Here is a 288,358-nt window from a genome sequence, read left to right as displayed (position 1 = left end):
CGCGGACCTGGTCAATCTCTCAGTGGGCCCAGCGTGGCGTCTCCCACTGATACCGTCCCTTCTTCATCAGAGATCCATTCACCATCCTGACCTATCCTGGCTCCGCCTAACCGCATGGAAGCTTAGCGGGCAGAGGAGTCCTCAGAATAACGTTGAGCGAAACCCTGAGCTACAAGTCTGGCCTTGTACAATGACTTACCATTTGGCTTCTTTTTAATTTTATAGACCCATCGAGTGCCAATGACTTTTTTTGTTTGCTGGGGGTTTTGCAGGTGTAAATACATTAAGTTTCTTTAAACTGTCCATTTCATTCTGCTTTGCCTCATACCAATTCTCTTGCTCTAAATCAGGAAGATGCTTGATTTGTGTGAACATATCAGGAGAAGTGTAACATTGCAAATCAAAGGCAAGGGTGTTTTTGTCAGTTGCCCGAATATCGCTGTGGAGGGATTCCCTTTGTGACCCTCTTGGAACGTCTCAGAACAACAGTCCATTCTTCTTCTGCTTCGTCCTCGTCCTCACATTCGTCGCTAGCATCAGCATCCGAGGCTCGCGAAGACGGAACATCAGGTTGAGAAAAACTAGTAGATAGATTATCTGCCTGTGAATCTTGGTCATCAGGCTGGGTGGCATCTACAACATCATCTCTAGGAAAATAAACTCCAGGATCATTGGAATGAATCCTGGACCAGTCAACATCTTCCTCAAAATTAGCAGATTGGGAAATCACAATTACATGTGTAGAGTCAATAAATTTGCTCCATTTTGAATTATCATCAACACCCATAAATCTCAGTCTCTTTGCTGCTGGACCTCCTTTTCTTCATTGAGCTAAGGGAATGTTCACCATAGCGTATGAACCAAAAATATGGAGGTTCTTGAGATCGGGCTTGTAGCCATACATCATAAAGAAAGTCTGATTTATTACACTGCTCCAAGTACGGTTGACAATGTAATTTTCATATTTGATAGCTTCACCCCAGTATGGGTTACTGAGATTGGCGTCTTCTAGGAGACAACGCATCATGGTTTGTAAGACCCCTTGTCTTCGTTCTGCGACTCCGTTATGAGCCGGTGTGTACGGAGCTGATGTCTGATGAAGAATTCCATTCTTACGCATCCAGTCCTGGAAACGCTGAGACATGAATTTGGCACCATGGTTACTCTGGATTCTGGCGATGCGAACTTGGTGTTGGGTAGAAACAAGTGCTGCAAAGTCTTTAAAGATCTGAAAGGTCTCAGATTTCTCTTTCATAGGATATACATATCCATATCTAGAGTAATTATCAACAATTGTTAGAAAATATTTTTTACCACCAAGTGTTGGCGGAAAAGGACCCACTATGTCAGTGTGTACCAAATCAAAAATGCGTGTTGACAGGCGTGTAGCACGTTTGGGAACGGCTGCTACTTTGGATTTGGCCTTCTTGCAGACAGCACAATCCAAAAACACCTTACACCCCTTTAGATCCAAACCTTTTGCGAACTCCGGCATTTTCCTAAGGACACGGAAACTGGCATGCCCCAATCTTCTATGCCACTTGTGGATACATCTGGAATGCAAAGGTTTACCAGTTAGTGAATTCTCAACTTTTAACAGTTTTGTGAGGAACCTCGGGCTTGCTCTGAGCAACCTGTTTCCTTATTTTTCTTATTGTTGGCTTTAGGAGGCTTTGGAGTAGCTACAGGATCTTTCACTGCAACATCTCTCTCTGGGCCTATGCTCTCTCTTCGAGTTTTTATACTTGTCTGTGTTTGCGGTTTAGGCTTTGGTTTTATGTAACAAACACCACCAATTAGCATGGTTTCAGCAACAATATCTCCATTTTTAACTATGTAACTTGCTTTTTCAAGGTGGTGAACTTGGAACTTTAACACTCTAGACAAGTGACTTTCACTAAGCAAATTACTAGTTGCTGTAGGTATGTAATAAACATCAGGGATGAATGCACCGAGCTCTTCAACATAAACAGTTCCTTTTCCCATGACCTTACAAGGATGATTGGAGAAAGAATAAAGTTCACTTAATTCAGGTTCAGGCTTGTGCATCTCTGTGAACAATTCTTTTCTGTAGGTAACATGCAACGCTGCACCACTGTCCAAAGTCCACAAAAGCTGTCTGTCGTACTCTGGATCAGGTTGTGGATCGTTGGTTAAGGCCAATGTGGCGAGTGGAGCTTGTGGATCACGCCTTGGACCACGATGTCCTTGTCTTCCACCTCTACCTCTGCCTCTGGAGTCTGTTCCTCTGGGCTGGTATGTGACAGGAGCTGGAACTCGTTAGGGACAATCCTAGGTGTCATGTCCCATACGGTTACAGATGTAGCATCTTGGCATCCTTGGAGCGTAGACTCTTCCTCGGAAGGGACGTCTCACTGGAGCTCTTGACGCTGGTGGCCCTCGTAAATGTGGTGTGGCTAACATAAGTGATCCTTCTTCAATTAAGAGCCTGCATACATTATCTACTGTTCGTTGAGCAATAGGCACATGATTAATCTTTGCAATGGCATCTTTGCATTCATAATTCAATGAGTTAATGATAATGCTGATCATTTGAACATCATCAATAAAATGGCCTCTTTCTCTCAATTCTTTTCTCATTCCTTTCAGTTTGGTCAAATGTCCACCAATTTGTTCACCAGGTTTCAATCTCGAACCATGGAACTCAGGCATGAGCAAACATGAAGATTCGATTGAAACGGGCATGTAGCAATTTTCCAATTGGACCCAAATTTATTGGGCTGTTACATCAGGTGGAAAAGTAACCTGCAGTTCAGTATCCATGAACATCAATAATGTTGTGCAAGCCTTAGTCTCTAAGTCTCTTATTGCAGGAGTCCATGCTGGGCAGGAGGATTAAACACCATACAATGGGTACCTTCTCTCCGAAGCAAGATTGTAACCTCACTGACTCATAATTCTGCCTGACATTTTTAATTTTGACTCACCAGTCAATGGAGCGACAGAAAACGCCTGTTGAGGAATGTGCATTTGAAAAGCTTGCTGTGCAGGTAAAAATGCTTGTTGCACCTGTGATCGCTGTAATCGGACCTGTGGTTGTTTTACTACAGCTGGGGCCGGTGCTTGAGCAGCAATATTAACATGGCTTGCTGGAGGCAAGAAGGCACCAGCACCACCAGGGGGTGCTGAAAAATGGGCCTGTGGAGGCACTTGTTGCATTGCAGCCTGAATATCAGTAATTTAATGACATGCTTGATAAAGTTTGTTGCAATGTTTGTAATTGCTCCTGGATTTTAACATGCATGTTGGCTCTCTGTAGTAAATTATTTCTGCCAGGAGATGGTGCTGCAGTTACAGTTTTTGGCTGTAATATTTCTGCCTGTGTGGCATGTGCAATTGGAGAACAAAAGACATCACATGACAATTGTGGCATGTACACAGTTCTGTGTGAAGAAGGAGCCAAGATGGCGTTTTCAGAAATTTGAAAAGCAGGAGAATCCCTCTTATCTGACTCGAGCATGGAAAGAACCTTTTTGGCCTGGAATAATTCACGTTCAAAAAATTCTATGTAATCACCTGTTGTGGCCCAGCAGGAGCCGTTGGAGCTGCCACCTGACTCCGACAGCGAGGGTCCCTATGAGTCGGCTCTGGAGGATGTGGAGGACCCTGGACAGAGTTCCGACTCTGAGCAGGGATCAGAGAGGCTGGTTGGCCACTAGGAGGCGCCTGAGGCATGGAGCAGTGGTGAAAGCCAAAGGGAGTGTGCTCCTGATGTCATGCCTTGGAGCAGTGGGGAGGAGACAAGGGACAGTGAGTCAGACGTCAGCAGTGAGTTGTCACCAACGAGCTAATAGGCGTCAGGAACAGTTGCGCAGTTACAGGAGGTAATTGCTCTCGGCTGATGGTAATTAGACTCCTCTCCAGACTATAAAAGGACTGCTTGTGCACACGCCTTTTGCAGAAGTCAACGCATGAACTAATGTGGGAGTACAGTCTTGTGAGTGTGGCAGGCTGGATTGCTGCTAATGCTTATCAGTGCCGGGTTGTTATGAAGGCTTATTTGTGTTAGATTGCTGCCAAGGACCTGTCTGTCTGTAAATAAATCTGGTGAAGTACCTTGGCTCGGAGTGTGTGTTGGTGGGGAACAAGGGGGGTCAGAACAATCACCATAGCTTTTTATAGCTTGCTCAGAGCTTCGGGGAGAATTATACATTTGTCTCTCTGTGTGGGAGTGAAATTACTCCGGCTGTGAAAGCTTTGGCCTGGCACCAAGGGTTTCAAAATCTCTAAGAAGTGTTTGGGAGCATGAATAATTATAATTACTGACCTCGGTCGGAGTACGTCGCCTTCAGAAGCAGCCCTTTCTTCTTGAGACCTGTGTAAGAGCATTTCCTCCTTTTGTTCTTCCATGGCAGATTCTTCATCCAGTCCGGTTGCTAAAGCAAATGGGGCTTCAAGAGTCGTAAATCTGTGTAAGATGCTTTTCGCTTCGTCATCAGAGAGATTAGAGCCATCGGAATGTGATCTAAATTTCTTTTTCTGTTTCGGCATCTTAGAAGTGATTTAAATCAGTGTTTCTCAGTCGTGAGATAAATCATCTGTCTAAATTAGCCTAGGCGCTTATCTTAAAAGTAACAAGCAAGGAAAAAGCCATAAATCAACCATCCTCTGCTACCATTTGTCAGGGGTAAATTGAGCACTGTAAATTAACGAGGTATGAATCGTGGCATTTCCTTGAAGCATACTTCTTAAATAAGCAAAATAAACCTGAGATATATTCTAAGAAACACATTTTATTGTAAATAAAGTAAAACAAAACTTACTAAGCTAATGATTACATTTTTGGCAGAGTTTCTGTCTGCCTTGGTAGACTAACAAAAGAAAATAAAGTGAAAGAGTGGAATGTGTGTGACATGCGCAGTGAAGCTTAGAGATAAGGGTCAGTTCGTTCTACTGTATAACTCAGAATGTAAGCAAAGCTAGCAAACCAAATAAACGCAGTGACAGTTTGGATATGAGATCCAGAATGAGAATTTTGGATAACTGTTGGAGAATAAGCATTATATGTATTATTTTTATTTTTAAAAAACAAAGTTTTATTGGTTTTCAAATATTTAGGGGAAGGTAGATAGGTATACAAAAAATTTTGGCAGCTTCCATACTGTTGGTAGAGATCCCAGCACGATACTCACATATATAACATTGTACAAACAAAAATATAAAAAAAATCAGTAAACCAAATCTTACTCTATATTGTTAGTCTTGTGTTCCTACATATTTCTCTTTATCATTTTCTAATATATCACTAAATGCTATTGTTCCAGATAATTTTATTTTTGTGATCTGAGCCTTTTCGATATTGCTTCTTCTTCCCTGTCGCCAGAGATAGCCTCAGTGCCCCCCTCCTTACCGTCTTGAGTCTTAGTATCTTGTGTTTTACTGTCTCTTTCACTACTCCCACTCAATTCCTCCTCTGAGAGCGGAGAGTTCTTTTTGATAAAGGCCTCCGCCTTCTGAACTGTATTAATTCTGATCCTATTTCCCTCCCAGAAGATTAACATCCCCTCTGGTATCAACCATTTAAACCAAATCCCTTTTTCATACAATTTTTTTGATAGGGAGGAAAATTTCCTCCTTCTATCTCTTATTTTTTTCGGGATCTGTTTGAGAATGGTGATCTCTTCATCTTTGTATTTCAATGGTCCCTCCCTTTGGGTCGCAAGTACCTCATCCCTTGTGGATCTCCTGACAAACTTAACATGTATCTCCCTTGGAACATTGTGTCTTCTAGCATACGCTGAGTTTATCCTATATACTAGATCCATATCCCACCATAATTGTTTTTTGTCTCTCTTAAGATAATCTGCTAAGATTGTACTCATAATATCCTTAAGATTTGCGTTCTCTGCTTCTGGTAGGTTCTGGAATCTAAGAAAAAAGGACATTCTTTCAAATTCTACTTTTGTCTGAAAATTTTCCATATCTATGTTTCCCTTACGTATTGTTTTCACTTCTTCCCCCAGCCCCGCCACTCCATCCTCTAACACCAAAATTCGCTGTGTATTTCCAGCTATATGTTCTTTAACCACTCTGAGTTCTTCTTTGACCTCAGCCCTCATTTCGTTCTGTCCCTTCATAAGTTCTTTAAACATTTCCGTAACAGATAGTTCCTTTGGGTCCTCTCCAGCGCTCCTTTCTGCAACATTGAAGAAATCTTAGACTGTTGCATCGTAGGGCTTGGGGCAGCAGATGAGGGAGCTGAGTGCGCCTTGCCGGTTGGGGGTTTCCTTGCAGCCATTTGCTTAAATTCAGAGATGCAGGTCTTTGCCAAGACAGGTGATGTCAAAGGGTTTCGCAGCTATGCTGGTCTCCAAAGGAAAACAATCGCAAAGGCACCCAATTTACAGCTCCAAGAGTAAAATACACCAAGATGAAAGAGAAAAAGAAGTCAGCCAAAGATCAGAAGATCCATGCACAGGAGGAGGTCCCAGTTTCCCCTTGGGAGAATAAACAATCCACTTTTCTTTATTCTCTCTTTGGGAGTAGCTTCAAAGGACAGACTTCATTTGCATAGAGACAAAGAAAGAGGGGCGAGCGCCATCTTGGCCCTCCCTTTCGCAGGGAAAGAAGTCGCAGAAAGTTTTTTTATTTTAGAGCAACAGTTCAGAGTCGTTTCCAGCAATTGTGAAAGTCATTTTCAATTAAAAGTCCAAAATGACAAATCAATCTTTTATCCTCTCTCTTCCAGAGGGTCCATTTTCAAAGCCGCTTAATCCGAGGGGGGGGGATAATAACCCCCCTTCTAATCTCCCTTCAAGAACAGAAACACAAAAAACTCACAAAGTGACTATTGCTTTTCTCCTAAGTCCTCCACGAGCACCGGTCAGGATCCCCACTTTCAGTCTCCAGCTGCACTTCTCCGACTTTTTTTTTAGCCTCCGGAGCCATCCGACGAGAGGGCGAACAGCGCGATGCTGTCTCTTGCCCACCCTCCGCTCCCCAGCTCCTAGGCGAAGCCGAAAAGCACCCCAGCTGGCTGCCGCCACATGCGGGGTGCCTCAGCCGGCCTCCCTTCGGCAGGAGCCCCCTACAAGGCCTCCTGTGTCCCTTAAGGGACCCACCGGGGAGACGAGCGGCGGACAAACACGTCCGTCGTCGTCCGATCCCGGAAGTGACATCCGTATTATTTTTATGGTTCATTGCAGTCACCTAGATGTTTAGACTAGATTTGGCATTTTTATCTACTTCTCCAGCCCTTTCCTGGTATAGGCAGATGTTGTTTAAAGGTGTTGTGGTCCACTAGCAGCCTGCGGAGCTGGCAGCAGAGTCGGACAGTGTGGAGGTTGGGGAGGAACATGGGCCAGTCCTGGAGTCTGGGAAAGGCTCATATTCCCCAGACTCCAGGACTGCATCGGAGGCAGATTTGAGGCCAGGGCCATCTGGGAGTTATGTGCTGCCTTCGGAGCCTCCAGAGTTGGACATCAGCGAGGCAGAGGAGCAGGGGGAGCCTGTTCCCCGTGCACGCATACGCAGAGCTGCCAGAAGGCAAGAACAGTTAAGACAAAAGGGAGTAAGGCTTGGGGGTGATTGACCCCTCCTATAGGACATAAAGGAGGAGCAAAGGCACGTGAGCCTTTGCAGGAAGAAACTTTTTTCGTGCTGGTCGGTTTAAATTCTGAAGCTCCGTTTTGACTCTCTGCTCTCCATCTGTTGTTTTTCTTTACGGATATATTCGGCCAAAATATTTATCATGATGTCCCTTATGTTTTCATCATCTGCTTCCATCACGTTTTGAAATCTAAGATAAAAGGACATTCTCTCAAATTCTATTTTCATTTGTTGGTTATCAAGTTCTTTGTTTCCCTTCTGCACTGCCTCCACCACCCCCTCATCTCAGCCGCCCCACCCTCCAGAAGGTCCAGTCTCTGTGAGTTCTTATAAATTTGGGCTTGATTCTCTTTAATTTCTTCTTTCATTTCCTTTAATTGTTTCTTAATTTCCTCTTGTCCCTGTAAAAGTTGCTGAAGCATTTGTTGCAAATCCATCTCTGTACTTTTAGGTTGCATCAGGTCTGTTATCTTTGATTGTGTAGTAGGGCTGGGAGTTGCTGATGTCGGGGCAGAGGTAGCAAAGCCAGGCTTTCCAGGGGGTGGTCTTTTAGGAGACATTGTTTATAGAATAAAGAGCTCAGTCAGTATAGAGAATGGACAGTTAGAGCGGTAGAGCAGCCAGATGAGTCCAGGAGGCAGAAGGTCCAGGCAGAAGAGAGTTTCTCTAATCACCCTGGCAGTAGAGCAAAGTTTTTCACTCCAGGGAGTTCAAAGAGTAGCAATCCACAAGAGATTTATCTGAGTAGCACGGAGACAAAGACCGGAAGCCTGAATTTTTAAAGGTGGAGTCAGGTTTCACAGTTCATGAAGACAACGGAAGTGTGCCATCTTGCCCTGCCAGCTTCGGGTTTAGAGGCATAACAAAGTTTTCAAAGTTCCCAAAGTTTTCAGATCATCAGTATATTATGGGGTTAAGTTCAAAGAAAGTCACTTTAAGCAAGGGTGTGGCATCATTGGTTGGCTCTCCCCCCTCCTTCTTCCCCTGGGGCTGAGAGCAAAATTGTTCCAAGCCGCCTGTCCGAGGGGGGGGGAAATCCCCCTCCCTCCAGCCGCGCCTCCCAAGTTAGCCAAAAGAAAAAGTTTTAAACTGCTGAAAAGTTCTTCAATTCAGTAAGGGGAGTGGAGGGGGGTATGCGCCTCACTGCACCGCCGCTGCTTCCTTCTGCTTGTTCATTCTCCGCACAGCATTCAGTGAAGACGCCCACGCGTCCTCCGATCTGCTCCCCAGTGCCTTGGGCGAAGCGGGGGACCTCCTGCCGGCCGCCACCGATCCAGGGATTCCTCGCGATGCCGCCCCTCCGGCAGGATGCCTCTGCGGGGCGTCCTGTGCCCCCCAAGGAGTGGGGAAGCCCACCGAGGAGCCGGAGCGAGCAAACACTTGCTCGTCGCTGGTGGCCGCCGGAACCGGAAGTCTTGACTCTCTGCTCTGTGTGGCCTTGCAAACTAATTGCCAATTAGGTCTTTGGCAGTGTTTCAAGGAAGATAAATGTGGGTGCTTATCAGCCTTATCCCGAAAGATACTGTAGGACTCTTTACAACTATTTGTGACTCATTACGGGTTGTGAATGAACATAATTAATAGCCTTTGAAATAAAAAGAGGATTTTTAGGACTAAGTGTGTGCTTTTTACTGTATCAGGACACCTAGGTCAGAACAGATGGTGTTAAAGGTATCGCAAGATGTAAATTGTTTCAAGTAAAGCTCCTTTTTTTGCAATTGATTGATAATGATTTTGTCAACAACAATGGTGTTCAACTGCTGCTCCAGATGTGTTGAGAATGCACCTTTCCCTATTGCAGTGCTTCTCAAATAGTGGGGCTCCGTAAAGGGGGGCGTGCAGCAGCTGGCTGGGAGGGCTTCCACCACCACCGTCCAGCGACTGCCGCAGCGCAGCTGGGAAGAAAAGAAAGGGGAAGGGACAGGCCGCCGGCTCCGGATCGATCACCGGGTCCTTGCACAGCCTCTGAAGGGTCGATGGATACCCTGTCCTGCTTGTGAGGCACGCGGCGCGGTGGCGCCTTTGGAAGTGCCACGAAGCCAGCATGTGGACTGGGTAGGAAGTCTGAGTCTGCAGTCAATTCCCGACGGGGGTGGCGAGGACGATCACAGTGGCACTTGACGTGCCTTTTTCCTGACGGTCTTTTCCCGCCCCCATCGGGCAGGATTGAATCCTCGTAATCTGCTTTTTACAGCTCATCTGTGGAAGAGGTTCCGCTTCTAGGTTCAGGGAGGTCCGGCTGAACAGTGCGGAGGCAGGGGTGGGATCCAGAGCCGAGTCCCCGAGCGCCGGCTGGGAGAAGCTGACTAGAAGGGAAGGGGGATGCGTTGTTGGCTAGCTTGCATTTTACGGATAAGAACTTATGTGAGTCTGATTACGGGGAGTAGTCCCTCTAAGGCGGGGGGGCGCGAAATGTTTTCTTCTTCCTAGGGGGGGCATGACAGAAAATAATTGAGAAGCACTGCCCTATTGGAACTATTGGAACTATCTTTGCATTCTTTTGCCACAGTCATTCTATTTGCAGGTCTTTATATTTTGTGATTTTCTTCAGTTCTCTCCTCTTCTGCTATCTCCAGCTACTGTGCTATCAACAATCCAAACTTTTTTGTCTTATCAACAATTGTTAAGACTGGGCTGATATATATCAAGTGCTTGTCTTTATAAATTCTAAAGTCCCAAAGCACTTTGAATTGTTCATTTTCTATTACTTTGTAAATTTTGTGGTCTTATCAGTTCTTGCTTGTAGGCAAATGGTATGTCTTGCAGATTTTCCAGCACACCATTGTTGCCATGCCATTGCTTGTAGTCAGTCTGTGCAACCTTTTTGTGACAATTAAGCTACATGGCCGAATCTTTCTTCAGCTTATTATAGTTCATAGCACAGTCAACCATACGTTTAGACTGGATTTGGCGTTTTTATCCACCTATCAAGTCCTTGCCAAAGACCTGGGGTAGGCAAATGTTTTTGATAGTATTATTAATATGAAAAAACTTTCCCTTTTTCTTCTGTTAATGTCTAAATTATGGATTATAATAAAGTATATGGACATTATATAACATAAATCTGTTCTAAGCTAAGCAGTTTTGGAAATAAATGATTATTTATTTTGATTAGGTACAGGGTTGCTCTGAAATAAAATATTCTTGTAAAACTCAAATTCTGTCATATTCAGGAAGTCAAAAATGTTGTATAATCGTTATTAAAATGAACTCAGTTATCACATTATCTAATAAGAATCATCAATAATGCTACTGAGAATTTGCTGAATTCCAACATATGGAATTGATGCAAAGCCTCATTTGTAATAAAGATTTTTATTTTCTTGGGGGGAAAGTTTTTCTGAAATTGAAAGTGCAGTGTTCTAAAACATCTCACTAGGGGTTGCCCAAAGGGGAAAAAACAGAATAGTGTGAATCATGTTAATATTTTTCAAAAAAGACCTGTATGACGAACAACAGATTTTCTGTTTTTCATGGTTGTGGTCTTTTATAGGACAGTCCAGCTGCCATCTTCTGAGGTGACAAAAATCTTTTATCAGATTGTGGCTTAACTTGATTACTGCATCTATTTAAAAATGAACACAAGTAAAAGTATAATAATTAGAAACCCAATGCTTCAGCTACTATTTTAAGGAAGTCAGATCAATTTTGAAAAATTGTTTTTACAAAGTGTTCCAGAAGATAGTAATTAGGAGGGAACTTTCCGAAGACCCATTTTTAAAAATGAAATTGGATTACCCTGATGATTGCTCCACTGATTGTTTTCAAGAAGGCAATTTAATCATTCCAAACACTATGATTTCACCACTCTAGTTAAATCTTTTTGCTTTACTAGCATGATGTGTAGTTTTCCAGCTGCCCTAAGAAAAGGAAGTAAGCAACTAACGCTCACATTTAAAATAGAGTTGAACTGCTTTTCATTTATTTTCCTCCCCTTTGAGATGCCAGAAGCAATTTCCTTTTAAAGTTGACTTCCTTTCTGGAAATGATTTTCTTCTCAGACCATGGTGAAGCTCTCCATCCTATTTCTTTGACTTCATTTGCTAGTTTTATTTCTTTTACTGGCCATTGCACTGAAGCAGATCTTCTGACTGTAAGTAATCACGCTAAAGTTTTGCTCTAACTTTTTTGTTTTGTTTCTTTCTTTTCTCATCATTATCAGCCAGCCAAGAGAGACAGACAAAGCACTCATTGGTGCCCTCTGCAACAGAACACTATTAGGGGGCTGGCTGTAAATTGACGTGGCATGGAAAATCTCTGCTCACTTTGTAGCAGTTTGTATTTTTTTGAAAGAGGAGTAGTACTCCTCCTGAATTTGGTGCCTGGTATCCTTAAGAGCGGTTGTGCCTTGCTGTAAATATGGAGAGAAAAACTCTCTTTTTTCTAACTTGGGAGCAGATCGGTTTCTGTTTGGATGTTTGGTTAACTGCAATAAAGAGGATCTAAAACACATTGCTTGTTTTTAACCCGTCTTGTGAGAGAAGCCAATTTTGTGTCTCCAGAGTTTCTTCCCTAGCTTCTCCTTACTTTTCCCCTTACACCCATCCGCCAGGTCTTAAGATGGGGTGTGGGCTGAGAAAGCTAGAAGATTCAGATGACAGCAGTCCTGGAAAAATATTTTCAACGCTGAAGAGACCGCAAGTGGAAACAAAAACAGACTCTGCTTATGAGTACATATTGCTGGATTTTACACTAGAAGGTATGTATGAAGTGTTTTAACCTTTCAGAAGAACATATTGTATAAGCCAAATGTCTTTCTTATGGTTAGATACAGAAAAAAAAGTTTGATTCATTTTCCCCTACTGCTTATTAGATTAAGGATTTAGAAATGTTTAGAAACATTTCTCTGCCTGTGCTTGTCATACCTGGGTATCTCTGAAGAAATATATCACTTTTCAAGACCTTCAGAATTAAGCTGGAGCTATTGATAGTAAGTGGAACATTGAAGATATCAAATACAAATATAGTTGAAAGTACTCTTCTTTGTTTTATACTGTTCACGGACATCTGTGCGGTTAGAAACAGGCTATCCTGTAGGGCTACTTCCTTCTTTTGTAGGGTGTCTTGTTTCTAACCAACTTCATGTCCCAGAAAGTTGAAAAAATAAACAAATAGTCCCAGATGGCTTCCCACTAAGAACAGGCAGCTCTGTTCTGCAAAAGTTGCTTTTGGGAATTTTTTGAAGAAGTTTTCATAACGCTATTTGGGTCTGTACATCAGCTTTTTTGTGTAGAACTTAGTAGGTATTAATCCAAAAGACAACTTGCATATTACAGTCATCGTGAACATGGTCATAGTTATAATTTAAATAGAATGATTTTATAATGTACAGGATACATTATGAAGTGTTATACAGTACCACTGAACTATATGTTAGCTTTTTAACATTTTTCTTTGGTTTTGGATGAAATAGCTTTTGTTCATTATGAGGAGAAAAAATAGTAACAAATACTCTGAGTTTCATGTTTGATTGTCTAAAATTAAATGCAACTATATTAGTTATAACTGCATTTGGCTTTTGATTTAAATCACACTATTATTTTATTTTAATGGGTAGTACGATTGATTTAAATATGCATTTTTTCAGCATTATGAAAGTACTTTGATGGAGATTATTTCTTGTAAAAATAATCATATTGCTTATAATTCAAACAACTGTTAGCAATTTTATGCAGTTACTTTTGTAACTGAGGTGATAGATGAGAGAGAGAGAGAGAGATGACTGCCATTTTTCGATCACGTATCATAATGAAACAAGCAGTTGGATCAAATCTTGTCCTACTACTACTAGAAGACCCTTTCCATTTCTGGCAATTAGGCAAAACTCAATGGAGACTCCTATTGGGGCAAACATGGAGGCAATGAAATCCAGCAGTAGAACCTGAGATGGTAAAGTTAAGTATGAAGACTCCAGAAACAACATGAGACTAAAACCAATTATTGGGGTTGCTTTCTTTTCCTCTCTCCTTCATATTTTATTGATACTGGAGGGAAAGGTGAACAAAACTGCAATTATTTGCCAGCTTCTTTATTTTAGAATACGTCTAGTCTTGCTATACATTATTGGTTATACTGAGACGTGAAAAAATTCTGCCATTTATGAATCACAAGCTTCCTATTAAGCACAGTATCCCAGTATGCTTTCTTTCTAGTTTTTTTTAATATCACATTATTACAAGGCTTGAAAATAGTTGGACAGTGACTGGTGTCAAAAGCAGAACTTCATATGTGACTGGTGTCTACTCAAACTCCTTGAGTGTGTATAATAGAAACAAATACCTAATTCAGATGTGCAATATATATAGGCCAAAATCTATTGTGATATAAACTTCCGTTTTAAAAATCACTTAATAATTTAATAATGCTGTGTTTGTTTTGCAACCACAACAAATATAATTTGTTTAACTTTCTCCCTGTACCTGTTGTTATAATGATTAACGGTTCAACACTTAAGTCCCTATATTCTGTTACTGCTATAGTAATAGAAGCCACATGCAATACTGTACTTTTTAAAGTAGTTTTTTTTTAAATTGATTGATTGATTGATTGAAATATTGCTTCTTTTCCCTTACAACAGCTGTCTGAAATTATTTGTTAAGTTCTTTTCTGAAATTTCTATTTTTCTTGGACTTGGCTTCTCTTTTTGGCAATATGGAATGACTTTCACACCTTGTGCGACCCTGCTAGGTGTATGTACTGTTAGCATCCAATCCTGACTTCTCACATATTCCTCCCAGGAGCACTACTCCTACCACTATGATGAGGCAGGGCAGCAGGACTTTGGAGGCAGATAGTGTTAGCAAATATCTGAAGTGAATAGTTAGTGAATAGTGGACCCCTCTACTGATAATGAATTGTTGTACAACTGTACAACTTAATCTTTACAAAAAGTTATTTTAAATGTTGCATTCTACATCAAGTATTTCTGTTGTTTTAATCCTTTTAGTTATCTCAAATCCAGAAATTATCAAAATATGCTCTGTTTTGGATATTGCAAAGAACGTGGAGAAGTATTATAATAAAGGATATGTGGTAGGAGCTATTCATCCTGTTTTACTGTCACCTGGACAAAGAAGGAATTTTCCAGCAAGTCACATCTATCGAGTTGTGCTTGTGCGTCTCAAATTCAGGTATGCCGTACAAGAAATGCTTAAATTCTAGCAAGCTTTTGTATTGAGTGGAATTCCTTCATTGAAAAAAATGTTCCCTGCTTTAACAGTAAAACCATTATTATGACAACCACATCATAATTTTGTTGCATCTTAGAACCAAATTAGATCTTGCATTAAACTGCATGACTTAGTTTATTCCCCATGTAAAATAGCTGTTCAAATCTGGAGACTTGCAAAAATAAAATCCTCTCCATCCTCCATAGTGTATTGATGAGTCCCTGATGGCTCTTTCCCTTTAGAAATGGGAAATGGGGGAGAGGGATGCAAGCAAGCAAGCAGTAACATCAGATAGAAATAGAACTAAAATAGTACACCTTTTATTTCCTTCTGACATTTTTGTTCTCTTTGCATCCTTGCCCGTGCATATCTGTTAGTGGAGATAATTTTTTATGCATCTGAGGAAGTTATATCCAGCACATGAACGTTTATGCAAAAATACATTTGATAATCTTTAGCTAGTCAATAGATGGTACTGTAATTGTGACCAAAAATGTGACTTTCCAGCTATACTTCTGAGATTCTTAAATTAAATCTCCAATGAAGAATTGCTTAAAACTGAAGCTGAACTTAAACATAGTTCACACAGAACATTAGGTACTTATAGGAAAGCAAGCTAGAAAAATAGGCTTTGTGAAATCAATTTTAAGTAGCCTTTTATATATTCTTATATACTGGGTGGATATCAGTTCATATATTTGTACATTTTTACCAAACTAAAATTTATGTTGTAAGAAATTGGGCATTATTTTACTTGTCCAAGGCTGCATTCTCTGATGTCAGTCTGTTTGTTTCCCAATTGTTGGCTTGTTCTAAAACTATGCCAAAAACCTGAGCCAAAAGTGACTATAACCATCTTGAGAAACATCTCAGTGTTTCTTGTTTTCTTACTGACAAGCCTCTTTTTTGTCTGATTCATTTTTTTAACAACCTCTTTGTTCTTTTTTACTCTTTCCTCATCCTGCTCTACAAGCAGATTATTGGGGGAGAGGCTGATTACTTTTGAAAGCATGATCAGAACTGCAAGTTGCCCTTTATAGGGTTATTTTATTTATTTATTTATTTATTTATTTATTTATTTATTTATTTATTTATTTATTTATTTATTTATTTATTTATTATTTATTTATTTATTTATTATATTTTTACCCCATCTTTAATACTTTTACATACACAATATTCCTTTCTCCCCATTTATTTTCTCAGCATGAGAACTGTAGCATTCTTAAATAGGAGGAAACTATCCAGAAAAAGAACAAATATTGCAAGAAAACACCCTACCTGACCTTAATGTATATTTGTAACACTAAAACTAACACAATAATCTTATCTTTATTATTGGCATATTAATATTAATATCATGATATATAACAAAAAGGCCACAGATATTAGTTCTAAATGTATTCTTCTTGAGAGCTACTTACAATTTTTTATTTATTGAATTCATTCAGGATCAACTTTTGAAACTCTTCTGAAATATTTCAACATAGCTAAAAACTGTATTTCTAGGTTACATTATCTAAATGTGAGTGTAAGATGTTAAATGCTGTTAAAGTTCAAGATAATGAATATACTAAGCTCCACTTAAACCTTAAAATGTTAACTTAAAGCATTTCACAGGATAAAAGTTTCCAGTCCTGTCCTCTCCACGGCTATCTGCATGCACTTCATAAACAATGTAGGACAAGACAGTAACATTTCCTTACTGTTAGCTTCTTAAGCTTCAAATCTTTAAATTTAACTAATTGTTAGAAAACAGTTATCTTCTGACTTAGCAGTCAGTCATTTATTGCTTGTGTCTTTTTGGTGAATCTCAAACAATAACAGCTGTTTGTCATGATGAAACCCCTTTTTGAATCTATTTTGTTTGGAGCTGCAAGTCAAGTACTTTTTTTTAAGGGAAAGTTGAAAGATAGATTGAAATTATCCAATTCATTATCTTAGTTGGGCTCACTTTTCACATTCATCAAGCAGAACTCTAGAAATCTTTTATGTTGCTACATCACCTGGGGTTCCTCTGAAAACTAATGAGGATTCTCCAAGCTCCACAAGTGTAACAAAACTGCACAGGTCCTACTGAATCCAAGACTATTATCATCCTCTTGTTACAAGTGGTAATGCCCTCAGTAAAACCAGAACCCTAAGAATAACCCCAAATTTCCTTTTGGAATCCATCCAAAAGAATCCATCAGATGCCTGGAATAGACCAATCAAATAGGTCCTACCTTCCTGCTCCAAGGTCAACAGGGAGTGATCTGTCCAAGACAAGGGAGTGGGTGTTATATCCCAATGTTGCCACAGCTCTGAAATAAAAAGCAGGTATAATATGTAAACCCCCCCCCCCCCATATACACACATCTGAGTCAGGCCAGAGATAACTTAGCCAAGTTGATGATCAGCTTGATGACCATAAACTCCTGAGTTACTTCCAAATTCAGACTCAGGAATGACAGTTTCAAGTCTCACAGAACAATAAGCCTATGTACTCAGCCCCAGATTTAAGCTACTCAGCCAGGGAGGTCACTCCAGATTTCTCTGCTACAGTTCTGGGAGTCTTGGCAGTCAAAGACCTCCAATAACTTCCAGGACACTAGACAGCTCTACCTCCCCCATACTCTGCTTAATTTGGGCTAACTTGGGGAGGTTCTGCTTTATGGTGTCTAAGAACTGGCTTCCATAGCTCTGTCCTATTCCCAACTTAACCAAACAGTTTGCACCAAATCTCCAAACTCTAACCCTCAACAACATTTTTAATATGTCCAAATTCCTGCATACCTTGCACATACACGCAGCTCTGACCCCAGAACCATTACAAAAAAGTAATGCATTTGTAGCCCAAATTAAGTCTCTCAATCTTACCCTCACCAGGTTTGCATTACAGTTAAAATACCATCAATGAAACATCTTAAATATCTGAAGGAAATTTGCTTTTTAACTCACACATTTTTACTTGCATATTTCAGCAGAAAAATATTTAGTATTTAATTGAAATGTAAACAAGGTTGCTCAATGGGTAATTCAGTTCTGTTCCCAGCAACATGTGTGCGCAAAAGAATCAAGAATAATGGAAGAGCTACCCAAACAAGAGAGTTACCAACATTCAGTTTATAAATTTTGGGAATGAAAAAAGTTTTGCTTGCTGGTATTTTGCACAAGATCGATCACATTTCAACAAAGGCTGCTTTCTTTCTGTGTTTTAGTCACAAGAATCCACCAATGAGAGAGCCAAGACAACCCAGGCTTGTGATTGAAGAGTGCCCTTTAACGTATGAAAAACTAACGAACGAGGCAGTTAAGGAAGTGTTAGAGAAGGTATATGACCATCTTCACTGCATATTTTACTTTTCCTGTAATCCTACTCTGAGAACTCAGATACTGTTCATGAACAAAAGCATACATATCTAAAACTAAACTTTGTCTTGATCATAACGTAACTACCTTCTGGATCTTCTGTTTCAATCACTTCTCATAATTCCACATTTCCAAGAGGTTGAATGGGCAGCACTGCAGTTCTGTGGCATCACCAATACTATAAAGCAACCTCCTGAAGGGCATCAGGTTGGCCCCCTCGTCAGCTTTCTAGAAGCTTAAAAACTGGGTTGCTTTGGGGGGCTATCTTTGAGTCTTTCCCTGATGCAATCTTGCTTTTTGGTTTTTGTGTGAGTGGGTATTTGTGTGTTCCCTTTTGATCTTATGTAGAGCTAACCTGTTGACTTGCTTTTTTGTTATGACTGTTTTTATTGGTTTTAAATTCACACAAATGTTTTAACTTTTAAAGTAACCTGCAAACACTGAGAATCATTTGATTGCAGCAGAGCAGAAGCACTACAAATAAGGGTAGCACCCCATTTATAGACTCCTGCAATTGAGTTTTCCCGTAACTCTTCCCATTCCCTTTTGAGTCAAAGATGGGTAGTTGAACAAAACAGTGGTGGCAGTAGCTTTGGAAAATGTTTTCACATCCATTTCTTTGTGTTGGCCTGCTTTACATGCAAACCTGATTTCTAAATTCAGAAAAAAATATATGCTAGGATTTCTTCAGAAGAATTCCAGGGCCTTATTGATGAAATATTCTACTGTCTCATATATTTAGTTCTGTATGAAAATTGAGTCCCTCAACTGTTCAATAAAGTTTGCAGAATGCAGCCTTAAAATATTCCATGTTGACATTCTATGATGAAAAGTTGTATATCATGTTGAATGACAGCCAGTTTGGTCTAGTGGATAAGGCACCAGGCTAGAAACCAGGAAATTGTGAATGCTAGTGGGCCAGTCACTCTCTTGCACCCCAACTTACCTCATAGAATTATTGTTGTGGGGAAAATAGAAGGAATAAGGAGTATTAGGTATGTTTGCCACCTTGAAATATTTCTAAAAATAATAACGATGAAATATAAATAAATAATTCCAGAACATCAGCATTTATTAAACCTTTGCATTGATGTTTAAGACATTTCAAGTGTGTTTTAAGAGCAAATTAAGAAGTGTTAAGGCATCAGGCTAGAAACTGGGAGACTGTGAATTCTAGTCCTGAGTTAAGCAAGAAGCTATCTGGGTGACCTTGGGCCAGTCCTTCTCTGTTAGGTCTAGGAAAGAGAGAATGACAAACCAATTCTGAAATTTTGCAAGTAAACTGTGGGGATTTGTGCAGGCTCTTGTCAGGATTCAACACTGACTCAAAGGCAAAAATAAATAACATGAAAAAATCCCTTTACATGTCATTAATTTTTACCCAGATACAAATAGGCAAAAGAAAGACTCCATATATCTTGCTATTTGTAAAACTGAAGATACATGTTTTACAGTTAGTTGAAATTCTTGAATAGGTAGCTGTTTTATAATATTCATAGTAAAATAGATGTGCTATTTTTATTTATCAATGTATATTTCTTTCTGTGTATCCACATAAAACCATCATACATAAATTAGCTGTACTCTTTTTAGTGAACAATATGCATATCCACCTCACTGAATTAGTACTGTCTTTTTGAAAAATATAGGTCAATGATGCTGCTAAAAGAGGAATGAAGTTTGTTGGGTTTATAACCCAGTCTTGCTCTCAATCTAAAATCTGCAATGGTACAGACCTGGGTGAAGATATGGAGTCTGACTCGACACTATGCAGAAGGAACAGAGAGCAGAGGAACCATGATTCAGAGGAAAATGTTAGAATCCTGAATGAAGGGATACTGAGTGATCAATCCTCTGAGAATGGAATACAGGAAGAAATTCAACCTGATGTCAAGCCAGTACAAAAGACTGATTTTCAAGATGGAAGAGAAGGCTGTCCCAGCCCAAATAAATTCAAGGAAAAAGAAGGTATTTAAACACATCATCTATATCATCTACATGCACTATGTAGCTATCTCAAACTATAGAAGAATTAATTTTTAAGAACAATAGCTTAAGAGAAGGATTATCAAGCAGTACAACCATATTTGGAGGTGTTCAGAACTTAGGTTGCCAAGGACACTTAAGAATCCCCCAAATATTAAAGATTCTTATCTTTCCCAAGTTGTGAAAAACGTTTAAAAGGCAGATACAGCATCCTTCCCTCTAAAACCCCACAAGCCCAACACATTGCCCCTGCAAACCTGAGCAGATAAAAACTGTACACCATGTTAATATATTATACCTTCCATAGGATACACAAAATAATTATATCTAGCCTCTGTTGCAGCAATTCTCAGGAAGTACTGTTTATTATGTAAACCTTTCAGATTGTTTCGTAAATAATAACAAGTAAACAAAATCATTAATCTCCTATATTGTAACTAAATTTGCGTGACCGCAATGAAAATCAGGCAATAGGTGATGCAAAACTGAACACTATTGTTTTTTATTATCTTTTAGTGTCATCTGGATTATTGATCAAAATAAAGTAAATTTAACTGAGTAATTTAGAGAAAATTGGCACTGACTTTATTAGAAAAAAATGGCATGGTGGCACCCAGCCCCTCACAAGTTGTAAAACAAAGCCATGCTATAAAAAATGAATTATGGGCACAGAGAGAGAGAGAGAGAAAGATGAATAAAGGGAATCATAAAAAGTAGCAGCAAACAGTTGAATGGGAGTAGGTGGAAGAGGAGGATAAATTTGGTTAAAAGAGAATGAACTTTAGAGAGAAATATCAGTGTCATGTGGATAATTTGGCTGGGAATATTAGGATGTAGAGTTGCCAAGTTTAGTTTGCAAACTGGCAATCCAAGTGAGATGTCCACAGCATAGTTATAGCTGCAAGATTATTGGTGAGATGTATGACGGTAGCTGCAATAGATAAACCAATTAAAATTTAAGAATGGAAGTGTAGGTATTAGATGCTAGAAAAAGACAGAGTAAGAAAAATCCTGTCAATACAATACATAAAGGGAAGAAAAACATTTTGCAAATCACAATGTAAATTGAAAGAGGAGATTATGTTCTGTACAGAGAAAATGAAGAGTTTGAATTTAAGCCCCTGAATTAAGATGGCTTTCATGGTAGGATTTTCCAACATTTTAGCTTATATATTGAAGGATTGATATATCAATTTGAATTAAAATAGTATTCAAATGTCATGTTGGACTTTTATCCATATGGATTTAATTTGTATTCTTAATGCAAAAATGTAATGTTGTAGATTTTTTTAAAAGTCTGTAAATATAATCCTATTGACATTTTTACAACGCATATTACCCTAATATCTTTATTTCATGTTTGTTTTCCTTCAGACACCAAACTATATACAGTTTTCAATGTCTTTGAAGATGATTCCATAAGTTGGACCTATCATGATGGTATTTTGTCTCTGAAAGTGTCAAGAAAAGGACCTGTGATTAGTACATTGGATGCTGATTGGTTAGATTTAACCACTTTTTATTACAGACAAGGGTTGTCATTAATTGACTCTTTTGTGTGTTGGGAAGCCTCTAAAGGTAAGGATAATGTTGCTCTTTTTCATACCTAAAAATAAGGATATTAGCAAAATTCATTCAGAAAATTCAAAACGATACAAAAAGACTGTGTGTGCAAGTTTTAAAATAGGCTGCAGAGTAAATAAAGACAGTGGTCTGTTTAATTCAGGATAGTTAAATCTTTCAGATAAGGCTTGCATCTGTCACCCACCCACAGTTATAGATGCTACATTTATCACTCATTGGCTTTCTCTCCCAGGGAACTATTAAAAGATCACCAGAGGGAAGGGAGAAGCAATGAAGATCCCCTACCAGCTGTTGTCTATGCGTATCACTTGTTTCTCACTGTAGAGAACCAACTGTTTTGAGCAGAATGGCTGGGGGAGGGGAAGTCTCACTTCCTTTCCTCCCACCAAGAGAGAATCAAAGAGAGAAAGAGGGATTATTCACCCTTAATTTAGGAGTGAAAAATAAGAACTACTAATAACTGGGCAGAAGAAAGCTATAAAGAGGCTTGGAGAAGATTAAGCAGTTTTTCAAACTTCCAATTTGTTCTTGGTAGGAGAGGTCAAGTATAAATTCCCAGATTGATCTGGCCTTCCACTTTGAAGTGAATTGCTTAAAAAGATAACCAGAAATAAAAAACTAAACCTGAAATGTTTGCTGTCATGGAAATTTTTTATTAAAAAAAAAAGAGATGATGAACTCCCTATTACATACATCACAAGAACAGCTGGCTTACACATTTTAAGTGGTTTCTACAGGAAGAATTAAACATGTGAATCACACTCAATGTCGCATTTGTTTTATGCTGGCCACCAGAAAGAAGAAACACGTGTATAAAAATTTTACTCTTATTTATATCTAAACTATTTACTTTCTAAAATTTAATTGAATTTCTTATTAAAGGTTTCCAGAGGATGGTAGAGGACAGTTCCTGGAGGAACGTTGTCCATGGGGTCGCGATGGGTCGGACACAACTTTACAACTAACAACAACAAAATTAAAACTAGACATGGAGTGATTTAAGAAATGAACTAATACATAAATCTCACAGATGCAGAGGACTCTGAATTCTTAACATATGCATTCTCCTTTTAAACAGAATTTTTAAAATGTAATCTTTCTAAAAGTAAAATAAACAGCAGATGACTTACTTGAAGCAAGTAAGAAGGTTGACCTAGAATTTGCTTTGCTGTTGTACATTATTTGCCTTTTTATTTGGAAAAAAATGAGGTTGTCAAATTCATTTTGTGCTTAAGAAATGTACTGTATATTCCAGCACTGGCGAACCTTTTTTGGCTCATGTGCCATAAGGGGAGGGGAGCGCAGTGGGATCATGCGCAGGCATGCTGCACCCATAATGCAATGTGCGACCCCCCACTGCGCATGCGTTCATGAGAGGCGCTCCCCCCCCATTTTTTGCATACTTTCTTCACAGTCCCTAGGCTCCAGAGGGTTTATAGGAGACTGGGGACGGCGAAAACAGCCTCCCCCACCCCTCAGGAGGCTTCCCTGAAGCCTCCGAAGGGCAAAAAACGACCTTACGAGCAAACCGGAAGTCACTTCTGGTTTGCTCGTAGGGTCGGTTTAAGCCCTCCAGAGGCTTCAGGGAAGCCTCCTGAAGGTCCCTGAAGCCTCTGGAGGGCTTAAACCGACCCTACAAGCAAACTGGAAGTCCGTTCCCAAACTTCCGGTTTGCCCATAGGGCCATTGTTTTGCGCTCCGGAAGCTTCAGGGAAGCTCCTGAAGCCTCCAGAGGGCCTCCAAGGGGGGGGGGGGGCAGGGAAGGCTCTTTTTGCCCTCCCCAGGCTCCAGAGGCTTTATAGGAGAGGGCGGAAAATGGCTTTAAAATAGGCTGAACTCAGCTGGCCAGTGCGCATGTGCGCACTGGCCAGCTGACAGGGCAACATCTCGCGTGCCCTGACAAATGGCTCCGCGTGCCACCTGTGGCACATGTGCCATAGGTTCGCCATCTCAGACATGTTCTCTTTATATTACATCTACCAAAACAAAATTGAAATTGAACATAGCTGAAAATAGTACAACCAGATCTGGGGTGGGGTGGGTGGGGAATCAAAACAGCTGCTTGATGACAACAAGGACTCTTTCACATCCAAGATTTAATGACCCTAATTATTATTTAGAAATGTGTAATTCAAGGATAAATACTAACTTCAGCCGAGTCTGAAAAGCTTTTGTAGAAGATTAGACACTTGTATATTATTTGAGCATGCTGTTAGTAATGAATGTGTAATGTGTCAAAAAGACAACTTTAGTGGGGGTGGGGGTGGGGGGTAATGGCCAAATACACTTTGGTCTCTGACCTCATTTCTACCCGTTCTAACCCTACTCATCATAGGAACCTAAGATATGTGACATTTGACAGGAAAAAAACTTAACCACCACAGTCACTTAGAAAGTAAGATGGGCAGTGTCTAAACCTTACATAAATAAGTAATATAAATTAACCAAATCCTCTTCATTCACAATCATATCAGAATGATCATGTGTGAGACAGAAAAGGAAAATATACTCCTCTTAATACATAAGTATAGTACTATACAGTTTAGATATTTTTTAAATTATTATTTACGACTTTTCCTTTTTTTTTCTTTCTCTAGCTGACTTTGGGTCCAAATCATTAGAAGGGTTATTTATATATGAAGAAGAACCGGGGTTTCCAGGTTCAGAGAGGAAAGGAAATGATGCTATTGTTGTAGAACAATGGACTGTCATTGAGGTAATTCCCTATTTTTGTTTTTGACAATTTAAGTTACTCTTCCTGATTAATTTCAAGGGTTTACATAAACTCAGTATACATTAGAAAAATAATCAATATGTGAGCAAGTTTGTGATATCTTGTAATTTTAAACGTATTTGAGGTTTCAGCAGAAAATAACTCACATTTCAATTATCATTTTAGATAATCATTCCTTGTATATATCTTTGTTTTCTAGTGTCCATAAAGGCCAAATCTTTACAGTAACAATGGTAGGGGTAAAAGTTGTTGATAATAGGCAGATAGGCAGTGATTAAAGATAATGTTCTGTTTCAATTTTCCATATCCGTCTTTTCAACCATCCACTTTTTGTTAAGATGTCTGGTCCTATAGTCTCTCAACTTCTATTCCCCTGCTATATTCCTTCTTGTTAGCAGTAAAAGGTAGCAAAGTCCGTTCTTATACAGTAAATTTGTTGGAACAACTCAGATCCAGAGTATTTTGTCTGTTAAATCCAAATTACACTGAAGACTGTTAAATAGAAGGTTTACTATATTGCCATTTCTGTGTCACATATATTGAATACCGGTAGTTCATGCTGAAAAGCATCCTCCATTTGGATTTGTATATTTTATATGTTGCAATGCAGGACTCTTTGTCATAAAGAAGCGGCCATTCGCCGACAATGCATATCTGTAATACACCTCCACTTGGAAGAACAAAATAATTACTCATTTCATCCCACAAAAAAGCTGATCAGTTCAGTTCCCCAAGTTATTCCATAAATAAGTGTTGACAACTAGAATAAATGTCTTTGATTAGTTTTAAATTATATCAGAAATCATTGTATCATATATGTCAGGGACAAATAATGAAGTCTTCAGAACTTTTAAACTTTGATTTATCTCAGTTAATATACTTAAAGAGAAGAAAGGAGCTGTGAAATAGTCCAAAACATCTAGAAGTTGCTGAACTCTTATGATTGCTTCAAGTAACTCATTCAGGCAGCTGTTGTAGTGTGACTTTTGGAATTCAGAAAGAGACAGGAATAAACTGGGGGGGGGGGGAATCTCCATTCTAGAGAATTTCATGTACAGATGAAGGAGAATTACACACTGCTTAGTTTATTCTCCCTTTCCCACCTTTTTTATGATTTAAAAAAAAGGTCCAACAGTAGTGATATGACTTTCCATGAGGGGAAAGTCCTCTCTCCCCATCCATCCATCCATCCATCCATCCATCCATCCATCCATCAACAGATAATTTCTTCTTTGTTCTTAGCTCTTCAATCTACTTACATCAAAGTCACAATATATAAGTACTTTTAGGTTTAATCACATTTAGAAATTAAAGAGAAGATTAGGGAAAACGCTGTGAGGAACAAGAACATTTCTAGACCACACACACACAAAATCTTTTGACCTGATGTAATTTGAAATTTTTTGGACACTATACGAGTAATAATATTATTTGTGTAATGTAACATAACACTTTAAAAACTATTATGCTGCTACAGAAAAAAAAATTATTTAACCAATGGAAAAGAAAATGATGTGTATCATAACTTTTAAAATGTTTGATAAGTCATATATATTAAAAGTATATATTAATGTAATTTCCAGTGTGTTGTAAAACTGAATAAGATTGCTACTCCAGGAATGGGATTTCATTTGTGATTAGACCAGCATTGAGTTGCTCTATTATAGTAAATATTATAAAATCAGATTTTGGCATGCATATCACAAATGGACAGAAGTTTTGGCTTGTGTTTTCTACACTAAAAATAAAATGGAACTAAAGAACTGAATTTCTTTAGGAAAATAAATATGTAATTGTCAAATTTCTTTCTATAAACACACCAGAACAGTAATAGGAAGAAACATAACTATGCCAGAAAAGTATTTGTATGTCTGTGCATGCATGTGCGCATACTGTTCTTATTTTTTGTATGTTAATGGTTAATCATCCTTTTTTAATATGCCTGGATCTTTGGGTTTCCCCTCCTTCCTCTCCACATTTCGTGGTTAGTCTGTGGAAATGCTTGCCCTATTCTTACATATATATTTCTTTATCTATTTTTGTTAACAGGGCAGTGAAATCAAAACTGATTATGGTCCTTTACTGCACACTTTGGCTGAATTTGGCTGGCTTTTAACATGTGTGTTACCTACTCCTGTCATCCGACTGGACAGGTAGATGAAATAACAATTTTTCTTCCTATTTCTGGGAATGTAATTGAATACATATATTAATATTATATATATTATAATATTAGATATATATATAGAGAGAGAGAAAGAGGGAGGGAGAGAGAGATTGAGTTGTGTCTATACGTATAAAATATTTTTTAAAATATCCATGAAATTTCAGCAATCTAATGTGCAACTGCTGAGATATGGGAAATCTCATGAGATTTTGGTATTCTTGTGCATGATTTTGAAAGACTGAAAGGATGGTCTGATGTTTCAGACCACCATTTGAGATTTGCAGAATGGTGGCTGAATCAGAGACTAGCCCTACATTTTTCCTCTTGAATGGATCATTGAGAAACTTGAATTTAAGAAATTAACTGAACATTAAAAAAAAAACTTAAATTAGGAAATACTTGTTGAAATATGAAGCTGAGGACTACTTGCTAAATACAACAAGAGTATACAGGTAGTCTTTGACTTACTTACAACAATTCCTTTAATGACTCTTCCAACGGCATTTGAAAGTGACTTATGACCATTTTTCATATTTATGACCTTTGCAGCATCCCCATGGTCACATGATCAAAATTCAGATGCTTGGCAAATGACTCATATTTATGACGGTTACAGTGTCCCAGTGTCATGTGATCACCTTTGTGACCTTCTGACAAGCAAAGCCAATGGGGAAGCCAGATTCACTTAACAGTGTTGCTAACTTAACAACCGCTGTGATTCACTTAACAATTGTGGCAAGAAAGATTATAAAATGAGCCAAAGCTCACTTAACAAATCTCTCACTTAGCAATAGAAATTTTGGGCTCAACTGGTCATAAGGTGAGGACTACCTGTAAAGCAAACATGAGAATAAATGGAATAATTAATGAATGATTCAGAACTACACAAGCAGTAAGACGTGACATGTGACATCTCCTTGGTCTATGTATTTATGGATGATATCCATGCTCATCTCACTCAAATGTCCATCTGAGAACACAACAAATAGCTTAGTTGTCTGCAAAAAGAAAGATTTCATATTTGCAAATATCTGTATTGTCTTCCATGTTTGTGATTTTTCCTTTTTTAATATCTGCATAGGACTGTAATGGTCAGCTGTAACCAATAGCTGATTTTTAAACATCCATTTGGTATTTAAGCATCAGATAGCACAATTAAACAATCTCTCTCTATGATACCTCCTAGGCAGCTGGCCCACTATTTCAATAACAATTGCTTGAGCAGAGGCGGGGGTGGAGGGGACCTTTCCATATAATCTGTTGTAGGGCAGAGTAATTTAGGAATTGATTAAAGCAATTAGATATTTATTTCATGAGAATTAGCCTAGGTCCTGCACCAATTCTCTTTAACTGAAAGGCAGCATCAGTATTCCAGACAGCTGTATGATATTTTTATTTTATTTCTCACAGGAATAACATCAATTTTTGAATTCCCAGTTTAAAAATAATACCTTAGAAATATTCATCTACAGATTAAAAAATAACATTTAAAGTGTTTTCTGAAGATGAGCGTTTAAAGTTTGAAATGCCTGAATGAAATAAGTGTCTAGGAGTATCATCTCCCAGAATTACATTTCCTGCCTATTGCACGCTAAAGTGATCAACTGAGAAAAGTTACCAGGAGATATATTATCCCATTATTTCCATCAGTATCTTTGCAGACCAAAAAGCATGTCTTTCAAGAAGAATAAGCTTAGCTCATATAGAATGAAGGCAAATAGACTCAGCTCATAAACTCCATCCTTATCTTGAGTATTTGTCGATAGCAGAAGGGGCATTAGGGGAAAAAAGGAAGTTTGAAATATTTTATAACCAAGGGACTGTTGCAGGAAATAGCATTTTAGTCATTAAATAGCTATCGTGGTAGTAATGAATAAGCAAAACTGTATCGTATTTTTTGGAGTAATAATAAATAGCAGTCCTTTCTGAAAATAAGGCATGCAAAGATGGGTGTAGATCATGAACTATAACTTTCCTACACATAGAGGGGTAAAGGCAGCTGTCATCACAGCTGCCAAATGGGACCAAAGTCACATGCCAGCTAGCTATTCAGTATGCGTACCTATGTCCATATATGCACACAAACACATACACACATACATTTAACCCTGTTCTTTATGCCAGGTTTAGAACTATTCTTAATTCCACATATCCTAATATTTTATTGTATCAAACTGGATTAAACAACTCACCTAGTCCCTTGAACTATTATACAAAAAAGCAATACAAATACAAAACTTATTTTTATCATATGCAATTAAAGAAATACTAGTCCACAAAGAAAGCATTCATTTCTTATGAAGATTTCTGAACATAATTATTTAATAGGAGAAAGAAGAAATTGCACATATTTAAAAGGAAGTTAAATCTGCTTTTCTAGCTAGTCTTCTGAAAAGGACTACCAAAGGTAAAATGATTTTCAAATATATTTTACTGATTATATTTTATTTATAAAATTTATAGGCCACCCATCTTACCTCAAGGTAACTCTGAGCGGCTTACAATATAAAAGATTATTATTATTATTATTAATCCATTTTATATGCCGCACCCTCTCCACCAAGGGACTCGGGGCGGCGTATAAATACTATACTATAGATACTATAGATAAAAACTATATAAGCTAAAAACATAAATAAGGCAACACAAAATCCAAACATTACAAGCCAATTAAAAGACATGGAGGCCGGGAGCGGGAGGAAGAGAAGAGAGGTGGGATTTGTTGTTTATCAACCACCTCCACTGTGATGTTCCCCCATTGGAGCCCCAAGTTAACTGGCAAAGCCAAGTTTGGACTATTGTACAACTGATGGGGAATTGATAATTTCTCACCTTATACACAGAAAAAATATTAATATAAATAAGACACATATTACTATTGTCTTCCTGATAGTTTTTAAATCACTGGTGTATCATTCCAAATAACACAACAATCTACAAAAAACGGATGTGTAAAAGTGTATTTTGAGCATTCGTTTTCTGACAATTAGTTCAACCTATCTACTTCTTCCTTTAAAAACATATAGGTGATCAGAAGGGACCAATCCAATATAATGTGTTGGGACAGCAGCCTTTCTTAATCAGCTATCATGGGGAAAAAGTTTTTTTTTTAAAGTTAAAAGCTTTCTTTATCAGCTTCTTAAAGCAAGTGATTTCAGCCCCCATTTATTGACTGTGGACTATGTGAACCTGCCAGGCAATTGGATCAGCCACAAGAATGATACACAAAGCATTTCTGCACAAAGGAATCTGTAGCCCAGAAGCCTGTTTTGGCACATTCATGGCTAAATCAGAGTCCTGACGCATCTGGGAAATTGGTTATAAGTGGGGAAGATGTTTTTTGGTTCAGTTTTAAAAGTGCAGTCCAAGTTACTGAATTAATTAAGTCATCTTTTTTTAAGTACTCTCTCCACCTGCCAGAATAGACTGCTAGCAATTGTAAATTATAAACGTAGTTACTACTTTCATTTTAAAAATTGAGGAAGTGCTGCATTAATTTGTGTGAAACACTTTATACTCACATTGTCATGCGACGTTGCTCACATGGTTAAAAAAAAGAATAACATGTTTTTCAGTCTGCAGTTCTGTTTTTCCCACAGACTTTGAACTCTGACCTCAGTACGCAAGTGGAATATTAATAGCTTTTACTTTCTACTAAATGCAGAGAAGTTTTCTTTTGCATCAGTTCACACACAGTTTCTTCAGAGGATTACAGAAATATTAGCATTTCCCCCCAAATAATTCTTTAAATCCTGTAATTAGAAGAGTTTCTATTTTCACAGTAAGATTTCCTGTTGTTCCTCTCCCTAAAGTAGACCCACCAAAAAACAACCATTGTAGAAAAAGTGTCCCCCCCCCCCTAGAAAATGGGGACAGTAGCAAGAAGAGCTACTGGAATTTCTCCCTTCTTACACATATGAAAGCACTTTTTTTGCTTGCTCAAGGTTTAGATGTCACCCCGTGTACCCATGGGTCATAGGATTCCTTGGAGACCACTTTCCAGAAAACCCTTTCAAGGAGTGGAAAGTCCCAAATGAATAAAGCTTTAGAAAAGGTATTGGGCTATTTCAGGGGCAAGTAAAAAAAAAAAAAGCACTCAAGCTCTCTCAACTCTTGCCCACAAGCCTGACCTTGGAGGAAATTGTAAGCTTTCCTTTGCAGTGAAAGGTGGAAGTTGTCAAACATGGATGGAAGGGTACAAATGCTTCTCTGTCTTTAGATCTGCCAGCAGGGATTTGGACATTTTAGCATGATTGTCATTAATATGGTTCACATTATCTTTACTAACTGATCATAACAGAAATCAAGGTGATACATCCTGTCAAAACAGCATATGATGCATTTGATGCATTATGTAATTTAGTCTTCCACTAAATTATTATTTATTTATTTATTTTCTTGTAGTTATTCCAGTATGAAAATAAGCAGAACAATCCGTATAAATTCAATTCTTACTGGTGAACAAGTCCAATAATGCCATTAAATATAATCTGCAAGCAGTAAATTAAAAAGGCAAAGCTATGATAAATATCTAGTTGCAGCAATGTGTTTTCTTCCTCATTTTTCGATCCACGTCCACCTATATCTTTTGTTAAGACAAAATATGAAAAGAAAATTCAACATATAAACAGATTCTTTTAATGTACTTTCTTTCCCTCCTTCATTGAAATTCAGGGGCAATCCCAACTTCGTTCAGTTCAATTGTGAATTTATCCCCTGACATTTATCGTGTTCAGCATTTTAATAAGGCCAGGTCTATTTTAAAGTTGTTCTTTAAAGCAGCTTTAGTACTTCAGCATGGAACATTTCTTTAAACTTAAAGTTTTAGCCATGAGTTAATGCCTTTGATGATTCTATGGTGTCACAACATAAAATAGGATATAGAAAGATGACTTGTTTCAGATAAATTCTTAACCTCACTCTTTAAAAAAAAAAAAAAACACCAGAAAAATAACCGAGAAGTCCCCTTTTTCTCTTGTCTTTCTAATGTCATCCATGAGCATTCTCAATGGAATCCCATGATGTTTACAAAGCTAATGATTGATTGATTGACTGATTGTTTGATTGCCAGGTCATACTGTTGCTAATATCAGACACTGTATTAAGCCAATCTTCTAAATCACTGTTTGCAGAACAGGTGATGCATTGACCTTGATCAATCTTGAACAAATTAATCCTGGTGAGAATTTGGTTGGATGCGTTGATGAGAATCTATCAGGAAAAACAAGGGCTGCAGCCTAGACGAAAAATAATCTTGGAAGACACTGCTATTGTTGCCAAAAGCAAAACACCCTCTCCCTCCAAAGCAAAAACAAATCAACAAAAAAAGTCATGTATATGTTCACAAGGAAATGGGAATATCTGGAGGGCAAATTTAACTTTTTGGGATGAACATAATAACGATGGAGCTCACATAGCGTGCCAAACTAAAACTAAACAAACCACATTGGTTCTTTGCATAAAATGTGGACCCAGATGATTTGACAATACTTAGGATGAAGGAAGCTCTTTCAAGACAGACAAATGTTGTAATAAGAATTTATATAATAAAGTAATAAGAATACTATTTTTCAGAGTATAAGATGCACCTTTCTCTCCCCCCCCCAAACAGGGTGAAAATCTGGGTGCATCTTATACACTGAATACAGCATTTTTGGCCTCCCAAAACCCCACCCCCTTTGCAAAAATGGATGTGCAGAGGGTTTGGGAAGCTTGCAAAGAGCTTCTGGGGGTTGGGGGGGGGCAAAAATGAGCAAAAAACCAGGCTGTTTCCCCCCCCCCCCCAGGAGCACTCTGCAAACCTCCCAAAGTCTCTGCATGTCCTTTTTTCCCAAAAAGACCGTTTTTGCTAAAAACGGGCCGTTTTTTGCTCATTTTTGCCCGCTCTACCCAGCCCCCAGGAGCACACTACAAGCCTCCCAAAGGTCTGCATCTTTTTTTTTTTTTTTTTTTTTTTTTTTGCAGAGGGTTTGGGAGGCCTGCAGAGTGAAAAAACCTTTTTTTATAATTTACCTCTTCAAAATCATGGTGCGTCTTATACTCCAGTATGTCTTATGCTCCGGTGCTTGTTATAGTCCCAAAAATACGGTATATGTCATGTTTATGAAATTAAAAAAGTTAATGAAGACAAAAGTGCTGCCTTAAAATACTCATCAATACAGCTCATTAATTCCAAGTTCAAATATGACTTGGGCACATTAGTGCTAGGGAAAGCCAAATATGTACTATTTACATTAACAGATCTAACAAATGTGGGCATGACTAGCTGTTCATGCACTGAAGATAAAGGTAATTTTAGAGGCTGCATTGCCTCTGAATAAATTTTGCTAGTACATTTAAATATTAAGAGAAAAATTTGCTTGGAAAATCATAGTCAGTAATTTCATGAATATGAGATTGATGTTCTATATATTTTTTTTGTATGGGACATTTCATCCTCAATTTTTCCAGAAAAATCAAAATATGATGGGATGACAGATGACTTAAAAAACTTAAGGGGGAGATTATTTTGGAACAATGTATAAAGAAAACCATAAGCTACAACATTTAGCATCGAAAAGAATTGTTTGGTAGATAGAAATGAAGTGGCTCCTGAGAACAGGGCCTGATGGCAGAGGAGATTCCTCCCTTGCTGAAATAGCATACGACTGAATCTGTGGTGACTGAAAGGAGTACTGTCTTTTTTGCTGGATGCTAAAAGGAAAGCAATATATAAATACATGTGTTAAATACACGCACAAGTATGTTTGTTGTATGTGGCACCTCACTAATAAAATTTGGTCCAGTTTCGGCCTCATTAATTCCAGTGAATACTATAGAATTGTATGTGAACAAAACCAGAGAAAGACAGAATTTTAAAAACAGTTTATTTAATGTTTCAGTGAAGGCAATCTGGCCACTAAGCAAGTTGTTTTCCTTCAGCGGCCAGCTATGGGGAATCCAGCTGTCCAGATACCTGAGGTAAGAATAACCTTCTGAAATAATCCCTGCAAAACCATCTGAAGCTCTTAGGCATGCCCCTGAAGTCTGCAACACCTATATGACAATATGTGAAAGAACTCTATTATTACTGAAAGCACTTCTTTTTTCCATACCATTATAAAGAGCGCATTGTGTAGAGTTATGCAATTACTAGGATGAGCTATTTGACAAATTGTTATCCATTTCCTTGTGAGATAAAAAGGACATTGAAAATGAAAGATTCAGAATACTTTGCCAAAGTGATGTCCTTGGATGATCTTTTGCCCATTTCCTTATGCACACTGTCCATTATTCAGCTTTTTTAGCAGGATTTGGTGAAACTAATAACTGTTTTATTTCTGGCTTGCAGTCACATTTTCTGTGTAGAATCCTAAGGGCCTGAACTGATTAACATTTTTTTTCTTAACAAGGCATCTCGCTGCATATTCCTGTCCTCTGTACTGCCACATCCAATCCCATCCCTTTAAATCTTTTTGGAAGCCAAGTTGCCTATAGAATGAATATTGTATTTTGAGATTCGGCATTGTTAGTTTATCTCATGAAAGAAAAAAGGATCAAAGGAAATAGCCACAAAGGACTGTTAATGATCAATTGTTTTCTTTGCTCATTTTTTCTCTTTTCTTCCCTAAAGCAGTCTTGGCAACAAGTTACTAAAAATGCCTAAAGTCTGAAAGTGTTTAAAGGGGGGGGGGGGGGGATACAAGTTGATGACATGTTTTCATACTTAGTCTGGACACCAAAGAAACAGATAACTGAAAACTGAATATGAGAAAGTTTATCCCTTTTTAAGAGGTTGCATTTTGCAAATGCAGGGCAAGCATGACTTAAATTCTTAGAGCCATTCATTCATTTCAGTAATCACTTCTCCAGGGCAGCCCCCTCCCTTCTCAAACTTCTTTTGACAGGCTCCCCTGAAGAGGGTGAGCTATTATGCTAAGCAAGGGCGGAAAAGCAGTCTATTTCATGTTTCATGACACCTGCATCTCCTTAAATTTTTTGGGGTGGGAGTGAAGGAAAGTAAAACAGATGGAAGGGACAGGAAAGCAATTCACATGCCAGTATTGTAGACCAAATCCATTGTTTCAGAAAAGAAATACATAAAAGTTTTTCAGAAAGTTTTATTCCTAGAATGTCTCAATGAAGTATTTCTTTCTAATTAGTTTTATGTTACAGCAGTAGCACTTAGATACTGCTTCACGGTGTTTTACAGCAGTCTCTGGCAGTTTACAGTGTCAGCACATCGGCCCCAACAATGTGGGCCCTCATTTTACGACCTCAGAAGGAAAGAAAGTTGAATCAACCTTGAGCAAGTCAGGATTGACCTCCTGGCAGTGTAATGTAGTTAGCCTGTAATATTGCATTCTAACCACTGCACCACCATGGTTCTAAATAGACTAAGGTTTTGATTTGCTGAGCAATATCACATTGGAATTGTCTCAATTAATTTTAAATAATTGGATTTAAAAATATGATATACTAATCATACAGTAACCACTGTAAAAAACCCTAGTTGATTAAAACAAGTTTATAAATCTGTAATGTTGTATTACTCATTTAATGTATTAACTTATAAGCTGTTTCTTACAGAAATATTTGCTTCTAAGTCATTGAATTAACTGTACTATGAGAGTAACAGGAGATTAAAGAAGGACCATTAAAAACATTTGGTCAAGAAATTTGGGGGTTAGTATTTCAGTTCCAGTTAATAATACTAAATATACAAAAGTGGCCTTTGGAAACTGTATTTTAAAAGCTAAAATGTTTTTTAAAAATTTCCATAAGACTAGGAATCAAATATTTAAACTGAAAACCATAAATGCATTCCTATTTGGATGCATAAAACTTTTAATTTATATTTTAGATTTAAATTGTTTGAGGGTACAATCATCATCAAAGTTGCTATTTTGCTTTTAAAAATATCTATGTATAATTATGCTGTTTAATTATAAATCACATGTGTTGTGATGTGCAATTCAAACACATTTTCCAATTCAGACTTTATTTTATGCAAAAGAAAGGGTGGGTGGGTGATTTGCTAAAATAACTTGGAATGAACAAGAATACTGTTTGAAAACCTTGTACAGCAGTGGCTCAGAAAGTAGCATGATCTAGCCAACCCTGTCTTGGATCAGACTCTAAACAGGATCAACCCTGATTTATTCTTGGATGGGACGGGAGATTATTAGGGAATCCCAAGGCTGAAGAACATCACAAAGCCTGAAAGGTTGGTAATAAAGTAGTATGGACATGAAGTCACTAGGATTCAAATTCACTATGAAAGAATTATGCTAACACTGGACCCTTAATTTAGAGTTTTATTTTAAAATCCTTCTAATAAGTTACCTCTTGGCAAATACGATTGTTAGTTCAAAATGAGAACCAGCATTGTTTAATGTATACAAAACAGGACTAGATTAAGGATCCAGTAGCACTTGGGTTTCTATGCTGGAGTGCCAGATTTATAGCCTGTTAAATTGATGGTTGATTCCAACTACCGGAAAGGAATGCTGGGCAGACATTGGCAGAATCCTCTCTATTTAACATCTAAAATCTTTTCAATCTCCTGGGAACTTGGCATGGCTCTGTGCTGGCTATACATAATTATGAAGACAGGGATAAGGAACTACATTCCATAATTGGATTTGGTTGTAGAAATACACAATAGATGTCAAAGCTTGCTTTGTGAAAACAGCCAGTGTGTGGGGAAAAAAATCTAAATTCAACTTCTACCCAGCCATTCTAAAATCCCAGTTCATATTCAGAATGATCCCTGCCTATATCAACTATAAAGTCTTTTTTATTTCAGAAAAAACTTACTAAGCAATTTGGAGAAGAAAAGTTGAACATAAGAAGTGGAAAAGTTGGATCAGATACAGCTATTTCTCAACCTGTCCAGCACATGCAACCTGCAGAGGAATTCCATATAGCACCTTCTCCACAGTGTTGGCCCAAGGATGAATCTGCCCAGTATGGAAGCTTCCCTGCATTCAAGAGTAGCGATGGCATGCTTAGAGAACTGGAGGAAGGACAGTTTGACCAAGAAGATGGAGTCACTCAAGTTACTTGTATGTGACCAGAAAATTAATAAGAGGAACCTATAGGTATTTTGAATGTAAAAAGGTAATATTTTATTAATATGCATAGGCATAACTTTTTTGTTTCCTCAAATAGGTATATGTTGGAGTCATTTTTGCCAACTACATTGAGGAATCTATGGAACTATTTCTACTGCATTTATAGAATTATTAACTTGTACATTAGGTCAATTGTATTAGTATATTACATTCCTAGAACAATGCTATAAACTGCTGGTGGTTTTCTTTGCAATCTTCCTGGCAACTGGAAAGGAAACAGCTATAGACGAGCTGTTGACTTTTGCCCTGTTGGAAAGCATAACCTTTTCTACAGTGTGACAATATGATGCAATATTACTATTACACTGTTATAACCATAACAAGGATTAAGAATAAATTAAAATGACACAACCGTGTCATTACTGAGCTTCACTTTTACTCTCATTGTTTTTAAAATACTAAAATTCAAATGGTGATCATAAAACCTTTTGCTGAAATATCTGTGAGTGCTTTGTAACATGAAATTGTTGAGAAGTTGAAGAAATAAAGCTTTACCCAAATGCCTTTAGATTCTGTCCTGGGAAGCTGATTATTAATTTTAAATGTATTTTTTTTCATATCTGACTGCATTTTTAAAAAAGAAGATCATGTATTGCTTCTGTCTGGGGAAGGAAAAATGACCAGAGCAGGCAGAAAGAAAATTTAAATGCTGCTATAAATGGGGTATTTTGTCTGTATGAATTCTCATTTGAGGAATTTTCCTTAGAAATACACCAGGGAAGAAAATTACATGAGTTTTCTGTGCTCTGGACACTATCTATCAGCCCCTTTATCACTTAACATGATTTTCAATTTACTTCTATTTTTATTATATCTGAATAAATGATAGTCTAATCAAGGAATTTACTTCATTGAAAGCATACCATGTATCCCTGTCCTGTTATTAGATCTGAGAAAAATTCACAATGGTCTCTATTTTCCAATAGAGCCACTTTGAAAACAGGTGGACAAATTCCAGTCTTTCCTATACTCCTGGCCATCTGCTGCTGTAATCACTGAGTAGGAATTTGTCCGACATAGTCAGAGTCAGCTGCTCAGTCCAGCATTAGATCATATTTTTTTCAGCAAATGCTTACAGCTGATTCCCCAACTGTGTTAAATTAGGAGATTAAAACGTTCCTGAGTGGACATATGCTTTAGGCAGAGTGCTACTATGCCAAACATTCATCTAAACCTCCACATGAAGCTGGCATGGTCAGAACGTTGAGGACCAAATGTTGCTTTAAAATATACTGCTCCATTTCTTTCATCAAACTGCACAAGTGAATGTTACAGTAACACAAGTCAAACGTTAGGATTAAGATTGAAATTTTGCATAGCAATTACAAATTTGAAGGTAGAGCTGTTAAGACATTCCTATATACCAGAGCATCCAAGTAAACAGCTTATAAATCTGGGAGGGTGAAGATTCATTTTCCGAGCTTGTGGGTTGGTCGGAGAACGAACCTTCACCCTCATCCTACACCCGAGGTACAGATATTCACCACTATTATGAAATCTGTTTCCAGGAGTACCTTCTTTTTACTGGAGAATCAGATAATATCTTTATAACCACTCCTAAACTGATAACATTATATTGTTTTCATCATTCTAATATGCAGATATTTTAAATAAAACTTATTTATAATTGCTCAAAACTAAATCCCACTATGCTGAGTATTATTTCTAATATCTAAAAATATAGGCTCAATTGAGGACAGTATTAAACCTTAAGGAGGAAAACATTAAGTTCTACTAAAAATATAGGAAGAAAACAAAAACTACAAAAGAACTTAGCAGTAAGTAGTGTGTTCATTGCAGGTGCATATTTCTCATTTCCTTAAAAGTCTGGATTGGTTTTGGCCTTGAGATAAGAATAATTCTTAACTGCTGCCTTTAAGCAAGAGGAAGTGACCAAGATATCATCAGCTGGCACTCAACACCACTTCTGTTTGTATTGGGATAGTTTCACCATGCTCACCTTTAAAAGCCATTTTGTGAAAGTACGTGCCCCTGCACAGCAAGTATTTTATAGTTCACCTAAAATGTATACTGTATTTTAAATTCCAAAAGTTCTTTTCAAAATTAGTCAACCATTGCCTTAAACTTTCTCCAATTGGAAACAGCTCAACTGTCTGTTAAGGGAAGACGGGGGCTATCCAGATTCAGAAATGGGGTTCACTATGAGGTTAAAATTATTTTAAAATAATACCACCTAAAGATCACCACTATCCTTTAACTCTGTAATGGCATAATTACAACACTAGGTTTCAATCATTCTGGATATTTATTTATTTACTTGTATTTGATTTCAATAGGCGCCCATCAAAAGGAGTGATTTTGGGAAGCCTACATCATAAACAATTTTAAAACAATACAAAATAAATATACATGGTTGCTGAGTAAAACTATTATCGTGGGCGATAATGCAGCCAAGAAATGAGAGAGGAGGGGCCAACAACGTGACGACACAATGTGCGGTCTCAAATGTCCCGAAACCGCTGTTGTTTCTTTTATTGCTACATGGTCCCAATGGACCTAAGCCGTCCCGTAGAGACGGTGACAGGGAGACAAATCCTTGCTGGTCTCAGGGACATCGCAAAGTCCCTGATTGACCCAAGGGAAGTGCTCCAAGTTGGCGATAAACAGACAGCCCTGTGCTGACAAAGTCGGAGACGGCCCCGGAAAGAATGGCAGCTGAAAGTGAGTCCATCTGGTGAGGCTTTTTTCTTTTTAAAAATGATTGCCCAAAGGAATTTTTTTTAAAAGATAAATTAGTCCTTTAAATAAATAATAAAGCGGCGGAATTTATCTTTATTGGACTGCCTTGGAAAGTTTTTTATTTCTCTTTCTTCCTGTTAACGATGTTTTGTGGATTGAAGTGACTAACGTTTTTTGTTTCTCCTCGTAAGTGAACGGTTTTTTCTCCTATTTTCCGCTGCCTTATTTGTTGGCTGGAACTAAAACCTATTTTATTTCAACAATCTTTCTTACTACTTCTCATCAACTCTTATTAAAGCCTTTTAAATATTATTGCTCTCCATAAGCTTGAGATAAAACAGGAGAATTGAATCTGCCGTTTGGAAGTTAGAACTTGGTTTTTTTTTTCTCTTTGAAACATTGTATCCTTTGTTCTCTCTGTTTCCGATTCCACTGATGCTGTAACGAAGAGCTTCGCAGTCTTGCAGCTTTGGAGTTTAGCAGCTTATCTTGTGTAATTTGATAAGAAGCCTAGCCAAGGGCAGAGTTGTTTTTACAAGTGTCTTTTTTAAAACACTCTGGGCAGGGGAAGGAATTTTTTTTTCTCCTTGCTTTTTTTTAATTTGGAAACATGTATGAGGGAACACCGAGTCTTCAAGTTTTGTTGATTGAAATTCAAAAGTTATCTAAGAGATGGGATAAGAAATTGGATAAACTATTATCTCTTACAATAAAGAATGATGGAGTTGGAGTCCCAAAAATAAAGAAATGAATGAAGATGAAGAAGATAAGGTTAAGAAAACAGATGAATTTAATGATGGAGCAAACTTGGGTGAAAATGGAAGAATATGGGAAAGTGAACTTGATAGGCAGGAGTTCTATCCCTTTTTTCAAGAAACAGAGGGGGGGGGGAGTGATGATAGAACTACGAAGAGAAACTGCTCCAGAAATAGGTTTAATCAAAGACATGTTAATTTTAATATCAATTCAAGGGCAACGAGGTTCTTTGAGAGATCTTTTAAGCAAAAAAGTGCGGAGAGAAGTTTATAAAAACCTTAAAAAGGAACTAATAAGAAGATTGACACAACAACTGGCAAAAGAGACAAGATTCTTTTTTTACTGGAAAGATACAGGTTGATAATGAATGTTGATGATTAAAAATTCAATTAATCTGTGGTGATTAATAGATAGTAACCTTAATACTTTATAGATTTTTCTTAGATTGTTTTCTAAATGTCTATTCGCTAAAAAGTAATACATTATGACAATAATAATGAAATAATAACTTTAATCAGTTAAAATAAAATTGGGATCTGGGGGGGAAATACTTTATGAATGTTATTAATAAATCTTTGTTTAGATTTTGTTATAAAGAAGTAAATCTTTCTTGAGTTTAACGAGATGAGAGGTGATATAAACAGTAAATAATATTTAGTTACCTATAATAATAATGACAATAGTAATGAAATGATTATGACTAGTAAAAGCCATTTGGATATAAATTGCAAATTGGGACCTGGGGGGGGGGGGGAACTTATAAAACTTATTATCAAATCCTTGTTTAGACTATGCATAAAATGTAAGTTTTGGGGGGGAGGGGTCGGATGAGAGAAGATGTGATATACATAATAAATAATTCATAATTAGTTACAATAATAACCAAAGAAATGTTAATGGAAATGTTTAATGATATTTATATGTGTTGGCATTGGTAAAAGCAATTGTATAAAAGCTTTAAATGGTGAATTGGAGGGGGGAAGGGGGGGGAGAAAGGCTTAGATATTTTATCAATTGATTTTTTTTAAAAGAATGTGTTATAAGATGTAATGCTACAGGAGATTTGTTGAGATTGTTAATGAATGCCAGTGGGTGGTTGTGTTTTTGAGTGCAAATGATATCAGATAAAAGCATGTTTAAATAATTTTAGTTAAATGAGAATGGCGGTGTATTGATAGGAAAATACATGAAGATTTTTGATGTAAAATGTACTATTCAATGGGAAGGAAATATAAGTAATAATTACGATGGAAACGCACAAAAACTGTTTGTAACCAATCGACACGCTTTCAACAGGATGTAATGAAGGATGATTCTTTTTTTGTGTTTTTATTTGAAACAATAAAAAAATTAAAAGAAAGAAAGAAATGGGGCTCTTAACTCACTTGAATTCCAGACCCAGGCACACAACCAAGTCTTCGTGGCCTTACAAAAGCCAACAGGGTTGGGGTCATTCTGATCTCTGAAGGAAGACTATTCTAGAAAACAGAGGCTACAGCAGAGAAGGCATGTCTTCTGGTCCCCATCACCTGACATCCCTTAGCTAAGAAAATCTGTAACAGACACAAATTGGACTAGAACAAATTGGACTGGTAAAAACAATTGAGAGAAGACGGTCCCTTAGGTAACCCTTAGGTAACTAAGCCATAAAGGACTTTAAAAATGATGTGGAATGTACAGTATGAGGGATGCAGCCAAAGAGGGCAGCAAAGCATGGACTCTGGTCAGAAGAGGGTAAAAATATCTATAGTAATGTGTTGCTTTAGTTTAGCAAGATTATAATTCTGCACATACAGAAACATCTTACCTCTTTGTAGTAGCAAGCACCAGAATTGAAATATTGGAAATATTAACTACCTATTAATATTCGTATTAGTAGGAATCAAGAGGGTTATTCATTTGACAATGAGTTGTACTAACAATGAAAGTTACTTGTTCTGCTCTTTAGATTGTCTTAAGTTATTAAATCACATGTGCCCTTCGTCTCATTTAGCTCTATGGAAAATTATGGTGGGTCTTATGCATTGCTTCAATGACAATAGAAATCATATTTTGCATTCTTGAATCATCTTCAATATTCACAATTCAAAATTGGTATTACTCAAACTGACCTTAATACACTCCAGTGTAAATGCTTTTGTTTCAGAAATGTACTTTCTTAGCTTTCAAAAGACTTAACATGCTTTCAGCTTAAAGTTTGCTAAACATTTCACCCAACTATTAAGACATCACTCTCATATGTTACAAAAAGAACATAGGACTTAAGTGTGGAGTACCGTATTTTTTTGACATCTGAATGCTCTTAACAAAGGTAGCCATCATTTTGCAGCCCAAATTTTTTTGGAAAAAGAAAATTTTTAATTGCAACCTCTACTTTTTACAAAGTATTTCAAAAGACAAACATAGCTCAGTTTCCCTATAATGCAGAATGTAAGTTAAACCCTCAATATATTTAGCATACAAATTCAATAGTTCACTTAAGCTTAATGAAGTTCTATAGTATCAGGCAGGCACATGTGCACACACATTAGAGGTACTCAAGGCAACAGCATTAAGAAACTTAATTAGTTGTAGGCGATTTACAGAACTTTGATTATAGTGCAGACAAATCAGATTTATTAAGATGAAAATCAGTTTTTCCTCCCAAAGGCATGTATTGGAAGAGGGAGACATGTTAAGATTTTATTGCAGCCTCCAAATTAATGCTTACTGACATTTGTCTGTTAACTAGGGGAGGCTACATTCAAATAAAGAATGCCAACTGCATCTTGTAACCCCTGAAACGTAACTCCTCAATCACTGTTCTAACCAAATTACACATGGGTGTAATAATTGCTGTTGCTAAGAACCATCTGATGTGATGACCCTGTTGACCATTAAAACCATTCCAAAATAGATAATAAAAGCAGTTGAAGAAGCTAAATCTGTCAGTCCAGTGAAGAACTTTCAACTTCCAAGAATATGCCTCTAGCACAGTCTCACTCAAAGTGTCTATCATCTGCTATGAAGTATCCAAGTTTCTTTTAAAAAGATTCCCTTTCTATTAGAGCAGCAATCTTGATACTCTATGGGACCAATTCATAATATCTTACATGCAATTAAGGCAAGAACATTATGTGCTCTGAAGCCAAGTTATGAATAGTAGGAAATAAACTAGTTTGACCACATAAGGGCCAAACAAACCTATTTCAACGAATAGAGGGACATCTTTGATAAGAAAGGATCAGCCTTCAATTCCCAAAAGTTAAAACATCATACCAAACTTGACTGAACAGTGCTAGTGCTTTTAGATTTCTGTATTCATGTACATCCAATGTATAGAAGCCTATTATAATTGTCTTTTAAAAATATTTAGCTCTACAGCACTCAAAATAGTTTAAACTCCATTAAGTTCTTATTGAACTTTAGTGCTAATGCAAATCTTAAGATGATAGGTAAAGAACATACAGTTGGATTGGGGGACATAATTGTGAAATTCATTGACTAGCATACAAAACAGATAATATTCGGGCAATATTTGGATCAATAGAAACCACCTGCAAATGATGGATAAAACTTTTCCAAGTACATGGGACTCGTCCTACAAATGAGTAAGATTATTTTGGCACAATCTGCTGTAGTGTTAACATAAATGTTTAATGCGAGGTATAGTCTGTAAGCAATTACTATAAATATGCACAAGTATAAGCCACAGAGAACTTTACTGTAGGCCAGGAGAAAGCACGCATTGTTTCATCCACTGGCGAGAAGTTCAGCTAGGGAATCTTTGCCTTAAAGGGATTGGACATATAACTATTTGTAGATATGCAGAAGCCTCCATTGATACAGCAAGGCAAGTCCAGAAAGAAACCAAAAGCTCTAGAATATACTTTTGGCAGCATAATAAAAGCTACCATTTGATATTAATACTGCAGTAACAAATATTTCAATACACATGTACTGTAACAGGTTACTTCTATATATGCATACACCCAAAAGCAAAACTAAATAAGGATCGTTTCCATAAAATACAAAAGTTAGAAAGAAATGAAATGGACTTGCAAGCTTCTGAAGTGTCAAACTAAGGCTAAAGTTCCAACTTCATTAGAATGAAAAGCTCAGGTTTCAACTGGACATTGTTTAAAGACTAAGATCCAATGATTGTTTAGCAGCAATTTTACAGAACTGTAAATTCATTTATTAACAGGCAGTATAAACAGATAATTCTAATTTTATTTAAAAACCATGAGTGCCACATTGAATATACAGCTCATGAATAACTTAAAACCATATCCCATATTAAGAGGCAACGCACACAGCATACAAAAAGTATACTAAACAAAGCTCTATGGATACATGATTGAAATTTCTAAAATTATATATACAGTACACAATGTTAATTATGTGTTCATTTCAGTCCCCGATACTCCTCATGCCTCACTTTCACCAGAAACTGAATTCTGCACTTCCTCTTCTAAAATTGGTACGATCAGGTTATCCTTGGACATCAAGTTATATTTCATCACAAATTTGGTAAACCGATGACATAAGAAAGTCTCATTCTAAGGACAGAAAAAAATGTACATGATAATACAGATTAGAAAAGTACATGTTAATACAGATTAAAATTACTCAGGGACAAAAATTCCTTCATGGGGAGCACTAAATTACAGGGGGGAATATGTAGAATATAATTTGTGCTACATTCTGAAGCTTCTCAGGATGTACGATAAAGCCACTTTTGAGATTTTTTTTCCAACTAAAAAAGAAGGAATCACCTGATAAATGACAGAATGCGGAAAAGCAGCTAAGACCACACACCTATATTCATTCAATATACTCTGCTATTGACCCATTTGTTTAATGTCACATTAAAGGCTCAAAAGAACCATATTAAAAAGTATCAATCAAAAATTTACAGAAAAGTATTAGTTTTTAAGATGAAAGTATATTCAGGTTTTACAATCCTTTCTTCCACAATTTTGGTGAAAATGCTTTTATAGCACATCAAACTGAATGCATAAGGTTTTGATAAAGAAACTGCAAGACACACTTACTTTCCCTAGAATTTATGTTCAAATCCCATATCCGGAGCACATTTTGAAACCATAATAATTATACCATGCTGTCATAAAAACAGCAGCAACACTGAGCAGGCATGTACTCCAAACAACCATTCCAAAGATGCCAATATAAAAAATAGCAGACCAGTAAAGCTATTCCACCATTACAATTTCTGGTACTAAAGTAAGGGCACAACCTAAAGGTTTATCCATAAATAAAATCCATGTATTCAGTTGTCCCAGTTAAATGCATTTAAAATTGCCATCTCAAACATTTACAACCCAATCCTGTATGCATCTATTCAGAAGTTAAGCCTTACATAGTTCAATAGAGCATATTCTAAAACCAATAGCTAAAGGGCAATACTCTTTGTAATAAAGCACTTACTTCATATTCATCAAATATTTGACGATGATGAAAATATGCATGTGAAAATATTCTGTAAATCCTACGGCAAACTGATCCTAGTTTAGCTACAGATGATTCCTTTATACTAACCCTGCAAAAAAAAAGATTTTTTTTTGCTGCATTAAATATTCCTGTAATCCTCAATTGACAATACATGAAATTAATACTGAAATAAGGTTTCTATAATTCTGAGAAAATATTTACCTGCTGGGGAAATATTTATTGCTATTCAGAAGACATGCAGCACCATCCAGTGTATGTCTAGTATAGTCAATGGCAGGACACTAGAAATAAATACATGTACTGCATTTACTTTCAAATAATCTAAAACCAAAACATAGCCATGAAATTCACTGGGTGATATTACTACTATAGGCAAAAATGAGGTATTGCCTTGTGCTCCTCAGTTGAGATACGAATGGGAAGAAAATAAATAACAATAAATGCCAAATTGTGATTTGAATTGTGTATTTTTTATAAAATTTAATGTGGTGTTACGTTATAAGGAAAAGTCAATGCTCTCTGCAATTACTCACTTGCAAGCATATAGCAATAGCACTTAGGCTTATATACCGCTTCACAGTGCTTTACGGCCCTCTCTAAGCGGTTTACAGTGTCAGCATATTGCCCCCCCAAACAATCTGGCTCATTTTACCAATTACTGATACAAGTGATGTGGGGTAGGGCATATGCATGGAAACACACCAGAAATTAAGAGAATGTCAACTAATAACTAGAGAATAGCAACTGGTAGATGAACAGAAGTGTAGAACTTTGTTTCTAAACATACTGTTTAGGAAAGTAACATTTGCAGCACAGTAACACAATTAGTAAAACATATTTAATCATTACAGTTCCCATTTTCTGTCTTACCTCTTTGGGAGTTTTATGGGCTGCACAAAGAAAAATCCATTGTTCAGTTGCTGTCATCTGTGTGCATGTGTCTGGGTGGCATTCACTCTATTAAAATAGTTGCACAATAAATATTTGTTGAGCCTTTGTGAAAAATACATTTTGTGCAAATAACATCCTTCCTATCTGATCATTATATATAACTAAAAAACAAAATGCTAAAAAAGTTTAAACTAATTTTTAGAAAGACTCTGAAGTGCCTAAAGAAAAATGAAAAAAATTACCTGAAGTTTAACTGCAAGACCATTTAGCTCCAGACAGAATTGCCTAAAAATTTTAGGAAAAAAAAGTTAAGATCATAACCCTTTTTCTCTCTCATTTGATGTAATTACAAGCCTAGGAAATACCACAAACACAGTAAAATGTTGTTGATTTTTACCTTTGGAAAAAATCATGAAAAAATACCTTAAGTGTTATATGTATCCCTGGCAATTACTATATTGACAGGGGGAGGGGGGAATCTCTTGTAAATATACATCCCACTCAAATTCCATATCCACATGATTAAAAGAAGATCAAGTAAACAAATAAGGCATTTTAAAAGAATCTTTGCCACGTCTACTTAATATACCTATATCCCTTTTCTGAAATGTCTCATCATGAGTCCCAGAAGCAATTAGCAATTTTCTTAATGAGAAAGTATTGCTACCTTCAGTGCTTTTTGTTTACTTAGATTGCAAATGGTGCAAATGAGCACAATTTCTTAAGAACAAACTTTTTTAAAAGAGGAATTTACCTTAAATGTTGCAATTACCTTAAATGTTCATATTTCCAAACACCTTCATCCTGTCCTTCTGGAGGTTCAAGAATTTTATCAATATTTGAACAGTCTGCCCTTATATTTTGTTGGATATACTAGAGAGGGAAATGTTTAAAAATATTTGTTTTATTTATTTATTTATTTATTATTCATATTTATAGACCGCCCCCTCTCCCGAAAGGGACTCGGGGCGGTGTACAGTCACTAAAATACGTTATAAAATACATACAAAACAGTTAAATAATTAAATACGTAGGTGGAGGAGGTTGCAAGACTGTACATAGAATAATAAATATTAAATATAGTATATAGTGTATTAAAAACTTTTTAAAACCCCAAACCCAATTAAAATGAATAAATCCCCGGGAGGTAGAACTAAGAAAGTGCCAGGCCAGCTGATTGAAATAGGTGAGTCTTTAACTTTTGCCGGAAGGAACGGAGGTCGGTGGTAGTTCGAATGTCAGGGGGGAGGTCATTCCAGAGGGTTGGGCCCATCACAGAGAAGGATCTACTCCTAGGTGTCGCCCGCTGGCATTGACTAGCAGACGGCACCAGGAGGAGCCCCTCTCTGTGTGAGCGGATAGGTCGCAGGGACGTGTGTGGTAGGATGCGATCCTGCAGGTAACTAGGTCCACTGCCATGGAGCGCTTTAAAGATGGTGATCAATACCTTGAAACGCACCCGAAAGGCCACAGGTAGCCAGTGCAGCTCGCGCAGGAGAGGTGTTACGTGGGAGTAACGTGTACTTCCCATAATAACCCGCGCGGCTGCGTTCTGAACTAGCTGCAGTCTCCGGACGCGTCCCAAGGGAAGCCCCATGTAGAGAGCATTGCAGTAGTCCAGGCGAGACGTCACCAGCGCATGAGTGACCGTGCGCAGGGCACTCCGGTCCAGTAGGGGGCGCAATTGGCGCACCAGGCGAACCTGGTGGAACGCCCCCCTTGCCACGGCTGCCACATGGTCCTCCATTGACAGCCGGGCATCAAGGAGGACGCCCAAATTGCGCGCCCGCTCCACAGGGGACAATTGTTCGCCCCCTATGGCCAGCGATGGAGTCAGCTGGCTGAACCGAGGCGCCGGTAACCACAGCCACTCGGTCTTGGAGGGGTTGAGTTTAAGTCTGTTGTCCCCCATCCAGACCCCGACGGCTTCCAAACACCGGGACATCACTTCGACAGCCTCGTTGGGGTGGTTTGGGGTTGAAATATACAGCTGAGTATCATCAGCGTAAAGATGGTACTCAACCCCAAAACCACGGATGATCTCACCCAGCGGCTTCACATATGCGTTGAACAGGAGAGGCGAGAGGACCGACCCCTGTGGCACCCCACAAGTGAGTGGCCTCAGGGACGATCTCTGCCCCCCTGTCAACACACATTGCTTCCGGTCGGAGAGGTAGGAGCCGAACCACCGCAAAACGGTGCCTCCGACTCCCATCCCCTCCAACCGGCGCAATAGGATACCATGGTCGATGGTATCAAAAGCCGCCGAGAGGTCTAATAGGACCAGGATAGAGGAGCAACCCCTATCTCTGGCCCTCCAGAGATCATCGACCAACGCGACCAAGGCTGTCTCAGTGCTGTGCCCGGGTCGGAAGCCGGACTGGCGTGGGTCTAGATAGTCGGATTCGTCTAGGTGTCGCGGGAGCTGCTGCGCCACCACATTCTCGACAACCTTCGCCAGAAAGGGGAGGTTGGAGACTGGACGATAGTTAGCTAGCTCCATTGGGTCGAGCGCAGGCCTCTTGAGCAAGGGTCTCACCACCGCCTCTTTCAAGGCGGTTGGTAAGTATCCCTCACTCAGTGAGGCGCTCACCAGGCCCAGGAGCCAGCCTCGTGTCACCTCCCAGGCTCCCAGTACCAGCCAGGAGGGGCACGGGTCCGTTAAACAAGTGGTGGGTCGCAGCCGTCCACGCAGCCTGTCCAAATCCTCGGGGGCAACAGAGTCAAACTCCTCCCAGAATGGTCCCTCAAGACTCGCTGTTGGCGGCTCGTCTGGTCCACTGACGGAGGTCCACCCGCTCCGGATCTGATCGATTTTGTCCTGAAGATATTCCCCAAACTCCTCTGCTCTACCCTGTAAGGGTGTCTCCCGCGCCCCCTGCGATAAGAGGGAGCGAGTCACCCTAAACAGGGCGGCAGGGCGGTTATCCGCGGACGCAATAAGAGCAGCACAATGTCTACGTTTGGCCGCTCTTATTGCCACAAGGTAAGTCCGCAAATAGGCTCTTACCTGTGTTCGGTCAGATTCGGAGCGCGAGGATCTCCACCTGCTCTCTAGACGTCTCCTGTGGCGCTTCATCACCCTGAGCTCCTCAGTGAACCAAGGAGCCCGGGTGGGTCGATGCCGCAGGAGAGGTCGCAACGGCGCAACCCGGTCCAAGGCCCCAGTCGTCGCCCTATTCCAGGCAGTCACTAGGTCCTCGGAACGGGAGCGGGACAAGGCTACAGGTATTGGCCCAAGCTCCGTCAGGAATCTATGAATCACAACATTAATAATAATATATTGTATATGTGTAAAGGTAGCAAAATTTATATTGAACACTTCCCAACTAACCTTTTTACCTGCTCTGCCAAACCCTATTCTCATATTTTGCATCTAAGTTCCAACACAGATAACTTACTAAATGTACAATTTACTTTGACTAAAAACTGTCAGTCCTCTAGCTGAACTTATTAACTACAGGGCAAAAAATAAAACAACAGGCAGCCCAGTAAGCATACACCATTTACATGTTTCTAGTGTAAAAATGATATAATAAGCACTCAACAGCAAAGCTAGGTAAAACTATATCATTAATGAAATCTAATCCATTATAAATCCATAATTGTCAAAAAGTAAATGAACAGACTATCAAGATATAGTTAAATGCTAGGTACCTGTTGAACTGCCAATGTGCTATCCATCTCTTCAAATGATTCATCAGGCCAATTATAAAAATCCTAAAATAAAATAAAAAAGAACAGAAAGACTGATGCACAACAAAATCAAGTCTTAAAAATACTCAGGTTTATAACAGCACTTGGTTTTCCTTTTAAAAGAACAGGCACAATCACCTTCTGGTCTGAATGTTATTCTAATACCAGAAATATCTAGCAGTACTATGTATTATAAGTGCTTTTTATGAAACAAAATCTCTTTAGAATGACATCCCCAATCCTACCATCTCTTTTATATATTTCTATTACTAGCCAATACAATGCAAATAGTTAAAGTTGGAGTCTTATAATATATACCCGAATCAGTACAATGTATGAGTTAGAGAATTATAATAGTGCAGGCCTACAAGTTTAACACAATGCAAAATTTATTGAATCTTACAATTGTTATTAAAGCAGTTAAACTACTAGACTCCATGTAGCATTAATGATATATTAAGGGAGGTGTTGAAACATAATAAAAAGGCCCAGGTATCTTTGCCTATCACCAAAGTGTATTTAAGAGTTTTGCAACTTTTAAAAAAATTAGCATACTTTTATTATACTAGTATAAGTAACTCAAGGTGATGAATGTATCCATTCCTTTATCCTTCTAATTTTCCCACAACAGCCTTGTGAATTGGGTTGGGCTGAAAGAGAGTGTGCGGCTGGCTCAAAGTCACCCAACTGGCTTTCATGCCTAAGGTGGGACTAAAACTCAGTCTCCTGGTTTCTAAGTCAGCACCTACATCAAATTGGTTGTCAATTTACCAACTCGCAGTTGTACACTTATGCATATTTAAGCTGAGGTAAATAACCAGTAAACTAATATAGCATGATGTACATTATTAAAATTGTTAAAATGTAATACAAAGATAGGAAGAATAGCAAAATCATTTTTTCTATAACACTCATGTAAGACTGTGTAAGGAGCCACTGTTATTCATATGGACAGAAAGTTAGGCAATAGTAGGCATTTTTCTATTCCATGTGGAAATTTTAGCTGTGTGTGTATATGTTAAATGCTTCTGAAACAAAATTTAAGAGCAATAGGGCTTAACTGTAATTGCTGTATTGGTTATTCTAAACAATTAATTCACTGCACTGTATTTTGGGATGCATTAGAGATATTTTCAAGAATAAAATATCAAGCTTTTTTACAATTAAAATTATATATGAATATATTTCACAAATACATTATATGCACTTTAACAACCCATGGCATCTTACATAAGTTTTATCAGAATTCCCCAAGCTATTGTGAGGATAACCTAACAACTTGTTTACTAAAAATTATAAATCTGTAAGTTTAATAGGAACATACAAGAAAAGCCAAATTATCAGAGCCAATCTACCATCATGTTTCCATTTAGAGAATATTTATACAGGCTGCAGGAAATAGATGGGAAAATAACCAATTTTTTTGCCTCAGGATCTGTTTTTGCTTTACAATATCTGAAAAATCATCTTAAAATATTACATGTTAATTTATACATTTTCTCCAACTATTTTGTATTAATAGAAGCTAAGACTAATAGATTGAAAATAAAAACAAGATCTTCCAGACATGCACTGTACAAATAGCATGTAAGGTGAATACATACACACACACACACACACACATATGTGCACACACATATTTTATATTTGTTTCAAAGAGAAAAATCAGAGATATCACTAAGTATTAATTTTTTTAAAATTCTAAGTGCTTCAAGATGACAATTTCAATTGAGTTATAATATAGAATGTAATCAAAGACTAATTACTGTAGAGATTTTATTGTGACCTTGAAAACCATTTTGTTGAATCTAGTTTCTAATCTAAAACAACCTCCCATTATTTCTGTCTACCAAATAAGGCATTTTATTATACAGAACAATTCCAAGAAAAGAATTACAGTAGTATCTTCTTAGTATCTTTCGTAGTAGAAAAACTCGTTTGATAGCAAAAGAGGAGCCTGAGTGACATACATATTCTATTCATTATAAACTAGTCTCAAGAAAGCAAGATGGTATCAGATGTATAGAAATCAAACACAGGTAGTCCTCAACTTATGACCATAATTGAGTCCAAAATTTCTGTTGCTAAGCAACAGTTATGTGAGTTTCACCCCATTTTACAATATTTCTTGCCACAGTTGTTAATTTAGTAAAACAGCTGTTAAGTGAATCTGGCTTCCCAGTTGAATTTGCTTATCACAAAATTGCAAAAGGTGATCACATGATACTGGGGCACTGCAATTATCATAAATGAGTCGGTTGCCAAGCATCTGAATTTTGATCATGGAGATTCTGCAATAGTCATAAGTGTGAAAAATGGTCATGTCGCTTTTTTCAGTGCCATCTAATTTCAGTCACTAAATGAACTAGTCTAGGCCCTTCAAAGAGAATTTCTAGTTCTAGGCAGCAAAGTCAGTTTCTGACAGCTATAGTTCCAAATGTTAATCAAGTTCATAACATCTGCAGTAAGCAAGCTGCCAGTGGAAGAAGGTAGGAGAGGAGCAAGGGAAATCAAGTAAACCCACAGCCTGCACCTAAACCCCTTTCAGGTTTTCAATAAAAATTCCAAAGCTTCCAAAACAGAAATTTGAAGAACAACTTCCAAAAAGGGAGAATCAAACAACTTATAACAAGAATAACTGGCTACGACAGCATTGAATTATTGGAGAAAAGGTGGTTCGTATCATCATGGGGCAAAAAAAATAAGCCCTTCCCAGCCTCAGCAATCCCAAAAGCACTAATTCTGAACAGGAAAGGACAAACGATTTCCAATACAGCCCATTTCTTCTGTGGGAAGATAGGAAAACGTTGTTTCAGAATCCCTTTGGCACCTTATTACACACCCTGCAACATTCATCCACACCCAGGTTCCAAGGCCACTTTATGCAGTCAACTTCCGCCTTTCCCTGCTTTATAGTCACGGCTCCGGCCTTTTCCTTACACCTTCCTCCTCCTCCTCCTCCAATCTCCCCCGCCCGTTTCCCCTGCAGACCCACTCCTTCGGGGGCGGATGAGAGGGGGAGGCGCCCCGACCTTCTTTCCAAGGCTTTTCACGTTTTTCAACGGTCTGGAAGAAGCTAGGCTAATTTCCAATTCCAGAGTGAAATCGCTTTTTAGCGGTTGATGCAAGGAGGGAGGGAGAAGGAACTACATAAAACACCCGAATCCCCCCAAGGGCTTCGGGCCCAGTGAGGAGTTTCTAACCCCGAAGAGAGAGGGGGTTGTCAGTCCCCTCCCTCCCACACATACACACACCTGCGAGGAAGCTGCATTGACTAACCTTTTCTCGCCCTGCCTTCCGTTCCCACACCGGGCCCTGCTAGCCATAGCGGGGAGGGACCCTTTTTGCCCTTTCCATCTCCCGGCGGCGCCCCCCCCCCCGCCCCTGCCCTCCTGGTCCAGAGCGAGCAGAACGGCCGTCTTCCTGGGAGGAGGGGGGGTACAAGTAGGCCTCCGCCACCACCAGCTGCTTCCCTCCCGTCCCGTCCCGCGGCAATACCTTGGCCGTCTCTTCGCCGCAACCGCGGTCCCCCACGCCCCTGCCCCCTAAGCGTTCCGAGGCCTTGCGGGAGGACGACGGGCTTACCTGGGCCTTGGTGCCCGGCCTGTTCCGCCTTAGCACAGCCGTCCCCTCCGCCATGACCATAGTGACAGCGAGCGGCGCCAGGACCCGGATGCGGCGGCGGCAGCAGCAGCTACCCAACAGGCGGGGAGGGGAAAGAGAAAAAAAAGAGGCGGAAGACGCGCGGAAAGACGCGAGACGACGACGAGGCCGACTTCCCCCGAGGGGCGGGGAAGGAGGAGAGGGGCAGAAGAGCCCGCGGGGATTCGGAGAACTACGTAGCGTCCTACATCACAGGGGCGGGGCTATGGTGTGGGACGGATAGAGCGGGCGCTGCGGAGAAAACAGCGCCCTCTAGCTCGGGAGGAGACAAAGCTCAGCGGAATAAGTAAAGGAAGGAGCCGAATACAGGACGCAAACGACACCGGAAGGGGCGGGGAAAGCTGAACTGAAAGGCGAGAGGGAGGGAGGGTAGTGGCGGTTGCGTTGAGAGCTTGTCGGAGCGGGAGAAGTTTTGAGTGCTTTTCGAAAAGAGGGCGGGGCATCTCCTGTGGGAGATGTTTCGGCGGAACTGTGGCGCCTCCGGACGTGTCTGTCGTTACGCACGCGCGCGGGGCTCCTTGAAACTGGGGAAATTCGCTCGAGTCAGGGGTCTCTTCCTCGGCTGGCAGCCGCAGAAAAAAAGACGCCCTGATCAGACTGGTGCTCTCCTCGCTACTCTCCAGGCGGCCCGCTTATCGGCCGGAGATGCGGAGCGCTTGAGCCCTTCTCCCTCTGAGGGGGAAACAGTCGTTTCGTGTTTTGAACGGAGAGCAACCAAGTGCGCGAATAGTAAGCCTTTATACCAGATATCTTCAACCGTGGCAACTTTAAGACTTGTGGACTTCAACTCCCAGAATTCTGGCTGGAGAATTCTGGGAGTTGAAGTCCACAAGTCTTAAAGTTGTCAAGTTTGAAGATCTCTGCCTTATACAGATGGCCATTTACTGTTACTTCTGTGTGACAATGACGAGTTCAGAAAAGCTCGCTCCAAGTTAGCCGACCTTGCCCCGAAGGACGAGATTTTACAGCCCTTTGAAAGCCCCATGGAGAGAGCCGGGTGAAAGTGCTCCGGGGCAGCTGTTCCACAGGAGGGGCTCGCGAAGAAAGCCTGGCTGCGGATTCCCTGTAGATGGCATCCCTCCAGTGGCTGATGGGCCATTTGCAAGCCCCAGGCCGTTCCTCCAGCGTGGGCCTTGCTTGATTGAAAAGATGGCTGGGAGGAGAAATGAGCTTGCCTATACAGAGAAGCTCTGCAAGGGCCTTAGCACCCATCTTCTCCAGCACACAAGTGGTCCTCCAGGTCAGCTGGCAGACAGATGCTCCTTATTCTGCTGAGTGTCACCTCCAAAATATTTATTAAATTTTTACACTGCCTGTCTCACCATTTTGGAGATTCAGAAGCCAGTAATGTATTGCTCAAGCAAGATATTTGCAATTTCAAGTATATGGCAATTATAAAAGGGTGTTTTTTAAAAAAAAAATGCTTTGGGGTAAATCTGGAATGTAAATACTTCAATACTTTACTATTTCTTTTTGACTACAAATTCCCTGTGAAATTGAACTAGAACTAAGGTAATCAAAGAATTAGTCTTACATTTTTCACAAGGACAGTTGTGCAGTGAGTTTTCTATTTCAGCTGTTACTAAGAAAATATGAACACTGATTTGCATTAAGAAAGCCCTTGTAAACACCTAAATGAGTGTAATTTTAATCAAGGCTTCAATTTTAAATTGACTTTTGTTGTTTTTTTCCGGGAGGTAGTTTTAGGAAGGAGAGAGAATATGAAAGTTATGTTTCAACTACTTTTGTGGGAGAGAATGCAGAATCTGCCTTCCATCACAAGCCTTGGAAAATTATCTTCATGGTTCAAGCCATGTTATTCCTTGTGAATGAAAGGTGTGTTCATTACGTATTTAGATCACTTAGTAATAGGACAGAGCTATCTGAGCGACTCCCTATCTCTAGTCATTTCTACCATCTGGTACATTCCAGCAGAATAGCTGTGCTTCAAGTTCCCTCAAACATTGTCATCTTATGGGATCAAGGAAGGATGCCTTCCCTGTTGCTATCATTGTACTTGTGGAATAGGATCCCCCCCAGTAATATGAATGCCTATTCTTCTGGTGTTCCAGAAGTTCATTAAGATCTGGCTTCCTCTCAGACCCTACATGGAGCTGGGTATTTGTGAAGCTCCTATGGTATCATATTTTATTATGATAGCTTTTAATCAGGACCAACATTTTGTTTCAAGCTTTTAACTATTCTAATTGTTTCTGTATAAGGTGCCCAGAGCTTTTGGGAAGTCATAATAAATTTAAAAAATAAATGTAACAAGTGCTAAATCAACACCATAATAAACATATTAGCAATAAATATTTTCACTATACAGATAGGTTTTATTTCAAGGTCACAATACCATTTGAGAAATGTTGCATTTATTAAGAAAATAATTATTTACATGATGGAACAAAAGCATGTGAGCACTTTTTGTGGAATGACAACTTCATGATAATGCCATAGTATGAACTTCTCAGTCAATATATTTTCCAAGAATATCACCATCTCTAAATATGAAATAGTCCTGCAAATAGAGAATATAAATTAGCATTTACAAAAAACAAAAGGTTACTAGTTCAGAAGTCAAGGCAATTAAATTGTTCCAGCAGAGATGGATTTACGAGCACACAGTGAGATTAGTGCTCTGCAAACAGTGAGGCAAGGACATGTCCTTTACATTGTTATTTCTTTGAAAACTGGGGAGAGAAGAGATAATTGAAACTAATTTCCCTTAAGATAACCTTCAACTGGAGTGAAATATTCCAATTTAAAGCAGACTAAATTACAAGTCCTAGCTGCACTTTTACTGCATACAAACTACTTTAAATACTAAAGTAAACACAAATCTAGATTATATGTCCCTTTGTTTAGTACTTTTTTCAGTTTTGCTTTCCTCTGCCTTTTGCACAAAAGGTTCCTTCTATGAAGAATGGGGATGAAAGTGGGGTCGTGCAAAGAGTTGCAGGGACTAGTTGGAGGGAGCAGGCCCAAAGGTTGTGAGGACACTAAGAAGCAAGGGAAGTGAAGCAAGGAGTGTTTGGGGCTGCATTAGGTCTCCCCCACCTGGAGCCCTGTGTTCCACTTTGTGATTTACGCTGTTTAATGACCAATCAGGGAGACCAGGGTGTGGAAGTCTTTAAGCAAGGCCATCTCATTTAGTGGCCACCACATGAAACTGGGCAGGTTCCATTATAATCTCCATTATGGAGACATGCTTTCTAAATCCAAAAATACTAGATTACAAGATGCCTTCATGATCAGATCTAAAATTTTGCTTAAATACAGGATTGAGATGCATTCAAAATGTATGTTTACTCTAGACTTCATGTCTGAACAAAGCAGAAACTAAAAATGCAATATTTTAATAAGGAAAAAGGACAAGCATTTTAGAAATATGAATATTTGCAGCTAAGGACTAGTCAGATAGAAATGGGCACAAAGTTGAACACAAAAGCTTGGAATGTCAGGTATTTGAAGACTTGCCATGCTAGCTCTAAAGAAGTTATGTCTATGCAAACATAATTACTTTTTTAAAATTAAGCTGTGGAATTGAAAGAATGAACATTTAATGTAAAACTAACCTTATCATCCAGTATAATTTTTGTACCCCCGTACTCAGGTAGTAGAACCTTCTCACCAACTTTTACACTAACTGGTTGAGTGTTTCCATCCTAAAGGGAAGAATGTGAATTGTAAACATTACAGTACACTATGAACTATTTTGTGGTGAGAATACATTTTAAATTCAAAGTTGCAAAATCAAATGAAAAACAGTTCCGAGACATGGTTCCGTTTCTCATCTTGAGAGAGAAGTATGTAAGTACTATAAACCAAATCTACCTCAGTGAATTTCATTTTGTATTATCAAACATAGGCAATTTTAGATGATGTAACTGCATCGAAGTAAACTTTTTTGCATTTGAATGTTCCCCCCACGAGGCTTGCTGATAAATATTGAAGGACAATTAATCAATGATGTTTCTATTAGGGATATGTGGAATATATCCATGGAGCTTAAGTGTTCCAGGATAAGAAGGAACAGGAAAGAAGGGTTACGAGGGGTTAGAGATGGTGAAAAAGGCATGAGCCCAAATGAATATGTCATATCTGAATTCAAGTTGATGATTAAGGAAAGGGTAAGAAAAGCAACAAGGAAAATGGGTGAATAGGCTGAGCACAGGACAGTGAAGCAGAAAAGGGGTGATATGCATTTGCTTTATATCACTTGCTCCTTAAAAATCAAAGTCCAGTCAAACCTCTGAAATGATGTGTATGATCCAAGTACATTCATCTTGCCAAACCCTTAGTTTGTATTCAATGAGCGGAAGAAACCAAGGGTATAATTGAAAAAATCCAGAGAAAAAGCTATTTAAATTACCTGTATGTCTTTTTAACCACCCCATTTCATGATAAAGCGAGTTGTAATATTTACTGGATTTCTTAAAAAGGAACATATGTACTTGGAGAACATATGTACTTCAGAGCACACTGAATCTGGCCAAACATTCTGGATGGGTAGAAATAATTAGAGAATGGTGATTTTTCAAATCACCATGCTCTATGGAATGAAGGGCCTTACAGATAAATTAGACAATCCATGCTCCTTTGGATCATCACCAAACAAGTTTTTTTTTTTACTTAAACAAAGATATAGAATGACCATGGGTGGGTAAAACCGCAACAGGAATGCAATTTCTGACTAACTACAGATATCCCCATTGAACTCCTCTGAAAAGTTATGAAAAAAAGCTAATTATAATTACTAAATTCCTACTTACCTTGCTTTTTGAACCCGATCCAACTGCCATAACAGTGGCTTGTAGCACCTTTCCTTGAGATTTTTCTGGAATCATGATTCCTCCTTTAGTTACTGTCTCAGCTGCACATCTTTCAACCAGTACTCGGTCAAAAAGAGGGAGAAATTTTTTAAATGCCTGTGCTGCCTGTTAAAAACAAAACCAGAAATCATCATGAAGCCATAGCAAAAATAATTTGTCACCTATAAGATAATTTACAGCTTCTATAGCTTGTATGGAATATGAAATACATTAAGAGCTCTGGGGAAAAAAACTGATGCTGAAATTATAGTTAAACCAATCTGGCTTCCCCATTGACTATGCATATCAGAAGGTCGCAAAAGATGGCCAGATTACCTGGGACGCTGTAACCATCATGAATATGAGCCAGTGGCTAAGCGGCTGAATTTTGATCATGTGACCATGAGGATGCAGCAGTAGTCATTAAGTGTGAAGAAATGGTCATAAGTCATTTTTCAGTACTTCATAACTTTGTGTCGCTAAGCAAATGAGTATCACTAAGTATCTTATTCTCTCCCCCAACTTTTCCTTGTCTGATCTATACAATTCTCCAATCTTCTGCAAAGGGGAAGAACAGAGAAATTGATCTTTGGCCACTCCAATGACAAATGGAAAGAAATGTGAGTTAATAATAAAACGTCTGAAGAAAATAATTAACTGCAAGAAAATTTTAAGTTAACATTCAACAGTTCAAGCATAGTGAACTTTGGATGGCATTTGGAAGGCTTGGCTACCACCGGTATTTTAGTGTGATTTTTAAAAATTCTGTAAGTGCTTTATTCAGCTCAGTTAAATGCATCAAATCAGTTGAGTGCAAATTCATACTACCAGCTGTAAATTATCATGCAATAAATATATATAGTTAAGTAAAAACCGTTATGCAATTTACTTGCACAAATAGTAAATGATTTCAAACAGTAACCACTTGTTTTAGTTAAATAAAAACAAAAGGAATCAAAAGGAAGTTAGTCAATTCATGTAGGATGTTTGTTTCAATACATTCTATCTGATTCTAGAGCTACCCAGATTATGGCATGGATGATGGCAGAAATTACTAGAAGATTCTTCTAGTGTACTCTAGACTCCTCTAGAGGCCACTGTTGCACCAGCAGAAGTAAACTGAGCACCCCCCTCATATAGGAAAATATGCATGGCATGCAAGTAACTGAAAACGGATATAATGCTTGTAATATATCTTTTTTCTATGGGCTTTTCAGCAAAGTCTGCAAAACAGACATCCACAAACAACAAACACTTCCAAATACATCCATGGGTGCCTTCAAGAGGGCTCAAAACAATTTATCAATTCTGTTTTGAAGTAAGATTTCTTTTGCACCAAAAGAGATGAGAAAGGAAATTAAACATGAACAGAACAGCAGGAAGGGATTTTTTCCTCCACTAAAACATTTCCAGCCCAAAGATAATTAAATTCTATTTCCCGTGGAAACCAATTTTAAGCAGCATTTACGCGTGTTTTTTTTTAAATGAAGCCTCTTTCCTAGGTCTACCCATTCTCTCTGTGACCTTTATGTCTTTAAATGGGCGTTAACTATTACAGCTTCCCTTCACAAAGCATGGGAGCTGGCTACACTTCAGATAAATTTCACACAGCAACCTTCTTACACAATTTTGTAGTTACAAAAGTTCACAAAATTTCAAATAAGAACCACACATACACTCATTTGCCTGGCACCGTCCCCCTGAATTCGGTGGGACATTCATTTCAACAAGAACTGGCTGCAGATACGCTATATGCAAACATGCCTGTTTTAAAATCCAGCGTGAACAGAATAAAGCTTTTAGGATGATGCCTCGGTTTTAGCAAAAATATTAAATAAAAGGGAAAAAATCCCAACTAGACTTATTTTTGAATGAATAATCCCATCGCAGAGTGCATAGTAATGTTCTCAGATGCAAAATAAATTTTGGGCAATTCATGCATAACTTTTTTAGAAGTTAAGTAACATCTCAGTTCTGCCTGGTAACCCAGAGTTGATTTATGGCGAATATTATTTATAGCGAATATTATTAGAGAGAGGTCTTAATCAAGAGCAATACCGCTTTCAAACAATAGAGGAAGACAAAGACACGTGCAAAACCTTTCCTCCACATAATCTCCCAAATATTTCGCATCTAAGTCTTCCCATTTCTGCATTATCGCTTGTTTTAACGCAAATCAAAAGTTTATCCAGCATCTCTTATAGGATCCAGCCAACGGATTCCGAAGAACCAGAGGGCAGGAATAACCTTCCGGTGTCCTCTACCCTTAGGTAGAAGTCTACAGTGGACAGAAGACACAGGGTGGAGCTCATGGAGACCCGCATCATGCAAGGCCAAAAAAGGGTCTCAAGGTTCGTTTCCTTCCACTTTCCTCGCTTCTTTCCTCCACGGGTGGCGAAAGGTTGAGCGGCAGAAGCCCGTCAATCACTCACCATGCCGGCTGCTTCCAACGCTTTCCTTTCTGGGTTCCTGCCGCTGCCCTGGCGTGCGCTCCCCCTACTCTCGGCGGCCAACGCACACGTGAAAGGGTCAGGGAATGCGCATGCGCCTGCCACACCCACTCAAGGGGGAAACTGCTTCCCGTGCCATCAGGCGGGAGAAACGCTCGGCTTTCCTTTCAAACGCTGCTTTTTACATTTCTCCTCGTTCCCCCACGCGGTGTAAATTCCTTCACTGTTTCACTCCCGAGTCTCACTCTCCCTGAATTCGGTGTTTTACCACCTGAACAAGGCGAGACATGCCCGGAAGTGATGTAACCCTGAGCACGACCTTTGGTGAGCATGGGCATTCCAGAAAATTCTGGAAGTACGGAGCCCGGGAACCTGTATAACCAGTCAGTCATGCAGCCTTGGGAGGACTGGGCCAATCAACGCAGGCGGCTCGTTCGCAGGGAGGGTCCTGGAAGCTCCGCCCCTTCCCTCGCATGGCTGCCTGAATGAAGGCCGAAAGGGCGTGGCGCAGGGAATGGGCGGGCCCGGCAGAGTTGCCGCTATGCTCGTTCCTGGGCGCCGCGCCAGCCTTTCACGTGGGGGAAGGAGGTGGGGCAGTGCAAGGGAGGTGAGAGCGCCGCGCTGCTTCCAGCCCCCGCCAGTGGTCAAGAGGAGCCACCTTTTTCGTGCTGCGGTATCTCGCCCGTTGCCTGCGCCCACCACAGGTAAAGCGGGGGCCCCGATCCAGGAGGAGGACCGCGGGGGGCCTGCGGGGAAACCCAAGGCAGGGATGGGAGAATCGGTGCAACTTTCACGTGTCCCTCTCGTGTTCGGAGGGAATGGCCCAGCGCCTGCTTGCCTGCCAGCCATCATCCTGCCCCTTTCGCCCACCGCACTCCCTCCAACTTTGGTGCGCTTCGAAAAAATGGGATTTCTTAGTCCAAGGCATCCAAAGGGTTGGAAAAGGCCGGTCAGTTCAAAGGCTGCGGAAGAGCAGGACCGGGGGGCGGCTTAGATTGCGGGTCAGGCTGATTTGGGGGAGGGGGCGATCGTGAGTCTTGGTGCGTAGAAGTCTTTCTCCCGCCGAATTATTGGTTGCATTTCGATCAATGGAGACGGCCTTGGCCCTTCCCCGACCAGCCCGGTGTCCGCAGGCGGCTTTTAGGCTCTCCTGGGGTGGATTGGGTAACGGATTCCAGCGGATCCACGCGGTGGTGGCAAGTCCTTTGCTGCTGGAGAGCGTCAGGTTAGTGGATCTAAGGGACTTACGGCAGCCCGAGCAAATCTTAAGACGGTGGATCTCAAGGTAGCGGCCTGCAATTGCTATGCTTCACACACACAACATGCAGGCGAGAAGATAAGGGAGGGGAGGGGAGTCTTCTGATGCACCCCCGCGTTTATTAGGTACTTCAAAAGGTTTGGTGAGCTGCAAGTTTTACTGACTGTAGTACCGCTGTCCGAGTGCTAGGGGGCGCTGCTGCTCTTTTGACCTTGTCCTCCGACCTGGTAAATGAATGAAGCACGTGTGAGGTCGGAAAGATACGCTTGATTTGTTAGTAGACTTTACTCTTTCCTTTCCCTCGCCCTCTTCTTTTATTTCTCCCCCCCTTGTGGTTTTTTCTAATGGTAGTGGCTGAGAAACTGCCTTTCGTGCTTTGATGTTCTTTTAAGTTGATACCAGTCCATAGATACCACCTTAAGCCTGTTTCCAGTGCATTTTGCTCCAAGATGAAATGAGAGGGGAGGTACAAACGATATCTCTATCATTCATTCATGTATTTCTTTTAAAAAATGAATTCTGATAGGATGCGACTATTGTATATTATTACAGTTTAAAGCAGATTATCAACATTTTTGCATTAGATTTGGCATTTTGAGGAATGTTTATGAGCACTCTTACAAAATGGTTGCTGGTGTTTCAAACACAAAATATTCATATAATGGAAAGCAAAAAATAAATAAATCATGAACTGCTTCAGCCCACTTGCTTTATGTAGATGAGCCACAGTATCGCTAGTACTGATTGTGCTGGTCCAAAATGACTTTTATTAAGTAGTACTAAATAGATTTGTTGGAATTAACACCTGAATCCATATTCCTATCTCCCTGGTTGACAATAAAATACATTTTCAAAGATCCTTTAATAGCCATTTTGTTCTAGTGACTAAGGCATCAGGCTAGAAACTAGGAGAATGAATTCAGCTTTAGACATGAAATCTGGCTGGGTGACTTTGGGCCAGTCACTTCTCTCAACCCAGCCCACCTCACAAGGTTGTTGTGGGGAAAATAGGATGAAGAAATATTCACCACCTATTTATATTAAAAAAAATAAATTGGGATATCAATAAATAATCCTTTAAAACGTCGTAAGACAATATGTGATATCTTTTCATGGTAGTGACCTGTGAGTTGAATTCAAGGGCATTGAATTTGGCATAGGTAGGTCTACTGTAGTGATTGATCATGCTAGTTATGTATGTTCTATAATTTATTTGGCATTTTAAAAAGGCAATCCTATTTTGATGAGTCACTGCTCATAGACTTACCATATTGTGCAACTCTTCTAAACCATGTTGGGAATGAATTTGGAATTTCTGGCCCAGCATATCTGTTGTGCATCAGTTTAGGAAAGCATATTTTGGCATATAGTACGCATGATTATGATCTGTTTCCATTCTTGATTATGTTGACATTGACTTGCATTTTTCAATTTTTTCTTTATAGAAATGCTGCGTTTACCATCAGTGCTTCGTCAACTAAGGCCAGTATCCAGAGCTCTGGCCCCACACCTTACAAGAGCCTATGCAAAAGATGTGAAATTTGGAGCAGAAGCCAGAGCTCTTATGTTGCAGGGAGTAGATCTTCTAGCTGATGCTGTAGCTGTCACTATGGGACCAAAGGTATTGGAACAAATAAGTCCAGCACTGTTCGGATATTTAGTTCTGAAGTGTCTTGATTTGATGAAGAGCAAAATCCAAAATAGTTTTGTGACTTGATTTATCTGAAGTTACATAATTTCAGCAGGAAAATAAAATGCATTATGTGGAAATCACTGGACTTAAATACATTTAATTTTTACTGTACCAGTTAGATTTTAATTAACACTTTTCTATAAAATGTTTTGAAATGTATTTCCCTGTGGCATGTTAGAATATGCTGTCAAGCAAGATTATGCAATATTCCGTATAAATTGAACACTCTTGCTATCAAATTAATTAGATGAGTTTTTTTTAAAAACTAGTGAAATTCTCCAGCTGAATTGCCCTAGTCTAAAGTGATTATAATATCAACAGCTGGCCCAACTATACTGTTGTATGGACAGTAATATATAGCCCTCAACTTAATGACTACAATGGAGCCTGGAATTCTATGTGACCAGACTCAATTTTGTCACTATTTTTACATAAGATTGTCAAGTGAATCATTTTGAATAAAAATACTCCTTTAAACAAATACAAACTTACTCCTTAGTATGATTGTATTATTGCATATTTCCTTGGACATAGCTTCTTTTGTATGTGAGTTGATTTTTGTACACTGTTTTTGCAGATGCATAACTTTGTTTGTGAATAACTTTTTCCCGTTTGTACTTCAAATGGGTATATGATTCACATTTAGCCCTGCTAGCATGTCTCCAGCTCTTGTTTACTTGGGAGTTCCAAATATTTTGTTTCATATTCTACAGTAAGACATAATTAATTATGATACCTTTCTGGTATGTCTTAATAACATTTAAACTAATATATTAATTGTTGTAAAAATATTGTCTAATCATTATTAAGAGATCTGAATGGAACCCAAATTTTATATAAGCTCTGCAGGCCAATGTTTTAACTTTATATGTTATTTCAGGGAAGAACAGTAATTATCGAACAGAGTTGGGGAAGCCCAAAGGTGACAAAAGATGGTGTGACAGTAGCCAAGGCAATTGATTTGAAGGATAAGTACAAAAACATTGGAGCAAGACTAGTTCAAGATGTTGCCAACAACACCAATGAAGAGGCAGGAGATGGTACAACTACTGCAACGGTACTGGCACGTTCAATTGCCAAGGAAGGATTTGAAAAGATCAGTAAAGGAGCAAATCCAGTGGAAATTAGAAGAGGTAATACGAACCTTCTTTCTGATATGAGTTTGGTAAAAGAAGGTGTAGTCAGACTTATTCAAAACTGATTTTTCAAAGTGCTTTCAAATAGGTCACTTTTGTTAGTGCTTCCATAATTATCAAGGAAAAGTGAGACATATAGATATCTGTGCATGATGTTACTTTGATAGATATTCTATATATCAGTGATGGCTAACCTTTTTGTCATCGCGTGCCAAAATCTTCCGAGAGTCCTGTTTTTCACCTCTAGCTTTCCTCGAGCCTCCAGGAGGGCAAAAACCTCCTCCCTTGGGCTCTGGAGGCCCTCCCTGAAGCCTCTTTGCACCAAAAACGGAGCGCGGGGGAAGTGCCCTGCCTCCGAAGCATGTGTGCGCAACTCCTGCATGTGTGGCAGAGACCCGAAAATCAGCTGGCTGGCGGGAGATGCATGCACAATGCACCTGAGCTGGGCGACGGCTCATGTGCCCGCAGAAGGGTTCTGCGTACCACCTGCACACGGATAGGCTCACCATCACGGCTATATATTTTCATAATTGTGTGGGTTGTAATCTAACTGTAGCTAGATCATTTGGAGTCATACAAACCCAAATATTTACATACCGGTTATAAAGAGTATGAGGCTCTGATTTAAATTTCTTGACTTTTGATACAACACTTTCTAAACTCTTCCTCCCATACAGCTGTCTTAAATGACTATTTCCATTTTCCCTTCACTATTACAGTGCTGGATAATGTTGAATGGGAAAGTGCAAAATAAAGCAGTTTACCTCAGCTTCCTCATTTCTTCTGAGGCATAACAGATTTGAATATAGTCGTCATAATAATAGACTGGTGTCTATTTATTTGAGACAAAATTGTGTATAGGTAACAGGGAGAGAGATTTTACCATAATAACTGATATGGGGAGAATGTGAGGACAATATCTCTTAAATTCCTATTTACTGTTAGGTCCGTTGATTATTTAAATGAACATCTTTTGTTTTTCAGGTGTGATGCTTGCTGTGGAGGCTGTGATTAATGAATTGAAGAGATTGTCCAAACCAGTCACAACGCCAGAAGAAATTGCTCAGGTAATGTCATCTCAGCCTTAAGCAACTGATTCTGTTTTCCAACGTGCTTTGAAAAATGGATATATTATTTAGGTTACACTGTTTAATACGCCAAATAAAACCTCCTAATTTGGAAACATACTCTTTAAATGTGTGGTGTGATGTCATGTTACCAACTTTTTAAAATGAGATGAGATGTTTCTATTTAGTTTAATTCCTAGAGAATGTAATATATAATTTATCTACGTGCAGGTTGCCACAATATCAGCAAATGGGGATAAAGAAATTGGTAACATAATCTCCGATGCCATGAAGAAGGTTGGACGGAAAGGGGTTATTACAGTGAAGGTAAGGGTTGCACAAATACAACCCTGTGCTCTTTATATTATTTTTGTTTTATGATAGCATTTTAAGATTTACTGAGAGCATCTAATGAAATGTGAAGTATGATGTTTAGAAGCCTTCATAGTATTTGTTAATAGAAGATTTAGGTTGGGGAATAAGATGCACATGTTATGTACCAAAATTAAACTAGGTTTGGTAATTTCAATTATTATAAATTGGGCATTTTCCTCTTACTCAGTGAAAGGGAAAGTGTGGTTGACTTCCAACAAGACTAGTTAATTTTCCAAATCTTTCAAAAAACAGGATGGAAAAACTTTGAACGATGAGTTGGAAATTATTGAAGGTATGAAGTTTGATAGAGGCTACATCTCTCCCTACTTCATTAATACAGCCAAAGGTAAGATGCCATTAACTGAACCACATGTCTTGTTCTGTTCCATCAGTCTTTTTGTTTTAATGATAGGAATAAACTAATTCATGACCTCCCCTGGTCCTATTCATTTATTTTTGTATTGAAGCATGTTTTGCTACAAAATATAGCAATTTATTGCCCTATCTTGACCCCAATTGGGCAAGTTATTATTAATATTGGGCTTGGGGGATCCTAAGGAAGTATGGAGTCTGTTAAATGATTACATTGTATATAGTTAAAATGTACTCTTTTCTGTCTTATACTCTGAATGTAACTTTTCATTTTTTTAGTTTTTTAGTATTTTAACTACGCATTTCACTAGCATTGTTTTTACCAGCCTTAAACAATCTAACTATAGACTGCCCACATATAATAAACAAAATAATATGAAATGTAGGAACTAAAATGTTCTGGGATTTGGAATTCAAACCGACAAGTACATGCCATGCAACATTCCAGACTTAACAATTTTGTCAATAAGACAGATTTAAAAAGTCAGAATACTGGACATGGCAAGACCTGGAGATAGCAAAAGAGGAAAAAAAATGGAGAAAATGCAAAAAAGAAAGACTTGCAAATAAAAGTAGAATGACTGCGGCAAAAGAAAGGAAAGGCAGTACCAATAGTGATAGGTGCTTTCTTCAGTCTATATCTGGAGCACCACTTGAACTCATTGGCATTAACAAAATCATCCATTGGTTACAAAAGGCAGCTTTTTGGAACAGTTTACATTTGCAAATTAAGACTGTATTATTATTATTAAACAATATCTGCCTATGCCAGGTCATTAGAAAGGACTCCACACGTGGACAAAAATGCTGAATGCTGACTATACATGCAACAATAACAACTATTGTAGTAATTGTGAACCCGGCATTTCTACAGGGTGCCATAATGGAAATTTTCTTACAGCTAAAAATCAAGCTAGCTTTGTGGATCCATTTTTGCAGGGGATTTGAATGTGCATGTTTTGCAATTGCCACTGAAGGGCCTCTTGCAGACTTCAGATGTGTTGCCACTGCTCTGTTATTATGTTCCTCTGCAGGACAGAAATGTGAATTCCAAGATGCTTATCTCTTAATCAGTGAAAAGAAGATTTCCAGCGTTCAAACCATAGTACCAGCTCTTGAAATTGCAAATAATCATCGTAAGCCTTTAGTCATTATTGCTGAAGATGTAGATGGAGAAGCCCTCAGCACACTTGTACTAAACAGGTAGGTTTGCTATAAATATATATGTTTTAATGCACTTTTTCCAAAATATTTTCAATAAAAGAAACTGCATTCATACAAGCAGTTTTAAGAAAGGAAGTTGTCTCCTTGAAGAAGAATTTGTGATATGTTAGTGGAAGCTGTGGCATTTGGGAACAGATTTTGAAAAAAAGGGGGGGGAGGGGTGACAGCAAAGTGCTAAATGTTCATACATTATATTTACTTTATCCTGCAGTAATAGAACAGCGCCCAAGGATAATGATTATTGTCTGACAAACGGGGAAACCTTGCTCTTGATATTAGTGGTAGGAATTCTGAAACAATTATGTTCTATTTTAACAAGACAGTTAAATAACTTGTTAATCTAGCAGCTGTAAAGATAACCGTTTAGTAGTTACGATTTTGGCATTACCAAGCAAAAAAATGAAAGATTAGCTATTTGCAGTTGAGACTGATGCTGCAAACTTAAGTTAAACAAAATTTGTATTCATTTAAAGCACAGGTTTTTAACCTGGATCCGCAAATGTGGATGGGAAAAATTACAACTTTATCTTCACCAATTTCTACCTTAAATTTAGTTATTCATTAAACAATTTTGGCTCAACTCACCTCACAGGAATGTTGTGGGGAAAATAAGCAGCAGCAGGAGGTAGGTGTGTTGGATTTGTTTGCTGCTTTGAGTTATTTATAAAAGTAATAAAACTAGATACAAATAAACAAATGATTTCTGTATCCAACGTAATTTATGGCTTTCAAATTCTTAAGATGTTTGTTAACTTCAATAAATCTCACAATTATATCCTTATATCATAAAGGATCCTTATATCCTTTATGATTGATTTCAATCAAAGCACATTTGATTACTTCATTATATTCCTGTTATTTTTAAATATTTTGATAAAGATATTTCAGAATAATTGGTAATATTTATTATATGGATTTTATTTTAAATACATTTTGAGAAAGGGTCTATAGGTTTTCCCAGACTTGGGTCCTATAGGACAAAAAGGTTAAGAACTGGCCTAAAGAGATTCTCGGGAAGGGAAACTGAATTCTTTACTGGAAATCAGAAATGCAGTTTATATCAGAGGTTATTTTGGTCTGTAAACAATGGCCAATCGTTTCAGTTAAATTGTCATATTAAAATAAGTTCTAATTAAACTTGTATGTGTGGTATCTTGGACTAAGAAGTATTAAAAAGATTTCAGATTTAAAGTGCACAGTGCTTACTGATTTTCTTTCTCAGATTGAAGGTTGGCCTGCAGGTTGTTGCAGTAAAAGCACCTGGGTTTGGTGACAATAGAAAAAATCAACTTAAGGATATGGCAGTTGCTACTGGTGGTGCTGTAAGTAAAACCCAAAAAAGAAATGAAAAGGTTCTTAAGCCACAGAAAATTGGCAGCATTAATGCAAAATTGACACATCTGTATTTGTATTATATCTAGAGCTGTAGGATTCTAACCTACTTTTATTATATACTTGACTTATTGTAATATTTGCTCCTTATTTATATCAAAGGAGAATTTGGGAAGGTGTTTTATGCCAAAGCAGACTAGAGGTAGTCTTCAACTTAAGACCATTCACTTCATAACTGTTCAAATGGTAGTGAAAAAAGTAACTGATGACCATTCTTCACATTACAATTGTTGCAGCATGCCCCTGGTCACATGATCAAAATTCAGATGCTTGACATTGGCATGTATTTAAGACAGTTACTGTGTCTGGGGTCATGTGATCCACTTTTGTGGTCCTCTGACAAAGTGGGGAAGCCAGATTCACTTAATATGTTATTAGCGTAACAACTATGGCAAGAAACGTCGCAAAATGGGGCAAAACACACAACTGTCTTGCTTAGCAATGGAAATTTTGAACTTCCTTGTAGACAAAAGTGAAGGACTACAAGGACATGTACGTTGAGATTTAAACCATGGGTGCTCAGTTCATGCAATGGTATAAATGGGCCCCATCATTTTAAGGTCAGCTATCTATTTTATAGAGAACCTGTGTGCTTTGGGGGATTAAAAGCACCAGGGTAGAAACCAGAAGACTTTAGTTCTAGTTCTCTCTTACGCAAGCCAGTGGATGACTTTGGGCCAGTCACTCGCTCACAGTCCCAAGAAGAGAGCAAGGGCAAACTATTCCTAAAAAATCTTGCTAGAAAACTGCAGGGACTTGTCCAGGCAGTAGCCAGGAGTCAACACTGACTTGAAAGCAGCCAAAAACAATCAAAACCAACTATCTACTTTGTAAGCAAATGGCTTTTCATGTTGTGAAGTAGGAGCCAGTGTATGCTCTGGTGCAACTCTGAACTGATAACACTGAAGCCTGCATGGGTTCTTGAACGTGCAAGCATGAAACTAATAATTTTGTCTGAGGTATATAGTTTGAAAAATGTACTCCGTTGAAGTGCCTGGGCTGTAAATGATTATATGACATTTAGTAAGTGTCTTTAATTTGGGAGAAACTTTTAGATAGGAGTACTGAAGAAATCTTAATGAAGCAAATAAAGAGGGATTGTTTAGTAGTGATTATTAAACATTTATAAAATTGCGACTGCAAAAACCTTTGTTCAATATAACCTATTTCAGGTGTTTGGCGAGGAAGGTTTAACTATAAATCTGGAAGATGTTCAGCCTCATGACTTTGGTAAAGTTGGAGAAGTCATTGTAACCAAAGATGACTGCTTATTGCTTAAAGGAAAAGGTGATAAGACTCAGATTGAAAAACGGATTCAAGAAATAATTGAACAACTGGAAACCACAACAAGTGAATATGAAAAAGAGAAGCTAAACGAGCGCCTGGCTAAGCTTTCTGATGGAGTAGCTGTATTAAAAGTAGGTATACTGTGACTTTTCCGTCTGGGTAAAATCAAGTTAATGTAATTTCATCTTTTTATGTTGATTTGGCCTACTTTGTTTTAGCTGGGCACATGCAAATTTAATAAATCAATAGAAGGAATATAAATGGCTTCAACATGCTTGGGATTTGATTAACATTACAGCCTAGTGTAAGATCCACGAGATATTAACTATCATATCCAGAAGACACTGGGTTGGGCATAGTTGATTTAAAAATTTGCTAAAAGTGACTGTTGTGAAAAGGTAACAACATGCAGGAAGACTTCATACTTTCCTCAAATGTAGTTCATGACAGCAATGATTCCTTGAACTCAAAATAATATTCATTTATGGCCTAAGGCGTCTCTTAAAACTGGAGAAGGTGGAGTTTCTTAAGCGGTAAAGGTAGTAAAATACTTAACCATACTACAGAACTGATAACTAGTGTGATTAGGTTTTTTAATGTCAAAGGGAGCTGTAACATTTATTTCTTGAACAGCAGCATTCCAATCATACAAGAGAAGTTGCCTTTCCCAGAGTCATTCAGATTTTAGGATTTTGCAGATAACTTCTAAGTACAAGTAGCCCTCAACTTCAAAGCAGTCATTTAGCAACCTGTTACAACCAACCTAAAATAGTGGACTTATCACCCAGATTCAATGTTCCACCCATCAGGCCTTATTCGTGGTCATGTGATTAGACTTTGGGCATTCAGTAACATGACTACATTTAGGGCCATTTGCAGCATAGCAATAGCATTTTGATTTATATACTGCTTCACAGTGCTTTACAGCCCTAAGTGGTTTAGTGTCAGCATATTGCCCTCAGCCCTCTCAGTCCTCATTTCACCAACCTCGGAAGGATGCTCAATCAACCTTGAGTCAGTCAGAATCAAACTGCCAAACCGGACATCAGCAGAAGTAGCTTGCAAGACTGTGTTCTAACCACTGTGCCACCACAGAGGTTGCATTACTGTCTTATAGTTTTGCTGAAAACTGGCACTCCTCGTTTTCTGTGCAAACCCTCACCATAACAAACTCTTCGTTGGCTTAATGACCACCACCAAAAAAATGTAAAATTGTATTAGTCAGATGACTGACCACTTCGATTGTTTTAACAAAATGACCATAATGGGCAGGCTCCAGTACAGTTGCATGTCAACAACTACCTGTTAAGAACTTGATAATTAGGGATTTTTCTTAGGTTGGAGGAACAAGTGATGTTGAAGTTAATGAGAAGAAAGACAGAGTCACTGATGCCTTGAATGCCACTCGTGCTGCTGTAGAAGAAGGCATAGTCCTAGGTGGTGGCTGTGCATTGCTCCGTTGTATTCCAGCATTGGATGCTTTGACTCCAGCCAATGAAGATCAGAAAACTGGTAAGTTAATACCAGTTATTAGCACTTACTTTGGACACTTAGATTTTAAGTAACTTCCAAATTTCCTATAGTGCGCTCTCTTCTCCCCTGTGTAGCTGTCTTTTCTCACCTTCAGAAATTTACTCCAACTATCCAGAGCTTGTTGAGAGCTGGAAAATAGATGAAAAGATCTTACAAAATTAACTTCCAGATTCAGACTGTAAATGTTATACTCAGAAGTCTTCATTTCGAAAGATAGGCAATGTATCTGAATAATGGTCAATGTTGGTTCCATCAGCAGCAGTGAAATTAGTGTAGTTCCGTTTTTATAATAACCAGAACTCATTCATTTTAGGCATAGAGATTATAAGAAGAACACTGAAAATTCCAGCTATGACTATTGCCAAGAATGCAGGAGTTGAAGGATCACTGATAGTTGAGAAAATCATGCAAAGCCCGCCTGAGATCGGTTATGATGCAATGCTTGGTGACTTCGTGAATATGGTAGAAAAAGGCATTATTGACCCAACAAAGGTAAAATACCGAATTTTCTAATGATTCTGTGATAGTGCTCTTAGATAGTGTTTCAATCTTTTACAGAATACTCTTAATCCATTCATAGGTTGTGAGAACAGCGCTGATGGATGCTGCAGGAGTAGCTTCCCTTTTATCTACAGCTGAAGCAGTTGTAACTGAACTCCCCAAAGAAGAGAAGGATGCTGCTGCTGCTATGGGAGGAATGGGTGGAGGAATGGGAGGCGGTATGTTCTAAGCCTAGGCTACATGGATGCGTATCATGAACTACAATGCATGACGTGATAGTTTAAGAGAACCTTGGGTCAGAGTCAGAAAGGATGGATAGTGACTGCAGAAAAGGGTCTGTGTTTAAAAAAGAAAAGAAAATCACTGTAACATTCAGTTACTGCATTTCAGTTGTATGATTGTTTACAGTCATTGTCCATGCCTACAGATAATTTATTTTGTACTTTGAATAAAGACATTTGTACATTCCTGATACTGGGTGCAGATCCATGTACCAATCTTGTGCTCTGAACTTAAAACCAGTTGAAGCACTTGCAATTCTGCTAAATAAGACTTTATTGGTGCCTGCTGTCACTAAAAAATGCAGAAGCCATTGTGTGCAAGACTGAATAAAATTGTGTACAAAGTAGACAAATATACAATTATGTGACAACTTTATGTAATAAAACAATTGCTCTAAGGTATGGTATGTATTAACTTATTCACAACATTATCTGTTCATCCCAAGTTTCCAAGACAATATTTTCTGATTTCGGAGCCAACTACAATAACTAATTATTAAAGTCTTATTTTTTCAAGGAAAGAAAAGTTATTTCTCAAAAGTTAAACTTTCATATAAAATTGTTGTCAAGTTATTTTTCTTTAAATACATGAAAATAGAAAGCAGGATGATTGAGCTGCCTTCCTAGTACAAGAGTTTTAATAACATTGTAACTGAAATTAGAACTGCACTGAAGCCATTTAGAATCCAGCTATACTTCAATTTGATCTACAAACTTTTCTTGCCTGAGTAACCATTTTTCATGATTAAGGCTCCAGAGTTAACTTGATGATGGGACTTATGACCATTGTGAAGCAGTTTGTAGTAAGGAATACAGCTGACCATAGATTACAGTACTCTCACATTTATGAAAATAAAAAATGAGAGGAGTGCATAGTATCAAAAATAGTCATAGGGCAAATAGTATGTTTATGAATCAAGCTAGAATCATCAAACTATTTTACAAATGGTGAGTGCAGCAATATATAAAATTATAAAGATGTTAAATTCAAATACACTGTTTTAACTTAAACTATATTTATATATAGTTAATGCCAAAGTTACAGAAGCCATCTCTGGCAAACAGTAGTATCCTTTTTCCTGTTTATTCCTAATTTGTTTTCTAACTATGGAGGAGGGTGGGGAATGTGCTTTGTTAGCACTGTCAGTTCTGCTGGTAGAAGAGAGCCATAAACCCCGAGGCATTATGGTTTGTCATTAACTGGAACGTTTTTAAAGCTAGAGTTCATGATTATTCATAGAAGACCCCCAGTATAGGTAGTTACCTGTTGGAACCTTACAACAGTTTACTACAGTACCATATTAAATAATGTACTGATGAAGCTGAGCCCTTTCTGTAGGATTCATACAACTTACTAAAATACTGCATATTAAGTTTGTACTAAAGTTTATGCACTACAAAGACTTTGTTTATAGAAATGCACACTGCTTGTTAAAAGCTAGTTTTGAATACTAAAAATAACTTAAATATGCATTTAAAATAATAACTTAACCTTGATTTCAATAGTAAATATTAAACATTGTCAAAATAAGGCTATAGAACTGGTAACAGTGCTGAGTTTTATACACGCTGAAAAGATGAGGGGAGGCCATTGTAAATGTAGCTGCCACTCAGTGAACTTACCAGCACCTTAGAATTGCACTTGACTGAAGCTTCTATGTACACCTGCATCTTACATTTATACAGTAGTATTATACATAATTGGCAAAAAATGCCCCATATAATTGGAAGCCCACATGAGAAAAACATCTCATGTAAAGATGGTGTCCCAAGAAATGTCAAAACTACTTTATGTATGATGCACTTCATGAAGCATTAACTCTCGAGGTATTGTAGTTTCTGGACCATAGAGCTTGCCTGCTCTTCTTTCAAATGCAGCTACCATCTGTTTAACAACTTCATCAAAGAACAATGTGGCAAGCTGAGAATGCAGAAGGGAGCGAAACTCAAAAGAAATCTGTAAAGAAAAACAAATTATCACTCACCCCCAATGATTAAGATGAGTAGGCAGTTGTTTTTATGTTAATCTATCCATATTGGGAAATAGTGGCTAGTTACAAGATCATAAGAAAATTTGGGCATTCGTTTTCTGCAAATTCAATCTAATATTTGTAGATTACAATTTTCTAGCCATGAATCATTTTGTCTTCATTAACCTTAATTGCCATTCAGGTTGTGTGGTACTGCTCAACAATATATAGACAAAATCAGTACCACAGGACTTTCAACAAAGTGACATTAATTTACTTCCCAGTTATAGTGGTCTGCACACAATACAATGCTTTCTTCATTACTTTGTCTTTTGTCTGTATCCCTTCTCCCACATAATCATTCTAGTTTTGCTATGTTCTATGTATTTCCAATTCAAAGTGCTTCGTGCTCCTTTGGGTACAGTGGGGGCATTCCAAAGCTTTCAGTCTGTAACTGAAAGCAGCTGTTTTCTAGGGTTACACAGCTGTCTTGCAGTCCAATCCTAAATACCATTTAATTTAAGGAAGTGCCAACAGGTATCATGTGCATGCCTATATATGGTCACACATATGGACCCTTTTTTCTTTAGAATCGAAAGTGCCGCATAGTTAAAAATACCTAACCAAGAAGTGTATCTCCATATAAGAAGGCTAATTAATTATATTTAAATAAATAAGCATACTGGTCCACTGATGCATTTTACTAGTCTTCTACATTCTAAAGAGTAACGTTTGTCAATAATAGGCAATCATTTGGCCAGTTCTGACAATTTCCTGTTCAATACAACATTAAAGGTAGCTAAGTTAGTCCTTGCTTAATGACCAACTCATTCAGTGACCATATGAATTTACAATGGCATTGAATGAGTCCTACAATATTGCCATTTGCAAGCTTCCAACAAGCAAAATCAGTGGGGAAGCTGGCAGGTTGCAAATGAGAACCATGTGACATCACACTTAATGATACATATACTTAGGGATGGTCATAGTCCCAATTATCCTTAACTGAGAACTACCTATATTGAGGAAAAAACCCTGAAAATACCTAAAGCTACACTATTTGAATGACATGCTATAAAAATATTAAAATGATAATGAAATTACAAGTGCTAGTGGAATAATTTATTCCATGCACATTACACATTGCTTGGAAATGAGCATTCTTCGTTGCTTAAAAACAAATTAATTAAAGTTGGATTGCTGCAACTAAAAATTTTGGTTCACAAAAGTAATGTTGCAATCATAATTAAATGCAAACTACAAAGCCAGTCTAACAGAGTGGTTAAGGTACTAAGCCAGAAACTGGGAGCTCATGAGTTTTAGTCTTGTCTTAGGCACATATCCAGCTGGATGACTTTGATCTCGTCACTTTCTTTCTATCCTAGGAAGCCACTTCTGTACCATGCACAATAAAATACATATTTAAAATACTTATATAGGACAATACAGCAATCAGGTATAGTTTCAAAAAAACATTTTTCTCTGATCTCAATAGCTTAGAAGGGTTATTTTGCTACTTACTGAAAAATCCAAGGTACATGTCCTTTGATAGCCAGGAATTCCTGGACTGAATCGCCACACAGTTTCCAGATGATTAAATAGTTTTCCATCTGTACAGGATGCCTATGAAAATTTTTAATTAAGTAAATGTATATTGCAAACAAAACTTTGAACCCCATACTTTAAAATGTCTTAACTTTGATACTTTGTGTATTATATGATCATCACAATAACTTCAAGGAAAAAAAATTCAGCATGGAGCAAAATTGAAAGGAACATTACATTAATATTTTAAAAACTCCAAAATGAATGAGTTTTCTCTTAGAATAATCCAGGTTCCTTTGAACATTGCAACTTTCTCAACAGTATTTTTTCACTTCTGCAAATGTCAGTGTTTTCTCAGGTAAAAGACTAACCCAACAACTGGCAAAATTATCAACTTGATGGGTAATTTCTTCAAAAGTATAATCTAGGTCCATTCAATTTGTTTGTTTATTTTAATTTCTTCTCTCTCTGACTTTTTTTTTTTTTTTAAATTCTTCTGAAGGACAGGTTTTGAAAAATCTATTTCATGTTGGTCCAACTATAGCAATTACTTTATGTGAAAACCTAATTTTAACAAGGACTCAAAATAAGTTGAAGTATGCGTTACAGAAACAGCCTGGAGGTAAATAGAAAATATTCAACAAGTACAGAAGGGTACTAAAAAGCTGGTGGAAGAATTTTCCAGCTTCAGTCGCTTGGCACCAGTACTTAAGATAGGAGTGATATGATCCAAAAGCAGTGCCAATTTCAGCAGACAATAGAAATTCAAACGGAACTAGTTCAGCCTGGTATAATGCAGCAATGTATCTGTCATTATACCAGCCTATACAAGCAGAATATGACACTGGGAAGGGAGAGGCTTTTAGAAGATTGACAAGTTAGGAAACGAGATAAAAGTTTACTTTCTTATGAGCCACTTTTAGATAGCTTCAGAGTTGTAGAATTGAAGAATCATTATTTAGATCTTTATAGCTTTTTTTTAAAAAAAATAATCGTTATTTATACTTTATAGAAAATTTATTGGCTTAGCAGAATTAAAGCAAGGTACTCTTGGTAATATTTAATGTACAGTTTTAAGAGGAACTGTTGCATAATCTCAACAATGATAGTCTATGGCAGTGATGGCTAACTTTTTCAGCACTGAAACGAGCGTGTGCACATGTGCGTTGGAGAGCAGAAGAGAGCAGCTGGCTGGGCGCGTGTACGTAGCGGCCAACTGCTCTTCCGGGTTCCGGTGCATGCATGCACACTGACCAGTTGGTCTTCGCGCAAAGACCAGATGGCCAGCGCACACCAGAACACAGAAGAGCAGTTGGCAACGGTGCATGTGCCCACAGAGAGGCTTGCCATCGCCTCACACATAAGGAATGTGAGTGCAAAATTAAGTGTAAACTATTTGCATAAATTTGGTAGGTATGCTATGGCATGATCTCGGCACGACAAAAGCTATTCTGGAGCATTGGTTAGAATGCAGCATTGCAGGCAGGTCTAGGACACAGCCAATTTTCCATGGTCAACTCGCTAAGGGATAAGAGTTACATCAATATCAGAAATGATGGAACAGAATCATTAAAGAAGGGATGCAAAAGGAGGGACAAAATGAAATGAATGATGAAAATTAAAATGTTTTAATTATTTTAAAAAATTGAATTATTGTCCCATGATGAGTTGGCCATGGCAAGTTGTCCCATTTTGTTGCAGGCTAACTCTGCCCACAGTTTGCAGTTCAATCCTCATGGGCTAGAGCTTGACTCAGCCTTCTGGTCCTCCGAGGTTGATAAAATGATGACCCAGATTGTTGGGGGCAATCTGTTGACACTGTAAACTGCCCAGAGAGTGCTATAAATGGAATGGTATATATTGCTATTGCTATTCTGGATCTAACTGCTGAAGTTGAGAGACCAAGGAAGAAGAACTATGACTAGACTATTGCAAGAACCTTGCAGTAGTGCTACTGTTGCAATTCATTCAAGCATTTGGATTTTCTGCTTTAATTTCAAGCAATATAGGGGAGTTTAAAAGGACATTTCCACCCAACCTCATATAAGAAAAATAAAGTCTACTTGCAAATTCAGGGGATTTAAAACTTTAGGTTTTATTGGATGGATTTGATTTTTAGGTAGGTTTTAGTCATGACTATAAAACAGAAGCTTTCAATGCTATTGACTACATCATCCTCGTAGACAGGTTATTTGAGGTGGCATGTAGTAGCACTGTATTATGGTGGTCTACTCCTACTTGAATGTCCAACTAGCACTGGGGAATTACCATTCTGCATTATCACAATTGGGCTACATAGTTCCTCAAGGCTCCATTTTAGCTGCTAATCTTTAACATATATACGAAACCATTAGAATAGGCCAGTGATGGCGAACCTTTTTTGCCACAAGTGGGGGGAGCGCGGGGGGGGGGTCGAGTGCGAGCGTGCTGCACCCATAATGCAACGTGCGACCCCCCCAGTGCGCATGCGTGTAAAACGTGTAACCCCCCCTATTTTTACATGGTTTTTTTGCCCTCCCCATGCTCTAGGGGCTTTATAGGAGCCTGGGGAGGGCGAAAAGAGCCTCCCCCGACCCCCCGGAGGCCCTCCGGAGGCTTCAGGGACTGTCCAGAGGCTTCTCTGAAGCCTTCGGAGTGCTTAAAACCACCCTCCAAGCAAACCGGAAGTGACTTCCGGGTTGCTCGGAGGGTCGTTTTAAGCGCTCCGAAGGCATCAGGGAAGCCTCGGACGGTCCCTGAAGCCTTCGGAGCGCTTAAAACCACCCTCCGAGCAAACTGGAAGTCACTTCCGATTTGCTTGGAGGGTGGTTTTAAGCACTCCGAAGGCTTCAGAGAAGCCTCTGGACAGTCCCTGAAGCCTCCGGAGGGCGTCCGGGGGGTCGGGGGAGGCTCTTTTCGCCCTCCCCAGGCTCCTATAAAGCCCCTAGAGCATGGGGAGGGCAAAAAAAACATGTAAAAATAGGGGGGGTTGCACGTTTTACATGCATGCGCACTGGGGGGGGGTCGCGCGTTGCATTATGGGTGCGGCACGCTCGCACTCGACCCCCCCGCGCTCCCCCCACTTGTGACAAAAAAGGTTCGCCATCACTGGCCTATTCTAATGGTTTCGTATATATGTTAAAGATTAGCAGCTAAAATGGAGCCTTGAGGAACTATGTAGCCCAATTGTGATAATGCAGAATGGTAATTCCCCAGTGCTAGTTGGACATTCAAGTAGGAGTAGACCACCATAATACAGTGCTACTACATGCCACCTCAAATAACCTGTCTACGAGGATGATGTAGTCAATAGCATTGAAAGCTTCTGTTTTATAGTCATGACTAAAACCTACCTAAAAATCAAATCCATCCAATAAAACCTAAAGTTTTAAATCCCCTGAATTTGCAAGTAGACTTTATTTTTCTTATATGAGGCTGGGTGGAAATGTCCTTTTAAACTCCCCTATATTGCTTGAAATTAAAGCAGAAAATCCAAATGCTTGAATGAATTGCAACAGTAGCACTACTGCAAGCGTTCCGAAGGCCTCAGGGACGGTCCCTGAAGCCTCCGGGGGGGGGGAGGCTCTTTTCGCCCTCCCCAGGCTCCTATAAAGCCTCTGGAGCCTGGGGAAGGTGAAAAATAGCTTTAAAAAAGGTGAACTCAGCTGGCCAGCGCGCGAATGCGCGCTGGCCAGCTGACAGGGCAGCGCCTCGCGTGCCCTGACAAATGGCTCCGCGTGCCACTTGTGGCACGCGTGCCATAGGTTCGCCATCACGGGAATAGGCCAGCCATTGAGATTGAGATGACATCAATACATGGAGATACCAAACTCTACCTCTCCTTTTCCTCTAGGAAAGTTAATTGTTTGGACAGGGTAAAGGAGTGAATGAGAGTCAATAAACTGAGACTCAATCCAGGCAAGATTTGTTGATGGTGATTCTATCCAACTGGGTGGTGCCCTGCCTGGCCTGGAGAGATCCACATTCACCCTGAAGGAGCATATTTGCAGTTTGGAGATGATTCTTGATCTATCATTGTCAAAAGCCCCAGGGACCTCGCTTGAACAGAGTGCCTTTCAACAGCTTTGGCTGAATTATCAACTGTGACCTTTTCCAAACAGCCTTGCAATGCTCTGGTAACTTTTTTGTTGGATTATTGCAAAGCACTGTATGTGCAGCTACTTTCAAAAACAGTCTGGAAACTTCAGTTGGTTCAACATTAGAGTGACTAGACTACTCACTGCGACTGGCTGATATGAATATATTATGCCAATATTTCATCGTCTACACTGACTTATCAGTATATTTCTGGATCCAATGCAAAATACCTTTAAAGACTTCAAGGCTTTGGATCTGATTATCTGAAGGAGCACTTTCTCTAGTATGTACCTATATTGGGCCTTAAGATTTTCTGAGGCCCTCCAGATCCCCCCCCCCCAAAGAGGAAAGATGGGTTTCTACAAGGGAGGGCAATTTCTGAGGCTGTTTCCCCAGGTAGACTCAACTGACATTTGTGTTATTTCAGTGCTAAGTGAGGACCATTTTATTTTCACAGGCTTTTAAAACATTTTAATAATAGTTTAACATATATTAATTCACCTTGTTTTACAGTGTTATGACCCCCTTACTGCTACTAGGAGTATATAGTGCATTTATGTAGTATTTGATTTGATTGGATATGTAGTAACTCAAATTGTATACTTTCTCTTTTTTTGGTGTAAAACACTCAGAGAGGTTTGACTATTGGGCATTTTAAAAATTTAAATAAACTACTTATATACTGAATAAGTATACTGTTTACTCTTTACAGCAGACTTGCTTCTAGAGCTTTCCCTCCACATCCTTTTCCAGTTTAGTGCTAGTTACGTACATCCAAATATCTTCCCAAGCAATAAGCTACATTCAGATTTACAAGGAGAAGAGTAATCAGAGGGAGAGCCAGCCCAAGATTTCTCAGTATTATGGCTAGATAAGATCCCCTATTGTGAACTCTTGGGAGTTACATATAACAACAACAAATGTGCATTACCTTAACCAAGTGAGGTCTGACTAGTGTAATAATTGATGTATATCTTTCCAACACAGGAGGAAATCCTACTTCTAATTTAGCTTTGCAGTATCCTGAACGTTTGGATAATATGTCTGATTTTTTGCACCAAGGAACAAAGTTCTTGTATTCGCTTACAACAGCTACCACATCATACATTTCTTGCATAGAATACCTAGTAAATAATGCAAAATGGAAAATACAATTATTAGAGATATGTACTTAAAATATATTTTATTTCTCTCCTCCCCTTTACTGTTCCAATCATTCTTCAAACAAATATGGAATTTCAGCTAGCTTTCTCACACAAGGTTGTACTTCAAGGACACAATCCTGCCTGTCATTCCAGTATTTAATTGCTCTGAAACTGTTCATACTTTTCCTCTGTACAAATCTTAGTCCCAATGGATTTAGCAGAAGCCAATGTAATCTTGTGTATACAATTCTGGTCTTTAAAAGAATCCTTATTTTAATCATACCTCCTCTCAGCCTTGACTATTTCCTTATAACACAAGGATATTAAGGATTATTTATGGTATTTTAATTCTAAAAGTTAAATATATTGAATGAGAAGTAGAAAATAGAAGCTAGTAGTCAAAACTTTTGCAAATTGTGTTTGACTTCCTTGAAAAGGGTAAAAACTCTTAATAAAAAGATACAATAGTTAAATAATTCAACTTCTTTGATTAAAGGGAATGGCAAACAACTGGGGCCATAATTTTAACTCATTATTGTACATGGTCTTTGTTTTTATTCCCCAAAGTGATTAAAGAACTGTAAACCAATCTTCAGAGCGCATTAAAAATGAATTTGAGAGTAAGTAAATAAGCATTAACTTTTAAAACTATATAGTTCATTTCTTTCATAAGCCAGTATGAGACTCTCAGGCAACATATTGAAAGGAGTTGTGGACAGCACCCTGACCTGTTACCAGAAGAGTGCATCAATAGTAGAGATAATCTGTGAGCTAATAAAGCTTGTCCATCATATTTTGTAATTTGTGATATTCGTAAAGCAGGTTGGTCATGTGACTGCACTGAGTCTATGAACTTTTTTGGAGTGGACATTAAGTGCACCAATGTTTTAACTCCGCTTTTTGGCAAAACTTTAAAACACAGTTATGTGATCATGGGACACTTAAAATAGTTGTAAATATAGCACAGTTGCCAAATACCTGAAGTGTGGTCATGTCACTGCAGGGCAGAACTGTCAGAATTTCAAATCAGGTTCTAAATACCTCCCAGGTAGGCCCATTGGAACTATTAAGTTCCTGTCCTGCTATCCCTAATGCAATAGAGCTATACATACATTCACATAAATCTCTGGAGAAAGCATAGTATGTTCTCCAACATCATATGATGGAGATGATTCAACAATGTTGACAAACCTACCCAAGATATATTGCTAACTGATTGTATGGGATAATACACTACGCTATATATACTGCCATATTATATTGTTATCTCAAGGAAAGGGCAATATATCCCATTCATAAATAACTAACAATGATATCAAACTAGAATTACGTTGTAAGCAAAGAACTATAAATCCTGTATTTGCTTCTGTAAATGTAGAGCTGCCCTAAAAATTATATCCTGTGAACTTTAATCCTGTTTATATATAGGACCGTAAACTGATCAGAGTGGATTAACAACAGCATATAATGAAAAAAAACCCAAATTAAATAAAATTTAAGGAATGCTTAAATGATTTCAAATTAAAGTGTGAAATTCAAGAATGAAATAGATAAGCATAAATTTTAGCTATATAAACAATGTGACTAAAGGCAATTGAAAATGAGAAGGACTGTTTTCATCAATGCAATCCATTAGTATCTACTTCTGTGTAACGGTACAATGTATTTTTCTTATACAAACCCTATAATTCTTCTTTCTGAATATTCTTTCCTTTTGTTGACAAATGGTGCAGTGAAGTTGAAGTAAGTTCTTCTTGAAAAGGCACAATTTTTTGCTGGTATTTGTGGCAGTGGTGCTTTGCTCACCAATATTTCCCAAGAAGTCAAATGCCTGGAATGATTTAAATATTTTTATCAGAACAGGCATCTGGTTAACACAGTATAGATGAGCCAACAAAATGGGAAAACAAATAAAGAGTAACACAAGGACAATCAGACTCAGGATTAGGTTAACTTTTTATGCCTTGGACAAGCTAAATATATCTCAGTCATGAGAGAACCTGGCAACAGTACAATATAAAGGCTGTCCCTCTTAAAAGTTGGCTTTAAATCAATCTGAGGCCACACACTACTCGGTTCATATATTTGAAAAGCAAGTTTCCTGTCAGGAAGGCAAGAATCAAATATATTGAGCCTTTCTTCTATAGTTATAAAACATAACTTAAGCAGAAAGCTGAAAGTATTTTTCATTATTTTTCTCTTTTGGAGTGTCTTAGGTTTTCAGTGAGAATATAAAATATACAGATACAAACTGTTAGAATGATGACTACCTGTGATATTTTTAAAGGCCTTCTTCCTTTCAAATAGTCTCTTGCACTTATCAGCATATTCAGCAAGGCATGGGTCTTCTATTATAAATATTTGGTTCAGTTAACATTTTCTTCCATAGCCATATTCTACATTGAAAGAAATGCTGCTTGCTTAGACTTAGCTAACTTTATATTCAGAGATGAAGGCATTAACAATTTCTTGCTAATGGTAATCTTATAATAAAATGCTATATCCAAAATGCTCCTGCAATTGCACTTCTACCATAGTTACTGTATGTCTTTAAAACAGGAGTAGAAAACATTTTTCAGTTTGGGTCCTATTTCTAAACATAAATAACACTGACCAGAACATCTGATAAATTTGTCAGGCCAGTTTTCAAAGGAGGCAAAGCAATTAATTTAAAAGTGGTTTCATTTTTGCAGTTATTGAAGTTGTGAAACACTTATTAACTAAATCAAAGGCTAAACTTTTATTTTCAATCACAAAAGTCTTGATCAATCTGAACTGTAACATTAGAATCAAGAAGTCATAAGAGAAGTTAAAAATGGACTTGACCTTCCTCAATTAGCGAACAGTTTTATGTAGGAGATTAAAGGATGTATTTCTTGATCAAATGTAAGCATATCACAAATAAGCATTCCAAAGAATAACATTTATTTTTCTGCTTCCGAGATTATGAATTATAATTCATAAATAAAAAGGAGGAAATGTTTGCAGTAGAAAGAAGAATATATTTAGTAGGAAATGTTTACCCTAGCCTTCATTGTATCTCAAGTGTCAGTTTTGGAAAAATAATGTCATCATATGATGATTATGTGACGTTATGTTTGTATCATGTTAACTTTAAATAATATACAAATATATTAAAAGTAGCAAGAACCATTTACATTTAATTGAAGACAAGTGAATCTAATGATTGAAAATGTAGGTTACTGTCTAGTTTAAGAAAGTGTATGGGATGTTCAGGAAGAGATATCTCTGGTGGAGGGGCGTACTGTGCCCTTTTTACCTATCTGGGATGGGGTCAAGCAATAAACAAGTGATTGCATGCAGCTCACTGCTGTTATCCAAACAAAGAAAATACTAATTAAACCTATAAATCTCATTTGTAGATATAAATAAGACTCTAGGATAGAAATTTTTAAATACTGCAATTTAAAAGAAAATGTGAGTTTTATACTTTATTCATCTTTAATTCAAGCATGTAGTATCCCAATTATGATTGTAGTAGTAGATTGTTTTAAACTTTGTCTTTCATATGTATATAAAATATATTAAGTTATGAATTACCGGAAACACAGGAAAAGTGAAGGTCATTACTGTCTTCATGTGTGCCAATGCACAAAGCAGTAGTAGATAGAAGAAAAACAATACAGAATTACTGAGACTTAAGTTGCTCAGTAAAAATCAGAAAGTAGGGTATATTCTAGGATCAGATATAAAATAATATTCTCCAAATATCAATTATTATATTTTACCATTCTAAAACATAAACCATGAATATCTGAAATATCACAGTCTTATAATTTTGGTACAATGCAAAAAATAAAATTTTGTTCTTCAAGACAATCACTGTGTTTTCCAAACTTTGTGTTGAGATGAGAAATACCTAATGGAGAGATTAATACAACATTTTATGAACAGATAAGATCTTGAGAAAATTGGAACATCCATGCCTTCATCAATCAAAACACAAGTGATATGAGTAAGAAAATATCTTTACTTGGATAAAGACTTGCAAATTAGCAAACTTTCCCCATTTTACCAGAGTAATCTGATATGGAAAAAATTGTTGCTTTACTTTGCTAAGGTATTTTTATGTGTCATTTTTGTTCAAGGTTCTAGATAGGTTTTAGGACTTATCCCCCAAAGTATTATGATTAACAAGTATAAGGAAAGCAAGTGAGAAAGTGTGATTAAAACTACTATTTTTCTTCAATTGTTAAAATTATTAATCATTGCCAGGCTCAAAAGAATATTCCAGATTAAATTTACATATTGAATTACAGATTGTCAGATATTTCAATGCAGGACATTACACAATATTTTCCCTATCAACTGGCCTACCTAATACATACAACTGACAGAGAGCAAAGTGAGACTTAGCATATATGAAATAATTTATAGAAGGAAGAGTTAATAAGTATAACATCAGGAGCAACGATCATATATTGAATGTGTCCAACAGCCTATTAGAGTAATACCATATGTAGCAAGTTAAGAAAAGGAATACAATACTTGTTTCTCCAATAAGAAAAATAAGAAATGCCCTATTCCCCATGCTATTCATTTAGAGGTGTATGGAAAGTCTAAAGATTATGCCAACACTTTCTCAATGGTGGTCTGGCTTACAGTTCCTAATTACATGTTAAATGGAAATAGCAAAACAAAACAAAACAAAAAGGAAATTTAAGCAAGTCAAAGTTACACATAAGAGAGAAACTTAAGAGATGTAACTTTTGACACTCTTTTCCTAGTAATAAATATCACAAAAATTCAATTTGATGTCATTCTCTTGATGGTTGACTAGCTAACACACAGTTAAGTACCTGCTCTTAACCAAGGCACTTATAATACATACAGCCTTTACTTCTTTCAAATATAACACTTTTCAATATGAATTATTGCCTTTGACAGAAAGTATGCATTTTCTAATATATTCCTTATCATTTTCAAGCCTGGGGTTTGAAAGGTGGATAAAGTTTTTAAAATATGCCTGAAGTTTCAGAAAAATCTGAAGGTGTTAAATGGCTCCAAAGAGTAAGAGCTGAAGGACAACATTATGTATTTATTCTGCTTTAGAATATTGTTGATAGCACACAACAATATACAAGTGTAAGTCACCAGACAGCCAGGTATTTCATAGGTAATTGGATTGAAATAAGTAAAAAGAAAAGAACCTTACAAAAAAAGATAGTCACATAATTTGGACCAGATCAAACTTAGAAGACTTAGGGAAGAGGGAATTGCCTCTTTATCAATGAAATGGTGAACTAAACATAGCATGCAAATACATTAAAATATATAATGTACTCCCTTTACAACATTTGTGAGACACATGCATACTAATAGCACAATGGACTAAAAGTTAGATGATTACCCCATAAGACCATTGATACTTTCTACAATTAATCGAGAAATTAAATCTCACAGGGATAGAGGAGATATCCAATCTGTTCTATTACAAAAGTATTTAATAATGTTAGTACATTTTAGCTAGAAATCAACAATAATCTGTCATGGCAAACAACAGGAGTCTTTTGTCACTTCTATTCTACCCACCACCCATTACAATAAAGATGACTATTAAGTTGATAAAATTGGGTATAGGGGTTAAGGTGGCACTTAACGATTGGGGAGCGGTGTGGGGGGAACAAAAGCCAGCGGGGCATCCTGATCAGGAGCTCCCCAATCGCGGGTCCTGTGGCTTTTCCCAGCCGGTGGACTAAGTCCCAGGAAGGCAACCGCGCCTCGGTGTGACTATGGAAGCGGGCAGGAACTCCTGACAGTGACGGGCGGGGAAGGAAAAAGCGAAGACAACGGGAACCACCCTCGGCGCTCGTGACCAGGGAAAGGAGCTTCGGAAACCACCGCCGCCGGCGGTGGCGGCAGACCCGCTTAGCCGCCAACTCAATCTATGGGACGCCCACCAAACTTTCCTGCCCGAGCAGAGAAAAGTGACGGCTGGGTGAGTGCTTGGGGTGGGGATCTCCAGACAACCTGAGCTCCCTCTCGCCGTACCTGAGGGCTACTCTACGCGAAGGCACTGCCAACCTCTCCACCAGAGCTTTGCCGAGAGCCCGACTGCTCCGCGCCATATTCGACTTTCCGCGGCGCCTCCAGACACCCTCACTGCCCCATCCTATTCTGGCTCGCTCTCCCTCCGCCGCCGCCTCAACGGCCTCCCAATACCTGTCCACACCTCCCTCCCAGAGCAGAGCCAATCGCGTACGAGAGGCGCCTAACGCTAGCCTATCAGCGCAGAGTTCTAGCCAAGCGTCATCCTTCGGCTTTCACCGCCTCCTTAGACACTCCTATGGGCTACTCCTTAGCCTCTTCCTTTCGCCCCCAGCACGTGATTTACCGGACTCGCGCAGGAGATAGAGTTCAGGGCGTCGGGGCCGCGCCCGATCACAAGACTTGTTACCGGGGTTATACGAGGCCCTCGGCTTCGTGAACGTTAGAATTGGCACGCGATTGGCTCTACGGAATGCCACTCGCTCGCCCTTTCAAGTGACGTAGCTTGAAAAGCTAATAATATTAGAAAGGCATGCAGAATGTCCTTGTTATTCTTCCTCCCATTTAAATCCTTTCTTGGCAGCAGAAGCATTCTTAAGGAAAAAACTGCTGGGTTTGACCGTAGCTTCTGCTTTCTTTTTCCACTGAGGAGAACTAAAGCAAGGTTTTGTGTGTCCCCCCCCCCCCATCCCCCACTATTGACAACCAAACTAGTGGGCCTGAGTTAATCAGAAGTTCAGGGTTGGAGTGCTTGGTACCCACTTAGCTTGATTTCTTGCAGACGTTTCATTATCCAACTAACGGGGGACACGAAGCTCAGCAACCACCAAGGACTCCACAGTTTTGTCCTTTGACATTAGTGAGAATAAGTCCACTTCTGGAAAATAAGCCCACTACCAAATATAGCTATATTGTATACAATTCTTCCCTTTTCAGTAACAAGTAAGAAATTGCTCAAGTGTGAAGAAGCCTTTGCTGCAAATGAGAGTTGCAAAATGTGTTCTTTACACTTCACAAATTGTACATCCGTTAGAGGAATATGAAATTCAGTTGAAGTCGAGTTTCACCAAAACAATAAAGTGTATATATATTTTAGAATAGAATGAGATGGAAGGGACCTTGGAGGTCTTCTAGTCCAGACCCCTGCTGAAGCAGGAGAACCTATACCATTTCAGATAAATGACTGTCTAGACCAAGGGTGTCAAACTGGTGGCCTGCAGGCCAAATGCATCACACAGAGCCCACGCCCATCCCAGCTCCATGAAGGGTAAAACCATCTTGATACATCACATGATGGCAACATGACGCTGCAAGTTTGACCCCTGTGGACTAGACTCTTCTTAAAAACATCCAGTGATGGAGCGCCCACGATTTCTGGAGGCAAGCTGTTTCACTGGTTAATTGTCCTCGTTGTTTAGGAAGTTTCTCCTTAACTCCACGTTGCTTCTCTCTGTCATAGAAGATTTCAACTACTGGAAACGATAAGAATTGATAAGAGCCAAGCCTTGTGCCCATGAAGTAAGCTGTACCAGTGGTGTCATTCCTCTAGAAGAGGGGCATCAGCCTGTTAACAGAAAAGACTTCATGTTTTCTGTATGTCTCTGCTACTTATTCGTGGTCTGGAGTTTTGCAACCAGGATGTGGTGGTGTATTCTCCACCCCACTCTTGCTCACAACAGGTTGTCGGCAACCTAGAAGTTCAAAAAGAATCAGGAGAGAGAACTAAGAAAAAAATGCACTTGCCTACAGTTGACAACCCCTTGTCTGTAACTTCCAAACCAGGCATCAGTCTATTCTACATCATCCATTCAAATCTCTGAAATCTTTTCAAAAGAAAATCTGTGACTAAGTGCTTGCAACTGTCCCTAATTCAAGGATACCTAAGTCAAATAAGAAGACATTTTCACAAAATGGGGAATTTATACAAGCATAAATTAGGCTTCCACATGTGGGCTACAAACATTCAGATGACTACTATATGGCAACAGAGATAGTTTCCTGCCACAGTGTGGTTATCTGGATTTTTACAACCCAGATATAATAGACCTAAAGGGAAAGCATACTCACCTGGGATTTTTCCATTGAAGAATCAATCTTCAGCAGAGACAGAAATCTGTTAGAACAAGGGTCCAACCCTCAAGCCACAGCCCACTACTGGGCTGTGGCTGCTCCGAACCAACTGCGTGAGAACTGGGCCGGTGTGCACAGCTCCATTTGCATGAGCGGCAGCCCAACACACACGCACATGCGCGCCGGCTCCACTTGTATGAGTGAAGTTGCACACACATCAGCCTGCCGCTCATGTGGCCCTGGTTTCCCTCCCACCCCCAATCCAGGTCACCAAACCGCAATGGTTGGGGACTTCTGTGTTAGAAGATCTAAATTGTTTTTTCCTTAATATCAGAACCATTATATTAGTAAATATTAGTTTAGTTTAGCAAGCCAGAATGTAATTAGTCTCATAATAATATAATATCATCTATCATCCCTTTTTACGAGCCTCTAATCCCTTAATTCGGGGTAGAGTTGGGGCAACTGGATGGAGCTGAGCGTTTATTGGCCAGATGTTCTTCCTGAAGCCATGTGGGGTTTGCAGCAAATATATTTCTTTGCTGCTTAGGAGAAAAATATCTGCACCACCTAGAACTGAACTCTCAACCTTCCGAGTGGGAAGCGAGCATCTTCACCACCACTAGGCCACCACGCCACTCATCCATCCATCCATCCATCCATCCATCCATCCATCCATCCATCCATCCATCTATCCATTCAGTTTGATCTCCTGCACTCGAGCTTGTGCTGCATCCAGCATTACACACTCTTGCCACAGCCCCATGCACTCTCTCCAACTCACATGACACTTCTTACACACCTCTTGCACCCTGCATAATCCGGCAGTGCCTTTGCATCCCCAATCCACACAACTTTAGTGATCTGCACTGCACTTCCATGCACCTTCCTTGATCCATTCAGTACCTCTCACACACACCATGTGCCCTTCCCTGAGCTGCAGCACACCTACAGAAATATTTGAATTTTAAACATTATTTAAAATGTAACTGTGTTGGATATAAATGTAAACTCCATTATCCGAATTCTGAGAAGTATCCATGAAATCCACATAATCTTATGCAGCATACTTATAAGTTTCCATGATTCCCATTGCTTAAGGTTGACTCAGTGAAAAAAAATGCCAAAATGGCCATGAGTGAAATTCCATTTATCGAAATTAGTCTGCTTTAAGCAACATTATCAGCCTACAATCTACTGAAATTATGAAGTTAATGTTTGGAACCAAGATAAAAGGCAGCATTTCTCATCTATTTTTATTACGACCAACTAATGCTATGGCTTCTTAAAGTATGATCCAAAATAATCCAAAGAATGTATGCTAAAGTCTGTTTGAATGACTCCAGAATTTCAATTGCAAATATCAAAAAGTATCAAAAATCAAACTACTAGGTAATGGCTCAAGCTGTTAATTATTGAACAATATAAGAAGAAAAATGTCCTCATTAAAATGTAATTAAAATAAACAGTAAGTTCATACTCTTCTGTCAGAAACAGCAAATTTGTTTTCTAAAGGTAGGTATTTTCTCTTTCATACCTACTTTTGTGTTGTAATTTATCATCCAATCTAAGATACATCTGTTCTTAAGACACAAACCCCAATTCAAAAAGCATTAAGTTCCAAGTCTAAGCATGCTCATTAAATCAATACAATTTTTCTACATATAAAAAATTAAATGTGATATATTAGGGCTGTGCATACTTTCAATAGAATTGCTTTGGACCGTGTACAATTATGGTTTTCAGTTAAGCAGCCTGAATTTTTTATGAATGTAATAAAGCTTGAAAAAAGCATCGCTTCTTTAAACAAATAGTAGAAAAAGTTATAGCACATGCTCACATATCAAGCTTGCTAAAATATTGAATACATGTTGCGACAATTTGTTATATGCTTTACTTTTTAGGATTAAAAATAAAATATAAAAAGTGCATTATATTACGAAGCAACACTAAAATGTTCCCTGGGGTTAACACAAATTTTATGTGTTAAACTCAGCATCTACTATGATTTCAAATCTTTGGTACAAGGATAACGCAAGATATATATACAGCTACTGTTACATATAATGTCAATGGAATTTCTTCAATTAAATATGAAAGTTATAATTTATAAGTGTTTTGCAACTTCTATCCAGAATTGGACTTTCTCGTCATCTGTGTTTGCCCAGGAATTGCATATGGATTTTGCCAGATTTTGCTGTTTCAGATTGAGATTGAAAAAATACAAATCTTAAAGGAAACAGCATAAAAAATATTTTAAACCACTGAATGATTTAGGGGTAAAAGGAAACCAGGACGAATATGGTGACTGGACACTTATCAGAGCTGACATCAACCAGAGTATAGAAAAACTCAAATACTACAAGATCAGAAGATATATAGCAGTGATGGCGAACTTTTCGTCACCCAAACGGGAATGTGCGCATCGGAGCCCCAGAAACTCGAAGACCAGCTGTGCATGTGCACTGGCCAGCTGATCTTCCCATGTGCCAGAGCCCTGGAAACCCAAAGACCAGCTGGCCAGTGCGCATGCACAGCTGGTCTTCACACATGCTGGAACCCTGGAAGCCACAAGACCAGCTGGCTGGTGCACACATGTGCACCGACCAGCTGGTCTTCGGATTTCCGGGGCTCTGGCCCCACATGAAGATCAGCTGGCTGGCACGCGTGTGCACACCGGAAACCAGAAGAGCAGCTGGCAACAATGCGCATGCCCACAGAGAGGGCTGTACGTGCCACCTCTGGCTGGCGTGCCATAGGTTCACCATCACGGATATAGAGACCCCTGGCCCATAGAATCACCAAGAGTAGGACTTGACTGAATGGATAACATCATCATCAAATTATTTAGGATGTTATATATTTGAGGGTAGCTGAAACCAGATGTATCTCTTTAAAAATTCAAAATCATGCTAAATATTTTGTTAATAAAAGCATTATGTATTTTTTTAAAAAAAGTTGGACTACAAAAATTTCCATTGATAAAAAAAAAAAATTAGCACGCTTACATTAGTAAGGAAAGCTTCTCTAAAATACATATAATCATTTTAGTTACAAAGCTTGGAAAAAAAGTTGAAAAGAATTGCCAAAAGCCAAAGTTTTATTTTATTTAACAAGTAAATAAAATACACTTCATGGATGTGTTTTTATAAATTTTGGTTTAATAAACCAATATTCAAGCAACTTTCGCTGGCATGCAGCAAGCAATTAATCTTGAAACCTCTTAAATTAACTAATCTTTCTTAATATGAACTATACTTACCTGAAGAACTTTTGACTCAATCTTATACAAAACACCAAAGATAACTTAATTTTATATAAAAGACCAAAATAAAACTGGTGAGTTACAATGTCTATGAAATACACTGTAGAAAGTTAAAACTTATCCCTCTCCTTAAAAAAATGAAATATCCTGGGAAATATTGAAAAGGCAGAATATTATATTTCACTGGATAAGAAATGGAGGAACATCTTTTTAGACAGAAAACAGACTCACTCTTAATAGCCCCCACCTTTGTCAATGGGCCATTAAAATGCCTGAGACAGTCTATTCTGCATAACAAGACCCCCCTCTGTTCCAGGGTGATTAAGGCATGATAGTATTAGCCCATTACCTACCTCACCACAGGGCACCTGGGAAGAAGCAAGGCAACCAAACGTGGATTCAAAAGACATACAACCTACAAAGTTAGCTAAGACTCCCTGCTCCTGGGAGTCTAACAACCAATCAGAATACATTTCTTACACAGGAACAGGAAACAGAGAGGTGGGGCCGAACAGAGGATATAAAAAACAGGAACTCTCAGTAAGCCCCTTTCTTCACCCAACATTTGGAAGCATGTGATCCTACTTTTCTGTTCAGGAACTCAAGCCATTTGATCCTGTCCAGCATTAAAGCTATCTTTCCAAGCAGCCTCCATGTTTACAGTGTCTTTTTCCCACTTGGAACTGAACCCAGAAGGACATTACTTCCAATAACGCAAAAAAGAGTACACTATTCTCTTAGAAGGATGGATTACTTCACTATTCAGACTTTTTGGAGACCCTCCATTGTTGGTGATTGAACTCAGCCCTTGATCTGGTGGTGCCTGATCTGAATACATTGTCCAAGTGACAATTTGCTAGAACCTCTTTACATAACAATGGAGTCCATCACTCAATTCCATTTTTAAAATGTTCTGTCCCTGCCAAATATTTACACCACTGTATCTACTTGGAAGTTCAATTCCTGTGGGAGGTGAAAACTAAATTGGCAAGTGGTAAAATGCCTAGACAAGAGCTATTTTATCAGGTTCTGTAGCATGTTATGTTTGCTTCAGATTAATAAAGGCTGTTAATACTTCTTCCTTGACAGATCTTCCACCATAGAACTGCTAGGTTGGCAAAAACTGTGATAAGTAACGGGAGCTCACTCCATTACGTGGCGCTAGGGATTCGTACCGCTGAACTGCCGACCTGTGTTGTGCTTAAAGGGTTGCAGTGACTCAGTGGCTAAGACACTGAGCCTGTTGATCAGAAGGTTGGCAGTTCAGCGGTTCGAATCCCTAGCGCCACGTAATGGAGTGAGCTCCCGTTACTTATCCCAGTTTTTGCCAACCTAGCAGTTCAAAAGCATGTAAAAATGCAAGTAGAAAAATAGGGACCATCTTTGGTGGGAAGGTAGCAGTGTTCCGTGTGCATTTGGCGTTTAGTCATGGCGGCCACATGACATCTTCGGACAGCGCTGGCTCTGCGGCTTTGAAACGGAGATGAGCACCACCCCCTACAGTTGGGAATCACTAGAACATATGTGTTAGGGAAACCTTTATCTGTGCTTAAAGTGTTGAATAAGGAGCAGGGACACCCAGGATTTACTCCAGCTTCGTTCATTGGATGACTTTGGGCCAATCCTTCTTTGTCAGCCCAACCTGAGGATTTTTGTTGTGGGGGGAAAAATAGAAGAAGCGACCTCTACTTTTAGTTATTAAACAAAAAGAAAACCTTTTGTCCAGCTAAGAGATGGACCAAGAAAAAGTAGTTTAGCACTAAACTACTCCTAGCTCTCTGGACCATTTAATGTGTGAAAATGATCAGCAAAGAAGATAGTTTTTCAGATGCAGTTGTTTGGCTGCAGAGAGATTTGTAGGAAACTGAGAAGATGACATGATTGGTTGGTTTTTTTTAAAACAGCTGTAAATATAAGAAGCAGAAATGGGGGAAATAGTAACTCCTTTCGAGTTTGAGCAAGCAACCGCATTTAAAATTATTATCTCCTATTCAAACTCTCACCCACCAAAGTCAGGATCAAGAGCGTCAAATCTCTGGCCTGGAGTGGGAAATAAAGTTTGAAAGTCTCATTTAAATAAACACAAACCTACTCCTTTTGCCACCTATAAAGATCTCTGTTGCTTTTAACCTACAACAGGGGTCTCCAAACTTGGGAACTTTAAGACTTGTGGACTTAATTGTGGGAGTTGAAATCCACAACTCTTAAAGTTCCCAAGTTTGGAGACCCCGACCTATAGGGTACTTACTTTCTCGGGACACACTCGCAACGAGTGGCCTTCCGACAAGCAGGCGAAGGAAGGGAGTAGAAGGGGGATAAAGGGCAGAATTCCAAGAGAAGGGACCTCGCTTATCAGTGCATTCGAGCGACTCTGCAAGTTTCACGATCTACCGTTTAAACCGCCCTCCCTTTCTCCCCGCCTGCGCGGGAGCTTCCCTCGCAACCCCACCCACTAGCGGAAGTTGACGTCGTCGCGAGAAGGCGCTCAGCGCCCCCTTCCATCTCGCTTCCCGTTTTTCTTCGAGCTCCACAAAATGGCGAAGATCGCCAAGACCCACGAAGGTAAGAAACGGCCGCGATCTTTCACGTTTGGGCCGCGCCCTTTTGGCCGCCTCTCCTCGTCTTCCTTTTCAAACGGTCGCCAAGCCATCGGGGAGAAAGCGCAGGGTGTGAGGAGAGAGTCCGGGCGGTGAAGCGGCTGGGTCTACGTCGGGCTTGGGGCCTGCGCGTAATGGCGTCGCGGAGCGATTTTCTCCCGCTTGCCCGCTCCTCTCCCTCCGGCCTCCGTGTCGTCGGTAACTCAGTCGTGGGAAAGGCCCAGAGGGCGGCTGGAGAAGTTGGGTGTGAGCTGGGAAGCCCCGGCCGTTAGGATGGGCCCGTCAGATAACCGCCATCTGTTTCTTCCCCACTCCGATGTAAGCGCGCACTCTTCGGTGCCCGCTCACGGAATTAAAATGGAGGAATGTTTTTGTTCGTTAAACGACGAAGACGTTTATTTGACACTACTGGTTGTTTATGAAACTTGCGCGACCGGAGGAAAAAACGGGCGAGAATAAGTAGATTCGGGTCGACGTGTGTTAGGACATAAGGCCCGTTTTCTCTCTCAATATTGGGCGTCCGACGAAAGGTAGCCTGCTTTTGGGGTGAGGGTGGGTTTCGTTGTTTAACGTAGGACGGTTAAAAGGTGCAAAAGAGGTTTACCAAAGGAAACCTGCAAGAAACAAGACATGAGGAAGGGACCTCAGAGTATAGGAGGAGGGGTGTGGTTACGGTTTTGAACTAGGATGAAGAGACCCAAGTTTAGATTCACTAATAACAGCACTTTTGCGGTAAAGTTTAGGATTACTACTAGGAGTATGATTAACTCTTAGTAAATTTATTAAGCACATTTAATAAATTAATGAAGGTTTTTAAGAAGACACTGGACAGTCAGCTGTCTGAAATGGCTTGACCCTATTCTAGTTCAGGGGGTTGAACTAGAAGACTTCCAAGGTCCTTTCCAGTTTTATTGATTATTGATGATTGATTATGATTTACCCTTAATAACGTTATTAAGCATACTCTTAATCTACCTCACTGGGTTGTTATTGTTACATTCTTGAAGATTAAAAACATAGATCTAGCATGTTTAAGTCATATGTACTTTGACCCTTCTGCCTTTCTGAAGCAATTATAAGCAGTTAGAAGGCAAAATGTTATTTGTTTCTGTTATTGAACCTAGCCAGTTTGTAATCTTCAGGATATGGCATACCATATTGTAGGGATGTAATTTGGGAGTATTTGACATATTGTATTTTCCACCTCTTCAATGGCTTCTATTAAGAGAGGAACACCTTGCAGCTCTTTTTGCATTTTTCCTGCCTGAGTTATTTATTAACTTTTTATTTCAGATTGGCTTGTTCTTTTCAATAGGAAGTTCAAAATGTATCAATCCAGTTGAGCGTCATAGGTTTTTTTTTTTAAGATAATGAGAAAATGGATTTTTCACTTTAAACTGCACACATCATAAATGATTGATGAACATTGAAAATATTAAAGATTTTAGGAAAACTAGAAATTATATAATTAGAAACAATTATAAAGATAATTGGAAAAATTAAATGAAAATTCAGTGTTCCCATTACATACAAAAGGAGCTATTATTTATGTATGGGGAAAATGATCCAAAGTAATTATTTAATAATTATCTACTAATTATAGCAGTCAGTGAATGTGCCACATAATATCTGTTTTAAAATTAATACCATATATGTAAAACTGATCAGATGAGATTTCATCAATTTTTCTACAAAATTTAATTTAAAAAATTAAACTAGCATGTATTTTGTATGGCATAGAATCTTCTGTAAAAGCTAGGAATGGAAAGGGAGCCAAAATTGGTGTAATTGTATTCTTTAATAAGAGATTTGAGAATTTTCTTAATAGTCTGGTGAGTCAGTTTCTTTAATGGAAAAATGATTGTTTGGATATAGGCTGAAAATATTCAGGGAAAGATTAAAAATTATATGACTTACCACTAATAAAGCAAAAAAGATTAGGTTTTAATAAGAAGTTGGTCTATTCATATTGAGAGTTGGATAAAAATAACAGTTCATTGAAATGCCTGGATACCATAGCTAGATATTCATGTATTACTTGCTAGATACTATGTATTAGTTATTTAAAAGAGACAGTGTATTTGCACGTCACATTAAGAAATAACTTTTAAGAGTTCCTGCTTAACTGGGATTGATCAGAATGACAGGGTATTTTGCTCAGGTGCTTCCATTTGACTTGCTGTAAGCAAGATAGATTGAAAACAATCAACCAAAGTGTATTGTGATGTCTGTATTCACACTTCTGATTTGTTCCAGTCTTATAGTTGAAAGTCATGAACAAAGATTCTAGAATGAATTCTAAGAATTAAAGTGATGCAAGCACAGCCTTTATTTAAGTGTGGTTCTTAATGTGTTTTTCTCACTTCAATGCACATGTGTAAAAGTCCTGACATATAATATCTTCTCTGATAAGTTAGAAGACCTTTAAGCTTTGTAAAATTATCTGTAACTTTTTTGATAATATGACCCATTATTTTTATTCTAAAAAGTAATGGGTAGTATTTTTTACAAAATTGGAATATTGGTTAAGCCAGTTGTTTGGTGTGGGCAGAGTTACTTAAATTTGCCAATGTTCAAGACCCCAAGCAACGGGGTGAGCTCCTGTTACTTGACCCAGCTCCTGCCAACTTAGCAGTTTGAAAGTATCTAGATGCAAGTAGATACATAGGTATTACTTCAGTGGGAAGATAACAGTGTTCCGGGCACCTTGGCATATAATCATGCTGGCCACATAACCATGGTTGTGTCTTCAGACAACACTGGCTCCCTCATTAGGAAACAGAATTGAACATTGTGCCTTAGAGTCAGACATGACTGGACAGGGAAATTGTTACCTTTTTTACCTTGTCCTACTGTATTTGGTGAATGGTATGTTGGAGAGTGCCCTTAATTAAGAGTTGGACATATGTGCTCTTATTCATTTATGCACAAGAATAAATTAAAGTTTTTCTCTCTTGAAAGAAATGTATTTTTGCATTATGGATGAATATGGAGCTGGAATATATTGCAAAATATGATTTGACATAGTATTGAATACATTTGGTTAAAACAAAATGCATTCCCCACATAATGTGAAATTTAAGTATTCTCTAAAAATGCTTTAATACTTGCTTTTCCTATGCATGGAGGAGAGGGGAGCCGACAATATAAAGCATGGTTTATTAATTGTAAGCATTTAACATACAGAGTAATAGAAGGTGGATAGTCTCTGCTCTCCAACTCAAAATCTTAAAAAAGAGGGTAGAAAAATTAGGAAACTTTGGGACCAGTTCCTAATATCTTGGAATTTCCAATCTCTAACAGGCCTAAAAATGCTGCTATGGGACACCCAAAACCAATTGTCCTGCAGCACCATAACAGAAAAATTGATTCTGCTAGATTACTTTGAGGAAGAACACATACACACCCTTTTTTTTAATACGATGAATGAATATAGGAGGTTTTTTCCTGGCTGTTTTTGTGTTTTCAGACAGTTGTGTGACTCAGGTTAGAGTGCAGTTACACTCTGTCATTCATTATGTCTGTCAAAAATTCACTCTGTCAAAAATTTATTATGGTTTATGAAGTTACACAAATCAAGTTTGACTGGGAATAAAGGTAAACTTCTCAAAATCTGGTAGAAATTTCCCCAGAGAATAAATGTGCATTTGATGCTTTTTAAAGCATATTCATAAAATTGTTCTTAACACCAAGATCTGTGTACTAGAACATTCATTAAATTATACATTTAAATTGCTCTTACACAGAAATAATATGTAAGCTCTCAAAAAAATCAATTTTGCCAAGATTCATAAATTAAGAGTGGAGAGAAGATACAAGTTATAGAAAAGGTCAATGTAATGCTTTCAATATGTTTATAAAATTGTTTTGAAATGTGTATAATATTGGCTTGTAACTTTTTCACAGACATTGAAGCTCAGATTCGAGAAATTCAAGGCAAAAAAGCTGCGCTTGATGAAGCTCAAGGAGTTGGCCTTGATTCTACAGGGTATTATGATCAAGAGATCTATGGTGGAAGTGATAGCAGGTTTGCTGGATATGTAACTTCAATTGCAGCAACTGAACTTGAAGATGTAAGTGTAACCTATTTTAATTAGCAACAGCACAACTGCATTGTTTAAAGAGTTCATGGATTCAGTTGTTTAACAGTTATGTTTAAAAAGTTCCATTTATATTTTTAAAGAAATCTTAAATTATTTTAGTGCAAAAATATATTCAATAAAAATAGTGTTGATCTCCCCTAATCATCTTGATTTATGTAGGATGACGATGACTATTCTTCTACAAGTTTACTTGGCCAGAAGAAGCCTGGGTATCATGCACCGGTGGCATTACTTAATGACATACCACAGTCAACTGAACAGGTGAATTTAAAATATATTAATACAATAATATACAGAGGTATTTCATGTATGTATGTATGTATGTATGTATGTATGTATGTATGTATGTATGTATGTAGAGTATTGACAACCCTTGTGCCAAGGAGAAGAAAGAACACAACAAGAGTTAACTGGGGTCAGTGGAATACAGTGGTCTCTTAACCAGCTATCCTGTGCAGGGAGCAATGTTCCCCCGCGGCGGTGCAGCCGCACACATGACAAGACAACGCTGCCCAGCAGTTTCCAACTGCTGTGCAGTGATTTTTTTGTTTTAAACATGCCTCCCTTAACAAAACCCCAGTCAACGGGATCGAGGCTTTGGTGAGATTGACCTCCCCTTTGGAGACCGGCGTGGAGAAATAAACCACCGTCCCCTTCAATTAGCACGCTGAAAAGCAAATTAAATTCACCCCTTGTTCCCCCGCTCGCACTATTTAAAGAAGGGGCTTTGGAAGAGAAGTGAAAACACAGCCGAGATGGGGGGAAAGGTGGCGCCTGGCAGCGAAGGCTTAAGAAAGGGCAGCAAAGCGGGTTAAAGGGGCTGATTAAAATGGTTCCATTTTCAGATTCTGCCCTGCCCCCGCCTCCCGTTGAAAAGCCTTTTGGGGGGGGCATTTCCAGGCTGAAGCCGAGGGGGGGGGAAAGAGAGAGAGAAAGTGCTCCTTTTCCTATTCCTCCTTTTAAAACCACCTTTATCTTTGGCTGCCAGAGGGGAAGTCAGTTCCAAGTGCTCCGAAGGTAATTTCGGGACCAATATAATCTGTTACTAAACGACTCGCAGCCTGAGCAGGCCGGGTTTGATTCGGATTTCCGCCACACCTCGCAAACTCACGGTGTTACTCGCTTCTTCCTCCCTGCTTGCCTAAAAGTGCCCAATCTGAAGAACTTTCCTGTTTTTTTTAACCCGAATCGTGGTTGCCCCCAGCTTCTAAGAGACCCGAAGCCCCTTCCCTCCTTTGATAAGACAGAAGTGCTGGATACAAAAGAAGGTTCTATTTGAAGTTGGCAGGATTCGAACCTCCTCCTTGATTAACTGAGCTCATTCACCACTCTCCCTCCCTCCCCCTTTCATTATTTTTAATTACAGTAGAATAATCCCCTCCTCCACCTTTAAAGGGATTTCTCTTCCCCCCCCCCTCCTAAATTAATCTGGAGCCTCAGAGAGATCAAACGAAAGATGGTAGAAAGTAGGTGGACACATTTTTTTAAAAAGTCTGGCTTAGTTGTTATTGTGTTTAAGCTGTGGCGATTAATAGTAAGAACTTGAACCCTGAAATTTCCAAGTACTGTCACCATCATTTTCTTGTGTAAAATGTCCTGTAATGTGCACCACAGAGAGAAGATGTGTGGACTCAGGAATTGAGTACAGGTGTGATAACATACATAAACACACCTTGAGGCAGACTGGATGGGTAAATATTCCCTCCTCTGCAGGAACAGATCACATTCACTCTATTATGTTTTAATCACAATATGTAGATTTGAAGTGTTTTAATATTGCAGACTTGCAGTATTATAAGTGATACTGATATTATATAACACTTAATTAAGCGGGTACCTTGAATACACATAACTTTGAGTTTCAAATAACACTGATTTCGTTGTCTTGGGTGACATCTGTGAAAAAATTTCAGGTGCTCGGGCATGAAAACGTGCCGCTTAAACACTATACCTCTCCACGCACACTGAAAAAAAATTAGAGGGAACATTGGGAGGGAGTCCAAAAGGCCCAAGGTGGAAGGGGTGTAATAGTAGGGGAGGAAGTGGAGGCTGTTTGTGCAGGCCAAAACAAATGTGAGGTCTTTGCCTAAGGATTGTGTGGTCCTCGCTTAATGACCACAGCAGAAACTACCATGATTTATTTAACATTTGCTTAGTAACAAATTCTGGTCCCAATTACAGTAATTAAGCAAGGGCTATCTCTGATTGAGATAATTTATACATAAACAAGATTCCTTATTTTAGTAGTATACATTTTGATGGGAGATTTTAAGGCGGACCTGGGCATTTTACGCACCTGGGCCATATCTGGCCCTTTGGGTATCTTGTCCAGCCTATGTGAGATCAATTGGAAATTAGAAATCAAATATACATGTATGCCAAGAACGCAATACAACTGCTTGACTTTTATTTTGAAGGTAACTTTTTCAATTTACATATGTGTGTCTGCCTTTGCACATTTATAGCCCTGTTTTGGCCTTCCACAACATTCCCCGTTTCTCATGTGGCTCCTTGGAAAAATTAATTACCTACCCCTCTTAGAGGGTATTGATGGCACTTTAGTTTTGTAGAATGTATTATTTGAAAATAATTATGATGAAATCTGAAGGATTAGCACATCTATGATGTAGAAATGTGACTACAAATGTAAAGCCTTTTTAACCCATATGTTGGCATTTTACCATAAAGAATTGTTTAAAGAGTAACAGTACTAATCACTACCCTTATAGACTGTTAAAGCAAATGCTCAGTATAGCTACATGAAGGTTTTTTTTTTTTACCATAATTGTCTTCAGTTTGTCTTTTCCCTGGTTCTCCAGAATGTATTTCAACACTCCAGAACAAATTTTGAGTATGATAGAACAATCTGTTCCAGCCTTCACCTGCAAATTTTATTGAGACTTAAATCTTATTTATCTCACTTTTAGTATGATCCATTTGCTGAACATCGCCCACAAAAGATTGCCGACAGAGAAGATGAATACAAAAATCGGAGACGGATGATGATTATTTCCCCCGAACGCCTTGATCCTTTTGCAGATGGTAAATTATTTTCATTTTTCACTCAATTTTATCAGTTTTGTTTCCTTAAATTATCTTTAGCCCTTTGATTTCTGTTGGCATGCTTGAAAATTCAGGAGTTTTAGTTTATACACCTTGAAAGTTGTTTAAAATCATAGTTTGCCATTTTGTTCATCCTTTATAATACAGATTTTCTTTCCAGGTAGAAGGACAAGAAAATAATGAACCATTGCCATAGAAACACAAAGGGTTAAAGGTTTCTCTTTTCTTATTGCTTTGGTTATATATGCTGTACTTTGAGTGATTTTAATATTTAGTGCTCAAGAATCTTCCAACTTACTGGATGCTTTCAATCCAAAAGTAGAACATAAAGAATGACTGCTTTTAAAATTGTACCTAGCAAACAGGAGCAGTTGATTCTCACATTTTGAATTTTCAAGACGTTTTTGAGAGAAACAAAAGTAACATTTACAAACATTTGTTTCTTTTAGTAGCTCAGATCTATTCTGATAAATTTTATAAACCTAGCTTAGTGCAATGGGTATCTGTGGACCTGATGGAAGCTTTCCTTGGGTGAGTTAGTTTGACAAGGAGCCTTAGAGCACCTGTTGATTAAAACTATAACTGGTTGCAGGTTTTTGTAAATTGGAATTTCAGCCTGCATGAATTAATAGGGATATGGATTTTACTTGCTTAACTGTCATTGATATAAACATGTATTGTCAGAATTCACAGGCCCATACTAACTGTCCTTAATTTCTTTCCTACAGCAGTACTGCTATATGCCAGTCCTGTCTGCATTCTTAAGGGTGCAGTTCAACACATCCTGTGTAGATAATGGTGAAAAAGTATCCCAAAGGAAAGTCCTATCAAAGCTGGTGTCAGAATGACACTGCCAATTGGGCATTGATGTTCAGCATAGCAAATGTATTAAGAATTTTATTTTGTCCTAAATACTTATGCTATACTACTGGTATAGCCAATCTGCACTTTAAAAATAGTGCATCCTAGATAGGATTGTTACTATATGGCTGGGCTTCCGTAAATATTTGAAGTTAGAATAAATTTCAAGGTTCAAATTAATATTTATGATGTGGGGAAAGACTTTTTGCCTGTGAGTATCCTTATGGTAAAAACAGTGTACTGCAATCAGTTCACAGTTGTAATTATACCTTCAGAATAAGTGGGGGGAGAAATTGGGTGCTCTTAAAGTGAAGCCCTTTTAACATGCCTCCACAAAGTTAAGAATCTGGGGTTCATTGTCCAGATTCATCAAACATATACACTGATCTGTATGATAAAACAATTTGAGTTATTTAGGTTTACAGTAGTACGTATAGTCAGATATCATAGGCTTTATCAGCTTGAACAAGGTAATGTGTTGATTATAAATATCTTTCCAAAGTGTTACTAATGGTAAAGAGATAATTTTCTAGGCTTCTATTCTGCTGCTTGAAGTCAGAACTGCTGATGGAGACAAAAGGCACGAAAGTGTACGTATTCCGGATTAGCAACCCAGGAACCCATCACTTCTGAAGACTCTTAACTGTTTTGTCATTTTATCATTCTTATCTCCTTTAAAATATTTGTTTTAAGCTGTTGTAGTTATGTTTGTGTTCAAACAGGTTAAATTGATCAGCAAAGTGAATAAAAGTAAGATTCATATAATTTCTTTAAATCAGTCAAAATATTAAAATTAATTGATTTTGAAATAAAATAAAGTTAGAATAGAGCAGTTTTAAAAGCCAACTTTTCTGCCTTTCTTGCACTTATTATGCTTTTGCCCTGTTGCTGTTCTCTTCTGCAGGTGGGAAGACACCTGATCCTAAAATGAATGCCAGAACATATATGGATGTTATGCGTGAACAACATTTAACAAAAGAAGAGGTTAGTTGGCTAAGATTGTTACTCTTAAGTTTCAGTTTTTATTTCTCTTAGGCAAGGCTTTTCTTAGTTCATGGCATGTTGAGGAGTTCCTGAAGAACCACTAGTATTGATGTCTTCTTTGATGTATTTCTTCTTTGCTTAATGACACTACTCAGTTCTTGCTTTGGAGACAGAATACTTGAGAATATTGTAGGAAAATGATACGCAACATACAGAGAGGTTTCCCTAACATTAAGACTTATCAAGATCTAAAACATGAAATATGGATAATATACAATTATATGAACATTTAAAAGCCTGGCAATATGCCTGTCTCAATAAACGGATTAAAAATTCTGGCTTTGTATTATACATGAAGTAGGCTGATTTATCTGCTGAATATGCTTTGCCAAGGCCCACTTTAAATCATACTACTGTTCACATTCTCTTAGTATATATAAGAAATTGTAGTTTGATATATTGTAAATTCATAGATGCACACACATAGACATACATAGTTAATTAACAAGTGCATAAACATGTTTAAATCACGTGTAAGTATAATTTGAGCATAAATTATTCAGATAAATACTTGTTCAAATAAAAACAACAGTGATTTGTACTAGCCAGGAAATACTGTGGTAATTTTGAAAATTTAGATCAATATATTCTGTATTTTGCTTCATATATGCCACTCCCTTTATATACATGGTTTAGGTTTACTCATTTGGCTATACAGGTAGTTGTCACTTAATAATGGTAATGGGACTGGAATTTCTGTTGCTAAGCAATGCACTTGTTTGACATGCTGCTTAGTGGCAGCAGTTCTTGTCCTTCCTGTTGCCATTTATTAAGCAAATCGCCATTTGTGACAGTTTCCCCATTGACTTTCTTTTTGGAAGCCAATGGGGAATGTCTCAAATGATGCTCACGTGACCCTGGGGAGACTGACTAACATAAGTATGAGGACTGGTTGTAAATGCCACTTACTCAGCACTGTTATGAGTTTGAACAGCTGCTGAATGCTGGTTAAAGGAGGATTATCTGTAATTGATTAATGCCAATAATGAGAAATGCTAACCTGTAGAAACATTTACATCCCAAATTAAAATGTGGATCCATTTAGAAAATATGAATGTACCAATGACTTTGTGGACTTATTTTTTAGTTCATAGTTTTTGAGACATAATCTTTTCTCTTTAACAGAGAGAAATTAGACAGCAACTAGCAGAAAAGGCTAAAGCTGGTGAACTTAAAGTCGTCAATGGTGCTGCATCCCAGCCACCATCAAAACGCAAACGGCGTTGGGACCAGACCGCTGACCAGACTCCTGGTGCCACACCTAAGAAATTGTCTAGCTGGGATCAAGCTGAGGTAACATCTTAATGCATGTTCTATTTTTTTATTCATTAACTTTGTTATCTGCCAAGTTGGAAATAAAATATAGGACAAGCTTATAATAGTGCTCAACAGATACCTGTTTCAAGCACGGACAACATTCTTCTGTGACATTTCTAAATTAATCCATCAATGAATCTGCAGATCTAAGCCTCAACATTTTAAAAAAGAATAATGTATCCTGTCATTTGAACCAGACATAAGACTCTTGACTGAAAGATATGATAGGTGTTTTTGCAAAAAGTTATCTCGAAATACTTTTTCTTTAAACTATATTTTGTTTTTTTCAGACACCTGGACATACTCCGTCACTGCGGTGGGATGAAACACCTGGTCGTGCAAAGGGCAGTGAGACACCTGGAGCAACCCCTGGATCTAAAATATGGGATCCGACTCCTAGTCATACACCAGCAGGAGCTGCAACACCTGGACGTGGTGATACACCTGGTCATGCAACACCTGGGCATGGAGGTGCAACTTCCAGTGCTCGGAAGAATCGATGGGATGAGACTCCCAAAACAGAAAGAGGTATTCTTTGTGAAACATACCAAAATATGTTTAGTCTAGTGTATCAATCAGTAAATTAGTACCTTACGTTTAGCAGATTATCTTAATTTCAAATGAGACCAATAGTTTATTTAGTATGCTGTTGGAAAGCTTTTGAGTTCAGGAGTTTTTATTCTTTTAACTTGATTTTTGTCCCCCTAGTTCTCATAAGCTTTAGCTGTATCTTAATAACATATTGATACTTATGCTAAAAGTAGAAAGTAGGTGACCTAATAAGCCACTTTTTTAAAAAAAAGAATGTATTTTGGGTATGTTGATGGAGGTCTTTTGCTCAGAGGAGCAAGACAATATTGCATATTAGTAAGCTCCTTGTATACCAGTCCCAGAAAGTAAACTAATAACCCAATATAACACTGCTTGGTTTAATTATTATAGATAAACCTGAGATTAGGAGATTAGATAAAAGTACTGTGAAAGTTTTTACTTCTATTTGTGAACAATTCAATTTGAAATGGTTGGATTTTGTTTTCCAGATACACCAGGACATGGGAGTGGATGGGCAGAAACTCCTCGTACTGATCGAGGGGGTGATTCCATTGGTGAAACGCCAACTCCTGGAGCGAGTAAAAGAAAATCACGTTGGGATGAGACACCGGCAAGTCAGATGGGTGGCAGCACCCCTGTATTAACACCAGGCAAAACACCAATTGGTACACCAGCTATGAACATGGCAACACCTACACCAGGTAATTTCAGTTGCCTTAATAGCCAAAAATCTAGTGGTCTGCTAGATTCAGTGGTATTGTATGAGAAGGGATCTTTGGCCAGTAGAATGTTCATTATTCTTAAAGTTTAATTGAAGCGCTCATGCACACATCTGCCCTGCTTGACACTTGCCTTGAATAGGAACATACTAGAGCATTCAGGAAAAAGGAATGTAAGGAACAAATGAAATCCTATTCTATAATCATAATTACTTAATGCTGAAGTTAGCCTCAATATTCATGATACTGTCATACTAATGCTTCATATTTGTGCTTTACTCAAACTTCATAGTATCAGGTGAAGTTAAAGCATATTTAGAAACATACTACTTGGACTTGAAATGACCAAGATTTTTTTTTAAACTATGCATGTTGTCTCCATGTACTTCATATATTGAACAAATTCTTTATAGGGCACATAATGAGCATGACTCCTGAACAACTCCAAGCCTGGCGATGGGAAAGAGAAATTGATGAAAGAAATAGACCTCTTTCTGATGAAGAGTTGGATGCGATGTTTCCTGAAGGCTATCGGGTAAGGAATAAGCCATGTACAATTATAGTATTTGTGTGATAGATTCAGTGTATACATAAATAATCTACACGTCACTAATGGGAATAAAATATTTTGATTCTATATGAACTATGAAAAAGAAATATCTTAAAAGGCCGAAGATTCTAAAATTTAGCATGATCTCGAAAATTAGACTGAACTTCAAAGATCTAGTTAGAATGAACCAAAGTAGTTGAACAGCTAATTCATCCCCCACGTGTTGATTTGATTTTATCTTAAGGTACTTTCAAAATGTCTTCATTTCTGATTAAACGGTATGGGAGTTAATAGATTATTGAGGAGGGTACTGGCTTTCAGCTCTTTCCATGTTGTTCTTTTTTTGACCTCAACATCCTCTAATGCAGTTCCATCAGTAGGAGCTAAAAATTATCCCTAACAATTTTTTTGAAAATAGGACAAGATACAAGCACATTTTACAAGATGGCAGAGCTGGGTGCCTGGCAAATTCATACTTCTCCAGTATTTAAATAGCGATATTCAAGAAGTCCATATCACTAATGCATGTTTTCTGGGGAGAGGGCCTTAGAATTGACTGTGATGGCCTGGGTTACTTGGACTCTGTACCTCACATTCACCTTGGACAGAATTGTTTCCCAGAAGAGAGTTTGAGGACCAGCACCGTTCAGTCCAGAAGCAATGTACAATAGTGCTCAGGGTAAAATGACAAAAACTCCCAAGTAATGACATTTGTTGTCTGCGTCTGGAATAGTAGAGCTATGGAAGGTCATTGAATGACTAGTTAGTTGCTTTCTGTTGGGCCAAGCTGTCTTACAGCCTTCTTGTTTTAGTGAAACATTGGGAATGCTATATAAATCCCCTTGAGCTTCTAGAATAAAGCAGTGTCTAAATTAACAAATAACAAATCTTAACAAATAAATTGAAACTATTCCTAGAAAAAACAGCTCTTTTCAATTTAAAGTACGAGATTCCTTTTTTCTTCTGTGATGTGACTATGTGCTTATTTGCCCCTTCAGGTTCTCCCTCCCCCAGCAGGTTATGTTCCTATTCGTACTCCAGCTCGTAAACTTACAGCAACACCAACTCCCTTGGGTGGTATGACTGGATTCCACATGCAAACAGAAGACAGGACTATGAAGAGTGTCAATGACCAGCCTTCAGGAAATCTTCCTTTCCTAAAACCAGATGACATACAGTATTTTGATAAACTGCTGGTGAGTTCTTTGGTCTGAGAGAGTGGTGTTCTTTGGTGAAGAAATTCAAGTAAATCTATATTAATCTTGTATATATGTGGCAATTACAGGTTGATGTTGATGAATCAACTCTTAGTCCAGAGGAACAGAAAGAAAGAAAAATAATGAAACTGCTTTTGAAGATAAAAAATGGCACCCCTCCAATGAGGAAGGTAAAATAGACTGCTTCCGTATCAATCCTTTTGTCTTGTCTTTGTTCCTAGATTGCTTTCAGCTTTGAGATAGGTATGTGTCTATCCACACGCACAAACACACACTTTTTATTAATAAACTGTTTGGCAGCATTCCAAATATCAGTTGCTGGCTAGTGGGAGGTATGGCCCAAGCCCCTTTCTGCTGGCTGAGTTGATTTTCCCATGTTGGTGGCCAAGCAGGTGCCCACTGGTATTTCTTCCATCCATGACCTGGGAAGAAAACCCAATCTGGTGGTGCTTGATTCACAGACTGCAGTCCAAACATTGATGGCTGATTAGGAAGAGATGTTGGCCAAACCCCTTCCTGCTGGCTGGGTTGAATTCCCCATGTTAATAGGGAATCTGTCTTCAACTCAGTTGCAGGGTAATGGGTCATTTCATTTATCACTGTATGAAAGGAGTCAAAATCTACACTCCAGTTTTTTGCCGAGCCTTGGCTGGGGAAGGAGAGGGAGCATCCACTCATGTTTGGCTGTACAAGTTGGTCTGGGAGGCTCTAATCATCTTGTCGGCTACTGGGTGATTGCTTTGGTCCCCTCAAGCCATGTGTTGAAATAGCTTTTCCAACCCCCTCCAGCTGAGACCGCATCTTCCCAGACGCTATAAATGTCTTGCCTTCCTCCACCACAGATTCTTTTGCAAAAGTGGAAGGGTTGCAGAGAAGTGACTCGTCCTCTGCTTCCATTCTCAAAGGCTCTATTTTCATCTTCGCTGATATTTTACGCTGACTGGGTCAGGTCAGTGTTGGGAGTCAGCACCCCATGCCGGGGTTGCTGGTGATTTATTTTAAGAGAGATTCGGGTTAATGTCAGCATTCCAAATATCCAAAACTACATCGGAGTCCAAGGCAGAACTTTCCTCAAACTTCCAATTTATTAAGAGAGACATGTTGGCATATGTGTGGAAAACCCAAATTTGAAAGCTTCGTGGGTTTTCCACCCAGTTGAAAATTCACACCCACAAATCCATCACATGGTCCAATCTTCCACTGCCAGGCTGGTAGTTCCACCCATCCAGTTCCGGTCAAGCTCAGAGGTGTAGAGACAAAGGATGACCTTGGGCTTCTAGAAAGGATTTTTTTTTATTTTGACAACAATACGTTCTACTCCTTACTATTCCCCCTCCCAAGTCAGACTAGTAGAAAAGAATATTAGTGTGGCAGGCCAAAGATCCTAAAAGGAACCGGCTGCAGGCCTGACACTGTTCTTCTGAAATACGCTTGTTTGCTTTACGTTTCATAATTAAAATGCTTCCTATGTAGAAATGCACTATGGTGTCAAATGAAACAGCAATGTACCTTTATAACTGATTATTTGATTTGGTAGATGTTTGGACTGAACAGACTATATATAATACTATGCTTTTTTTCTTCTACTTCTGTAGGCTGCTTTGCGACAGATTACTGACAAAGCTCGAGAATTTGGAGCTGGTCCATTGTTCAATCAAATTTTGCCCCTTCTGATGTCTCCAACCCTTGAAGATCAAGAACGCCACTTGCTTGTTAAAGTTATTGACAGAATCTTATATAAGTTGGATGACTTAGTGCGGCCATATGTGCACAAGGTTTGTGTCTCTGAATGTAGTATTTCAGTGTGTTACATACTTGACCAGAAGCCTCTTGTAAACTCATAATTGTAAGTATATGTTGTACGTAAATGTAGAATGACACTGGCTATAATTGCAGTGTAACACTCTTCTAGGATATAGGATTTCATGTGCAAGATTCTAATCTTTGTGCAATTTTGATTCATTCACTTTTCCCTTCCTTCCACTTTCTTCCAAATGACAGGAGAATTAGCATTGTGTAAAAACAGAGAATTGTGATTAGAAACAAATTATAGGCTTTTTTTTAAGTCCATGGCGTTGGCCTTTTTTTTAGCAATTGGTTAAATGTATCATTTTAATTCATTAAGAATTGAGATAGTTGAAATGAACCTTAATTTCTTCCACTTCCCAGCCATACAAGCAACAGAGTGAGTAGGCAAGCCACAGGTTTTAAACAGTCCTTCAAAGGACTCTTTAGTATTACCTATGAACTGCTATCTTGTTAAATGATTAATTCAGATGGTTTCTATATATGTGGGTGTGTGTATAGTTTTCCCAAAATTAACCTTTAAATGGAATTCTTAAGCTATGAACTTAGATTGTTAAGTGTTTATCTTACAAGAGACAGGTTTCGTTTGTGCTTGCAAAGTTAATATTACATTATTTGTATCAAAACATTAATTTCCATGAGTTTTGACTTTCATTAAATTTCTTTTAGATTCTTGTGGTCATTGAACCTTTGCTGATTGATGAAGATTACTATGCTAGAGTGGAAGGCAGAGAAATCATTTCCAACCTGGCTAAGGTAATATGTCTTTCTAATCTATTGGGTTGATACTAACAGATACTAGTTTACAGGTGGAGGAACAGATATGCCAAATGGTTGTCTACAATTTGAATTGATATATTGATATGCACATAAAATTTAACTGTTAAGAACAAGAATGTTTCACTTTAAGCCATATTCTATCATTGAAAAGCAACCAATAATGGCAAAATATGGAGCATTGGTGTTTTTGGTTTAAGGTTGGATTAACAGATTCTTATGTTTTTTGGTCCATCCAGGCAGCTGGGTTGGCAACAATGATCTCTACCATGCGACCTGATATTGATAACATGGATGAATATGTTCGTAACACAACAGCTCGAGCTTTTGCTGTTGTTGCATCTGCCCTAGGAATTCCATCCTTGTTACCATTTTTAAAAGCTGTGTGCAAAAGCAAGAAGTCTTGGCAAGCCAGACACACTGGCATCAAGATTGTGCAGCAAATTGCTATTCTGATGGGTTGTGCAATTTTACCCCATCTCAGGAGTTTGGTTGAAATTATTGAACATGGTAAGTGTGTTAAATGCTGTTCTGTAACTATGAGATTGAATGATTTAGAATTGGATGTTAGTAATCTGTAACAACTAAATGAAGTGGATTAAAGCAGTCTTTTTCTCTATTCCTTTTGAAATGTAATAGATTCTTTACATTTGAGAATAAAACAGTTGATATTTATCCTTTAAATTCCTCGGTAAATTAGCCCTCATTATGACAAATCAATACTGACTTGATAGGATAGAAGCGATATATATCAATTGGATGGATTTTGCTGAAGTATAGGATCTTATGTCAAAAATGAGGCTATCTCTGGTAAAACAAACTATTCAGTATGTTGATATTTGTCTCTTATTACAATTCAGGAAAACTTCCTGCTTATTTCTTTGCCTTCATATCTTTGTTTTCTGGGCTCTTATCATTCTAAAATCCATCAAAAGCCACTCTGCTGTTGGTCTTGTCTATCCCAAAGTTTATAAGATCTAGTACCTGTTGCAGATTTTCCATCTGCCATCATGTTCATCCAAAGGTGCCATCACCAAGACGTCTAGGACAGTTGCTGACTTCCCACCAAATGTTATCTCAAAAAATATTCTAGATGGTTAACCCTGTAGAGCAGATCCTTGAATGTCTGGAAAAAAACAGACTTTATCTGAAAGCAGTAGGGGAAGTTGTCTGAACCTTCCTTATTTAATAAAATAAATTAGATGTTCTCTCCCCCCCGCCTAAATAATATGTTTTAACAATGGCAGCATAGTTATTACACTCCACCCCCACCCCCCTATAATAGGTAAGATATCTAAAATGGAGAATAAACTATGTATTTGTTTTGCAGGCTTGGTTGATGAGCAACAGAAAGTACGTACCATTAGTGCTTTAGCCATTGCTGCTTTAGCTGAAGCAGCAACCCCATATGGTATTGAATCATTTGACTCTGTTCTAAAGCCCCTCTGGAAAGGCATACGTCAACACAGAGGAAAGGTATGTCCAATTTAACATCAGCCAGATAATATTAGTTAACAGGTGGTGTTATTTATAATAATGTTTGTTTTATATATATTTTAGGGTCTGGCTGCTTTCTTGAAAGCCATAGGATATCTCATTCCACTTATGGATGCAGAGTATGCCAACTACTATACCAGAGAAGTAATGCTCATTCTTATCAGAGAGTTTCAGTCTCCTGATGAAGAAATGAAGAAGATTGTGTTGAAGGTACGTAGGTATATGTGAACATGGAAGTATTTGTTGGATTCTGCTTTGTTCTGCTGGTGGAAGCCTCAGCATCGGGAGGTAAAGAAAAATGGATATGACTCTGAGATGCATAAAAGTAGAGAGGTGTACATAAATGTAGAGATGGTGGTAAAACTAAAAATTTTAAGAACTTCAGGTTCTTAACATTAGCACCTACAATTCACTTTAGCTGAAGAATTAATCTTCATAATATTAAAAGTATATTGATGTGTTCCTGTCCATTATCTAAATAATCCTGAAAGAGATTCTGAAATAAAGGTATAGCAGCTTTTTAACATTTGCTAATGAAGTAGTGATTGAGCTGAATTTTGAACTAATTGGTTTTTGGGGAGATTCTAAAGATTGTTAATGTAAATATGAGAAGCCTTGTAAGCGCTCTGGATATTGCTAAATTCCCAGCTCTGCATTAGCACAATCACTACACATATGCAAACACATTCAGTGTTGCCTATTCTTGCTGTAATGCTCTTCCAAATAATTGTATTTATTTGAGATGCACAAAGCACGCTTGGTGGAATATCATCTTTTCTTTATGGAAAATTTTACATTAGCTTGTCTTTTTTTTTCAGGTGGTAAAGCAGTGTTGTGGCACAGATGGTGTTGAAGCAAACTACATTAAAACTGAAATTTTGCCTCCATTTTTCAAGCATTTCTGGCAGCATAGAATGGCATTGGATAGAAGAAATTATAGACAGGTATTGCTATTATTGACACTAGTACAGTAAATTTTAGCAGTAATTCCTAATAATTACATTGAACAGAATATAAATAAAAGGATGGTTATTGTTGGACAAAATGTAATTACAATTGCTAGGAAGTGGAATTAGGAACATCCGTAGAGGTCTCTAAGCAGAGATAATCAGCTTAGAAGAAAAATGAAAAGGAATATACGTTGTGTGCCTGATAGATATATATCTAAAGGGGAAGGAAATGGGGTGTTCCTTCGTGTTTTACTTTGCGATTGATTACCTGTTATATGGCAGCTACAGGTGAAACTCGAAAAATTAGAATATCATGCAAAAGTTCATTTATTTCAGTAATGCAACTTAAAAGGTGAAACTAATATATGAGATAAGACTCATTACATGCAAAACAAGATAGATCAAGCAGTAATTTGTCATAATTGTGATGATTATGGCGTACAGCTCATGAAAACCCCAAATCCACCATCTCAGAAAATTAGAATATTACATGCAATCAATAAAACAAGGATTGTACATAGAACAAATATCGGACCTCTGAAAAGTCTAAGCATGCATATGTACTCAGTACTTGGTTTGGGCCCCCTTTGCAGCAATTACTGCCTCAATGCGGCGTGGCATGAAAGCTATCAGCCTGTGGCACTGCTGAGGTGTTATGGAAGACCAGGATGCTTCAATAGCGGCCTTCAGCTCTTCTGAATTGTTCGGTCTCATATCTCTCATCTTTCTCTTGGCAATGCCCCGTAGATTCTCTATAGGGTTCAGGTTTAGCGAGTTTGCTGGCCAATCAAGCACAGTAATCCAACAGTCATTGAACCAGGTTTTGGTGCTTTTGGCAGTGTGGGCAGCTGGAAAATGAAGTCAGCATCCCCATAAATCTCGTCTGCAAAAGGAAGCATGAAGTGCTCCAAAATCTCCTGATCGTTGACCCTGATCTTAATGAAGCACAGTGGTCCAAAGTCTTGTTGCTCAGTGGTCCAAAGTCCTATTTTCTGATGTGAGCAACTTTTGCACCTCATTTGGAAACCAAGGACCCAGAGTATGGAGGAAGAATGGACAGGCCAATCAAGCACAGTAATCCCACGGACATTGAACCAGTTTTTGGTGCTTTTGGCAAAAGTTGCCAAATGTAATGAGTCTTATCTCATATATTAGTTTCACCTTTTAAGTTGCATTACTGAAATAAATGAACTTTTGCACGATATTCTAATTTTTTGAGTTTCACCTGTAATTTGTGATAGTATCTAGTGTACTTTTCAAAAATCCAGATGTATCCATGTTGCCTTTATCCTTAATACATTATTTTTGGGGGAAATGGAATTGAGATGGTTCCAAATTTCTAAATTGATCATTGATTACGCAAACTTTTGTGTTTGTTGTAGTTGGTTGACACAACCGTAGAGCTTGCAAACAAAGTTGGAGCTGCAGAAATTATTTCCAGGATTGTGGACGATCTGAAAGATGAAGCTGAGCAATATAGGAAAATGGTTATGGAAACTATTGAAAAGATCATGGGGAATCTGGGTGCAGCTGACATTGACCACAAGTTGGAAGAACAACTTATTGATGGCATTCTATATGCCTTCCAAGAACAGACTACAGAGGTATATGAATATACTCACAAAGGCTATTCTGGATTTAAATTCAAGTTATGACAAATATTGGGAAATATTGGAAATATATATTTATGCCATCAAAAGTCACTTGATTGTTGCATATGGCAAATTAATATATGTTAGAGATACACAAGGTCTGTGTAATGAGATAACATTTCATCTCTCATTAGGGCTATGCTTCGACTGAGATAAGCTATTCTCTGCCTCAGTAAATAATCAGCATCTTTTTCGTGATGGGAAAGAGCTCTCCAGCTTTCTTCATCTAATACTTCCTGCTTTTGGGATCAGCTTAGTCCATTTTTCAGTAGAATAGAAATTAACATTAAAATTCTTAAATTCTCTTCAATGGGCATAATTGCTAAACATTCTCAAGATGGAATTGATCTATTTCAATGTAAGGGCTGGAGTTAAGTTATAGAATGTTCTTGCATTATTTTGCTAACAGAGAACTACAGTTCTCTGTACAGTTCTAGTATTTGTAATATTTCTTGCTTGCCAAGTCACGTAAAAAGATAGCCTAGAATCTAATCATGCCGGAATGTGACAATAAAAACCCTAACTGTCAGATAGTATTTTAACATTGGTCTAATTTTTTTTAATTGATAGGACTCGGTGATGTTGAATGGCTTTGGTACAGTGGTAAATGCTCTTGGCAAGCGAGTGAAACCATACTTACCCCAGATCTGTGGTACAGTGTTGTGGCGTTTGAACAACAAATCAGCCAAAGTGAGACAGCAAGCTGCCGACCTGATATCTCGTACTGCAGTTGTCATGAAAACCTGTCAAGAGGTATTCACTGTTTGCTATCTTCTTCCATAAACATCTGCTGTTGGTTTAAAGTTGGATTCTAAGTATATTTTTCTTTGTCTTTTGGTCCTAGGAAAAATTGATGGGTCACTTGGGTGTGGTATTGTATGAGTATTTGGGTGAAGAATACCCTGAAGTACTGGGCAGTATCCTAGGAGCTCTTAAAGCCATTGTGAACGTCATAGGTAAGTATGTTAGTTGTGGTTAGAGTGACATTTTTACTTTGAAAAACAGAAATGGAGATTAAATGTATTGTTTCCTACATTTAACAGGTATGCACAAAATGACTCCTCCAATTAAAGATCTGCTCCCAAGACTCACACCTATCTTGAAGAACAGGCATGAAAAAGTACAAGAGAATTGTATTGACTTGGTTGGACGTATTGCAGACAGGTAAATGCCTTTGTAACACAACATTATCAACAGTTAAATAAGTCTTACGAATAAAATGACTTCTTAAAATGAATTTATACAAGTAATTCTCGACTTACAATATAGTACATTTATTGACCATTCAAATTTACAATAGCACTGAAAAAAGTGACTTAAGACCATTTTCCCGACTGTTGCAACATCCCCAATGGTCATATGATCAAAATTCAGATGCTTGACAACTGACTCATATTTATGACAGATGCAGTGTCTTGGGGTCATGTAATCACCTTTTGGGACCTTCTGACAAACAAAGTCAGTGGGGAAGCCAGATTCCCTTCACCATGTTACTAACTTAATGACTGCAGTGGTTCACTTAACTGTGGGTAAGAAAGATCACAAAATGGAGCAACACTCACTTTACAACTGTCTCACTTAGCAACAGAAATTTTAGGCTCAATTGTGGTTGTAGGTCGACTACCTGTACAGAATTTATGAAATTTGAATGTTCTGCTGAAGACCATGTGCCTACTATTAATGCCACTCTCCTCATTAAATACGTTCCATCATTACCTTTCTCTCAAAATTTAGCAGTGCATTTCAAACATGTAGAAAATTTCCAACTTGCTGACTGCTGTATCTGTCCAAGAGAAGTACGGACAAGGCTGTTCTCCTTCCCAGAAATCCTCTCTTATTCAATGTCTTTTTCTGCATAGAGAAAAGCACAGAAAAACTTTAGCATAAAGAGTGACTGCATCTATCAGGATAGATAATGCCATTTGGGGGAGGTGCTTTGGTTTAGAGGTTAGAGTTTTGGGGAAAGAAGCCCTGATCTTCTCTGCTATTTCACTTAATTTGGCAAATGCATTTAAATGTTCTTTATTACTACTATTAATACCATTTCCTCTTTCTTCCAGAGGAGCAGAATATGTTTCTGCAAGGGAATGGATGAGGATTTGCTTTGAATTGCTTGAATTGTTAAAAGCACATAAGAAAGCTATCAGAAGAGCTACTGTGAATACATTTGGTTATATTGCAAAAGCTATTGGGTAAGTATAAGCTTCCGGTACTGATTTGTTTAAATGGGGAATGAAAGGTTAATGTTGCAGTTAACTCTATTATGATTATCTATGTCTTGGTTGTTAGTGGCAAGACATTCTCTCACTTTAAACATTTCACCTAGCTTAGATTTTATGCATTTATCCGGAAATTAATTTCTTGAACAGAATCTTAACATTTGAACCAGAAGAGGACATTGGTTTCATTTAATGTAATATTGTGACAGAATTGGAAAGAAGAAGAAACAAAAGAAATTAAGTTAGCAGTAAAAAAACACCTGATAATCTGGTGCACATTATATGTAATAAAATTGTGGATTGATTAATTGTGAGCAATTAGAATTTTTACCAAGGAAAATACTATGCATCAGACATTATCACGAGCTTCCCCATGATTATTGTACGCTTGTGTAATAATTACATATAAAGTTACTTATTTAGTTTCATATGATTTTGTAAGCATATTATAAAACTTCTGTCAACAAAAATACAAGAAATCCTTTCTTTTTTTGAAAAAAAGTTTTATTTTTTCCTTTCAAATCCATTCTTAAATATACATTCTTATAATTGCTGTTTAACATTTGTCAATTCATATCATTTTTCCACCTGTACATTTACATTTTCATACTTTCTTATTTCCCCTTCCCCTGATTTAATAATGTGTTGTCTTGAGTTATTTGTTTTGTGCTTTATTCCTTTCTCTTTCTATTTGTATCTTTTTTCAAGCCAATCATAAAATCGCCCCCATGTCCTGTAGTACACTGATTCCTCTTTGTCCTTTATTCTCAATATCAACCTATTCATTTCTGCACAATCTAATATCTTCTTTAGTGTCTCTCCTGATGGGATTTTGTCTACTTTCCGATTTTGTGCAAATACAATTCTAGCTGCTGTTATTATTTGTACAATCAGATATGAGTCTTCTTTAGTATATTTCTCTGGTAGAATACCCAATAAGAATATCTCTGGCTTAAATTCTATGGGCTGATGTATCATTTTCTCTAACCATGATTGTATTTTAACCCAATAGTTTTTTGCGTCTCTACATGTCCACCACATATATGTTGCTGGTAATTGGTGACATTTCCAACAAGAAATCTTTTCTTGAGAAGAATTACTTGTGGCAGGCAGATAGATTTCTAACTATAATTTATCTATAACATTTTTATCTTTCCTTTATTTTAGGCCCCATGATGTGCTTGCAACCCTGCTAAATAATTTGAAAGTACAAGAAAGACAAAACAGAGTGTGTACAACAGTGGCAATTGCTATTGTGGCTGAAACGTGTTCCCCTTTTACAGTACTGCCTGCACTTATGAATGAATACAGAGTTCCAGAGTTGAATGTTCAGAATGGTGTATTAAAATCTCTTTCTTTCCTATTTGAATATATTGGAGAAATGGGAAAAGACTACATTTACGCTGTTACCCCCTTACTTGAAGATGCTTTAATGGACAGGTACTTTTTCACTCCACGCTAAACTATTTTTTTTTATTGTTTCCTTTACTCTTATTTGCCAGGTTATAGTAAACCTAAAAATATTAAGCCAATTATTCATGATAGGTTCATGATTGTGGCGGTGTGGAAGGACCACAGAGACATGCTCATTGAGATGTAGAATTTTTGGGGTAGCTGAAAAATGGTTTTTGGTTTCTTGGATATAAGGAATATACATATATGTAATAATTAATTTTGGACCTCCTTTAGGTATTTAAATAAATGGATCATTAGTATATTTGAGTGTTATTTACAGTATATAGCTTTTCTTGAAATACAGTAATTACAATGGTCTGGAGTTAAATTATCTTAAATGATATTTCTCCTATTATATTTCTTTACCCCAACAGTAGAACGGAAATGAGAAGAGAAGAAACAGTTCCTTTCTTACCCCTTATTTAATTATTTGAATAGGAATTCAGCTCCAGAGCACGAATAGGTGCTGGGATAGAGGGTGCCTCTATTGCTATGGTTCCTTATACTGGTTGTGTAAGTAAAGGAGAAGCAAGGGTAGCGATAGAATGCTTTTGTTCCTTGATATTCTTTTTATTCTCTACCCATCCACCTACTTATCCCTGTCTTGCAACTTATCTGAGCTGGGGAATCGGCCCATTGGGCTGCAGAAGTGCTGCTACTCCCTCTAATTTCTCTCTTTTTGACACACCTTATATTGATCTGTTTTAGGAATTTAGTTGACCTGGCAATGTTTTGTTTCTTCTTTTTGTGGTATTGAAGCACAGTTGTAACTTAGTCAAAAGGGGGGAAGTTAACCCTGCTAGCTACCAACCCAAGACTATTGAAGAGAAAAGGATGAACAGTCATGTTTTGACATTAAAAGATTTTATTTTATCAAACTAGAATAACTCCTGGCTCAACTTAAGGTTGCTGGCGGAAAGAAAGAAAGAAAAAAAAGGGAGGAAGTTATTGATAATTTTTTCTGTACAATTTCTTTTTCAGGGATCTGGTGCACAGGCAAACAGCTAGTGCAGTGGTGCAGCATATGTCTCTTGGAGTATATGGGTTTGGCTGTGAGGACTCTCTGAATCACTTGCTAAATTATGTGTGGCCCAATGTGTTTGAGACATCTCCTCATGTCATACAAGCAGTTATGGGAGCATTGGAGGGCCTAAGGGTGGCTATTGGACCTTGCCGGATGTTGCAGTATTGTTTACAGGTACGTTGGATAAAAATGCCTGCCTAGATTTCTGAATAATTTTTAAAAGAATATTAAATCAGGAAAATTATTTAATTGAAGTGTATCCTGCCGCTGTCTTAAAGACTTCTTTATGTTGAACTATAGAAAAGAATTGTAGCAAGATTCCATGTATATGGTTTGTGAATAATAATAATAATAATAATAATAATAATAATAATAATAATAATAATAATAATAATAATAATTATTATTATTATTATTTCTTAGCCGCACCCTCTCCCGAAGGACTCGGGGCGGCGTACAATAAAAACATAACAATACAAGTATGGACAAACATACATATAATATAGACGTATACAAAGACGTATACAAAGACGTATACAGAGAGGAGGTGGACAAATGGATGGAAACAATTAAAATCACAATATTAAAATCCCCTAAATAAATTAGATAAAATTACAAAAATAAAAAACCCGTCAGGAGCGATATGTTCAGACTATAGTTGAGCCAGGCCAGCTACTTGAAATAGGTGGGTCTTGAGCTTTACACGGAAGGAGTGGAGGTCAGAGGTAGTCCTAATATCCGGAGGGAGGTCATTCCACAGGGCTGGGCCCGCCAGAGAGAAGGCTCTACTCCTAGGCGCCGCCCCTTGGCACTGTCTGGTGGACGGCACCTGGAGGAGTCCCTCTCTGTGCGAGCGAATTGGTCGCAGGGATGTATGGGGCAGGATACGATCCCGTAAGTAACTAGGTCCTGAGCCATGGAGCGCTTTAAAGATCGTTATCAAAACCTTGAAACGCACCCGATAGACCACAGGAAGCCAGTGCAGCTCGCGCAGGAAAGGTGTCACATGGGAGTTCCTGGAACTCCCCATAATTACCCGCGCGGCCGCATTCTGGACCAACTGTAGCCTCCGGGTGCATTTCAAGGGAAGCCCCATGTAGAGAGCGTTACAGTAGTCCAGGCGAGACGTCACCAGCGCATGAGTGACTGTGCGTAAGGCGTCCCGGTCCAGTAGGGGGCGCAATTGGCGCACCATGCGAACCTGGTGGAATGCCCCCCTTGCCACGGCTGTCACATGGTCATCCATGGACAGCCGGGCATCCAGGAGGACGCCCAAATTGCGCGCCCGCTCCACGGGGGCAAGTTGAACGCCCCCGATGGCCAAAGATGGCATTAATTGGCTGAACCGGGGAGCCGGTACCCACAGCCACTCCGTCTTGGAGGGGTTAAGCTTGAGTCGGTTGTCATCCATCCAGACCCGTACGGCTTCCACACACCGGGACATCACTTCGACGGCCTCGTTGGGGTGGTTCGGGGTGGAAATGTACAGCTGAGTATCATCAGCGTATAGATGATATCCCACCCCAAAACCACGGATGATCTCACCCAACGGCTTCATATATGTGTTGAACAGGAGTGGCGAGAGGACCGACCCCTGTGGCACCCCACACAGAGGGGGCTTAGGGTTGACTTCTGCTCTCCTGCCAACACACGTTGCGTCCGACTGGAAAGGTAGGAGCCAAACCACCGCAAAACGGTGCCCCGGACCCCCAACCCCTCCAGTCGGCGCAACAGGATACCATGGTCGATGGTATCAAAAGCCGCCGAGAGGTCTAATAGGACCAGGATAGAGGAACAACCCCTATCTCTGGCCCTCCAGAGATCATCTACCAACGCGACCAAGGCCGTCTCCGTGCTGTGCCCGGGACGGAAGCCGGACTGGCGCGGATCTAGATAATCATCTTCCTCCAGATGTCGTGGAAACTGATAAGCCACCACACTCTCTACAACCTTCGCCAAGAAGGGAAGGTTGGAGACAGGACGATAATTGGCCAGCTCCATAGGGTCCAGGGAAGGCTTCTTGAGCAAGGGTCTCACCACCGCCTCTTTCAAAGAGGCCGGGAGAGACCCCTCACTCAACGAAGCGTTCACTAGGCCTAGGAGCCAGTCACATGTAACCTCCCAGGATGCCAGTACAAGCCAGGAGGGGCACGGGTCCAATAAACGTGGTGGGTCGCAGTCGTCCACGAATGAATATAGATAATGAAATCTTCCAAGATTATTTTTTGCTAGTAGAAAATTTTCTGAATGATTCATATGATAAGAAATAATATCTAAAATAAAATTATTTTAATTGAAGAGTACATAAACCACAAAGTATAAAATCAAATAATAAGTAGAAAGGCAGTGGCTAGATATAAGAACTTCTGCATTATTGTAATGTGACTTTTGCCACACCCTTCTTGTGGTCTATTATGTAAGCTACTTCTCAAAACATTTGCCAACTATTTCTAGGAAGGATGAGCTAACTGAATAACATACCCAGGTTTCATTCATACAATGCCATTTCTTGTAAAATGATCAGTAAATAAGATGATTCACTTAAGTGCAATTGAAATTCTGGTTCTATTTTTTTCCCTAGGGTTTGTTTCACCCTGCCAGAAAAGTCAGAGATGTGTATTGGAAGATTTATAATTCCATCTATATTGGTTCACAGGATGCTCTAATAGCACATTATCCACGAATCTACAATGACGAAAAGAATACCTACATTCGTTACGAACTTGATTATGTCTTGTAATTTTATTTCTCATTTGTTTTGTGTTCAATAGACAACTATTCCATATTTGGTTCAGAACTGGTGATGTACAATTTTTAAGACACTGCAGAGTACCGTAGAATGGTCAGAGGCAGAGCTTAGAAATCAATAGCATGATTTTTAAATAACATGTCTTTGTTTTGGTGTTAAAGCCAGTAGTGACCAAGAACACAATGATTGCTGAGACTATGGGGGGGGAATCATCTTGATGAGGATTTAAGAATCTGTTCCTTGTGTTTGAGCTGTTTGAGAAATAAACATTTGTGTATAAAATAATGGTTATTTGTGTGTGAGCATTTTTGGGCAGGGAGACATATAATAAGTCTCAGATCATCAAGCAATTTATGTAAAAAGGTGGCATATTACATTTTAATTGTCTTTGTCATACCCTAGCTTTTGAATAAATAAGAAACGTTCACATTTTGATTGTTGTGTCTTTATCTTGAAAAAGTACTTGTTATAAAATTGGCTTTTGTACTGAAATGCCCTGAGGTTTGGGTCTTTATTTTTTCTTTTCTCCACCAAATATTTTCCTATCGTATGTCCACTGTTTTCTTCCATTATGATTTGCTCTACTGAAGCAGTAATGAATTCAAAACTGGATATTTGTTGAATATTGAAACATGGCTATGTATTATACACTAAAATAGGTGTATTGCCTGGGGTTGAAATAATATGAGGCTCTACAATATGTAATGTTTAGTGAATAAACATTACACCAAATATCCACCGGCAAATTTTATGGTGGCTGGTCATGGTAACATTCTTGTTCAAAAGGGGGAAATGGCACAGATGTCTAACTGATGATAGCAGCCATTGTATGAAGGATATGGAAAGACTGAGCACATTTCAGGCCCAGTGTAAAAGAAAAATGAAGCCTGTGGTTAACAGATGCCATTCAAGTTGTCATTTTGTGGCTACTGTTCCCACTTAACTATCTGGAGGTTGGAAAGGAAAATGGACAATTGATTAGCAAACATTCATTTCAACTTCAGATGACATTGCAAACCTGGGGTTTAAATGGGATGTCTGTTCTAGGCTCACACATTGTGGTAACTTGAATCAAGGGTTAGCAGGGAAAGCATTCATTCATTGGTCAGGGACAACACTGTTAATATAGAAGGAGATGGGCTGCAGCTGTGCAGTGAAAAGTTGGGAGCCATGCAATGTTTATGGAAAGCTTCCAAGGCCACATTTTTTAAAACTTGTAACTCAATTGCTACTTGCCAGAATCTTATGACACTTAGATTCTCAAGTTCTTGGAAGATATCAAAGAATTCGAGATAATACAAAAGGCTTTAACAACATTCATGGAAAACATGTGAAAGTCTCATGTTTTAAGCTCTACTTTAAGCTTGGAGTTTGTCTAAAATAATTTGTATCAGATGCTTATATATGTCACCGTGAAAGACCGAAATTGGTGAATGTCGACATTCACCGGTGAATGTCGACACATACCAATTTCGGTCTTTCACAGTGACAGATATGTAACGAGTCAGCGTAACGCTTTACTTTTGCTTTTCGTTCTAACAGCGCAGGATCGCAGGTTAAAAAAAAAAAAGCCCGTGAATAGAAGACGCTTCAAAGGAAGCGAGGAGCCGAGGTATTAGGGTGAGGGGATTAGGGTAAGGGTGTCGAGAGGATAAGGGAATTTTCGGACATACACCAAGCGACTATGTGAATGTCGACATTCACCGCTGAATGTTGACATTCACCAATTTCGGTCTTTCACGGATACACCAAGCGACAATGTGAATGTCGACATTCACCGGTGAATGTCGACATTCACCAGATTTCGGACTTTCACAGTAACATATATACTAATTCATGGGCTGCTTCCCATCTACTGGAATATTTTTTAATTCCAAAGCTAAGTAGGGTTCAAATCACTATTGCTTACTAGTTAATCTCACTTTTTTTTAATCCCTGTTGCTTCTTTACCCCGTGGGGAAGACAGATGCTTTTCAAAGTTCCTTTAAAGGTGCCCTATGAGAGTCTAGGAATTATCTTTCCCATGGGTCTTAAAAATTCATGATGAGCAGAGAAGTATGTAAACATTTCAATAGTTATATATTTATTTTATTTATATGGATTGCACATATGCACATAATGAACTGACAATAATTGTTCTCTTCTGGCCCTTCCTATCTCTTTATTCAGAAAGAAAATAGTTGAATGGATCCAATAATAAGTGAAACATTTTATGAGCCTTTCATACTACCTCAGGAAAAGGAATTATTGGTTCTTAGGCTCCACCTCTTTAGAAAGGCATGTCTGATGTTATTGCTCACTTCAGATATTTTTCAACTGGAAAATTCAAACTAGTTTTTTTTTTAGATACATGTATGAGGCTGCCTTTCAACATATATTTTTAGGGCAGCACACAAAAAGCAAACGACAAGTTTTATTACTATTGAAAAAATAGCAGTTGAACATAGCACACATACAAAAAATGTAAATAGACCCAACATTTTATTTATGATTCACCTGCAGCCAACAGGGCCTTAATCATTGATTTGACCTATTTCATTACAACTGTACATTTAGTACAGTTGCTAAAGGTGAATTTAAGCCATCACCTTTGTAGGAAGGGATCAAGACAATATCAGAATATGTCCTTTTAAACTGTTCAGTGGAACATCTCTGTGTAAGGATGAGTCCTACCGGAGAGGTTCAAGAGCTATTAATAAAAGAGCCACTGTGGATTTCAAAAAGGTGCAGGCCATCTACTCTTCTTAGCAGCTTTAGATGTTTGCCTTCCACCAGCGCTAGTCTGATCTCTCCCCCAATAGTTCCAATCCCCTTTAAAAGTCTTAACTTTGGATCCCATATCCACATTGGATGGCTGCAAATTTCATTATTGTAACTAGCCACTGTGCCAACAAGTATTTCCGTTTATTATCTGTCCAAAAGGAGAGAATAGTTTTTCCACACCAGACTTGATTTTATATACCTTATCTTATCTTATAGCTCCTTATCTTTCATGATAAGACATCTGAATTTGTCCTCCATTAATTCACGAAATGGGGATTTCATCTTAAATCCTAGAAGCACTCCGAAGTCCAGGATCGACCCCGGAAGCAAGAGGCAGCGGCCCATATAAGCGACGACCTCCAAAGACAAAAAAAAAAAAAAAAGGCTGAATTCAAACGCAAGGCCGTCAGAAGCGTGAAGGAGACACACACGGTGTAACAGAATTTTAGAGCCTGGCCCAACTGACACTACCGAGCCCAGGCGCCGCTCCTTGAATTGCCGATAAATTGCGCCTCAGCCCAGAAAGGAGAGCAATCGCAAAGGGCAGATTTCGCGCGAGGGGGCGGCCGACACCAAGGGAGCGGAACAAAGGAAACGATCCCGACGGGCTCTCCAGCAGTCCGTAGGAGCAGCCTCGCATTTCCGGACATGGAGGAGGAGGAGGAGGAGGGGAGAGCCAAAGCGCAGTTCCAAGCTACGCTCGGCGAGGGGCGCTCTTCCTCAAGGCGAGCGCGGCCCGGAGACTGTGTCGGAGTGATGTCAGGGCTAGCTGGGTTGAATGCATCCGTACTTCCTGTATCAGAGCAGGCTTGGCTAAATACCAACGGGTTTTTCTCCTCCTGACCTAGCGAGCTGCTGCGGGAGGAGGAGGAGGATTGTCAGCCCGCGATCGCGCGCGTCTCCCCTTCGGAGCGTGGCTTGGCATCTCCAGGCGGGGAGAGCTGCATGTGGGCCAGCAAAGCCCGGGGGAGATCATGGCAGTGCTCAAACTGACCGACCAGGTAAATAAAAAGAGAGACCACCAACAATAGAATTGGGGGGGGCGAGGGGGGGCGAGGGGGGGGGAAAGCCCACGCATAGCTGCTGCGTTGCTGGGAGGCTTCTGGAGAGCAGCCGCCGCCGCCGCTGCAGCAGCAGCAAGTGAGGAGGCGGCGGCAGGTCGCGCCGGAGGCCGGGTCTTCATTTTTTGGGAGGTCGGGGATCCCAAGCTGAGCGCCGGGTCTCCTCCTCCTCCTCTCGGGGGCGAGCCTTGCAAGCAAGCCATCTCGCGGGCTCCGGAATGCCGCGCTGCCCCAGGGGCGGGGGCAGAGGAGAAGGGGAGTGCGAGGATACGGTTCGAGGCGGATCGCCCGTCAAGTTTCTCATTGTCTAGGAAATGGGAGCAGTTGTCAAAACAGGAGGCGGTGGGGCGGGCATCTCGGAAACGGCAGCGCTAGTTTGGCCGCGTTCGCACAACCGCGCAGCCCCGCCGTGCTTTCGGCGTTCGCACGGCACGCTGACCTTTAAATGAACCACACGGACAGTCTGTCCGACATCTCAAAGTAGCGGATTACGTTTTCGTACCTCCCCCACCCCCTTCCCCCAGTTCCGACCCACGGCTTTTAATACCTACCGGCGCGTTTTCCCTTCATCTTTCCTATTTTAAGATTGATCGGGCCGGAGACATGCTTTCACGTGTTGACCTGCCTCTCCACTGCTGGGGGGGGGGGGGGGGATGGATAAGGGCATCTCCTAATAACCGTGTAGTGTGTGTCGGAGCGAGGGGGATAGAGAGCAAATCGTGGGATTGCTCTGTTCGTTGTAATGCCCCTTCAGTCCCAGCTTTTTGACATGAATGGCTTCACCCGAAATGTAAACGCATCTTTATTGCGCCCCCGCCTCTCTCTCGTCTTCTCTGTTCAAACGTTTGCACTTTATAGCGATCTGCGTTCATGGCTGTTAATTGGCTGTTCAATCGGGGCCAGAGCTGGTGAGCTCAAATATTTAGGCAGCTTTTATTAAGCCAGAATTCTAAAAAAGAAAAAAAAGGAGCCGCTCCTAATAGGCTGTGTAGTGAACCAATCCTGGGAACTTTTAGATTGGTTGAAGAAGGACAAGGCTAGGAGGAGTGAGTTGAAGGGCTGATTGCCTTAACTTAGTTGCCTTAGCTTGGTGCGATGAAAAGCAATCCAAGCCCCTGTTAAAAAGGGCTCTTGAATACATTCTTGTCAAAGAATATAAGAAGGACCAACCTCACTGTTAGATTGGGTGATGGATAGGCACACACAGGCTCAACGGTAACAACAGCTCTTTATTAAGTACAACAAGTGAGAATAATCCAGCGAAGGTTGAGTCTGACAGCAGCCCTTTTATAGGGAGCTGTCAGACCCTTCAACCAATAGGATTAAACCTCTGTTCCCGCCGGAACAGAGGACCTTGGTGGAAACCACTGTAGTTAGAACAAGTATCTGACACCCCTTCCCTCTTGGATGGAACAATCCTACTTGTTATGTAGTCATGTAGGTAGGCGGGCTTTTGGGTAGCTCTGCCTGACCTGCGCGGTTCAGTAGGAGGGGTTTCCTTGGACAGGTCAGATGGACATGTTTGCTCCGCAACTCTGCTTGGTGAAGTTCCTGGAACCTTTCACAGGCCACGGCTGGAGCTTCTAGAGCTGGTTCGCTTGGAGCTCGCTGCGGCCTGCAACATAACCAGATAAGTTTCCCGGTACCCTCGGGCTTGAGCTGGCCGTGGAAGGAGTGAGTGTTTGCTCTGTTTGGGTAGGGTTTTGGCTAACTCGTGCAGGAGTTACCTCTGGTTGTCTAAGAGTGGAGTTGGAGAGGTGGCCACGGAGTTGGTCAACATGCCTTCTCCAATTCCTACCGTCCTTGAGCTCTAGGAGGTAAGAGCGAGGACCGGTGATGCCTATCACTATGGCAAGAATCCACAGAGTTCCCCCGGTGTAGTTGTGGGCGTATACTAAATCCCCTACGCTAAATGTCCGAATCTTGCTTGTGGAGTCTGGGGGCGATGAGGCAGAATAATTGGGGTGTAGCCGGTCTAAGTGGTACCTTAGCTGGCGACCCATGAGAAGCTTCTCCCTGTAGTGGCATTGGGTGTGATGTGCTGAATTAGCAAAAAATGGTCAACCCATGTTTGCCAATCTCCCAGGCCCATCCTAGAGAGGGCCTCTTTTGCAGATCTCACCATTCTCTCCACCTGAACATTGGAGGCCGGATGGAATGGCGCGACCAGGGCATGCCTGATTTCCTGAGCTGCTAGGAAGGTCTCAAATTGCATGGCCATGAATTGGAGCCCGTTGTCAGAGACCAAGACGTCAGGCAGGCGTGCGTGCGTGGAGAAAAGTCTCTGTAGCACCTTGATGACTGCTTCTGCCGTAGTGGAGGTCATCAGAACTACCTCTAACCATTTCGAGTAGACGTCCACAATTACAAGAAATGTCTGGCTGTGAACTGGGCCAGCAAAGTCAATGTGCACCCTAGACCATGGTGCTTGAGGTCGCTCCCACTCTTTAGTGGGCACCTTTGGGGAGCTGGTCTGGATTCCTGGCACGGTGTGCAGGTAGCCACTCATTCTTCGATCTCCCTGTCCATGTTAGGCCACCACACAGAACTCCTAGCCAAAGACTTTATCCTGACAATTCCAGGATGCCCTACATGTAAAGCCTCTAATACTGCAATGCGCAGTTTGGGTGGAACAACGACCCTGTCCCCCCACAGTAAACAGCCATTTACAGCTCGGTTTGATTGCAAGATGTGGGGGCATCCTGAATTGTTTTAATTTTTTGTGTGGTCAGGTGAATCCCAGAGCCATCGATTAGATACCTTAAGAATTCAACCCTTGGCATGTTAATTTGACATTTCTATTTTTTGAGACGGAGGTCTTTGTCTCTAATTCGAACCAAAACTGTTCGTACACATTTGAAAAGTTGCACCTTATTTGCAGCCGATACCAAGATGTCATCGAAATAGGGGATGACTCCTGGAATCCCCTGCAAAAGCCGTTCCATGACGCTTTGGAACAGTCCAGGGGCGATACGCTGAATTGCAGGCAGTGACATTTGAATGCACTTCTGTGTGTCACAATGGTTTGGGCCTCTGCCGTAGCGCCATCTACAGGCAATTGTTGGTATGCCTGCACCATGTCCAATTTAGCGAAAATTTTTCCAGGGCCTAATGAATGAAGGAGGTGCTGTACAATGGTACAGGGTAGGCGCTCTGTTGTAGCGCTTTATTTATTGTGCACTTGTAGTCCGTGCAGATGTGGACAGACCCGCCAGATTTGACAGATGTCACTATAGGGGTCTCCCAGCGTGCGTGATCGACCGGCTCTACAATTTCCTGGTCTACGAGCTTGTCAATTTCCCTGTCAATTTTGGAGCGGAGAGCAAAAGGTACTTTCCTGGGTTTTAGCCTTATTGGGGCTATGTTGGGGTCCAAACTAAAGGAAATTGGAGTCCCCACACACTTACCCAGACCGGTGCCGAAGATGTCCTCGAACTCCTTAAAGATGGCTTCAGCGCCATCATCTTTCAATGCATTGATACCGGTCACTTCTAGGCCCAGGGCTTGGAACTAATCTAGCCCTAGGAGGCTCTGCGGGTTGTCGCTGACCACTGTCACTGGGAGTTTCCCCCTGAACTGCTTGAACTTCACCTGGAAGGTGTCTTGGCCCATGATGGGGACCTGGTTCCCCTGGTAGTCGCGTAGGCGGATGTCAGGGGTGCAAAGATGCTGCTTCTTTAGGCTAGGGATAGCCTGCTTTAGGGTAGACCATGGCATGATAGTGATGATCCAGTGTCGATCTCCCTCTCACATGGAGAGTCCTCGATGAGGACTGTGACCTTTGGCTTTTTAGGCCGTCTGGTGCAGACTTGACCGATTGATGTATGGTAGGTGACTCTATTGTCACCCTCTGAGCACCGTGGTGGCTTCTGCCAGGCCCCTTGGTTGGGCCTCTGTTGGCGGTTTGGTGCGCTTCTAGGCTGACAGGTAGTGGCAGGGAATTTGCTCCGGCACACCTTGGCAATGTGCCCCTTTTGCTCGCAGCGCTGGCAGGTTGCATCGTGGAAATGGCAAGCCGATCTGGCATGGTCTCCTCCGCAGCTAGCGCAAGGCAGGAGACTTGGTTTGAATTTGCGTGCCGGCTGGGCGCGGCTACTGCACATGCAGCAGCTGTCATCTTCCTCACCCTCTGAGCTCTCGGGCTCTGCAGCCTCGCGATGTACGCGTGTACTCTTTCACGTGTCTTGTGGAGTGCTTTGGCGCTGCAGAGTCTCAGTAGATTTGACGGCTAATTTGGATGCCCTGGCTTTGTTCAAGGTGATCTGCAGAGTAAGATTAGATTTAGCGAGTAACTTCCTCTGTAGGTTAATGTCCCGCACGCCGCAAATTATGCGGTCCAGAATCAGCTCGTCCAGGTCTCGGAATTTGTAGTACGCTGTGGCTTTACGAAGCGCCGCAACATACTCATTAATCGACTTGCCCTCTTTCTGGTTCCTGATGTTAAACTCATGCTGGCGAATGTGCTTGGATGGCTTGGGGGCATAGTGGGTCCTCAGCATCTGCTGGAGCACGGACCTGGCGACTGATTGCAGCGGTATCGGCTCAGAGAGGTCTTTCGCCGTCACGAACAGTTCCCGGCCACAGTATCCGAGGAACATGTTCTTCTTGCCGCCTTCAGAAAGGCCCATGAGGTCGTTTGCCTCGAGGAAGCAGTCAAATCGTAGCATGTACATATCCCAGTGCTCAGTGACTGGGTTATATGGAGTCGGTGGGCCGTGCATGGCTATTTTGTGTTCAGAGGGCGTTTTGAGTTTGCCACTCAAAAATGGCTGCTCGAAGCTGCGCTGAGCTCCGGCCTGGATGTACTTGCTGGATTGCTACGCTATTTTTGGTTCACCTAGTTGCCTTCCAATCCCACCTTCGTCGCCAGTGTTAGATTGGGTAATGGATAGGCACACGCAGGCTCAAAGGTAACAACAGTTCTTTATTAACTACAACAAGTGAGAACAATCCAGCGAAGATTGAGTCTGACAGCAGCCCTTTTATAGGGAGCTGTCAGACCCTTCGACCAATAGGATTAAACCTCTGTTCCCGCTGGAACAGAGGACCTTGGTGGAAACCACTGTTAGAGCAAGTATCTAACACTCACTGTTTTCCAAGTACAGGGATGCTATGTCTTGGATGCCAGGCAAATAGGCCCCTTTAATTCTTTTCTGGGCTGCAGGCGGTGGGTGAGTTTGGCAGAGATTCAGATGAGTTTCATAAATGAGTGAAATGTGAGGTGTGAGAGTTAAACTTCGTCTGCCTTCCCCAAGTGTGCTCCAAAGCCTACACGTTATACATCTAATTTGAAAAATAGAGATTTATAACACATTAGCTTTGGAACCCACCCTAAGAACTAAAAGGAAGTTTTAACTAGAGCAGTTCAAAATGTTCAGTTTTAATATTATCCTGGAAACTTGTAATAAAATTGTTCTCAAAAATACCAGCAGTAGGGATTATCCCTTTAGATTTGCAAAAAAGTGAAAAAATTGGTTGTCCTTGCATGAAATTGTATATGCTATTCATTAGGCAAGAAATATGCTTAGAGATGTTTAGGAAAGACTTTTAAAAGCATATTAAGGAGCACTTTAACCTAATTCATTCTAAATGGTTTGTTTCTATTCTTAAATAGCACATTTTTTTCTATTTCTCTTATCAATTGTCAAGCAAAGCATTTAAGGGTGACATTAAGTTCCTTTAGTAGTCTAACTTGTCTCTAGAATATGCTGACTATTTTGCATTCAGTTAATTTAATCTATTAATTTTGGTTTAATTTAGTGTGTGTATAATTTGTCACATGGATTTTATTCTCAGTCTTCTCCTAAAAGTATTACTTAAGTTTTGTTTATAGGAACACAACATTTTCTCTAGATCCAATACTGTACTACAGCGTAGTGTTAGCTAATAACTTCATGTAGTCTTACATGAAATAATCTGTATTTATTCTATAAGGTAGACAATACATTTTGGTAGCCTAGATGGTTTTTTTAGAGTTGTAAGGCTAGTAGCATTTATAAGTGCTGTCTCAGGTCTGCCTCTTGATGCTGCTTTATTTTTATACAGATACTTCTAAATTACAACAAAAGGCTTTCATTTTGGGTGGTTTCCTCTGGCCTCCACAGGGTAGGTCCAAGTTCCATTAATTCAGCTAAGATTTGTAAATCAAACTTCTTTGCTGCAGTGAATACTAAAGGTGTTTGTGCTTTAGATGTCATTTCAATGCTTAGACTTTTTCTTGAAGCCAGATTTTTCAGAGAATTAGTTATAAGGGTTTAAAAAATCTAAAGAGCCTTGATGATTAATGGTATTTGTCATTTTTTTTCATCAGATGTGATTTTATTTAAGATGCCCAAAGCTACTAGAACTGGGTAAGAGAGAGAGAGAGAGAAACAGAAAGAGAGACAAGACATATTCAGAGTTTGCACAACATAGTAAATCCAAACTAAATGAATAACTTTTAAGGTTTAGCATTCTGTAAAAATCATGTTTTGACTTAGCATGTTGTCATTTATTTTTAAAAACCATGAGTAAGCAAACTAATATTTTAGCACAAGGTGTGAAGGAGTTTGCTTTTTTTTCTCACATTGCTTAGTTTTAGTCATAAGCAAATTAGTTTTAATCTAAGAGTTCTCTGGAAGGTAAACAAAAGAATTTCTGCTTTTCCTGAGCTGGTTCCAGCAACAACAACACCCACCCACCCACTCCCGCCTCTCCACCCCACCCCAAATAGGAGGCCTTTTGATTCCCTGGAGCTTTTTCATTGGTTAAAAAAGGGAACAGCCAATCCTTTTCTCCTGAAGGTTGGGGAGAAATCCAGAGTGGTGGAAGAGGTACAGGAAAAGTCTGTTTCCATCCCTACCAATTGCAATAAAATAAGACATGTTGGGCTTTTGAATATTGACAAGAAGAGCTCATCTTAGTCCAGTATTTTACTCCTCAAAAAATGGGCAACCAGATGCCCATTGGGTGCTTAGTAGAGTAGAGACACGGACATTCCATTTTCCCACCCTTGTTTCCCCTGCTGGTATTTGGAGGAGTGCTACATTCAGTCTTCAGGATTAATAGTTTTTGATAGACTGGTCCACCCTCTACCCCACCCTCCTTTTGAGACCATTGTATTTCAAATTCTGTTTTGAATTATCATTGTTAACCTTTTTCAAATAGCAAAGCGGGGGGGGGAGGGGGATAACGGCAAATTAAATAAAATTTCTGTCAATGGAAAAAGCATGAATAGAAGGAAAATTTTACATCCAGCCTAGTAGAAGAGTTTGTGTATCACTCAGTTTATTCCAGATCATGGATCAGTATAATATATGAATCCAATCATTCTTGCGGACAGTTCAATGGCCACAATAAAATAGGTCCTTAGAAAGGTATGCTTTTCTATTAAATTATCATACATTCAACAGCCAAACATTATGCATGCTTAAATTGTCTCCCTTACAAATAGGCTTACATAATCTCTTCTGTGTGATACAAATATGCCCATTATCTTAGCTGTGACCCTAAACAGATCCCAAAATTGTTTCCAAATTATTATTCTTAATAAGACAAAATGACAACAGTCTTTTAAAATACATTTAAATGTAAATCAAATTTTAATTACATTTTTGTTCTGGCTCCAGCATGACTACCTACAAGCAATTCAAATCTATATCAGCTCTCCACCCCTCAAAAGTTGCACACTTGTGGCTTATTGCAGCTGTCACAGCAGACACTATATGTTCATCTTGTTGAATTGATTGATTTTTGCCAGATGTCTTTAGCTTATACTATCCACATTTGCTACTTAAGGCTGGCGGTGTTTCAGCAAAAGCCCATTTCAGTCAGTTTGTTGTCCTGTTAAGAACTAATTTCTGCTTTTTAGGGAGAAAAGAGACTTGTGGTTTGTGTAAACATCCTGCTTGTAAGTGTTACATGGAGGTTGATGCAAGAACTTCTGCAATTAACTCTTGTGACACATGTTACAAGACACCATGCCCCTGGTTTTCCTTCAATCCATGAATCTGAATGCAGTGTTACTTCATGCTTAGCCAGAAATAAATGTGCCTGTTTTCATGATATACTTAGCATGGTATATTGTATGAAAAAACATTTCCAAACACAGAGAAAGTTCTGTGCAGGAGTAGAATATTGATTCTATGATGAAAGAAACTTGTTATTTTACAAGTGACAAGACAAGTCTGTTTAACTAGTAAAACATCCAAAGAAAATACCCAAATCATATATATTCATTGGTAGAGCTGTGTAGATAATTGCTAGACTTAGGGTGCTTTCAGATGAGAATCCTGTTGATGTAATTCACAGATTCTTACTAGATCCACACATTGATTAGTTTTGCATGTTTTATTATGCTGTGGTTGGCTCCTCTATGGTTTATTGAATAAATCACAATAGGAGAGATCACATATTTCACCAAACCCGATGATGAGTTACAAATAGTGTGCTTGACTTTATATGCTAATCCAAAACAAAAATCATGTTTTCACACAAACTGATCACTATGATCCTCCATTACTAATCCTCCCATGTTGCAGGTAGTTCACAACATACAACACTTCATTTAGTGACTGTTCAAAATTATAACTGCACTGAAAAAAGTGACTTATGACAATTTTTCAACTTATAATCATTGCCGCATCCCCATGGTCATATGATCAAAATTCAGATGCTTGGCAGCTGTCTCATATTTATGACATTTGCAGTGCCCCAGGGTCATGTGAACACCTTTTGTGACCTTTTGACAAGCTAAATCAATGGGAAAGCCAGATTCACTTAACGACCATGTTACTAATTTAATCACAGTGATCCACTTAACAACTGTGGCAAGAAATATCGTAAAATGGGGCAAAACTCACTAAACAAATATCTCGCTTAGCAATAGAAGTTTTGGTCTCAAATATGGTTGCAAGTAGACAACTATCTGTATTTTTGGAGTGAGTGGATAATGGAGTGAGTGGATAAACTATATAATGGAGTGAGATTAGACAGCCATTTGTCTGGAATTTTATAGGGTCTGCTGCTTGAGCAAGGGGGTTGGACTAGAAGATCTTCAACGTCCCTTCCAACTCTGTTATTCTGATATCTGTAATTTTTCCACCTGTTGTAGATGAGCTATTAAAAACAGAAAGGCAGAATATCTTATTTATGGGAGATGTAATATCCTTGCCTCATCAGACTATGGTTTAGGAAGCAAACAGCCATAAAATGAGTTCAACCTAGAGTAAAATCATCAACCCTCAAGCTGAATTTAAATATTCTTTAAGCTGTAGCTCTTAGATTATGGTACTTAATTCCACCTGAACCATTTGTTGTACCCCAGACGCGCTAAAGCCACAGGAACAATAAGGAGTCTATTTATTAGGCGTTGAAATAGCTTTAAATTTGCTCACAATATGTTCAAGAAACCAAAATGATCCTAAATTTGACAGAAACCATTAGTGATTTCAGGTGACTTACAGTATATTGTATTCTGGTATAACCAAACCATCACTAAGGGGATATAAACCCTTTTTTCATTACTATTCTGTCAACACAGTCAGGGTTAGATAAATCTAGAGGAAGTACTATAGTCAATATGACCAAAGGCCCGTTTCACGCAACACTCTGCTCCCCAATGGGCAAGGAGATGCCAGTGGGAAGCTCACAAGCAGGACTTTAGCCCAACAGCCCTTTTCACCACAGACACTACTATTAGTATAAAGTTCAGCTGACAAGTCATTTATCTCTTGTTTGCATTTAAAGATCTCTCTCGTTCTCTTCCAGAGCCACTCTATAGCCTGTGGTCAAAATTCAGTCTTTTACAAAAAGGTGAACTCCATAAACTTGCTAACCAGAGTAATGATGCTTTTAAAAATGCCTTTTTCTTTTATTCGGTTCATTGTTTGCTTTTTGAACACAGAATTTCAGAGAATCTCTGTATTTTTATGACATTTTCAGAGCTTCAGGATTAGGAATAGGATGATTGCCACCATCCCCTCAGAGCCTTGCAGATAAGATTTGTGTTTATATTTTAGCCTCAAGGAAGGAAGAGATAAAATTAACTGTGTTTATCAAATGGCTGTTCCAAAAGAAATCTAATCAAAATATGTGCCTCTCCCAGAAAATAATTAGTTACAACTTTGCTTTTCCAATAGGGAAGTGCAGCAGTCTATAAAAGTCTGATACATTATGTGTATCCATGATGGGCAGGTTGTGCTTTCTCGAAATATAAATGTCATTCACCAAAACTCTTGATTCTTAAGGTACTTTTTTCTGTGCCTAATGTGTGACTTGTAACCTTTCCCACCTAACTGCAGCAGAGGGATTTGGTTGTCATGCCAACGTTTGAATAGACGGGAACCTTATACTGTGTAAGCATTCATAGATGTCCCCTGGTAATCCCAAGGCCATATCTGACCTTATAACAAATGTCTTTTGGATGGGTTTGGAGAGGCAGGTTAATTTTGCTTATAGCTTTCTTATAATATGGTTCCTTCCCTAAAATGGCAACATAATCCCCACTGCAGCTTTAACCAGCCTGAACATTTTGGAATCATGAATGGAGTCTGATTTCTCAGTAAAAGTTAATTTAATTGCAGATTAAATTAAATTCTTCTTTCCTCCTCTTTATCTTCCTTGAATCAAGCTGATTGATCTATGTCAAAAATAAGCAATCTAATAATTTCCCCCAAACCTTGGGTGTGCCTCAGTGGTACTAGTAAAGTGTGATTTTTAAGGTAGACTTACAAACATCATAAACCCATCTACATATTAAGTAACCAGGTTTATGGAAATGTATCATCCAATATATATATATATATATTATATAACTTTTATATTTGTTTTACCATATTGCCATAGTGAAAAGGTAGGAATTGCTATATGTGACATTTGGACTCAGGAACTGGATTCATAGTTCAGAAAAATAGGATGCCCCATCAAGTTCAGTATCAGTGGTCCAACCTTGATTTTTTTAGGATAAGAAGACAATTTTTTCATGTATCAGTAACATTTCATAGTTTCTAGTATAGTATAGCCTTTATTGTCATTGTACATCATGTATACAACAAAATTGGTTTTAGCCTCACTAGTGGAATCCATGAGAAAAAGTACAAACAACATAAATAATATAAAGAATAATCCCTATGCAAGTAATGGGGGGGGGGGGGGGGAGAAAAAAATAGTCCTAGCTCTGTCAGGTTCCTTGATCCTGTCAAGCAGCCTTCCCCAATCTGAGGCTGTGAAATTATGTTGGACTTCAATGGCCACAACATCCCTGGGATGGACGAGAGTTAGCTTTAATCAGGGGTGGGGAACTATGGCATTTTTATGAGCATGGCTGGCTCAGGAATTCTGGGAGTTGAAGTCCATAAATCATAAAAGGTATTTCCTCACCTCTGGCTTAAATATTTATAGAGAACAGCAGGTGAATAAAGACTGGTGTGGGAAGTCCTGTTTATGTTCAAATGAAATCCTGTTTCAGCTAAAAGTGAAGACATGAATATGTAGGAGACAGGCCCAGTATCTATCACTCTGTCCCCTTGCACAATTTGAGCCTACCTGCATTTCAGAAGCACTCCTAATCTTCAGAATAAACATTAATAGAATATTGCATTGGATGTATTGGGAACTCATCAAATGTGCAGATGACACTAGCAGGAATAGCCAAAACCCCAGAAGATAGGTTCAAGATCCAGAAGGATCTTGACAGATTTGAACACTGTGTCTTATCTAACAAAATTAAATTCAACGTGAATAAATGTAAGATTTTATACTTAGGCAAGAAAAACCATTTGTACAGGAATAGATTGGGTGAAATTTGACAGTATACTTGAAGTTTCTTTATCATGTGATTAAGAAATTTAGACAATGAATGCTGATTGATTGATCCTGTGCATGTATTTTTCTCAGATACATGTAGAACATTCAATATTCTATGCTATGTAATAAAATGAATAATGCAATCATAACTCCTAAAATAAAACATAGTATTGAGGAAATAGTAGAAATGTCATCCACCGGAATATACATTAGCAGATTATTCAAGATTATTCATGTTTAGTTGAATAAAACAGTATTTCTAAAACAACCCCACCCCACCCAATTTTTAGTTAAAATTGAATGCATTGCAATTGGTGGCAAAGAAGATTTAGAAGATATACTTAGATGGCAAGCCAGCTAAATTTATTTCTTTATTTCTGTTAGCAAGAACTAAAATAGGAAACTCCTGACTCACCCAAATACAGTTGAACTCATTGCCATTTAGTGACTAAATGATACCATGGCACTATCCGCACCGAAGGTATAATTTTAGAAAAAACATATCGTCTTGGATAAAAATTATTTTACAATTATTCTGAGAATGCAGAATGTTCTTCTGCACCATTTGTAAGTAGAGTCTTGATTTGAGTGGTATATAGATCTAAATGAATAAATAAGTGCAAGAATTGGAACTGTCTATGTGCCATTAGGCCGGGCTAGTTGGAGCTAGTCTCAAACTTGGGAAGATAACAGGCTTGAGAAAGCTGGGTTGAATAGTTACATAAGTTTTTATAGTAATGAATGGGCTATTCTTTTAGCTCTCAAATGCTATACTGTTGTTCAGAGACAACAGAGAATGAACACTATGAAATGCAGCCTAATCCTAAACCTTGTAGTTAGGTCACTGTTAGTCTTTCAGTAGAACTTTGACTAATTCACCATTTCACTCTTTTTTCCCCCTATGATCTGCAAGTCTGAGAGTGTCAGTTCCTACATCTTTTTAACTTCCTCAAAAAAAAACATTTGGTGCACGCATATAAAGAGGAAGTGAGTATTTTGTAAAAATATTTTGTTAACATATGCTGCTTTGAATATTAAGAGTCAACATTCATTTCTTATGACATATTTAATAGATGAGGGCTCATTTTACCAGTTGCATATACTAAGAGTCTTATGAGTCCTTTAGGTTAGTAAGAAAGAGCTTAGAAGTCTTAATTAGCCACTCACTACCATAATAAATGAGTATTCATTTTTGCCTTTGACTTAGATATGTAATCATAAGTCCAGTACAGCTCTTTAGTGCTTCCTTGTCATTTTCCTGTTTACAGGAGTTTGGCCACATTAGTCTTATGCCCTTGGCCAATAGTATATTTCTCTGTTGTAGGAAAGATCTAACAAGACTTGCTAGAACAGTGAGTCTCAACCTTCCTAATGCCGCAACCCTTTAATACAGTTCTTCATGTTGTGGTGACCCCCAACCATAAAATTATTTTATGTTTTCCATATTTTTTTGAAAATATGTGTTTTCCGATGGTCTTAGGCGACCCCTGTGAAAGGGTCGTTCAACCCCCAAAGGGGTCCCGACCCACAGGTTGAGAACCACTGTGCTAGAAGATAAGGATACTTGTTTTTTGTGTTAGGCCTCCTGCTTATTTAATAACCTGCCTGGGTTATTGATCTTTAACATGGGACAAGAGAGGTTTTACTAATGATAGCTAGCTACCCTGCCAAAGCAGCATCACATTTTGCCAACTTGAGCATGCCAAATTATCTGGCGGTTTTCATCTTCACAGTGGGCCCTTGTTAGTCTAAGACTAGCATTATTGTGGTAGTACATCAATTATGAACTTTGGCTTTGGGCTCTTCCTCATGACTGCCTTGAAGGGATAGAGAAATAGAAAAACATATTTTGCTGAGCCCTATTCTGCTTTAATAACGAAGCCAGGGTGTGGTGATGTTCCTACAGTTTTAATGGTGAATTTTCCTGGTTTCATTCACTCTTCCACTGTAAGGTTGGCAGAGAAACATACATCGGTCATTTATCTTAATGTGGAATAGGTTGTGTCAGATGGTTAAAGGAGTTGGGGGGTTAGTCTTTTGTCAAACCTTGCTCTGTCTTTGTGTAAATGTTAAGAGGAAGCTGGAATGGTCTTCTTATTTTTTTAAAGTGTTAAAAGAGCAGAAGTTAAATATTACTTAAAACTATTTAGTACAGGTAAAATCTAATTAAGGAATACTTTTCAGTCTGCTGCTGGGTCACACATTTTATAAAGTAAACAGTTAATGTTTCATTCCCTGTGAAGAAGTTTGAATATATTTTGAGATCTACTGGAGTTCTAACTGTCAGACTTGTAGTTCCTCTTGTCTAGGCTGAAGTGAACTTACTTTCTCTTGGCTTGCCCTTGAAGGGGGCACCTGAACACATTAAGAGCCACCAGTACTGTATCTGAAGGGTGCAAATCCTAGTACAGAATCTCTGTCTGCAATTGGTGGTTTAAATATCTAGGTTCATATGCAAGCCATATGACCTCACCCTCAAAGACCCCTTGTGGTAGGCAGAGATCAAATGCTCTGAAACTGCAAGCAGTGACTCTTTCAGCAAATTCTGGGCTGTAGCTTTCTCCAAAGATGAAACTGCAAACAATTGTCTGGGGTAGGATTGACTCTTCGTTTCTGTCATGATGAGTATATTGAGGTTTATGGTTCCTATGGCTGGGCTGAGACCACCCATAAGCAGCAGGTCAATTGCAATCCAGGCCTCATTCTTTTGCACTGGTGATTAAAACCTGGTGACCTACTAAAGAGATGCAAGGTCTAAATAATGGCAGATATCTGTCAAGAGCTGGTTTCACACTGTTTGTACAGAAGAAAAAAAAGTCAGCAGTTTAGGCAAGCTATTCACAATATAGCATGCATTGCCAATTGGCATAAATTTCTTCCTTTCTTTCTTTCTTTCTTTCTTTCTTTCTTTCTTTCTTTCTTTCTTTCTTTCTTTCTTTCTTTCTTTCTTTCTTGCTTGCTTGCTTGCTTGCTTGCTTGCTTGCTTGCTTGCTTGCTTGCTTGCTCTCTCTCTCTCTCTCCCCTCCCCCTTCCTTCCCTTCCCTAAAACAAAAATAGCAATCCAATCAGTGCACCAGATTTGCCCTTCTGACATCTGTTTATAGTTACCTGTTTAGTATGAAGCAGGCAGAGTTTAAATCTCTCAGCCATAAACATTGAAACAACAACCCCCTCTCTCTGGCCATATGTGCTCTTTCCCAAGTACCAAGAATCTAGAAAGAATTGTTATCTACTGAGATTGTATGTTCATGCTGTTATTTTGCCAGAAAGTGTGGGTTTGGAGAAATATGGCTTCAATTAAGAGCTCCCTCCTATTTTTTCTTAACACTGCAGCATCAAATTCCATTTTTCCTCCAGCATGCAACCCTTTTGGGCTTTGGTTGCACTTTTTCACTTGTGTCATAATGCATCTTGCCCTGTTTTGACACTTTCCAATTTCAGGTGAGTTGGAACTGCAGCTCCCAGAATTATGAGCTTGGGTATGTTGCAGGGGTGGTTTGCTGCCGGCATTGCTACTGGTTCTCTTTGTGTGTGTGTGTGTGTGTGTGTGTGTGTGTGTGTGTGTGTGTGTGTGTGTGCACAGTTGACTGTAAATTGTTCTACGGATGCGCAGAACATGAAAAAATTACTAAAAAACAAGCCGCCAACGGCAGCAGCAACCGGGAAACCAGTTTGGGGGATGGCCAGCCTAGATCACTGCCAGTTCTGCGACCAAGGCCAAAATACCACTACCGGTTTGCCTGAACCAGTGCAAACCTGTAGCAACCCACCTCTGGTATGTTGGGTGGGAATTCTGGGAGTTGTAGTCCCCGCAGAGATGGAAGGACCAGCATAATAATGTGCTTATGGCAAAACTGTGCAATAGATCCTGAGCTATATGTGTCAAATCTCATATTGTTTCATGTTTTTTTTTCTGAAAGTCTTATTTAAAGGAATTAAGGTCCAAATGCAACACCAGATTTGGAGGCTTTACCTAGGCGTACTATAGAACAGTGTTTCTCAACCTTGGCAACTTTTAAGACGTGTAGACTTCAACCCCCAGAATTCCCCAGCCAGCATGAAGTCCACCCATTTTGAAGTTGCCATGGTTGAGAAATACAGTCCTAAATAAACAGTGCCAATGGATTCCTGCAAAATGTGATGTTAAAGCAGCATATTAAAAATGGCACACCCAAGAATCAGAACTAAAAAGGTTATACATTTAAAAGAAACATATTAGACACCAGATTTGAAAATTTATTATTTCTATTTTTAATTTTTTTAAAATCAACTTCTTTAGGGAGAGCCATTTATTTCCTTCGGCAGAAAGAGAAAAAACAGTTTTCATTTTTGAAATGCAGTTTTCCTTGTTTTTGTCCTCTGTACTTCCACAAAACTGCTGTGACAACTGCCTCTGATTCTGCTATATTGTAGGATGAAACCAGAAATCACAAAATATATCTTATCTCAAGGGTCCTATTTCTAGAAGTAACATCCATGTGCTCATGTACTCCCACTCACTGTTTCCTGTCTTTTGGTCAGTTACTTCATCATAAAGCAACCCGTTTTGTTAACCAACAACTACTAAGCTTTTTTAAATGTATATTTATTACTTTTTAATTAAAAGAGGGGCATAAAAATAATCCAATCTTTATGCAAGGTAATACTAGTTTTATTGTTAAATTCTGTTAGCTGGTTCTACTAATACTAGAAGCAATATTGCAAGTTTTGGATATTCTTTTTCACTGATGAAAGTACCTGAAAATAGTTGTTTTAAGATTATTTCTTGGTTAGAAATTGAATCTAACCAATACTATTAATGAGAAAGCAGATATATCATACGTGGGGTGCCTATGATACCCAACTTTTCCTGGTGTTTTTTAATTCCTTAGAATCTTGCAGAGTCATGCCACCAACAACAATTTAGTTTCTTGATGGAAAAAGAATAAGCATATTAAGCTCTGAAAAAGGCTTAGCAGAACTTAAATGGCCCAAACCCATCAAGAATAGCTGTAGCTCCACCTACTTACATGGCATGAAGATATCTGGGAAGAATGTTGAACCACTGTGTTTCTAGCCAGCGTTGTAATGTTTGACTCAACTCTCTTTTTTTATTCTGGAGACCACAATGTTCCATAAATGGTTGCAAGTATTTCATGTGTTTGTGTTTTAGTATGCTGAAGTAATGTGATTAAGCCTACTTTATCACCCAATCTTAGATTTACTTTCACAGACTGTTTATTCCTTTTTTCAATCATTAAACTGGATATCATTAAGCCATATTCATTGATTATACTTTGGGAAAGGGAGGGGGCTAAGTCAGTGTTGAGTGACCCATCAGCTAGCTTTGTGCCTAAGGCAGGACTAGAATTCACAATTTCCTAGTCTCTTACTTGTTCCTTTACCAACACACCATATTAGACATCTATTAGATATTAAGCCATTTATTAAAATTACTGAAAATTTGTTGGGTCCTTTAGTTTGCCAAAAGTCAAGGTACAACTATTATTTGTTAAGTTTATATTTTGCCTTTTATTCTGGAGTTCATGGCAATGTGCAATAGGTTCCTTTCTTCCATTACATTCCACACAACAAACTACTGTTAAAACTAAGTTCTTATGGCATTTCTAGATCCCTACACAAATGGATAGCCGCATTCCTGTCGAACAGGCAACAAGTAGTCAAAATAGGGAAGGCTCTATCAAATCCAGCACAAGTTAACAGCGGTTAACTCCCCCAAGGCAGCATTCTAGGACCAACACTCTTTCTGCTATATATTAACGACCTGTGCGATCATATTAAAAGGAAATGCGCCCTCTTCGCTGATGACGTAAAATTATTCAACACTACTGACAATGCCACTACCCTACAACTATATGACCATATGTCTGAATGGTTGCGCAATTGGCAACTCCAAATCTTGACTAATAAATGCTCTGTCCTACATATTGGCAATAAAAATCAGAATGTCAGATACAAGTTGGGCGGAAAGATCTTCGTAGACCACCCTCACTCTGTCAAGGACCTAGGAGTACTCATCTCAAATGATCTAAGCCCCAGAGCCCACTGTAACAGCATTACCAAAAAGGCATTAAGAGTTGTTAACCTAATTTTGCGAAGCTTCTTCTCTGGTAACATTGTATTGCTAACTAGGGCACACAAAACCTTTGCCAGACCAATTCTCGAATACAGCTCGTCTGCCTGGAATCCACACTGTATATTGGACATTAATACGATTGAGTGTATCCAAAGGTACTTCATGAGAAGAGTACTCCACTCCTTTACTCACAATAGAATTCCCTATGCCACCAGGCTTGAAATTTTGGGCTTGGACAATCTGGAACTGTGCCACCTACGATAAGATCTAAGCACAGTACACAGAGTTGTCTGTTACAATGTCTTACTGTCAATGACTTCTTCAGCTTCAACCTCAAAAATACAGACAATCATTACAAACTCAAAGCAAACCATTACAAACTCAAAGCAAACCGTTGGCCTCCTCAGGGTGCCGTCGGCCAGACAGTGTCGGCTGGTGACCCCCAGGGGGAGAGCCTTCTCTGTGGGAGCGCCTTCCCTCTGGAATGAGCTGCCCCCAGAGCTTCGCATAATATCTGACCTCCAGTCCTTCCGACGCGCCCTAAAAAGTTGGCTTTTCCAGCAAGCCGGCCTGGCCTGTTAATTTTAACTTATTTTAAATGTATTGTCTTTTAAATTCTGTTGTTTTTTGGGGATATGTATATACTTTTTAAACTTTGGGATGTGTGTTTTTTAATGTTGTACGCCGCCCTGAGTCCTTTTGGAGAAGGGCTGCGTATAAATCCAAATAAACAGAAACAAACAGAAACAGAAACATTACAAACTCGATTGCAGAAAATATGATTTCAGCAACAGAGTGGTCAACACCTGGAATGCTCTACCTGACTCTGTTGTTGCATCCTCTAACCCTCACAGCTTCAACCTTAAACTGTCTACCTTGGACTTCACCCCATTCCTAAGAGGTCTGTAAAGGGGGCATGCATAAGCGCACCAGCGTGCCTATCGTCCCTGTCCTACTGTCCCCATTTATTTGTATTCCTTTCTTTCATTCATGTCCACGTTTATATTTATGCCTGCTATGCTGTACATGTTTGACAAACTAATAAATACAAATACATTTTTTCTCAACAATAATCTTGTGAAATAATGGCTGAGAGAGTGACTGGCCTGAAGTCGTAAAATGAGCTTCCATGGCTGAGGTGATTAGAATCTGTGTCAAAAATAATTCAATAAAATCATATTAAAGTAAAATAAAAATGATCTAAAAGGTCAAATTAACTTTAAAAATCATAATAGATACATATATCTCATCTTTTTTTATTGTGCACCAAAGGCTAGGGACAGTGAACCAACTTTCACAAAAACTTTCATAATCAGGTGTTGGTAAAGACTTGTGTCATCTATTTCTAACCAGTCTTGCCATTCTGAGTAGTAGAACATACAACAGCCTCAGCTGGAGATTCAAGATTATGAATAGTTTTATATACAGGAGAAAGGAATTCCAATGTGCATGTATGTTAGAGATCTAATTGTTGGGGTTGGAACTTGAAATACTTATTTCAGAATGAAAATAATAGATTCACACAAGGAAACAGAACATGGTTAAGTAATGTGGAGTTGAGATTGATGTCAAAGCTGTGAAAGTTTCTAGATTCTAGAAGAAAAGTACTAAGTCTTAAATAAAGAAATTCAACCGGATTGCCTGCAGTTCCAAAATTGTGTTAAGGTTTATTGGATTTGGGCAGATATGTTTTTCTACAGTTTAATTTAAAAGCTTTCCTTGTGGCTAATTAAGTCCTGATGGCAATGTAAATCTATTATTATTTTGCTGAGCCTCTGAGTGATGTGAGCTGCTAGAGTGACAGAATTTTAAGGACCTGGTTTTTTGATTTGCATGATCTAAGATGCCTACACAGTTGCCTTCAGCCAACTTTTAGCACCTGCCATTTTGACATGTGGTAACAATTGCTTTCCCTTTCCATGTCTCCTTCCCCTTCAGCTAGATGTTGCATATCTTTCCTTGTGAAGCATACTGCTCTGTTTTCAGCAGTCCTGGAATTGTCAAGAAAAATGATTTGTTTAGAGGATAAAGAACTTTACACTAGTGGAAAGAGTTGTCGTAGAAGTAATTCACAGTTTCATCATTATTCAATTTATTTATGCTGATTTCATTTTGCCTTGGGTACGCATTCCAATGTTGAGATAATTATTTGTTCCTTTCCAAACTATGTCATTCTAGCTAACATGAAGTGAATGTTGTATAGAAGATTTCTGACCTTACTGATAGAGATCCACTGTGAGCCATTTCCCTCCTCAGCTGCTGCCCCAAACATCTGACTTCCTTCAAAGAGAGAAAACTTAAGTGATTCCCTGCCCCCACATGCTGGTAGTTTGTTTTGGTTGTAGGCAAGATAGCAGGAATGGTAGCCACATCTTTTGGTTCTTAGGTTTTCTAATTTAGTTTTGTGTTGCTGGCTTCACAAATTATATGAAGGTTGTCTTTCCTAAGATGGTAGCCTCCAAATGTATTAACTGAAGCATGGCCATTGTTGAGAATTCTTGGACTCAAAGTCTATACGATTGGAACACTTGCAGGTTGGGGGAAGTTGCTTAAAATCATAATATATTTTGATCGTGATTTAATGTGTTTTGTTAACATTGTAAGACATAGTTAAAACTTGATATGCTACATAAATCTGAATAAAAAATAAACAATGTATTTAATACAAATGAGAGCAAAGTCGTATGGGATGTAAAAATAGAGGCTGGGATAAAAATCACAATCTATATAAGTTGTGATGTAAGTTGTCAATAGCAGTGATATTGGTTAAGACAGCGATGGCGAACCTTTTTTGGCTTGTGTGCCAGAAGTGGGGGGAGCGCAGGGGGGGCGTGAGTTGGTGTGCCACACCTGTAATGCAATGTCAAACCCCCCCCCAGTGCGCATGCGTGCATAACAGGCACGACCCCCCATTTTTTTGCATGCTTTTTTCGCCTTACCCAGGCTCCAGAGGCTTTATAGGAGCCTGGGGAGGGCGGAAACAGCCCCCCGCCCCCTGGAGGCTCTCCGGAGGATTTAGGAGCTTCCCTGAAGCCTCCAAAGCGCAAAAAAACAACCCTGGAATGGACTTCCAGTTTGCTCATAGGGCTGGTTTAAGCCCTCTGGAGCCTTCAGGGACCTTCCCTGAAGGCTCCGGAGGACTAAAAATGGCCCTACGAGCAAATCGGAAGTCACTTTTTAGTCCTCTGGAGCCTTCATCGAAGCCTCCTGAAGGCTCCGGAGGGCTTAAACTGGCCCTACGAGCAAACTAGAAGTCCGTTCCTGAACTTCCGGTTTGCCCATAGGGCTGGTTTTTTGCGCTCCGGAGGCTTCAGAGAAGCTCCTGAAGATTCTGGAGGGCCTCTGGGGTGGGGGGGTGGGGGAGGCTGTTTTCGCCCTTCCCAGGCTCCTATAAAGCCTCTGGAGCCTGGGGAGGGCAAAAAATGGCTTTAAAAAAGGCTGACAAATGGTTCCGTGTGCCACCTGTGGCATGCGTGCCATAGATTCACCATCCCGGGGTTAAGATCTACAGAGTTGTTGGTATTGGTTGTTACATAGCTTTGGGATTAATAAATGCTACAGTAGAATGTGTATCAGACATTAAGAGGAAAATCCTGTAGGGAAAGTATAGTTGGGAGTAAGGATGACATCAGAAGGTTATCATCCCCTATTGTGCTAAGCTGTCAGTTGTGTATATATTATTTCTCAATATCATAAACTTTGATTTACAGAATATAAAGGCTTTTGGAAATAACCTGAAAAGGGAATTGAATCATATCACTATCATTTATCTAAGATTCATAGTAATAAAAGAAATCTAATAGATGCTTTTTTTTTCTTTTTACATTGCAGAATCCTAACCTAAAGCAACTCTAAATTTTCATTATATTTTTAAAAACTTTCTTCCCAAAAGGTATCAGGTAACAAGTGATGGTTAAATCCTTTACCTGAGACATTGACAGACTCACTTAGCCCAGTAAAAGAAGACCAGGGGAAGGCTGACTACAGATACAGTATATGAGAGCAATTTAGTTTTCTACTGCAGCCTTAACGTCCCTCTATAACCCTCAGGAAAAAATACGTATATGGTTAGACTTTAAAATTTAAAAAATCCCAGAACAGAGCTCTCAGCTCTCTCTACATGAATATCCATGCCTGATATCTTTATTTCATCTCATGTGCTTTGTTTCTATGGACAACTGGAAGTCCGAAATCCCTGATAGATGATTTTTATTTTTATATTTAATCTACTTCCTTTTTGTTATATACGAATTCAAGAAGTGTATATAAAACTCGTCTTATTTATCCTTCATGAATAACCCAGTTGAGAACAACTGGCCCAAAGTCTTCCACTGAGCTTCCATAACCACAGTGAACTAAAACCCACTCCTGTTCCTAGATCAACTCCTAAACCTAGACCAACTGCACATTGGAGTAATTTATCAGTCAAGTATCCAGTAATTTTCAGTAATCTCAGTCTTAGCAGATTCAGATACTTCCTGATGAGCTTTAGAGTAGACGGGATTGAGGTATAAGCTCAAAAGTATGCATTTATTTATATAGTCCAGCGATGGCGCACCCATAATGCAATGTGCGACACCCCCCCCAGTGCGCACGCACGCACTACAGAGGTTTCCCCCCATTTTTTGCATGCTTTTTCTGCCCTCCCCAGGCTCCAGAGGCTTTATAGGAGCCTGGGGAGGGTGAAAACAGCCTCCCCCGGCCCCCCCAGAAGCCCTCCGGAGGCTTGAGGGACCTTCAGGACGCTTCCCTGAAGCCTCCGGAGCAGTCAAAACGAACCTCCGAGCAAACTGGAAGTCCGTTCCCGAACTTCCGGTTTGCCTGTACGGCCGGTTTTTTACACTCCAGAGGTTTCAGGGAAGCTCATGAAGCCTTCGGGGGGGGGCAGTGGAGGCTCTTTTCGCCCTCCCCAGGCTCCTATAAATGCTCTGGAGCCTGGGGAGGGCGAAAAATGGCTTTAAAAAAGGGTGGACAGGGCAGCGCCTCATGTGTCCTGACAAATGGCTCTACGTGCCACCTGTGGCACGCATGCGATAGGTTCGCCATCACTGATATAGTCAAAAACCGGTATACAAATCAGAGGGTGTATTCTACCAGTTCACCCCGGTTTGGGCGAACCATTAGCGGCAGTGGTAGGAGGTCCCGCCCAGATGTCATCAAGAACGCTCTGCTTATGTGCAGAAGGTTCTGCACATGTGCAGATGTGCCACGTTTACGCTCCCAGTTCTGAACCGGTAGTGAAGGTAAGAGAAAACCATTACAGATACAAATACACAGGCATATGCAATGTTCATGCATGTGCCTGATTTACTATAGTCTATGTAACTGCATGCAATTGAGCAAACTCTTTACAACAGTCCTTGTTTTCCAAAAAGTAGTAGAATTTCACTGTTCAATGTTCTGCCCCTGGTACAACGTGTGAAGAAAGTACTGTGCAGAATCCAATTGAAACAAAGCCCCTTTCAACACAGAAGGCAGATCTGAGTGGGAAACTACATATATTTTTATTACATAACATACTATATACTTTTTATTTACTCTGGGCATGGGATTAAATGTCCACATACAACTTGTTTGGGCCTAAATTTAGATATTTACTTTCTGCCTAAATATTTAATGTAAATCATTTTCACTCCATCCATTTCTAGTCCTACAACTGGACTAACAAAACAACAAATCCCTGTAATAATTACAAGCAATGTTTGACAAACTTTATAATTAGAGTAGTAAATAAAAAAGAAACCCTTGATGTTTCAGTGTTGCAAAACTGGATTCAAGTTGGAAAGCTTGGCTAAGTCAAAGTAGTTTTACTTAGAGCCAAAATAACATTCACATTGCTGCCTGTTCTGTCTCTCTGCTTGGTAAGTCAGAGCTCATGTCAAAAAAGACCTTCTGTGATGAAGAAGGATTGGGGAAAGAGGGTCTAGGGATGGAGAAGTGCAGTAGATCCCATTTACTACATTTTAAAATAAATGTTGCCCATTAACATCTCAAATATATGTGTAGCTCTACTTCTTTAAGACTAGACCACCATAATCTAAAGTTTAACAATACTTGTATGCATTGTACCATAACTCTCTGGGAATTATGGGCTCCGTTTCCAAACTTCAGGAAATCCAGACAAAGCTTCATTGAATATCCAAGGATAGCAGCAAGTTTGCTTAAGAGAAGGCAATTGTGCTGTCTATAGTATTTCTTCTGCTTCAGTGAAGTAAGAGCAGAAAGTGAAAAGCCAGAACTTACTGAAGTGAGCTAGAGGGGACTCTTCAAAAAGTGAACAGATAATTCAGGGATCAAGTTTCAAGTTCATAAATAGTATTTCAAGTTCATGAATTTTCAAGTTTTCAGTTCATGAATAGAATTTAATGAATTTAAAGCATTTTTCCTTTTTTAAAATAAAATTTTTGAAAGAAAAGAAAGAAGACAAGCTTTACATGTGACATACACTTCAGAAATAGTTCTCTTTCTGGACTGAATTCTGGAATTGCAGTGATGGAACAAAGCATTTGGAGCAAAAACTGACGAAACTTTGTGTTTGTGGAATGTCAGTTGCTGGTAGGAAGCGAAGGAAAATGTAATATGAGGTTGCCTTTGATAAAACTACGAAGGATGGAATAACAAACGGGAGGCTGTCATTTCCTTCACAGTGCCCTCTAGGCTTTTGTTATCAGACTGATGACAGAACTTGCATAGATTCAAGCTACCATAACTAAATGTATTATTTGTGGTTTGCAGAGAGAGAAAAAGAGAGAGACTTTCAGAGCAGGTTTTTAAGATGAAAAGAAAGCCTGTTCATGGCTGCCATTTGAGATATGTTAAAATATAGCAGGAGTATTATATAGTTCTAAAAATAAACCCATAACTTATAATTTCTGAAACACATCCAAGGGCTTGGTATTATTGAGGTTCACCTTAACAAGAATCCCAGTGTTGACTCACCAGTAATATTCTGTCTGCTATACCAGTGTTTTTCAACCTTGGCGACTTTAAGTCCTGTGGACTTCAACTCCCAGAATTCCCCAGCCAGCTATGCTGGCTGGGGGATTCTGGGAGTTGAAGTCCACAGGACTTAAAGTCGCCAAGGTTGAAAAACACTGTGCTATACTACTCTTCCTTCTTGCTCTCAGTGCTTGAATAGGCAAGCAGAGATGAGAAGTAGAAATGCATCAGCATTTTATTCTTATTTAATGGTGGAGATAGGGACCGGGGAGTGAGGGGGGGGAACCTTGTCCAAATCTGCAGTCAACACCGACACATCAACAAATTGTATTATACATACTTTTGAGTATATGTAGACGTGGTGGCCACTGAATCCATTCAGAATTAGTTGTCAAATTATCACTTGTAATGTGAAAAAGTTAAAAAAAATTGTACGAAGAATAATCATACAGTCTGTACTGAATTCATTTTAACTATGTTTACGTTCAAATTAAATCAAATTTATCTCTCTCCTTGTCCTACCAAGACGACTTCATCTTGGAAACAGCATGCCATTTGAAAGCCAAGCACGTTGTCGGCCCCTAAAAGGTTATACACTCTTCCTGAAAGAGAGTAATAATTATGTGGTATAAACAGACTTCCATCAGCATCATACATATGTCCCATGAAGTCTTATAGTATAATATTTTATGGAGTTGTATTCAATCAATCTATTCTGCTAGTTAATAGAATAGATACTTTCTATCTCTATCCCCTTCCCCCTTTTTACATAAACTTATTCACACAATAAATCAGAATAGAAGAGACAAGTATAGATACAGAAGAAAATGTAGGATCAAGTGAATGTATAATGTGAAGAGGAGTCTCGTTACATTGCTTCAGTCTTTTAGGTGCTGTATTTTGTTCAAAGTACAGGAATGGCTGTGCTTTTATGCATGTGATCTTTGATTCTGGTTGCTTTAGAGAGCCGAGAATGTTGTCCTGTTATTTCATGTGCTTCCAGGGTAAAAAGAGTGTGTAATCCAGGCATTTTCTACAACTTGAACATGTCCACTTGCCTACTTTCCCTACCTTGAAAAGCAACCACAATAATCGATGGACAAGCACACAGTTATCTTGGACATCTCCTGTTTTTTATTAGGTTTCCTGAAGTGATTTTCCTAGTTGTTCCTGTCTTTCTTTCTTCAATATTTCACTTCAGTTCAAGAATCCTGTGTACCTTCATTTGTGTGCCCTTTTCAATAGTTTAAATAAATATTTGCATTTTGAGTCCTGGAGTCCATTCTTCTGTATCATGTTGCTGTCCAGATGCTTTTAACTGCAATGTCTCTACTGTCTCCCAACATCCCTATTTCAGAACATCTGGGTGGGAAAGGCTATGCTGGACATTTGCTGTGGTATAGATTCAAACAGCTTACATTGATTGCTTTATATTGATTGATTGATTGATTATGTGCCATCAAGTTGCAGTCAACTCTTAGTGACCAGATAGATTTCTTTTGATGATTTTCTGTCCCTTGCCCAGACCTTTAGCAGTTTCAATGGTGCACTCATTGCTATTGTAACTGAGTCTATCCACCTTACTGCTGTTCGACCTCTTCTCCTCTTTCCTTCTACCTTTCCCAGGATTACAGCCTTCTCCAGAGTTTTTATAGATGTGGTTTTAAACCAGTGAAGCCCCAAATCGGCATATGCAATATAACAAAATGGCAGATTTTTAAATGTGTTGCTTGCGGTTGCAGTTATGGGAATTTTTATTTTGAATACTCTCGTGGGAAGAACTTCTCCAACTCAGCATATCTACAAAGAGAGGTTTGGAGTCCATTGCTCCTGCATGACTACTTGCATTCCTTTTAGATTTATGTTATCAGAAACTCACACTATAGCTTTTGCATTTTTTTCTTTATTTCAGGTCTGCATTTGGAGCATGGGTGAAATCAGATTTATTGCATTAACTTTTTAAAAAATATATTCTTAATATCAGAGAGTACTCAAAACCATTTCTAATTTCAGTGATATAATCCTTTATTCTTTTAGCTTTGTAAACCAGGCCAGATATTGTACAGCTATGTGAAAAAGTCCTGCACGCTTTCAGTTTTAAACTGTATTAAGATGTATAATCAACTTTTTACTCATAGAAACCACACAAACCAAAGTCTTTTAAAGGTTTTGAGTGAGTTTATGTGTTAAAACAAACACAACTTAAATTTTAGAGAATGCTAGGATTGAAAATAGCCAATCAGCAGCGAGCTTTGGCTGACCAATCAAAATGCACAAAGGCTAAATCTATGAACCAATCAATGTTGTCATACTCTCTGACTATAAATAAGCATGAAAAGAATCGAGAAATTTAATTTCGCTCTGACTGCGGGCAAGGATGAAGGCCTTTGCTTTCACCAGGACTGAGCAGCAGCACCACATCATTGTGTTTCATGAAGAGGGTTACTCCTGTACAGAAATAGCCAGAGAGTGAAATGCCATTGCACCACTGTGAGCAGAGTGCTCTGCAACACATTTCGATGGCTGACAGGAAGCTCACCTCACCTCAGATTACAAGAATTTGGGGTAAAACATGTGATGTAAAAGTGCACAAGCACAGTGCGTCGCAGACTGCTTGCCAGAGGGCTCAAAGGCTGCAGGGCTCGAAGTAAACCTTTGCTCACAGACGCTCACCGTTCTCATCGACATGTGTGGGCCAAGAAGTATGCCAAGTGAACCAACAAACAGTGGGCCAAGGTCATCTTCAGTGACGAGAGCAATTTCTACTTGACTGGGAATCAGTGCAATAAGTATGTCAGAAGATTTCCAGCTGAAGAATTTAGGCCGTACTGCCTATCTGTGAAGCATCCCTTGCACATGATGATCTGGGGCTGTATCGCTGCTTCTGGTATTGGTTGGATACAAATCATGCAGGGAATCATGAATTCCAAGCAGTATGTTGAAGTCCTGGAAAAGACCATGCTTCCGTCAGCTCAGCAACTTTTAGGGAAGGACTTTTACTTCCAGGATGACAACACTCCTTGTCATCGAGCCAAGTCTGTCCAGCAGTGGATGAAGAAGCATGGTGTTCGACTCCTGGATTGGCCAGCTCAGAGCCCGGATTTGAACCCAATTGAGAACTTGTGGACCAAGATTGGTTACGAAATAAGCAAGAAGCATCCAAAGACCAAGCAGGAGCTGATTAAATCCATTATTGCAGCCTGGCACCACATTGTCACCAAAGATCACGTGCAAAGGCTTATACGGTCTATGCCGAAGCGATGCTGCCTGATGATAAGCAATAAGCGCTGGCCAACTTCATATTAGTAACCATGTTTGGTTACCTAAACGGTCATTTTCAGGGCCACAAATAAAAATAAAAATGTTAACAAAACACTAGCATCGGCCTTAGTAATTGCAACACATATGCATCAGTTAATCTGTTTTCATAGTCATTGTAAGCATGCAAGAAAATTCACAATCCCCATCGAAACAGCACCAAATTGCAAAAAGCTTATGCTTTTCATTTAAAAACCACCAGTATTTATTTAAATATAACAACATTTGCATAGCAGTTAGCATAAAATAACATAAAATTAATGGCCTATCCAAAAAATGTCGTAAACCGTAAAGCGTGCAGGACTTTTTCACACAGCTGTAAATTTAAATTATGACCATCTCCGACTCACTGATCTTTCAGTTATACTCCCAGTAACATCAACAGTATTGTTATCACCAGGTGGCATCTGAGACCATGGGAACAATGAGATAAATACCTGGGTGAGATTCTGCTAGGTAGTTTGGACATTGTCCCAAGTCATGAAATTGGTCTGCCAGGAATAATGTAGTAAGTTTTGATGGGGAAAAGGGGGCATTTAAGCCAATAGCTGCCCACACATCCATTTTTTATTGTTGTTCTGCTTCCATTCTAGGAGTTACATCAGATACATTGCTTGTATGTCTCAAGTGATTTCTAATGGGAAAATTTCATAATCTATATATATAAAAATGTCTATGAATGTGTATGTTCCAGCATAACTCTGGAACGCCTCGAGCAATTTCAATCAAACTTGGTAAACGGATGACTTACTCTCTGGAAACAAATACTGTGGGGGTAAGACATCTCTAACATCCCTCGGGGGGGGGGTTGTTCTGTTATGATACAGCCTGTTGGGCCTTAAAATGGCTTCTACTGTACTGCCATAAAATGGATTCTACTGTACAGTGCAGTGGAGTTGCCATGGTGACGGCTTCACAGTACTCCACAAAGGGGCTCCCTCTGGTAAGGGGGAAAATCCAACATTAGAAATTACATTTGGTCCGGACATTTTCCCCCTATAAATAAATACCTGGCAACGCCGGGTTATCAGCACTAGTTGACCATAAAATACAGGTAGTCCTCAACTTATGACTGCAATTGACTGATAAGTGAGTTTTGCCCCATTTAACAACCTTTCTTACCCTAGATGTTAAGTGAATCACTGCAGTTGATAAGTTAGCAACCTGGTTGTTAAGTGAATCTGGCTTCCCTATTAACTGTGCTTGTCAGAAGGTCGCAAAAGGGGACCACGTGACTTTGGGACACAGCAATAGTCATAAATATGAAATAGTCACCAAGCATCTGAATTTTGATCACACGATCATGGGGTGCTGCAAAGGTCGTAACTATGAAAAACAGTCATAAGTCACATTTTTAGTGCTGTTATAATTTTGAATGGTCACTAAATGAACTGTTGTAAGTCGAGGACTACCTGTATTGAGCCACAGGTTATCTACAAAAAGAAAACGAGAGCTGCTTTAGGCATTCCTATTTCTTTGTCCAGGTTAACTTAACTATGGCTGCTGTACTCTTTTGTGCTTATGATAAATACACTTCTTCTATGTATATGTGGCCTGAAGTACTATCCTCAAATATTTGAAACTCTTAACATGCTATATTTCATTCCCCTCAATAGCTGATTTAATTTTGGGGGGGATTTTCTAACAAAACATCATCACTTTGGTTTTCTGGTCATTGGCTGTTACCAGAAGGTTCTCTCGTTAGTAATAAGTTAAAACCTCTTTTGGGTTAGAGTAGTGGTTTCCACTTGCCTCTCAGGCTGTTTGCTTGTGACCATCTGAGAACTTGTTCTCATGCTTGATTTATTGATTTCCAAAATAGATTCTCTTCCTTTACTCTTAACTAGCTTTGCTGTCACAATGCCTTCCCACCATTAACATTTTAAGTTTCTCTTTCAGGTACTAGTTTAATTGTGATATGAACCAGGGCCATATCTTGGCTTGATCTTATTGACTATCTTGTGATTAACTGATCCAATTGTTTAGAATAAAACCAAATATGATCATTTGAAAAAACAAAAACAAAAAACAGGAGTATCATGAAATCCATCTCCATCCGAGTAGCACTGATGCAGGAGCTAAAAGCCACAGAGGAAGGGAAGCTGAGTAATGTATTCTGTTAGGGTTGCCAACTATTGACACAGAAAAATAGAAGCGCAACAAAGGCAAGCACATATTTGCTTTGTTTCTTTGAGTAATTAGGTGTGCCAGGATTCCTGATTTTACCTGAAATTCCATTAATGGAAGAATAATGGGAAATGATATTTTGCACCATTTATTTATAAACTAACAGATTTCGATGGAAGCAAGGTGCTTCCTGACAAAACTTTTATCATATAGCCTTTTTGCTTCATTCATATAATTTTCCAGGAGATTTGGATTATATTATTTTCTCTGGTTTCTCTTCAGATCATTTAAATTGTTAAACTTTCCATTTATAAATCTTCCCATCATTTTTGCCATCTCTCTCTTCTTCTTTCCAGAAAAAAAATAATTAAAGGAAAAAGAATACCCCCTTTGTCCTTACTTTCATCACAACTGTCTGGAAAACCAAAATGTGTAAAGAACCAGAATCCCTAGTTTGGGAGAGGTCTTGCCTTTGGAGGACATTTTTTGGTTGTTCCTATTGTTCCTGAGGAGGACAAGGGGATGATGTTACATTTGGTCCTGTTATCCCAGTGAAATCCCACTACTTCTTCCCCCTTTTCTCCATGGTAACTATTAAGAGATATCTAAAAATAACTACCCTCATCATAGCATTTTTAAATGGTATGCTTAGCATCAACTTCACAATGAGTTCTTTTTTTGATCATGCAGCCCAGCTTGGTTATGCTCTTCATTAACTAACCTGAACCTGTTTGCTAAACTTTCTATATCCAAGGCAAACTCTATAGGTGGAGCCATCACTATTTCTAGAATTTCTGCACATAGTAATGTCCCTCCCTCCCCACAATTTTTCAGAATATTTCTATATTTCATATGTCTGAAGCATATTTTATATGTTTACCTGCTGTTCCAAGGCTTTTGTCTTGCAGTGACTCATTAATAATGAAAGGTATAATAGGTAGTGCTAACAACCCAGTGTGAGGCTTTTTAAAGGGTCTAACATATAACTCAGGGAAAATTCCATTTCATTCTTGTTAAAAGTAGATGGAGAATCTTGCCTTCGTTACTGAAATATAAAATATGAATTGTGGTTGCTAGGAGTACATCATTGTAAGTAACTAAAGTAACTGGGAATTACGGGAATTGTAAGGTTAGTTAAAGGTGGTGTAAGATAATAGCTTCGTGCATGTGGAAAGAACCAGGTTAACTAGATTAGTAAAGTCCATATTGGCTTTGTAGCAACTAATCAAGGTTTTTTTCCACTTTGGGTGATCAGTTCATATACTATTTTAGCATCAGGCTTAAAATCAACAGACTGCACTGCTCCATTAGGAGAGAATTTCTTTTTGCAAATAATAGACAACAAATATTGAAATAACAGGGAAACAAAACTTATTATTTGCCAGAATTAGAAGTTGTGCACATTTGAGATTTGTGGACCTAACTGTACAATTTAGGAAGAATTTCAACATGCTCCTTGTTTTAATATTCAGCATTCTCGATTTCTGTGATTTATTTGGTATAAAAATGAATATAAACAAAACTATTGTGTTTTTTTTAATTGCTTGTTGCCCCTTATATAAATAATCTGAACAAAACAGGGATTTGTATTCATAATGTCATCTGTGCTGGAACCATTCCTTTGTTTTTTTATGAATAATAGTATCTCATTTCTGCAAAGATCATGGACTCAAGTGAGAATGTACAGGGTTAACTAGATTAGTAAAGTCCATATTGGCTTTGTAGCAACTAATCAAGGTTTTTTTCCACTTTGGGTGATCAGTGGAAGCTAGAGATTAAGTCTTGCGTGCATGGAAATATCAGTAAATAAATCATCCCATGGATATTACTGTACTGCTTAAATATGGCGCTTTAACTAATTGAACCTTAGTATGAATGTCTAGTTTCATGTTCCTTATGAATTCCTGGCTTATTAGCTACTTATCTTAACTTTTATAGCTTATATAACTTATCATCCTGGCTCTAGCTATCTTGCTGCAGTTATGTCTTTTATCTATTTTATTGTATTGATAAAAAGAACGGCAATTGTGTCACTCTCCTGTAAAGGTTCATTCCATGAAGCAATGTGAAAGCAGAATAAAGCTCTTGTCTGAAAATGTCACAGGATAGGAGAATCAAATCAAATGGATTAGCACTTGTTAAATACATTTTAGCTGTCTGACTGGGGAGGGGGAAGGTATTTTTTAATGCTAAAAAGAATGGTGGGAGAGAGAAAAGCAAAATTATTGCTTCTTTCCTTTCTTCTGCTACTTTACTTCCATTTCCCCCAACAATCTGGTTTAATACGTAAGGGGGTGGTGTGTGTGTGTGAGAGAGAGAGATGATTTAAGGAATAGAGGAAAGTACTAAAATACAATGGGCAGGATGAGAGGCTGTTGCATTGCTTGCAAGACCCTTTCTAGTATCAACATTTAATCTTAAGAATGACACTTGATCAAGATACAGTTGTCGTCCCCTCCAGAAATTAACTCACTAAATAGAAGAAGGATGTGCGTGACATATTACCTTTTCTCCATGTCCTAGTAGTTAAATAGATCATACATACAAACAGGATTCTAATATTGGGCTGCACACAGTTTTTAAAAGTGTAATATGGTGAAAACATAGACACAGATTGAGTAATCCTGACCTTTATATAAACATGATAGATAAATGTTAAACTGAAATTACGCATTATCTATATAAAATCTAATATGTTTCTGCTGTATATTAATAAGATGACAGTTCTTTGTCATTCATCACTGCTGACCTTATGCTATAGCAGTCATTCTCCCAGCCAGCCAGCCCCCCGCCCAGGCATTGGTCATTGCCTTCCATCCCTGAATAGTATTGATGGAAAAGCTTGAGAAATGAAAATCATGGGTTAAAGACCCACCCATAAAAAGGAACGTGATTGGTGTTGGTTGTCCTGACATGGGTACAAGGGGTGGTGGTAGAGGGATCTGTAAATCAGGATCCATGGTAACCGTTGTCTGGACAGAATACCTGACTACAATCATTGCCAAAGCCAACAAATTAAAATCCACACAACAAATTCTTAAGCTACCTTCATTTCCAGCTGGGTTCATCATAGGAGGTAAGCAGTTTAAGGTTGCTATGTGAATGAGCCTGAATATTTTAATCCTTAAAAAATGTATTTCTGGATTGTTTTTTAACATACTTTTTAAAAATAAAGCAAACTTTTCTCAGGGATTTTTTTTCTGTGGGCATCATAACAAGAGGAAGTTTTTTCTCTGCTCACCGAGCTGGTAACACGTGATCGTTGATGGATTTAGCATATGTCAGCCAATATTTTCCTGTATATTTCTGAATATTTGTTTTGGTAACTTTGGGCCAAAGTGGAAGAAAAAGACAAAATAAAAGTCTAGATATGGAAAAGAAACAAATTAATACTGCAAGTTTTAGTACATGTTGTCTTAATCACTCATTTCTTTTTTCTATCCATTCACAATTCTTTCTCTCTTCTCTGCCTCTCCCCAAGAGAAATCAAAGATGAACACAAACAGGAAGTGATATTAAGCAAGCTTGGTCTATCCACCCCCAGAGTTCCTATACTATTTTAGCATCAGGCTTAAAATCAACAGACTGCACTGCTCCATTAGGAGAGAATTTCTTTTTGCAAATAATAGACAACAAATATTGAAATAACAGGGAAGCAAAACTTATTATTTGCCAGAATTAGAAGTTGTGCACATTTGAGATTTGTGGACCTAACTGTACAATTTAGGAAGAATTTCAACACGCTCCTTGTTTTAATATTCAGCATTCTCGATTTCTGTGATTTATTTGGTATAAAAATGAATATAAACAAAACTATTGTGTTTTTTTTAATTGCTTGTTGCCCCTTATATAAATAATCTGAACAAAACAGGGATTTGTATTCATAATGTCATCTGTGCTGGAACCATTCCTTTGTTTTTTTATGAATAATAGTATCTCATTTCTGCAAAGATCATGGACTCAAGTGAGAATGTACAGGGACTCTTTGATAAAGGTTAGCTAGCATATTAATTCACATTTTGTTTTGCACCTAAATTTGTGTAAGAAACAAATAGAAAAATGTATACTTGCGTACTTATTAAACCGAAGTGGAACCATTAAAAACCCTGCTGGATATATGGTAGTGACTGGAGTTTGATGGATGTTCACATTACTTGTGTCAAAGGACAGCACACTTGCTGCTTTTATTTACCACTGTTATTAGAACTTAGCTGTGCTTTTTCACAATGAAGGTGGAATGTAGAGCAATTCCCAAAACAAGAACAAAATAAGCTTCAAGCCTTGGGGAATTAGAAAAGTAGTAGAAAGGATAGTAATAGTGAGATCTGCCCGATACATCAAAGTCAACATGCAAATTCTGATTTTTACTTTGGTTCCAACTATTGAGGGGCTCTTACAGTCATCCTCATCGCAATGATCCTCCAGACCTTAAGCCAGCATGTTGGCATCAATTGTTCTATCCCTATTGCCAATTCCTGTTCTGCAACAGTAAACGGGCAGATGAGGAATGCTGTCCTTACGCACCTGTTGCTGACCAAGTTAACATGGAAATGGTTCCCCTGTTTCTTTTTCCTCCCACTTGCTAATGAGAAAACAACCAGTAATCACCCTCCCTAATATGGGGTGAGGTGGATTGGGATGCTTGAACTGCAAATTTAGCTCTCTATTAAGTTGCTAGATTAACAAGTTGCAAGGAGAGTGGGATGCCTAGGGTGACACAAGAGGAAGCACCACCCAACCCTCAGGCTGAGCACAAATCCTCCATACTTGTGACCTGTTAACCAGGCTGTTTCTGAACACAAGTCTGCCACTCTTCTGAAAGAAAGCAAAACATGTGTTCAAAAACAACCTGTTTGACACGTCCCAAAGGTGCTTTTCCAACCATGACCTGGATGCCTGAGAATCTCCATAGATAGCATGTTTGACAAGTCTCAGGCCTGGAGTAGTGGTGTATAACAAAGCAGAAGGGAATGATAATTGTGAGCAGCACCATCAGCTAATACTGCAAATAAATGGCATGGCTGGCAGTTAATAACTGGGGTGTGGGTGGAATCCGGTTCTGTCCTAATGGTCAGCAAAATCCATAAGTAGATGGTAAAACTGCAGAAAACATTAGGGCAACTGTTGCAAGCAAAGTCAGAGTAGAATAGGCACTCGATCAAGGCAATGGGGTATTAACCATTAAGCAGACTAAGGACGTGCTTAGAGCCCAAAGGGGGCACCACAAAGTTGAGGGGGAAAAAAACAATGAAGCTTGGCTTCTTTTATACAGTATGTACAAAGGAGGGGGGGGAGCACCAAGATTTGTCAGTGCTTAGGGCATCAGTGAGCCTTAATCTGCCACTGGATCAAGGTAATAAAAATAGTAAACTGTGCAGCCACTCGAACCCCCTTGTTATCAGAAGCAATGAAAATGTGCCCATTAGTGACAAAACTAGCAACCCACAGCTGGCAGAACCTGACTTTCTTTCAGGGTTTACATTGACCATCTGTATAAATTGATCCCTGACTGTGACAGCAACCACATAATTGGTGAAGTGTGCCACAGATTGTATCCACGGTAAAAATTGTGTCAGGAGTACAACAACAACAACAATAAAAAACCCTTTAAAACTGGAACTGTTAAGAATAATTGAGTTGCCTCTTCGCTGGCATGGGCTGTTTCATGAGGACATGTCAAACAAAGCAGTTAGGAGAAAATGAGGAGGAGCCCAAAAATGAATAGAAATAAAGTGAGGCCGCTTGCTTCTATGTTTGGGAAAGGAGACACAGTTTTATCACTTGTCTGTCTTTTGGGATATTCTTCCCCTGAATTTGCTGGCAATCACTGAGCTCACTGTAACAGCATTGCCAAAAAGACATTCAGAGTTGTCAACTTTATTTTATAAAGTTTTTTCTCTGCTAATGTTATACTGCTAACTAGGGCATACAAAACCTTTGACAGACCTATCCTTGAATACTGCTCACCTGCCTGGAACCCACACTGTATTTCGGACATTAATACATTAGAGAGGGTCCAGAGGTATTTTACAAGAAGAGTACTCAACTCCTCTGTTCGCAATAAAATTCCTTATACCACCAGGCTTGAAATTTTAGGCCTGGATAACCTTGAACTGCGCCGTCCACATTCCGACCTAAGCTTAGTACACAAGATTATTTGCCGTAACGTCCTACCAGTTAGCGACTACTTTAACTTCAACCGCAATAACACAAGGGCTGTCAATAGATATAACCTAAATGTAATCTGCTCTAATATTGATAGCAGAAAATACGACTTCAGCAATAGAGTAGTAAATGTCTAGAACACTCTACCTGATCCTGTTCTAAGTTCCTCTAACCCCAATACCTTTTACCTTAAACTGTCTACCGTGGACCTTACACGTTTCTTAAGAGGTCCCTAAGGGGGAGTGCATAAGCGCATCAGCATGCCTACCGTCCCTGCCCTACTGTCCCCATTTATATGTAATCATTTTATGTGTTTATGGCTATGTTTTGCTTACTTATATTCATTTATTTGTGTCATTTTTCATATGTCTGTGTCTATGTCTATACTGATACTTGTTTCCTTATACTTGTTGACAAACAAACAAACAAACAAACAAATAAATAAATAAAATCATGCATCCCAGCGCTTTGGTTTTTAAATTTTTCTCTTGCCACCGGTATTTCTTTTGCTTTGATATGCATCTGAAAGGTTCTAGGAATCTAGGACTTCAAAATTTTAAAATCCTAGAAGCAGAGGTAGTAATCCAGTTGTACTTCATTTCTGAACTTCAGTTCCCAGCATCCCTTTCATTTAGCCTCAGTTGCAGCTGAGAGTGGTAGTTCAGCAAAAGCTGAGGCAACAGTTTTCCACTCCTCCTGTCCTGGTTTTCAAGGCTTTCCTCGTCCTCCAAGTGAAACACTCCACGAGGCACCAATAATCTCTTGGTTCATTTTGTCCTTAATCAGCTCTTCTAATCGCTTCAGTACTCACATGAAACAGGGAAAGGCAGTGCAGCGTGTTTCTCTCCCCCGCCCCCCCAGTTCAAAATCTGGGGAAAATGGATTTTAAAAGTCCCATGGAGGAATATAACTGAGGAGAATATTTATGGCAGTACAATTCTACAAGTCAGTTTTTTAAATGCTACAAATCTATCTGACCAGAATCTGTACTGGTCAACACAGACCCTTAAAAACCATGTGAATATCCTGGAATTTGGTAAAATGAAATATTCCAAATTTAGGAACATATATGATTTTCAGTGGAGGAAATGAGGTGTTTCTCAGATACTCTTAGTTACAATTAGGCCCATTCTTGGTTGTTTAATTTTGCTCTCTGGTCGAAGTAGAAACCTTCTGCAGAAGAAGTATTTGCATTCTAAGTACCACATGGCAGTGCTTTGTGGTTTGTTGCTAATCCTGGCTATTTTCAGAAATCCAGTACTACAAGAAACTCAGGAAGGCCTTAAGTGCCCAACGGGCTTGGCTTCTGGCCAGTCTGAGGATTTCGTGTTTTATTTTCAGGAGGATGAGGGCTAGAATAGTCTATGCTCTTGAATGGATTATTAATGTTGCCAGAAAACGGAATGTACTACAGGAAGTAGCATCAAATGCCTTCATTTATTCCTGCAGTTCTTACTCACCCATGCCAATCTTTTATTTCTTTTTACATAGCTCTGAAAGGACAATTATTCATAGAGAGAACGCTGCTAATATATTTCACATCTTCATACCCTGACTTTTCAGTTTTTATCATTGTTAGGAAGAATTACAAGTATTCTGAACTAAGAAGAGGCCTGTATAATAACACAATATTTGAAGGTGTTCTCTGCATTTATTGCAATCATCACTGTTTTTAAATCAGTAAATTAAATAACTTTGGACCGGGGATGTATGCATATTTGAAGTCTTGCATTCTTTCTCTAGCTAAGAAGGCAAGAGAGATTTATTTTGGGACAATTTTCCTCGTATCTTGGCTGCTTGACAGGGCAGTGAATACTCCAGTTCATTTTTCATGTAAAAAGGCATGTTCAGTGACAAGCAAAACTTCATCTTGGTCAAGAGCTTACCATCCCAAATTAATAAGCGAAGAATTCACTTTTACTCTGTACTTTTGTGGAAGAAGAATTTTGATAGTAATTTAGCAATTCTAAAGTAGAACAAAGAGTACTTGATATGTAAGCTTCTGATTCATTTCCCCCAGAGAATTTGGATGCCCTGTTTATTTCTTATAACTTTTACAATAATGGGTTGCTGTAGCACACTTCAAAACCTGTCCTCATTTCCTGTGCCAAAACTTTAACAAGAGAACTGCTATTCTTCGTGTCATTGCTTTTTATAACAATGAAGCTATGCTTATACTTTATGTTGAACCTAAGGCCACGTTTCACCAATCAGTATAAAAGATAAACAAAAGCACTCTTCTCAGTCAAAAAATGTGTGACTTTGGAGGTCTTAGTGAATATACATTAAAATATGGGGAGGAAAGGAATTAAAAGACAACTTCTTATGAGGCAGAACACAGCTTCTTGCAGAGGATTGTATTAATCCATCAGGAGAATGCATTGTTTATTCTCTGTTTTCAAAATTGTCATAGCTTTTAAAGTGATCTGTATGCCTCTTTCTTATTATTTTCCCTTTATCTAAAATGCGCTACCTTACCAGCATTGCTATTAAATTCAGAAAGTTTACTGCTGCATATCTGCAGCCAATAGAGCTGACTTGTTTGCCATAAAGTGAATTGCACTGTCCCCTGGTCTTCTTTTTCTTCGTTCCTTTGTTCAGTAATGGTTTCATGATTAACCAGAGCACATACAACAACTTCAGAAAGTTTTCAACATTCTGCTGTCAGTGTATAATCACTCAGAACTGATCTTTTTTCTCCCCCACCCTAATAAGTTTAATGACCTGCCAATTTGGTCATATTTCAGATAGATGTTCCACTTTAGCCAGCTACAGCAAAGAAGTTAATAAAGGCAGAGTCATTTGTTAGCATTTTAAATAACTGTACTTCCCTCATGGCCCATTCCTGTACAGAAGCTTCTTAGAGATTTGTTAGGCACAAGGCAAATGACAGATATTTGGATAATTGGAGGAAGTGTACATCAGTTATTGCTTATCCATGATTGGGATGGACATTTGACTGTTAGGTTGACTCTTCAAAAGAGACTTTTGATTAGTTCATATTCTTTGCGACCATTATTGATGTATTTATAAGGCAGAATTATAGACCTCTCCACAATTAATAGCATTCGAAGATAAGCCTAGTACTAAAAAAGTTTTAAAAAATGAAGGTGTTTTTTTTTCTTTTCAGTTTTGACACAGGCTGTGAAGCTTTGGAAAAGAGAAAAGCAGATAGGAAGTTTCAAGATGAGTGCTTCCTTTTGCAGTCAGGTGCTGTCACCATTTCTGTGGTCTGCCTGGCTTTGAAGCTGAAGGTCCTTCATAACTATACAACTCCTTGAGAGTACAAAAATCATGCTTTTTAAAGCTCCACCAGTTGATCTCCATCAGGAGTATCTGTTCTTCCCATTCACCATGCGTTGCTGAATTTAGAGCAAGGACCTGCAATTCCCAATAGAGGAGGATGATTGGCAGCCAAAAAGGATGTGGCAATGACGCATAATGGATGGGGCTGTAACAAGATTGAAATTTCTTTTTCTGAGAGAAAAAGATTATAATGGTTGCTGATTACAGATACCATTAGGTTGCTTTATTTTCCTGTTGTAATCAGAGCTAATGCAGGCCTAGGACACAAATTGGCCAACCCATGCAATGGTATGAATTCAAGCTAGTTAGATATGTGGATGAGCCAGACTCTAAGTTTCTGAATTCTAAACTTCTTCTGATACAAGAAATGAATCAGATTTATAAATGATAAGTATTGCTCACTTAAGCTTTTTATTTTAGATAGAAACAGAGATGAACACTACTTCCTAAAGTTGGACTTGATTGGACAGGGGAAACCTTTACCTTTTCATAAATAAATAAAGGCAGGTATGATTCCTTTCTGTCTTCAGTTTCTGATTAAAAGATTAATAGTAATAATTCATTTTCAAATATTAGTGATGAAGGTTTCCTCATCTCACCATTTTCTGCTGATCCAACATACACAAAGTTAGTTCTATCTATGACAGTTTATAGACTACCCGAGGGCACCTTAAAATTAAGTGCAAGCATGGCTTGCATTTTCATGCATTAAAGGCAAAGTCAGATCCCAAAGTCTTATCTACAGAGTACGTATTTTAGGCATATACCTAGAAATATGCAAAAATAAATTGTTGGCCTCCAAGCAATTAAATGATAAAGAGGTATATCCTGTAACATTTATTTGCAACGCTGAAATGTATGTAAGAAAAGCACAAAATACCATTTGCAACAATTTCATGCTGGCCTTGTTTCAAGTGCTTCTGCCAAAATGAGAAATCTCAGTAAGTTTGATTCTATACGTTTGAAATAATTTTGCAGCAAGGTTTTTTTTCTCCTGTGGTAGGTATTAAATTACCATAGAAAAGCTCTTTTGCAGACATGCTTCTTCCTGTTTGTCTCAATGAAGCAATTCAACAAAATGTTTAAAATTTACAAATTGTAGGATTTTTGAAATGTATGATCTGCTCCAGTTGCTGAGCAGTGGTGGGGTTCAAATAATTGAACAACCGGTTCTCTGCCCTAATGACCAGCTGGGTAGGCAGGGCTCAGTGGTCATGTGACCGTGTGGGCGTGGCCAACTCAACATCACTCACGTCGATGGGTGCTTTGTCTTAGCTGTTGCAATGTAATCAGGGTTATCTGGAGAGGCAGTTTCTGTAAGCAGGGCAATAAAGATTAGGCTAGAAACACCAGAATAGTTTCCTTCCTGCTTTCCTTACAGGATTAGCCCTGTAAAGTGGGAAAAAACAAAAGGAGGTTTCTTCCAACAACTGGTTCTCTGAACTGCCTAGAAAGTTAACAACCGGTTCTCCCGAATAGGTGCGGACTGGCTGAATCTCACAACTGTTGCTGAGCCACAGCAAGACAAAAATAAGAAATAATGTGTCACAGGTTCTGTATAAAAAACTGCCATACCAATTCAGTGCAAGGAAAAAAATAAGAATGGACACTGGCCTTATGACAGTTTCTAAAACAATAGCATCAAACCCTTTGCAGATGGGGATTGGTCATGTAGCAGCTGAACAAAGGAGAAAGTTTCTTTTCCAGGAAGTCACCTCTTTGAAAAAATTGCTCCATGAGAGTTTGTTTGTGGGAGCCTAGATGCTAATTAGAGGTATTTCAAATCTTCAAGGAGTCCGATCTGGATCCACTTCCTTAAAATAAAAAAAAAGGAAATTGTGCAACTGACCACTCCTAGACGATGCTGGCATCAGGGTGTGTGGTATGTTTGCATCCACATACAGTACAAGAAAAGTTCCTGTTGAAGAAACCAAAAACATGGATGGATTATAAGTAAAGGACTATTCCAATTTTCCAGTGTTGACCATCCTCTAGCCCCCACATTTCAGTTTTGCAACTATTATGTTGCTTCATAATAGTTCTGGGCATTGACTCATGAATATCCCCTCAAGCTTATGCAGTATATGGAGAATAGCAGATGGACAGAGACCAAATGAAGTTTTGCTGGCTTCCATCTCCTGTGCTTTGGTTTAATTAGCAATCTGAGAGAGCCAGCTAGGTATGCAAGCAAGATTGACTTTGCTTGAAGCAAAGCAAGATAGTCTGAATGGTAGGATCTCTTGGGCATTTGTTTGGAAAAACCCTATATTGTAAGAAGAAAGAGTGAGGTTAGAAAGCAGGAGACTGTAAATTCTAGTCCTGCTTGTGGCAGGAAAGCTAGAGGGGTGACTTTAGACCAGTCACTCTCTTTCGGCCCAACTTACCTCATAAAGTTGTTGTTGTGGGGAAAATAAGAGGAAGAAGTGAAAGGCAAATTAAAACAAATCTTAAACTGACAGATTTTCTATTGCTGGATTTGGAGATACAACATAGAAGGAGTGTGGAAACTGAGCCTAGAAATGGAATGAACATGATGTTGTAGCTGGTAAGATGGCCAAAAGCAATTCTTGGCAAAGGCTAATTGAACTGATTTGATATCTGTTTCCAGCAAAAACTGTTATGTGCATTTATTGTAGTTATATGTTATGATTAATAGGACAGCTTTGATGAGAGCCAAATTCTTCAGTTAGTTTCATTGGATCCTTTTCATATTAACAGAATTCATTGTCATTGTTGACTCTGCTTTATATACAGCTGTGTAAAAATTGATATCGCATTGTTCCCATTTCGCTCTCTGACTTTAATAATTTGCTAAACAGATGAACATGCTGCTTAGATATTAGCTTGTCATTCTATCTTCACATAATGATGCAAATTAGGGATGGACACATCAGATATGTATTTATGGCCACCCAACTCCATAAAAACTCAGAGCAGCATACAAGATTAAAAAGAGTACAAACAAAAATTTACTCCAGAGAAAAAAATTCAAGCTACGGTAACATATAAAGTACTATACAAGGTTCTCTATCCCTGTAACCCTGTAACATCTTTAAAAACTTTTTAAACTTTTTGTTAGGATGGATGCCATGTAAATATTTGGGGCAACATAGTTCCAGGGGACAGGCATTTGGACATAAAAATAGGGTGTGTGTGTGAGGGGAGGGAAGTGTGTGTATGTGTACATGTGCATGCATGCACGCATGCAATCTTTCTTCAACCTCTGACTGTGGGAAAGCGAGGTTAGCCTTTCATAGTTGTAAAAGGGAGGCAAGGCTGTTCTTAAAAGTATGCAACATTATTGATCAATTGCAATTGCTCTCTTTATCATTAATATTGTGCAATCCAAACAAAACCTAGATTCTCTGGACTGGCTTGAGAATTCTGCCTTGTTTACTGTGCTTTATCAATGTGGAGGCAAATTACTATGCAAAATCCCAACTGGATTGATAATATTTTCAATTCCAGATTTCTGTTGGCCATAAACTACTGTAAACCATTCACTTTGATTCTGGAGGTAGTTTCACCTTTTTTATTCAACGTGGCATTTAAATCCATAAATATTCTTCAGACATTTATTCCCCATTTTTGTCCAAATAAGGAGAAAGTAACTGCTATTGGAAAGAATGCAATTAATCTTTAATGCACATATTAAGTATACAAAGAAGTGTCAAGAGCTCTTTTTCTACTTCTATGCACTGAAAAAAATCTTTGTAAAAATAATCAGGGGGCAATAAATCCAGAGCAATTAGATGACTTTTGAGTGTGCTTATGTGTATGTGAGTGAGAGAAGAAAGAGAGAAAAAACTAGTAACTTGCTGCTCTATCCTGTCAAAACAGTTGGATGGATATTGTATATCTTGGAACCATTTGGCTTCATTCTCTCAGGAAGGTTTATCCTGGTTCCCTCTTCTGAAACACCAAGTATGCGTATTAATTAACTCATTAATCTGTTTGTTTCATTTAAAGTTATATGCTGCTCCAGTTGAATATTTAAACTCTTTACATAACTGTTATTGGAAATAAACAATCCAATAATGTTTTTTATCATTTACAGAAAATAATAAATGATTAAAAATAATAATGGCCTAATTAAAAGTGAGGAATCAAAAACACTCTTCCAACAGAAGGGAGCGAAATCAGTTTGTCTCCATCTGAAGGATGGAGCCTTGTTGAGATAACTGAGACAAATCAGTTCACCAGGGATTGCTACTTCAGATGAGTGGTGATCAAGAAGACTTTCCTCAGGGAGTTACTCTTTCAAAGAGGGGATCATGGATGGAGCCCACCCAATCTTATCTGGTGAGCAAACTATTAGGAGAAAGTGATTCCCCAAATATTTGTTTTATTAGGCTTGGATAATTTTTCAGCCATGTCTGATTGAGCATCTTATAAATCTCCAGAATAGCTTTAAGATTAAAACTAAACAAATTGGATATGCCTAAGAATAAAATCAAAATAGCAACTTAATAAATAACAATATCCAGGTCTGGAGCCATGAAAGGATTATAACCATGTGAGTGGTGTAAGAAGGGCTGAAAGGTAGGTTCCCTCCACCACCTCAATCAAAGTACAGGTAGTCCTTGACTTACAACAGTTCATTTAGTGTCCGTTTGAAATTACAACAGTACTGAAAAAAGTGGCTTATGACCATTTTCACACCTATGATCTTTGCAGCATCCCTATAATCATGTGAATAAAATTCAGATGCTTAGCAATTGGTTTATTCTTATGACCGTTGCTGTGTCCCAGGGTATTGGGATCACCTTTTGCAACCTTTGGGCAAGCAAAATCAATGGGGAATCCAGATTCAACCATGCTACTAAATTATCAGTTGCAATGATTCACTTAACAACTGTGGCAAGAAAGGTCATAAAACGGGGCAAAACTCACTTAACAAATGTCTCAACACCAGAATTTTGGGAGTCCATTGTCATCATATGTCACCTGTAAAAGGCTCATCATCTCTCAAAAGAGCTGCAACCCATTCCAAAAGTAGTTGCCAGTAGTTGCCGCTTGTAATTAGAAACAGTGTTGGTGCTCAAATATTAATAATCATGGTTATTACTTTTTAAATTTTTCATAGCGCTTTTTCGATGTGCTGAGAGCTTTTGGGTGCAACCTCCCAGCTTTCATTCCAGCCTGGTGAGGAGATAGATACACTATCATTCCTCTGCACACAGAGAGATGAAATCTGGGAAGTCAAAGCAGCAGGCTGATAATTCCTGATGGAGTCAATCAGGCATAAAAAAAGGTTTGAACTAGAGCCACCTGCTGCTATTGCTGCAGACATATGACTGTTACATTTCCCCAGTTTAATGGCACATTTTAGTTCCTAGGAAGAACCCTTTGAAAGATGTAACCTGCAGAGGAAAAGTTATGCCTCTGTATCTTGCAGGGAAAAACAACATGGGTGGAATTAATAGGCAGCACATTTCCTCCCTGTATTCCTTTCCCACAATCCCATTTTATTTGGGGCAAGGTGAAAGTGCGAAGGTAGCAGTGGTGGGTTGCCGGCAGTATGCCCCGGTATAGGTGTACCGGAGCAAGCCTGGAGAACCGCATACCGTTCCGGTATGGTGCTCCGGAAGGCCCCACCCGCCTGCCTGCGCTCCTTACCTGTGTTTTAAAGCTTCTGCGTTGCTGTGCACGGGCATGGTGTGTACAGTGCCTATGCGACACTCCGCGGAGCAGCTGCAGTGTCGCGGAGGCGCTAGAACGCCTGCGCGTGCACTGCACGTGTCCATGAGGATGCCACCGACCCCATTCCAACCGTACCGGTTGGGACGGGAGTTAAAACCCACCACTGGAAGGTAACTATGTAAATGCCCTGATGTCAGTTGATGGTAGTTAATGCCTATGAAATAGACTCATTATATGACAAGGAAATGGAATCAGGGAAGTTGTAGAGGAGACCTTGGAACTGCAAAATAGATGACTGTATAATCTAAGCACTGGCAGCTATCGGGTGCTGTATAGAGTAGTAATTTAAAAACCGAACATTAATCAAGCATAATGCTTCTTTGGGGTAAAATACCAAATAGCAATAAATAGCATAGAGAAGGAAGAGTTATCTAAACGGGAGCAGAAATGCTTGTCACTTGGAACACACACAACAAAATTACACAAATTTATGATGAACCTTTAGAAATAGAACAAGCCTTTGGAAACCGAGGGCTGAATGCAGTCAGCAACTAGTTTGCATGTATCATTTGGTTCTCTGGAGCTGTTCTTGCTCTTTAGATCACATGTAGGAATGGTTTTAGCAGGTATAGTCTCAAAGGTACTTTTTTCCCCCAAAGGCAACTGGACTTTTTTTCCTTGAGAAAGAAGACATTTCACTTCTCATCCAAGAAGCTTCATCAGTTGCAGCAGGATGGTGGGGACAATGGAGGGATTAGTTTTGACAGGATTGGGAGGGGGGATGGTTGGAAGGATCATATTTTAGCATGTATAGTATCATAGGTGCCCAGTATGGCAAAAGAGAATGGTAGTGAAGAATTGGAATGGCATGCAGAAAGGACCAGTTACTGTGGCCTCCAGTGGATTTCCAATGAAATGTCAACGATTAGTTGATTCTCCCTATCCTGAGTATAAAGCTATTCCTAATATGTGCTTTAAGAACCCGTACTTCCACTTATACAACATGGAGGATAAAAGTGCCTTTTGATAATTTCTTATGTTGGCTACTTATATAACTAAGAGACCAATTTGTGTATTTTTTTCTATATATATATATCTGGCCTGCCCAATGTGTATCCCACTCATCCGAATTCATGTCTGCCGGGCATATTATACCTTCTACCAACAATTTGACCCTTTGCTTTTATCTTCATTCTGTTGCTTAGATCTGAAGTTCTATTCTTATTTATGAAGAGTTTTGCAAGCGTGGGTAAGCTCTTGTTACAGAATGAAGTGGATAAAATGTTCACTGTCAATAATTCATAGGTAGTGAGCTTTGTTTGAATTGGTGGATCAGATACACCATCACCTAATACCCTGACACTTCTCTATTTAATAGTAAGCCTTGGGTTAATTTGGCTTTATTATAATATGGAGCTTTCATTTGTTGCATATCATTGTCATATTCTTCTAATATAATTGATTATTATATCAATCTTGAAACAGACGACAATTGAAGTTTATATATTGGTAAGCAATGTCTTTTATGAAAATTAAACACAGGTATTACACCTGGCTGAACTAGTGTGGGATCAGAAACTGAGCAGAGTCAGACCTGATTTTTGCTTGGATAGAAAAAGATCCTAGATCCTAGAGATCTTTATGGGGTATAAAGAAGGAAAAAAGCAAAAGGAAAACTCATAGGATTTCCTGTAAAAAATTAAGTTTGTGTCATGGTGATTGAACAAATAAGCGCTATTATCTTCTTAATGTGCTATTCCAGTCATCAGATTAAGTTCTGTTTCAATTTTATAAGTCTGGATTTCACTGAGACAAATAAACCTTTCAAACACCCTTGTCTTTTCCAACCAAGAAATGGCTGAATTAGGAAACCAATAAATGTAAATGCACAGCCATTAATGAACTTTAGCATGGTTTTACGAGTAGCCAGTAATATGCTGCCAGTAATATTCTGCATGGTTGCATGCTGCTGCATCAGTACTGGAAACGGAAATAATTACATCTTTTCATCACTAAACTCATTCATTTCTTCCAAGAAAACCATAATTAAGAAGAAAATTATACTGACATTCATTTTCTTGAAAGTCATTTTCTTCTTTGATGAATGAGATACTGTGTGTTCCACTAGGATTCCAAACTGGAGCCATATTGGTGATTTGTTCAACACCTGTGTGATGACACAAATTTAACTTTTCTGTTAATTATAAATATTTATCTACCTAACACATCTGAACCTTAATACTTATTTTTGTTGCAATATATAACAATAAAAGAGCTTACTTGTTCCGGTGACTAATTTGACGCATTCAGGAAACCCACAAGCATTTCCTCATTCTGCAAATGGGAGCCAAAGTGAAAATGGTTGTGATCACACTTCATATTGAAGCATAATGCTTTTAATTTGGTTTTGGCTCGGTGTGATGGATTAGCCAATGTGATTTTTAAACCATTGAATTAATGTGAAAATCTGACTCCATGGTTTTGTGCCTTGAGCCATGACTGAAGCAAGCTTTAAATTAATGTCATGTGTGAACTGAGCTAGTGACCTGCTTAAGACCTGCCTTTCTAAGAGAAATCATAACTCCATGTCAGAGGCAACAGTATCTATACTTTGCCTTCAGAAAAGTCCATTATTTGCAGTTCAGAGGACCAGGGAGTAGATTTTGATAAAAATCCAGAGTCAGGAGTCCATGAAGCCTTCTACATATCCTTTCAGACTTAAAACAAGCAGCATTACACACATTTTCTTGATTAAAATATTTATCAGTAAGCTTTAGTATAACATTTAGATGTGGTTTAGGTCATCATAGTTTTAAGTCCACAACTCAGCATTGCTCTGTAGGGTTCTTTATAATATTCAGTGTCTAGTATGCTTCTTATGAATATGACACTGGGCAAACCAGAGAGGTTGTTAATCACACATTGTGTTCTTGAGTGCATGATTTTTCTCTTTGGGTAGACTGCATAGGGCTTCTGTCTGCAGTTGGAACCACATTTTTCAGGATGTGTGCATGTAATTTTTTAACCCCCTATTGTGGGCCTTACCGTAATCATTCTTCTCCTATGCTTCCAACGTACCGGTAGTTGGAGAAAAGGTCCCAGATAGAGAACATTTGGTGCCTTTCTTCCAATGCAAAATAACAGATGCAGGGTTTCCTAGGACAAAATAGAAATAAAGCCTTTAGTTCTAATTGGGATTCCTTTACAAGTTATTTCTAAGCAAACAATCCTGTGCACCTGGACAAACTAAATGTGAAATGCCACATCATTGCCATTTTTATTTTTATAGACAGATAACTTATGTTGAGATATGTTATTAAATTGTACACATACTTTATTACTGACAAAGATAACTGTGTGTGGGAAAGAAAGTTGCATATACATTTGAGTCTCTTTAAAACTTCCTTATGACCTTTTCTTTCCATATGGATATGGCAAATTCACTCCATATGTTCTCAGAGATGGTATAGATTTATTTAGCTGTATGAGCTCACTACAAAAAGTTACATCTTGAAAAGTTTTAATGAAAACTCCGTTTATAAAAAAAGAAATGTTTGAATCCATTATACAGTCTGTGGGGTTCTGGTTTATTGACCATCTGGATCTGCATATAATAAGAATGATTGCATCATCATCATCATCATCATCATCATCATCATCATTATTATTATTATTATTATTATTATTATTATTATAGGCTTTGATAATGATGACAATGACTGCTATTGCTATATTTAACATATGCAATATTTTATTCCCCTATTTTCAAGATTTGTATCCCAAAGGCATTTTTATAGGTAAAAGACTGAGGTAATTATTAGGAAATAACGTGATAATATAATATAACTAGAAATAGAGATCTGATTGGAGAGGAATAGTCTGTAACTAAAAAAATTGTCAGACTCTTTACTTGTATTTAATTTTTCAGCCAATGCAGTTACTTATATTTGCAACACTGTCCATCCAAGAAAAAAGTATTATTTTGTTTACCAGTGTTTTGCTGGAGTAAATCTGGTATTAACAAAAGAAATGGAAGTATTTTTTTATATTTCATCATTGTATACATATTAAAAAATAACATCAACCTAGAATTAATTATCTTTGTAACTGGGTTACAAAGATAATTTCTACAAGAGTATGGTTTTGCTGTGGACACTATGGTTAAGACATCAGTCTAGAAACCAGGAGACTGTGAATTCTAGTCTCACCTTAGTCATGGAAGACATTGTGCCAATTACTTCCTCTCATCCCACAACATCAAGCTTTGGAAATAAGCTGGCCAATCAATTCCTATCGCAACCTATGGACCAGTATTCGTTTGATTCAGTGGTGGGTTTCAAAATTTTTTGGAACCTACTCTGTGGGTGTGGCCTCCTTTATGGGAGTGGCTTGCCAGCCATGTGACCTGGTGGGAGTGGCTTGCCGGCCATGTGACCGGGTGGGAGTGGCTTGCCGGCCATGTGACCGGGTGGGAGTGGCTTGGCAGTCATGTGACCGGATGGGAGTGGCCAAGACAATGTCACTGAATTTTTTGCCCCAATGAATGATCTACAAAAAGAAAATATAAAAAAGGAAATTTATTATTTTGTGCACTTACTACTTAAATAAGATTAAAATAAGTACACAAAACAATAAAAGAGCTACTTACAGAAGGGAATAAATACATATTTAATTTTACACATGTTAACAGCTGTTGGAATTGTGTTTGCACAACAGTGGAAAAAACAAAGATATGAAAATGAATAAATATTAGAATGTGCAAGAATGAATAAATTGACAATTAAAACCAAGAAGGCTTTGAATACTTTTTCACGTGGAATTTGTTTTATCAATTGCTAACTAACAGAAACAGCAATTAGAAATCTAAAAGTATGAAAGAAAACACCAATTATGAAAGGAAAGGTCATTAAAATGTATAAGGAAATATTATTAGTACTTGATCATTATTAATGTGTAGATAACTGCAGGACATTACATACCCACAAACACAAACTATGACAGTGCCAGGAAAACACACACACACACACACACACAAAAAACAATTCCCCCCCAAAAGACTGCAGATGAAACCAGTTTTTTTCCCTAACCCTAAGAACAGGAAAGACAAAGCCACAGGAATAAAAACCATCAAGGCATTGTGGGAAATTATAAAGGACAGTGCCAGGAAGCTCACAGAACCAGCAACCACCTCACAATTACCTAAACAACCAGGTATCACACAGAAACACACAAAATCTGGCAAAGCTGCCTTGCACCAACCTGGCCTGCCCATAGAAAAGAAGCCACCTTGAGACACATACCATACACCAACCTGTACACTTAAAAGCAACATATTGCATCACAAATAAAACATTTGCAAAAAGGAATAACATTTCTTGTAATAAACATTCTATAAACAATAAATAAATAAAAATTCCCTAAAAATAATTAAAAACCACCAGGTTCAGAGAACACCAAAGGACCCCACAGTCCTCTCCCTCCTTATCTTTTTCCTTTTTGTCCTTCGACTTCTCCTCCTCCTCCTTTCCCCACAACCCCATCTAGCACTGATGATGTTACCTAGTTTGGTAGTGAAATGTCTGTAAAAAAAACCACCAAGCTCAGAAAGCAGCAAGGATCCCACTTTCCCCCACCTCCTCCCTCTTTCTCCTTTTTGTCCCCCCCCCCCCAAAGACTGCAAATGAAACCAGTGTTTTTTTCCCCCCTAACCCTAAGGACAGGAAAGACAAAGCCACTGGAATAAAAACCATCAAGGCATTGTGGGAAATTATAAAGGACAGTGCCAGGAAGCTCACAGAACCAGCAACCACCTCACAATTACCTAAACAACCAGGTATCACATAGAAACACACAAAATCTGGCAAAGCTGCCTTGCACCAACCTGGCCTGCCCATAGAAAAGCACCCACTTTGAGATATATAAACCTGGTCTGAACACTTTTAAGCAACATATTGCACCACAAAGAAAACATTTGCAAAAAGGAATAATATTTCTTGTAGTAAATATATTTTATAAACAATTAAAACATAAAAATTCCCAAACAATAATTTAAAAAAGATATTCTATAAATAAAAAAAATCCTTAAAAACCATTGTTAAGTATTCCACCAGCAATAATTTATACTATAACTATTTTAAGGTATTGTACCAACTGTAACCATTATTCCACCAGCAATAATTTATACTGTACCATTTCAAACTACTCCACACACAATAATTTAAAATGAAACCATTAAAAACATTCAATACACAATAAATTACAATAAAACAATTTAAAACAATTCTATACACAATACATTTTAAAGTATTGAGTATAGAATATTTTAAAATTGTTTATTTTAATTTATTTTGGATAGAATCTTTTTTAAAATAGTCTGAGACAATTTTAAAAAAGAATCCATACACAATAAATTGAAGTAAACCATTTTAAAATATTCTACACTCAATACTTTTAAGTAAAAATATTTTAAAAAATTCTATGCACAATAAATAAAATATTATTTTAAAATACATTAAAAAAATAAAAGAAAAAAAACCAGGTTACTTACCAGCAGGCAGAATCAGCAGCTCTCCGATGCAACAGGCAGCAGACAGGCAGAGAGGCAGGAGGACAGGTAAGACTGTTTAAGACTCTTAGGGCTTAGCCAGCCAGGCGAGGCTGGAGAGGGGAGGGTGGGGGGCTTTTGGCCTAGCCTCGCGGAGGCTTGCCGCCCACGCCAGCCTGGTGCTTTGTCCCGGAAAGGCCCAGCGGCCTTTCCCGGGCGAAGCTAGCTTCCCGGCGGCCGCGCGTCCCACGCGACGCCGGTGCTTCGCCCCGGAAAGGCCCAGCGGCCTTTCCCGGGCGCAGCTAGCTTCCCGGCGGCCGCGCGTCCCACGCGACGCCGGCGCTTCGTCCCGGAAAGGCCCAGCGGCCTTTCCCGGGCGAAGCTAGCTTCCCGGCGGCCGCGCGTCCCACGCGACGCCGGTGCTTCGCCCCGGAAAGGCCCAGCGGCCTTTCCCGGGCGCAGCTAGCTTCCCGGCGGCCGCGCGTCCCACGCGACGCCGGCGCTTCGTCCCGGAAAGGCCCAGCGGCCTTTCCCGGGCGAAGCTAGCTTCCCGGCGGCCGCGCGTCCCACGCGACGCCGGTGCTTCGCCCCGGAAAGGCCCAGCGGCCTTTCCCGGGCGCAGCTAGCTTCCCGGCGGCCGCGCGTCCCACGCGACGCCGGCGCTTCGTCCCGGAAAGGCCCAGCGGCCTCTCCTGGGCTGAGCTAGCTTCCCGGCGGTCGCGCGTCCCACGCGACGCCGGCGCTTCGTCCCGGAAAGGCCCAGCGGCCTTTCCCGGGCGAAGCTAGCTTCCCGGCGGCCGCGCGTCCCACGCGACGCCGGTGCTTCGCCCCGGAAAGGCCCAGCGGCCTTTCCCGGGCGCAGCTAGCTTCCCGGCGGCCGCGCGTCCCACGCGACGCCGGCGCTTCGTCCCGGAAAGGCCCAGCGGCCTCTCCTGGGCTGAGCTAGCTTCCCAGCGGTCGCGCGTCCCACGCGACGCCGGTGCTTCGCCCCGGAAAGGCCCAGCGGCCTTTCCCGGGCGCAGCTAGCTTCCCGGCGGCCGCGCGTCCCACGCGACGCCGGCGCTTCGTCCCGGAAAGGCCCAGCGGCCTCTCCTGGGCTGAGCTAGCTTCCCGGCGGTCGCGCGTCCCACGCGATGCCGGTGCTTCGCCCCGGAAAGGCCCAGCGGCCTTTCCCGGGCGCAGCTAGCTTCCCGGCGGCCGCGCGTCCCACGCGACGCCGGTGCTTCGCCCCGGAAAGGCCCAGCGGCCGTTCCCGGGCGCAGCTAGCTTCCCGGCGGTCGCGCGTCCCACGCGACGCCGGTGCTTCGCCCCGGAAAGGCCCAGTGGCCTTTCCCGGGCGCAGCTAGCTGCCCACCGCCCGCACGGCCCACGCCAGCCCGCCGCTTCAGCGAGGGAAGGCCTAGAGGCCTTTCCTCGCCGAAGCTAGCCTCCCGCCCCCCCTCGCGCTTAGTTGCTTACCTGAAGGAAGCAGCAAGCTCCCAGCGAAGAGAAGGGAGTTTTGAAATGGAGGACAACCCGCTTTTAAACGGGTCGCCTCCAGCCCGCTCACTGATTGGCTGAACTCCAGCCAATCAATGAGTGGCTAGCTGGGCTAGCTAGCTTAGTGCGGACGGGCGGGGGAGCGAGCGAGCTCCGTTGGGATGGCAAGGGGGATAAAGTGACAGGCCCGGTGCCGGTTCCCGGTTACTTCCGGGTCCGGTTACTTCCGGGTTCGGTCTGGAACCGGTTCGCGCGATCCGGTGCGAACCGGTAGGAACCCACCACTGGTTTGATTCAAAAAGCAGACTCTGCACTTGCAAGAAAAATGCTGGGAAGGATTAGGATATGATTTTGTGAGAATCAGGCAAATCTTGGAATCACTCAGAACCTTGGATAAAGTTTGAAAAAATGACCATGACGATTCTAAGTCAAACAGTATAATGACAACAGAATAGGGCTTTCATAAAAAAAACCCAATTTGATACTTGTGTCTTTTCATCAGATTTTTCATTAAATCTAAAGAAAGCATCAATAAACGAATTGCTGTTATTGCTTTTAACTAAAGGAACTGCTAATATTTCTCATTTTATGTGAAGGGACTTGTTAGTGTTTCATCCAAAGAAATTCCCATAGATTCTGAGTCATGACTTAAAAGCATAATTTTAGGTCCCAAATAGAAAAAGGATACGATAGAATTAATTAGTTAAACTGGCTCCGAGCTTCTTAAATTCTCTTCTTTTTACATAGGTTTAACCTTTTATAAATGTGTATACAAGACTCTAGGTGAAATCATTTTTTACCATTTGAACGGCTTTATATATAAATAAATGGGCACACACAAAAAAAGAACTCTGACTTTTAATTTTCTTTGCCATTGTTAAAAATGAGAAAGAGTTGGATGATTTATTTAATCTGTCTTTATTGTCATTGTGGATTTTGGGGGAAAAAACTCAGTGGCATAATTTCACCCCTCTAGTTAAATACAGGGAAGGAAGGTAGAATACGAATTAAATAAATAAGCTGTGGTAGATTGCTAGTTTTTGTCATTCAGTCTTAGGGCCACCAAATCTGGTTTGCAAAAATCTGGACATCTGCTAGATGGCAAAGAGATTCAAAAAAAGCCCAGCCTTTTGCTGCTCCCTAGTGGTCGCCAAGATAAGAAAGAGTAGTTTGTCATTACATTTTGTGTAATTTGCCATTTTTTAGAAGACTGAGATAGCTCCTTGGAGTGTAAATGCTGGTCCATGGAGAGCAGTAGGAAAGTGCTTGAGAAAAGCTATGCATCATTAGGCTGGATTTGCATCCGCTAAGCTGGGCTGTGGTTCTGAATGTGTGGAGGAAAATGCTATGCTGTTGGCAGCACTGAAGAGATATCCTAGCAGGCACTGGAAGAGGGACATTTTCTATCATCAGGCACTAACCTGTTTTGCTCTATTCTTACAGCTTTTTGGACATTAATTTCTCAAGGTTCTTTCTTCTCCTCCAGAATGTTATTAGGGCCAAGTCATGGAGGGCAGCTATCTCAAGTTAGATGGGAGGATGTCTGCTGTTTGGGGGCAGCTCCCCTCAAGTATTGAGAAGGGTGTTTAAAAAACCTTGAGTTGGGTCAGTTTTATGCACTATGTGCACAGTACTAGATGTTTTAGGAAATCGAGTCCTGAATATGATGAAAGTTGTGAATCTCTCAGCTGCATTCCATTTCCTGCCTAATTGTGCCATGCTTAAAAAATTAGCAATTTTTTTTTCACTCTCTCAAATTGCTACCATTTGGAGATACGTTGCCAAGCTTGCTTGCCTGCTTGCCTGCCTGCCTTCCTTCCTTTCCCTCCCCCCTCCCTCCCCTCATGCCTTTAAAACATGGGCTGTATTTTTATATTGCCTCAGAAAAAGCTTCACATATGGTTCTAATGTAAAACAAAAATATTCAGCCTGTGGCTTTGAGAGAAAATCTCATTGCATTAATTTCCTGTTATCACCAAATGAAGCAGAGAAGACAGCGAAGCCTTAGATTTCCGGAGCGTAAATGTTCTGAAGGAGCTTGTGTAGGATATCTCTGCCTAAGGCTCTTTAAAAAAAAAGTTTCCTGATTGCTACTCAATGTAGCAAACCAAATTTGAAAAGGCAGTAGCAGGGTGGATTAAAGGAACTAAAGAGGCAGAGAAGTCAGTGCGTGCTGAAATTCTTTAGGAGAGATGTCTGTAGCTAAGGAGAAGTTGCCCTATTTGTCTGAAAACGCTTGGCAGCAATTCTAGATTTTAAAGGGTTAGATTAACAGACATTTCCTGATTACATGCATCCACTTTGCTGGCATTGATGTCCTTGGCTTCAAGAAAAACAAAGCCAACAGCAAGGAAGATTAGAGTGCAGTTGAATATACTTCCCTGAAGATACTGGTGATAGTGGCAGCAATGTGAAGAATTGAGTAGGGAAATTAAAATGTTACAAGGATGGGGGATGGTGAAAGTTAAACAAGCCACTGCTGCTAATGTCCCTAGCTTTAAACATGGCATATGTTTCCCCCTTCCGAAGAAGAGGTAGGGACAGAAAAGTGGATAGAAGATTGGAAAATGCATGGGAAGGGAACCTGCTTTTTGATGCGCGAGAACACCAACAATGATAACATATAAATGGAAGTAAGAAAAGGAAGGTGTTAAGGAGATTAGAGGTGGATGGGTGGGTTGTTGCCACCAATATGGAATGGAATGGAATAGGATAGAATAGAACAGAACAGAACAGAACAGAATAGAATTCTTTATTGGCCAAGTGTGAGTGGACACACAAGGAATTTGTCTTTGGTGTATATGTTACGGTGAAAGACCGAAATCTGGTGAATGTCGACATTCACCGGTGAATGTCGACATTCACCAGATACGCTTGGTGAATGTCCGAAAATACCCTTATCCTCTCGACACCCTTACCCTAATCCCCTTACCCTAATACCTCGGCAGATATGCTTCCTTTTAAGCGTCTTCTATTCGCGGAGTTTTTTTTTTAATGTCGATCGCAGGATCGCAGGTTTTTTTTAAAAAAACTCCGCGAATAGAAGACGCTTAAAAGGAAGCATATCTGCCGAGGTATTAGGGTAAGGGGATTAGGGTAAGGGTGTCGAGAGGATAAGGGTATTTTCGGACATACACCCTTACCCTAATCCCCTTACCGGGTACCCTAATACCTCGGCTCCTCGCTTCCTTTTAAGCGTCTTCTATTCGCGGAGTTTTTTTTTTTTATGTCGATCGCAGGATTGCAGGTTTTAAAAAAAAAACTCCGCGAATAGAAGGGTGTCGAGAGGATAAGGGTATTTTCGGACATTCACCAAGCGTATCTGGTGAATGTCGACATTCACCAATTTCGGTCTTTCACCGTAACATATATACTCAATCTATAAAATAGAATACATTCATCAAGAATCATAAAATGCAACACTTAGTAATAGTCATAGGTTACTAATAAGCAATCAAATTATACTAGGGAACAAATGAAACAATATACATTTTAAAAATACAAGCAACATGGTTATAGTCATAAGTGGAAAGAGATAGGGACTAAGAAGGAAGAGAGAAATAATAGCAATACAGTCTTAGTAGATAATTTGATAGTGGTGTGGGGATTAGTTGTTTAGCAGAGTGATGGCATTCAGGAAAAAGCTGTCCTTGTGTCTAGTTGTTCTGGTGTGCAGTGCCCTATAGTGTCGTTTTTAGGGTAGAAGTTGAAACAATTTATGTCCAATATGTGAGGGTTAGAGTTAGGGTTAGAGTTTCTCTTTGGTTTCAGATGCAACATATCCAACTGGCCCAGTGGTGGGTTCCTGCTGGATCGCACCGGATCGCGCGCGCTCCCTTTCAGCGCTCCACCTGGCTTGCGCGCTCCCTTTCAGCGCTCCACCTGGCTTGCGCGCTCCCTTTCAGCGCTCCACCTGGCTCTTGCGCTCCCTTCCGGCGCTGAAACCGGAAGTACAGTCTTGCCCCGCCCCTGGCGAAGCAACGACGCCTGCCTGCGCTCCACCAGCTCGGCTGGGAACGGAGATGTTTCCTCAGCGGAGCGGAGCGCCTGAAAAGACTTTTCAGGCGCTCCGCTCCGCTGAGGAAACATCTCCGTTCCCAGCCGAGCTGGTGGAGCGCAGACAGGTGTCGTTGCTTCGCCAGGGCCGGGCAAAACTGTACTTCCGGTTTCAGCGCCGGAAGGGAGCGCGAGAGCCAGGTGGAGCGCTGAAAGGGAGCGCGCAAGCCAGGTGGAGCGCTGAAAGGGAGCGCGCAAGCCAGGTGGAGCGCTGAAAGGGAGCGCGCAAGCCAGGTGGAGCGCTGAAAGGGAGCGCGCGCGATCCGGTGCGATCCGGGAGGAACCCACCACTGAACTGGCCCATTCAGTTTTCGAAGTGAGTTGGACAGAACTTGGAACAAAAAACTGTTCCAGGTTCCAATTCTGCCAAACCTAAGACCACCTAGAATGCTTCAGCAGAATTTTTGAGACACAGCGTGTTTGCTTTTACATGAAACAAAGCATGTAATTTCTCCAGTAGTACCATTTATGCCTGCAGTCTTACCACTTTTCAACTTTCTCACAGCATTTATTATTTTCCTTTCATCCATTTTTTTTGAATGCTAACATTTATAGCATTTCTTTCAGTTTTACCCTTTGATCTAATATTAGTATTTCCATACAGATCTTTAAAGTACGCCTTCCCGAATTCTCTCAGTTCAATCTCACCCCAAATTTCCTCATCGCTTCTGTTATTATTTCCAATCAGTCTGCTGTAGGCTCCTTGTTTAGCCTTGTTCACTCCCTTCCTAAATAATTTTAACCTCCCTATTCCGAGGCTCCTAGATCAGTATAGGAGGAGGTAATACAAGATGCGTTGAAGTGAATCAGTGCTTCATTGTCTTACAGTTACAGCCATTACATTTCGGGGGGGGGGGGGAAAGGATGCTGAATAGATTAACTTTGAATAATTTCCTGCCTTAATACATTAATTACTCTGAAATAAAATCTGTGGTGGTTTGCAAATATTTATTAACAAATTGTGCATCCAGCAGGCATCCCAAGACCAGGGAATCCAAACTGAGTGTAAGAGTTATCCAACCATCTTCAAGTTAGTAGAAAACTGTGGAATTTATTTTTTAAAATTTCCTTTTTATTAAAGATATTTTTAAAAAGAAGATAAAAACTTAAACAAATAATACAAACTAATATAAAGTCAAAACAATGCAAGTAATCAGAGAGGAAGCTAAAAGTGCAAGACAGGAAAGAAAAAAGTAAAAAAGAAAAGACACAAAGACACAAAGAAGTCTTTAGGGGGTTTTCTGTCAGCAATAAACGTAATTATTGTCTTTGATCAAAGGAGTCAGTTTAGCCATCTAAGCAAAATCCATAATCTTCATTGTAAGTAATACTGCATCTTTCCATCTTTGTGCATATACCATAATAATCCCGTTTCAGTTATCATGTAAAAAAACTCAAAATTCTATAACTTTTTCCCAACTATTTCTCCATGAATCCTACAAGAAAAATCTCTGGCCTCAATTTCATATTGATCTTTAAAATCCTCTGAATCAGCATATATATTTTAATCCAGAATTTTCTAGCTTTTTTACACTTCCACTAAACATGATAAAATATGCCTTGTGTTCACCTTTCCAATGTAAATATGAAGTACCTTTATACATTCTTGACAATATTTTCCTATCTGTAAACGATAACCAAATTTTTAGCTCAATGTATCATACATTCTTTTACTTGTTCTTCAGTTTCAAATTTCAGTAAAAGTTCATACACTTTAGCAATTACATGTTCATTGTAATCTATATAGAATAGAATAGAATAGAATAGAATAGAATAGAATAGAATAGAATAGAATAGAATAGAATTCTTTATTGGTCAACTGTAATTGGACACACAAGGAATTTGTCTTTGGTGCATATGCTCTCAGTGTACATAAAAAGACAAGATACATTCGTCAAGAATCATGAGGTACATCACTTAATGATAGTCATAGGGTACAAATAAGCAATCAGGAAACAATCAATATCAATATAAATCGTAAGGATACAAGCAACAAAGTTACAGTCCTGCAGTCATAAGTGGGAGGAGATGGGTGATAGGAACGATGAGAAGACTAATAGTAATAGTAATGCAACCTTAGTGAATGGTTTGACAGTGGTGAGGGAATAATTTGTTTAGCAGAGTGATGGGGCTCAGGAAAAACCTGTTCTTGTGTCTAGTTGTCTTGGTGTGTATCTATTCTATCCTAGTGTGGAATTTATTGACCCGATTGCCAATATCTGTCCTACCTTTATCTTCCCTGATCTGTTTCATTGCCAAAAGGTGATGTTTTGAAAATGTGTGTACATTACATGGTAAGCAAGGTGGTTGGTTGGATCATCTGTCTTTGTAGCCCCTCTATACTGTTTATCCACAGTTGGTTATAAATACATCCACCAGTCACAGCTTTGCTGAAGAAATGGTTGCCAGGCTGTGGGTCTTTCCAGTTTTTTCCACCCCCTTGATGGAAAGCCAGGAGGAAAAGCAAAGGGTGCTTTGATTTATCCCCTTCCCACATGTTACATTTGAAGTCAGGGGAAACAAAGGTCTCATGTGAAAGAGTTCTCTCTTCTCTCAAAGAAAGGGAAAAAGAACAAAGAAGAAAATTTGAATCACCCTCCCAAGTGATCTTCTCTCTGGACTCATGAAAGGGATGACCAGAGTCTAGGGGGATTATCTGAATCAAAGGAGTCCCAGTATATCTTAGTGATTTGCTCTAGGAAGCCCTTGGGTACCCCACATGTGCTTTAAAGAACCAGGAGTGAGCTGTAACCTCTCTGTCTCAAATTCTTCTCAAATGGCTTCATAGACATAGGAGTGAGAAAGGAATCCTATGTTTCTTCCATTTTTCCTTCAATAAAAATAGAAGACATGAAAGTTTAATCAGAGGCAAAGGATTGGGAATAAATATGTCTTTCCTTGAAATTAAAGCTTTCCTTTGAAATAAGGACTATCTTCAGCAACAGCCTTTCTAATACTGTAGGACCCAACATCACTTATCCTTCACCAGATTGATGGTGCTTCGCGGAATGCAACAGCCGAGGGCCTAAAATGATAGATTACAATAGAATTATTAAAAGTAATTTGTGTATCAGTTTGTGTGTTGTCACCCTGTACCTAATGAATCAGTCCTTGTGCAGCATTTGTGATGTCTAAAGTCTGTCCAACTCATGAGTAATGGACAAGATGACGGTCAACAACATAAGGCTATTTCAGGAAAAAAATATGATGCCAGGACATGTATATGCTATGGGGAAAGGGTGTCTGCTTGGTAAAAAAAAGAAATTAATCTTTAGGATGTCTATGCGAATTATTAATCTGTATTTATGTGAATGGACAGTCTAATTATTTCTGCTGATTTACTATTTCTTCTCAATTCATCTTGGATATTCCTGATCTTAGGGTGCATCCAGAAAGACACTAGTAATTAAAAGACATTCTTCAGCTATTTTCTCCTTTAATAGTTTTGCATATGTGTGGTTAAAAGAAGTTGAAGAAACGGTGTAAAAATTATTTTGTTATTTAAACGTCCCATGAAACTTTGGAAAGGAGGCAGAAAGACCTGATTTGGGACCTCTGTTTCCCATTTTCTTGTCTTTGAATTTTACTGGAGCTTTTGTTGTTGTTGTGCTCTGACTTTTTCCACCTTTATTTGTATTGCATATTTTATGTAAAACATTCTTTGAATGAATAGTTATCTAATTTTAATGTATAACTCTATACATTTGAAGTGCTACAAACTAAGGGATTTTTGGCGGGGGATGTCATTCCAAAGTAATTGGTTCAGAACAGAATAGGTTTTTGATATTTCTCCTTTCCAGGAATAACACACATTTTTAAGTGCTTGTTGTCAAAGCCCTATCTGATGCATTTGAAAATGTAAGTTATTTTGTTGTAATTTTCTAGGATAGGAAAATGGCCAGATTCCAGGGCATTTCAGGAAGTGGCCTCTCTTTCACCTGGAAACAGTGATCCTGAGGTCAACAGTTTAGTTATAAAAATAAAAATGGATATTAGCCATTTAGGAACCAAGTCTCTGCCTAAAAATAGTGCAGGAAGCATAAAAGAAACTTCTATTTATTTCTGTACAAGCATGGTTAATTTTGGTCAGAAAACATAAAAAGAGCCAAGTCTTTTAAAGAAAACATGTCAAATAACATCACTTCAGATGATACCCTAAATATGGATATATAATATTGTTAACAAAATATTTATTTTAAAACTACAGTCCCCAAGATAAAGCCATAATATTGTTTAAAACTAAAACTGTAGTCTCAACCCAGAATCTGGAAAAAATAGAATCTGAAAAATATTACCTTATATTACTGACACTAAAATATGGATACAATTAAGAAATTTGGGTTTTTTAAAATATCTATCCTTTAGTACAATTAATGACAGGATATCGAACTGAGTTTAATCTCCTGTCTTTCTCAATTTCAAAGTACTTGTATGTACAAGTATGCATTATTTATATTCTGGAATGAACTTGACATAACACTTGTAACCTTATTTGTAGAATTTGGAGAACCAAAATAATTTGTATTATTACAGGTAGTCTTTGACTTAGAACAGTTCATTTAATGACTGTTCAAAGTTAGAACTGAGAAAAAAATGACATGACCATTTTTCACACAACCATTTCAGCAACCCCATGGTCATGTGATCAAAATTCAGATGCTTGGCCACTGGTTCATATTTATGACGGTTGCAGTGTCCTGGGGTCATGTGATCAGCTTTTGCGATCTTCTGACAAGCAAAATCAATGGGGAATCCAGTTAATAACAGTCCCCATTGATTTTGCTTGTCAGGATACTGCAACCTTCATAAATATGAATCAGGTGCCAAGTAATAACCATGTTACTAACTTAACAAATGCAATGATTCACTTAACAACTGTAGCAAGAAAAGTTGTAAAATGGGACAAATTCACTTAACAAATGTTTCACTTAGCAACATAATTTTTGGGCTTGATTGTGGTCGTAACTCAAGGACTACCTGTATTAGTTTTCTTAAGTAAGAGGGTGAATGTGTCTATATTTCTAGGACTGTACCATCAGCTGCATTAAGGAGCCTTTTTTTATTCTATGAAAGGCGGATGTGCAAGACAGTTCAGTTGTTTCTATGTATGCATTGGTTTGAATCTTTGTTGATTGTAGGGAGGAATAACATTTACCACTCTCTTTCCACCACTACCCCACTCCTGTTTTTATCTCCTTAGCCACCGCTGGTCCAAGCAATTTTCAACGGCGATCCTGATGAGATACGTATATTAATCTACAAAACTGAAGATGTTAATGCTTTGGTAAGCAACTTTATACATTTCTTTTCTAATTCTTTTGGTATTTCATCGATAGAAGGAAAATGTCTGGTGGAGGTGAGATAAGATTCATAGCAAAGCCAATAATTTTTCAGAATACTTTTCAGAATACTGCCTCCTACCTTTAAAGTACAATTGTGATTTGGTAAATTACAACAAATAATCCTTGTTTTTTGTTAATTTAGTACATGCTAGGCTCATGCAGGTGTTCCTATACTGACGGGTGTACCTTTGGCTTGGAAATAGAACCAAGCATTATTGCCCCCTTCATCTAAGTTGTGCCTACGACTTCAGAATTATGATCACACAAGTCTGTCCTCATATGAATATAATGGAAATAGAAATGTCCCATTGGACCATAATTGTTGTTACATTCAAATTAAATTGTGTTGTATATCAGAAATGTTTCTGCCTGACAGCTTTAACTACTTGCTGTAGAATAACATATAAGAGGTAAGATGGGGGGATAGATAGATAGATAGATAGATAGATAGATAGATAGATAGATAGATAGATAGATAGATAGATAGATAATAGATAGATAGATAGATACATACATACACACACACATACACACACACACACACACACACACACACACACACATTTTTATCTGAAGGTTTCTAATGCTCTTGTTTTTGGCAGATTTAGCTTGCAAGTCCACATGGGATCTTCAGTTTCTTTTTATGCAGAATTTGTGGTATCAATGCAACAATACATAGAATGGATCCTCTCCCCACCTCCACTTTGGTTTGTTTTAGGAATTAGAGATCAGCAGGTGATACAATCAAGAGGATTATAATCAACAATTTACTAGGGATTCCTCTGTTAGTTCATGTCACAATCAATATTTAATGACAAGTAACCAGGGAGGCTCTTGAAGTGAAGATCCAGAGTTTTCTCCCTACAGATATGGAAGTTCAATTGGGCAGAACAGATACAATCAAGATGCCCCCCCTGGGTTCTCTTCTTACATTCTTCATGGAAGTGCTATTTTATTGCTGTTTAGTATGTTGTTTTTGTAATCCACCACAATAACAGTACGGTGGGGTGGTTAGTCATCAGTTAGACAGTAAATACTGATATTTCAAAGACAGGTAGCTGCTGCCTGGGAAAATATGGTTGTGTGTGTTTATTATTAAGATTTCAACATTTTCAAGGCATTTCTTTATAAGATTATGAAGATGTGTAAATGATGAGATTATACTGTAAGGAAAACATTCCAGAAGGCAGGCAGGGTAGGATTTAACAAAAATCCAAAGGCTTTGTGACACATTAAAAGTATCAGATCTTTAAAGACATTTGTGGGTCACTTTGTATGTAAGATAAACACAGCTTCTATTAACAGTATTGATTTAAACTACATGGATTAATTACCATCAAGTCAGATCCAGGACGATCTATCCTCAACCCTGGTTCTTCAAGTCTTCAAATAGCACACCCATTACCACTATCCTCCCCCCACCCCCCACTTTTTAATAGTCTCTCTTTCATCCTTAACAACTTTAAGTCTATTTTACTATTCCTTTGGCTCCCTATTAGAAGGTTTGGGATTTCAAAGTGATTCTTGATGTTCTCCTTGAAAGTAATGGGGGGGGGGCACGTTCAAGATGGATGGTGGTTGGCTTTCTTCTGCTGCCTTAGTTTAGTTTGGAATTTTCACTTGAGCAATTTGTAATCTATTCCACAATCAGCCCCTGACCATGTGCTTGCTCTTATAAATGAGTGTTTTCTACTTCCTTGTGCCATTAATAGAGTCAATTTGATATCTCTATGTAGTCTATCTGGTAATGTCCATTTGCATATAAAGATGTTCTGTATGGCAAAATCAATAGTTAGATGGTCTAAAGGCTTTAATGTAGCTTTGTCATAATCCCCATTAGTTCTTTCCCATCAGTTCTTCCTCAGAAGCGTGCTGAGTACCATCCGTCATGAGTATCACCCAATCATTTTATATTTGCCTTTCACAAGGTCTTGTTGTAAAATATTGGTAAAATAGGAACAGTTTACCACTGTCTTCTCTACTGCAATATGAAATGATGTCTTCATCTTTATCATTAAAATGATCTTCTGCCTCCAGCATCTTTGCATTTAGCTGCTGACCAATATAAGCACCTGCTTGCGTTAGATGGGTAGTTTGGATGACTGTCACATCTTGGATGACCCTGCTGGAATTGTATATTCTTGGAATGTGCTTCTCTCCCCCCTCATAATGAGGCTACATAGCAGTTCTTGGGGAGGGGGTTGATTCCAACTGAAAGTGATAAGAGTTGCCTTTCTTGAAAAGATGCAGTTTGGTGGTTTTCTTTTAAGTTTCTTTATTTAGGAAAGAGCAAATAAGAAAGGTAATTGCTTGTCATTAAGATTAGCTTGCATTTAAACATCTAGGTTGTTCTCCAGTCTTGATCTGGAATAAAGCAAATGAGCCTTGATGAGTTCATGCATGTTTTCTCTCACTTTAGATATTTGTAAAGCAGGGTGAAGAGAAAGATTCAGGATTTGGTTTGGCAATGAATTCTTAATGGCTATAAAACTCTTATTACATAGGCTTTCTGCAGATAATGAAAATAACACAATTAAACACAATAGAATTTTGCTACATAGCATAAAATGAAACAGAATTTTAAAACATGGATGGATGAATAGATAAAACCATCATCTTATATTTAAAGTATCTTTTATTCTTTGTATGAACATATACTAAATATACTTTTTAAACTTTAAATAATAGGACATTTGTAGATAAGCTTAAGCTTTCACAGCCTAACAATATTTAGGTCTTGTGTGTTTCCTATGATCTCTCTTTTGTTAGGTTTGGCACAGCAATAGCATATTTACGATAGTTGAATTTCTTATCATTCTTATTAGTAAGAACTAGGAGTAGGAGCTTAGAACAGACTCTACTACCTACTTAACAAGCCAGTGATTCTGATTTAGTTTACAACCTAAGTTTATTTTAAAGCACAAAATAGTTCACAATAAGGAAAGAAGTGAGTCAAGGTTGTGTAATTATCATATTTATTTAACTTATTTGTAGAATACATCTTTAAAAATCTGTCCTGAGAGAAAGAGAATTTAAATTAAAATTGCTGGGAGAAACATTAATAGTCTTGGATATCTTAATGATACCACTTTGATAGCAAGAAGTGAGGAAGACTAAATTATAATAATTATAAATTATTACGGGTAAAAGAAGAGTTGGTCTATTATCTCATATTTAAAAAGTCCTTAAGGTTATGTCAGACAATGCCAATCCAATGGAAACAAGAAAATGTGAAGTTGAAGCAATGAAAAAGTGGGCTCAAAATTTTACATGGTTGGTGACTAAAGCTATGAAATGCAAAGACATCTGCTACTTGAGCAAAAAAAATGACAAAATGTGAAATTATAAAGCTGCCACACTAATTATTACTGTCATAGTTTCTCTAATTGCAGTATGTGACTATAACAACTGGACTGTCAGAAAGGCTGGCTGAAGAAAAACGCATGCCTTTGAACTGTAATGCTAGACAAAATTCTTCAGAATACTTTGGACCACAAAATGAACAAATAATTCAATACAAGGTGAAATGAAATTGGGTCGCTCACTGGAAGTGCTAGTAATGAAGTTCAAACTTTAAAAACTTGGATACATATCATGAAAACAAGGATCATTGGAGAAGATGCAGATGCATGGAAAATTGGAAGCAATCAGAAGAGCCTTACAAAAGATAAGGAGCTTAGATACTATCACTCATGACACAAGTGGGAGCTTACAAGAAATCAAGCAGTTACTGACAGACAATCCTGGGGAAAGGAAGTCCTTCAGGGCTTGAAGAATCTCAACTGGCTGACTGACAGACAGACTGACTGACTGACTGACTGACTGACTGACTGACTGACTGACTGAACAACAGCCGCAACATGCAATTCAGAAGTTAGGGAAAATGGAATTGATATGTAAAATTGGCTTTACAGAATATGCTGAACTATTATTTATATGCTGCCCAGAGTTGCTTTGTAGAGTGAGATGGATGGCATATAAATTTAATAAATAAAATAAAAACATTTTAAGCAGGAATTGGTGAATAAACCACATCAGAAATTGTTCAGACATCCTTGTTCAGAATACCTGAAAACCAAACAAAGCACATTAGGTCTTATTGTGAGGGGTGAATCCATTTCTCTTTCCAGATGTATAGGAGCAGAGGGGAGGCAAGAATATATTAGCAGCTAAGGTTTGCTTAGGGATTGCAAAAGCTCATGGACCTAATATTTAATATTAAACACAAATTAAGTCAATACTAAAACGTTAACTTTAAGAGAAAAGCAGCAAAGATGATTAGGCGACTGGAGGCTAAAAAAATATAAAGAACGGTTGCTGGAACTGGGTATGTCTAGTTTGATGAAAAGAAGGACTAGGGGAGACATGATAGCAGTGTTACAATATCTCAGGGGCTGCTACAAAGAAGAGGCAGTCAAACTATTCTCCAGGCACCTGAGTGCAGGACAAGAAGCAATGGGTGGAAACTAATGAAGGAGAGAAGCAACTTAAAACTAAGGAGAAATTTCCTGACAGAACAATTAATCAGTGGAACAACTTGCTTCCAGAGATTGTGAATGCTCCAACACTGGAAGTTTTTCCGAAGAGATTGGTTTAACTATTTGTTTGAAGTGGTGAAGTGATGTTTCCTGCCTAAGCAGGGGGTTGGACTAGAAGACCTCCAACATTCCTTCTAACTCTGCTGTTCTGTCTTTAAGTGTGAGTAGAGGATCACATTCTGTATGTTTGTTTGTGTAGAAGACTTCTATTTGAGTGATCCTGGCCATTATGTGTAATTTATTTTAGGGCTTTCTAATTGTCTCTTTCTTACAGCATAGTCAATGCTGTTTGCTGTTTTAACCTATATGAAAATATATTACATTTTACTGATGAAGGACTGGTGTTAGGTTGTAATTCTCAAAACCAGTAAGGTGTGATTTTGGGTTTCCTGCAGTGATAATGATCTTTGCTGCATAATATCGTAAAAAGAATAGATACAACATTTGTTTCCTTTCCTAATGTGAATTTGTGTAGAAATACAGTATGATTATATGTAGAGAGTGTTTCATTATGAATTTACTTGGTTTGGCTTGTTCTTGCTGATTCAAATATGTTGATTGCTCTATTTTTCCCTCAAAGATTTCTCTCTGTATGTCTTACCTTATGGTTCTGATTGTAAACCCAGTGTTCATGCATATGGTTTCATAGGCTAAATATCGCAGGGAATAAGAGGATTTAGAATTCCTCATACTGAATTTATACAGCTTAAATATATGTGCTTAATCTAACAATAGTTTAGAGACCTGGCTGGTTCCCATTATTGTATATCTAAATTTCACTGAAAGTCAATATTTCATGGCTATAATTAATATTATTATTTTTTATATTGACAGGTCATTTTTCTCATTTATTCTTTGCACAGTCTGAAATCCATTGTATCTTATGAGGATTTATTCGGTTATCCTGAGCCTCAGGGAATATGAAGCTGCCATAAACTGGCAGTTAGTGTAAGGGTTTATAGGATTATTTTTCAATATTTTAAGATGGACGGACCAATTTTGAGATTGAGCCATTTTGTGTCCTGAATTTAGAGCAGGTCGGTTTCATGTTTTGGAACTATGATCCAGCCCCTAAAATTATTTTGGCTGTATTCTCTTCTACTGATATTCTACTGAACCGGAGAGAACCAGCTGAATAACACCTCTGGTGTTGACCCATATAGTGGTTGTGGGTTGGACACAACTGAATGGCTGACAACAACCATTTAAAGCTCTCCACTTTAGTTGTATGGATCAATATTCTACTCCAACATATTTGGATTTAATTAGATAAAGGAAGATATGTTTAAATGATTGAATAATATCCACATACAGTTGTCCTTTGTTCATTGTTCTTACAGTTTTCTCAGCAAAAGTTATCTTACTCACGTATCAGTCTACTGTTTTTTTTTAGCACAAGCTTATACAACAATGCAAAATACTTTTACTAAAGGATGAAGTAAATGTAGCTATTGTTTTGGGCCATCCTTTTTTTTTAGTTTGTTTAAGATCTGTGTTTAAAACATACCATGCTTATTTTAATGTAAGCTGTCCTTCCTCTGCAACTGACTTTCATTCAATTATTTGTGTAAACTAGAATCTTTCAAAATATTTATAAAGGAAATGTCTTCAATATACGAGCCCTGATATTTCTTTTTTCTGCCCTTTTGATATAGAACTTGATAACTTCTACATATTGCAAATTGGTCTCCAGTTGCCACTCACTCTTGAATATCTGGCCTATTTTAACTAATAGTGAAAAAGCTAAGTAGGATTAGGCCTACCGGTAATTAATATAAGGATTAATAAAAGATTATCAGGAAATGCCAGCTCTGTAGGCTAGATTGGGAAGAAATTAGAAGGAAGGCAATCTAAAACATTTCTATATTGTTGGCAAGAAAATACAAAGGTATGTGCATACCATCATCAAGAGTCAAGTGCAACTTGAGGAAATATTCGATTGTTTGATGTGTTTTTAATTTTATTTGAACTTAATACTATATCTAGGAAGTTCACATATTCCTAAAATATGGTCTATAGTAAAAGTGCTGTAACTTTAATGAAACTCAGAATATCTGTTTCTAGCTAATTGCTACGTTTGTAATTTCTGAGCTCTGTGATTCAAGAAAGCCCCATGTCAGGGTTCCAATAACATCCAAAATTAAATCAGACTCCAAGGCAAACTATTGCTCAAAGTTCCAATTTGTTAAGAGAGTCATGTTGGCACATCTGGGAAAACCTGAATGAAAGCTTCCCGGTTTCCCCCAACCAGTTGAAAGTTCAAGATCCTGCCCCCACACCCACAAGCCCATCACATGTCCAATCTTCCATTGCCATGCTGTCAGTTCCCACCATCCAGTTCCGGTCAGATGCAGAGGTGTAGAGACAAAAGATGACCTTGGATTCTAGAAAGGAATTTTATTTTGACAACATCACATTCTACTCCTTACTATTCCCCCTTCCAATTCCCCACTAATGAAACAGCATAGTAGAATAGAATATTAGTGTTGCAGGCCAAAGATCCCAAAAGGAACTGGCTGCAGGCCTGACACCCCAGAAGGTAGATTTAAGGGTATACCTAACTTATTAAGGTATAGATGTTCAACAGTGATGCAGTGTAACATATTTACAGATAATTTCAGAAAGTTAGACTTATTTTTTTAAACCATATAATGAAATACTTTAATAATGGCAGGATAAATGGAGTTTGTTCTGTATTAGAGCTAGGAGCCACTGACAAATACTTGTTTACTAGTATCGTCTAACACTGTTTTCTTCTAGTATTTTTCAAACATACAAAAAAACAAAACATGGCGCTTGAAGGTGAGGTAGGATCCTGTAGGGATAGGATTCAGAGGTGGGCATCACATAATGTAATAACCGGTTCACCCAGAACTGAAAATGTGAGCGTCTTCAACTTACAACAGTTCATTTAGTGGTCGTTCAAAGTTACAAGAGCACTGAAAAAAGTGACACAATCATTTTTATTGTATTGACTGTACACCGCCCCGAGTCCCTTTCTGGGAGAGGGGCGGTCTAAAAATCTAAGAAATAAATAAATAAATAAATAAATAAATAAATAAATAATTTTTTCACACTTACTGTTGTGGCACGCCAGCAGCCAGCGTAGCTGGCAGCAAATTCAGATAATGAGAAGGTTGGGGAGGAACATGGGCCAGTCCTAGAATCTGGGGAAGGCTCTACGTCACGTGATCAAAATTCAGATGATTGGTAACTGGTTCAATATTTATGACAGTTGCAGTGTGCTAGAGCCTTGTGCGACCTTCTGACAAGCAAAGTCAATAGGAAAGCCAGATTCACTTAACAACCATGTCACTAACTTAGCAACTACGATGATTCACTTACCAACTGAGGCAAGAAAGTTCGTAAAAAGGGACAAAGCTTAAATGTCTCACTTAGCAACATAAAGTTTGGGCTCAATTGTGGTCGTAAGTCGAGGACTAACTGTATGGCCAAATAGGTGACAAAACCTGCAGACAGCACTCATTTAGAAATTCCAGTGTATATAAATATGGTAAAACTGGTGTGCTGCTCACTCACTGTGGAAATACACATGAATTATTAGTAGTATTAGCACTATAGGGATAGGTGTTTTGGGATCAAAGACCGAAGGGGAATTAGACAGATCTCATAGCAGTTTGAAAGGCCACAACACACATAGAGACACCAGTTTCATTTGGATCCAAATGTACATAACTAGCTCATTTTATGCGGTAGCTGCCTAGTTCAACAAATGCCTGTTATTTGCAGAGTATAAGGCAGGTGCTTTCTTATTTTAAAAAGATAGTATTTACAACTCAGTCCAATTTATCTGAGATTAATTCAAGCTACCACCCCCAGTAACATGATATAGATATAACTTAAACACAGCATTGTTTCCAAATTTGACCTCCATGCACAAAATACTTTGTAGCATTTTGCAAAATAATAATTTAAAAAATAGTCCTAAATTCTCTCCCCTGAGAATTGAAATCAGACCTAGATACAAATAGTTCCAGTGAAATAAAGAGCTGAAATCAAAGTATCATAATGGGGGGGGGGGGATAGTGGGAGCTGTGTAAACCCCTACCCTAGAGCTTCATCTCAGGTTTACTAAACAATCAAGGTGCTGCTCTATAGGCGAGCTTGAGTCCCACCAAACAATTCTTGTGGCATCCAAATAGATGTTCCCTGCAAGAGAGGGAAAAGGGCCACAAACTAAATTCTAACTTCTTGTGGGACTGTGTGGTTACATCATTTTGGAAAAATGAAATAATAAGAATAAGGAGTCTGTTTTTTTAACACTTTTAATGTGCAAGAAAGAATGGGAACGAAATAAAAAATGGATGGTAAACAATGCATACAGTAGATATTATTCTCTTTTAAACTTTCAAGTAGCAGTTCATAAATTTAAATATCATTCCATTGGCTGGTTTTTGTTACATAATTTGCAAATGTGTTGTTTCTATAAGAAAAATTAACATTCTCTTCAAACAATAAGTGCATTTTTGTATTTAATAATCTTAAACTTTCATGAGATATCAGCCATCATTAACTAATTAAAATCCAGATGGCAACTTGAATTCATAGTTAGCCCCCAAAGTAGAAACTACATGTTTTTGATCTTTATACTTAAAGTCTTAAGCAGATAAAATGATATCAGGAACACAATATATACCTGCAGTAATTACAACTGTGTGGTCTCATTTGCAGATTAATCTTCCCCCAAATTAACTGTTTTACATCAAAAGATAAAGTCCCAACAGTATAACAACATATCAGAGCCCAAGGAAGGAAACTGATTTGATTTCAATTAATAAACCAAGGGGAAGGAAGGTGGGAAGTAATTGACTTTCTAAAGTTTGGCTGCATAGACCCAACTTCCTCACTCCTGTCCCACTAGCAATGCCATATCACTTTGCATAATCCATCATTGATAAAATAATAAGGCAATTTCTGAAGGTCTTTCTTGATCCTCAAGACAGTACTGTAGGGTAACAAATATCAGTACCATACATAGGGAGGCTGTCATTATGGTGCTGATTATTTGGTAATAATATTGCGCCCCCTACTGGACCGGGATGCCCTACGCACGGTCACTCATGCGCTGGTGACGTCCCTCCTGGACTACTGCAACGCTCTCTACATGGGGCTGCCCTTGGGACGCGCCCGGAGACTGCAGTTAGTTCAGAACGCAGCCGCGCGGGCTGTGATGGGGAGTACTAGGTACTCCCACGTAACACCTCTCCTGCGCGAGCTGCACTGGCTGCCTGTGGTTTTTCGGGTGCGTTTCAAGGTCCTGATTACCATCTTTAAAGCGCTCCATGGCACAGGACCTAGTTACTTGCGGGATCGCATCCTCCCACATACATCCCTGCGGCCAATTCGCTCACACAGGGAGGGGCTTCTCCTGGTGCCGTCCACTAGGCAATGCCAACGGGTGACACCAAGGAGTAGGGCCTTCTCTGTGATGGGCCCAACCCTCTGGAATGACCTCCCCCCCGATATCAGAACCACCACTGACCTCCGCTCCTTCCGGCAAAAATTGAAGACTCACCTGTTCCGATTAGCGGGCCTGGCATAATTACAACTGTTCCTCCTGGTAAACGTACTATTAACTGGTTATTTTAGGGGTATTGTTTTTAATTTAATTTGTGTGTGTCTTAGGGGTTTTAAAATTATATTTATATATACTGGCTAACTGTACAGTTCTTTTTAATTCTATTTTTAACCTCCTCCATAGTTAACTGTACATATTTAATTCTTCTATTTATTGTATTTTGATATATTCTTTGCATGGACTGTACACCGCCCCGAGTCCCTTTTGGGAGAGGGGGCGGTCTAGAAGCACAGTAAAATAAAATAAATAAATAAATAAATTGGTACAACTGCTAAGAGAGGTAAGGGCAGCTAGAGCAACAAAAAGTCTGATACAGAAGTCTCCACCTGGACTCGACCAGAAGTTCTCCAGCTAGACAAACATGGGGGATGTGAGCTCTGTGGAGTATCACATGAACCCTTTCTGACAAACCAATTCGAAGATCTTTTTAGATCAAAATCCCCCTGGAGGGGGGAGGGGCGAAGAAGGGGCAGCGTCTCATCAGATCCTGGGGCAGGCAACGTCCCTCGCAGGTCAGAGATTTGCCCTCTGAATCAGAGTAGGGGCGGCAGCATGGCAACACGGCTGCACAAGAAGCTGACTTCCAGCTAAAGCAACTGAACAGGAGTGTGAGGATGAGATGAAAAACCGGTAAAAAAAAATTTTTTATTTTATCTAACCCACAGTCATAAATCAAAATTTGGAAAAGGCAAAGAATCTTGAGAGCACAAATAATATTGATGGACAGATCAGGATTTTTGCAAAAGAAAGAAAGAATGAAAAGGAAAATGGAGGGTTGAAACACTACCCCCCCCCCAAAAAAAAGCTATTAGTTTGAAACAATTCGGACAGAAAGGGAGAAAGCACAGAAGTGACAAACACACTCAAACACTAACTTTACATTCGGTTTTGGACTTGAAAGGATTGTGTTTTAAAGGAGTCTTGGCACGTGAAGATTTGCTTCGTCCGAGTGTCTTTTAACCAACATATTTTAAGCAACTCTAATTAATGAGAGGTGGAATGCAACAAGGGAAAAAGATCAAGAAAAAAGGACTAACAATCTCCTCATTGACAACTGATAACCTAATCTTGCCTGTGTGGAAAATTTTAATTAACCAACTGCCATAAATCAGAACTTGGAAAAGCAGGAGGAAAGAGAAACATACCCACGTTTGGCTGTATGCAAGTTTGTTCCAATTAATATATTTTGAGCAATTATAACAAACAGAGGTGGAAAATAGCAAGGAAAAAAAATTAAATAAATCAAGAACTGGGAAATACGAAGTCTTTTTTTTCTCTTTTGTCTGCAAGATGGCTCCAGCTTTTCTTCCACTTTCACAGTAGTTGAATTAACTAAATTTAAGGTGGACCAGAACTTCAAAATAAGATTTCTATAACTAACTGCAATTTTGGAACTGGACATTAAAGAAGAACAAAAGACCAAGATGGCTCTCGTCGCTGTTCCCCACAGCAGATGAAGTAGATAAATTTAAGGTGGACCAGAACTCTGAAATAAGAACTGTATAACTAACTGTAACTTTGGGATTGGACATTATGGAAAGGTGGGAATTTGAAGAACTACGTGAAATTTTAAAAAATATACATAAATCATTAAAATCAAGCCTAAATAGAATTCTGATTCAGAGAAGCAGGTATTTAAAGAAGAAGGGAAGGAAGAAGGGAGGAGAGACAATGAAGGGGTAGAAATGGTGGGAAATAAAAAGCAGACAAAAAACTCCATTGGGCTTGCCAGTGGTATAGGGAAAAATGTAAAGGGGGGGGATGTGTCCCAACAAAAGGGAATAACAAGCAGACAAAAGATGTTTTGGAGATTGACAGTGGCATAAGGAAAATTGAAGTAGGAGGTTACGCCCCAACAAAGGTAAATATAAAAGATCTTTTTGACGGTGGCTTGGGGAAAATTGAAGAGGGTGGACGTGTCAAAACAAAGAAAAGGGAGAAGGTAGGAATAGAGAAGTGAGACAAAATACTTACTAGGAAAAAATCAGAGAACTAGAAATTGTTATATGGAAAAATATAAAGTTAAGATAAGGGGTTTATTCCTAAACATGACAATAAAATGGAGTTGCTAACTGATTGAATATGATAATGGAAAGATAATTAAATAAAGGTTAAAACATATGGAATATGTACAAATATGAAACTGATATGGGGAGATTGTAAAGCAGAAGTTTGTGGTTTACTTTTATACATGATAATTAAACTGAATTGCTAATTGATTGAATATGAGAATAGAAGGACAATTAAGCATGGGTTAAAATATATGAAACATGGACATATATAGAACTTTTAAGATGATGAACAAAGTGAGATGTGTACCACTTGTTATGCTATATAGTAGATTAAGGGAATTGTAATGAACATTGAACCGTAAGGATTGCTATTTATAGACAATTAAGGGTAATCTAAACCAAGATATGGAAAAATGGAGAGGGAACATGAAACATACTTACAATGGGAAACTATTGAGATTTAAAGACAGAATCATAAAGCGGGGTGTGTGTGTAAGGATGTATAATTATATAAATATAATGATGAGAATAGCTGGGAATTGTAACCAGGTCTAATCTCGCCCAAAAATTAGGCAGGTGGTGGTAGTGGTTTAAAAGCACAATGACTATATATGTATACTTTTTTGTTCTCTCTTAAAAAAAGAGGAGGAAGATATATGTTAAAATTAAATATGCATATTGAAAAGGAATTATAAATACCATCAAAATAAAATGGAGCTCGCTCAGAAGCTGAAATACACCAAGTAAATGAGATGAAGAGTTTGAAGTAGAGAGAGATAAAGGAATAAGAGAGGGATAGCAGAGAGGGCAGGGGGAAGAGGAGGCGAGGAAGGAGGAGTGGAAAGGGGAGAGAGGAAAAGGAGAGAGGAAGGGGAAGTAGAGAAGAAAAGTGTGACAGAGGGAAGAAAGGAGGTAAGGAGGAGGGGGAGAGAGAGAGAAGAAAGTGATGGATAAGGTACAAATATGGTGTATGGAGAGCAGAAGAGCCAATAATAGTTTTTGGGAGTTGATGGTAAGATGAATTGATGTAAACATTTAATAATACAATACGATGTTGGCTATGTAATAGTATACATGTGGTTATATGTTATGAAAATGAAAAAAATAAAAAAACTTTACATAGAAAGAAAGTCTCCACCTGTCATTCTGTATTCTGCATTGATTTTCAAGAGTAAATAAGATCTAACCATTCTTTTACACTGACTTAAGCCTACAGAAAGAGTCAGTTTGGTGTATTAAGGCATCAGGCTAAACTTTGGGCAGGTGACTTCAGGCCATTCTCAACCTAGGAAATCATTTATTTATTTATTTTGAAAAGTTTTTTTTTAATTCTCTTACATAGAATTATAGGTATACATTCACATAGTTATTCTTCTTCTTTACATTTGTCATTCTTATACATCTGTTATTCCATTTAAAATGTTATAATATACAGTTTGGGTTGCTTTATTTACTATCCCATCCGCCTGTTTTAACACCACCTTATTTTCCTTTCCTTTTCTCCCTCCCTCCCTTTTCTACTTCCTTCCTTCCTTCTCTCTTTTCCCTTCCTTCTTCCTTTACCTCTCCCCTACTCCTACTCTTTTTCTTCCCCTTCCTACCCTCTCTCCTTCTCTTTCTGTCCCTTTCACCCTCCTCTCCTTACCTCTTCCTTCCCTCCCTCCTCTTCTTCTCATCCTCTCTTCCTTTCTTTTTCCATTGTTATAGGTGTCTCTTTCAAATCTCAATTTATGTTTTCTTGTGATGGTATTTCCGTAAACCCAAATATAGTTTAGTACTATTTCTTATTCCCTTTCCTTCGCTAATCTATCCTAACTACATTTCCCCCCTTTATATCTCACTCTTGAATGTATACTTGTACATTTAGTACTTTCTTTTCTGTTTTCTCCCTCTTTCCCCCCTTTCCCATTTAATAGTGTCTTGTCTGGGTTCTGTATCTTCTAGGAAATCATTTCTAAAAAACCTTACCAAGAAAACTTCAGCGGCTAAACCAGATAGTTGCCAGGAGTCAGTACTGTCTCAAAGACACCCCCTCTCTCTTAAAAGAAAAAGTTCTACACCACTTCAAAATTATGGTCTTAGCCTCCTAGTATATATGGCACAAGATCTGCAATGGCCTTTTTAAACCATTCTTTTCTTTTTTCTTTTAGGACACGGAGAAGCGCACCCCGCTTCATGTTGCTGCTTTCTTGGGAGATGCAGAGATTATTGAGCTCCTTATCTTGTCCGGTATGTATCTTTTCTGTTTGATAATTCTGAATGCAAAATGATTGACATGCTCATAAATGCTACAGAATGAAATGCCTCATTTGGTAATGCAAACTAAGAGGTTTAATATATGTAATACATCAATTGCTACATCTGCTCTCCCAGCTTGTACCCTCCATATATATTGAATTTCAATTTCCATGCCAGCTGGGATTTACTCGTTGAATATGTGAGGGCCACCAGCATAAGAAAGCCTGCAATATAGGTCTGGGTTTGTAACTACACACCTTTACTTTTTTTGCTGAAAGCATTCCAAATACTACTTTTTCCAGTGTTCAGTCTGTAGCAACTTGGCACTGTTAAATGTTAAGCTTCTCTCAAACACCGCTTTGGCTCAAAATGATTTTTGTAGCTGATTACTTGTTAATGTCAGAATGTTAGCCAAATAACTTTAAAAAATGAACAGTAATGCCAATATAAAGACTGCATACTGTATATTGCAATGAAGGACTCAGTGGAAAGCTTATTTTATTTAAGCACTTTGAAAAGTTGGCTATGTTCTCTGGTGCTGGAATGCCTTGAAAAATTCTGTGGTTCTTAAAGCAGCTTTTTGCAATAATGTGTACTCTGGAGTTTAGACTACTGATTACACTACTCTGAACTATTGTGGCTCCCTTAGGTGGGGTTTATGGAGTTGTTGCCAGCACATTTAGTGGGCACAAGGTTGCAATCACTTGGTACAAGACTAGTCTTTGAGACAATTCTTGCTTTATCCCAGTAATATGTGCCAGCCAAATATTTCTGATGGCATTTAACGCTTAATAAATGATTCTATCTCCGTCCAAATATCACTAATTCTAAATCCTTTCTAGAAGTCCAGAATTTCGTAACTACCTATGTCTAAAAAATAAGGAATGTTCCATTATCACGTTAAAAAGAAGACAACCATTTGTTTCCACTACACTAATCTGAGTGCTTCTGGTTTGTAATCAAAACAGGCTTGTTATTAAAACAAGAAAACAAGAAATAGGAAACACAAGGTTTTTAATAATACAAGAAAATGTTTCTTTAAAGTATTAGATCTAAGTGGGCATTTTAATTCAGACAACTGCCCTGAAAGGGCTAGAAGTAACTGTAGAGCTTCTGGAATAAAGACTGGAAGTGGTGGTGGTAGTGGCAATGGTGGGGAGACTGAGAAGAGAGACATTGGAAGGAGTGCAGCAAACATAATTTTTTCTGGAGCATTTTCTTAAAATTAGTACCACATGGGGCTTCCCTTGAAGATCACTCAAAAGCTTCATCTGATCCAAATGCAACATCATTGGCATTCCTTGGTATGCCCATGTAACACTTCTGCTTCACAAGTTGTGTTGATAGCAAGTTTATTTCCAACCAGGTGTGATTGAATGTGCTGGTTATCTATGAAGCCCTACGTGGGCCTGGTTACTTTGTCTTCCATAGTATCTGCCCGGCTGATTTGAACTGGCATATTTGGCATGCTCTGGGTACTTTTGTTTAAACCATGCCATCTGACACAGCACCTGCCATCTGGAACTAAGTTCCCCCGAGAACTGGATGGTCCCCACCCTTCAAGGCTCGGCCTTTTGCTCATGCTTTTCTGGAACCCCTATTTAGATTGTGCGGGTTTGATTTTGCTCCTGTCTAATCTGCTGCCTTTTATTTCTTGTTTTTGCTTATTTTTACATTGCTTTATTCCTTTTAATGTTATTTTTTTGTGAATCTCTCAGAGTCATTGGAAATTGGATAGCATGCACCACGGTGGTGCAGTGATTAGAATGCATAACTACAGGCTTCTTCTGCTGCCTGCTGGCTGCCTGCAATTTGGCAGTTCAGATCAAGGTTGACTCAGCCTTCCATCCTTTTGAGGTGGGTAAAATGAGGACCCATGTTGGGGGCAATATGCTGACTCTGTAAGCCACTTAGAGAGAGCTTTAAAGCACCATAAAGCTGTATATAAATCTAAATGCTATTGCTATGAATGTTGAAGCTGTGAATGTTATATCACAGTCTAGACTATTTCTTACACTGTCAGAAAAGTATAAAACTCAGGTTCACTGGTTGCATGTTCACTCCTTAACATTAACTATGAAAAAGATGCTTGGGAGTGGATTAAATAAATTGTGATCGTACCTTAGAAGACCGAAAGGCGAGCTGCAGCCAATGCAACTGTCTGACAAGTGATACCTCCGTCTACAGAATAAATATGGGCAGAGAAAGTATCTCAGAAGGGACCTTCCCTAGTTTGGGGAAGAGTGAAAGTAAGGTAGGGAAGAGGTGCTTTCAGATTTTCAAGATTCTGTTTCTGTAATCTTCCAAGAAAAGTAGGTATAAGACTCAGGGTTCTGGTTTCCTGTCTGGACTACTTTGAAGGTCTTATGTTGGTAGATCAGAAATATCCCAATCTGTGCATTGATTTGATTTATGTGAAAGATACCTATATATCTAAACATATGAGTCTAGGCTTACAACAGTTTAAAACATTAATCCTACTACTACTACTAATAATAATAAACCAAGTACAAAGACATTGAGGTCTAACTCAAGAACTTCCCGGCATAAAAATAATAGGACCAAGGCTTACTTAACACTTTAATTTAAGGCTTGGTGGAGCAGCCAAGTGTTTAAAGTTTAAAGAAGGCGAACAAGAGTAAGGCCATCCAGATCTTGGGAGTAACGGTGTCCCATAACAGAGTAGGCACATTTCCTGGGTCCCATCAGATCATAGTGTTTAACAGAAGAGACCTGGAGCATGTCCACTTTATCAGTTCTTGTGGTTCAGGCAAAATAATTGAAGATATGTGGTTTCACCAATTTTCTACTTTTGTGCCATGTGTAGAGCTACCACCTCCAAAGTAGAAAAAGCAGGGCTAGATGAAGTGATAGTTAGAACTCAGCATAAAGCATCCTTGCACATTTCCCCGCCTACACATCCTCTCCCCCCCCCCCCCCAGAAATCATTCCAATTGGAAAAGAAGGAGAATAAGAGTATGGGGCAATAATATCTGCAGGAAATTGCTTCTAACTTCATAGTTATTACAGTCAGTCCTTGACTTAGCAACTACAAATGTAACAGTAATTTTGATTGCTAAGTGATGTGATTGTTAACTACATGACCAGACCTGATTTTACGATGTTTTTACTGTGATTGTTAAGTGAATCATCCAATTATTAAGCAAATCATACAGTTGTTAAGTGAATGATGCTGTTGTTAAACAAATCTTGCTTCCGCTATGCTTGTAGGAAAAGTCACAAAACATGATTATAAGGAACAGCTTTGAGGGTGGGACATAAGTCATTTTTTTCCACACCATCATAAATTCAAACCACAGTTAAATAGCAATAGCAATAACACTTAGACTTATACACTGCTTCACAGTGCTATACAGCCCTCTCTAAGCAGTTTACAGAGTCAGCATATTGCCCTCATCAATCTGGGTGCTCATTTTATCCACCTTGGAAGGATAGAAGGCTGAGACAACCTTGAGCCGATGAGGAGTGAAGTGCTGGCAGTCAGCAGAATTAGCCCGCAATATAGCATTCTAGCACCATGGCTCTTAAGGTCATAAGTCAAGGGCCACCTGGGGAGGAAGCCATATTCCAGTTTTTTCTTTTATTCTCAGCTTTCCTCCCTGATGCTTCTTTACCGAATTGATAAAATTGACCTTCCTCCCCAAATAGGGTATAAGGATTATGGAGATAATAAATATGAACCCATTAGGATGCTTGAAATATGTTTTCTAGCTTTGTTTTGTGCTTCACTATTGGTGAACACATTGGTGCAAACATTAGGATACTATGTTCAAAAATCTATTTTAGAGAACTCTTCCTTCTAAAGTAGTAATTTAAGTTATCCTCAAAGGAAATAGGTGGCATACGAATGAAATAAATAAAGTAACTGATTAATACATATGTATATCAATAAATAAATACACCTTTCCTTTTTGACCTGGCAGGACCACCCAACCATGTTTTTGAGGTTTAGTCAATACTGCCTTTCTGTGTTTGTGTGTGTTTTCTGGCTGCTTTCTTCCTGCGAAACTCTGAAGTGCCATTATTTATCAAGGACATCACTGCTTGTACCCCTTTTGAGTAATACAAGGTTATGACTCATACATTATTTCGCTGTAGTGCCTCTCTCTATCAAACTAATGCATTTCCGTTTGCTAAAAATAAGTCTACATTTTGGATGATGCTTCATAAAGAATGGATGGGTTGAATACTGATCAGCATAAACAGTAGACAGCAAAACTCCTCAAATCTTTTCGGTTCATTTTTTATATTTAAAGTAACACAAGAAGGATTTATAACCTGTAGCAGTCTTGGTGGGGAAGCTAGACCCTGCAAAAAGAATTGGCCCGTTGCATTTCCCTCAAGACTCAGGAGAGACATTTGGTGAAATATGTTCGTAGTTAGTCTTGTGGCACATGAACTGGTGCACCAGCAGTACAAATAAACATAACATGTAATGAATAAAGCATACGTCCTTTGCATTGAGACATATCAGGAATGGGCCTCTGGGTTACCATTAAACAGAAATTATTCAGAGTTAATGCAGAAGACCAGCAGCCAGATGTCTCAAAACAGCACGGTGAAACTGTAGCCAGCGTGACTGTTTATGTAGGTTGAAGCTGTCAGACTGAGATTCTGAGGCGGGGGATAAAAGGATTTTGGAAATCCTGCTTGAATTTATATACAACCGAATCACAGGACCCATGTTTTCACATCAGGGATTTATGGTTCGATAACCTGAATTATTCAGCATCAAAAAGCCCCCACAAAAAGTTGCCTGCTCTCTAAGGCTAGCAGCCATTTCTCTAATTTTGAAAATTGAAAACCATTTGGGAGAGACAGATATCTATCAGCAGCATACTGCAAAGAGAGAAGGGCCCTTCTCCCCTTTCTGCCACCCTGACAAAAATAGCTCTTGCTTGCATACAATTAGTTTTGGTACGAAGGAGACACCCACCCACCCCATGTTAATTTATTTATGTATGTGATTAAATTTTTATACCATCAAGGGCCACGGTCTCATAGCAGCATAAACCTCCCCTCCGTGTTTGCTGTGCCCCTGTTGAAATCACCCCGTCAGCACAGCTTTAAATTTAATAAAGAACCATGTTATGATATGATTATTAGCTACACAATTCAGAGCAGATTAGGTTGCTTGATTCTTGCTAGCTGTGGGCCAAAGGCGGTGTTCAGCAGCACAGCAAACTTCAAAGAGAAGCTTGGCTCTTTGAAGCTACTAAAATGAATGTCTGAGCACATCTGCAGGATGCTTAATATTGGTTAGGACTGTGTTAGATTTGTTAAAGGGTGAGTTGCACAGTGACAGTTCTACCCCGAGGTTCCAAAGAGTTACAAGTGCTCTGATTAGCATGGTCCCTACTCCCCCAATTTAATATTGTGCCATCAAATACAGAATATCAGCCAGATAATCAGGAAGGAGCACTTGACTTATGGATTCATGCTCTCCTGTCAACCAATACTGTCTTGTCTCTGAGTATGAGGTGCAGAAGCAGATCTCTGAGAGCTGCTGGTTGAGACTTATGGAAGTTGTAACCTAAAATATGTTGCCTAATAGTGGTCCAGAGGAATTTTATGTAACAGAGCCATGTTCTTTGAGCCAACAAGGCAGTATAAGGTCAGGGTCACATAATTTTAAAATAAAAGGTAACTAATTTGAATGGCTCTTTTGCAGCAGTGGGAAAGGCTCCATTCTTAATCGGACATTCTGAATAGTTGCTTTTTAAATACATTTAAATACATCAATGAAATTGAACGTGCAGATAACTTCTCTGCATTAAATAAACAACACCTTGCAAATTTGCGAAGGCAGAGGATGTGGAACCGAGATCTGATTAACAAGGCACCTACTATACTTCTGTGGTGTGTTTAGAAATGTGTTTCATTTCCCAGGAAAATGTACACATTATTTTTTTAGAGATTGTAATCCAGCAAACAGTCAAAATGTGAATTCTCTTCTTTTTCTTTTCTTTTTTAAAGGTATTGTATCCAAACTACATAAACTATTGGGCCTATTGATGACAAAAAATGTCTTCCATCTTCTGTTTAAATCGTATTAAACAACAATAGGACACTAGAAATAGAAAACACAACATTGGAAAAACAGCCTATTCACAGAATGAAAGGGATTTGGGTTGGAATGAAGAAAATAAGTAGTATTGATAAGGACTGTTTTTTGTTTAAAAATAATAGAATGGGGATTCTATTATTGAATAAGAAAAAGTCATTTAGCTGAGATGGGTGGTTATAGCAATTGAATGAATGAATGAATGAATGAATGAACGAACGAACGAACGAATGAATGTCCAGCTTATTTTAGGTTTTAGACAATGAATCCAATAAAGTAATAAAATACTGTCTCAGTGAAGCTATGAATTCTGGACCTTCCCCTGCTTCTCCGCTTTCTCATTTGCCCCAGGTATAGATTTGGAGAGCAGTTGGCCAGGGCACATGAACTAAATTTTTGTATAAGTATGGATAGCCACAGAATAGGATGTGTATGAGCAGCATCAATATCAACAATGCAAGTAATAGAACTGCCTGGCCTTACAAGCAAACTGTTGATACCTTTCATGATTTTTTAGTAACTGGTTAAAGCATCAGGTTAGAAACTGTGAGACGGTGAGTTCTCTTTCCTGCTCCAGGATTATTTTGGGAGTCAGCAAGGTCACTGCCTTTGTTATCAGCCATCTTGAAACAAACGTCAAAAATTGGACAGCATGGTCTGGAACACATTCTGTATTGCATGCTGTTCTGTTTAACAAACCTCACTTTTGGGTGATGTGGTATTTAAGAGATGTCCATTTGATTTTGCAGGAGCCCGTGTCAATGCCAAGGACAACATGTGGCTGACTCCTCTCCACCGAGCTGTTGCTTCAAGGAGTGAAGTGAGTAATACAGCCAATGCTTCAGCAATATGTGCTTCAGAAGTTTCAACTTTAAAAAATGCACTACTGTTACTCCATCCCTTGTACACATATCCATAAAGGAACGATTCAATATAATTGTCTATGTAATTCTAAGTTAGGTGTCTTGAATAATGTGTTTACTTAGTAGTCAGCTGGATCAGGGAATCAAAGCTGTGAAGCAGGCATATTGGGGGTAGGTGGGGGGGGGGGAAGGAAAGGACGAAGAGGGTATATGCTGCATTGGAGGTTATGTAGTGTAACATTCACCACTATGTCTGTTGTGTCCTGTATTGTCAACTTATTCATGTGCCAGGAAGATGCAGTTCACTTGTATCTGTAAGGCCCCAATAAACATTCTTTCTTCCTGTCAGCTTGAGATTTCCAAAGGGTTTATAAATAAATTAAGTTACAGCACAAGCTTCTTTACATTAACCATTCGGTGACTAAATGGAAACATTTTCCGTTTTCCCAGAACTCTTTGTAGCCCTGGTAATGATTGCATTGTATTCTTTGATGTGGTGATCATTTTTGTCTATGACACAGATGAATAAATGCTGAGTTTAACCTAAAAAAGGCTAGCATGCAAAGCTTGTGTGGTTTAGATGCATATATCTGGTTTACTTAATAGATTTATGCCATGAAATATAACTCCATAGTCACTAATAGGAAGCATACATATAGAAAACACAAACACTTACTTGAGAAGAGAAATAGAATTAAAAGTTGATATCGCATGCTGATCCAGAATTTTGCTTCTGGACAGGGCTGAACACAGTAATAAACATTCACCAAGTTCCGTTGTTGCCAGCAAGGAAACTAATTGAAATCTATTTGAAAGTTTTAAAGTTTCCAGAGGCTTGAAGAGCATAAATGTCTTCAAGAAACAGAAGCTGAGATTTTCTTTCTTCCATAATTATGAATCCAGTAATTGTACTGGATCCCAGCCTTCACTTTGCCAAAACAACTGGTTGTTTGCGAGAAGAGAGTTGCGAGAAGAGAACTTCCATTATCCTCCCTTTACTTTCTTTGTACACAGGGGCAAAGGCTAGTGGATAAGTTGCAAATAAATACCACTTAAAAAGTAACAGGTCTAAGAAAAATGTTTGGCAATGTGATTACAAAGCACATTAACTTAATCAGTTCAACCCAACCCTATTTTAGACGGCATGGTTACCTACATTGCAGTCAATGGCAGAAAGAGAGAGATTCTCCCTAAGAGCACCCTCAACTATTTATTTCTTAACACAGAACTATGTACTTTGCAAACTGGCTTGATATTGTCAGGTTGCTGACCAGTACTGTCTTGTTACCAGTATTGAAATAAGATCGCCAGGACTACTTCAATTGAAATTAGGAAATGATTCACAATTTATTAATCTCTATTTTGGTGCAAGGAAAGAAAACATGAACCAAAGTACCTTGAGCGACCCTTGCTTACTATTTATTTCCTGAGTTGTATTAGGAGTGCACAAGTTGTGCTGTAAAAAAGGGAAATGGATCCAAACCATGCATTTGGTAAAGTAAGAGAGACTATAGAGAATGCTTTGTGTTTGTTTTAATCAATGGTAGCATCTTTTCCAACCATGTTTTATTAAAAGGCCTCAATTTCCACATGTGATAACGCACTTTATCAGATGAAAAAGGCATCTGATGGAGTGAGCTACAGTTCACAACAGCTTATGTTTGTTTGTTTTTAATAAAACTTGTTAACCAGTAAAGTGCTATCAGATTCTGGATTTAGAGAGAATGCTGAAACTTCAGCAATATTGCTTGGATTCTCTTGAGATCTCGGAAAAACAGTTGTTTCTGTAACTATCTCTCTCTGATGGAGGCATAGACATTGATTGAGGAAATATACAGGAAATAAAATTTTGGAGTCTCTAGGAATTAGCTTCTGTCTAGTTTGCTCTCATGCTGGTCTCAAAATGGAATAGAACCAGTGTAGAGTACTGAAATCTCTTCTACTGGTTTCTGACCCTTGAAGCAACCATTACAATCCCATTGGTAAGCATCCTCTTTCAAGTTCCAGTAAGCTCTTCAACAGTGCTCTTGCCATAGCACTGCAGGAGGCCTCCCCCCCCCCTCTTTTCCTATTCTTCTTTCACAGATGAAACAACTACAACTGCCTGCCATCTCTCCACCACTGCTGTTGCTTCTAGGGCAATGATGGTGAACCTTTTCGGCACCAAGTTCCAGCTAGTCTTCTTCGCACGCTCGCAAGACGATCAGCAGGCCAGTGTGCATCCTCATGCAGGAAAAAGGAAGACCAGCTCTTCCAGTTTCCCCCAGTGCCGCATGCACAAAAGCCAGCTGATTGTCATGCGTGCATGCGCTCAAGAAACCCAGAAGAGGAACAGGCGATGCCATGCGTGCCAGGGGACATGGCTCCACGTGCCATTTTGACCACGTGTGCCATAGATTCGTCATCACCGTTCTAGGGTCTCTGGGAATGAGCCAGCTACTACCATCACCACTTTATTGAGTTCTGTGCTTAAGATCTCAGAAAGGTGATCTACCATGCAAGGAGACATTAATTCCACTGAACAGGGCAACCACCACAGGGACAGAGGGAATGTGGCAAAATGTCCATATTCCACTGTTTCAGAAGCAGAAGAAATGACATCTCTGCCTTTGTTAATTGAGCACTTTGTGAACCTTGGGCTCAGAGCAAAACTTATTTTTAACATGCTGATTGATACATTTAAAATCCCTAATGATTTTGACTATAAATATAATTAATCATTTATAATGTTCTTCACTGTAGCTAGCAGTCTTCTAAAGACAGACTCTCTTTGGAAAAAGAACACTTTTGCTAAAAGCGATTTCATTTTAAAAATAATCAGGAATAGGTCATTTACTACCTTCCAACATCCTTGCAGAAAATTTCGCACTTTCATGTAACAGGAAAAGTTATGTGATGTGATGAGCCAATAAAACATGGCATAACTTTACCTTTAATGGAATGTTCCCAAGAGATTAGGATACCTGCTTAGATCAGGACTATATTAAAGGGAGACAGCAGTGTGCCAGAAAATAGTGTCCTGAAGGTTTGATTGTGCACATTCTTCCCCCCTTCAATCATTTCTTATCAAAACATTGAAAATAATGTCCAATCCAGCAAAACCTGTTCAGCAAGTTTCCTTACGTCTACTCTTTGCAAGTCAATTCTATCTTATCCTGTCTGGAGTTATTTTTTTAAATAGCTCTGTATGGTATTTTTTATACTTAATATCCTATCCCTTCTTTCCTTTTACTCACTTAAGACTTTATAAGTGAGAGAAATAACCAGGAGCAGCTAAATTTTTATTTATAATATGCTCCCATTCTAAGCTGCCATTTTGCAGGGTGTTTTCATTTTCCAAAGTTGGGTCTACACAATCCATGCCAATGAATTGGCTGTTGAGAAAATCTTCTTTTTCAAAAGTTGCCAGCTTGGCTTTTCTCCAAAGATTGGTGGAATTGCTTTTGCAACAACCTGGGTCCTTGCCAAGCCTAAGGGGATGAATTCTTAGAATGTGTTTCTAAATCTGAGTACTCTTTGGCTGCTACAGTATTGGAGTTTCCCAGCTGTTGGCTTCTGGTAAAAGTCCACTGAAGGGGATTTCTAATAAGCTACAAATCCTTGAAAAGAAAGGAAGCTGGATAGAAATTGCCACTCCTTGGTTCATATTAATGGCATAATTTAACATCAATTTTAAAAGAAAAGCTATGAGCTTGACATAGAAGGTATTGGACTTGTTTTACCTGCTAAACCTATTCGTTTCTACTGAACGTGTTTAGATGGTTTCTAATCTGTCTCAAATATAGTTGAACAGTTAAAAGTATTCACATACTTTTTTGTTTTGTTTTTGTAGCTCAGTTATATTTCTGTAGCTCACATATATACGTATGTATATGTATATTGATCGTAATTCTGCTTTAAGCATATAATGAGTCTGAAGGGCCAATTGAAAGAATAGTGGAACCACACTGTTGGTACAAATTCTGGAAGCTGCATGGTTTTCCGCTAGACCTGTTGTCAGTCATGCATCTTGGGCAGATGTCTGCAAGTCATGTCTTCATGTAGCAGTCTTAGTGGGGAAACCACATAACTATATAGCCAAATAATGTCCATGTGAATAAAATCATTGATTACAAATAATTTTCCCAGGTAAAATCCAAGTTATCTCCTTCTCTCCCTAATAGTTTAATAAGATGCACATTTTTCCCACTTCCATTCTATTTCTTTGAGGGCCACCTGTGAGAGGCGGGTATACATATTGAGTTCTTAGCTTTCAAATCTTGGCTTGTTAGAATGAAAAAAAGCCAGAATTCCCCAGCTCCACATCACATTAAAACACACTAAGAAGAAATTATGCTGTGGTTTATTTAATCCTTTGCAATGGCAGCAGAAGCAAAGTTGGAGTGACTCAACTCATTCACATGAAGCCAGAATTCTTCAGAAGGCACTGTGAAATATAAACTAGATTAAACCAGTAAAATGTACTTTTATTTTGCCATTTTTACTCCCCAATCCCTTAAGGATTTTAAGTGACCCACAACTTTCCTCACTGCTGCTTCCTCTCATACTGTTGAGAAACATTAAGTCAGTCAGTGTCCCTTTAGCTGATCAATCATCAAGCAGCAAATATTGTGTTCAGTCAGTGCCTCATCTCCCCTTTTCTTTTTTATTTGCATGTTGCACTGTATGTATTTGTTTGGTAATTTGTACTGTATATATTTGTTTGGTAAGTTGTCTGGCCAAGTAGAGGGAGCTGCAAAGCCACCAAAGTTTTGTCCTTTGGTACTTTTTAAAAAGTTAATAATAGTGCATCAGTCCGAAGCAATGACAGCTGATTCTCTGTGGGAGGAAGGAGAGGCTAGATTGAGCTAAGGAATTTGGAGGGAGGGGGTTGTTAAACAGAAGAATTTCCCCAGTGGAAAATTGACAAGCCCTCCAGAGCTGTCAGCCTAGCAAAAGAGAAACCATTTTAAGTGTGATTTCATATACTCTGCAGCCCAACCAGGTAGATATCAGCTCAGCTTTTAACTCCTACCAATGCTGTACAATAACAGGAGTCTTCAGACTGGGTGCAGACTACACATTTGAAAGTGTTTTCAGTTACTTAACAGTCCAAATCTAAGCCTACTGATAAGTAGGGTCCACTAAGTTGGATTTAATTTTGAATAAACATGGTTGAATGATGGAGTTTGCAATCCTACATATCAGATTGGAGAAGTATTGGAGAAGTATGATTTACAGGAAATCATACAGGAATATGAATTTATCTCTAAGTAGGATGTTGACTGTAGCATTTTCTTCCATATTGAGCACTGTTGCATTTAAATACTTCAGTCAAGCTAGAGGAACATTTCTATAGCTATTCAACACAGTATGCATAAAGGTAATGGAGTCCATTTTACAATACAATAATACAATACAATAGTAGAGTTGGAAGGGACCTTGGAGGTCTTCTAGTCCAACCCCCTGCCTAGGCAGGAAACCCTATACCGTTTCAGACAGATGGCTATCCAACATCTTCTTAAAGACTTCCAGTGTTGGGGCATTCACAGCTTCTGGAGGCAAGCTTTACAGGAGAGAAGTAATATATTTCGGTATAAGGCCAATGTTGGTATAAGATTTGTAAATCTAATCTATAGATTCTAATAAGTGCTTTCCTTGTGATTTAATTGTGTGATCTTCTAGGAAGCCGTACAAGTATTGATTAAGCATTCAGCTGACGTCAATGCCAGAGACAAGAACTGGCAGACACCCCTACATGTTGCAGCTGCAAATAAAGCTGTGAAGTGTGCTGAAGTGATAATTCCACTTCTGAGCAGTGTCAATGTCTCCGACAGAGGAGGTCGGACAGCATTACACCATGCAGCTCTGAATGGCCATGTTGAAGTGAGTGACTTAATAACATTGTTATTTTACTTTCAAATCTGTCTGGTCTGGCAAAATTATTTCCCTTTATGTGATGTGAGCTGAACTCAGAATTTTTCTGCTAATTTGTATCCAATGGATTGGGTAAAACAAATCAATAAAAGTACATTTGTGAAGTACAAATCAACATTAAGTCAATTGTTGCATAGTCTATAACTATTGACTGATGTACATTTGAGGACTGTTTGCTTGTTTTAGATGGTGAGTTTACTTTTGGCTAAAGGGGCAAATATTAATGCCTTCGACAAAAGGGACCGAAGAGCTTTACATTGGGCAGCATACAAGGGTAAGAGAGTTTTGTTTTTTCTTGTTAGCAAAATGTCTGTAATATGATTGGCAATAAGTAGTAACAGTCATAATAATTACAATACTCAAGATCTTCCCTTAATTTAATAAGCATATTTGAATTTCTTCTGCTGTTTGATATATTCTTCTAATGCTGATGTTTGATAATTTATTTCTGTTTGTATTTTAGGGTGAAATAAATCCCTTTAAAGGTTTACATCATATTTTAAGGAGAAAATGTTAAATGTCTTTAAATTAAAAATAATATTTGCTCACTGTTCATTTGAATATTTTTAAAATATTTCAGACTTAAGTGGTTTTTCAACTCTTGTATGGTTCAGAGTTCATGTAGTGATAAACAAAATATGCATTAGAGCCATTGCAGGTATCAGTGAAACTTTCTGTAGAGACCTCAGCATCTTCCTTCGCAGAAAGGCAGACTCAGTCTTACCAGTAAGGACAACCAGTATTAAATTGTACAAACTGATGCTCATGAAACAGATGACGCTACACATAGTCTTCAAGCAGAAAGGAAAATCAAAATGTATTAGTCATATGATACAGATATATAATTTATCCAAAAAACCCCGAAAAAGAATTAAAGCAAAAATGACCCAAGACATTATATCTGGGCCAAGATGAAGTTGATGTATGTTATCAAAAAGAACCCTCAAGGATACTGACTTTGAAAAAAAATCACGATTTTTTCAAACTACAGTATGTTGAAATCACAAGTAGAAAAGTTTCTTTGCACTGAATCATATCCATAATTTATACCGGAGAGAGTGTGTAATTTATTATGTATAGAACTTCATCTTATAAGATTGACTAAGGAAACTATTCTTTAGAAATGTTGCTTTCAATTAGTTAGCTCTCTTGATCAGGAATCCATGTGTTTTGCTGAAAGATCTTCCCCTTTGGTGACTTACAAAAGACTTCTCTATATGTTAGCTGAAAGGCAAAAATGTGTAAAATATGGAAAAAGATCAAGGTCATTAGTATATGAAGCTCATCTCTTAGATTTAACAACCATATTCTGCTGCACAAAGACTTTTGCTCTTAATTGATGCTTTCTTTTGCAAAGCTTTGTAGGCGAGTCTACTGAAAATGGTTGGGACAGTTTTTGAAGAAATTACTGATATTAGTTTGATGTTGTCAATATGCAGTGATGCTGGTTCAGGAACTTCAGTTTGCAGAAATGCAAGATGATTTATCTATAGAGGCAGACAATCTTAAAAATGAGCGTGGGTCCATTGTTCAAAAATATCTTCCAGTATGTGTAATATTAAAATAAATTTGTTTCCTCCTGTACTTCTAAGTCGAATGTGTGGTTTTCTGCTTTAATTGTAATATTTAGTTTCTTTTAGTTCCTCGTAGCGTCCAACTTTCAACATCCCAGCCTGTCAATATTTTTTTAAAAAAAATTCAAAATGAAAGTTTTTTCCCACAGAGAATTCCAAAACCTTATTTGAAATCTTTGTAACTTTCAAAAGTCAAAATTTTAATTAGCCTTTTGCTGCCTATTAAAACAAATTAAATCCTTAAGCTTGTATTTAAAATTTATTTTGGTAAGGATCGAAGGAAACTTGCCTGGGTTTTTTTTTCAGATTTGCCAATCCAGTGGTTCCTTATAACTGAAGAGCAGTTAGCAAGTGATTTTTAAAAGTGATTAGCAAAGGAAGTATGAGAACCCTATTTTAAAGTTGGCAACCATGGTTTGAGAAGGTGGCTATTCCCTTCTCTCCCGAATCTCTAAACCAGTGTTTCTCAAACTTGGCGACTTTAAGTCCTGTGGACTTCAACTCCCAGAATCCCCCAGCCAGCATAGCTGGCTGGGGAATTCTGGGAGTTGAAGTCCACAGGACTTAAAGTTGCCAAGTTTGAGAAACACTGCTCTAAACCCACTGGAGATTGCTGTCTTGCGAACTCCTTGCAAGGAACAGCTGTAGTGATCACTTGTCATCAACTCCAAAGCCTTTTCTTGTCCAGAAAGAAATTACAAAGAGCTGATCTACTTGGTGGCATTTTATTTTGCTGTGCTTCTTGGCTCCACGTTTAGTGGAGCTGTCTTTAGTTCACCATTTCTTCCCCGGAAATCCAAAAACTCAGAACTCTCAGTCATCATCTTTAAATACTGCTGTTTGTGGGATATTTGAAAAGGGGATTACTAACTAATCATAAGCATCAATAGAGTTAACAGTTAGGAAAAAGAAAATATATTAACATTTATTTACTGTACTGTGAAATTCAACAGAAACCAATACAGTTCTAGGCTGCATCAACAGAGGGGTAGAATCAAGATCACATGAAGTGTTAATACCACTCTATAATGCCTTGGAAAGACCACATTTGGAATACTGCATCCAGTTTTGGTCGCTATGATGTAAAAAAGATGCTGAGACTCTAGAAAGAGTGCAGAGAAGAGCAACAAAGATGATTAGGGGACTGGAGACTAAAACATATGAAGAACAGTTGCAGGATCTGGGTACGTCTAGCTTAATGAAAAGAAAAGGACTAGGGAAGACATGATAGTTGTGTCCAATATCTCAGGGGCTGCCACAAAGGAGAGGAAGTCAAGCTATTTTCCAAAGCACCTGAAGGCAGGCAAGAAGCAATGGGTGGAAACTAATCAAAGAGAGAAGCAACTTAGAACTAAGGAGAAATTTCCTGACAGAACAATTAATTAGTAGAACAACTTGCCTCCAGAAGTTATGAAAGCTCCAACACTGGAAGTTTTTAAGAAGATGTTGGATAACCATTTGTCTGAAATGGTATAGGGTTTCCTGCCTAAGCAGTGGGTTGGACTAGAAGACCTCCAAGGTCCCTTCCAACTCAGTTATTCTATTTTATTCAAAAACAATTATCACATATTAATGACCCTTTTTTGTAATCTTTTCTTTCGCTGCCATATATATGATGGTAGCTTGATTATTATGAAAACAGTAATTCACAGCATAACAATTTACCTGTTTAATAACAGAAAAAGGTGAACTAATTAGCATTCACATTTTAAAAAGCCTTCTCATAAGACCTTCCCTGTGAAAGTGAAACACAATTGGAGTAATTACATTAGATTAGAAGAAGTATAAAGAAAAAAATACAGTTCCTTAAAAATAGCTATTCATGTTCCTTTATCTAACTGAAAAAATGCAACTTTTGAATTGTCTTAAAAATGCAAGTAAGCCCAAAATAGAATACAGTGGAATTAAAATAATTTTGTTTTTTAAAAAGGGAAATGATTTATGTGAAGATCTCTTCAGTATTGGATTTTCTTTAAAATGTCTGTTGTTGCTTTCCCTTTTCTTTTTTCAAAGGGCTAAAGATAACTTGAAGGGTTATAGGTGTGTGTGTGTGTGTGTGTTACAATTAACCTTTCATCTCAGATACATTAATTGGTTTTATTGTCCTGTCCAGGAAATACAGTCATCCAGGATTTTTTATATGCATCATATAAAATTAGATCTCTCACCTTCCTTCACTTGTCTAAAACACACACATTAACAATTGTCTAATGAATGAGTATCTTTTGTTTGAGACTGAGTTATGAACCTAGAGTGGCATACCAACAATGAGAGCCATATTAAATTGCACTGCCAAGATAGACAAGAAATACTACATTTTCCTTGTCTTTTTTTAGGCCACTTGGAAGTTGTTTCATTATTGATCAGTCATGGGGCTGAAGTGACATGTAAAGATAAGAAAGGTTACACTCCACTTCATGCTGCTGCATCCAGTGGCCAGATCGGCATAGTGAAACACTTGCTCAATCTTGGTGTGGAGGTAAGAAGTTGTTAATATTACTTTTAACATTGAATTGTTCTAAATCCTGACTGTTTAAGCTTTAATTCTTGTATATAAAAGGAATGCATGGGCACCTTTTTAAAAAGTGTGCTATCTTTGACAAGATGGACGAACCATTCTTTGGATTATAAATTATTTTAATTATTATGGATAATGATATTATCTGTGGAGCCATGGTGGAGCAATGGTTAGAATGTAGTATTGCAGGGTAATTCTGCTGACTGCTAGCAGTTCGACAGGTTGAATCTCACTGGCTCAAGGTTGACCCAGATTGTTGGGGGGCAATATGTTGATTCTATAAACTGTTGAGAGAGGGCTATAAAGCACTATGAAGCGGTATATAAGTCTAAGTGTTATTGTTATTGCTATATTAATATGGCATAGTTGTTGAGAGTAACAGCCACAAATGTAATTCTCCAACTTCCTTTGTCCCTTGATATAATAATAAAATATACCATATGGAAGTACCACTGAAGCATGTGATGAACAACAGACCATATCCACTTATACTGAAATGAGGATAATTGCTCCTATGTGATTGGATAAATTTTCTTCATTGTCTCCCTTAATTTATTAGATAAATAATCAGTTTCAACATTGACAGCTTTAACCTAGATAACTATACTATTTTTTTTCCTTTTCCTTCTTTTTCTGTTTTTCTTTTTATACCACCAACACATGTCCAAGTTTGAATGAATCTAAGCAAAGATTTTTACAATATCCAAGATTTTTGTGCAAACCTAAAAGCCTGGGAAAGATGCAATTTCTTGAAAAAATGCAATCCTTTTCTTTTTTTAAAAGAAAAATCTTGTTATTTTTATTTACAGTTTTTTTTACTTGGAGGAGCTCAAAACCGTTTGTAACAGAACAATAAGACATATTAAATAAAGCCATCAAAGATCCAACCAAGATACCTTAAAACAATAACAATATAACAATTAAGGTTCTTTTTAAATTTAAAATGCAGTCAAGCCCTGGGATTATCATATAAATGCTAGAGCAAAAATTCCAATGTTGTCCTAAACATTGCGTAAAGAAGACTACATGGGACCCAGTCATATTTCCTTTGGAACAAAGTTCATACAGTTGGAATAGAGTGGATATGCAGCATAGTATCTGTCTCTCTTTAAGTGACAGCGTATTTTCCCAGGATTGTGCTTTAAAAAGTCAAAAGTTTATATTCTTCATACTATAAAGTATGTTTTTAGAACTGGGTCCATAGTTTTGCAAGCTCGCATTATCTCCCCTGCTTAAATCCAAATTAAAATAATCTCATTGAGCTTCTTCTAGGCCTACTTTAAATGAATGGCCACATTTCCACTGTTTCGTTTGTTGGATGATAGTTCTCCTAATCTCAGAGTTTGATATCAATATCATAAGAATAAGTTCAGGAGCATACACCCTTGTGGAGGGCATAACTTTTTTTTTTATTTCTTCATAAAATTGAATGATTAAATTTTGTAGCCACAGGAGGGAAATCATTTAAGTTGATTTTTTTTCCATATGTTTTATGTAGTCATGTGATATTTAGACATTTTGTTGTGTAATACAATTTTTCTTGAAGAAATGCATTACATTCTATTTGAAATATTAAGGACCATTTTATCCTTACTAGAACCTCTTTTCCTTTTACACAAACTTGTAAGGCATAGTTAGTATTTTATAGTTATAACAGTTAGATTATATTTTGTTAATTAATAACAAACCCTGTGTTGCAAATCTCCAGCTAAGTCAACAGGCAATGTTTTCTTCTAGTGTGCTAAAAAGAGCCGGAAGGCAATACTTTTTTTTCTTTTTCCTCTTCTACCCCATACTCTCTCCTCTTCCCTTTTCCCTCCCCAGTTTCCTATTATTTTTATTTTCCTTTGTATTTTATGTTCTGATATACTAATTAAAAAATTGAAACAACACACAACGAGGCATGGGCTAGGCAAAACTAATGCCTTAATGAGAGTGATTTCATGTGATCTTTTGCTATTGCAGATTGATGAAATGAACATCTATGGAAATACTGCCCTTCATATTGCTTGTTATAATGGGCAGGATTCTGTGGCTAATGAGCTGATAGACTACGGAGCTAACGTCAATCAGCCTAATAACAGTGGATTCACTCCCCTCCATTTTGCTGCTGCTTCTACTCACGGGGCCCTTTGTCTGGAACTACTTGTGAATAATGGGGCAGATGTAAACATTCAGGTAAAATTATAGGTTCCACATCTCCTCCTTTTGATTTCCATTTCTTACATCTTTAAACAGTAGATAAATGGAATGGAGATCAGGTAAGTGAAGGTTATGTGTTACACCTACACATTTAAATGCTGAGCTTTGAGGCATGCCTGTAAAATACAGAGTCCGTTTCTTTTCTGAACAGCATGGGAGGCATGACTATTGAAGGAGGAAAAAAAATCATGATTATTGAATTTTTAACTTTCTAATTCAGACATATTCTTTCTGTGCAAAAATTGCTTGGGATGGATAACTGTTACATTAAAGTCGCTCTGGACAGCAAGATGGGCAACATAAATTTAATAGGTGAATAATAAATAGATACAAATTTACATGGAGAACAAAGAAAAATGAGGCAGCATCCTTCACATGGTTCAGAGGTGAAGAATTGAAGGGCTGTTAAGAGCTTCTCTTAAATACTGCCATCATTAAGCATGTTGCCCATTATAGGTATTCTATATATCACAAATGGGATCAGAAACAAAATGTTCCTTTCTTGCCTTAGCAGGCAAGGTTCCTTCCATCCCTTAGCAGGATTACTTCTAACTACAATACTGTAGCCTGAAAATGGAGGCATATGTTTCTTCTCCCCATCTTTTCTTGCAATATTACTTAGAAGGTTGACAACCATTTCTGAATCTTTTTGTTTTATAATATCACTAGACAATTTAGAGTTGGGGACAGGGGTGGGATCCTACCGGTTTAACAAGCAGTTAGCTGTATGTGCGTGTGCGTGCAGTTTACAGAAAACTCACTTTCCGCATTACTGCTGGCGAGGAAAGCAGCTGAGGTGAGGCAATCCACTCTACCGCGCCAGTCAGCTGGGATCTGGAAAAGGAAATATAGGTGAGTATAGCACAGGCGTGGGCAGACCCTCTTCAAAGTCGGAGGAACCAGTTCACTCCCAGCTGATAGTCGGAGCTACCGGTTCATCCGAAGCGGTAGAATCCCACCCCTGGTTGGGGAGAAAAAGTAAGGTTTGTGGGGAAAATGTGATTCCTTAGGCTACTGCTATGCTGTCTCTTCTTAGAAGAGTATGTTAATTTCTTCTTACCCATCTGTTCTCTATATTTTAAATGTTTTCAGAACATGAACCCAGTTATTGAACAATTCCCAAAGGCCTGATCAAGAGACAAGCACAGTGTAAAAAAATGTTATTCTGTTCTATAAATGCTTAGAAGCTCACCGAGTCATAAATGTTAAGATGCTTTGAATATTATTTTAATTGATAAAAATCCTTCTTTCTGTTTATTTAGGAAGTGTCCAATGTTGCCATTTTACGTCTAAACATGGGGCATCAAGAGCACCTTAAAGGAAATAGACACTTCACTACCAATAGGTGTGATCTGTCCTATGTTTGTGTTTTTGTTTGACAGAGTAAAGACGGGAAAAGCCCACTGCATATGACAGCTGTACATGGGAGGTTTACGCGGTCACAAACTCTCATTCAGAATGGTAAGCTAGTATTTTTAATATTGTATCATTTTAAAGCATCTTTACTAATTTTGTCAAGTTTTAATCTTTAATTTTTTTAGAAAATGAACAGTTGTATATTTTCTTTCTTTCGGATATACAGTCCAAAAGAAACAAGAGTGAAAAATAGAACAATTTAAATGTTATTGTAACTTATTTCTTTATTTGTAGTCAGAGACAACTGAAATGACTAGGGAGAGAAATAATAAAATGAACTTAACTAGAATCTATACTTAATTAAGACATCAGCAGGGTAAAATAGTAAACCACAGCAATGGAAATTGAGCAAAAATTAGCAACCCTTCTAGAGATTGTCAAAGACCCACTAGATAGAGGGAGGAGAGAATATTGTCTATAAGGTTAGGATTAGGGTTAGGCATTTTTAGTTTCTTGTTATTTTTTTAACGTTCATTGAGTTTGCAGACCATTGCAGAACATCTCCAAAGAAGATATATAATAAGCAGGGCACAGTTGGAATATCCATAAATCTGGTGTAAGACAACTATTTTTTGATGGCTCTGTTATATGGAGAAGTTCTCATGATTAAATTTATATGTTGGTTCATCTCTGACAAAGTTTCCAAAATGAATGTGGTGGATATAGAAATCTAAGGTTATAATGTCAGGAAAATACTAGAAAAAATATTTTTAGTGAAACTAAAAATTCTGGCATATGCAGGTTTGCTACCAAAAATAGTACTGCCCTGAGTTCTTTCCATTTGCCATCATATCATTAATAAGGTTCATTTCAGATCATGATGTTCTCATTAAGAAAGTCTTTGTTTCTACTTGAATGCTGTCCAAGCTGTTAGGATGACAAATTATCAGAAAGATAGTACAAACTGGAAACAGTTTTAGCCCTAAGTCCTAATAATATCTACTGCCTTTCACCAAGGAAATGCTTAAATCTAAGTAAAAATTTTGCAGCATGTTTCGGTTTGGTATTGATCAATGAAATTACCTTAATCAGGTAAGAAATATTTGGACCATGGGGAAATAGTAGAAATAATATATTTGACATATATTGTAGATATGGATACATTCACACATGGATATCAGTTTAAAAGGAAATACAGCCAAAAAATCACAGTGAGAATTTAGTCCACTATATAGTTTATTATTATGAATGACCCAGAAAATCTACATCAAACACCCTGGGTGGGAGAATATTTCTCTCTCTTTCTCATTCTCTTTAGCTTTTTGTCATCCTGTTCTATTCAGAGAAGGAATAGATTGCTCTTATCAGAAGTCTGAACTCACCCTTAAGAAAAAAAATTAGTCCTCTTATATTGTTCTAAATATTGTTCTTAGTTTTAGTAACATTTTTAATTATTAAAATATTGAGGATGGCAGGGACCTACAGCTCCCTGCTCAAAATCTTTCTTCGGTTTCATGTGGAACCAAATTGTGTAATAAAAATGCAATAATCCCATTATAGTTTAAATATAACTGACAAAGCACTAAAAATATTAGCAAGCCAGAAGCAGACTAATGAATTTCTGAATTTCATTAGCAAAATGTTAGCAAAAAGAAAAGAAAATATACATTGGACAATATCAGTTGGCTAAAAATTCATGGGAAATTCTGAAGATGAGCTCATTTATTTGTTAGATTTACATACTGGTAAATTAATTAGAGAAACTTCTAGATTGGGTTTCCGCAAAATGCGTGCCTAAGTAAAAATGGAGATGGGTAGGACCAAAATCCGTGTTATAGAAACTTTTATTGATTCAAATTCACTTTTGAACTTACTGTCTTACAAGTTCTGCCTTTATAATGTATGTTGTAAAACGTAAGAATTCCAAATATGCACTTAGTTGAACAGGTGAAAATTTACAAGTATTTAAGGGTAATATTTTGTACTACCTCTAAATGCAGGACACACATGCAACATGTTGTTCAAAATGCACAGAAATTGTCAACATCCCTGAAAACATTCTAAAAGTGCATAATTCATGTTGCTGCAATAAAAATATTTTTGGCTGGGGTTAAGGCACAACTTCTGTGCAAAAGCCGAGGTGGATTCCCATAAACTTCTTCACTACCTTGGAAAAGATACAACCTAACTCTTAAGGAAGGTATTTGAAGGCCAAATGTGGTTTTTGCTGTAAGACGAGCCTAACCTAACCTGTGACTCTTATTTGGACATGCATCCTGTCATATTGATTCAAACTATTACCCCCCCCCTTTGTCTTGGCACTCTTGATTTCAATTGATAATTTTGTTTCATTTAAGTAAGATATTGTATAAGAAATTAAAATGCCACAGCTTTTCATCTGATAGAATTGTCTTATTTTCTTCTTTTTGAATTGGTCAAGCCCTTCATTGATGGAATTTGGTACTTTATAGTTCATAATGTTCAGGGAGCCCAACGTGCCTTAACGTGTTATGGTGATCAGGCCATCATATTAAGTCACAAAGTGTTCTATTTGTGTGGGTTTGTTAAGGCTTGTTAGCAGTTTTTGTGTACCAATATCAAAGTTGTATGATAATGTACTTTGGTTGCCCTTTCAGGATATATAGCACTATATCTAATAGTGTAGAATTTCTTGATTAGTAATATATGGTATAGTGATTCCATATAAATTCATTGCTAATGTTTTCATATTTCTATCTCAAATAATATATTGCAAATAGTGAAAATACAGTTGTGTTATATTTTCTACTGGCTGTATAGGTGAAATTCTCTAATCCTTGCAAATAATGTGTTAGTTTTTCCATTAAATTGCACTTGATCCTTACATAATATTTTCATATTGAAATGACATATACAGGAGGTGAAATTGACTGTGTTGATAAGGATGGCAACACGCCCCTCCATGTGGCTGCAAGATATGGACATGAACTTTTGATTAATACCTTAATAACCAGTGGAGCTGATGCTGCCAAGTAAGTTGCTGAAGAAGTAATATTTCAAATTGTAAAATTATATCATTAATTTTAGAGTGCATCATCACTTTGGATTGGGAAGATGGCCTATTTAGCAATGAGTTGATAATATTTTGTAAATATTTAAGGTGGATTAATGATTGCTGGACCCTTTTTAATTTGTTAAACCCATTCATTCTGTATGACATCAATAGCTTTGACTGAAGTCCATAGCAAGACAGGATCAACAAATAGTTTACAGTTATAATTAATACAATAAATTTCTATTTCAACTTTTACCATTTCTATACCTAATATTATAATATGATTGGATTGTACAACTCAGAACTATTGCTATATTTTCTTTCTGGTTAAAAAAATACCATAAATGGTTATTATTTGTTTAGATACAGAAAGAAGGTTTAGAAGGATATGATCTACAATATTTTGGGCTTATTTCCTATATGAATTTTAATCCATTACTTTTCTAACTGCTGAAGATAGAAATGAGCATCAATGAGAAAAAAGGTTTCAGCAATCCAGGTTATCCGCTCAAAATTTATATTTCATGCTTCAATGACCTGTATGTTGATCAAATAAAACACCTCTGTCAGTGCCTGAGATGTCCAGTGAAGTGAGAATCCGGTGTGGACTCATTAGGTAGACATCAATGTCAGGATGGGATAATATATCTGGGACCTAAAATGAACATTTGAATTGTTCTTTGTCAAGATCATTTTGTGTCCTTCCAGATTGGCATCCAGAAGCAGAAGATTTGCAAATATAATGCTTGAAGAAGTAAAGTCGAAGGGCATTATCTGAGATAATTACGTGTAGGGGGATGAAGGAGTAAATAATTAAATTTGACTTATTTATATTCAGATAGGAAATTTTTAAGACGTAACCTGGACATTGTATAATGTTCTAATGAATCCCAGTAGATTATTCCTGTACTTTTACAATCTGTCTGATAACATATTTGTATGACAGGGAGATTACAAATTGGTTCTGGAAGAGATTGCTATTTAGTAAGCAGGAAATATTTGTAAAGCTTTTCCATATATCACTAGAAAACATACTGCCATTTTATCACTCTGAAATAAATCCAAATTTCCCTGTAGCAAATAGATTTAGAAGAGAGACATATACGGAGAGAGGTGTTTACAAACTTTATTTGAAGAAATGTTTATATCAGAGGTTTGTTTGTTTTGCAGAAGTGGCATCCATCGCATGTTTCCTTTACACTTGGCAGCACTTAATGCACATGCTGACTGCTGTAGGAAGTTGCTTTCATCAGGTAAGCAAAGGCAAAAGAATGTAAAACTAACCTCGTGAATGTGTCACTAATGTATGTCCGCATACTTAGCAACTCAAGGACTTACATTTTGTTTCAAACACATGCTGTTGTATGGTTATATGTGCAAATCTATGTGTTCCTATTTGACTGTATATACACTCCTGTTTTATGCATTGTCTGTGTTTAAAGCATGCTGGATGCTGTCCCCTTTAATGACCATAAAGAATGGTCATTTGAGCACCTGTTATAGGATATTGTATGATTTCTGGAGGAAAAGAGGGAGTAATTTTTGTCATTTGCTGTTCTTTCTGCGGAACCTTGCAAAATCTACAGGCAGGGAGGACAAGGTGGAGAGCAACTCTATAGGTCTTGGTTGTGGGTGGAGGAACACCGCTGCAACATTGAACAAGCCTTTGTTAAACTGAAATCCTTTCTATGAATCAAAGGAGATTTTTGTTTATGAAACAACCACCTGATTACCTGGTAATAAGCTGGCTCTTTCTCAATAATTTGCCAGAATGTAAACCAGGTTTGTTTACATTTTGGTTCTTAGTTCTTCTCACCACCAGGAATTACTACATTCCCAGCTGCTTCTGCTTATCTCAAGCAAATGACAATGGCTTCTGTCAGTCAAAATAAGGTTAACTTTACATTCAAACCCAAACTTGCAAAGTTTGAGAGGACTCATAATGTATTTACAATTCTGGCTTGTTAGAGGATTTGCAAATTTCACCACCAATGGTAAGCTTTCTATGGCTGGTATGTCTCTGATAATTTTTCCATTCTGGCTTATAGGTTTCAAGATAGGAATATCTGTGAAGTATGTACTAGCTTACTTGACTGTTACCTTTAATAAACCAAATGTCAGTGTTCCAAGTATCATGCAGAATTAAATCAGAGTCCAAGGCAAAACTTTCCTTAAAGTTCCGATTTAATAGGTCAGACATCTTAGCACATCTGTGGAATTCCAACTCTGATTTGCTTCCTGGAATTCCACCCAGTTGAAAGTTCATGATCTTATGCCCACACCCATAAATCCATCACATGGTCCAATCTTCTTCTTCCACTCTGGCATTTCCACCCCGCTGGTTTCGGTCAGGTGTCAAGGTGCGGAGACAAAAGATGACCTTGGGCTTCTAGAAAGAATGACAACAACACATTCCACACATCTACTCCTTTCTATTCCCCCCTCCCAACTACTGCACTAATGAAACAGCATAGGAAAATAATAGAAAGTGTGGCAGGCCAAAGATCCTAAAATGAACATAACTACAGGCCTGACACCAAAATTCTTAACAAATCTTGTTTATTAGTAAGCCAATAGAATCTACTTTAAAATAGACATATGTAAGGCTGTTCCTTTTTTGGTACAAGATAAAATGTAATGCATTATATAAACAGGAAATCAATCAGTTTGTCCCCTTTTGTAGCCTTCACTTGTTTTGTTACCATATGCTTTGTTGAGAGTTTAATCTTATGTTGAATTTCTAATTTCAATATCACTTGGTTTTTATTATTGACTTGTGTGACACTCTGCAGTCCTATAGAAATACATAAATAGTAAACTAGATTAAAGGAAGCTACATACATTTATTTTTTGTCTCATAAATATTTTTGATGTCATAAATTAGGGCAATTTAATTCGACTGTATAGGAAAACCAAACTTACAGCAAGCAATGCTCAGAGACGCTATGTGCAATTTTTCATCACCGTTTTTGATGAACAAGAAGAGAGACATCAGAACTAAAGGCTGTTTTCATTATCCAAGACCAATATGCTAGTCTTTGATTTTGAAATATCAGTTTCCCGTAATATGGGCTATTCCAATTGCTTAACTATTTGCTCTCCAAAATTAGTGAAGCAGCTGTCCCTCGCTCTGGCCTACCAACTAGGCCTTGTTCTTCACTGGGCAAAACCTACCATCAGTTCTAATCTTTACAAGAGCCTTTCTGTACAGGGAGCATCTGTTATTTTGTCCATTAATGTTAAATCAGTACAATATGGCCAAGGAATGATAATGGAAGCTGCTTTTACAAGTACATTTTTAGACTTTTTTAGTAAGATAGTCATTGATTGCATTTTCAAATGCCCAATATTAGAGCAGTTGTATTCTCTGAATGGATGTGATTGCAGAAGTATGGGAGAACTATGATGAGTCTCTTTAATCTCTTAGTTCGTTATCTTTGTCATCGTCATTATACTAAACAAACGTTAAATTTAAATTTAGAGCCATAGAACATCTTAACTGAGGCTCAGTTCTTTTTTTATTAGTCACTTCAAATAATTCATGACCATGGCCATTTTCCATTGCTCCATCTCTATATGGCAGAAGCCCCCCTCAACTTCTGGTGAAGGAATGAGATGGGGATAATGCAGATAAAGGAGTAGACAGAACTCAATTCGACATCCTTGTGAATTCACTATCTGTTGCCTTAAGGGAATTGATAATCATTTCTCCTTTTTTGCAATTTCACAGAGATGATCCACCCCCTCCTTAATTGTGGATTTTATTAGGTTCTTGCTGCAGTAAAAAAATGTGCTGCTCTTCATACAAAATATCTGTCCTTCTCTATAAAGTGATTATTTCCTGTTCCCGTGCAAAATCTGAAGCCATTAGTCAATAAAAACTCTCTTTGATGCGTGCTGAGGCAATTCTTGTGACTTCCTCATTTTCCTCACAGAGCTCTCTGCCTTCATGCCTGCTGTCACTTCTCTTGAAAGTCTCCTCCTGAAATGCCTGCTGCATGATTTAAATACTTCAATAGCAATGGGGTGGATGTGAAAATAGATTCTCTTTGACTTTATGGTTCTTTTTTTTTTTCTGTAGCGGCCAAGCTTGAACAGCCACTGTCCGTTTCCATAACAACCTCTTGCTGACTACAGTTGTGTCTTCATTCTGATTTTTTTTTTCTGACTAACTGATTTTTCTGTCTCTGCAATGTTTCTTGCGGTTTAACTAGGACAAAAGTATAGCATAGTGTCCTTGTTTAGTAATGAGCACGTGCTGTCTGCAGGCTTTGATATAGACACCCCAGATAAATTTGGAAGGACGTGCCTCCATGCTGCTGCTGCAGGAGGGTGAGTAGTTTTGAAATTACAACTGCAATAGATATATGTAATTTTAGGTCTGTGGTTTCCCTGCAATTTTTTCCCCCCAAAGAGAAACAGCAAAATTACACAAAAACTACTGTAATTTATGAGGCCCCTGTTTTGTGTGGAATGTATGAGTGTGCACACATATACACAAACCTCACTTTAGAAAACAAAAATGCTTTTTGCACATGACAAACTATGTTTGTTTTGCTTCAGTTAAGTAGATACCACTGTTCCCCTATCACAGACTAGGCTTCCTTGCCCTCAACTGGTTTTTCTTCCTTTTTTGGTCATTGTATTCCTAACCCATCACACAAGCACAGTTTATCGTGTTGAAAACCCTATCTGTAAAGATGAATATTTACAAATTAATGGCAGGTTCTGGCTCTTGCATAAACTGCTTTGATGGGCCAAGTGTTGTGGGAACAGATCAGAAGAAGAGATATGAGGCCCAAATTGAGTCACTTCTCTTTTGCCCCTTTTTATCCACTGACATGTTGGGGCATTATGCGATCCTTCCCAGGGCCTAGGGGCCATTTCTCTTTACCATTTAATAGGGCAGATTTCCCCTTACCCAGAGACAAGAGTTGCCATTCCAGTGTATTGCAAGGAATCGGCTACTGTGCCATAAAGGAAAAGCAGGACAGGGACAGTGTGTTCACATCCATTCCTATACTGAGCCAGAATTCTTTCAGGTTTCTACACTTGCAAATTTGAATTAGCCCAGATAGCAGTAAACACACACATACACACAAACACCCTAAATGGACATGCATTCAACGATAAAAGTTATATTCTAGGTTTGTTTACTTTCTCTCCTAAATGGGTAGGATTTCTCTTTCTTGAACATTCAGGCTAGACCAGACAAGCCCATACTTTGTTCTTTAATATAGGCCAAATTGTAAATTACTGTCCTGGAAAACAGAGTTGCTAGACAGGAAAGAAAATAAACACTCATAGTTCCTCAGCCAGATCACTCCTTTTAATAGAGTGCGCCTACCGTTGTATCCAAGGCAAGCTATAAAAAGGAAGGGTGAACCTCTACCATTCTAAAATTTATGCATCTGAAGACTTGTTTTAAGGGATGAGAGAGGGAAAAGCAGGCCACAGACTTCATGGACTGCACAGTAACACAGTTCTTCCAGCCAAGAGCTTGACTGAAGAAGAATATGAACTTAATTCCTTTAGTTACACTTGAAATAGCCGATGCATCAAATTTATTTCAAGGTTTCTTAGCTCATTCAAGACATTTCTCAGCAGAATGTTCCTCTGGACTTTATAAATGTATTGAAATGATCCAGAGCTGTGCTTTTTTATTCTTGGTCTTTTATACTGTTCCCATTCATCACAGTAGGAGTGTGCAGGATAACTTCATGTCAAAGGGATCTTGAACAAATTAAGCAGTGTTAAAATGAATTGAGTGCAATGGTTCTTTCTGACTGAGATTAAATTTAATTTAAAAAGAATGCTCTTGGTATTCACATTTTTAACTAAGAATTGTCTAAAGGTTCAGGGAAAAAATTCTTTAAGGGTATGTATCATAACTCTGAACATGGCTGGTAGGTATTGGTAATATAGAACAGAGCACTCAGTAGATCTGGGGAGGATCAAAGTGGAAGGTCTGTTCTCTAGCCAGGACAGAAAGAATAGTGAGACTAAGGGACTTCCTTCCTTGAGCTATTCAGCAAGACATGTCCTTCCATATATGTGAAGGAAACAAGATATTTGAGCTGCAGGTCAGCTCCTTCCTATTCCTGCCTTGCTTTCATCGCAATAAGCATACTTAGGGCTCCTCTAGATTGAAGCTGTTGTATGCTGGCCACATGAGAGGACAAGTTTGCTGTAATAGTTAAGGTATGGGCCTAGAAATCAAGGAACTGATTCTAATCCCACTTTAGGCATGAAATCCCACAAGGTTGCTGTTATGGGCAAAGAAGGAAGGGAAAGGAGTATTATGTATTGCACTGCCTTGAGTTTTAAACTAATAAAGACCAGATAAAAATACATCAATAATAAATAAAAATGCTAAACATTAAGATGTTAAGATTCAGCTGTGAACTACTAACATCTGCTTCTAGAGTTATATTGCTAAATGCATTTTAACTGGAATTAAACTTCTTTGAATTTTGGTGAGGTGTTCTCCTAAGTAGACAGATTTGCTTATGTTGCATCTATCAATGAGATTTAAGTACTATTTTTAAAAATAAAAATACCATTCTGGTTTGAAAACCTGAATGTATCTGGAAGGTGCCAGGCTGGAAAAGGCTGATCTAACAAATGATGGATTCTTATCTTAAAAATAAAGTGCTTTACTGTCATAGCAACCTTGACAGGTGTATATCCACAAATTATTATTATTATTATTATTATTATTATTATTATTATTATTATTATTATTATTATTATTATTATTATTATTATTATTATTATTATTATTGTTAAGTAGCTACTCCATTGTTTCAAGCAAAACAACCCAGCGTCCATTATGTTCAATCAGTTCTGAATGTGCAGTGAGTAGAGACTATGAAGTTAAGCCTTTACAGTACTGGTTTAAATACACTCAGATTATTTTTGGAATGTCTTTACCTTTGCACTTGGTAACTTTCATACCACTATATCACGGAGAGGAGAAAAGTTAGAATGTTTGAGTACAGCAGTGAGTCAACATTTGGCCAGTCATAAAATACAGTAATAAAATATTTTTTTCAGAGAGTTGAATTAAAATAATATGCGATACACATTTTTGTCATGATGTGCATGTCCATCCCCCAGTAGAAGGCTTTTTTTGCCAATTTTAAGATTGTCAAAAAGCCAATGGAAATATGTATTTGGTATATTTGTATCATATCAACTTCAATACTTTTAGAACATATCATTTTATGATTGATAAAGCTTTTGAACAGTTTAATTAGAAATTAGCAAGTCTACCTTAATAAGTGAAGCAAGATTTCTGTTTTTAATAGTGCAGAGCTGTTACATAAATTTAGAAACTGCTTTCAGTTTGAGCCAAATACTTTTTAACCTTGTACAGACAGCAATTAAGACAGCATATTGGGTTCCCTGTGTGGAAATTTTCACATGATTGTTTCCTTGGAAAATGCTTGATTAGATTTGTAATGCCCAAGTCAGAGGCTCACATAGAAAGGTGTGGATTCTGAATCCTTCTTTTCCAAGGACTGATTGCATTGTCACCTAAAATGAGCACTGGTACATTCTGATAAAGGCTTTGTGAACAATTCCTATACATGCTAACTAGTACAAATGAGGTTTTAGAGTTTGAGGAAGACATGCTTACACACTGTTTTCTCACTTAATTTCATTTTTATTTATTAAATTTGTTTGATGCCCATCTTACCGTGAGGTGACTGGGTGGTTTACAATGATAAAAAGAAAAAAAACCAATGCAACACCATGTATCCAATAAGAATAAAACACTACAAAAATACAAATTAGCTATAACTAAGAAATGGGGAGGGAGGGAGGGCATAGGATGAATGAGGGAGAAATGGGATCTGTTATTAATCTATCAACCACCTCCAGTGTGATGTTGCCCTATTGGCCAACTGGCAGAGCCAGGTCTTCAAAGTCTTGCATGAAGGTCAGGAGGGTAGGAACCAACCTCACTCCAAAGGAATAGATGTTCAAAAGGGACCCCATCTTCTCCTGGACCCCATCAACTGGAATTCCCTGACTGACAGGGCCTTCAGCATGCCTCCTCTGCCAGCACGGGGTGGGTGGGTGGGTGGGTGGGTGGGCCAATCCAATTGGGATTAGATGTTTCCCGAAGTAACCTGGACCCATGTCATGAAGGACTAATTGTTAGTGTTTTACTCATATTTTATCTTGTACTTTGTTCTTCCCAGTTCCTAAATGGATAACCATGATTTTTAAAAAAACTTTAGACTTTTTTTCTCATCAACACTATTTTACTTTATTTATGCATCCTTTCCTTTCTGTATCTTTTCAGCAATGTTGAGTGTGTGAAACTCTTGCAGAGCAGTGGAGCAGATGTAAATAAAAAAGACAAATATGGAAGGTTTGTAACTTACAAAAACTTCAAAAATCAATGTGGAAGTCTAGATCTTAGTTTCATGATACTGGAATTAACTGAGCAGGATTAAGAGCTCATGCTTGGCTGCCAAACTTCATCTTTGGAAAACATGTAATACAATTCTTAATACCAATAAGTTTCTGGCAAGAACAAGAATATTACATAGGATTTCAGACAAGGCTGCTATTGCTCAGTGGCTTATCCTTCTTCATTTGTGGGATTAGCACTGAATTCAGATGTGAACATTCTCAGTTTGTAATCTTTTTGTCTTTTCCCATCATTTTTCTGTCATATTTTATTCTGAGGAAATCTGTCAGGGAGGGAAAAAATATAATGTTTGCACTGTATCTTTTGACTGATAATGCAAGAGACCTCTGTTTGGCAACAGAGAAATAGGTTGTTTTCAGACTGGGAATCCATTAAAGGATATAGGTTAACTAGTCCTAGTCTTTCCCCTCCTCTCCTCTCATGTCCCCCCCCTCCCCTCCTAAGTAAAAGTTTGAGATTGTATAATAACAACGGCAATAATAAATTTACTTATACTATACCAACTAGGTGAAGTGAGAACATAACAAGATAGAATTAAGACTCAGACATATGACAGCAATGGCTATGTTTATTACGGTATGAGCTTACAACTTCCTTCATAGGAAAGTATAGGATTATACTTTCCTGTCCAAAGTATAATCCTAAAAGAGACAGATGCATGTTAGATCAATGGTATATTATTTCCCCTTTCCTAATAAGATTTACAAATAATTTAGTTCAGGGGTGGGTTCCAGCTTCTGCTACTGCCGGTTCGCTCAGGGATGCGCTTTGGGCACGCATGTGCTTCATGCGCGCTATGCATGCATGCACAATAGTTTTAAAATGTGCATGCGCAGAAGCAAAAAACAAAATGGCTCATAGAAATGGTTCGGGGGTGTGGCAGACCGAGGTTCTATCTACTCAGCCGAACCGGGCCGAACCGGTAGGAACCCACCTCTGGTTTAGTTCTATATCATTTTTACTAGAATTCATCTGTATGGCTGCCCAGAAATAACAATTCAGTATAAAAAGAGTAAGTGTAGAATAGACCATTGCTCTGACTGTCATTATTTAAGTATCTGAATCAGAGTTGTTTTAAAAAGTACCTTTCTTCTAGTCACTCTGAGTTATCCCTTGTATTTCTGCACTTTAACCAAGCAACTTTTAGACATCTGGAAGAGGAAACAATGCACTTACCCTACGTTCTGAAAGTATTTTCCCCCTAAATTAAATCATTAATTTTTCACTGGGCATGTAGTAAAGGCCATATAAGTATCTTGTTTTCTAACTACAGTAATGACAACAGCGTAAGTATCTATCTGTACAATATTTTCCTTTGTAACAAATCTTACTTATTTTTACAATAAGCCAGTGATTTATTATGGTTTATTCTTTGTTTATAGTTAGCTGAATAGCACCTCCTATTTGTTTGTTCACTTCTTAGCCATTTCTTGTGTACTTATTTCAAATCTTCACTGGAAAAAGAAAGAATATGTTCTGCATTCAATTAAATACTGCTGTTGTATCTCGAAATGGATTCTCCCTATAGTAATGTTGCTGTCAGAAACAGTTAACATAATCATATCCTGTTTCTCAAGTATTTGCCTTGGCTAATACGTTTCTATTTATTTTTCAGGACACCTTTGCACTATGCAGCTGCAAATTGTCATTTTCAATGTATTGAGATGCTGGTAACCGCGGGGGCCAATATTAATGAAACTGATGACTGGGGACGAACAGCTTTACATTATGCTGCAGCCTCAGACATGGACAGAAAGTAAACAAGCTTATTTGTATTCCTTGTTTCTAATTCATTGCTAAGTTGGTGTCATTTCCGTTCTCTTCATCCAGCAATCTCATTTAAGCAAAAACTCTCCTTTGAATCAAACACCTCTTTAATGTCCCAGCTGCTAGAATTGCTTTCAGTAACTACCTGCTCCTCCATATTTGCAATTGCATTGTTTCTTCCAGGTTGCTGATTTCTGCGTGAACCAGTTTCAACTTCTTTATATTTTACTCCCTTATTTGTATTTATCTTGCTACTGGTTTTCACGTGGGTAGATGCGGTATATAAATGTTTTGTCTGCTTTCCAAAGTGTTAGAAAGACTACTGAACAAAAACAAAAAAAGAAAAAAAAGAGCTGCTTTTTTTTGTCCAGTTGCTCAAAACTCCTATTGACTGGCATTCTTAAGGCTTTTCCCCCTGAATATTGAATTTTCTTGAATTAGAGGAGATATTCAGAAAACTCTTATCATATAAGATGTAAAATAGCATTACGTTTCAAGCAATGGGATGAAAGTTTGGAAGGAGCATGACATTACAATGGAGTTAAAATATCTTCTTTATATTCTTAATGCTCCTGATCCCTGTGATTGAATCTCTAAATTTTCTTTTAGTCTGAGTGAATGTTGAAATTATAAGCATGTTGTGTTCCACTATGCTAGAATATTTCTGGCTTTGATGCTCATTTCGTAATGTAGTTCTTTATATCAGATGCATAAGATTTCTAGCAAAAAATATTCTTTAAAATGATAACCTTAAATGAAGTATTTTTCTATAAACTAGTTCTCAAAACATAAATATCCTATAATATGTGAAACAATTTCATCAAATTCTGAAGAAATAGTTTTCCTTTATGACGAAACTTAGGGAATAGAGAAAATTTATAATTTCATGCATTGAAGGAGTAAATATGTATATTGACACCATTTGCAAATATGGACAGCTGCATACAGTCTCTTCTGTCCTTATAAACTTAACTGTTTTTGGTATCTGTATCTGATTTATAGTTACATGCAGGCGGTTTGCCATGTTAAGGTATCAAATATACCTTACAAAATGAACCTTTACTTAATTAAGTATGCCTTAAGAAAAATACTTAGTCTACCCTAAATATATTGTGAAAGGAGTTTTGGCTTCAGTTAAAAGAACAATTCTACCATAGTAAGTGGATGAGTAGTATAGTCATGTGTTCTTTATTCTTCCCTAGTTTCATTAGCCAAGATCCCAATATTCTTTCCTATGCTGATGTGAAGTATTCTCCAACCTCCTAAAGGACCTAACAAACCTATCTTTTTATCCCAATGTCAGCAGAACTTTACTGAACAAACACGCACACATCTTGGCATATATACAGCCACATAGACATATGTATATCTATACCACATGTGTGAGTGCACACATATTGTTAATTAGAAAACTGGAATTGGGAAGAATCTTCTGGGGCTCAGCCAAGATTTGTGCTTATGAAACAGAATAGATTCATGATTTGATCATATTTAAATAATGATAAACTTCATGCACTTTTGCCTCTGTTCTGAGAGCAAGTAAGAATATCTTGAACTCTGGGGAAAGGCTATAATTGAATAGCTGATTTCTTTGGAGCTATAAATTCCCATACAGTTGAAGTAAAAAAAAACCTAGGATCATCTCTCCCATTGGTAGCTGAGTTCAATATAATTTAAACATTAAGATCATAAAAATTCCCTGGTGGATCATACTACTGTGTGCCATCAAATTCATGACCTTTTCTCCATTGGAAAAATGTTTAAATCATGATAAAAAGATTTATTTGAAAAGTGTGTGCCTGAAGGCAGAGAATTATGATGAATGACTGAGTCAACCTCACTCCCCCTTAGTTTTCATTATTGAAAAATAAAGTCATGCATTAAAAAAATACCTAGTTTAGCATAATATTACTTGGAGCTGTCTTGATAAAAAGATTGATTTAGAAAAAAATAGCTGTTGTACTTCTAAGAGCTACACTGTTGTGCAAACAGTGACCTTGAAGGAACATATACAGTATTAATTAAACTTTTAAGGATGATGGGAGAACTGGTTTAGTAATGAGAATAATAATGTGTATTAACCAGATATACAACCAGTCAACATTTAAAAATTCCATGTTACATCATTTTCCAAGCAGTTTGGGTAGATTTGTGAAATCTAATGAAATAATGTCTCACGTATCCATGATATTTATTTGTATTGTCTTTTGAAGGTAATATTATGTGTGAAATTATTTATAATGCTTTAAACCATCAATCAAAGCCCATTTCCACATATTGCAAATTTTCTATTTGCGTGTACAGTTGTACATGTTAATTAAAATACCACCTATATTTCTATAATTGCTTGTATTTATTCTCCATCACTGTGAATACACACATGTGGTGTTTGGCCATTTAGATATTTTTTTTTATTATTTTCAGTATTGTTTTTGTTTTAAAATTAAAAATTAACAAATCAATTTCAGAAGAATTTAAACGGACCACAATGTTTTCGTTGAACATTTGAGAGAAACTATGGCAATGTTTTCTTACGGTTGTTATCTCATTTGTTGGTTACAAGTTAAATGGATATATAAAAGATTTCTGCATTGAAGAAGAATATGACTATAATAATGGGCAAACTGACATCATCATCAGGATGAATTGATAATGTAATGCATTGCTATGATAGCAATTATGAAGCTGTAGGCCTCATGCCTCTTTCAGTGAATCAGATCTTAGTTTGTGCTTGCATAAGAAATGGTGTGTGGATTTAGAGAGGAGGAAACTATGACTGTCATTGTTATTTGCTCTGATCAGCCATTGTGTGTCTTTCATTATACAGGTAGTCCTTGACTTACGACCATAATTGAGCCTAAAATTTCCATTGCTAAGTGAGAAGTTTGTTTTGCTCCATTTTATGACTTTTCTTGCCACATGTGTTAAGTGATCCACTGCAGTTCTTAAATTAGTAACATGGTTGTTAAGTGAGTCTTTGCTTGCCAGAAGTTCGCAAAAGATGATCACATGACCTCAGGACACTGCAACTGTGCTAAATATGATCCAGTAGCCAAGTATCCAAATGTAAAGCACATGACCATGGGGATGCTGCAACAGTTGTAAATGTGAAAAATGGTCATAAGTCACTTTTTTCAGTGCCCTTGTAACTTTGAATGGTCACTAAATGAGCTGTTGTAAGTCGAGGACTACCCGTACTTTTGCCAATGGGAAAATAATGTCTTTAAAATTGACTAATACTTTTATACCCTAGTATTCCCAACAACTTTTTTTATTACTCCACTGTCTTCTGATATTGGTGTCACAGCTAACACCACTTCATATTGTTCCTACATTGAATTAGACATGATTGCAATTTCTGCCACTGCAGAAGCCTTTTAGGAAGAGTCTAGATTGGATAAAATTGCGGAGAAGTTGAAAACATAAGTAGTATTTGTGTAGAGTATCCAATAAAACATTCCTTCTAGATGGGATACACTACTTTCTCCATGGAAATATGGCGCTTCATGGAGACTTTTATCTTTGAAATTATATAGCTGAACCGATATTTAGGACGAGGTTGGAATTGGTGAGGAAAACTGTATCTAGCCAAGATGAGCTGAAATGATAAATATCAGAAAGCAGTTATAAAAATATTGTAGCTGAATGTGATGCTGTGATGTAGAACGAGGACCCTAGAAATACTTCCCATTTCTGAGTGCTCTTTATGACTCCTGCTATGTGCCAATCTGTGAAACGTTTATATTAAAAAGTTTCCTGGTAGCACTCATAAATGTATTTACTGCTTGAAGTGAAACGATAAAGAGTAGTTTATACCAAAGAATCTCAAAATGAGTTGCCTTTTTCATTCAGAAAGAATATTTTGGGTAACTCCCATGAAAACTCTGAAGAAATTGAAAGATCCAATGAAAAGAAAGAAAAAGAAGCTGCATTGTAAGTTTGGTATCAGTACAGCGCTTTGACCACATCTCTGCATTATGCTTCTCCTTCTGTGGGTTGCAGTTATGTCCATTCCTTAGTTTTGTTCTGTGTCTCTGTTTACTGCTGGATTTGACATTTGAAACCATAAAATGCTAACCGTAGGGTTCTTGTTTATTGATGTAGATATATGTTTACGTGTACTGGCATATTTCATATTTCATTATTTTAAAAAGTTATGTAGCATCGACAAAATGACAAAAGGAACATCATGACACAAGCACTATTCCTTTCATACATGCATGGCATTGCATGCAGAGGTAAAAAGAGCAAAGCTTACAGTTTGGGGAAATAATATTGCTTTAATAATTTTCACTGAACAGGAATCACTTATTCACCTAAATTGTTTACCGTCCACTAACAAAAGTCCATCTTGTTTGGGTTGAGGCTAGATTTACTGGCTTTTATCCAATAAACCCCATTACTGAAGTGTTACACTGACTAATCTACCTGAAACTGATAGGGTGCTACAGAATGGCAGGTTATCAATAAATTGATGGGACTTCATTGAAAACTTCATATGATCTCCCCCAGCAGTTTAATGTAAACATTGAACAGTATAGCACCAAACCATTTAAATGATATAGCCTTGAGCAGAAATTCTGCAGTAGCATTGTCTAGAGATAGACCCAACTCAGTCTCTCCAAAATAATTCATTGTATTAGAAACACTTGAAAGATCCTGTAGTATTCCACATTTCTCTCCTTGTAAAGAGAGGGGATTATTCCACCATCTAATCAAGGCAGATTGAGTGCCAAGACCACTAAGTCCAAGGCCAAGGTTTACTTCTGTTAAAAATCAATTTTATTCAAAACTGTCTGGATCTGATTATCTACCAACAGCTCAAGCATCCTTCCAGGAAAGATGTTTGCCTGCTTTCTTTAATTAAAATTGTAGCCTTCCTGCTTTTAAGAAGAAATGTATAAACACCTGGATCAAGCTAAACATTCCCTTTCTATTACCTGAATAAGCCACAAGAAGCAAAGTTTGAGCAAATAAATGCCTGTTTGAACTCTCTGCAGTTCCATGAACACATTGTTATGCCTTAAAGCACTCCTGGATTCCTCTACTATCTAATTGCCAAAACTGCAGAATCCAAGTCAAGACAATTACAATAAATTTTGCCCTCAAAGGATCTTGGTGGCATGTCACATGAAACTACCTTAGGTTCTACATTCTTCTCTTTAATGAAAACTCAGAAGGTTCCAAATCACTTGGAGAAATTCCACTGGATATCACTAAGAGAATAGAGTGGTGGCGGGAAAATGTAATAATGAGACCTTAACAATGTCCCAAAACTTTGAAATGAGTTTTGCTGCAGGTGTTTCTCTACTTATTTCAACTTGGTATATACCAAAGATATAGACGAAGTAGTTCACAAATGAACATTTACTGTCTATGCCAGTAAATTTCCCTTTATGTTACTTGGAATCAACTAGAATCCATTAATTTTCAGAATCATAATCTTAACATCCCCTAATTTCAAAGTGCTTATACTCCTTCCTGGCAAACCCCACCCCAGAAGTCCAAAGAAGATTGTCTACAAGTGTTGACCTAGTTATGTCTATGTATGTTTGTGTTTTTAAAGATGTGTGTGTCTGTGTGTGTTAGCTGTTGTTGTAGCCTTTTAATAAGGCCTGAAGATTGGTTCTGTTGTCTTTATGTCAAGAAGGTTGTAACAAATACCATAAGGAAAATCTTTCCCTCATAAACTTGATGCTTAGAGTTGGTGTATCTTTCTGATTATTGTTGTAGCTTTTGTTAATATCAATAACCAATATCTTGAATATACATAGTAGTTAGTGAAAACAATAAAAGGAAAGGAAACATAATAAAAACAGTTGACATTAAAATTTAGTAATTATTGGAAACTATGTTAGACTCCAAAATCCAGAATAGTTCCTTCAGTTTTAATAGCTGTATAGCAAACAATATTTCAGCAGATAGTCATTGAAGAGCTAAAGCAACAAAAAACATTTCTCATTATCATTATGTGGTTATTTGAAACGCAAAAGCTGTCTCTGGCTATATAGATAGCAACTCTTATTGCTGCACATTAGAACCCTCAGTTGAGAAGAATGTAACTCAAATCTGGCTAATCTCCAGCATAAGGAAACATATTTAATATGTGGTTAATTCACTCATAGAAACAAAACATTATAGAAAATGGTATATAGTGGGAATGCTTTAATTGGATCTTATAGCAAGTATGTAACTTCCAGGCCATTCCTATTGTACAAAATCCCAGTGAATATGATAGAACTGAAGATTCAACAGGTGCAGGATTCTGTTAAGTAGAAATAAAAAGTTGGTATTACACAGTTTTAACATGACAGTGAATGCTCATTTCGGTATCCATCATTACATATAGTTAAATGGTAACATTTTGGTTTATATTTCTAAACAATCCACAGGTGTCTAGAATTTCTTCTTCAAAATGAAGCAAACCCTTCAATCCAAGATAGAGATGGCTATAATACAGTGCATTATGCTGCTGCTTATGGACACAGGCAGTGTCTAGAACTGGTGAGTAGGCCTGAAACGGCATTGAAATGCTGCATATTCTAAAACATATTCTTAATTTTGCAGAGCTATTATCATTATTCTTTGACACTGAACAATGTTATGTTTGTAAATTTGCCCAGGAATATGGCTATGCAGGAGAGGTACAAGTATTTTCATTACTTTACTACTTCAACATAGAGTTGATAGAGAAACCAAGCATAATCAGAATCAAGGTGTGAAATTCTTCTGGATTGCAAGTTCAGAAGCCTGTGGAATATGTAGTGATAAGAAGATGAAAAGGGCACGCACTTGCAATGATCGAAACAGTCTTCCTCTGGGATATGCACTGAGGATGCGATGGCTGAAAATGTTTGGGACTAACTTTCTTGATGGCCTACTCAATATTTGCTATGCATTGTTTGAGAACACCCTTGTTAGGCCAGATATCAAAGTAAGCTAATATTTTCTCAAGAAAGTTCTTGGTACCATTCAACTCCTAATTTTTCAAGAAAAGTCCAATCATTATGAGTTGTTGTCTTAAAGGAATAGTTTTTTTCAGAAACCCTTGCCATAGATTGCATGTATCTGAGTTTATGCATTATAACCCACCCAAGCAAATATCAGCTCCACCATATGCTGTGCCATTACTTTGTTAAGTTTGTTACTGTCATTGTAGCTAACAAGTTTCATACCTGCATTTATTTAAGTTCCCCATAGCATTTTTATTTATTTATTTATTACTTGAACTTATTAGTCGCCCCCTCTCCCCACAGGGACTCGGGGCGACGTACAAAGGTATTATATAGCGTATAGAGGAGGTAAGAATAAATAAATAAGTTACAATGCTTAAAAAGTTAAAACCCCAGTGAAATTAACCCTTAAAAACTAAAATTACAATTAAAAATGCCCTGGGCTGGGGAGGTTGTAGAGTTATGCCAGGTCAGCTAGTCGAAACAGGTAGGTTTTCAGCTTCATACGGAAGGAGCGAAGGTCGGTTGTAGTTCTGATGTCTGGGGGGAGGTCATTCCAAAGGGTGGGGCCCACTACAGAGAAGGCCCTACTTCTGGGCGCTGCCCTCTGGCACTCTCTGGAGGACGGCACCCGGAGTAGTCCCTCTCTGTGTGAGTGGACGGGTCGCAGGGATGTATGGGGCAGGACGCGATCCCGCAGGTAACTAGGCCCTGTGCCATGGAGCGCTTTGAAGGTGGTAACCAGTACCTTGAAGCGCACCCGGTAGACCACAGGAAGCCAGTGCAGCTCGCGCAGGATAGGTGTTATATGGGAGAACCTCGATCTCCCCATAATTACCCGCGCGGCTGCATTCTGGACCAACTGCAGTCTCCGGGTGCACCTCAAGGGGAGCCCCATGTAGAGAGCATTACAGTAGTCCAGGCGAGACGTCACCAGCGCGTGAGTGACTGTACGCAAGGCCTCCCGGTCCAAAAGGGGCCGCAACTGGCGCACCAGGCGAATCTGGTGGAACGCCCCTCTCGCCACGGCTGTCACATGATCTTCCATAGACAGCCGGGCATCAAGGAGGACGCCCAAATTGCGTGCCCCTTCCACCGGGGCTAATTGATCATCTCCGATGGTCAGCGATGGCATATGCTGGTTGAACCGGGAAGCCGGAAGCCACAGCCACTCTGTCTTGGAGGGGTTGAGCCTGAGCCTGTTGTCATCCATCCAGACCCGTACGGCTTCCAGACATCGGGACATCACTTCAACAGCCTCGTTGGGGTGGTTTGGGGTGGAAATGTACAGCTGAGTGTCATCAGCATACAGATGGTATCCCACCCCAAAACCCAAATGCTGTATAACCAGCATTATACAGTACTTGGTGAATACAGTACTTGGTTGTGTCATTATTTTGCAGAAGGTGATCCATAGGAAAGCAGAAATATTTAAAGCTATTAAATTTATAGTTTTTGGCAATTTTACGACTTGGAGTTCCTTTTTATTATCATAGTTCAAAGTCGTTACTTTTACAATAAGCATGCTGACTTGACTATTTATCAAATGTCACAGTCCAGAAGTAAAAAATAAAGTAGTTGTGCTGTCATAACAGTATCTCAGAATGAAAAGGAATGACAAGATTCTTGAGAGGTCAACAATTCATAAAATATGTGAATGACAGAGCTAGGCACTAATGGATAAGTGAGCATTACAGTAGTCTGCTTTTACTATGTTAAAAGCAGTTTCATTTTACAATGAATTCATTCTTGATTCTCCTAATTCTTTTGAACCCTTAGTGATCAGCAATAGTAAGTTCGATGGTATTTCACAGTAATAAAATGATGGGTTTTCTTTAAAGATAACCAGCATCTTGAATTGCACCCAGAAACTATATTAGCCAATGTAGCTCACAGATCAATGGTGTCACATAGGCATTCTGAGGTGTGCCCATTACTCTTTGCATCTCTGCATTCTGGTCTAGCTGTAGTTTCTGAGTGGTCTTTAAGGGTACCCCTCATTGAGAAATTCATTGTCCAATTGTGAGATCACAAAGGGGTGCTTGATTATCTGGAGGATCTCCTGAACTAGGCACAAGGGCAAAGACAATGCCTTAGGCTTAGATGAATCTCTGCAAAGGCCTTCTTCACCATAGTTGCCATTTTGAGCAAGAAATGTGAATCCAAGAAACTCCCCAGGTTGCATACTAGTTTCAAATGGGGAAGTACACTCCCATCCAAGCAGAAGACGGAGGATTCCCAGAATTGGGGAATCCAAATACATTGTCAAGATAGAGCCTATGTCTGTTTCTCCCCACCAAACCTGCACACCCTCAAACATTAGGAGAGAACACCAACAGGAGCTTAGGGAAAAATCTACAATTAGGTATGAACAATATATTGATGGTACCAGACCCTAATCAAATAGCTCCAAAACCTTCAGCACATCAACCCCTTCATGAGGTTTCAGATTGTACAACTACCCCTATTTATGACTTGAAAATAATTTAATGCTACTTCAATTAATAGTACTATGAATAACAATATTCATAGCTAGATTGATACAATATATCAACAACAATAGCAATAGTGGATCGTCCCTTAAGCTTCGGGGTTGACAGTGACTACTTTGTGGAATCTTTCCCCAAAAGGATAGCTGACCTCTCCCAACTGTTTCGTATAGATGTTAAACAGAAGGATGAGAATATTAAACCCCAAGGCTCATAACTTATTATGCTTACTCTCAGATACCTAATTTGTTTGATTATAGTTGCAGATCAAACACGGAGGAGTCATAGTCATAATTGTACTCCCCAAAGGCACATTATTCCTTTTTCAAATGTGTCAATAAATACTTATTATGATCTAATGTTGAGCCAGTTTAGGCTGACAAATCCTATTGCCTGGAGGTATTTATATAAAAACTTGGCAAAAGCATTTTTCCAGGACATCAATTTTAATAGAATCACATAAAATTATAGAAAATTCCCATAGTAATTTATCTTCAATTAGCATGAAGAACTACATTTGTTAAGAGCTAGAAAATCATTAGCAGTTTTTTTAAGTTTCATTTTTTATGTAAATTTGTCATTGCCTCTTTTCTTGCTGTGTGCAGCTGAAGAGCTCTGAATGTTAAGTTTGTGTTTATGCTTAACATTACAACAAATTTCAGTATTTTCAGCAGCAAGCCAATTAACCTTTATTTACCTGTATCTCATCCGCTTTCTGATTAATAGCTTGACTGTATTTTTAAAAATACTTCCAAATCTTGATTTTTCCACTCATGAAAAATGACTATCTCTATCCTTTTTTTTTCACTCTGAAATTAACTTGTCACTTTGTATAAAAAAAGATTTCTAGTGTTTTCATGTTGATCTTTGGGTAACTAGGTCATATTCATGGACTGTGATAAAAATAATCAGAAATAATAAAATTAGTTTTTTTTATTTGAAAGGCCTTTTGAAGAATGAGCAGCAAAGACTGAGAACAGATTAGCAGGCATTTTATTTTTAGAGTTTATGTGCCTGAGATTAATACAGTCATAGCTCATGAAACTGAAAACAAACGGTTGCAGTACTATACTCGTACTATGCACTGGCAAAATCTAATAAAATCTATTGCAGCTGTTGCCGAGGTCTGTATCTCTTGACCTCTTCACTGAAACAGTTAAAAGAATGCTTAAAAGACAATGGCATCCCCCTTCCAATGAAGGTGGTAGCTTGTCTCTCTCACACAGATTGAAAAGAAATGTACCATAGCGACAGTCAGCATTCCACCCAGAGTGTTCAGTTCAATTATCATTCCATGTGTCAGTATGCTGCACACACTCTAGTTGGTGTCACACAGGCAACAGTCTAAATTAGTATTCTTATCTTGAATAGAATAGTGTGAGTGTGCTTGGGGTGAACAGGGCTTTGGCTGAATTCATGATATCCTGGACTAAATTGGCTAAATGTGCTGATATTATCCTTACCATTTGTATGGAATTTGCACCTGGCACAGATACAATTGTGTTAGGTAATCTGATGAACTGATCTACAAGTGAAAAGTACTAAGAATGTGATCAAATCAAATCTTTATTACATTGTAATCCAGCATAAGGTGGGTAGGATACAATCAGTTTAAAGAAGATTCATAGGATTAAAAAGCATAGAAGATATATCAAAGTCTAATTTAAAAAGAAAAAAAATCCTAAACATATATAGTATGTTACGTATGTATAAAACAAGAGTTTAAAAAAAATCTAAAGGGATGGAATCATTTACCTAATGTTGCTATTCTTCCAGATTTGTAATATGTGTGAAATGAAAGAAAAACATTAACATGATGAAATTTAAGGTTAAGGAAAAGAATACATAGATTTGAATGCAAGTAATCTGATTTTGTGGAGCAGACTTGATGAATACATCCTTGTGGAGTGATGAAAAGGCTAAAATCATGTCTAAAAATATAAATTAATATAATCTAAGTTGTTCTGGTTGTATATGAAGTAGAAATCCATAGGTTGGTGATAGTTGCATGTTGTGTTCCAGTGAATGATAGTAATATAATAACCATAATAGTTTTGGGGGGAAATTACAACATTCAAAATTACAATATTTTGAATGAATGCAATTTGCTTAGGCATTAATAACAATGGTATTATTAACCACATAAACGAACAATTGCTGCAAAAAACAATGAAAGTTTTATAATGTGTTTGTAGACAAAAAGATAATTACAAAGAATGAAACAAAAAAATCAAATTACAGTTAAATGTTAAAAGTCAGACAAAATATAATTCGGAATGAAATAAAAAATTGTTTTGGAAGTACACGCGGAGGCTAAACAAAGAGCTTTCATCACAATGTGTGACATTAAAAATAGAAGAGATTTAGTGATTAACTGATTTAGGATGAAATTGAAATGAAAGAATAGTGGAAGGAGTTCGAGATTTATGATTTGTTATTCAGTAAATTATTGAGAAATACATGATTTGTAGTAAATGTTAGTTATTTTTTGTGATGCAGTAAAAAGAATATGAATCTGAAAAATTAATGTATCAATTTTACCTAAATAATTAAAAATGAGAGCAGATAGATGACTTTGTCCCTAAGATGGGACAATTGTTGGAAAAAGAGGAAATATAAAAATAATGGATAATATGTGGTCTGTGGTAAGGAATGAAAATTTATCAAAAGCAATACTTTTTATTTATAAAAGAGTGCTTCTGGACTTGTTTTCTGGAAGTAAGTCAACTGGGCCTGGTATGTCAGGAGAAATCTAAAAATAGTTGACTACAAAATACAAGAAAACATTGAGTCAAGAAGATATGACTGACTGAAGGTAGATTAAAAGGCAAAGTGAGTAAGCACTACAGAAGAAATGCTTTGAAAGGTTCTGGTTAGAAAGAGAATGAATGAGTATATAATTGAGTGGGTGAAGAGAAGAAAAAAGAGAGGAAGCCATAATTGTTGTTGATACGATTTGGAAAAAGAGGTGAGAAATGTAAAGAACAAAAGATAATTAATAACTGAAAACCAGTTTGGTCTAAAGTGCTGAACTAGAAACTGGAAGACAAGTAAAGGCCAGTCATTCTCAGCCAACCTACCTCATAGGGTTATTGTTGTGGAGAAAATAGATGGGAATATTCTGTATCCAGCCTTGAGTTTTTAAAATAAAGATGTGATATAAATGTTGCTGTTACTATCTTCCTTGCAATCTCTGCATAGCTTCTCAGATGTTCTGAGAAATCCCCAGTGTTTCAGAGCAAATTAGAAGACAGGAAAAGTTTTAGGGAAGAACAGTTCACAAAAACCAATTCCCTTCCATCTAGGTTTAGTGTCTCAGGGGACATATGTTAAATATACATGTTATGTACTTTACCTCTTCACCATAGGTATAAATAATTTCCTTCTTTTGTTTGTTCTAGCTTCTGGAGAAAACAAATAACTTTTTTGAGGAATCAGATTCAATATCAGCAAGAAGTCCTTTGCATTTAGCTGTAAGTATAGGTTGGGCGAAATGCTGTTCTAATAAGATCAAATAGCCTTCTGTTTCTTATCTAAAGTACACTGGTTAATACTTATGAGACTTCTTTTCTTTGAGGCATATCTAAATCTCTCTAGCCAATTTCAAAGCCCAAGATCCCTAAGTGAAAACATTGCATGAAAGCTAACACTTTCTAAAGCAGAAGCCTCCTCTTAGAGATGGGGAAAGAGTTGAAATCAGTTTTGCTTAAGCTAGTTTGGGGGTTGATATAAATATGCTACTAGTTAAAATAACAAATTCAAGAACTGTGTGCTGGTTTATTTCTTTACTATGTTCAAATTATTCATGTAAGGAATATCTATAGTCTGTAACCTTCAACTGGATGAAATAATGCTTCTCGGGACAAAATGTTTTCAACCAAAGTACCTCAAACGGACTAACTTACAGAATGCTGGGACCTATTACTACAAAGAGAATGAAATTTTTATAAGTAATTTTTATTAAACTTTTTTTTTAAAAAAAAATATTTATTTATTCAATTTCTATTTCAGTCAGTGATTCTGGGGAATCTGTGGCTGCTACTACCACACTGCTGCGGTCATCTACCTGCTCCTTTACAAGGGGAAGGGGAAGGAGAAGGAGGGAGGGAGAGAGGAAGGAAGATTTCCAATGCTCATTACCAATTTCCCACAAGGAAATTCAAGGGAAAATCGATAGGAAGTCATAACTCACTCCAACTGATTTTTTTTTGCCACCCATGGTCATTCTAGTTCTCTGTTTAGTTGAGGAAATACAGTATCTCTGAAATGATGATCCAATGGGCCACAGGTCCTCTAGTTAATATTAAATGAAGCTTTATGCACTTCATGATTAATTTCAAGACATCTGTCCAGCTGCAGCTCTGTATACAATCACAGTTAGAGAAGCAAATGTGGGTAAGCAAGCAAAACTGTGCCATGATGAACAGTGGGTTCACTTAATGATTGCGGCCTTTGCTTAACTACCTTGGTGTTTGCACTTATGACCATGTCCATTTAATGATTGCCTCAAAAAAGTCATAACATTGGCAAGCAGGTGTATGGCTAGCTCCATGAGGTTGTAACTGGAGGACTACCTGTGAGATACTCACTATGGAATCTGAGAAACTTTTGAAGGTTTAAATTGAATTGTTTATATAAGTTATTTGCAGTTAATTTGCCCATTGCTGAGCTGCCCCCTCAAACTGTTCCAAGGATTTTTTTGCAAAATAGTCGGCCAATATTCATTACCACATGTACAGAAATGCATACACAGAACAGCTTATGAAGTTTTTCCCTGCCCCCCAAAGTATGTGCAGCTTCCCTTTTGCTGTGATTATGTAAACTGATTAAATCTTTTCCTTCAACTTCTGGTCCAGGTGTCTGACTGTGGCATCTACTTTGCCTTTTATCTGAGACTTTATCTTAGCTTTTTTTGTGGGGGGGAGGGGTACTTGTTGATGGTTCTTGGATTTATTTATTAGTATTTCATTTCTCGGTTTTCTTTCTTGTTTGATATTATATGCTTCCCAGGGTTCTTTTGGATTAGTGTTGGTTATAAAAACATTTTTTTTAATTTAGATTCTTTTCTGTTGGGATGCATGTATTACTTATTTCCAAAAATTATTCTAAATTCATTTAATTTTTAATAGGTTAAAATTCCTACAGGGTTACTTTATGTACCAGTTTTAATCATCTTCTAAAAATGCAATTCCAGAGAAAAACCCTGAAAGGTATAGTTTATTTTGAAGAGGTAAATACCACATTGTGAAACAGGTTTCACGAGACTAATGAGATTTCCTCACTGTTTCAGTTTTCATATCAGGAGAAATCTTGGTGTATTCTCAGTGTTTAGACTCAGTGAAAAATCACTGGTCTTAAGTACTTCATTTTATTTCCTAGGCCTATAATGGTCACCATGAAGCATTAGAAGTGTTGCTTCAGTCACTAGTAGATCTGGATATTAGAGATGAAAAAGGACGTACTGCCCTGGACCTTGCTGCATTTAAAGGACATATGGAATGTGTTGAAGCGCTCATCAACCAGGGTGCTTCTGTCACAGTGAAAGATAATGTCACACAACGAACCCCACTCCATGCCTCAGGTAGGTGAGATGCTATTATTTTGATACACTGACTACAGCCATCGAAGTGATGTCCCGGTGTGTGGAAGCCGTACGGATCTGGATGGATGACAACCGACTCAAACTCAACCCCTCCAAGACGGAGTGGCTGTGGGTACCGGCTCCCCGGTTCAGCCAATTAATTCCATCATTGGCCATCGGGGGCATTCAACTTGCCCCCGTGGAGCGGGCGCGCAATTTGGGCGTCCTCCTGGATGCCAGGCTGTCCATGGATGACCATGTGACAGCCGTGGCAAGGGGGGCATTCCACCAGGTTCGCCTGGTGCGCCAATTGCGCCCCCTACTGGACCGGGACGCCTTACGCACAGTCACTCATGCGCTGGAGACGTCTCGCTTGGACTACTGTAACGCTCTCTACATGGGGCTTCCCTTGAAATGCACCCGGAGGCTACAGTTGGTCCAGAACGTAGCCGCGCGGGTAATTATGGGGAGTACTAGGTACTCCCATGTGACACCGTTCCTGCGCGAGCTGCACTGGCTTCCTGTGGTCTATCGGGTGCGTTTCAAGGTTTTGATAACAATCTTTAAAGCGCTCCATGGCTCAGGACCTAGTTACTTGCGGGATCGTATTCTGCCCCATACATCCCTGCGACCAATCCGCTCGCACAGAGAGGGCCTCCTCCAGGTGCCGTCCACCAGACAGTGTCGAGGGGCAGCGCCTAGGAGTAGAGCCTTCTCTGTGGCGGGCCCAGCCCTGTGGAATGACCTCCCTCCGGATATTAGGAATACCTCTGACCTCCGCTCCTTTCGTATAAAGCTCAAGACCCACCTATTCCAAGTAGCTGGCCTGGCTCAACTTTGATTTAACTATATCGCTCCTGACGGGTTTTTATTTGGGTATTTTAATTGTATTCAATTATTTAGGGGTTTTTAAACATTGTATTTTAATTGTTTTTATTCATTAGCCGACCTCCTCCTTGTACATGTCTTGGTATATGTCTTTGTTATATGTATGTCTTGTCTATATATTTATTTCATATGTTTTATTGTACGCCGCCCCGAGTCCTTCGGGAGAGGGTGCGGCTAAGAAATAAATATTATTATTATTATTATTATTATTATTATTATTATTATTATTATTATTATTATTATTATTATTATTATTATTATTATTAGTTAAAAAGAATGATACGCAGAAAAGCTTTGACAAAGTTTGGTTCCTTTTTAAACAGAAAAAAATTCTTACCTCATTAGAGTAGTGGGAGAGAACCAGAGGTGGGTTGTTCCCAGTTTGGCCTGGATCGGGCGAACCGGTAGTGGTGGCGGCGGGAGGCTCCATTCACCTGCTCAGCAAACCAGTAGTAAAAAAAATGGAAACCCACCACTGGAGAGAACTGCAGCAAAAATTGCAAACTGTAATTTACATCTGTTCCTGCTGTTATGCTAAAGTCACCTTGAGTATTGTATGACCTCAAAGATCTACATAATAATTCAGGTTGAAGAGAGAAACAAATTATAGCAATTTTAGAAAATTACTATTTCACATGAGTTCTTCATGAATAAGAAAATATAAGAGTGGAAATCTCTTTAAGTTTTTTTCCCTTGGAAAACCCTTTCTTTCTTAATGAGCTATGCTAAAAATGATTTTTTACTAAATCTCCAAAAATGAAGAAATAAAGTAAGCACAACTTCTTACAGGTAGTCCTTGATTTATTACCACAGTTGGAACAAGGAATTTCCTTCGCTAAGCGATACGGTCGATAAGTGAGTAATCCTATGATTGTGCCCAATTTTACAATCTTTTATGTCACAGTAAATTAAGCGAATAACTCTGGCCATTAAGTGAATCACACAGTTGTTCAACAAATCCAGTTTTCCCCATTGACTTTACTTATTGGAAGCCATCTGGGAAAGTCATAAATTGTGGTCATGTGACAACCCCCACTCCCCCCCAGTACTCTGAAACCATCATAAATACATGCCTGTTGCCTAGTGCCTGGATTGTGCTTACTTGAGCATGGGGACACTACAATTGTAAATGTGAGGACCAATCGTGAGTCACTTTTTTTAGTGTCACTGTAACATCAAATGGTTGTTAAATCAAGGACTACCTGTATTCCCAAAACAGAGATGATGTGACTGGACAACTATAGTGAATCATTATCCTTGAATCTTATTACCAGTTCATCAAATTATCATGATTTATTGCAGGGTTGAGCAGTAATAGGTTTACAGGTCTTCTGACCCCTGGTTGTGCATGATCATTTTGTCTAACCAAATGGTGCCCCAACATTTCATAATTATATCACTGAAATGAAGAAAGCTTAGCATAACCAAAATTGGATTGGACCGTGAAGTTCCACTCAAGTTCTAGTCCTTAGAACAAATTCCTAGGTACAGAATTTTTCCCCTCCTGAACCAGACTCCAGTTGGTACTCCAGATGTCAGCAGGCTGTGAATTAGATCTGTTTTTCCTCTTGAGTTGTACTTCTATTAGGCATTTTGAATTTAGATCAGCACATCTGTAATTGTAGCTGTACTTACTTCATTTTCCTTATACCATGGTTTAGAATTGATTATACTGTATATTGCCATTTATTTTTAGAGTAGTTAACAAATAAACTGAGTACTGTATGTTATTTTGTATTGAAATGGTGCATTATCTTAGCATGGCCTGATAGAGACCTCTGTTGGCTAAATACAGGTTTACATTGTTCACCAATAACAGTTGAAGCAGGCCATATTTGACTATAATTAGATAGGATTTCTTTATAGTAGAAACTCAAAATTGTTGCTGCTGCTATTTTCCATATGTCTTTGGATGCTACTAAAGTGTTGAAAACAGTCTTGAAAAATGTAATGCATGTACAAAAATATGAATGTCATTTCTCAACTCTCTATTTTCTTATCCCATCAAAGACAATATGTATTTTCGCTCTTCTTCCTAATGGCAGTCAATATTTTTGGAGAATAAGAATTAAATAATTAAACTATTAATGAATATAAATTAAATTATCAAAATTCATACCTAAATTTACTTCTTATATTAGAAGATGAACTTCAGGAGTCAATATATAGGGATATTTTTCTTTCTTAATGAATTAATCAGAAATATTTTCTCCTAAATGTTACTTGATACAAGTTTCTCTCTTTCATGGCTTTTATTTGAAAAACATTTAAAGTATGTCTTTCCTTTTTATAGTCATCAATGGGCATACATCATGTCTACGGCTTTTATTAGAAGTAACAGATAACCCTGACGTAGTGGATGCCAAAGGACAGTAAGTTTATTTCATTTTGAAATTTACAATTTGAGTGACCTTGAGATCATTTTAAGCAGTAGCACTTCGATATCAATCGTGGTTATGTCCTCTTTCAAGGATGTTCAGAAGTTAATTTAATATCTCCAAATTAAGGTAAGGATAGCCTTCCCACGCCATGGCTAACCAATTCATGGTGCTGCTATCAGTTCTTCAGCTAATAACACTGGAGTCAAAGAGGAGAAAAGGACACAACCATTACAGCTGTAAGAAACTGGTAACCAAGGACAAGAATCATGGTTAAGCCTGGATGAGGCAAGAAATAGAAAAAGCAAATTTGCAGCAACCCTAAGGAAATGAGATTATAATTGGTGTTGTGCTGCCAGTGTATATCCAGTAGATGTTCTCTGGGATTTCTGCTATAGAAAGCATTTCACCCCATGCCAGATGCAAGAAGTGTGTTTTTTATTTTACATCTTAGACAAATGGTAGTGAGAATAAAAGTTTGAAGTAAAGGACTCTTTAGGAATGCAGACTGAATGTGTCTCCTATTAATATGAACCAGAATCTTGAAAGATGACCCTACTCTAATTCCCCATGAATCACTCTTCTTGGACTCAGTTCTTGTATATGTGATTATATCCTATAGCTTAAGCCAGGAAAGCCAGCTGGGAGACTTTGTGTCACACCCTCTCTTTTAGCCTAGCCCACGTCTCAGGGTTGCTGGGTGAAAAATAGGATGAAGGAGGAGAATAGGTATATTTGCACCATTGGCAGCTTCAATACAGGTGGGATAAAAATCTAGTAAGTAATAAAAATAAATAAAAATCTTTGTGCATGTAGAAAAATAGCACATATTTCTGTATGCAATAAACCTCTCTCTGGCTTCCCCATGCCTCTTCCCCTGAGAATATACATCTGTGAATTGCTGAAGGGTAGAAAACCTTCTAGATTTTATAAATTGATTCTGATGATACTACAGTGTGACAAATAATTAAAATCTAGAAGCTGGTTCATAAATATAGCCATACGTTATGGGCAATAGGATAGAATGGAACCATAGCTATCTGTCTATCTAAATGCCTAAATGATTTAGATTAGATTTAGTCTAAATGTCTAAATCTAAATGTCTATCCATTTCCTCCCATGATGGACAAATTCGAAATGGACAAATTCCCAAATAGATATGGGGAAATGTTTACACATAAATCTTTTTATGTAGACTCTGGACATTTTAGAGTTAAGAATACCCAAACAGAAACAATTAAGTTAGGAGATGCAGCACTAGGTAAAGACAACTAATCAGAAATAAACATTATGCTGCTCATTTTTAGATTAAGGACAAAGATTGAATATGAATGCTTCATAAACCTCCAATATTACCGAATCTAGCTATCTCTGGCAACATATATAGTAACTAATGGATATCACAATGTTTGGAGACGGGGTAAATACTTTTGGATAATACACTGAATAAAGTCACAAACCAGCAATATATCATGACGGTTATGGGCCTCTCATTTTTTAGAACTCCACTGATGCTAGCTGTGGCTTATGGGCACATAGACGCTGTTTCTTTGTTACTTGAAAAGGAGGCATCCGTTGATGCAGCTGATATCCTGGGATGTACTGCTTTACATCGAGGGGTAATTTCTCATTTTATCCTGTGTTTCTGCTGTATGTTTTTTCAATTGCACATATGCCTAATAATGGTAGAGAAGAAACTGTCTTTGATTTTAACATATATCATGTAAGTCTCTGAATGCAAGCTGCTTAGGACAAGCAACAATGATCTGCAAACCTCTGCTAGAAACTGCTGTATTAACTAATTGTCTCAATTAGTCCTTAATTTTTTTTAAAAAAAAGCAGTGTTTTATAAAAGAATGGATATGATTGGAGAAGAAAATATGACAAAAGCTGTGCAATCCACAGTTATACCCTGGAGGAAGAGTTTGCTCATATTTAAAGTTAAAAATATGTTAGAGTTGGGAAAGAAATCAGAAAACTGCCTTTATCAAGATGCAATCAAGTTTCTCAGGTAGAAAGGCAGAATTTTGCTATTCTAAATTTTAATTGGTTATTACTAATGCTTTAAGGTTTTATGATGATTAGAAGAAAAACAGTCCTTTTGGAGGGGGCTCGACTCATAGCTTTAGGTATAGGTTATAATTCTTCATGCAAAGCACAGTGGGTTCATAGTAAGATTGTGTATGCCTACTGACATATGTCGATGTATTTAGCATATCTAATTTTCTAAGTTTTTTCTCTACTTTTCAAATTTAAATAATGAAATACTTGGAACATGCTTTTCAAAGATGCCTCATCCTCATATTTATTTAATTAATCATTATTGTTTTCAAGTAGCCCAGTTTTTAAAATTTTCTTATATTTCCAAGAATGCGTGGGGAAAAATTAAAACAATTTCTAGCAGTTCAAGATGCATCATCACCATACACATTTTAGATTGCCTCTTGTGGATGTTCACCAAAAATGTCACAATTCCAAGCATGCTTGGAACACTTTTGAAAGTTGTTGGGTTTGTACCAGTAATGTTAGGGGCTCTTGGTCTGGAAGGACCCTTGATGCAGTATGTGACTATATTTTTTATAAAGAACACTCTGAAAAGTATTTCTTTTCATTAAATATTTAGAGAAGACAGTCTCCAATGTCCATATTCCCATGTATGCAAGTTACTAAAAAAAGTCTTTGTTGCTGACTGTCCACTTAGAACATGTTTTATTCCAGAAAAAAACCAAATCTTTATCATTAATATTTCAGACAAGCTTTTTCAATTACTAAAAAAATATCAGTTTTTGTTTATATTTATTTAGGATTGTTGATTATCTTGCATAGCTTTATGACATGAAAGGCATATTTTACTAAAACGAATCTAATTTTTAAATTTTATTTGAAAAAGATTATGACAGGGCATGAGGAATGCATTCAAATGCTGTTGGAACAAGAAGTATTAATTCTATGTAAGGATGCCAGAGGCAGAACACCTCTACATTATGCAGCAGCTCGTGGTCATGCCACATGGCTGAGTGAATTAATGCAGTTGGCACTTTCGGAAGACTACAATTTTAAAGATAATCAGAATTATACACCATTGCACTGGGCTTCTTATAACGGTAATATTTTATGCTGGCTATTAAGTTTGGTGTGGAAATTGCATGCAAAGAGAGACTACAGAGCTTGTAAAACAATAATTGTACCTTGTTGTAAATTACTAGAGATTTGGCACCATTCCCAGATCAATGCCATGTCTTTATGATCTGCATTGTCTCCATTTGACAGCTGACCCAATTTCTTGTGAATGATCTAGTTTTCAATCTTACATTGAAGCTCTAAGCAGTTTTTCAGTTGGTCGGAATTTCCCCTTCCCTGCTACTGTGTTGCAATACAGTAAGAAAGTAAGAAAGCCCCAGTTTAAGGATGACCTATAGTTAAGTTAAATATTTAGCGATTCAAGTTAAATTCGCAATAGTTCAATTCATTGTATCATACTACAAAGTCAGTATTATACAATAATGCTTTCCTGGCTTACATACAAATTTGATTTAAGGACAGACCTGGGGACATTCTTAAACTGGGAACTATATGTATTTTGAACACACTGATGCTTTGTATTGAGCAATATGATGGAATTATGGCCCTCCCAAACAGCAGTCCTAGTGACTTTTTTATATTACCAAATGAATAAAATTATTTTATTTTTAAAAAGTGGGGATCTCAAAGCATATGCAGACTATCTCAGCTTGAGTAACTTGTACCTTCAGTTCAACCACTTTGGAGAAGTTTCTTCTAGTCAGCCTGAGCAATATGCTGACTTGAAAATAGAAGGCACCGTTTTGATTCTGGATAAAGTATCTTCAGAGAATCAATATCAAACTGAAGGATAAAACATAGTTCTTTTGACAATACTGAGCACTTTTTTTGCTTTGGAATTTGAAATTATCGTCTGATCTCTTACAGGAAATGAAAACTGTATAGAGGTACTGTTGGAACACAAAGCTTTTCGCAACTTTCATGGAAACACTTTTTCTCCATTGCACTGTGCGGTGTAAGTAGAAATAGCAATAAATTTCACTTCCTATATAGCCTAGGCTGTGTGCCAAGTTAAGCTGGAATTTTAAAATAATAAAGCTTTTAGATAGTGCTATTTTTATAATATTAGTCCCCAATCCACTCATGCACACAGTTACAAGCAATTAAAATGACTTCTCAGCAGATTTCTGTACTAGGAAATGAACCAGTTTCATTATAATTTATGTAGTTTTGATTGCCAGTTTTTCTGTACTATAAACTTTAATTTCAAATTGTGCTCTGAGGATTTTAATAAAAGCAAAAGTAAAGGTGGCTTTGACCTGAACTGAACATTAATGAGACACGATCATAATTATCTTCATTTTTTGCCTATAGTACAAAAGTGATTGGCCATTACTTTAAGGCTAATATCTATAGCCTACAGTCCAATATTCTCTGCTGATCACCCATCCAAGTATTAAATGGGCATAGATCAGAAACAGAAAAAAGTCTTGGGACACCTTGCACATGAACATATTTGTTATAGAAACTTTTGGAGTTAACTTATGACAACTGAGTAGGTGTTTGATCACTGGAAATAAATTGTAGAAAGTTTACTTAATGACGGTGATATTGTTTGATTAGTGATACTATGTTGAGAACTCCCAAACTGTCTTCAATCAATGCCTTTGCTTTAAATGAACATCTTTTAAGGAAGTCATTTCACACATTTCTGTTGAAATTATAGGAGGTCTATATAAAATATATAATACATATAAAGGGTAAAGTGAACATACAAAGAAACAAGAAAGTGGGAACTGTCCTCACTCGTGTTTTGATTCGCCCCCTAATACCTTATGCATTTATTGTAATTTCTGAAAAAGCCAATGGAGTGTGGTTTGTGTGCATTAGTGGTTCCTGGTTCATGAATATAGGGCAAACTATGCTATGGATAAAGCTATAAGTCCAGGCTATCAAAATTCTGGACTGAAGTACAATGATAAGCCTGCATTGAAAATAAACCCAGGGAAATCCAGTTGAACTATGCTATCAAATTAATGAAATAAATTACATGGAATTAAATAGTTTCCTTCCTTAACAGAATAAATGATCATGAAAATTGTGCTTCACTACTCATTGGGGCATTTGGTGGTGGCATTGTTAATTGCAAAGATGAAAAAGGAAGGTAAGAATTACTTTGATGAAATGTGTAATTTATTAATTTGTTTTAGTTATAATGAATTATAGTTCCATTTAAAAATGAAGGCAGCAGTTTGTATTCATTTATTAATGGAGAAGCCTTTTATCTGTCAGTAAAATGGAACAAAAACATTTTAACTATGTTTCCTCCCTATTGAGTATCCCATGGCCCACTTACCTCACCCAACTCTTCAAAGAGGATTACTAGAGGAAATAAAAGGAACAGGAGTCTCCATTCCACTAATAAAGATTTCCACCAAGTCAAAGACATTTGCTTCAGTGAAGAAATACCAAATTGATTGTATTTAATGGGTTGAAATAAAACTAGTGAACACTTAAAAAGCTGAGGTTACCAATTTCATAGATGAATAGAAGGGAAGGGAAGGGTAAAGATTATTGGCCAAGTGTGATTGGACACAGGAATGTGTCTCCAGTGCATAATCTCTCAATCATACAACAAAGTGATAGGGCATAGATCATAAATCATAATTACAATCATTAATCATAAGCAGAGGTGAGATTCAAGTAATTTAACAATCAGTTCTCTGCCCTAATGACTTCTTCCAACAATCAGTTTGCCAAACTGCTCAGAAAGTTAATAGCCAGTTCTGAAGTGGTGCAAACTGATTGAATCCCACCACTGATCATAAGATACAAACAAGAAGTAATAAATCATAAGATACCAATAGGAGAAGATAGCAGGAAAGATGAAAAGATGAGAAAGAATGAAAAATGAAAAGATGAGAGGATGAGAAGGATAATAGCAATACAACCTACTACATGGGTAAACATCTTTAGTCTAAAACAGCACTGTGGGAATTAGGTGTTCAGCAGAGTGATGGCACGTGATACTGTTTGATAATTAGTGCTCAACTCAGCTAAAACCAAGTATTGACTGCCTTCATAATAAATTCTTCACATACATTTTATAATAAAGCTTTGTCTGTTGTGGCTCCTTGCTTTAGGAAATTCCTGTGCCTTTTATTTTATAAGGCTTACACTTGTCTCCTTTTAAGTAATTAAATATCTACCCCTTTTCTTTAAGATTTGAAGGAATCAGATTTATGTTGCTATTGAGCATCCCTGTTTTTTGTGGCTTTTGTTCTGTTGCTGAACTTTGTTTTTACCTGTGAATAATACTTTATTATTCTAAATGATAATATTTTCCTGAAATATTAGATTAAGAGATGAATTAGAAATAAATAAAAATAAACGATGGGAATAATAAATCACTCAATTAGTCAAATGTTTCTATGTTCCATTTTTTCTCCCTAGGACTCCACTCCATGCAGCAGCCTTTGCTGATCACGTGGAATGCTTGCAGCTACTTTTAAGTCACAATGCACAAGTAAATGCTGCAGATAATTCAGGGAAAACTCCACTTACCATCGCTGCTGAAAAGGGGCATGTAGGGACTGTAGGTAAGGAATTGCTTCCTAGGAACTGAACATAACTTGATGTCGTTATATAGGTCTATCTGTTAGGTAAGAAAAAGTGTATTGCTTCTGTTTATGATATCTGCAGATCTTTCAAACTTCCTATCTTTGCTGAGTAGATTGTTTATTATTTGGGTGGAATGCAGGCAAAGGGTTAATTGGCAACTTCCTTAGAAGAAATGCGGGCCAATAGAAGAAAACATCAAGACAAAAAGGCGGAAGATAGGAGAGAACCTATTGGGAGTTGGAGGGAAAACAAAAGAAAAAGAAAAAATGATAACCTGTATGTAAGAAAAGAAAAGAAAATATATCAGAAGGTCTGAGCAACCACTCTGATTCTGTAAATAAAGCACAAAGGAAGAATTTACTGATGCGCTGTTCAGAAGCATGCATGCACTCCACACACAGATATGTGCATTATGGTATTCCTTTACAGAATAAGCAACATTAAGCAAAGCACAAAAAAAGTTGAGAAGTAGTGAGTAGAAGATTACAAATAAGTGAAAAGAAAAGAAAATCTAAGTAAATCTAGTTTACACTGGCTAGATATCTCTGTACTTTTCCATATCTTTCTATCCTTGCTTCTACCTACACATCACTTCAAATAAAATCTTTAAACTTGCCATCTCTTTTTTTTTTAAGGATCTCTTAATTCTATCCAGCTATATCTTTCTCTATTTTCTCCTTCTTTTCATTTCATTCCAATATCTATTTCTTTAGATATTTCTTTTGCAATTCAATTTTATTAATTTTTTCTATATGGCCAGTCTGTTCAATATATTTTCATACTGGCCATTCACTTTCGTAGACAGGCCACATTCATTTATCCAGCACCCATTTATTGTAGACTATCTCGTCTGATTTTACTTCCTATATTTTCAACAAATTCCTTGCAATATATTTACCGTATTTTTTTAAACTATAAGACGTTCCAGACTATAAGATGCACGTTAGCTTTAGAGGAGGAAGACAAGAAAAAAAAATCTGCCTCCCAGCAATTTGCCTTCTTACAGCAAACAGCCTGGTCAGCTTGAGGACAGCCTGATTTAGCATGAGCAGCTGATTGGCAGTTGAATTGGCCTCTTGGAATACCACTGATCAGCTGTTCTAGGCTACGGGAATCGTCAACGCCGTTGCAGTGGTGGGTTTCAAAATTTTTTAGAACCTCTTCTGAAGGTGTGGCCTGTTTTGTGGGAGCGGCTTGCCAGCCATTGACCAGGTGGGAGTGGTTTGGCAGTCATTTGACCAGGTGGGAGTGGCCAAGACGATGTCACTGAATTCTTTGCCCCAATGAATGATCTACAAAAAGAAGATATAAAAAAGGAAATTTATCATTTTGTGCACTTACTACTTAAATAAGATTAAAATAAGTACACAAAACAATAAAAGAGCTACTTACATAGGAAAGATGACTGTCCTAGCGGTCATACTCTGTTGCTTCTTCATCCTGTTAAATAATACTAACTGCAAATGAAATAAAACAATATTGGACTCGATTGTGGTTGTAAGCTGAGGACTACAGGTAACAGAAGGGACTTCTGTTTTCACCCAACAATGTACAGTTTGTTCAGGAAGGATGTCCCCCAACAAACAGGAAAGATATAGTTTTTCATCTAAGAAGTTAGATGAAGAATGAATGTCATAGGTAGATTCACAGAGCAATACAGATTTCTTTTTCTGAAATTTATTCCTCGGTTCAAAAAACAGGAATATATGAATTAGGTTCAGTACTTAGGACAGACCAAGTAGCTATTCAAGAGTTAGTGGTGTCATGGTTAGAAGCAATGGTAAAGCAAGATATGGATTTAAAACCAGTAATATTTTGTTGGGTATTTCAAAGGGAATACAATATATATTTAATTTTACACACGTTAACAGCTGCTGGAATTGTGTTTGCACAACAGTGTAAAAACAAAGATATGAAAATGAATAAATATTAGAATGTGCAGGAATGAATAAATTGACAATTAAAGTCAAGGCGGCTTTGAATATTTTTTCACTTGGGGTTTGTTTTATCAATGGCTAACTAACAGAAACAGAAATTAGAAATGTAAAAGTATGAAAGAAAACACCAATTATGTAAGGAAAGGTCACTAAAATGTATAAGGAAATATTATTAGTACTAATAGTAGATCATTATTAATGTGTAGATAACTGCGGGACATTACACACACAAACACCCAAACTATGACAGCGCCAGGAAAATACCAAAAGAATAGCAGTTTTCCCCCAAAGACAGCAGATGAAACCAGTTTTTCCCCTAACCCTAAGGACAGGAAAGACAAAGCCAGTGGAATAAAAGCCATCAAGGCATTGTGGGAAGTTATAAAGGACAGTACCAGGAAGCTCACAGAACCAGACATCACAAGACAAAACACCATCTGAAAGGTAAAATTTAAATACACCCATTAAGACAAATAGCTCGCCTGGCTCCCCTTTTCCTGTTTCGTGGCAGAAATAATCCCCAGGATAGGAAAGACAAAAGAACTGGAACCAAGAGTAACGCAGAAAACAGGAAAACAAAAACAGGGCAATCAGAAACCAGCAAAACCCATCAAGCTGCAGGAGCTCACAAAGCAGCACAACTCAACATATGAAAACAGCCATGGAGTCACTTGGTTATTGCTGCAAGAAGCAACCACCTCACAATTACCTCAACAACCAGGTATCACACAGAAACACACAAAATCTCACAAAGCTGCCATGCACCAACCTGGCCTACCCATAGAAAAGCAAAAAAATGTTATAAATTTTATGTGTCTCAAAGTGGCTGCTTTTCTATGGGCATGCCAGGTTGGTGCAAGGCAGCTTTGCGAGATTTTGTGTTTATTTCTGTAGTGAATTCACTACAGAAACACACAAATCTCCCAAACCAATACATTTAAAAGTATTGTGTATAGAATATTTTCAAACGGTTTATTTGAATTTATTGTGGATAGAATATTTTTTAAAATGGTATGTCTTTTTAAAAAAAATTTCTATCCACAATAAATTAAAATAAAACCGTTTAAAAATATTCTATAAACAATAAATAAAATATTATTTTTTAAAAAACATTAAAAGCATAAAGGAAAAGGAAACGGGTCACTTACCAGCAGGCAGAATCAGCAGCTCTCCAATGCAATGGATGCAGGGAGCAGGCAGGCGATGAGGCAGCAGGGACAAGGTACAGTCAGCTAGGCTCACTGCCTGGTAGGCTTAGCAAGCCAGGTGAGGCTGGGGACAGGATGTGGGGGGGGGGTTGCAAGGAAGGCCTCAGCTGAGGGCCATGCGGGCCTGCAGTCTAAGCGAGCTCGGGGATCGGCTGGAACGAAGGCCCCAAAGGATCCCTGGACTTGCGCAGAGATACGGCAGGCGGCTGCAGCTGGCTTCCCGCCACCGCCGCCCACCCCCCAACCTCCTTTCGGCCACGTGGCGTACATGAGGCCACAGCTTTCACGAAGGAAGGCCTTCTTTCATGAAAGCCGTGGGCTGGCATACCCGCTGCAACCGCCACCCACCCCCCCACCCCCTTTTGTCCACAGGGTGTACATCAGCCCATGGCTTTCACGAAGGAAGCCTTCGCGAAGGCCCCGGGCTCGCGTACTGTAGGCTCCCGCCTCCACCGCTGCCCCTTGCACTTAGTTGCTTACCTGAGGGAAGCACCAATAGCAGCAGGGAAGGCGAAGCGAGGACCCGATCAGCAAGCGACGACGCAACAGAGGTAAGTGGGCTGTTCGTGCCATGCTTTTAATCGGGCTGTTAGAGTGGGCGGGGTGACTCCAGCCAACCAGTGAGCGGCAGGCGGGGCTAGCATAGTGTGGACGGGTGGGGGGAGTGAGCGAACGAGCGCCGACCGGATGGGCGGGCGTGAGCGAGCGAGTGTGCCGGGGCAGGCGTTCCGGTACTGTTCCACTGGTGGAACAGTTTCTAAACGGCACGGTAGATTTGTGGAACCTCTTCTACTGAACCGGTTAGAACTGGCAGGAACCCACCCTTGGTGGCCGTTGCCACCAATCACTGACCCAGGCCGCCTGGAACCGGATGAAAATGGGATGCACAAAGTATAAAAACAGGGTGCATGGAGCCTGAAAATGGGGCGCACAGAGGCTGCGATGGGCAGCGGTGTTGGGTGCCAGCGATCCCTACAGCCTGGAACAGTTGATCGGCTGTACTTCAGGAGGCCGATCCAACTGCCAATCAGTTGCTCATGCGAAATCAGGCTGTGCTGAAGCTGACCAGGCTGTTTGCTGCAAGGAGGCGAATTGCTGGGAGGCAGAGGCCGAAGGGTGGGGGCCAGTGGGTGGGCGGGACTTTGGCAACATTCACTCTATAAGACCCACAGACATTTCCACCCATTTTTGGGGGTGGGGATGTATGTCTTATAGACTGAAAAATATGGTACATCAGCAGTTGAGCATCTTAAAATTCCCTATCCACTTGCCTGTCTTTAATAAATATGCTACCTTTTAAAAGAAACTATTATACAATCTATTCATATAATGTCATTCTTAAATACAGTTTTAATTATTCATTATCAAGTGATCCTCTGAGTAATGTAGAATATAAAATTCCCATCCTCTGTAGTATGCTACTAGGAAAGAACAGATGAGGGAAACATCAGTAATATAAGAATATTACTTTATTATTTTGGAATAGTAGCAACGAAATGTTAAAAAGTCATTCCTTGGTCATCTCTAGTCTGGACTACTGCAATGCACTCTACATGGAGGTACCCTTGAACAAATTCAGAAGCTTCAACTGGTGCACAGTGCAGCACCATGGGTAGTTCTTGGCACCCCGAGAGGGGCCCGTGTTATACCAAGCTGCATTGTCTGTTAGTTTGCTTCTGGGTGTAATTCAAGATGTTGGTTATTATAAAGCCCTGCATGGGTTCAGTGTATTGAGGAACTGTCTCACCCATTGGGGTTGGCCTGCCCCATCCACATTGGCAAAGGAGGCATGCTGCAGACCCCATCAGTCAAGGAATTCCAGCTGATGGGGTCCAGGAGAAGAGCCTTCTCTGCAATTGCTTCTGTCCTTTGGAATATCTTACCCCTGAGATGAGATCGGCTCTCATCCTTCTGACCTTTGCAAGATCCTGAAAATCTGGCTGTGCCAGATGGCTTGGACACCAATGGGGGAACATCACACTGTAGATGGTTGATGAGTTAACAGACTCGTCACCTCCCCCTCTGTACAACCTGTTCCTTCCCTTCCCATCTTTTAACTATAATTCTATTTTTCATTTTAATTTCCATTTTTATTCTTATAGAAATTTATCTTTTATGCTTTTAATGCTTTTAATGGTGTAACTCTCCCAGAGTTGCTTTGAAATGAGAAGGGTGGCAAATAAATGTAATTAATTAATTAATTAATTGAACGAATGAATAAATTTCTCTCTAAAATAATTTAGAAGAAATTATGTCACACAATTTGTTTACCATACAGGCTTATGGATGTTCAGAATTCAGAATTAAAAAAACATGAAATATGAAATAAAAATTGATTGTTTGAGCAACTGAATTTGTAAGCTGCCCACTCCAGATGACTTTGGACAGCTTAACAAAATTCAGTACCAAATAACCATAGCAAAAAAAGTAGTGATGAAAACCCTCCATCAATGTTCCTCATAACACCCGGAGCCCATTCATCATTCTAATCCAAGGTGACATCCTGGAACAAACATTTTATTTATTTATTTATTTATTTATTTATTTATTTATTTATTTATTTATTATTTATTTATTTATTTATTTATTTATTTATTTATTTATTTATTTATTTATTTATTTATTTATTTATTTAATCAAGCATGTATTGGATAACAGATATAAGGATAAACATAATTATGAATACATGAAATGGATACGAATAAAAGGGAACATTAGGATAGGGATGATAGGCACATTGGTGCACTTATGCATGCCCCTTACAGACCTTAGGAATGGGGTGAGATCAACAGTAGACAGAGTAAGGTTAAAGTTTTGGGGGTTTGGGGAAGAAGCCACAGAATCATGATCTAGACAATATCATTCACCATTTGTGATCCTACCTTTCCTACGGTTTCTTCCAGCATTTTTCATGTTACAGAAGATCAATTAAGAAGGAAAATTAGAATAACTGCACTGTGCTTTTTAAATAGTTTGGGAAAAACATTGCTTTATGTCATGACTTTATTGAATTTTGCTTTGATCTCTTTTACTACAATTTTTTAAAATTAATTTATTATGTAAACTTCATCTGAAGAGTCTGAAAATACTTGAACTTGTGTTATGGATGTAAATTTATGGAATATTTTGTTTTTTTGGTATTTTAGATTTCTTGGTGAACAGTGCTAAGGCTGATTTAACCTTGATGGATAATGACTTGAATACATCATTGCACTTGGCTAGCAGTAAAGTAGGTTTAAAATTGTGTTTGGTTCTGCTTGTGTGAGCATGTCCTCAGAAGTGTGCAAAATATGTCAAATGTTGACACTTACATTAGAGAGTAAATAATTCCTGTGTAAATTAAGCGCTGTATGAATCAGGGTTAGTACAAAGCGTATGGTTATAGTTATAGTTTTTTAATATATCATATGACTTGCAGCAACCAATACATACTAGTTTCAATCTATATATTTCATGAATGTGATAAATCTTTATATTAAAATACAGTGCACAAAACTAAATGAAATTATGATGAGGAAACAATTTGGTTAAAATAAATCCTCATCAAAACATTTAACAGAATTTGCCCTTTCTCATTTAAAAAAGTCCATTTTTATTGTTTGTTCAGGTAGTGCTTACTTAGCAATCACAACTGGGACTGGTAATTGTCCCTAAGCGCCATGATCATTAAATGAAATAAAAGATGTAACTGTGATTTATGATTTTATTTCTGCTTTCACTATTAACTGCTGGTGACCTTCTACTGCTGCACCATAGAGAGTATTTTAACTTACTGCACCTGTGTATGGTTTGCCAATTGCATGGTGGCAGATGGGACAGCGCTCCAGAGGGTTAACATGATTGCCCAGAGGATCACTGGTTGTCCTCTACCCTCCTTTGAAGAGCTTTATAGATCCTGCTGTCTTAAGAAAGTTCAATACATTCTCAAAGATCCATCTCATCCTAGGCACCCTTTTTTTGAACTATTACCATCTGGCAGATAATACAGGAGAATAAAAACAAAGACAAATAGGCTGAAAAACAGCTTCTATCCCAGAGCAGTAACTATACTGAATTCTACTGTATAGTGCAATATTAATGCAATATCAGGGGGTTTTCAATTCAGTTGTATAGATAGAATGTGAAGGGTGTGTGTTTTTGTTTTATATTTTATGTATAATGTACATTGAAGATGGCATTTAATTTCATTGTACGAGGTGCAGTGACAATAAAGTAAACTTAAACTTAATTAACTCTACTTGTTACAAGCCAGTTGCAAAGAGCTCAATTGGTGATCACATGACCATTTGATGAGAAAGTTGTAAAAGTGAGGATTGGGTGTAAAACTGGTATACCACTTGTAACTTGAGTGGTCATTAAACAAGGTAACTGGAGGATGAGGACTACCTGTATATTCTATGCCCTGGAAATGGCAACACTGAAATTCTACAATCCTGTGACATACTGATTGATCCCCACAAGAACTGAAGTCCATATTGTGCATTGCACATTTTAATAGCAAATTATTTTCCTAGTAATCAGCGGTAGTTAAATATCACCAGAATCCTGGGGTACTTCCAAATTTTGCATTAATAAAAATGACAGTAAGAAAAATTGAGAGATTTAAAACAATCCAGTGATAATTACTCTTCCTCTTAGTTATGAATTATTCGGGGTCTGGGGTAGTGAAGTGAGGCTAAAAGAAATAAAGAAGAACAACAGAATGCCGGATTTTGAAAAAGATTGACTTGTCTGCTAACAGTCTGAAAAGAGCCCCATAATGCTGCATTTTTAAAATTGAAAGTTCTATTGGTGTAAGATGTAAACAAATGATAAAGTTTATAATACAGTTTTTTTATATATTTACTTATCAGCTCCTGTGAGTCTTCACTATTATATTCTTAAGGGAAATAATCATGCAGACAGTGAGCAAGTCATTCTGTCTTATCTTAGGGAACTCCTGTTATTTGATTTTATGGTTTTATGATTATGATTTTATGGCTATTTGTTTTATGGTTATGAACTGTGTTTAAAGTGGGTGCCAAAAGAAATATTTTAATTAAGATAAAGTAAGGTAAAGTGAATTTTAAAAATCAACAGCAATCCAGCTTTATAGCAGTATTTTTACAATTCTTGGATTTTCTTTCAGTCAGACCAGTGGTGGGTTCCTCCCGGATCGCACCGGATCGCGCGCGCTCCCTTTCAGCGCTCCACCTGGCTTGCGCGCTCCCTTTCAGCGCTCCACCTGGCTTGCGCGCTCCCTTTCAGCGCTCCACCTGGCTTGCGCGCTCCCTTTCAGCGCTCCACCTGGCTCTCGCGCTCCCTTCTGGCGCTGAAACCGGAAGTACAGTTTTGCCCGGCCCTGGCGAAGCAACGACGCCTGCCTGCGCTCCACCAGCTCGGCTGGGAACGGAGATGTTTCCTCAGCGGAGCGCCTGAAAAGTCTTTTCAGGCGCTCCACTCCGCTGAGGAAACATCTCCGTTCCCAGCCGAGCTGGTGGAGCGCAGGCAGGCGTCGTTGCTTCGCCAGGGGCGGGGCAAAACTGTACTTCCGGTTTCAGCGCCGGAAGGGAGCGCGAGAGCCAGGTGGAGCGCTGAAAGGGAGCGCGCGCGATCCGGTGCGATCCAGCAGGAACCCACCACTGAGTCAGACGTTATTGAGTCAGTCAACAGTAGGAATGGTGACACAGGAAGCTTACAGAGCAAGGAAAACTCTCTAAACCTGAAGAACAGTTTACATCATTTTTTCCTTTGCTTGAATTTTATGATTTGCTGTAACTGATTGTATCCCCACCCCCATCTGCAGTGTGTTGGCTTTGGCTAAGTAGAAAACAAGAGGCAGGTGACTAAGGTATGCAATAACAACAGCAGTATGCATTTAGGAAGCTTGGACAAGTTAGGCGGCCTTTCAGTATTTTTCATTCCTTCTACTGTAGAATTAGTAGCTTGTTTGTCTCCCCAACCCCAACAACTGGCTGGGAAATTTAGACAGGCTACAAGTTCTACCATTAGAAGGAATGAAAAATTCTAATAAACTAACAAATACATTTCAATAAAAGCATCTCATTCTTTCATCTTAATGCATTTCCAAAATTTTCAGATGGAAATCTCTGTTCTCACATCTGCTAGACTTTCCTTAATAATTAACTACGATCAGATTTAAAAACATACGTGTTCTAGAATGTTCTAAATATAGTTAGATATAGTGTGTGCGTTTGTTTTCCAGGGTCATGAAAAATGTGCCTTGTTGATACTTGACAAGATACAAGAACCGAGCCTTATTAATGCAAAAAACAATGCATTGCAAACGTGAGTATAATTTTAATTAACATGTATTTTTATTTAACAATTTTGATAACAGTAAAGTGTTATATAATTTATACTTTTGCAGTTTGCAATCAGAGTTCACAGTGTTTTAATGTAGTTAAGCACTTGAACAAACTATGCATAGTATTATTAGTAGACTTTTTGAAATACATCATACCTACTGAATCTAGATATTACATTTTCTAGACCTCTTCATATTGCTGCACAGAATGGCTTGAAGATGGTAGTTGAGGAATTGTTAGCAAAGGGGGCATGTGTACAGGCAGTAGATGAAAATGGTAAGTGAAGATATTCATATTATAATTTATGAACAATAAATTAGCCATTATTCATTACATATGAATATGTGTTTCTAAAATATTTTTAAGCTTGCTGACAGTGGTTATTAATTTCCAAATTGCAAAAATAGAATTTGTGTAATCACAAACACAGTTCTATTTAAACTATTATATAAAAACAAGTCCCATTATTATTTCACCTGCAACATTTTGTTAACTATACCTTATGTAAAGTAACAAAACTTAGAATTTTCTAGTTTTATAAAGGCATCAGAACTCTTGGAAGAGGGCTGCATTTTAAATGTATTCATTTTATGGAAGAATGCAAAGCCTATAACCTAATTTTTAACTTTATCATCATTCTTTCTGAAGTTATAATTATTTCCTGTTCTTTCCACAACAAGTCACTGCCATTTTGTGGCCTTGGGTGAAATGTAATGAATATAATGTAATTAATAATAATTAGGCAAATCGCTTTTCATCTTGAACTCACATATACTATTGCAACTGACATATCTGATCATTAGATGGTAACCTTCTAAGAAAAGTACACTAATCTATGATCAAATATATCTCAGTCTGGATCTTATGTGCTTAGCTTTGCAGGCCCTGAGTGGTTTCTCATAAATCATTCCTATATACTACATTACAAATCATTGAGAGAAGCTTAAATCCATTTGGCATGTACTGTCATGTTTGAAAGGAGATTTATATTAAATACGCTAAATGTTCATATGGATGTATGGATGTCTAAAGCATATATTTAATATAGCTTTTAGGATCTTGGCCTTTTGAGAGCTACAGATTAATCATATTAACCATATTCTTAATGAAATGTTGGCCAGATATTGCACACTCACAAGTAAAATACTAACTAGAATACAAGAATAGGAACTGGGCTTTTGAAGAAAAGCTATACTGGCATGTTTTTATGAAGTCATTGACTCCTTCTTGCCTTACTTATTAAAGAACAGATTTTTTTTTTAATATTTAAAAAGTCCAAACAATTCTAAAGACATTTCATGGGGGAAGGAAGGCCTGTTACTTTTGAATTGTATGATGGCAATTAAACATTTTAATTTCTTTTTAATTAGAAGAAAGGACTGAAATAAGATGCACTCACACAAAGACATGCCAGTTTTCTTCCTCAGTTTTTGGAGAAGGCATTTTCTCCAATTCTGTGAAATTTTGAAAAAGACATTAGTAGTTTCAATCTGTGATGATTTCGCTGAATGAAGGCAACTGGAAATGCTGACATTTCTTTCCTAAGCAGCATGGTCATGTGATATTGTGTTTTATGACTGTTGCTTTGTGATGGAAATTCTGGTCCCAATTATCACTGTTAAGTGAGACCACCTTATAAAAAGTATTTTTGTAAAATTACACACTTCCACCAGTGGTTTGCTGATAAATGTATAACAAATCCCACTGTTGACACTAATTGAACGGCAAGCATCCCTAGATCCAATATACAAGTGAAAACAATCTGCTTCAGCCAAGTGTATTGAATTTTACAGGGTACAGAATACAGGGCTCTGCACACTAATAGGAGGAAAGGCAAACACTTACATAGAGATTTTTATAATAGTACTCCTTAACAACAGAACCCATCCTCCCAGCAATTCTTCATTACTAGCCCTGATTCAGTTTATTCAGAAAGCTTTGAATAACATTCAAGAGTCAACTTCCTTATTTCAGTAACCATTCCTGGAGGCTGAACTTTCAGCCAATGAGATGAGTAACTTATTTGGAAGATGCTGAACTTGTCAATAAGAAAGATTGGCAGTTTGGTGGTTCAAATCCCTAGTGCCTCATAACAGAGCTCCCATTACTTGTCCCAGCTTCTGCCAACCTAGCAGTTTGAAAGCATGTAAAAATGCAAGTAGAAAAATAGGGACCATTTTGGTGGAAGGTAACAGCGCTTCATGCGTCTTCGGCATTTAGTCATGCTGGCCACATGACCACAGAGACGTTTTCGGAAAGCGCTGGCTGTTTGGCTTTGAAATGGAGATGAGCACCGCCTCCTAGAGTCAGGAATGACTAGCACAAATGTGCGAGGGGAACCTTTACCTTTACATTTAAAAAAAACCCTCCAAGATTGGGCAGCTGCAAAGAGTTGGCAAGGAACAAGACATCCAGACTATTTTCACAATTTTGAGCTCATGTCATAATACTGGCTTACACTGTCTATCTACTAAGTAGTTAACATATGTGGAAGCTTCACAAGGCAAAATGGTTCGGAAAGTCAGCAAGCAGCTAATAAGCACCCAATATAAGGCATATATTCCACTAGACATTACACATTCACACTTGTTGCTCCGATTATGTAATATATATGTAGTGCTGCTGCTCTTGCTTGGAAAATGGTTTTGAGCCATTTATTTATACAGATACAGCATTTGATTTAAAATGAAACTGTAACTGCATCTGTATGGCTTCAGAACTATTCTGAAGCTTCCCTTTATTTTCATAGCAGATAGAAAACCTCCATTAAATAACTTAATGCTGCATGGAAGTCCATATTCTAAATAAATTATTAGTAGTACAGCAGAGGTGGTTTGCTGCCGGTTCGGCCCAGATCGGCCGAACTGGTAGTAATAGCGGCGGGAGGCTTCATCCACCCACCTGGATGCTTCTGCGCAAGCGCAGAAGTGTCTCACAAACACACATGGGAGTGCGCCTGAACCGGTAGTAACAAAATTGGCAACCCACTACTGAAGTACGGATGGCGTTCATATCAATTTCCATATTATGTGTGTGTGTATAAAAGGCAATCCACTAATAGGTGTATTCACGGGGGGTGGGGGAGGGGTGTTAGCCAATATGTAGTTTATGAACATCTTTTGCACTTTCATAGCATGTTGATGTTTGCTAAAAGCTGTGATTTTTTTTAATATCGTATCTTAAATAGACAATCTAGCATTTAGTGCACCACAATAATTATTGGGATATCGACTGTAGTTTGCCTATAACATTTGTGTTTAGTCTTCATTCATTCGGTTAGTGAAATGTAATGAATCTATTCTCCCCCTGGCACTGAGTACTCTTCCTATTTCCTGTCTAGCAACAAGGAATTCTGAAAAGTTCATCTGCTTCAGCAAATGTAGTTTTAACTAATATTAAACATTGCTTTAGAAAGCCATATTTAACCAAGAACAGAAGTGAAAACTTTTGATTTCAATTTCTGAATCTATGGAAAGACCTAATAGGGAAACTAGTCTCATTTGCACTGTGTTTAAACTAAGGAAAGTATTGCCTATACAGAAAAAAATACCAATGTCTTTTTCTATAGATTGTTGCTGTTCCTGTTGTTGTTAATATTTATTTCTCTTCTATGTGGAAAGATATCAAGCCTTCTTCTCATTGCACAGTGTAGAACTTATGAAGAGGCTTTTAAAAAAGACTCTGTGTGTGTGTGTGTGTGTGTGTGTGTGTGTTGACATCCAATTTTTGTGATGCTGTTTGTCATGGAATATCCAACAAGCTTCCCCTGATATTCTAGAAACATATAAGCAGAAGGAAAGAACTAACCACTTTCTTAAGAGGCCACCTACTTTTCACTTTCCCTACGAGAGAAGATTTCCCTATCTTAATATCCAATATATAGTAAAGAGCACATTGCTTGTCCTACAGAGAGAGACTCAGCTGTCACATTTTAATAAACATGATTGAATTTAGCTAAATTGAATATGTTGATTATTTATTTAACTTTCTCATAGAAAATATTGCATAATTAATCATCCATTACATTAATGCTAATCAGATTATTATTTTTTGTAAAAATACAATAATCTATATTACTAATTTGTTTTCTTAAATATCACACAGTTTCTTTTGAGTGAAAGCTATTGCTCTCGGAATAACTCTTATATGAACTTCTATCTTGTGATTTAAGTCTAACAGTGTCTTGGCTCATATTGATTCACATTGTCCTCCAGGACCGTGGTCTACCTGTTTTTATTTCATTTTGTGGAGAATTTAAGTTGCCTTTTGCTTTTTATTAAATAGTGCTTGTTATGAGAACCACTTTGTGAATTATGTACCTTCCCAGCATGTCTAATTTTAAAGTAACCCTGGCTTTGTCTGCTGTGATGGTGACTAAACATACATCTCCTAGCTATGAGCTCATCTGGAGATGTATCCAAGGAATGCTCAGATCTTTTCCTAGTTCCCTTAGTACTAACCATGGCTTTGTCTGCATTTGTGCCCAGGTCATACACCAGCCCTGGCTTGCGCTCCTAACAAAGACGTGGCTGACTGCCTGGCACTCATTTTGGCTACCATGATGCCTTTTTCTCCTTCCAGTACAATGACGCCGCTCAACTTCATTTCTTTTAAAAAAGACCATTTGAGCAGGACTCTTCTCTGCAATAGCTCCAATATGAGCAGCACTCTTAACTCATATAGTAAAACAATGAATGATGAAGGAGCAGAAAATGGATACAATGACAATGATTCTGATTCTGAAACATTTTGACTTTTTAAAATTCAGTGCCCCTTTCTTGATTGCATTTGCATTTAATCTGGAATTTTCTTTAAAAACACCTGAATTTCACCTCACCTTCATTTATGAATGAGAACAGCAAAGACTAAAATTTGCAATTAAATAGAACCTTTTAGAAATTTAAGGATTTTTTTTTAATGCACTCTAGTTAATGTTTTGCTTCCAGCACTACTGTGCTTTCCATAAATTCTAAGGGCTCCACTGGAAGTCTCTACCTCCTATTATATGCAGAAAAAAGAAGCTGCCTTTTTCTATTTTGACAGCACAAGTAAACAGGGAACTGTTATGTCTATATTAATATGTTAGCTATATTAAACTGCTGATATAAAGTCATTAAGTAGGGTGCTTCTGGATTGTCAGAAGACCTTCCCATCTCTAGTATCTCTTGTATAGATATATAGTCTTCATTTTTAGTATCTTTGTTATAAAAACCAAAGGTAAAGCCACATAGTTTGATTTGGGTTTGGACAAATACTGCCAACACCTCCATTTTCTGTGGCAATTCAGACTTCTAAATTCATCACAATAATACCCAATAGGTGTTTTAAAACAATAGGTATTTGCTGCTTCCATTTGCAATTTAAAATCATTAGGATCAAATCTTGTTTGCCTCATCACAACATACCCACCTGCAGCTGCAGCAAAGAGATTATTGTAAAGGCAGATGAGATTTGCCTTATTTTTGTTACCATTCAGCACAAGCATGCATGGTTTATTTGCACTCTCCAAGTAGGGATCCTTGGGAACTTGTCTTACCTGTGCTGTCCAGCAATTATTTGTTTTAGGAAAAATCAGTTCTAAAAATAATGTTTAATGCACCGAAATGTTTCACCCTGCTCATTTGAATTGACTTTTTGTTATCTTTATGTGTAATGTGATTTTTATCATAAGCATTGTCTGACTTTTTTGGAAAGTATACAATGAGATAGATTACAGTACTTCATATTTATCATTGCTGTGCTAAGATGCAAACAGGAGACAAAACCAAAACATAAATTGGAAAAGTTAAGTAATCATACAGAAGGGAACTGGGTTGTACTAAACAGTCCTGCTGGCATCAATTTACTTTGCATTATGAATATCTACTCCTTCTGCCAAAGCTTCTAGGTCAAACGGACCCTTTTCCTCGCCTGAGAAAGGTGTACAGAAAGAAGAGTGAGACTCTTAAAATATAAAGAACTAACCAGCTATACCATGAGGACCAAAAGGCTTCAGAAGACTTTATTATTTTTTTAATAATGCAAGGGGGAAAAATCAAGTAACTTTTCTAATCACCGATGCACAAATAGTGTTTTCTGTAATTAAGAGTCTTGGGTTATTTCTAGTAGATACTTTGACATTTGTAACCGATGATGATGATGATGTGTTGATCACAGTTTATTTTTCCAGACTAGTGTTCGTACTTGTAATGTTAAATGTGTTTATATTTATTTGAAATGAAACAAGTGCCCAGAAAAATTGACCATGGTTTGTCCTACTTCTTAATTCTATAATGTGTTATTAGCTATGAATTTAAGCAAATTTAGTATGCTGGGTTTGATGGAACAAATGCACACAGTTATCATTTTCAGCTCTTACGCAGCCAGCTGGGAATAGTTTCATGCACATTTTGTCAAATGCAGTGGAGGCGTACGTTGCATAGTATTTGTTGGCAAAGCAGAGGGGAACATATAAAGGAAAAAAATGTGTGATTTAGTCTTTAAAAGGATGGTGGTGAAAATGTGACAATGTTCTAAAGGAGAATTGTGGAATCAAGAGGGATGTGTCCTTCCTTGTTTATGGAAGCAAAATACTCAAAAAAACCTGAAACAGAACAGATAGTAGACTATCCGCTGCTTTGTTATCTATTCTACACAGATATTTGAAATAATTTAACATAACCACTCATTGCTATATATCAAAGTATGTTAAAGACAGAATATGTGAATTTATTCTTGGATGATCAGTAAAACGTAACAAAGTTTCTCTTTGCTTCTATAAACAAGATTTGCTGGAAAAGCTTCCATCTTGAGACTGCACCTTCATCTAAATCAAATGTATTTTCATTCTGGGCTATACATTGCAAAAAAATAGAAACCAGACATCTTGCATTGTAATGGAAGTTATGAAACATTTCCAATTTGAAACAACTGTTTCTGCACAATATTGTGCTGATTTCACTGAAACTGTTCCGTACTGTACTGTACCAGAAGTGTTATAAATTCAAAATGCTTTGCACACATCTAAAATGTAATCCTCGTAGGAGACTCTTTATTCTCAGACAGGTGACAATGTTCCTCAGTTTTCAGCTATTTTGTAGTTACACTCGCAAACAAAAATGCCTGAAATGAAAAGGTACCACTAACACTGACTGAAACTCTCAGTTGTTCCTTTTTTTAACCCCCAGCCAGTGTACTGAGAGGAAAAATTCCCAGCAAAATACCAAAAGAAAAACTAGGATCAGAAATATTCCCATAAATCAATTGATCTTTCTGTTACATGACTGATTTTTTTGTCCCAACTACTGATTAGCATATCAGAAATTAAATTTTCTCTCACAATATAAATAAGCACAAAGTTAGGCACTTCTATTCTAGGAACATTTACGACCCCAATCTCTATTTGAATTTAGGGCAGGGGTGTCAATTTCACGGCTCGTGGGCCAGATGTGTCCTGTGCTGGCCATGCCACCCACTTTAGCAAAGGGGGGGGGGAGTCATGATACATCACGTGACAACGTGATGCCGCAAGTTTGACACCCGTGATTTAGGGTAATAAAATATTCTCCAGTCGTTTTTCAATTTGATCCATGATTATTAACAAAATTCTCCATCATGATATATAGACTTTCAACCAGGTCTTAGACAAGTTTTTCATCCTACAATTTGCATTCTGTAGCAAGGATAAAATAAAGAGAGACTATTTTTCTTAAGAACGCAAGTGTGTATAAATTGTTACAGACCTGTAAAATACAAAATGGTAATTACGAGTTTTTAAGAAAAAGGCAATATTTATGCACACATTTTGAAATTACAATATTAGCATATATGTATGTTTAAATGATATTTGTACATGACTAGGAACTATAATATAAGAGCCCCTCACTAGTTATTGCCTTGATTCCTATTAAATACAGAGGATGTTAAATCCTGTCGTGGATTTTAAGGTGTTTGTTAAATTCTGAGGACTACTGGATGTTCCTTAAAACCCACAATTAAAGTTTTGCAGTGCATCTATGGATGCTTCCCAGCAGAAAGATCTTAATCATTTATAATTAGTTTTACACGGAAATTGGTTTTTTAAAAATAAAAGGAAATGAAAGAAATGAGGAAAATGTAGAAAGATCACTTTGTTTTCTTGACTGTTCAGCAAAAATTTCACTTGGATATCGGCCAGGGCTGCACAAGTCACAAACTTCATTAATGAGCCAATAATTAGAATACTTTATAGAGCATAGTAGCCCAATTGTACAGCACTTCAGGAAGTGAGAGATTACTGTAGGTTCTAAGTGTGCTTTAAGAGGAAAGGGCTAATGTTGAGTAATTTCTCTGTGTTAAAATCCGTTGGCATAGAACAGTGTTTTTATTATTATTATTATCTCAGGATCTCTTCCCTCTTTTGAAAATCATGGAGGACTCCAAAAGAACTTTTGGCTGAATGGATTATGTTTATCTATCTTTACTATTGACACTCTTGCTTCTCATGATTGTTGATGGGATTTTAATGCTGTATATTTCAATCTAGGTGGGCAAATAATTTTGATTTTATAGACTTGAGGGGACACCCCCCCCCCAAGGGTTCTAAGACCACACTTTAATAAATTCTGATAAAGAAGAACCGAGAGGTTTCATGCATTGGACCAACACTCTATAATTTCACATTATGATTTTTATTAGATAGCAGAGCTCAGCTGTAGCCCCAGAAGATTCCCTAATTTTCCACTTTTCACATTAGAGCTTGGAGACAGGCTGTTTTTTTGTTGGTGGGAGCTCTCTCCTCACATTTTCCCATTACTCATAAGCTTCCATAGCACTATCACAGCGATGGCGAACCTTTTTTGGCTCGCGTGCCATAAGTGGGGGGAGCGCAGGGGGCTAGTGTGCGGGCATACCGCACCCATAATGCAATGTGCGCCCCCCCGTGCGCATGCGTGCACTACAGGCACCCCCCCCCATTTTTTGCATGCTTTTTTTGCACTCCCCAGGCTCCAGAGGCTTTATAGGAGCCTGGGGAGGGTGAAAACAGCCTCCCCCGCCCCCCTGGAAACCCTCCGGAGGCTTCAGGGACCTTCAGGACGCTTCCCTGAAGCCTCCAGAGCAGTCAAAACGAACCTCCAAGCAAACGGGAAGTGACTTCCGGTTTGCTCGGAGGTTCGTTTTCAGCACTCCGAAGGCTTGAAGGACCTTCAGGACACTTCCCTGAAGCCTCCGGAGCAGTCAAAATGACCCTCCGAGCAAACCGGAAGTCCATTCTCGAACTTCCGGTTTGCCCATAGGGCCGGGTTTTTTGTGCTCTGGAGGCTTCAGGGAAGCTCATGAAGCCTCCGGAGGGCCTTTGGGGGGCGGGGGAGGCTCTTTTCGCCCTCCCCAGTCTCCTATAAAGGCTCTGGAGCCTGGGGAGGGCGAAAAATGGCTTTAAAAAAGGGTTAAATGCGTGCTGGCCAGCTGACAGGGCAGCGCCTCGGGTTCCCTGACAAATGGCTCCGCGTGCCATCTGTGGCATGCGTGCCATAGGTTCGCCATCACTGCACTATCACATCATGTCCTTTTGCCAGGTTTTAGTGTTGTAGAAATGTGGTTTTGCAGTTGTAAGGCCTTACATTCTTGTGCATGTTTTTTCACTGTCTCTCATTTTTTCTCTTTTTCTGCTTTTCTAGAAAAGGAAAGTATGGAAGGAAATTGAGGAGGTGGGGCACAATCTGAATGCCATTTTTGATACTTTCCTGTTGGTCCATTAGAAAGAAAGTTAATCCACTCGTGGGGTTTTCAGCAGCTGAAGTCAGGACTATAACAGGTTGATGCTGAATAATTCTGAGTTTTTAGAATGGCAACAGTGGTTGCATGGAGATGCCCTCATAGTTGTGAGTCATCTGGAGCCTACCTATCATCTAATAACAATAGTTTGCTGTTATGTTTTTTTTTCAAAAAAGAAGAGCAATGCATTTGGTTATAATGGTATAGCTATGAAGGAAGACATGAAATAAACAGAATGACCAAAAAGAAAAAAGGTTCACCAAACAGTCAGGGAAATCAAACTACACTTACAAATCTATAAGTTTTCTTTCTTAGTATTGTAATGTTTTATAACTGAAGTGAGATCTCTAGAACAGTACTAAATATTATTAAACATCACTTGAAACAAAACACCAATGTTCCATGTAGAATTGAGTAAAAAGTCTCATTTTCTTCTTCCTTCTTCTTGGCTGATCATATCAAGCTAGTCACCAATAAATACACACATACACACACCACTGCAGCCTCCACAAAACAGGAGGGTAGGGGGAAAGTAAATTTGGGGAACAGAGGTCAAAGGACAATCCACCTTGCAAACAGAAATCTTCTACAGCATTCGAGTCATTCACAGTACAATAATCTTCTCACCCAAATAATTTGATAGTGACTTCTATAAATACATTTTTCAACACTTTATGCTAAAATCCTCTGCATATCTATATAGAAATATAATAGAATATAGTTCTGAGTTCCTGAGTTTAGACTACATTATGTGTTTCTGTCCTATCAACAATCCCAGCCTACTGTCTTGAAAAGACAATATGGCTAAAATCCCGGCTATACAATCTTTTGAACTTAAAATAATTTGTTTCTGAATAGACCTATATTCATTTGTAGGGCCATCTTTTCCAAATATATGCTTATCTATCTCTTTTATATGTATTACTTTCATATAAAAGAGTAATAAAACCATCTTAATTAAAATGGGAAATTTGCAGTTAGTGTCACTGGACTATGGATTCCATTCTAATCGCTTTCTTCTCTAAATGGCAATACGGTTTAGTAGCAGATAAGGTACTGTATTTTAACTATAGTAATAAATGTCAGTTATGGCCTGTTTTGATTTGTTTGATTAGCTTTTGTCAAAAGATAAGCACTCTATTCTACTGACATCAGTGGTGATGATTTGATAAAGATTGAGAAGCATGATCTAGAAGGTGAGTAATAACGCATGCACTTCTCTATAGTTACGGTTCTGTGTTAGCAGCTTGTATTCCATTCATGTGAAACTTCAGCTGCCAGGTTACAATGCATGGCACTTACCCCTTGCTGATCTGTATTGTTTCAAGTGTTAAGATAAACTAGCTCAGGGGATATCTGTATCACTACTAAAAGGGCACCATGTTGTGTTTGGTACTATTATAGCAAACCTTTGTATTTAACTATGAATTGAGTAAATTCAATTTCTTGTCTTCTCTGTTTAGAAACTTGATAATGCACCTGAGTTTCATAATGTAAGAAACTTTTAGAGTGCCTTTTTATATTTGTGTATGCTGGATATCTACTATTGTGAACATGTTTTTCCTTCATTTGAGTCATACTGAAGCAATATAATACCTATATGTTTTCGTTTCAAAGCTTTATGACTTTGTCTTAAAAAAAAAACATTTGCGTTGACATAAAATTAATATGCTAAATTTGTATAGGAATTTATACATTTTCTTATTACACGAAGCAAACCTTAAGTCAGTGTTATTGGGAAGGATGTTTTAAAATGGTGACAATCTTGAGTGTGTATTAAATGCAACTATCTGTGTTTGTAATGCAGTGACATACATTTTAAAAAGCCAATATCTAATGTTTTGTAGCTTTGTCTGTATATTTTATGCTTTTAGCATGTGCAATATATCTTTACAAACCATGGTGTCATGAATCTGGTGCCAGTGTTACATTTTGTATGAAATATTTGTAATAAACAGTATGAAATATTGTTGAATGGTTTGTTGCTAATTTTTTAAATTTTAAAAGTATATTGATTTTGAATTAACCAATGTGTTACATTATGTGCTTTTAAAAATGGATATGAAATATTACTTACAACCATGGGCTGGGTGTACTCAAGTTTAATATCCTTTCAACTACTGAACGTTGTATTAACTGTAATGGACTTTTTATTTGAAAATTACAGTAATATTAAAATGCATTCAGATGAATATTTTTATAAATAAATAGTACAAATACCATGGCAACCCCAAATTCATTCATCAGTATTTTTACATTTTACAGTTTTTTGAATGCCTGTAAAAAATAAGAAATATATAACTGCTGAAAAATACTAGTCAGTACAGCTTTCTGAACAGTGCTTAAAATACATTATAAAAATATGTATCTAAAACTGTAAAAACATAAAGCAATGCAATTGTTATGAATAGCATAAATGAGACTGATATATCCCAAAATCACTCATGAAAAACTTTGCAAAATAATAAAATGGTACTCCAAAAGTTATCTATTCATCCAGATATTAATCACCTGAAAAATAAGAATGTGTTCTTCTATAGCACAGGTTTAACAAATATGACTCTGGAGATCTTGAAAAAATAGCATTTTCTATAAACTTCTATCAATTATCATACTAAGTTCAGTTGCTTAGAAGTGTACAGTAAAAGTACTAAAGGCCTGTTCCTTATTCTTGAAGGAGCAGGCATGAAGGGAGAAAGGATTTTTAGAAAAGAACCAAATATGATTGGAGAAAGGCATTTATATGGATCTGTCGTTGCTTATTTCCATGTCCAATAACTATGCAAAGGTAGTAAAACTGTACAGAAATCAGAGTTGAGTATTGTAGTGTTATCCAGAAATAAGTCTCAAGTGAAAAGATTAACAACTGACAATTATAAAATCATTGTAGAAGTCCGTAGTGTCCTCCATTATAAAACGGATTGCCTAATGGTGGGACTGCATTACATACAATGGATCTCTTCGATCATTGCCAGATGGTTTCCAAAAATCAAAGGATTCATCCAGCTGCTCGTCTACTTATATCCCACATTTTGTACTGGAACTCAATGTGACTTACATAGAGTCCTTTCTGCTTTCCCCTACAACCATTACCTTGGGATTTGGGCTGGCTTAAAGTCACCTGATGACCTTCTAGGCCTGAGAGTGGAATGGAATCTGGGTCTCCACTCTCACTGCTAGTCCAACTCTGTAACCACGCTACCACACTAGATGGGAAGTGTTATCTAACAACCAGTGACGTGCGGTGAGTTTTATGGCTGGTGAGGCTGGTGACGTCATCAGGAAGGTGGGGAATGGGACCAAGTGTGCTGGAGGCTGAGGCTCAGCCTCCAGCACACGTGACCCCATTCCCCGCCTTCCTGAGCGCGCTCCGCCGGCTCGCGCTCCGCAGTTCCCAACAGCAGCTGCTTTTCAGTGCTTTTCTGAGCGTCTGGCGTTTAGGACATCCAGCTATCTACCTAAATGCCAGACGCACAGAAAAGCACTGAAAAGCACTTTGCATCCAAGCCACTTCGTCTTGATGACGTCGCCGCAGCGGCTGGGCGCGGCCGGACCTCCAGAGCGGCGCCGAGGTGGTCCGGGTGGACGAAAGAGCGAGCGAGCAATGGAGGATCAGGCAGCCTGATCCTCTTTTGCTCGCCCGCCGGACTGCCTCGGCGCCACTCTGGCTACCTCCGTCCATCCTGGGAGCTGCGGCGACATCATCAAGACGAAGTCCAGCGGAGGCAGAAATGTTGTTGGCACTCCTGGACTTCGTCTTGATGACGAAGCCACGAAAGCGCCTGGGGAACGACGAGAATCTTCCTGCCTCTGCTGGACTTCGCGCGCTCCTCGCGACTGCAATATACGTCCAGAAGCGGCTTTTGTGGCTAATGGGGTTTGGGCTTCCAGCCCAACAGCCCCTGCCACTTCTGGACGTCTATTGCAGTTGCGAGGAGGGCGCAAAGTACAGCGGAGGCAGGAAGGTTATTGGCGCTTCCGAGAACCCTCCTGCCTCCACCGGTTGCCCAGCTGGCACCACCCCGCGCGCACACCTCCTCCTCCTCCCTCCTCTTCCTCTTCACTCCCCAAAAGCTCTTCTCCTTACTGGAGCTTAGCGGGAACCGTGTAAAAGGGATGGGAGGAAATATATATATTATAATTTATTATATATTATTTCATGATGAGAGGTGAGGCTCTGCCTCCCCTGCCTCCCCTGACCACACATCCCTGCTAACAACCACTTTATATGTACCCTCCCCATCTTCCTAATGTCTCCTCACTTCTGCTGCCAATGTGCCCACCAATTTGCAACTGTAATTGTACCCAAAATTGTGGTTATAACTCATTGTGATCATACAACCATTCAAAGTTGAAACTGTTTTTAATTAATTAAGATTACTTTAAATTACAACCCAAAACTGATAAGAGGCCTATGCAAAGCCTTCAGGAAAGGTGTAACAAGTACCCCTAAAAGCCCATGTACACTGAGATCCCTGCATTTTGCACACACTGGGCCTTCAGTCTGGTCCTTAAAGGCAGTCCATTGTGGACAAAGTAGCAGTAGTCTAAATGTTACAATATTCCAAAAACATAACTAATATGCCCATGTAAATTTCAGTGAATAAAAAGGGTAGACCACATTCTACTTTGAGTCACTTTTATACAGGTCTTTGAAATAATTTAATAAAATAATTGCTAAATTCAGAGAAAGTCAGAGATTAAGAATAGTGAATTTATCTTTTAGTTGCTTGAAGGCCCATAATCAATTAATTATTGGATTGTTAATATGTAAGAAAGGAAGTTACAGCTATCATTTCCAAACAAGAATAATTTGTTGAACAATTTCTTCTATTATTTAGTTTTGCAATTTTTTTCTCTCTCGTTTAAATCACCTGTTGAAATTTGATTTCTATTTTTAACGGTCATCTTTGACCATAACTAAAAAAATGTCTGATTGAAACCCTTGTCATCCTGGTCAGAAAGTACTTTAACTGAGTTTGCCTCATCTTGGCTTACTGGAGGTGGGATAAACATACTGTAAATAATAGGGAAACTATTTGCAAGCTTCCAGAAGACATCAAGCTGACTGCTGCCAGAACCGAAATGTTGGATGGTTTTGCATTACCAAATTGTTTGGTACATAAACCAATTGTACAGAAACCTACTGTTTGTAAGAAACAATTTTATATTTATGTTCTCTTAAGTTTCATGATTGGAATTTTATGCATCATTAAACTTTTTAAGATTAATTTTTCATCATCCTATATTGCCTGATATCTTCATTTCTTCTTGTAAATGTGAAGCATGGGTATTTGATTTTTAGAACAAAAATAATTCAATGCAAATTTAGCAATAGCACTTAGACTTACCGGTATATACCACCCCATAGTGCTTTACAGCACTCTCTGAGTTGTTTAGAGGGTCATCATGTTGCCCCCAACAATCTGGATCCTCATTTTACTGAAGTTTGAAGGATGGAAGGCTGAGTCAACCTTGAGCCCATCAGGATCAAACTCCAGGCTGTGGGCAGAGTTAGCCTGCGATACTGTTTCTAAGCATTGCACCACCAGTGCTCTTTTAGACAGAGCATTTTCACATAGTGATTCCATACTGGTTTGAGAAAAAAAAAGTCAAACCTTTCTTAATGCCATGAGGATGGCTCATTCAGGGACTGAACCAATTTATTTGTAAACCATAAATATCTGACCCTTCAGTACAACAATGATCTTTTGGTGGGGAAAAAACAACAGCTCTGACACTTTCTCAATTACAAAATCTTCAGCCTCACCCTGATTCCTGAACTTTCACGTGTTTCAAAGAGAAAGGACGCCTTCCCTTCCAGTAAGTGGAGGTGTTTTGCACACAGTATACATAAAGAACATGAGCAGAGAATGTGTGTTTTATTTATTTATTAAGCAGTCCTGATATTAACTAAGGGATGGGCAGAGATTTTTGCACCATGATACTTGCATTTCAAGTTTGACAGGTTTCAAGATGTCTTCAACCATCTTTTGAAGAAAAAAAAGAGGGAGCAGAATTCAAGTAGAAACATGTACAT

The 288,358-nt window shown here is 38.3% G+C and overlaps 6 protein-coding genes across 20 annotated transcripts; 4 read left to right on the top strand and 2 right to left on the bottom strand.

Annotated features, from left to right (window-relative positions):
* The first annotated feature begins 11,445 nt into the window (after positions 1-11,445).
* Positions 11,446-37,183, top strand: RFTN2 (raftlin family member 2). Of its 2 annotated transcripts, XM_081934440.1 has the most exons (10): positions 11,446-11,662; positions 12,122-12,268; positions 14,516-14,699; positions 17,939-18,050; positions 19,739-20,057; positions 21,450-21,653; positions 24,257-24,375; positions 26,443-26,546; positions 33,442-33,520; positions 36,348-37,183. In XM_081934440.1, exons 2-10 carry the CDS (start codon positions 12,130-12,132, stop codon positions 36,612-36,614), a joined length of 1,527 nt encoding a protein of 508 aa, XP_081790566.1. In that variant the 5' UTR covers positions 11,446-11,662; positions 12,122-12,129; the 3' UTR covers positions 36,615-37,183. The 2 variants fall into 2 exon arrangements, with proteins under 2 accessions (XP_081790566.1, XP_081790567.1); XM_081934441.1 differs by lacking the exon at positions 11,446-11,662 and having other exon boundaries at positions 11,838-12,268.
* Positions 37,184-44,285: 7,102 nt separating this feature from the next.
* On the bottom strand, positions 44,286-61,407 carry LOC309382696 (MOB-like protein phocein). Of its 3 annotated transcripts, XM_081934446.1 has the most exons (9): positions 61,082-61,407; positions 58,611-58,775; positions 50,134-50,196; positions 47,249-47,349; positions 46,719-46,761; positions 46,456-46,542; positions 45,787-45,866; positions 45,562-45,673; positions 44,286-44,672 (listed from the first exon to the last, which is right to left on the bottom strand). In XM_081934446.1, the coding sequence occupies exons 1-9, from the start codon at positions 61,082-61,084 to the stop codon at positions 44,541-44,543; spliced, it is 786 nt and encodes a 261-aa protein (XP_081790572.1). In that variant the 5' UTR covers positions 61,085-61,407; the 3' UTR covers positions 44,286-44,540. The 3 variants fall into 3 exon arrangements, with proteins under 3 accessions (XP_081790572.1, XP_081790570.1, XP_081790571.1); XM_081934444.1 differs by lacking the exons at positions 58,611-58,775; positions 61,082-61,407 and adding an exon at positions 53,758-54,061; XM_081934445.1 differs by lacking the exons at positions 44,286-44,672; positions 45,562-45,673; positions 45,787-45,866; ... (2 more) ...; positions 47,249-47,349; positions 50,134-50,196 and adding exons at positions 56,151-56,356; positions 57,414-57,503 and having other exon boundaries at positions 61,082-61,375.
* A 236-nt stretch (positions 61,408-61,643) lies between these two features.
* On the top strand, positions 61,644-73,409 carry HSPD1 (heat shock protein family D (Hsp60) member 1). The gene is made up of 12 exons (XM_081934439.1): positions 61,644-61,803; positions 63,803-63,978; positions 64,931-65,183; positions 66,171-66,253; positions 66,485-66,580; positions 66,881-66,974; positions 68,035-68,203; positions 69,447-69,546; positions 70,789-71,034; positions 72,241-72,415; positions 72,750-72,928; positions 73,017-73,409. The coding sequence occupies exons 2-12, from the start codon at positions 63,805-63,807 to the stop codon at positions 73,164-73,166; spliced, it is 1,719 nt and encodes a 572-aa protein (XP_081790565.1). The 5' UTR covers positions 61,644-61,803; positions 63,803-63,804; the 3' UTR covers positions 73,167-73,409.
* A 352-nt stretch (positions 73,410-73,761) lies between these two features.
* Positions 73,762-88,119, bottom strand: COQ10B (coenzyme Q10B). The gene is made up of 5 exons (XM_081934442.1): positions 87,968-88,119; positions 83,637-83,786; positions 81,742-81,934; positions 76,710-76,811; positions 73,762-75,175 (listed from the first exon to the last, which is right to left on the bottom strand). Exons 1-5 carry the CDS (start codon positions 88,042-88,044, stop codon positions 75,008-75,010), a joined length of 690 nt encoding a protein of 229 aa, XP_081790568.1. The 5' UTR covers positions 88,045-88,119; the 3' UTR covers positions 73,762-75,007.
* A 7,561-nt stretch (positions 88,120-95,680) lies between these two features.
* SF3B1 (splicing factor 3b subunit 1) lies at positions 95,681-123,878 on the top strand. Of its 5 annotated transcripts, XM_081934430.1 has the most exons (25): positions 95,706-95,861; positions 99,803-99,969; positions 100,159-100,260; positions 102,927-103,041; positions 104,828-104,907; positions 106,093-106,260; positions 106,575-106,812; positions 107,325-107,537; positions 107,969-108,090; positions 109,104-109,301; positions 109,391-109,492; positions 110,918-111,097; positions 111,798-111,884; positions 112,145-112,415; positions 113,236-113,381; positions 113,466-113,612; positions 114,221-114,346; positions 115,735-115,956; positions 116,575-116,757; positions 116,849-116,960; positions 117,048-117,168; positions 118,065-118,196; positions 119,391-119,663; positions 120,660-120,876; positions 123,284-123,878. In XM_081934430.1, exons 1-25 carry the CDS (start codon positions 95,834-95,836, stop codon positions 123,440-123,442), a joined length of 3,909 nt encoding a protein of 1,302 aa, XP_081790556.1. In that variant the 5' UTR covers positions 95,706-95,833; the 3' UTR covers positions 123,443-123,878. The 5 variants fall into 5 exon arrangements, 2 of the variants coding, with proteins under 2 accessions (XP_081790556.1, XP_081790557.1); XM_081934431.1 differs by lacking the exons at positions 95,706-95,861; positions 99,803-99,969; positions 100,159-100,260; positions 102,927-103,041 and adding an exon at positions 103,107-104,513; XR_014173698.1 differs by lacking the exons at positions 106,575-106,812; positions 107,325-107,537; positions 107,969-108,090; ... (14 more) ...; positions 120,660-120,876; positions 123,284-123,878 and adding an exon at positions 104,457-104,513 and having other exon boundaries at positions 95,682-95,861; positions 106,093-106,154.
* Positions 123,879-126,978: 3,100 nt separating this feature from the next.
* Positions 126,979-278,826, top strand: ANKRD44 (ankyrin repeat domain 44). 8 transcript variants are annotated; one of them, XM_081936490.1, is made up of 28 exons: positions 126,979-127,215; positions 189,913-189,996; positions 204,354-204,432; positions 211,276-211,346; positions 217,054-217,254; positions 217,492-217,579; positions 221,216-221,358; positions 223,363-223,575; positions 224,982-225,060; positions 227,852-227,966; positions 229,160-229,242; positions 232,258-232,321; positions 236,304-236,372; positions 238,051-238,191; positions 242,055-242,135; positions 244,595-244,706; positions 251,046-251,117; positions 253,024-253,225; positions 256,407-256,485; positions 257,993-258,110; positions 259,382-259,595; positions 260,440-260,527; positions 261,593-261,676; positions 262,966-263,111; positions 269,425-269,507; positions 272,484-272,566; positions 272,771-272,862; positions 278,467-278,826. In XM_081936490.1, exons 1-28 carry the CDS (start codon positions 127,189-127,191, stop codon positions 278,523-278,525), a joined length of 2,970 nt encoding a protein of 989 aa, XP_081792616.1. In that variant the 5' UTR covers positions 126,979-127,188; the 3' UTR covers positions 278,526-278,826. The 8 variants fall into 8 exon arrangements, with proteins under 8 accessions (XP_081792616.1, XP_081792612.1, XP_081792615.1 ...); XM_081936486.1 differs by having other exon boundaries at positions 277,074-278,826; XM_081936489.1 differs by having other exon boundaries at positions 232,204-232,321.
* The last annotated feature ends 9,532 nt before the right edge of the window (positions 278,827-288,358 follow it).

This window comes from Natrix helvetica (assembly GCF_964273705.1).
Source record: "Natrix helvetica genome assembly, chromosome: 1".
In the NCBI taxonomy this organism is placed as follows: Eukaryota; Metazoa; Chordata; class Lepidosauria; order Squamata; family Natricidae; genus Natrix; species Natrix helvetica.
This window is presented reverse-complemented; position numbering and strand designations above follow the sequence as displayed.

Coding starts and splice junctions, on each gene's coding strand:
- RFTN2 (XM_081934440.1), top strand. CDS start 12,130: ATGGGGTGTGGGCTGAGAAAGCTAGAAGATTCAGATGACAGCAGTCCT. Junction 18,051..19,738: donor TTAAGGAAGTGTTAGAGAAG/GTATATGACCAT, acceptor TGAAAAATATAG/GTCAATGATGCTGCTAAAAG. Junction 20,058..21,449: donor TAAATTCAAGGAAAAAGAAG/GTATTTAAACAC, acceptor GTTTTCCTTCAG/ACACCAAACTATATACAGTT.
- LOC309382696 (XM_081934446.1), bottom strand. Junction 47,350..50,133: donor GCACATTGGCAGTTCAACAG/GTACCTAGCATT, acceptor TTCCCTCTCTAG/TATATCCAACAAAATATAAG. Junction 46,762..47,248: donor TGGAAATATGAACATTTAAG/GTAATTGCAACA, acceptor TAAAATTTTTAG/GCAATTCTGTCTGGAGCTAA.
- HSPD1 (XM_081934439.1), top strand. CDS start 63,805: ATGCTGCGTTTACCATCAGTGCTTCGTCAACTAAGGCCAGTATCCAGA. Junction 63,979..64,930: donor CTGTCACTATGGGACCAAAG/GTATTGGAACAA, acceptor ATGTTATTTCAG/GGAAGAACAGTAATTATCGA. Junction 69,547..70,788: donor CAGTTGCTACTGGTGGTGCT/GTAAGTAAAACC, acceptor AACCTATTTCAG/GTGTTTGGCGAGGAAGGTTT.
- COQ10B (XM_081934442.1), bottom strand. CDS start 88,044: ATGGCGCGGAGCAGTCGGGCTCTCGGCAAAGCTCTGGTGGAGAGGTTG. Junction 81,935..83,636: donor TCAGAAAGAAGAATTATAGG/GTTTGTATAAGA, acceptor ATTATTTACTAG/GTATTCTATGCAAGAAATGT. Junction 75,176..76,709: donor CATGTACCTTGGATTTTTCA/GTAAGTAGCAAA, acceptor TTTTCTTTACAG/ATTTCTTTTGAGTTTCGCTC.
- SF3B1 (XM_081934430.1), top strand. CDS start 95,834: ATGGCGAAGATCGCCAAGACCCACGAAG. Junction 103,042..104,827: donor CCTTGATCCTTTTGCAGATG/GTAAATTATTTT, acceptor TCTCTTCTGCAG/GTGGGAAGACACCTGATCCT. Junction 117,169..118,064: donor GTTGGACGTATTGCAGACAG/GTAAATGCCTTT, acceptor TCTTTCTTCCAG/AGGAGCAGAATATGTTTCTG.
- ANKRD44 (XM_081936485.1), top strand. CDS start 127,189: ATGGCAGTGCTCAAACTGACCGACCAG. Junction 221,359..223,362: donor TGCTCAATCTTGGTGTGGAG/GTAAGAAGTTGT, acceptor TTGCTATTGCAG/ATTGATGAAATGAACATCTA. Junction 260,528..261,592: donor TCTCCATTGCACTGTGCGGT/GTAAGTAGAAAT, acceptor CTTCCTTAACAG/AATAAATGATCATGAAAATT.